Source organism: Eptesicus fuscus, chromosome 15 (assembly GCF_027574615.1).
Source record: "Eptesicus fuscus isolate TK198812 chromosome 15, DD_ASM_mEF_20220401, whole genome shotgun sequence".
Classification (NCBI taxonomy): domain Eukaryota; kingdom Metazoa; phylum Chordata; class Mammalia; order Chiroptera; family Vespertilionidae; genus Eptesicus; species Eptesicus fuscus.
This window is the reverse complement of record NC_072487.1, coordinates 61550641-61828734: the sequence shown is the minus strand read 5'-3', so window position 1 is coordinate 61828734 and position 278094 is coordinate 61550641. Positions and strand designations below refer to the sequence as shown.

Genomic DNA, 278094 nt, shown 5'->3' with positions numbered 1-278094 from the left:
GAAGAGGACAAGCAAGGTAATGGCCAGAGGCCGATAAAATATACGTATTATGAATATTTTCTCCCTGCCTGTTGCTTTCTTAACAGTATCTTTTAACAAACAGAAGTCTTACATTTTGATAAAGTCCACTTTATCTTTTTTGTGTGTGTGTGGTTTGTGCTCTTTTGTCTTTTCTAAGAAATTTTTGTCTAGACCACGGGTGCAAAATTTTTCTCCTAGATTTTCTTTTAGAGGATTTATAGCTTTGGCTTTTGCATTTGTAGTTTGGCTCTTACATGAATTCTCTGATCCATTTTGGGTTAATTTTTGAGTATAGTGTGAGATAAAGGTTGATGTATAGACAGTGTGAGGGAAGGAATTTCAATGGCATAATTTATCACAAAGACTATTCTTTCCTTATTGGAGTTACCTTGGCACCTTAATAAAAAAAAAAAATCACTTGACCATAATGTGAAGTTCTATTTCTGGACTCTCTCCCGTATTTCATTTATTTATTATTATTTGTATTTGATGCTGCTGCTGCTGCTGCTGCTGCTGCTGCTGATGTAATCATCCGGGCAGCTAGAGTTTCTCTCAGCAGTTGTTACAAATCCTATAGCTGTGAGCAGCTTCCCTGGCTTGGGGCCTTGTCCTCCTGGCTGGGGGAACAGTGATGAGTCTCCAAATTTGGGTGAGTCTCCAAATTTCTGTTTGGCCCCAACTTGGGGAAAAGGTAGCCATGTCAGTGGGCACCTGGTTAGGAAGATGCCAGGGAATTTTGGTTTGTCAGATAGCACATATTCCGCCCGCCCTCCACCCCCAGGCCCTGCGCAAGGACACGGCTAGTTCAGTGACGGGCCACGTCAGAGCTGGAGTTGCGCAGCTCAGCCGGGCCCTCACCCTCTAGGTTTCTCATCAGCAATGAAGCAGCGTTCCCGGCGGTTTTCCCCTCTGCCAGCCACAGCCTCTCACTCCAGCAGAGGGGCTCCCGCGGAACAACCACCCACCCCATCTCTGTATTGGGTAGTCACAGTGGGACGCTCAGGGTTCTGTCTCCTACCAATAACCATAATACTCACCAGCTGGAGTGCTAATGCTTCAACTCCCAGCAGCAGTTTTCAATTTGGTACAAAGTGAATCGTAGCTGGCCCATTTGTTAAATACGTATGAGGTCAGGACCTTCTCTATATTTGGATATTGTTTTTGTTTATTTCAATGGTTATAGGCTGGAGGGGACCTTGCAAATGTGTATTTAAGCAATCCCTTTTCCCAGAAGGGTGATATATTTTTAACTTATTTCTTAACTTTCTTGAACATTCTATTTTTAACGTGATCTTAGGTCAGCTGAGCTCATCACTTGAGTGTTGTTTTTCCCCAGTCGCATGATTTCTTTAATCCCATATTCAGTGGGAAGTTCAATGTTCTTTCCAATATGTTTGCAGATTCCTGGGAAGTTTATTGACTCCTGGGCATTTCTGGCTCTGAGTTCAAGTTCCAGCTCTGTAAACGCTTTGGTCTCACATCCCACCTCCTGGAGCTGTTTTCTCTTCTGAACTCCATAGCTCAGCTCCTGTTCTGCGGTTCTTTGCCCAGCAACTGCCCCACAACATTTCCTACAGGCATTTTTTTTTTTTATGGTCAATTTGTATGAAGATTTGAGGTGATGGGGAATGGGGAGTTATATAGTCAACTTCCTGGACCCATCCCTCTCCCTACTTCTGAAGGTCCCAGGTCTTTTCTTCTTAGAATCTCTCTCCCAGATCACTTCTGTTTATTCTCCTGAGCATAATAATGGCAATAATATTAATAATCATTATAATAAACATAACTAGAATTTACTGTGTTCTAGGCACCTCTAAAATACTTTACATATACCAATCACTTCATCTTCGCCACAATCCCGTGAAGAAGCTATTACAATTAGCCACACTTTACAGATTAAAAACAAACCAACGCTGAATCCTATTTAATTTGCTCTGTTTAAAATGAACCATTAGAATTGACAGAGGCTTTGAGATTTTGTTTATTTCTTCTCTTTCCCCACTAGTTTCTGGGAAGTAAGTTGACCAATGTGGATATTCATTTCCCCAAAGACAGGAAAGCTGCCAGTTCATCAGAAAGGCAAAAATAGACACAGTCAGTGAAGTTTTAGATAACTGTGAGATGTCAGCTGGGTCACCGTACTTGCAAGACTCAGGATAACCTAATGTCCCCATTTTATAACTTGTGGAAATCAATGGCCTTCCCCAGATTTTTGCAAATGTTTGGGGAACCTACCTGCTCACGGTCACCTCTACTCTAAGATCACATTTCTGCTGAACAGGTTTAGATTGTGGACCATCTCTGACATGACACAGCTACTCTCCTCCCCTCCCCCTCTCCCCTCTCCCCACGTGCTCTCCATTTGAGGAGCAAATGATGCTGAGGACTTGGAGAGACGGAGGCGTTTGTGTCAAAACAATACTAACAACTCAGGTTTGAATGTTGGAGATCCTCTTAAAGGCTGCTCAGCTCTCTCCCCACTGGGGGTTTTACTGCATCCCTGGCCTCTCCCTTTGCTCTCTTTTTATCTTGCTTCTGTCGTCTCCTCTTAGGAGTCTAAAATAATCTCTTCTGTTCTCATAGAGCAATTGAACTCCCTCTTTGCTCTACACTTCAGGGCCAGGTTTTACAACCTGAGAACCAACTTTATTTATCTACATGGACAATGAAATATTTTTTGAATCAAAGAATGCTTCCATCCTAAGATAAATTTGGAGGCCACTTGTTGAGATCATTAAAAAGATCTATATTAGACTTTCCTCTTATGTTATGTTAAAAGGAGATTTGATAGCTTCAGGCAAACGGACAATTCTTGAGATCCAGTAGGACTTCCATTGCCTGGCTCTCGGCAGCCTAGCCCGCAGGCAGGAGAGGTATATCCACGGTGCTCTACTCGGGTCAGTGTTATGACGAGACCTTGTGCATGAGGTGTAAGTGGGTGGGGAGAGCAGTGGAGCATTTATATAACATACAACTTCTGATTTTCTGTATTATAAAGCTAAAATGTGATAGTCAATAATAATATAATGCAATATGTAACATGTTTGTGAATATATGTTAGTGTTCTGAAAATAAATATAATTAGGAGAGCTATTTTCATGAGACTGAAAGAAAAGCCTAGAAAAGTTCTATGTCTATACATTGTTCAGTGTATCATACACACTATATGTATAAACCCTCTTCAGTACATTATAAAGGTAGGAAAGACTTGGATAATTTAAAAATAACATTGGAAAATTTGGTTAGCCATTTGGGGAAAAAAATATAATTGGAGTCATTTTGCACTTGCTAGAAGAATATATACTTGAATATTTATATAAGCTGGAAGTAAAGAAATCTTTTCAAAAATAAAAAAGAAATCTTTTCTAATCATGATATTAAAGACACTAAAGTAGATTTGATTGCCACATCAAAGCAATGCTCTAGGGGTGGTAGGAGCCTGAAAGGAATGAGCTTCATCTGGGGATGGGAAAATCTAAAAGCTGAAGGCATGGCCTCAGGACCAGATGGGCTCCCACAAGGTCAAGTTCCAGAGGAAGAGAATTGAGACAAAATTTACAAATACCAACAGGTCAATACTCCTTCTTGCACAATACTCCTTCCAAACATACCACACCACACCACACACACACACACACACACACACACACACACACACACACCACTGAAGGGCCAAACATAGGACATCAGTGTCCGTTTTAAGTACTAGAGGTGAATATAAAAGGAACCCAAAGACACAGGAGGGAAGTAAAGGAGAAACTACTCACACCGCTGGAGAGCCAAACAGAAGACTTGGAGCAAACATCCCAGGAGCAGCAGGAGCTTTCAGATAACACGCGCCTGTACTTTTCACAGAAAAGAAAGAGTATGTGACCTCTGTGGGGGGTGAAATAAAGGACGGAGTAAATAAGTCAGCTGAGATAAAACCAGGAAGCCAGGAGAGCTAAGAAAGCAAAGACCAAATAGCAATTAACAAATACGCAGCCTTGAAATAGTAACCAGAGCGTAATTTATGCGATGGCCAATTTAATGTGTGATGTAAAGAGCAAGTGCAAAAAATCACGTAAACTTCAGATGGAAACACAAAGAAATCCAAGTAGTTAGCAGAAGGAAGACAGGCGGCGAAGAGCCAGCACCTCCTTTTGAATGACGCTGTTGGTTGTTGAGCAAATGGTCGATCCCAACCCCCTTCTCCCTTGCTCTTTGTATGGGATGAAAAGAACTATACTCAGTACAGGGTGGGACAAAAACAGGTTACAGTTCTAGGCTTTTCCTCCAGTCTCACTGAAATAGCTCTTCTAACTCTATCTGTTTTCAGAACATTAATATATATTCACAAGTATTTCACTATTAATTCAATAATCAGTAAATAATAATACAAGAGTAAACTCTGATTTGCATACTCACAACTGTAAACTTACCTTTGCCCCACCCTGGATTTCTGCCTCCTCGGGAAGATATACATTTTCTGACCGGAAAACATGTTGAAACTACTTCAAGTGAGAAAAACAAGTTACAGAAGTGTACAGAAAAAAATTATTGTGTGTTACGGGCTGAATATGTGCCTCCCTCCATTCAAATGTTAACACCCTAATCCCTGGAAATCTAATAATCACCTCGTCTGTGCTACTTTATTATGGCAGGTCCAGCAAACTAATACAGCATGTGTGTGCCATAAAATAAAGCTGAAAAATTTTTGATCAAACTCTTGCTCAGTTTATTCCCGGAGGGGTGGTTCTATAAGGGATTTTAAATTATACATTTTATTTTACACATTTTTAGTTAAACATATTACACTGAGTTCAATTTCTTTCTTAACAGAAATAAGAAATTTAAAAAAATTAGGTAGCATCGCCCTAGCCGGTTTGGCTCAGTGGACAGAGCATTGGCCTGCATACTAAGGGTCCTGGCTTAGATTCCGGTCAAGGGCATGTACCTCGGTTACAGGCTCCCAGCCCTGGTCAGGGGCATGAGGGAAGCAACCAATAGATGTATTTCTCTCACATCGGTGTTTCTCTCTGTCTCTCCCTCTCCCGTACACTCTCTCTAGAAATCAATGGAGAAATATCTTCGGGTGAGGATTATAAGAAAAACTAAATAAATAAATAAAAATTAGGTAACATAAAAGAACGAAAAAAAGTCAAAGTGCATACTAACCAACACATCTCTGCATGTGGTCACAGATTTGCCTCTGAGCTGTCAGTGGTGAACTCATATGTCTTGTTGATTGTACAGTTCTCCATGTCCATGAGATTAAAGCCCCGATCAATGGTTAAGAGGTGTACACCTAGTGGTGATAGTGGTATCAGTCAAGAAGCTCCACGTGTCCTCCCAGAGAGGACATTGTAGGCATTCTTATCACTCCAAGTATGGCTGGGTCCGTGATGGCTGTTTTTCTACCAGCCCTCCGTCTCACAGGAAGTGCAAGCAAAGGCATTTTTATGGGGCCAGCATCAAATTGTACCCTCCAGTGTGTTACACATCTCACCTGGCCTGCTTTACTCGTTCACAGACCTGTCTGCTCTCTGTGGATGTTTAAAGTTGTGACCCCAGCCCTGGCTGGTGTGTTCAGTGGCTAGAGCATCGGCCCACGCACCAAAGGATCCCAGGTTTGATTCCCGTTGCAGGTTCACTCCCCATCCCTGGTCAGGTCAAGTGTGGGAGGCAACCAGTTTATGTGTCTCTCTCACATCGATGTTTCTCTCTTTCTCTCTCTCCTTCTCCCTCCCTCTCCCTCCTTTCTTCCCACTCTCTCTGAAAAAGCAATGGAAAAAATATCCTCAGGTGAGGATTAACAACAACAACACAACAAATTTGTGACCCCAGTGTCAACATGGATAGAGGCGGGCCTTATGGAGTGAGGCCCTCTTCTTTCTTCTGCCGTGAGAGCCCCTTTCACGTCCCGCGTGGTTCAGGGTTCCTGTTCAGGGTTCGGGTTCTGGAGAAGGCCGCACACAAATGAAAGAGACTAGAAAAGTATTAATTTGGGAAATGAGGGTCCAGGCAGGAGTCCACCTCTAGGGGGAGGAATACCCCTGCTCTGGCCTTGCTATCCCTTTTATTAAGGTTATGAGATACACCCCTATCCTTTAGGCAGGAAATTCCAATAATAGCCAATCAGCAAGAATTTACATAAAAGTAACAGGTGGAGGCTGCTTTAACTACCAATGTCTCAACTAAACAATGAGCGATTAGCTCCGACCATTCAGAGCAATTAAGGTTGACCAGCCTTTCGGATTTCCTTTTCACATTTCTCTGTTAGTGACAATGATCGGTTTCCGGCATTCCGTCCCTGATCAGCTGTGGGAAAACTCCACATCATCTACCTAGTAGTTTGATCTGGGGGTAAGAATTGAGGGTGCGATGTGTTATTGCAGGGGGGGTAGAGAAAAGAGCGTGGTCTTTTATCCCCTACCATATACTGAGCACTTACTGTATGTGAGTCAATTATGTGAAAAGTGAATTTCACTTATTATTTCATTGAAGCATTACAACAACCCTGTGAGGTACATTCTATTATAGTCTTCATTTAATAAAGGGGGCAGCTGAGCCTGAACGATGTTAAAAAAAATTGGTTAAATCCCTCAGCTAGTAGAGGGGGGAGACAGGATTTGAACCCATATTGTCTGGCTCTAAACTGATGTTCTCTTAATCACGGCGCCTTATCTAAGAAGGCCTGGCATCAAGTACTAGTGTGGCTACCTGCTTAGATGAATGATATCGCTTCCTGCCTCTGAGCCTAATTTTCCTCCTTGGTAGAGAGAGGGGCTTCACCTCGGAGCCCTCCAAAGACAGGCCTCCAGGTTAGCCATGCCAGGCGTGGGCCCACACCGTCATTTTGGTGAGCAGCCTGCATGGAAGACTTTACCAGCAGATGCGGCCTTGGCTTCAGCACAGGCTCTGGCTTAGCTGCGAGGAGGCACTTCTCTCCAGAGGGCAGAAGTAGTTGCCGGGGAAACTGCGGTGCCTCCTCTGCAATATCTGCCCAGGAGTTTGACCCCTCCATGGCCGGGCTGTGCCGCAAGATCTTGGAGTTCTTCTAGGGCCCTGCCTGCCTCCTCGTCCCTTCCCATCCCTACTTTTGCCTCTACTTCTCATCACTGTCCTGCCCCTGGTGACAGCGGATGCTGAAATACCTGCAACTCCAGGCATTGGGACCAGGGCATCTGTGGTCAGCAGGACCCCTATGAAAGGGCCACTTTCCAATACTGCTTTCCATCCGAGACCTGACTCCACAAGGAAGATGACTGTCATCCTCACTCGGCCTGTGCTCCATAGCGCTACACAGCCTAGCTGAGCCTATTGAGCCACGCTTTTTCTAAAAGCTGCTTTCTAAACAGTACTCAGGGCGGGCCTCCCTCGGAGAAAGGGCTGTAGTGGATTATCTTAGCCCAGCATCACCTCCACCTGCAATTGCTCCCCAATGCATGACAAAAACTACCTGGGAAGGGAATGGAATTAAGGAGACGGTAGTTGATGTTCCCTGAATCCAGAGATTTGTGTGCAGCATTTTAGGACAGGAGAAGTCCCAGAGATGGGCCGAGGAGAGTGGTGTGCATTCATTTCAAGCCCACGCTGGGGGCAGAGAGGTTGAGACTCTGTAGAAAGAAAGTAACGGGGCGGCATCAGCAGATAGTGGATTAAAAAACTGTGGTGCAGGAGAGATCAACCAAAGGACTTGTGTGCATGCACATGAGCCTAACCAGTGGTTAAGGACAATAGGGAGGTGGGGGCATGCGTGGGGAGGGGTGTGGGATGGGAATGGGGGGATGAGGACAAATCTGTGACACCTTAATCAATAAAGAAATTAAAAAAAAACACAAAAACTGTGGTACATCTACACAATGGAATACTACGCTGCTATAAAGAAAGAAGGAATTCTTACCATTTGCAACAGCATGGATGGGCCTGGAGAGCATTATGCTAAGCAAAATAAGCCACTCGGAGAAAGATAAATATCACAGGATCTCACTCATTTGTGGAATATAATGAACAACATAAACTGATGAACAAAAACAGATCCAGAGATAGAGAAGCATCGATCAGACTGTCAAACCTCAGAGGGAAGGTAGGGGAGGGTGGGGGTAAGGGGGAGAGATCAACCAAAGGACTTGTATGCATGCATATAAGCCTAACCAGTGGACACAGACACCAGGGGGGTGAGGCCATGAGTGGGGCGGGGGGGGGGGGGGTGGGAAACGGGGGGATAAGGACACATATGTGACACTGTAATCAATAAAGAAAAAAAAAAATTTTTTTTAAAGAGAAAGTAACAGGGCGGAAGTCACTGAACTCCCACACCCAGGGGCAACCTTGATAGATTCCCTCAGTGTTCAGATGGGAAATGAAGAGAATAGACCTGTGAATCAGTGGCAACCCTGGTTTCCCAAATGTCCTTTCCAGGTCCTTTCCACTGCAGCCCTTCTCACATTTGAAAGCTGCCTCCTCCTCCTCCAAGTGCACAATCTCTCTCCAACCGCAGGGCTCAGCAAAGGCCAGCGCCTGTGGATCCGGGTAACATGCCGTGTCCAGCCTTGATCTCTGGGGTATGCATAGGCCGGGCCTTTCAGGACCTAAGTTGCACTTTCTTGACTTGCCCTTTTTATTTTTTGCTTTATTGTTACTATTGCTTGGTGAGCAACCTTTTAAAAAATGTATCGAAATGTAACAAATACACTGTCAAATGCACGGACCTCAACTGTGCAGCTCTAGATCAAGATACAGAACATTTTCAACACCCTAGAAAGTTTCCTTTGGCCTCGACAAATACCCAAAAGGTAAGCACGATTCTGATCGCCATCACTAGAGATCGTTACTCACCCCTTTAACTTAATATTGCTAGATTTAAAAATGGAGCGCTACCAGAAGTTAGATCACAGCCTATACAATTTAGTTAAATTACCGAACACCAACTTTTAAAAATAATTTAATGGTTATTATACATTTTTTTAAACACATGTGCCTTTACGCTTTGCTCAGCTGACTTTTAGGATTCCCACTGACTACGGCTGAAAGGTCAAATTCTTTGCTGACTTTACAACTCTCCACCCACATTTCTAGTCTTATCTCTCACTCTCCCACCCATGATGCCATCCCTCCTCCAAGCTGGACTTCATTCTTCTCCATGGATACACCCAGCCTTATCACCCCTCTGGACTTTTTGCTCAATGACAGCCTCCTCTGCCTGAAATGCCACCCACCGGCTTCTTCACATCTCTAAACCATTCATACTTTCCAAGGCATAGCTTACAAGTCCCTCCTCCCTGCGGCCTCTCTTTAAATTGGAAGTGAGCTCTCACCCACTACTGAGCTCCCATTGTAGCCTATCCTTTCTTTTCTTAAAGCCGTAGCACTTCCCACCTTGCAGCAGAATTATCTAGTAACCTTCCAACTGGACTGTGGTCTATGAGGCAGGATCCATGTCACATGAAGCGTCTTTGATTTCCCACAGCACCTGGAATACACTGAGTGGCCAGATTATTATGATCTCTGAACGCATAATAATCTGGCCACTCAGCATATATATATATTAGAGGCTTGGTGCATGAATTCATGCATGGGTGGGTCTGGCCAGTATGGCCAGGGGAAGGGGACATGGGCAGTTGGCCAACCTGCCTGCTGGTCGAACTCCTGGTTGAGGGGACAATTTGCATATTAGCCTTTTATTATATAGGATATACACTGAGTGGCCAGATTATTATGCATTCAGAGATCATAATAATCTGGCCACTCAGTGTTTATTGAGGAATGGAGCGAGGATGCCTGAGGACAGAGCATGAGGAATATACTGAGTGAACACTGTGCTAGAGACTCTGAGGCATGAAACTTAAGAATGAAACACGAAGATGGAAGAGAACAGAGCTACTCAGGGGAACATGATGGTGGTGTGGGAATCAGTTAAAGTAAAGACTCAGTGAGGGCACATAGCTTTTGCTGGTGATTTCATGGGAGGAGGGTGTGGGGGTTGGTCAGTTGGGGGAGGAAGTACTTGTTTAGCAAGCTTAATTCCATATGCAACCTTAATTCCTCCTTGCCACATAATATATTTACATGTAACATAATATATCACCCCTAATCCAGGGATTAGATATCTTTGGGGGGCCTTATTCTGCCTATCACAGTTAGCAAACAAAGAGGGTCCACCATGGAAACATGGAGAAATAATCCTTATCCTTATTTTTCTTCTACTATTTTCATCCAGTAGAAAAATCTTTGGATCCAAAAGAAAAAAAGCAACACAGGTTGGAACCAAAATTCAAGATAGCTCTGGGCTCCTGGATCAGAATGGAATTCATCCCAAGATCCTGAGAATATAGAAGTGAGATTTCCAAATTGCCCATGGAGAATTTTGAGGATTTATGGAGAATAGTCAGCCTGTTAGGAGACCTGAAATGCACTAACTTAAAAAGGGAGAATGTAGATTCCCTCAACTATAGGTGAATGAGTTCAACATTGCTTCTGAAATAATTTTGAATGAAACATGGGAAAAAATGGTTTACATGCACCTAAAAGGGTTTATTGTGATTATGAGAGACAACATGGGTTCACTGAGAACAAGTCCCATCAGACAAGCCTTCTTTCCTCCGATTACATGGTTTCCTTCTGGTATGTCTAAGAAGGGAGACAGACAATGCGCATCAGCAGACTAAGCAGGACCTCATGGAGCTTTCCTACGCAGAGGCGGTAGTGGCTCATCTGCACGCGCTCAGTGGTGTGCTGGAGATGGCTCACAGGAGCTGACTGGGCAAATCTCTTCCCAACTCCATCTATATTCAGTGACATCACACTGGTAGTTTGAAACCTGCCGTTTTGGAAGTAGTTATGCCATGGAAATCAGCAAACACTACAAATCAGGGATTTTTTTTTTTCCTGAGGATTTGGTTGTTAAACATTTACCAGCACAAAACTGCCTGTACTCTTAAGTATCTAGTGCAGTGCCAAGACACAGCAGGTGCTCAATAACTGTTGTCCGAAAGAATAAATAACTTGAATAAGAAATTTGACAAAGTCTCCCATAATATGATGGTGGTCAAGAAAGAGACATTTTAACTGGATGCCAGTGCAACAAAAATCAAAAGGAAAAAAAAATAGAAAGGAAGGAAAAGGGAAAAAAATCCATGTCAAGTTGGCAGGCATTTTCTAAAAGTGGATTAAAGAGCTCTGTTTTTTTCCTGTGAGCCTTGAATCATTTTTATATCAACAGGAGAGAATGAGGATGTTGTATGATACAAAGAAACCTTCACCATCTGGAAGGATGGAGCTGAACTGAGCAAGATGGAATTTTACAGGGACACATATAAAGTCCTGTTCTTGGATTCAGTGAGAGCTAAAATAATAAAACAAACTATGCAAGTACAGGATGGGGGTGGGGGTGGAAGAACATAGCAGTGTGAGATGAGAAAACAGAGTCTAATGTCTCCACATTGGTCAGATGATGCCTTAAAGCCCTGTGCCAAGATTCAGTTGAATATTCTGAGAAGAGCAATTAGAGTGATAGGAGACACAAAAATTGTCATGAGAGGCATGATAGGAGAAATTTGGAGGCCTTTATTGGAGAAATATTTGGTGACTATTACACAGCCGGGACCATCACCTTGCTCAGCTCCAAGGGGGCACCATTTACGTTGTAGTCTAGGTGAACAGCAGCACCCAGAGCGGTGCGGTGCATGTCTGCACACTCACAAGGGCCACTCCTGCACGTGCACAAGGGGTTCCAATTCCAATAGCAGAAGCCCCTGAGAGTTCCATGTGAGCTCAATTTCAGCAAGAGCCTCAGAACTCCTGGAGAGGATTTTCTCTTGCCTTCGATAGGTTCACAGCAGAGGCTGGGTGACCAGATGTCTTGGACGTGCAATAGGGGATTCTGACAAGAGAAAAGCAAAAGGAGGGTGTCATTTGGATGAACTTTAATATGTTTGCAATTCTGAGAGCCACTAATCCCAGGGATCAGCTCACTAATCCCTGGGATTAGGGAAGTACTACCTGTGCTATGCATTGTATTAGGTGCTTTATATATATGATTTGATCTTCAAAACCACCCTAAGAAGTGGATGCTATTATCCTTAATCTGCAGATGAAGAAATTGATACTCAGAGATTTATTTGTCCATGGTCATCCAATGATTAAATAGCTCAGCCAAGATTTAAACCTGGGAGTATGTCACCTCTTGATTCTTCCTGCATCACTGGAGATTGGGAGGAGAGCTAACCACTCCACTCACTCTGGGGACTATTGGGCAGCAGGGTGACCAGTGTCAATACCGATGTTGGGATCAGGGGACTTGTGGGAGGAAGCTCATGGGAGAGAATGTGGAGCTGGAGCTGTGGGTGCTATTGACTGCCCACGTCTTACAGGTAAGATTTCATACCAGAACTAGCTTTGCTGGGCCAGACCCTTCGTTTGCGCCTCCCCTGTGCTGTCCTCAGACACACATCATGCCCTAAAGAAAATGAAGATGCGCAGAGAAACCCAGTTCCTGACTGAATGTCACTCTTCGGATTAACAAATGTGAGTCAGGAGTCCCCTTATCTTGCCTCTTCACCTGAGATACTGAAACTCAGGTCTTGATGGTGACTCTGTAGGCTCTTAATCAGCCCCAGGACTGTTTGCGTGGAGCCACAGACTGGAACTTCCCAGGAACTACCACGTAGCTGTCAAACCAGGAAGGCTGATCTTTGACTCATCCATTCATTATGCAACTAATGGGCACTGCAGCGCCGGGGTGTTCACCGTGCGTCACCACATGGCAGAGCCACACCTCTCCACGGCTGGAAGAGCTTGCCTGGCTGGCTCTTGAAGCATCAGATGTTGTTGACTTAGAAGAATCCATGCCTTTTCCATTATCTAATGAGCTATGTCAAGACCGGCGTTCCTGTTTGCTAGTAATTCTTCAGTGTGAGAATTTGGTGTGGGCTGATGTTGTGTCTTGGGCAATTACTTTGAATTTCTCTGGAGCCACCCCTGTTGACATGACTTGTACTCACAGCTAGGATTAAAGTCTACTTACTAACAGAAGGCAAACACCTGTCCGCACAATGAACACAGCTAAAATTATAGCCAGGGACTCAGATCTCATTCTCCTTCAGGCTCTCAGAGCACCATTCATTTTGGTCTTGCTATTTTTCTGTCTCAGTTACCTCCCTGCCATCCAGGTACTCTAGACCCCGCCAGTATTCTGTTGCTCTTTCTCTCCTTTTTAATCCTCCGAGGATATTTTTTCCATTGATTTCTAAAGAGGGTAGAAGGGTGGGGGAGGGAGAGAGAAACATCCACGTTCAGTGTGAGAGAGACACATCAGTTGGTTGCCTCCCACATGTGCCCCTACCAGGCCTGGGGAATCTGCAACCAAGATACATGCCCTTGACTCGGAATCAAACCCAGAACACTTTGGTCCATGGACCGATGTTCTAACCACTTAGCAAAACTGGCCAGGGCCCCTCTTTGTTCTTTTCATGTCAGTAAATATACCACAGAATCATAAAAATTGGCACTTCAGATAAAGAAATAAAGCACAGGATGGCTCATCCTACATCAAATAGCAAGTGAAATGCTCTTTCCACCCAATTACCATGCCACCTTCAATGAAAAGCTGTCGTAATGGGTGGCAGGACCGATGGGAAAGAAACTGGTAAAAGGTAGTGAATATCTTTATTTTTCTAGAAGACTCTAACATTGCCTTGGAATTCACCAAGCTCAGAACTCTACAGATTTGGCGGAATGGAACATTGAGAATGACTGAAAGGGGGCTCTAGTACACGCTGGGTGACAGCAGCTCCTTCAGATCATTCCAGCGATGACCCTAAAGCAGAGGGGCAGGTTGGGTTTAATTCTCTGTGGACAGCCCATGTCTCCCCAAGTGACCCAGTGTGCCCGCAACTGGGAGGTCTGTCTCTTCTACAGGAGCCAATCGCTGTAAGTCATCTTTCTGTACACGCTCAAGGTACAGTGCTGGGACACTCAGTGTGGGAACAGCTGAGTGAGGCTGGTGCTCTGACTCTCTAGCCTAAGGGCTCTGAGTGTGCACTCTGCTAGGCCCCTCCTCTTCTAGGGGCTGTATTCATACAGACGTGGTGACCACGGGGGTTGTAAAGGTTCTCTGGATAGAGGACTCCCTTCCTGCTTGAGGTCAGAGCCAAAAATGACTTCATTCACACAACACTCCGGCATTTCCTGTGCAGGATGATTAAATGCCTCTGTGGCAGTCGGAATGTTTAATCACTTTTTGCTCAGTATCTCCTATTGCATGATACCAGTCCTCTCATCCTCCATTATCCATCAGAAAGGCAGACTAGGCCTGACCGGTTTGGCTCAGTGGATAGAGTGTCGACCTGCAGACTGAAAGGTCCCAGGTTCGATTCCGGTCAAGGGCATGTACCTTGGTTGTGGGCACATCCCTAGTAGGAGGTGTGCCGGAGGCAGCTGATCAATGTTTCTCTCTCATCGATGTTTCTAACTCTCTCTCCCTCTCCCTTCCTCTCTGTAAAAAATCAATAAAATATATTAAAAAAAAAAAAAAGAAAGGCAGACTAGTTGGTGAATAGTTTGAGTTCTTCAGCAGCAATACACAAGAAATATAGTGAGGTGCTATCTGTGTCATTCTATTGAAGAAATCAGAGGAACCTTTGATGGATGGAGATGTTTCCTACCTATATCCATTTTCAATTGAGACAGGCTGCTGGCTGCACACTGGTTATCTCTTATCCAGGGCTGTTGAGAATTCCAAAGATGGCTTCTTCCTCATTAGAGCCCTCCTGAATGGATACCTCCTGAAAGAAAGAAATTAAAAATAAAATTGGCCATATGTATGAGCATGTCTGTAGATTTAATTCCTAGAAGTGGAACTTTTAGGTCAAAAGACATGTGAGCTGTCATTTTCATGCTGAAAATCGTACCAATTTATACTTCCACCAGCAATGTGGGAGAGTGCTTGTTTTCCTATACCCTTGTAAACTGTACCAATTTTATAGGTGAGAAAATAAAATAAAAATTTTTACTTAACTGTGAAAAAAAACCCATGCTAAGTTTTCTGTGAGTTCCTGGATAATCAGGGCCTCAGCCAGACTACAAGGGCTAAATTAGCCTGTGGGTGGGAATTCTGAAAACACTGGGGAGTTCACATGCAAGAATCCCTGGTTGATTTATCATCTGTAAAAGGAATAGAATCATTCCAACCTCATGAGGTTCTTGGGAGGAATAGAGGCTCATGGATCTGGCACAATTAGATAGTCAAATGTTACTTCTCTCCTTTTCCGTTAACCACTGAGTGAGAAGCTAATCCTGAGAAACATTACTTACAGAAGTAACTTGCTTTGCAGAAGTGCAGTTTTTGAGGATCTCACAACAGAGGAAGTTCAGGAAATGTCAAAGTCAAACTTGAATTCACACAGATGAGATACTATCATGTGGCATCTGGAAAGATTTGAGTTTGATAATTCTTCCAGTCAAATACCAGAAAAAATAATTCATAGCGACTTGTAACACAATAGAAATTATACTAGAAAACCCCGTGAGCCCGGCCTGATGTGGTTCAGCAGTTGAGCATCAATCCAGGAACCAAGAGGTCACTGGTTCAATTCCTAGTCAGGGCACATGCCTGGGTTGCAGGCTCCATCCCCAGTAGGGGGTGTGCAGGAGGCACCTAATAGATGATATTCCTCTCTCATCAGTGTTTCTATCTCTCCCTCTCCCTTCCTCTCTCTCAAAAAAATAAATAAAAACATATATTTTTTTAAAAAATAGAGAGCCCTGGCCAGTTTGGCTCAGTGGATAGAGCATCAGCCTGTGGAATGAAGGGTCCTTGGTTCGATTTTCGTCAAGGGCAGGTACTTGGGTGGCAGGCTTGATCCCCGGCCCCAGTCAGGCCCGTGCAAGAATCAATCAATTTATGTGTCTCTCTCACATCAATGTTTCTCTCTCTTGGTCTCTCCCCCTCCCTTCCACTCTCTCTAAAAAAAACTCACAACAAACTATGTGAGTTTTCCCCCAACATTCAAACCAGGAAAGAGACTAATCCTGGGACAGCTCTTCACCAAAAACTCAGTCTTGAGAGCTCTGAAAGGGAGACACTCTGCTACCCATTGGACAAACATATACTAGTATAGACATGCTGTACTGTCCCCTTACAGCGCTCACTTCCAAATCAGCGTCTCCATGGATATCTTAGTGATGGAGTCTGGATTACCTGGTTATGCCATAGGTGACAAGAAAACTAGGAAAGAGAGTTTCTTGGTTTTTAACCTTGGGGGTCAGTGAGATTTATCAGGTGATAAATTCCTAAGACATAGTAAGGGTGCTCAAAAATTGCTGGACAGCCAGAAAATGTGATGAATAGCTACAGCGTAGTCAACTGGTTTGTCTAACACATATAGCCTTCTTGCATACGTGCGGGTGATCTGTAGTCTTTCTCTAGTTCTCTCTGGATTCTGTCTTTCTATCCTGTAACCTATATATTATATTTTAAAGATAACAACATCACCAAAACCCTCCATATAAATTAGGGAGGGAATAGAAAAGAGAACAATAAATTATGACACAACAAGGAAAAAATAGAAGTGCATAGTATAGCCTTCGCCCACAATTTATCACATGGTTTTCTTTCCTCCACCATCCATTCCGTGCTTCTTTCTCCCTGGGAGCTAGTATGTTGGCTGGATGATTCTGTACATGCTTTTCATGAAAAACATTACTTAACAAAGAAGTACTGGGATATTGTGAAATAATTAATATGGATATATGTATATATTGGTCTCTGCCCCGCTTCTGACATAGAGGTCTTAAAACCTTTGTAAATTCCTAAGCACAGCAGGATTGCCCTAGTCAGTTTGGCTCAGTGGATAGTGTCGGCCTGCACACTGAAGGGTCCCGGGTTTGATTCTGGTCAAGGGCACATACCTCAGTTGCAGGCTCCAAGGCCTGGGAGGTAACCGATCAATGTGTCTCACATAGATGCCTCTGTCTCTCTCCCACCTTTGCACTCTCTCTAAAAATCAATGTGGGGGATCCCCAAGAGAGGTTTAAAAACAAAAACAAAAAACAGTGGGAGCACTTTTTATTCTAATGAGGGGACTCTGGGTGGGCTCCTGGATAGAGGGTGGTCATCAGAAAGACCAAGGCATAATTAGAAGCTTGGCCTTTTCACCCCTCCCTCCCCCCATTCTCCAGAGAAGGGAGAAGGGAGAAGGGAGAAGGGAGAAGGGAGAAGGGAGAAGGGAGAAGGGAGAAGGGAGAAGGGAGAAGGGAGAAGGGAGAAGGGAGAAGGGAGAAGGGAGAAGGGAGAAGGGAGAGCGGTTGGAAAGGCAGTTGATAATTGACCATGCCTATGTGAGGAAGCCTCCATAAAATCCCGAAAGTATGGGGTTTCGAGGGCTTCCAGATGGTTGAGCACATCCACCTACCAGGAAGGTGACTCACCCCAATGCTACAAGGACAGGAGCTCCTACGCTAGGGACCCTGCCACACCTTGCCCTATATATCTTTTCATCCATATCCTTCTTCACAGCCTTTAATAAACTGGTGAACGTAAGTGAAGTGTTTCTCCGAGTTCTATGAGCCCCTCTAGCCAGTTAATGGAACCCGAGGAGGGGGTTGTGGAGACCTCAGACTTTTAGTGACTCACAGGTGACCACCTGGGCTTGCAGCTGGCATCTGTCTGAAGTGGGGTGGGATCAGCCCTGTAGGCCTGAACCCTTAACCTGTGGGATTGGGTTGAATTCAACTGCAGGACTCCCAGCTGGTGTCTCAGAGGACTGCTCGATGCCAGGAAACCTTCACAGAAAGCCACGGGAGGAAGAACTGGTTCTTGTCCCTTACAGAGGTACAAGTTATGTCCCGGGTTTCAGACAAACCTCCTCCCTGCCTCCATTGTGTAACAGCAACCCCAGTTCTCCTTGATAATCAGGATAAACCATGCTAGTGGACACCATAACCCACTTTGGCCTGTTCTTCAAGTGATATGAGGAGCCCCAAACGGCCAGGTGACGGTTTCAGCTCCTACTTCGGTGTCATCACTTTCGTGTCGCTGGTGGAAACATTCCTCTGAACCAGCAGAGCTCAGAGCTGTGGAAACGAGCAGCAACATTTTCCTAAGTGGGTCATCAGATGCAATAGTCAAAGATGCCTCACCCACCAGTTCATTTTTTCCTTGCTTTCGGTCCTGCTCAGTCCTGGCAGCATTGTGGGTCATGCGGTAAAAGGGTCAAATCAGCATGCCTTAATGTGGTAGACAGTGCCTCCCAAATCCAAAGAGGTATGCCAAGCAGGGTGCCTCTTTCTTAATCGTAGGAGTTGCATCTGCCTCCTCCTTTGAAGGAGACACTCAACTCCCTAGACCCGTGGTCGGCAAACGGCGGTTTGCGAGCCACATGTGGCCCTTTGGCCCCTTGAGTGTGGCTCTTCCACAAAATACCACGGCCTGGGCGAGTCTATTTTGAAAAAGTGGCATTAGAAGAAGTTTAATTTTTAAAAATCTGGCTCTCGCCGAAACCGGTTTGGCTCAATGGATGGAGCGTCGGTCTGCGGACTGAAAGGTCCCAGGTTCGATTCCGGTCAAGGGCATGTACATTGGCTGTGGGCACATCCCTGGTAGGGGGTGTGCAGGAGGCAGCTGGTCGATGATTCTCTCTCATCGATGTTTCTAGCTCTCTATCACTCTCCCTTCCTCTCTGTAAAAAATCAATAAAATATATTTAAAAAAAATCTGGCTCTCAAAAGAAATTTCAGTCGTAGTACTGTTGATATTTGGCTCTGTGGACTAATGAGTTTGCCGACCACTGTCCTAGACTTTATGTGGGATTGATACCTTCATGAAGTGGTAGCCCCTATATTTTCTTGGGATACACCTCTTACGTTAGGCACATATGCATCTTACCCAAGAGGGTATCTAAAACACCTGCTGCCTGGCTGGTGTGGCTCAGTGGTTGATCATTGACCTATAAACTAGGAGGCATTTCTCCCTCTCCATTTTTCTCTCAAATCTATAAAAATATTTCAAAAAAAAAAAAAAAAGCGCCTGCTACATCCTGGCCTCTAAGTCCTATTAGTTTGATATCATCAATGGGCCAACTACATGTCCATTTATGACATTCTGGGCTAAGGATCACCCTGGGGCCTCAGAGGGGAGGAAGGTCATTGCAGGACAGTAAGAAGAGCAGATGTTCAGTCATGAGAAGCTTGCCATGCCCTATAGATAGGTCAAAAAGATTTCTCTCTGATAATCTCTTTTAATTAGGCAAGGCCCCTAATTAGAATTTTTCCATGTAGTTGAGTGTAGGTGGGGGTGGGGCAGAAGTTTCCCTTGAGCCTGCAGGGTCTTGGTTACCTTTAGCTCAGAACAATCCACATACCACAGAGGCATATCTTGGGGTGACTCATTCTGAACTCCTATAATATCATTGTGGGCTCCCCCACAAAGGAGGAAGAGTACCTGTCTCAGTGGGATTCGGGGTACTTTGAATCACATGAATCCCTCCCAAATTCAATTCTTGGGGACCTACTTCTTTGTGGTCAATGCCATAACTTCTGCAATAGTCCTGAGGAAGCTATAAATTCAATAGAGTTTTAATTTGACATCTTGTAGAATCAAACGTTGAATATTAGGTAGCAGCAGGGAATGCCAAGCTGGTCATCAAATCTAAGAGTGACCAGGTGGCGGGAACAGGGAGATAACATCAACAGCGCTGAGAGCCAGTCATGCTCAGGAAGGAATTGGAGGGACGGCCTGGAGAGGTCAGGGCGAGGTAGGAAGTCAGGGGAAGTCCGCTGTGATCCTGACATGGACTTTCCCTGGGTCTCGGCCTCCTGGGACTTGGAGAGGTCAGAACCTCATAAAGACAGACAAGAGGCTCCAGTCTTGCTGTCAGTCCTGCAATGGCCTGGTTTTCTTTCCTTCGTCAATACTTGTTCCTCCTGGCTGATGAGCATTCAGTTTATCCTGGAAGCTCAGAAATTTCACCAGGACACTCTGTGTGAGTGTGTCTCTTCATTACACGCCCCTGGGACTAGGAGTCCTATATATCAAAATCATCAACTGGTTTTCTTCTACCTCCTCCTTTCTCTTCCTGGAACTTTTATAATTAGGCTATGAAGTCTCCACCTGATGGACCCACTGTATCTTGTATCTGAGCATTTTTCTTCATATTTACTTTTGTTTTGCTCTGAGTTGTTGGGACGTGCCCCCCGCAACTCCCCCCCCCCCCCCCGCAACACGAATTTGGTTTTCAGAAGTAATCATCCTCTTTCATTTCTACATTGAATTTCTAAACTTAGAAGTCATGCTCTTTAGTTCCATAATTTCATTTTTTGTGCTCTAACTCTGTCTTCTCCAACGTTCTCATTATGTTCTTCCCCCTCATTATATTTTCATTGAATTTCTCTCCCGTGCCTCCCCTTAGTTCTGCCTCAACTTACTCACATCTTCTGGCCATTGTGTTTGGTCTCTTTCCTGAAAATGACCTGTTCCCTTTGTTTGTCATCTCTCTTGCCTGATAATCTGGTGGCAAGCCAGCGGTTGGAACCTCTCAAGCCGTGGTGGGCTGACTGCGGCTGTCAGATGGGACAGCGACAACAGGGACAGGAAGCAGGGACTTTCCTGTGGACGCTTTTGTGGCCGAGGTCTCTGTTCTCAGATACAAGAAAGTGAAACCTTTCTAGTCCTGCTGGCATCAGCGGGACGATGTCCGTTTCCCCAGAGGTGGTCCCAGCAAACAGGCAAAGCACCAGATTTGGATTCCCGCCCTGTGTCCCGACTCTTCCTTTCGGGGCTGAGCTGTCCCAGCTGGGAGGACTGAGATCTGAAGCGTCTATACAGGTTGTCGTTTCCCCAGAATTCCCTAAGGATGGGCAGCGCGGGTCTGCTGGCCCCATCAGTGGGGCCCCTGAGGACAGGGACTGTTTCCTCCGTGCTCTCTGCAGTTTTGACTCAATCTCATTACACACAGCCATGATGGTAACTCCTCTTCACACACACACACACCCTCCCCCTTGGGCTAACCATGAAAACAAAGTAAAACATTTCAGTTTCAGTGACCCTGGGGACAAAGTTCCAAATTGCAGTTTCTAAAAAAAAAAAAACTTTTTTTTTTTTTAAAGAAAACTGTTAACTCTTCAACAAGTTTTCCTCTGTCTCCATTTCCCCTTTTACCAGAAGTGATGTTGGCCAACCAACATCTGTCATCCCATCTGGCCTGCTCTGCGGATTCCTTCGTGTTGTCGCAACCTCTGGTGATTACACTTCCTTGGGCCGCTCTGGGGTTCCTGATCCAAATTCCAACGTGCAGAGGAGGAGGATTCCCCTCATGCCACCAAGCACGGCTCAGGACCAGCTGGGTGGCCAAGAATTCAACTCATTTCCGACCCTCTCTACTGGAGAGAGCGCCACATCCCACAGGCTGGCTCAGGGCTCAGGCCTCCAAGACTGCCCCTCCCCCACTCAGATGCTGATGGCAAGTCCAGGTTGTCACCTGTGCTTTTGACTGATCTGCTCTGGATGGGGGTTTGTACTGCACCCTAAATCAGCTTGTAGAACTCAGAGAATCATCTTGCTCACTAGATGGTTGGTCGATGACAAAAGGATGTGACTCGGGAACAGCCGGAGGGAAGAATCTCGTAGGGCAAGGCATGGGGAGAATATCTCAGAGCTTCCATGTCTTCTCCAGATGCGCGTCTCTCCCCAAACCTCCCCGTGTTCGCCAGCCGGAAGCTGTCTGAATCCCACCCTTTTGGGTTTGCGTGGAGGCTTTATGACATAGGCGCCGTTGATTAAATCGTTGTCCGTTGGGGATGGCTTCTCCTATCCCCAGAGGTCAGGGGACTTCCAACCCCCTGGTCACATGGTAGGTTCTCCTGGCACTTAGCCTCCATCACGGGTGCAGTCCAAAAGCCACCTCATTAGCTTCACAAAAGGCATCTTGACTGCTCTCATCATTTAGGAAATTCTAAGGGCTTTTGGAGCTCTGTGCCGAAAAGGGGACGGATACTAATTATATGTTTTTTAATCATAAATCACACGGTCCCAGCCACGTCACCTAGAAATCAAAAGATAGTCCTAAAAGCTGAGCCTCAACTATCCCACTTCCAAGGTCACCACCTGCACTCCACTGCCCTTCACTTGTGCAAAATGCATTCCCTCGTGTGCTAACCTTCACTGCAATGTTCTTCAAGGTGTGCTAGAAAGTGCTTGCATCAGGACCTTAGGGAAGCTTACACAGGGTTAGAATTCTTGGTTTTACCACATGGCAGTGGAGCACTGTCGTTGGCATTTAAAACAGTTCTCATTCAGCCCTGGCTGGTGTGGCTCAGTGGGTTGAGCATTGTCCCATGTACCAAAAGGTCACCAGTTTGCTTCCTAGTCAGGGCACATGCCTGGGCTTCCGGCTCCATCCCCAGTAGGGGACATGCAGGAGGCAGCCCATCAATGTTTCTCTCTCATCAATGTTTCTCTCTCCCCCTTCCTCTCTCTCTAGAATGAATAAAAACATATTTTTTAAAAAATAACGAAGAACTAAAGTAATTATTCATACAACAGTGTGGGAGCCATGGAAGCTACAAAGCCACAAAGAAGAAAATTCCCTTCCAGGGGACCAGTTCTAGAAAGACCTCAACCCCCACACTCACTACTCTCACTGCCCAGAGTCAGAGAACCTCAGAAACTACCTTTGAATTACCCCAAACCAGCTGTCCATTAAAAGAATAGTTGGCCCTAGCTGGTTTGGCTCAGTGGATAGAGCGTCGGTCTGTGGACTGAATGGTCCCAAGTTCTATTCCGGTCAAGGGCACATGCCCGGGGTTGCAGGCTCCATCCCCAGTAGGGGGCATGCAGGAGGCAGCCGATCAATGATTCTCTTTCATCATTGGTGTTTCTATCTCTCTCTCCCTCTCCCTTCCTCTCTGAAATTAATAAAAATGTATTTAAAAAAAAGAATAGTTGGACACAGTCCAGCCAGGTAAAATTCTTCGAATGTTGCCCATGCCACAGGTGCATCTCACTCCACATAGGTGTGCAATGCCCTGCTGTGAACACCAGGTTCTCTCAGCCTCCAGCTTCTGTGGACTATTCTTGCAGGAGTGCAGGCCTGTACAATGAAGTCTTGCAACTGCTTGCTAGGCCTTGCAACTCAGTCCATTGGCTCCCGCACTCTGGACAGCATTATATGGGCTACAAAGGCACTACTCATAATCCGATTGAGTTTTCTCCTCAAACACTACTTACCCTGAAGTACCAGGGATGAGGATCAGTTGCTCTAAAAAACATCATGCAAACCCTCTCCACCAGACTGTGAACAATTCTTTTCTTCAGGCCTTGAAGTAAGAAGAGAGACTTTGTTCAGGGGGTAACCAAGCATTCATTTTCACTCCGTGACCACAGCCTTGCACTCGAGGTCCTTATTTTAGGAACACAAAGCTGTTATTGAGAATGTGGCTTTTCATCTGCATTAACTCCTCTAATTCTCACATCGACCCTGACGCATAGGTAACACTGGGGGCACAGAGAGGTCCGGGGAGCAAATGTTGATGCTGGAAAGCGCACCCCAGCAGTCTGGCTCCAGGGCCTGCACTCCTCTGTGATTAGCTACGGGCATAAGATTAGCGATAAAGGCATGCTTATCTTTATTTGCTCATTAATTGATTCAGGAGAATGGACTTCGTGTCACGTCCTAAGCTACGTGCTTGGGGCACAAAGGTGAGTGTTACTGACTTCCCTGCCCTTGATATTCCCAGTCTAATAATGAACAATTAAAGGGGCAGTTAAAATAGTGTTAAGTGCTAGGGCGGAAGTGAGGGGTGAGGCTGTGGAGGCATAGATGGCGGGCCGGGGCCGGGAGGGAGTGGGGTGGTACACAGCCACGGGAAGCTAAGTCACGGAGTTGGCATCTGAATCGAGTCCCCAGGGTGGGGTGAGGGTCAATTAGAGGAATTAGGGGATCTGGTTGAGGAAGCAACATGCACCAAGGCCCAGAGCAGGAAAGGGAGGGGCGTTTACTATGAAGAGAGTTTATGTGAGTGGGTTTAGGGAGATGGCGAGAGATGAGGCTAAAGGGGTTGGCAGGGACCTAACCTAAAGGGCCTCTCTGTTGTGAGAAAAGCTTAGGCTTTACCCTGGAAGTACTATCAGGCCATTGAAGTATCTTGAGTAGAGGTTTTCTTTATAGCAAGAAGATACTTGTGGCCACGGGAGGGAGGGATGGTCTTACAAACTCAAGGCGTTCCCATTTGATGCGCTCTATTAAAAAACCAGACGTGGTTGTCACCAGGTAGTTTTATTTACTTGCAGCAAGTAAAGGAAACAGTAGATTCACATCCAATGAGTGAATTCAAACAATATATCCCACTAAGCGTCAGAAGGAAACGAACTGTTTTCATCCATGTAAATAGTCTTGTGGTAGGTACTAATCTTCTCTATCAAATAAATGATATACGTAAAGCGTTTTACCTTCAACTAGCCTTATAGTAGCTTAGATTCTTGTTCTGTAGGTCTACATCTGGCTTTCTAGAACAATGTTTGAGTTAGAATATGGATGGCAATTTAAAAACCTGGGTTTCTTTTTTAATTTTAGGGTTCCTGTAACAAGTGGTAAAGCTGTTGTAGGCAGAACTTGAAACGCGGTCCAGTGGTGTAAGGTTCGGCACTGGGGGCTGATACATCCGGGGCCGCTCCCAGCTCTGCGGGCCACTGTCGCCTCACCCTTGTGATCACCACTTCCACAGTGGCCATCTCACCTTCTTTACTTTTAAGGGCGAGGGCTCGCTGAAATGTGCCTAGCTGTAAAATTCTAAGACTTAACACTCAACTTTGTGTTAATCATTTCTTAAACGTTAGGGTTTAACAAACTATAAAGAATGAGCTTGATGACTGGGCCAAGGTGTAGAAGTGGGGCCACGGCCAGACCCCTCTCGGCCTCCCCACACCCCTCTCCTGGGGCTGGCTCTCCAGCTAAGCATCTTCTCCTTCCTCCAATGGGTGGTCCAATAGGCCTGGGAGAGTCTCGGCCTGGGAGCCTGGCCCTGGTCAGTGTGTGGGTGCCGCTTAGTCTACCTGGCATTTAGGTCTTCAGCTGCACTGCCATTCCATTCCTTTCCCTGGATCTGCGTTCCTACCTATGTGAGCCCAGGTGAGGGGGTGGGAGGTGGGGAGCAGAGGTACCAATGCGTCTTTTCTAAATGTTCTATGGGCTATTGCTTCTCAGGTCTGTCTGCTCAGTAAACAATGAGCCGAGTAATTAAGCCAGAATCTCTGTGGGCAATTCTAACATGCAACCGTGTTAGAATGATGTCCAAAAGCCGGACTCTGAGTCATTAGTCTGCCTGTAGCACTGGGAAAATGAAGATTTCAAAACCCACACCTCACAGAATTGTTCTAATAATTCCGATGCAAATGGTGGAACATGTTAACGTTATTTATAAAAATACAAAAGACAGGAAACAAAAATGCAGTATTGCTCATGTTTTGATTGTATTCAAATTTTTATTTTTTGAACAAAAAACATAAGGACAATGATTTTAAATAATAAAACATGGTATAGTCTAGATACTTTTAAAAAGACAGTTTATTAAATTTAGACTCCTACAGTTCTGTTGTGATGCTTTCTTCGACATTTATATTATTATTTTTTTAATCATTTTATTACCACTCTAAACTCGCTAAACAAAAAAAATCACTCTGTCTGCTCCCACGAAGCTTCACTTTAAAGAAACCCTCCACTCCCACATCAAACACACACAGAACAGTCATGTTTTATTTACAGAACACAGGAAGTCTGTCCAGCCATTTAGGTTTTGTTGTTCCCTTGCCCATGCTGAGCTCAGCAGAAAGCTAAGTAATAAGCATGATTTCGCTTCAGCAGGCCAAGGGTGGCATCAACCAAACTTCATGAAACAACCAACAAGTTACAAACATGGTCAGCAAGAGTCAACTTGTCCAACAGTGATTGAAAAGCATACACACGGAGTGGGTCACAACTAGACTGGCTTTCACTGTGCAACTTTCCTCAGGGAACAATACCACCCATTTCACATGGAAAGGAGGATGCATCGAAGCCTTTGTTCATGAAGAAGATGCCCTTCAAAACAAACTCGTCATAAGGCAAAAGGAAAAAGAAAAAGAATGAAGTAGTTTGGCCCAGAGAGAGGCTTGTATACAATGTGTATACACAGTATATATATATACACATTATAGATATATTACAATTTAAACTATGTATATAGTCATTCGACAATTAAATGAATTGGCTCAGTGCAGTGAACAAGTGTTCATTTTTCTACAAATTGTAGTTATTGCTAATATGCTACACATGAGAGTCTGACATGGAAACCGAGTAACTCAGAATGAAAGCTGCCATATTGCCAGCGTCAGCCCCGCAGCAGGCGTTCATACGGACAACATGCCATCCCTGCCTCAAGGAAAAGCAAACATTCCGCTACCAAAAAAGGAAGAAAAGAAAAAAAAAAAGAAGGAAAAAGAAAAAGGCTTATGCACTGTCCCTTACATATTTGCCTATTTTTAAAAAAGCAAAAAACAAGTCCAGTTCACCACAAGCTAAGCACAACCTGACAAGCAAGTTCAGCGGCCTGGAGGGAGGGGAGAGGGAAATCCGGCATGCATTTACATGGAGCACTGTGCTAGTCTATTTTGTCATACAAACTGGAATACAAAAATCCAATTTAAATAAGACTAGACTAACTGTAATAGTAAAAAAAAAAACCCCAAAAAACAAATAAAGCAGAAAAACAACCACACGCACAGTAGACTTGGTTGATACTGATTATTTAAGAGTAAAAGTCATCCTGTCCCCTCTTATACCCCACTGCAATTTATTTATTGATGGCTAGAATATTTACTTAAAAAAGATATTAAATACCTGTAATTACATTCTTTTCAACAATAAGACATACTGTTTAAGAAAATAGCTCATGTGTGAAATGTGTCTGAAATGCATTTTTCCTCACAACTATCAAAACATCCACTCACACTTAAAACAACCCCCCCAACATCCCCCCGCCCCCCAAAATGGTTAAGGAAAGATGGGGTGGGTCAGGTGAGGGACAGGGAAGGAAAGGGTTACCAGCACAGTGATTAACAATGGTTCAAGACAGAACCAACCAGAGTTGGTCAAAAAGATGCCTTCAATACATGGCTATGATTAAAAACCAAACTCAACCACTTTGGGTTCATTGCAGTGACACCAAAAAAAAAAAAAAAAATTCCTCACAGATTTGTAGAAATACTAGACTCCAGCTCGTTTGTTATTATTATTTTGTAAAGTTTTTCCATTTGTTTTTGCAAGGCCTGGCTACCTTGTTCCACTTTTTAGCTGCTCTGCAACAACTACGAGAGGTAGGCATAAAGCGTGAAAGTTTCCCGTTGGTACCTCACTGTGGATTGTGCACTGCGGAGTACCATTCACTTTAGTCTGTTCAGGACCCCAAAACAAAGCTGCTGCCATTCCACAAATATTCTAAGAGTGCACTCCCAAATAAGAAACTTTCTCTACTGAAGGATACTGTCAGTGTTTGCTGCAGAGCATTTATATATATATGTATGTATACGTATATGTATATGTATATACATGTGTATACATGTATATTTATGTATATATACACACACACATACATATATACATACATATACACACACACATATATATATATTTAAAAAAAAAACAACCAAACCCAGGTTCCTAGAACCAATTCTCTTGATTCTCTACTTCCACAAAATAATGTATACCATTTGGCCAAGACTACAGATGTGTTTCTTTTTTTTTTTTTTTTCACAGATGCAAGTGCCATGCAAAAAATAAGTTAAAGAACAGATACCAAAACATACATGTGATAAAACTACTGAAGGTAGGTCTTTAAAAGCATTTATATAAACATAATTTATAATACTTCTTCTTTCTCCTGTATGTACAGTCACAAAGCTGTAGTTATACATCTAGGATTTCCTCTGCGGTGCCCCCACAGCGCAACCTGTAGCGGCCAGTTCTCCAGCTTATCGTAGGGTCCCATAATGCTGACAAAAAAATGTATATTGTCATGGATTCACGGATGAACCAAGCTACGGCATAATCAAGTTTTGAAAAACACAGTGTGCCACCCTATGAATTAAAAAAAGAAAGAAAGAATTGATTTACTATCAGACTAAAGACACAGTTAAAAAATAAACATTTTTGAATTCACATTTTTAAGTATACTACACAAAAATCAAGTCTGTTTTAAAAAAAAAATCTGTTTCTTAAGATAACTTAACTGTCATGCAATATTATAATGGTAAAGAAAATGTTGCTGGTAGCTCAGTGGTTAGAGGCAAGGACCGAAGGGTTGTGGGCTCAAGGGCATGTAAATCAGTTGCAGGTTCAATGCCGGCCCGTGGGGGCGTGAGACGGAGTCAACCAATCATCAATCGATGATGTATCTCTCTCACATAGATGTTTCTCTCTCTGGAGCTCTTCTCCTCCTTTCCACTCTCTCTAAAAATCAATGGAAAAATATCCAACCAGCGTGGCTTAGTGGTTGAGTGTTGACCTATGAACCAGGAGGTCATGGTTCAATTCCCGGTCAGGGCACATGCCCGGGTTGTGGGCTCCATCACCAGTGGGGGGTGTGCAGGAGGCAGCTGATCAATGATTCTCTCTCATCACTGATGTTTCTATCTCTTTCTCCCTCTCCCTTCCTCTCTGAAATCAATAAAAATATATTTTAAAAAAATATCCTCATACCTGGGGTGAGGATTAAAACATATAATAAAAATTTTAATCATCTATATACACTGAGTGGCCAGATTATTATGATCTCTGAATGTATAATAATCTGGCCACTCAGTGTATATCCTATATAATAAAAGGCTAATATGCAAATTGTCCCCTCAACCAGGAGTTCGACCAGCAGGCAGGCCAGCCAACCGCCCATGTCCCCTCCCCCTGGCCAGGCTGGCCGAACCTCACCCATGCATGAATTCATGCACCGGGCCTCTAATATACACACATATATATACACACTATATATATATATATATATATATATACATATACATATATATACACATACATACACACACACATACATACACACACACACACATATACACACACACATACATATATGTATATGTATAAAATATATATATATATACACATATATATTTATACATATACATATATGGGAAGGGAGGAGGGGGGAGGGAGGGAAGAGATTAATCAAAGATCTTATATGCATACTAGAGGCCTGGTGCACAGATTCATGCACAAGTGGGGTCCCTCGGCCTGGCCTGCGGGGACCTGTGGGGACCGGGCCGGAAATGGCAGTCCAACATCCCCCGAGGGGTCCCAGATTGTGAGCGGGCACAGGCCAGGCCGAGGGACCCCACTGGTGCACGAATCCGTGCACCAGGCCTCTAGTGAGTAAATAAGAAGCATTTAAAAACTGCTAGCCTAATATATTCTGAGTGAATACTTTTTAATTTAACATCATTGTTATTTTTCTTTGAGCCCTAATAACAGTACCTGCATAACAACTGAAAGCTGAAAATCAAGTTGAGTTTTGGGTCCACATTCCAACAACAAAAGAAATGTTTAAACTTGATATTAACCTTCAATGGGAAGCTATCTGATCTTTTCTACCTTTAATAAATTAAAAAGTGGTTTGCTTTTTTAAAATTCTCATGCAAAGACACGTTTTTATTGACTTAGTTTGAGAGAGAGAGAAAAAAACATTGATGTGAGAGAGAAACATGGGTTGGCTGCCTCCTGCACATACCCTGACCAGGGATTGAACCTGAAACCCAAGTATGTGCCCTGACTGGGAATCAAACCTGCCACCTTTTGGTGTACACAGGATGATGCTCCCATCAACAGAGCCAGCGGTCAGGGCTAAATTAAAAAGTTTTAGTTCCATGAAATGACTGCCAATCTTTTCATACCTATCCACATACCTGGACACCCCTGAGTTGAATGTAGTCAAATATAAACCATGCCAGGCAATGACACATGAAAAATACCATAATATCCCATCTGAATACATGGTGGGCTGCCCATCCAATAATTAAACTGGCAACAAAGCATTCTGAAATCGGCTCACAAATTATTGTAGCAGGAAGCATGTTAATTCGTAATTTGGTCCACCTAAAAAATAAAAGGATTTTCTTTAAACAATAGCTTGGTTACAAGACTAATCCATTTCCTCCCAAAATAATCAGTTCTTTACCATGTTATATCAAGGCCCACCTCTTTAAAGAGTATTTAATGAATCTCTTCTATTTTTATTTAGCATATAAAAAGGCTAGAAATTCATTTGTATGGTCTATACTAGTACTCTAATGAATAAAGATTATAAAATTTCAAAGTGTATAAAATGAGAAAATAAAGATGAGCACATAAAAAAATCCAGTCTCTTTTTTGAATGCTTTCAGTGTAACACAGTGAAGAAAATACATGTAGACATTAAATTAATTTTAAAAAGAAGCTAAACTTTCTTTTCTGGAGCTGAAAAAATCTGACTTTTTAGATTTATTTTTAAACCAAGTTGTACCACCTAAAAATCACCCCTCCTCCCGCCCCCCCTTTTTAAACAAAGTATAAAGAGAAGAAAGTGGCTGACTCACCTGATCATTCTGGATTGAAACTGAGAAATTGAATATGAGCCAGAGTTTTGCATGGCAACTTGAGTGGACATCGCAAACCTCCAACCTCTGCAAATTAAGACAGTTGAGCTGTGATGATGGACACATGCAAGTGTGATTGGCGGTGCTTTAATCATCCCTGCAGAGAGTCACCAGAGAGAGCCTGGTCCTCAGGATTAGCACCCCACTCAGGGTACATCATACGGATGTGTTAGCAGTTACGTGGGCTCCTGATAGCACCATCCAAGGGCTGGAAGCAGCTACAACCCCTCAGTTTGCAATTTAAGAAACTTAAACGATAGGCATTCTCAAAGTTCTAAATAGAATGGGTTCTGTATTTAATAGTTTAGTCTCTGGCCCAGTGGTTGAGCATCGACCTATGAACCAGGAGGTCTGGTTCGATTTCTGGTCAGGGTACATGCCCAGGTTGAGGACTCGATCCCCAGTGTGGGACTTGCAGGAGTCAGCCCATCAATGATTCTCTCTCATCGTTGATGTTTCTATCTCTTGCTCCCTCTCTCCCTTCCTCTCTGAAATCAATAAAATATATTTTAAGAAAAAGAAAGTTTAGGTGGGATACGGCCGGGGAGAGGTCCATGGGAGAAAAAGGAGACATATGTAATACATTAAACAACAAATAATTTAAATTAAAAAAAAAAAAAAAGAAGAAAGTTTAGTCTCTGTCACTACTAACCAAAAAGGGGTGGGGAAGGGCGATGTGTGGGTGTGTGTATTCAACAAGAAATGTAAAAAGTGACATTCTATATCTCTTGCGAAACACTATGAAACCACAAAACAACATGAACACCATTCGTGAGAAAATTTTAAAACCATACTTCAGTTTTTAAAACCACTTCTTTAGTAAATTATCACACAAGACAAGGATCCCCTTTAATAGCAAACAGTATTATTTTGTGATAGGGAAATGTTAAGTCAATCAGGTGAACCATTAGTTGGCGCCTTAGCAAAATCCCAAATAATCTGAAAATTTCAAAATCTGAAATAATGTCCTTTGAATTTTCACCTACTGGCTTATGACTAGACTGATATTTTTAATTCTTCTAAAACACACAGAAATTTACACCCATAATAATGAACATTCACAATTACAAAGAAACTTCCTTTTAATCACTTCAAACCCCATTAATCTGAAGAATGTAGATGAATGAGAATATTTATGTCTTTAGAATAACATTATCTATGAATTCATAGAAATTACTTTCTAAAAATATCAACCTATTCTGCATTCACTAGCAAAAATAAAGAGTCCTTAATCCCTGGTTTTAACAAATAGAATAAACCAACAGAAGTTAGATACTAAGCACACTGTAGCCTAATGTAATTTAGTTTTCTTACCGGTCAGCTATTGCTTTGGCCATAAAGTAATCTTCAGCAATGTATTGAGCAAAAGCTATAAGCCCTCCTGCTTGGTCTAACACATCCTTTCTCATTAAACAAGACATTCCTGTTACACATTTGAAACCAGTTACATGGGCAGAGATATAGGACCTCGGATGCGAAGTTCCAAAATATACCTGCCGAAAAAACAACCCAGAAACACATGTTTACAATTAGAATTTTATGTATGGTGTTTATAAACTCTTATTTCTAATGAGTTTCCTTTAAGTATGACTGAGTGAATATCATATTCTTATATAAATTACCTGAATAAAAATTGGTATAAAATAATGTTTACCAATATATCAGGCAGTCAGTAATTTTATTGGTTGACGACTCTTGCTATTATCTTATTACTTCTATTTTTTAAAATTTATTTTTACTGTTGAAAGTATTACAGATATCCCCCATTTTCCCCCTCTGACCCCTGTACCTGACTCCCATCCCACCCTAGGCCTTCACCACACTGCTGTCTGTGTCCATGGGCTATGCATATTATGCATGTAAGTTCTTCGGTTAATCTCTTCCCCCACCACTCCCTTCCTTCTGAGATCTGTTAGTCCAGTGGTCGGCAAACTCATTAGTCAACAGAGTCAAATATCAACAGTACAACGATTGAAATTTCTTTTGAGAGCCAAATTTTTTAAACTTAAACTTCTTCTAACACCACTTCTTCAAAATAGACTCGCCCAGGCCATGGTATTTTGTGGAAGAGCCACACTCAAGGGGCCAAAGAGCCGCATGTGGCTCGCGAGCTGCAGTTTGCCGACCACGCTGTTAGTCTGTTCCATGTCTCTGGACCTATTTTGTTCATCAGGGAAAAGTATATTCTATTCTCAAAAGTTATCTTCCCTAAAACTGCAAGATTCAAAGATTTATCCAAATAAAACTTAATTTAGATATAAAATAAAACAGGTAAAAATATCACTCATTGTTATATACAAAAATGAACAAATATTTATCATCCTGCTTTCAGAATGTTCATATAATTACACACACACACACACACACATGTATATGTATATATGTATGTGTATACATGCATGAATACATACACAAACACCACCTATAGTTCTATCTAACTACAGGATGATTTCTTAACTCCTTTTCTTGTATCCTTTCATAGCTGGCTGCTTCCTGCCCCTGAGTCACTGAGCTTCTCAATTTCCCCAATTTTATTTTTCAACTTACTTTTCATAATCAGGGCAGACACTAAAATTCTGTCTCCCATTTTACTGCCCTTTCCCTAGATAGCTGTGAAGTCACGAGATATGCAAGCTATTAAATTAAAGGCAGAATAAGATGGTCATCGCCCTACTTATTACACATAGAACCCTACTGATTATTTGCATCTGAGATATGCTACCTCTTCTAATTTGCTTGAAATAGAGAGTAGTGATCTTTCTCAATGGCAAGAGTTACACACACAGCATGGAGCAGGGAATTATCAGGGCAACTAAGACTATGATTCTTGCTACCTAGCCCATAAGCAGACTATAATGAAGCCCTTTGTGGTTCTGAATAGGAACAAACTTCAAAGACCAGAAATATATATCTTAATTCCATAGGCAGTTATTAAGTGAGGTCTGAGGAATGGGGTGGAACTATGGAACTATGGACTAGTTGGAGGCTCTACAGATTTCTTTACAGAATGGAGTAAATCCTGTGGCCTATTTCCATTCATTCTAAGTCTGATAGATTAAAACTAAACTAGGGGGGCTAGTGCAAAATGGGAGGTGCTTATCACTGCATAAATCAACTTGGACACTTCTAAAACAAAAACACAATGTGGCATCCTATATAATAATAGATAAATATGCAAATTGACCATACCTCCGACACACCCACAAGCCATGCCCACAAGCCACGTCCACCATCCAATCAGAGCGAGTATGCAAATTAACCCAAACCAAGATGGCTACAGCCACAGAGAGCAAGGTTTCCTAGGTAACAGAGGAAGCCAAGCTTTCTGCCAGCCGTTGCAGGCCTAAGCCTCCACTCAAGCTACAAAGTTTCAATTATAGAAGGTAAACAAATTCAAACAAATGGCGGCAGAATGGAGCTTGAGAGAGCAGGCCAGGGTTGTCGCCAGCAACAGGGGAAGCAAAGCTTTCCACACACCCTGGCCAGGCCCACCCGCTTAAGGCAACAAAGTTTCAATTATAACCCCAATACAAATGCCTGCGGGCCTCGGAGGGAGCCCCAGGCTTGGCTCTGCTCCAGGCTACAAAGTTTCAATTGTAGAAGGAAAATAAATTCCAGATACCAGGGCCTCCGCTTGCGTTGCCAGGGGGCTTGGCCCACCTGCAAACCACCACAGGCCCCTCACTCAGGCCGACCCACGCCCCAAGGGTACCCCACCCTGATCAGGGACACCCTTCAGGGGAAACCAGCTGTCCTGCCCCCATGTGGACATAGGATGGCCACCACAAGATGGCCAGCAGGAGAGGGCAGTTGGGAGGCACCTGGCCTGCAAGGGAGGGCAGTTGAGAGGGACCAAGCCTGCAAGGGAGGGAAGTTGGAGGTGATCAACCCTGCAGGAGAGGGCAATTAGGGGTGACCAGGCCGGCAGAGGAGGGAAGTTGGGGGCAAACAGGCTGGCAGCAGAGTGGTTATGGGGTGATCAGGCTGGCAGGCAGAAGCGGTTAGGGGTAATCAGGAAGGCAGGCAGGCAAGCAGTTGGGAGCCAGCAGTCCTGGAATGTGAGAGGGATGTCCGACTGCCCGTTTAGGCCCGATCCCTGGGATCGGGCCTAAACGGGCAGTCGGACATCCCTTGAGGGGTCCCAGATTGGAGAGGGTACAGGCTGGGCTGAGGGACAACCCCCCTCCGTGCACGAATTTCGTGCACCGGGCCTCTAGTATAAGAATAAAACGTATTTTATTTAGAAGGAATTGAGAGTTTCCTTTACTAAACAAAAAGTTGATTAGCGGACAATTAGCCCTGCCCAAAATGTCAACCCAACTCTCTGAATAGTCTCAAGATGCTGGGCGAGTAGGAATCGGACAACAAGGATATTATTTACGAGCATCACACTCACCTGTTCCAGCGTGGCGGCAAAGCCCTGCCTGTCTGCTACATAAGGCAGCCCGTGAACCAGGCCCACTTTCTCTGTCATCTGGTTAACCATGTCAGTGAGTGTGTCTGGAAGCACTACGTAAAAAAGACAAAAAGGTGGCGAGGGGGAGAGAGAAAAACACTCTTTTTAGTAAAATGCCCACTAATGTAAAATATATTCTGTGAGTTGTTATTAAATTACTAAAATATAAATAAATAAATAAATTCTTTTTTACATTTGGATCTATTAAAGGAACCTCAATCCCTTTTCTGAGTAGAATACAAAATTTCAAAAAAAGCTAATTTACTCTATATATCATTAGGCCATTATATACCTAATATGGATATACCTTGAAAACCTTAACCACTCCCGTTTCAGATCCTCCAAACTGGAGTAATGGACAATGTGTCCTAGTCAAAAGCTACAGGGGTAGAGGTCAAAGGACCCCGGTTCTGTCGCCGCCTCCTCCATTCTCCAACCACAGGAAATGAGCCTACACTCTCTTGGAGGATCTGAGATGTCCTGTTTCATAAAACTGCTGCCAGGAATCAAGTAAGATTATACTTGACAGAGATTTGTGCACTGGAAACAACAAATTCATGATAGTATGTAACTTTAGGTAGTAAATGTGATGAACATAGTCTCTGATAGATAGGTAATGATCCCGACTTATTAGAAGAGTGCCACACTGGACTTAAATACAAAAAAAATCTAAGGCAGCGGTTCTGGCCTGCTGCCACCCAGGGGACACCTGGCATTCTCTGGAAACATTTCTGGGTGTCACCCTGCCAGGGGTGCCACTGGCATCCCGTGGGTGGAGGCCAGGGATGCTGCTGAACAGCCTCAGCAACAAGGAATCATCCAGCCCAGACGTCAATAGTGTTGAGGTTGAGAAACCCGAGGTAATTAGAATGCAATAGAATATTACAGAACTCTGAAATCACAGTAAGTATAAACATTTAAAGCTGCAAATTAAAATTTCAATATATAAAAGGCTTCCTGTTAAAATCATCTAAGTGAAAAGCCCTAAATCTATTCAAGTAAAACATCTATAATCTCTGTCCCTTTGTGTGAGATAGTGTGGTTATGTGTGCCACGAACAGATCAAAGTAAAAGTGTCACATGAACAAGGGGAAATTTACAGCTGTGAGAAAACTTATAGAATGTATAATGGACCACAACTGTATTTTTTTAACGGCTGAAATTTTCTCTTCAAGATGAAAACATTTTTATACGTGTAACATTCCAGGTTAGCATAAAAAAAAAAATCAAAATCTTAGTATAACTTGACACATTACCATAAAATAATGATAAAATGAATTATTTTATTAGGCTAATAAAAAGGGTTGATAAATTTATTTTCAGACTGCCTTTGGCATTTTATCATCAAATAAATAGTTTTATAAAATAAATAAGAAAAGCCTCACCTCTTATTCCACTATCACAAATCCAGATAAGATCATACTTTGCAACTTCATATCCTGGCATTAGATTATTAATTTTAGGATTAATGCCAACCTTTTTGCCACCTAAAAATGTAAAGGCACAGCAATGAAAAATTCATTCAAGACTGAAAATATTTTCTATTATACAGACACATGGTAGAGAGAAATAAAAAGTATTTGCATATTTAATAATTTAAATGAACATACTTTAACATTGTTTTACATTTCTTATTCACAATGATATAGTTAGAAAAAAAACTGTTCATTCTCAAGAGAGAATTATATCATTTATCTTTAAAGTTTTATTAGTTTCAGCTTTTTAGTTCATAAGTTCTTATATTAACAATAAGCATTGCCTGGCCGGTGTGGCTCAGTGGTTGAGGCATTGACTTATGAACCAGAAGGTCATGGTTTGATTCCCGGTTGGGGCACATGCCCGGTTGCACGCTAAATCCCCAATGGGGTGGCGTGCAGGAGGCCACTGATCAATGATTCTCTCTCATCACTGATGTTTCTATCTCTCTCTCCCTTGCCCTTCCTCTCTGAAGTCAATAGAGATATATACATTTTAAAAATAGTAAGCATGAATCAATATATATCAGAAAAGACTTATTCTACAAAAGTCTTTAGAATAAGCCTACACACAAGCTTTTGGAAAAATATTCCTTTTGCAATAAAATAAAAGTGAATTCAATGCGAACTCCCAATTACAAAGAAGGAGATACATAAAGGCCACACGGTGAAAATATTAAAGAAGCAAAATAGCAGATTCTTATATCTGATTGATGAGTTAATCATAATTTGGGATTATTTTTTGTTATTTTGTTAATTCCAGATAGGAAAAAAAAACCCTTTGTTTTTATAACTGAAGTTTTCTCATAAGAATATAAACACCTTTTGCCACTCCAATAAACATGCATAAAGCAAGCATGCCAAAAACTTCAATGGATGGCTGGCATCTTAATCAATAGTTTAAAGCCAAGATTACTGCCCTCTAATACTATTACAGCAAAATGGTTTTTGGAGAATTCGTAGCTTACCTATAAACAATCTGGCATCGACATTTGGATATTTTCCAAGAAGCTTCTTACATACATCAATGGCTGGATCGTCATGATCTTGGACACAAAGGAGTACTTCATACTAGCCAAAGAACACACTTTATGTAAATTAACCTCTTTACAAAAAGAAGCACTCAGTAGCATTCACTGACTGATCAAAACGCATTAAGAAAATCAAGCAATTGTACACACAAAGTTTAAAAGTTAAGAGAGTATTCATAATGGATGCAAGCACTTAGGATACAAAGTGCTGGCTGTGAATCAGAGCAGCTTCCCCAGAACAGGGCCTGTGAGCGAGCAGAAGGGAGAATGGAGAGACTGGCGGCGCCCACAGCTGAACTCCTGCCATTCCCAGAGAGGCCTGGCCTAGTCATCAGGTCAGATCTCAAGCTTCTCCATGCCCTCCATCACGGAGATCTGCTCCATGTTCACACAGTGCCCAGCAGTGTAAAGAGCAACGTGGAAAGCACACCCCATAAACACAGCCTCCGTTCTCTAGAAGTCTGTCTCTGAACTTAATACATAATAATTTTTAAAAATAAAACAGAATTTGATTCAAAATGTATCATCTTGAAAAAAATGCTTAGCCTTTCTAAAAAAAAATAAAATGTTTTTATTGGTTTGAGAGAGAGAGAGAGAGACATCGATAAGAGAGAACCATTGATTGGCTACCTCCTGCACGCCCCTCACCTCACTGGGATCCAGCCTGTAACTTGGGCATGTGCCCTGATCCGGAATCAGACCAGTGACCTCCTGGTGCAGGGGACGAAGCTCAGTCAACTGAGCCACACCAGCCAGGGTGAATGCTTAGCCTTTGACTCATGGAAATACTCAGGATTTTTTTTTTTTCTCTCAGTGCTATGTTTACTCTTTGATAGTCAAGTGAGGAAGTACTTTCTTAGCACTTAACTGACTGTGTCAAAGTTACTCTGGTACGGGAATACCAGGCCCTATTCTTAGATTTTTTTTTTAATCAGAATCTCTGGGGTGACATGTTTATAAAATCTTGAGCTCTAAGTTACCATTCAGTAAACTACTAAATTAAAAAAAAAGTTTGCTTCCACATACAAAGATGTTACTTTAGTATTTTTGTGTGGGAGATTTTTTCAAAAGTGGTGATAAATTCATGCTGACTCAATGACAAATTTCCTACTAATCCTCTTTCTGAAATAGGTTGGACATTTTGAAGCAAAAAAAGGGAGGTTAATGATTTCCATGAAAAAATAACAAAGCAATGTGTTGTAAAAAATAAAGAGCTAAAGAACACAACTTTTTAAGTGTCTAAAATACAGGGGCTAACTCATGTAAAGGGAAGGACTATCTTATTTACTTCCATTGATAAGCAAACACAAGTAAAAAGTGGAAATAAAATGTTTACAATGCCCTTGAGCACAATAATTACAGTTTGCTCAATATATAGTATCTCAGCAAAAATTGGCAGTATAGAAATTAGTGGTTTGAGCACAAAAGAGACAGGACTAAGGTCTATGAAAAAAGTAATAGGTTAAGATTTATTTTTTCAAGTGAAGTAAATGTTTTTTCATACATTCTACCCAATATCTACCTTTAACACTGACCAAATTGCTACTCAAGAGGTATTGAAACCAACTGTACCGATTCCTAGTTTCCAGAGATCAGATAAAAATCTGAGAAGGGGAAGGTCCCCTCTTGCCACACCCCTAAGACTTCCCAAAGGGTTGACTCTGAGTTCTATAAAGTGTCAGCCATCACCCTAACTTGACTTTCAAAACAATGTTTGGCTGAGCTGCCAAAAGGTATTGACCTTAACAATGAAGATTAGAAAGGTTAAGTGACTTTCTAAAGGGTAACAGTGACAATTAGCTTTCCTACTATAGTGAGCTGCTCAGCTAGGCTTGCTCTAAAGAGTTCCTTGTTTTTGCAAACATAGCATAGTTTCTTTAACATTTTTATGATTTGTGCTTTTTGGCAGGTATGAGTGAATATAGTGAAAGGAAATATTTATAAGCAATGCGATTCCATAAAATAGAATTAAACAGCTAACTTTAGCCTTTTTCCCCAGCAGGAGAAAACTTTGTAAAATATAATACTAGAAATGTACTCAATGGGAAGAAGAAAAAAAGCTATGCTAGGTTACAGCAAACATTTTTGAGAATTATATGGTATTAATATAAGTAAGGGAATACATATAGTTTACCTTTGTTCAAATTCAAGGTTTACCTTTTTAATTAGCCTTGGTGCAAATAAAACTCAATTCATATGATCAAGAAAATGTTAAGACTTTTACTATAAAACACAACATTTGCTTAATTGTTCCTGATATTGAAAAATCATATCCAATTGGAGGTAGCATTCCAAGTTATCTAAAGTATCAGATTTAACCAGGAACCTTTGGTTTTCAGCTATGACAATTACACCTCTGTGTCTTCACAGTTTGACCAAACATTTATTGGTTACAGATTTTCTTAGCTAACACAAAATACAGTGTTTATTAAAAACATTCTATTTTATGAATATCTCAAGAAAACATTTACTTCACACATCTGAAAGTGATATAAGTAAATTCCACTCTAAATGGATACAGCATGAAGGCATGAGATCTAGAAATAACCCCCAGAATACTTTAACTGAGGTTAGCCTCCATCAACTCTTTACTAAGGCTGCTTCACAAATAGCTAAACTGACTAATCCCCACCCCCTTTTTCCAAACAGTGAGAGAACTAAAGAATGAGAGGTATAAAAAACCCCACAAATTGGACTCATCCCTTTGATATTTAAGAAATAAATATCTGAAACTGCAATAATCATCAATGCTATTTTTCTGCTTTATGACTAAAAAGTAATATTAATAAAATATTAGATTTAGATGTGTAAATAACATTAGAAAAAATTTCCTCATTGATTTAGCCCTATCAACATTAGGAATGCAAAGTTTTAACTATAGTAAACAACATAAAATATCCTCTTAAATATAAAAATATTTTAATATATATTAATCCATTATATTGCATAATGAATAGGAATATCTTGAATTATTTATAAATAACTAAGCATCATGTTTACAGAAAAATCTTCTGATGACATCTGGATTATAGTAGATCATTCGGGGAAAGAATATACTTAGACCCCAAATGCCCAGAACATTCTCTGGTGCAGAGTAGGCGATGAATGTATTTGTTAAGCTAAGGCACTTACCCTTGGGCAGCCTTTTGAAAAAAATAAATAAAAAATTATTTATTTATTTTTTAGTTCTTTAAAATTTATCTTTATTGTTGAAAGTATTACAGATGTCTGCTTTGTTGTTGCTTTTCCCCCACTGACCGAACCCTCCCAGAACTCACCCCTCAGGGCAGCTTTTGAGTAAAAGACAAATGCCAGTCAGGAAATGTTTTACAAGAAAACCACTCTGAATTCAAAGTTTTGACAATACCGAATACTTACCTATTTTTTAAGAGGTAGGTAATTTATACAGTTTTTGAAATTTATTTAAAAGACCCCTAATCTTTCTGACTTAGTAGTTTTATTACATATATTGTGCTTCATCTTTTTTTTATTTTATTATTTTTTACAGAGAGGAAGGGAGAGGGATAGAGAGCTAGAAACATCGATGAGAGAGAAACATCGATCAGCTACCTCCTGCCCACTCCCCACTGGGGATGTGCCCGCAACCAAGGTACATGCCCTAGACCGGAATCGAACCTGGGACCCTTCAGTCCGCAGGCCTGACGCTCTATCCACTGAGCCAAACCGGTTACGGTTGTGCTTCATCTTTTGATAAGTGATCCTATTTTGGATCTTCAATTCTTTGTTGGAAGACTGGCTAAAAAACATTTCCTCTCAAGGATAGCTACACCACTGGCAATAAGAATTCAAACATGCACTGTCCTTGTAATGTTTTAAACCAGTTCTGTATTTGCAGAAAAGAAAAAAAGTCATAAATGCCTTAGTCATAGCCTCATTCTGTTAATAACTCTAATTATTAATTACAAATTCTTCATATGGCCAGAATTCACTGAAGTAAAGCCATCAGTCATGTTAGATGCAGATTACTGAGTTTTCCTGCTACTGGCCGACTCTCTCCCCAATACCTTCTATGCTGATGCCAAATGAGTACTCAATTTCATGAAAAATGAACTGTATCACTTTTCCATTCTTATATATATTTTCCAAGGAATAATTTTTAATCAAGGAAAACAAATAATCACTGAAATCTTTCAAGGCAATTAGTATAGTAATAATCTCACCGAAATTTAAACCTAGAAATTCAGAACAAGTTCCAGTAGTAAATCTTGCACATGTCCAAAATTAAATAAAATTTTAGAATTTCAACGTATGTTCTATTTTTCTCCCAAACGGCCTATAATGTTGCACATCAAAAACCAGAGGGAAAAAAAAAACAACAACAACAAAAAAAAAAAACAGAGGAAAAAGTTATGTCCAGAATGAAAATGTTTCCATACTTTTTAAAACAATGTTCACACCTGACAAAATGAAATTATTACAGTGCACTGGGCCTGGCTGTCACACGAATGTTCATTTCATGACTACCCGCCTCGCTGGCGACACAAAGGGCTCATCTATTCACACTCAGGTCTGTGTGATGTTTCAGTGGTTTAACTTCAGTCTCTGTGGAACATTGTCATTGTGTTTGTTTTTTTAAAAAGCAAATAAAATGCCACGAGATCAAAATTTTACTTTAGATGACAGGTATTCTGTGCTTTCCCAATTTTCTATTTACACAGCTAACAATACTTTTGTAATCAGAAAATAAAACTGTGATCAAAGTATCAAAATAGCTTTCTCCTCAACCAATTTAAATGCCTGATGACATGATTTAAGTGGAAAAAGAACTAACTGAAAACTACAGCTCTTGAGATAATCCTGAATTGCAATTTAAAAAAAAATTCAGGATAAGAAGTCAATTATTGATTCATCCCAAATGTTCATAATTAATGGCTACATATGTTCCTGGAGTTATTTTAAAATACTCTTTCTACAATTAAAACCCACACTAACTTCCGCAACCATTTAAATTCCATGACTATCTTCTCACTTGAGCTACGATATAGAAATTCTATAATTAGGTTTTAAAAGTGGTTTAGTGGGGAAAGGGGGAAGGGTAGGCTGATGGTTAAAAATTGAAATGTGAGACTGTTTCACAAGAATAAATTATACAATTCTTCTTAGCTATGCTCTGAGATTTATTCGTAACCAATGAAAATATTCTTTCATTCATAAAAATAAATTCTCCTACTTATATACTGTAGGTTTTGAAAAACTTCCATTTTTTTTTTACTGTAAAGCTTATTTTATAATTAGTTGTATTTATATAATTCTTTCTGAATTATAAAAGGCCAATTGCATTTTCAATTTGAGAAAAGATCAAGTACAACTCAGCCATAAGAAAAGATATTGCCATTTGTAACAACATGCATGGGTCTTGAGAGTATTATGTTAAGTGAAACAAGTCAGATGGGAAAGGACAAGAACCATAGGATTTTACTCAAAGCAACAAATGAACAAACAAAACTTATCGATACAGTCAAAAGTATGGTGGTTACCAGAGGGGAAGAGAGTGGGGGAGAGGATGAAGAGGGTCAACTGTATGGTGATGGAAGGAGACCAAACTTTAGGTGGTGAGCCATTTCTGTCCTGTGACTACTGTTCCTACAGCATAAAATTTGAGGTTGACATCATCATGAATTCTTCATACCTTTACCTTAAACAGTGTCAAAATGCCTCTTTATGTATTTACCGTGAGAGAAAGAGAAAGAGAGAGAGAGAGAGAGAGAGAGAGAGAGAGAGAGAGAGAGAGAGAGAGAGAGAGAGAAGATGGCCTGGCCCATTTCTAATGAGGACAACACTACACTTACTTTGGGATAATCCAATTCAAAAAATGTTTCCAAGTTGTTGATGAGATTGGGATCCACTCCTTTCAGTGGTTTCAGAAGAGACACGCCTGGGAGCTTGCTATATGGCTGCTTGTCAGTTGCCTTCTTGTTGAGGTGCAATCGGCTACAAAGCAAACAATGTAAGCATTATTTCTGGAGAATATATTAGCGCCAAATCTATATATAACATACACCAAGTTATCAAGAATTACTAAATTCCAAGTTAAATAATTTTTAATGGATGTTTTTCTAAAGGGATATCTGAAAATGAAGGCAAGTAGAACCAGGGAAGCTTCCAGTTTAGGAAAACCGGAACTAAGCAGAAGCAATACTCCAACGAAGGCCGGAACGGAAGACCGTTGCCGACTGCTGTACTCTCAGTACCTAGAACTATGCTGGGCATACAGCAGACATTCAATAAATACATGGTGAAAAAGTGAATAACGGTGTTAGTCCACACACTAACTGCCCTTCCTCCCGCACTGCCATCAAACTGGCCAAAAAACTATCCAAACAGTGTGTGTGTGTGTGTGTGTGTGTGTGTGTGTGTGTGTGTGTGTGTGAATCCCTATCTGCACCAGAAAAATATGGAAATATAACCAGAAAACTTTGGAAAATCTGTATAACAAACGGTCCAGACAACACATGATTGAAAGAAGTACCAAGCCACCCATGTGGCAAGCAAGAAAACGGGGTAAGTAGCAGAACTCCCAATATTCACAAGCTGCAAATGGTAGGGGTGGATCAGGGGGAAGTTGAAAGTAAGAAGAAGAAAAAAAAAATCTCAGTGATGAGAAAAATGTCTATTAATGACACTGGAAAATATGCCAGTGTCATCAATTCCCAGAGAAGTTGGTCGAGGTTCTCAGGGCTGGCCCATCCCAGGGGCATTGCAGCACACAGCACAGGGCTCCCAATGAGGGAAGCCATGCCGTCAGGAAAGAGAGAATGCGCCCCAGTTAACGTCAGGCTGCCACAATGAAGAAACGAGATGCCATTCGGCAGAGTGGTGAAGTTCCTAAGGGAAGTCACCAAAGGCTGCCTCCCTCCTTCTCGAAAGCAAGTCTCCAAACTCTCCACAGAGGCTAGAACATTCATGGAGCCATCTGCAAGCTATCTTCAGACACACATTCTTTCACATTTTTAGTCTCTCTGAAATCCATGGGATCTTACAATGCTGGCAGCCGGAGAGATGGGAGTCCTAACTCTGTAGCATGAAAACCAACCGATGAGACCTCCAGAAGACCAAGAAAACACCAGCAGCGCCAATGCATCTTAGGTTGGGTGAAATACACCACTCATCTATGAGTGACTCCTGGAAGTACCACCATCTAGAGCAGTCGGCCACAGGCTGTCTCCCAGCTAATGAAGGCAGAGACGTACCATAGGACTTAAACACCTAATGTTTCAGTAAGGCCGGACAAACATCCTTACAGAAATAGAACAGGTTACCTACAATGAAAAAAGTTTACACGTGAAAGACATTTAAAAGACAGTGCCTAGATCCCATCGCCACGCCACCACATGCTAAAAACAGTGAGGGGAGCACGGCCCGCAGCAGTGCTGCCCAGTGTGGGCCAGTGCACGAGGTGCCTTTTATTGGTCTGTGATGAGAAGAAAGAGAGAGAAAGCACTTGGAAACGTTTACAGCAGTTTGACATTGCCAGGCCGTCCAAACACGTGATCAATCATTTATTTTTATTGTAGTTTATCCAAGTTATCAATCCATGACAGATGGGAAAAATTTTAAAGGACTGATCCTTTGCCACCAATAGGTTGGAAAATACTGATCTACAGAATTGATCAAGAGTGCTGGATAGAGGTTCAACCATGAGCTAAAATGTATATAGCCACAAAAACGACCAGTATTCCATTTCTAACAAAATAGTAGACTAGATGTCTAGAGAGAAAGCCACCCAATACAGAACATCTAGATTACGGGGGGGGGGGGGGGGAGTTTAGTAATACTTAATTGAATGAACTGGTAAGATAGCCACCACATGGTTCAAATCACAAAAAATATTAAGAAGTTCATATAAGTCTCCCATCTACCTATTCCTACCACCACCTCCCTAGCACTAGTAGTGTCTTGCTGATCTTTCTAGAGGTTTTCTTTATACATATGCAAGCCAAAGCATGTACATATATATAAAGCCTCATATAACTTCATACTGTTCTTCCTCTTTTTAAATACAAGTGCAGAGGAAAATCATTTGGGCAAAAAATTGAAAAAGGATCCCAAGTCAAATTTATAGAAAATATTCCTTTATTAACTTTTGGTCGAGAATATGTTTGTGTATTTTCAGAAAACAACTCCGAGACCATGTGGATTCCGGCAACAGAGAGGAATTGACAGGACTACTCCAGCCATGAAGACAGAGGAGAAGCAGTCCAGAGATGGAAGACACTGACGTCGCCTTGCCATACTAGCAGTCAGCAGCTGTACGTCACTGCAGGTTGCCCAGGACCAAACCAGAGAGGGTCGGACCTGCATTACCACCATTTGTCCACCATCCAGAACTGAAATATCATTGCTGACATGTACACATAAAGAACTGTTTGATATTGAAATTGGGTCTCAAAAGAACTGTTGGCCCAGAAAGAAACTCACTACAGACTGATTCATTTGCCTTTCAGCATAACCATTATTGCTTGTCTCATTTTCGGTTCTTTTTTTTTTTTTCCATTTTCAGTTCTTATAAGTGTATTTCTAGTAGCACATGATCTCACTCATCTAGGGGAAATGATGAACAACTTAGACTGATGAACAAGAACAGACCCAGAGACAAGGAGGCATGGATCAGACTGTTGGACCTCAGAAGGAGGGTAGGGGAGGGTGGGGATAAAGGGGAGAGATCAACCAAAGGACTTGTGTGCATCCATATGAACCTAACCAGTGGTCAAGGACAACAGGGGGGTAGGGACATGCATGGGGAGGGGTTTGGGATGGGAATGGGGGGGTGAGGACAAATATGTGATACCTTAATCAATAAAGAAAATTTTAAAAAAATAATAAAATAAAAAAATAAAAATAAATAGATACAAGTGCACTGAAAGCATGTCTTTAAATACACGACTGCCCTGTTAGGAAAACAAGGAGAGCCTCCCAGACAGAAAGGAGAAACCTCTAAGGCAGTGAGTGCTGCAGACGCTGCATGCCCCGGGCCATTTGTTGGTCCTGATGACCTAGGGACGGTGACAAACCTGAGACAAGATTCACGGGAAATCTGCGAAAGGCCAAGTGGAAAAACCCTGGCCCCTAGAGAAAAGTTGGGGAAGGTGTCTATTTCGGACTCACTGAGCGAAGAGGAACAGAAGGGAAACGTCTCTGGAGAACACCTAACCACGTGGCTTTGGAACCCAGGATGCACACACTACCTGTGTTGCTTGAACTAAAGAATGAGAGACCATCATTTGTGACGATGAATATATGACAGAGACCACGCGGTGTCTAGAAGTAAAAATTATGATCACTGCCATCAGAAACTCAGCAGGTAAAACAGAAGCCTGCCTCTGTCAAAGAGAACCGGAGAACAGGAATCCGGACTTGAAGAAATTAGCCAGCGTGCAGTCCAGAGAGAATGAGATACGAAGACACTGAAATCATGGAAGAGTGAGAAATTTTATCTCTGGGTCCCACTGACGATCACTAACTGCTATTAAGCTGTATCAAGACACGCGCCTGTGGCGATGACCAACCACAGAGAAACCTCGCCACCGGCCCACTGCACTTAGCAAGGTTTCAGATGAAAAACAGGGATAATTTCAACAGTGCTGATCCTATCGCTCTTCCCTTCCCCTTCTTCACTAAGACATTTTACTTTACGTGCTAACACAGACAAGCCTCCTGTCCCTTGAAGAGCTTCTCCTATCAAGCATGCAGAATTTTCTCGAAGACTCGTTCTGACTCGCCAACAACAGTGAGGCCCTCTCCAGGTGTGTGGTGAAGAGAACTGGTGATAGTACCACTAACCTGATAGCTCCAAAGCGGCCTGGGTGGCACCGTTTTCCGAATGGGCCAGTTCTATGAGCGGCTCTGACGGGGCCAGACAAGGCTTACTGCTTTTCAGGCCAGTTTTTATTAAGTATCTCAGGTCACGGTTCTGCATGACCTGAACAGTCTGAACTTGAGCTTACGGCACCCACACATTGCACAGGACTTCTCATGGATGCCCATGTCTACCCTTATACTCTCCAGGTCCAGCAAAACAATGATACATAGTCTGTTCTCAACTTTAAAAACATTGTTGAGTAAATGAAGAGTAACTAAATAAATAGATATTTAGAGCTCAGAAGGTATGGTTAGTCTAGAGATAAACATACTGGAACCATCTAGTTTTGGTAAATACACATAAGCTCTCCCAAGTATGACATGCCATTAGCAGGTGGCCACAAATCAGCATCACTAATATCATAGAACCAGTAATGCATGAAGGAGACTAAGAGAGAGTGAGTGACGGGAGAAGTGGAAAACTTGGAAGGGTTCAAGAAAGAACAATATCGAATGTCAAGACAAGAACTGAAACGTCGCCCTGGCTGCTGGGTGGCTCAGTTAGTTGGAGCATTGTCCCGTACACCAAAAGGTTCTGGGTTCAATTCCAGGTCAGAACATATATCTAGGTGGCAGGTTCGATCCCCAGTCCAGGAGCACACGGGAGGCAACCAATTGATGTTTTTCACATCGATGTTTCTCTCTTTTCCCCCTTCACTCGCTCTTAAATCAATAAAAATATCCTTGATGAGGATAAAAAAAAAAAAAAAGTGAACCAAAATGTCTACTGGACTGTATGCTTGGTGACCTCGGAGCACTCTGGCAGGGGTAGGTAGGTAAATATACGTTAAGAAGTACATGGATGGGAGGTGAGATGTGGTAACAGTGAATAAACACTAGTTTCTCTTGAAACTGGACAGTGAATACAAGAGCCAAAGACTTAACTAGATGGAGAAGGGGTTTCCAGTTTAATTTTTCATTATTTTTAACTTTTCATACTTGAGTACATATGGTAAGGGGAAAGAGCTAGCCAAAGGGTAAAGAGAGAAAACACAGAATAATGACTGACACATTAGGATCCGCAGGGTGAAGAAGGAGCGACGGCAATCCGACGAGCAGGAGGGCAGGATGGCGAAGGTGGAGAAGGGGTTCCGGCAGCCGGGGGGACGGAGCTAAGGATAGAAAGGAAGTCCTGCCAGACAAGTCCGTGGGCTCCGCGGAGATCCGCGCCCGTGGATGTGCAGGAGCACTGATCCACAGGGCTGTGCGCTCACCCTCTGCGCGACGGTGAACGCTAAGGAGGGATCCCTTGTGAGGCGGGTTCAAGGTCAGAGGGCAGGCTGACCTGAGGTGGGGCGGGACAATGAAGGGATGAAGTGTGTGTTCGGGGCCAGATGGAGAATTCAATGAGGCCACGGGGTGGAGGCCACCACACGGAGGATAAACAGCCTAGAGCTGTTGCTCTCAACCTTGACGGCACCAAGGAAATCGCTAGGGGAGTCTGAAAAACAAAACATTCTGATGCCCAGACCAATTAAGTCAGAATCTCTAGGGTGGAGACCCGGGCGGCAGTGACCTCTCAGCGACCTAGGAAGACTCGATGTCCTGAAGGATTGGAGAGGACTGACGGGGAAACTCTTAGAAAGATCAGCAGTCAGGGGATGGATGGAAAATCAGAAGCCTGTGAAGAAACAAGACCAGAGGTGTGAGAATGGGGAAGAGCAGAGAAGAGAAGGGGCAGGGGCTGGCTCCATTGGTGATCTAAATGTTGCCAATAACCAGAAACGTAAGATTCAAAGCAACTGCAGAAATTCCTACACACACCCCCCCATGGATGACTTCCGGGTTATTTTCAGGCTGCCACAGCACCGGCAGTATATCCCATGCAGTATATCCCATACCGGCGTAGGCGCCCCGCCCAGAGGCAGGCTTCCTGGACTTCTCCGGCGTCACAGCTGTGGCTGTTCTTGGGCAAGTTACTTCTTTGCCACAAGTTTTTGCTGTTTGCAGCTGTTTTTTAAAAAGGTGGGTAACACTACCTACCTCATACGGTGGTTGTGAGAAATGAGATTCAGCCACAAAGTAAACATTCAATGATAGCTACTATTGGTGACTTTTTAAAACTCTGCTAATTTTAAGGACATTTTCCACCAAATGTCACTTCTCTGAATTACTGAGGTTCTGATAAGAGATTTAGAGATGTTGACCGTCAATGAAACTTATGTACCAAAATAGAACTAGAAATTTATATGTTTAAAGATTCATAAAAATTATAATGTTAGGCCATTATATTGGTTTTCCAAAACAAAACAAAACAAAACAATAAAGCCAGGTCTTGTGTGCTAAGAAAGACGAAAAGAGGAAGGGGGATTCGTCAAAAGCCCTAAATCAAGGTAAAAAAACAAACAACAGTCAAAACATAACACAGAACACATTTAACAGAGATCAAATTACATGCCATAGTTAGGACAAAATTATATTCAAAGTTCAAATTACACCTAATATTTAGGAACCAACTTAAAGTTCTACAGACATCACCCAAAATGTAAAAACAATGTAAGTATGAGAGTGAGAAACATTAACTATCCTAACTTATTATCCACTGAAAACGACCTGCTACTTATAAATTCCTCTTGGCTGAGCTCTTCTTTTAAACTAGTTGGACAGTGGTTCTGCCTAGTCCTGGCTCCGCTTAATTCCTGTCTTCAGACTCTGACTGGAAATGTTGGGTTCTGCAGCCACAAGATTCCCCCTTCACGTGGCTCTGCGGGAGGGAGAGGCTGTCACCCCCAGAGCTGAGAGGCAAAGGCAAAGGTACGATCACTTCCACAGGTACAAGGTATAAGGTACAGGTACAGGTACAATGTACCAAGTGCTGTAATTACGAGTTACTCTGTAATCCAAACACCACCACCTTCTCGAATGGAGATGCTCTGAAGGCTTCCAGAGAGATTCCTGCCACGAAATCCCCACACCCACCCTGCACCGGCCCCAGAGCCAAGATTACGAGGCAAGGCCCCACCCCACAACCTGGAAAAGGCTCTTACTCCGTGGCAGCAGGTGCCAGGCATCGGAACCAGCGAAACGGACTTTGGAATTTTAATAATAATCTTAGCTCTGTTGAAACAGAATCTGCCTCACATGTACGTCCCTTCTGATTTTCAGAAATTTTGGCTTTGTGACGTTTTCAGGAACACATCGGGTATAAAAGGAATGGATCTCCTATATGGCTAGTCAACTGTTTTGATCTGCTTCCTTTTTAAAGAATAAAGTGATCCTGAAATGTAAGTGAGCCATTTTCGGGAGACAGGAAGCACAGTAAAATGTCAGTGTGTGTCATTTTTCCAGAGGAATTATTTCTAAATTGCATTTTAAATCAGGAGCTGGAATCACTGTCCAAAAAAAAAAAAAAATCCCATTCATGTAATCAAGGCACCTCACCTCCAGGATAGGAGGGGGGCGGGGGGACTGCTCACAGCACATGGCTGCAGGGCTGTGTGCCCCTGCCAGCAGCGGGGACAGCTGTGCAGGTACCATTCCGCTCAGGGTGCTTCTGAGAAGTAACTTAAATCCAAAAGGTCATCAGGGATGAATCACAGACAAAAGAGAGAGGCCTTCGGGGTACTGCTTTGTATTATGCCCTAGAAGGTTATTATCTATTCAGGGAACACTTCAAAGAAGTATCCAGGGTTGGTTCTGCTGGACTTAAATGCTGTAGCTTGATGAATCCTAATCGCCTCTCTGCAATGTATGAACTGATGGGATGGTCTTATCCTAGCTGATTTTCATCTTCTAACATCTCAGTCTCCAAAATAGTTACTGTCTGTTTCATCCTTTCAGCTTCTTGCTTTATGCTTCTGCTCTTTTCACACACCTCCCCACTCACTCACACAACAGTCTGGACCACTTTTAAGTGCTCTGTTTTACAGTTTTGTGTTCTAACTGGGTTTTGGGCGGGAGGGAAGCCTGGTAGGAAGGGAAGCCCTTTAGAGAGAGGGTGGGCTGTGCCCTGTCCCCGCCCAGCCAGAGGCAGCGGCCTCTGCGGCAGCCTCTGCACAGTGTTCCACCTCCCCCAGGAGGCACAAGACTCGCTCCAGGCTTCTAAGAATATGGATTCCCTGAGGGCAGAGTCCACCTGGCTTAACAGCCCCAGATTGTGCTGTTTTCACAGTTCTGCCGTGTGATTCACTTGAGCCAATTTATCTGACTCTGGGAATTTATCGCCGCTGCATGCAACCAAGCTTGTTAATATTTCATGTAAAATTAGGTTGACTGCTCTATCAGCAGGTCCCGGCTCCACACTGCCTGTGCCAACAACTTCCTACGACGAAGGGCTTCTGTGGTGGTTGCTCGTGATTGTGCCCTGGAAGGCTGTGACTGTGCGTGGATCCTCGGTAACGTGTCGTGATGGATGTTACTTCCCTACGGCACTTTTCTTTTCAAAAATGCTACTGCAGCCGCAGGGGCTTCGTCAGCAGCACAAGAGTCCCTGAATTCTGCACAAGATCCCCAGCGAACACAAAATAACCAAGAGTGACTTAAATTTACCGGAACACACACACTATTTCTACCAGATGACAGACATATATACCTGCAGAATACAGGAGAGTCCCTCACCATGGAAAACAAATAGGTAGGGGTTCTTTAATGATTTTACCTCCCCCTCAAAAAATCCACCCCCACCTCACTAACCTAGGTAGCCCTAGTGTATGGAAAACAGAGTGTGATGTTTGGCTAATAGCAACTAAATAAGAAAGGCACTCCCAGTAGGTGGTGCCCCAAAACATAGAAGACCCTCAAACATACCATGAACTCAAAACCCCCTCTTTTCAAATCAAGAGGAAACTAATGGGACTGGCCCGATCCTTTTCTATACAATCCCCAAAGGTATGCTTTTTAAAGCTGAAAGTGATGTCTAAATTAAACTATTTTGTGGCTACAGTAGATTTCTGTGGGTGGAGGAAAAGTGGGGGACACTCATTATGATCCGCATGTCAACCAACTCAGGATAGCACTGGGCTCCACATTCCCCAAAGGACAGATCTAAGTGTAAAGATTATTGATAGCAAGACAGCCATTCCCTTTGGAAAAGCTTTGGGTGGGGAGGAGATTCGGGTTTTTAGGTAAACAAGTTATTGATAGAGCCCTGTTTTTATTTACCTGGCAATTAACTAGAAACAGATAAAGATTTCCTTTGATCCAATAAAGTTCATGGCCACTGAAAGCATCCCAAATTTCTGACCATCCACCTCAAATCACAGTGGCCAAATGACAGCGAATTTATGAACGAGCAAAATATCCACCATTTCTACTAGAAAAAATTCAAAGGTCATTTATTCAATAAGTAATAATGAGTGCCTGGTTGACACTGGAGATACAACAGTGAATAAGACACTATCCTTGCCCTCAAACACTTACAACCCAGTTGGGAAAAGGGATAACTGAACACATGTACAACTTAGATGGGTCAATTCAAGATGCTATGGAAGGACTAAGAGAGGGCCCTAATCCAGGAAGGAAGTAAAGTCTAAAACTGCTTGAATGAGTAGGAGTTAAGCAAAAAGGAAGGGGGCCGGGGTTTGGGGCGCAGAAAGGAAAGGAAAGGAAGGAAAAAGAATTCTAGAGAAAATATATTGCATAGTTAGGGGAATGCCAGTAATTCAATGTAGCTGAAGATGCAGGTACAAGGGGATGGGCTCAGATCCTGAAGAACTATACATGTCTTATTGGGATTGAATTGTAACCTAAAGGCAATGGGGAGCCATGGTAAGATTCTATGCACATGCTCTAAGATTAGTGCTCCGGTAGGATAAAGCTAAATAAGAAAAATAAAGTAAAAAGGAAACAAGGCTGTAGGTAGAGACACCAGTAAGCAGAGATGGTTTTAAATAATCTAGGGTAGAGATAACGTGTACTGAACCAATGTAGGAAAAAATGTAGGAAAAGGGAGGGATTATGAATCCACAGTACCATTACTGAATATTAACACTGAATTACAATTTTCATTTTGCTTATTTAAAGCAGTCACAATCTAGTCCAATTTGGTATCTTCCCAGGCTCAAGTTAAAGGAGGTCAATTTCCTCATTCATTCACCAAAAAGTGGTCCTGGTAGCAATGATTTACCAGGAATTTTTAAAATAAGCAATACTTGACTATTTAGTCAGGGGCACCGACCTCTTCCCTGAGATTGTCAAATAAAAAAATGACAGCCCAACCGGTGTGGCTCAGTGGCTGAGCACTGACCTATGAACCAACCAGTCTGGGCATATGCCAGGGTTGCGGGCTCCATCCCCACTGTGTGTGTGTGTGTGTTGGGGTGTGTGTGTGTGTGTGTGTGTGCAGGAGGCAGCCGATTAATGATTCTCTCATCGATGTTTCATCTCTCCCTCTCTGAAATCAATTAAAAAATATGTATGCATTTAAAAAGCTATGTAGCAGGTAGTGTAAAAGCTGCAATACTAGACAAGTTAGCAAAGGCAGAATTAATTTGAAAAAAATCTCCAGGAAAAGGACCTCTGGTTTACTAGAGGGCAGTTAATATTTACGGGTCTAAGATGTATTTCCACACAGGCCTGGCACCTCCAGTCAACTAATAGAAAAGATAGCGCCTAACATTAGGACATTATGTACGGGGGTGGGGTGGGGGGGGAGGGGGGGGAATGATCATCTGAGGAAGGGGAGGGATGGGGAAGAGAGAGAGGAGAAAAAGGAGATGGAGGAGAAAAAAGGCAAGGTGTCTTATTTAGATCCTCTTGTCATCCAGCAATATGCCCCCTTAAGAGCTAAAAAAGGGAGAAAACCACTGTTTCCAAGCTTTTATATTATGTCACCACAGCCCCCAAGCTATCAAGCCACATTCGCTCTCAATAAGGGGAAAAAACTCACAAAGGTCACTTAACTAACTCTGCCTACTGGGGCTATAATCATTGTTATTGCTAGGAAATAAGAAATCTTGGGAATAAGAGCCTTGGATTTCAAAGGCTCTAATCTGAATATTACTATCTTAAACATTCTAGCAAGAAATCCCACAAAGGGAGATTTCTAAAATGTTATGAAATGACTAAGCATCAGTTTAATATTAACATTGGGAAGGAGCAAGGCAGTAGGTAAAAATGTCAGTGAATAGATACAGTTTCCAAATATTAAAAATCATTTTCTAGTTTCTAAACTACCTCATTATTTTAATTGCAGGCGTATAGAAACTCTAACGACACACGTGAAAACTGAACAAATAATTTCATTGAAGTAAGAACTGTTCATTGTATTAGTCACATTCAGCCTCATTTTTCAATACAGACCAATACTTAGCTCTTTATCTCATTTTAAAGAAGATACACTGCAATAGAACATCAAATCTAAATTAACCAGATACCATTACACACTGCATTCACTCTTTAAAAATAACCAACTGGTTATTTTGGTTTTTCTCAGCAACTTTACTACAGAATTTGTATTAAACACATTTTAACAATCAGGAATCTACAGATTATGCATCTTGATCTGAAAACCCAGTACAGAGACATATAAATTTTTAAAAATAGGCTCAATTTCCACCAGGTGCAAACACAAGGTTTTATAGGAGAGTATTGATAAATGCTTATTTCAATTTATTTATATTTTAAGTTATTTCAAAAGAATTTGAGAGGACGTAGAACACGTGTGTAGAAAACATTCTAAAATAAAATGCAGAATGTTTAGCACCATATTTTAAGCAAAACTGCCATTGTTCTTTAACTATGCTTGACAAAATATTGATATCAAATTTGCAATTTTACTAAATACACTAGAGAGAAGGAGGAGGGGAGAACCTTAGTTTTCCACTGAAATACAACTCAAATTAAGCTGAGCAGTATCTTTACTTCAGTAAGAAAGGAATAAAATCAAACAAATAATTTGGAAGGTAGGAACAGAAGAAAATTATCAAAAATAAAAAGGTTAAGATTTAATCTCTACATAAGTTAAGCTCTTGATTATTTGCTTTCTATTCAGTTGTCCATTTCAGAAAGATGTGCACAAGATTCCTTCAATTAGCTAGTCATTATAATCTGTTAAAAATGAATTGCATTTTCTTTATTCTATTTCACATAATTTTTCAGGATCTTGTTACTGTCAATAAAAAAAACAAGTAACTTTGTGGGGTATTAGAAAAATAAATACAAAGTCTCTCTATAGTATCTCAACCAAGGTAAATGTTTGCACTATTCTCAAAAGCTACAAGTATTTTAAGAAAATTTTACTGGTATCATTAAGCATAAAATAAATAACTTAAAACAATTCTGGAGCTGTCTCAAGTCTAAACATTCCAGATGGTTACTGGGGATATTCGGCTATATCAGTAGTGTTATCTTCAATTAAAGAAATGTGGCTGTATCGTTATGTGTCCATAAAAATAGAGGGAAGGGATATATATCATGGTGCTATGCTGAAAGAAATCAATTTCTCCAAACTGAGCTGTAAATTTAACAATTCCAATTAAAAAACAAGATTACTTAGTGTGAATAGAAAGGTTCTAAAGTTCATTTTTAAGTAAAAATGTGTAAAAAGCCAAACGAGTTTGCAAAAGTGTAAGATAGAGCTTGCCTTCATTAATTAAAACAGTGGATACTGGAACAAGAACGGATCAATGAAACAGCATTGGGAGCATTGAAACATACCCAAGTGTACAGAAGAATTTAGTCTATAATAAATATAACATTTCAAAACTGTAGAATAATCAAATAAATCATTCAATAAATGATCCTGGGAAAAGTGGCTAAATATTTAGGTGAACCTAAAATTACGGCTCTAGATCTCTTAACAAAATAAAATATTAAGTACATTAAAGGGTGAAATATAAAAAAAAAAAAACCTGAGAAAACTCAAATACTAAAATATATATATATATTTATCTATATATATAAAAGCCTGTGTCCCTCCAACCGGTAACTATGACACACACCGACCACCAGGGGGCAGACGCTCAATGCAGGAGCTGCATGATGCACACTGATTTAAAAAGAAACAGCACCACGGATCTGGTGCCCACAAACCAACACTCAGCTTCCCCCAAGGGGGACACAGGCCCCGCCACCACCCCAGAGCGACAGCCCACCAAATCACAGCCGACACTGCCAAGACCCCATGGTACAAAATGCAGCCCACAGCCCAGCCCAGCCCAGCCTGGAAACATTGCTGTGGGTGCTGGGTAATGACGTCACATAGCAACGCCCGGCTTCCTCTCTCCCTAGCGACTAGCCTTCTTGGAGTTTCTTCAGCCCAGGAACACAATTTGCTTTATAGCCAGGTGCAAACATTTTACACTTTAACCAAATGTCTGTGAAGCGTTTTCCCGTGCCTCATCTCATTTGATCCTCACAGAAGTCCTGGAGTAGGTAGATAAGAGACTTGGTAGAACCCTATTTTCTTTTCATTAGCTGGAAAACGGAGATTTAGAAAGTTTAGAAACTTGACCTGACTGAAAAGAAGAATGGTGGAACTTGAAAATGACTTCAGGTTTTCTCACTGCACAGAATATAGTCAAACACTGCTGCAGTTAAATATTTTACCCTTTTTTCTCCCTGCGTGATCTACAATAATAATCTGCTTCATGTTGATATTTACTGCTGTGTTGCTGATAATGACCTGAAAGAGAAGTTGGGGTGCTTCACTGGGTTGGAAAAAATTCAGCTAAATCAGAAAGCAGGTCTAATTAAGCAAGTTTATCTATCTATATATATAAAGCTCTCACTGGCACCAATCACACACATGTGTTTCCATCTGCCATTGTCGATTGTGAATTTGGTGGACACTTCTATTACAGAGAAAGAGTGAATAGCAGTATTAAAATATTTCTTCTAATTAATTTCCTTTCAATGTGCATGAATCCATGCACCAGGACACTAATACTATAATAATGGGGGGAGGGGGGGGAATAGAGAAGATATAAAAATTACACCAGAGTCAGAAAACATTAGAAGACCTGACTATGTAAAACACACAGGCACACACACTTTTCTCCCTCCATGTTAAATATGTATACAGAACTGAAAGAAAAAAAAAATCCCGTAAAAAAATACACCACCAAAAAACCCTGGGGAAAAACTGTAACAGAAAGAAATAATATTCATATCAAAAAAATCAACTCAGAAATAGACTGTAGCACAGGCAAAGGATTATGAGCATGTAATTTACAACTACATGTAACTAACATAAATATATGGAAAGTGTTCAATGGAATTAATAATTAAAGCAATGGGGAAAAAAAACAACACAGAAAACAGTAAAAAGCTGATATTTAGTTAGGGGAAATGGGGACCATCAGTCAGTGTTACCAGGTCTATGAATAGATACAACTTTCCTGTACAGCAGCAATTGCCAATCTTTTTCATCTCATGGCACACATAAACCTATTACTAAAATTCTGTGATATGTATATATTTGCCAATCAGACCCAAAAGAAAAGGTATAATTTTGATTCATTCACACTGGATGGCTATTGTGTTGGCTGTAGTCATTTTTTTCACTTGACAAATATAAGGGAATAGAGGTCAGTGCCCCTGACGAAATAGTCAGGTACTGCATGTTTTAAAAATTCTTGCAACACACTGGTTGAAAATCGCTGCTGTAGAGCAATATGTATGGCTGCTATAGGGCAACATGTATCCAATATGTATCAAATATGCACCCTTACAACCAAAAATACGTCTTTCAGAAATGTAAACTAAGCAGGTCATCTCTCAAACATGTATGCATCTGAATGCATCAGTGTTGTTTGTAATCTTGATAAATGAAACAACCTAAATGCCCATCAATAACAACAAATACATATTAGCCATCATAATGAAAATCCCATGCAGCTATTTAAAATGATGCAGAGATCATACATTTGTTAATATGCAAAAAATATTCATGACATATTTACATGGAAGCTCCATGTGAGCAGCTGGATATCTTGTCCTTCAATCTTATTTCCAGCACCTAGAACAGTGCCTTGTACAAAAGAGCTTACCCCAAAGCATATATTAAATAGTTGAATTTTATTATTATTTTGTACATACTTTTTTATTGATTTCAGAGAGGGAAAGGGAGAGAGATGGAAACATCAACAATGAGAGAGTATCATTGATTGGCTGCCTCCAGCATGGCCAGGATGGAGCTGGCCACCTGGGCATGTGCCCTGACTGGGAATCAAACCTCAACCTCCTGGTTCATAGGTGCATGCTCAACCGCTGAGCCATGCCGGTCGGGTTAAACAGTCTAATTTTAAAAGCAGGTTACAGAATAATAATCATAATAAAGTCCCTTTCTCTCTCCTTCCCTCCCTCTCTTCTCTTCCTCCCTGTCCCCAACAGAAATATCATTGGAAGGATAATCACAAAAGATTGACAAAGCAATGGAATTTTGATTGTGTGTTTAACTTTTTTCTTTATTCCTCTCTGTATTGTCTAAATTCCTTACATAGGCCCTAGCCGGTTTGGCTCAGTGGATAGAGCATCAGCCTGCAGACTGAAGGGTCCTGGGTTCCATTCCGGTCAAGGGCACATGCCCTGGTTGCAGGCTCAGTCCCAGTAGGGTGCGTGCAGGAGGCAGCCAATCAATGATTCTCTCTCATCACTAATGTTTCTATCTCTCTTTCCTTCTTCCTTCCTCTCTGAAATAAATAAAAACATTTTTAAAAAATAAATTCCTTTGTAGAAAGCGTTTTTATTTTTATGATTGGAAAAAGAGAAAATTGTTCTTAAAGAACTCATATATAATGAACTCCAGAATGTGTTTAGTGACTACAGCTAACAAACTCCATACACGAAGATCAACAACATCCAAATGGCATGTTTTCTTTCATCTTCAAAGAAATATCAATGTGTCTTGTACAATGAAGCATCTTTCTCCAATACCAGGAAATGCCACACTATATTAATAAAATGCAGTATTTAAAAAAAAAACACCCACACATACTTTTTCTGTAGTAAAAAGTGAAGAAAAAGAAACAAAAATTAATTTCTTAATGTCCTTCCCATCTTTTTATATATCCTATTCTAGCTGGTGGTAAAGATAACCATGTACAATCTTTTCTTTTTTTCCAGCTAAAAAAAACAGTGAATCCATATCCAGAATATGGCCTATGCGATTCTTTCACTTCTTTGTGAAGGTTGATTTCAGTTTGAAAACATGTAAATAATTGAAATATCAAAACTAGCCACATACCCCATAACCCTGTTTATTTTATTCATAGACTTGATCACTATTGGAAATAACCTTATTCGGATGTTGTTCTGCCCCTTCTGGAATGTAAGCTCTATGAGGACAGGAATTCTGCCCTGATCATCCCTGTGACCTCAGCGAACAGCATCTAGGCCTCAAGAAGTATATATTAAATTAATAATGAAAAGGTGTGTGTGTGTGTGTGTGTGTGTGTGTGTGTGTGTAGGGGACGCAAATCTGAAGACCATAAATAAGAAATTAGAACGAAAGGAAAGAAAACCATACTGAAATGTATAAGCTGACATGATTCAAGGGTATAACGCCACCTCGGAGGTGGACAGGCACTGGACACCTCTCTGAGGGCATGGGGCTCGTCTAGGAAGAAAATCCACAGGGAGATTTCCAGGTGGCTGTGTGCACCTCCCAGAAGATAGAAACGATCGCCCCCATAATAGAAATGTGTCCCAGGTCAAAGGGGGATGGGGAGAAAGACACCATACATCTTGGCCCAGAGGAAAAATCACACGAATCCCCAACACAGTCAAACCAAGCAAGCAACCTTCCGCCACACGTCAGAGCGTAGTTTCCTTTCCCCAGGCTGTGCAGTCGCCTGCAGCCCAGCAACCCCCTCCCTCGCCACTTTTCCCTCCCAAGGACCCCCCCACCCTGCTGGTCCCAGGGGAGCGAGAATGGGGGAAGCACTGAGAATCAGCTCTCTGTACCCCCCACCCCAGCCCAATCCCCTCCAAAGCGCAATCCCTCCCACCCTCGTCTGTCCCTGAGGCCCCGAACCCGCCACAGGCTCCTCCAGCTGCCCCTCACTCACGTGTAGATGATGGACATGAAATGCATCAGCCACAGCACCAAGAAGAGGGCGAACCCGAATAAGGCCGTTCCCTCCAGGGCCAGGTCCAGCAGCGCCATCCCCCGGCCCGGCCCGGCCTGCTCCGGCCGTCGCCGCGGACAGCGCTCCCGCAGGAGGAGGACAGGGTAGGCGCCCGAGGCGGGGGCGCAGGAGGGGAGAAGAAGGTGGGGAGAGGAAGGGGCGGAGTGGGGTGGGGACGGAAGGGGCGGGCAGGGCCTACGCGCCCCCGCCCGCGCGCACTCGCCCGCGCGCTGCCCGGGGCGCGCTCGCGACGGCGGGCGCTGCGGTGGCCGGGCTGGGCGGTCAGCGCGGCCGTGGCTCCGCGCTCCGGCTCGCCTCCCTACACCCTCGCGGCCGCCCCGCGCGCCTGGGCCCCCGTCGCCGTCCCGCCGCCGGGCTCCGCGCCGCGCTGCTCCTGCCCTGCTCTGCCGCCGCGGCTCCCTCCGTGCACTCTAATCGAAACCGGCGGCTGGCACCCCGACTCCCCGGCGATCCCCGCCCCTCCCGGCCCCCGCCCTCCGCCCTCCGCGACCGCGGCGCCCGCCCCTCCGAGGGCGGTGCGCAACGCCCCTCCCCGCCCATCCTGCTGCCTTCGCGCCGGCTGCGTCACCGTCGCGAGCAAACCCCCGGGCAGCTTCTGTGGGAGGCCGGCCGGGCTGCCCCTGGGCTTCTGTCTCCGCCGCCGCCTTACCTTCCCGCGTCGGGCCGAGGCGCGCACGGGCGGCCAGCGTTGCAGCCCTAGGCCACCCTCCCTCGGCGGCGGCGGAGCGTGACTCCGTGTCCCACTTGGAAGGCCGCTCTCCCTCGGTCCGGCTGTGGTGTTCCAGAAAAACACACTGGGCTCCAGGCAGCCGCCGACTGTCTCGCGATCCCGTGTCCAACGCGGCGTCTGTCCGCAGCCTCTCCGCGGGCATCGCTCCGAGCGGCGTAGGCCCTGCTCCAGGCCACGTTCCTGGGCGCGAGGGTTTCCCATCGCCTTCCCCCCCCCTCGCTGCTTCTAATGCTGCGGAGCCTTGGATCCTAACGGACCTGAGGACAGTAATCTGCTTGTGCCTCGCAGATCTCTAAGCATCTTAGATACTGCGTGTAACAGGAAGGAAAGGAACACAATGTAAAGAATCCATTCTTCCTGAATTCCCTAAGAGTTACTGTTTGGGTAGCCATAGGTGGCTAATGAGCGCTTGAAATGTGGCTAGTACCGAACTGAGACGTGTGGTGGGGGTAAACCATACACTGGAGGTCTGAGACCACCTCATTAGTAAATTTTAAATGGATTACATGTTGAAACTAATATATTTGATATCTTGGGTTAAATCAAGTAAGTTATCACATTAATTTCGCTGTTCTTGTTTTACTTTTTAGATGTGGTTTGCTACTAGAAAATTTTAAATTACACAGGGGGATGGTACGGCTCTAAAAAAAAAAACAAAGAAAGGGCACTCTGGATAATAAGGTAACAGTGTTTATCTTCACTTAAAATCAGTCCAAGGAGATGTTTTAATCTAGTACTAAATGTTTCTGTTTGTTTCTTTAGCCCAGATGAGTTTATATTGTTTCTTGATTGTTTCACGTTTAGACAATGTTTATTATTTCAAGTGATTTCCTTTTAAATAATCCATTACCCCCTTGAGAGATTTCAGAATTGAATTCAGTTTTGAAAAGAGTTTATTTTATCAGTGCAGTTTATAGTAGTTAATATTGATTAAATGAGCTACCTCAGTCTCCGGTTAAATGATAAACCACAATCAGGAAAGAGTTTAAATTGAGGACCCTATTGAGAACCAATCCTGGATAAGTTTGTTTTATCGGCTCTAACATCAGTGAGAAAGAATAGAGCTTAGAAACCAAACTCCCATTGTTGATTGTTATTGGTTGGTAAGTTAATGTTATAGCAGGGTAGTGTATTAGAATCGAAATAATATTACAAATGGAAATTTTAAAACCTCACGGTTGCAGCTAACCACTCCTAAGACATATTTTTTTAAAAAAACATTTAACCCGCTTTAACGTTTCCAAAATGGAAATGCATCTCACAATCAATGACGTCTTACAGTTGGTGGGTGTGTTTTCTTAATCATATGTAAACTTTCATACAGTGCATCTTACAATTACTACCCTCATAGATTTGATGAACTACATCAATTGGTCTATTTAAGCATTTTGTTATATTCTTCATTTCTCCAAAACGTTTTTTTGGGAACCTTCTAACAAAGGATTTAATGCAGTATGACCAATTACATGGAAAACGAAGCCAAAGAATGGTGAAGAAGCAGATATTCTTAAGGGTTAACAGACTTGCTATAGTTGAACATAATCAGTAGATTAAAGATCAGCTATGTTGTACTTGAGCCTAGTTAAACTTGGTCTATCTGAAACTAGTTGCTAATTTTAAAGCAGCAGCTTTAGAAAAAGTAATCTTAATTTTCTAAAGATACGGTAACAGTGTCAATTTCTTCCCTGAATTGCAGCAGCACAGGAGTCTAGCTAGCAAAGACCCTGTCCACTCCTCTCACCTTTGGTAGTTAACATTGTTTCAGTTTGTCTAAAGGGCCTCTCTTTCAGAAAACGAATTCCACCAAGTTCAGGGCTTCTGACTTTTTCCAATGGCAATCCAATAAGTATATATTAGAATTCACACAGCTTAGAGAGCAATGTTTTTAGAGGTAAACAAAATCCAAATTTGACTGTCATTGAGTGGTTCTAGATATTTTAGTTTATAAAATCGAAACAAGGAAAGAACCCAAAATGTCTGGTTCAAATCAAGTAATTGAAACACATTTTTTTTTTACTTGAACCAAACTCAAACCCAAATGATTTAATTATAGCCGATTCCAAACTGAAACTGAAATGAAATTGTATTGGTTCTAGTCCCATGTCCCAGAAAAGAGAAGCAGAAGGCTCTGAGAACGACAGGTCCATAATTTACTTCAGAGAAACTAAGCAATTAAACTTTGGGAAATTGATATTCTTAGTTACATTTTATCCAGAATGCCTAAACTGTATTATAAAAGTTCCTGTTACATTTTAAAAAGTTATAAATTTTTTTAATAATCATGATTCTTGATTTGGGTTGTATCTAAAAAAAACAACATCAGTCAAAACCGGTTTGGCTCAGTGGATAGAGCGTCGGCCTGTGGACTCAAGGGTCCCGGGTTCGATTCCGGTCAAGGGCATGTACCTTGGTTGCGGGCACATCCCCAGTAGGGGGTGTGCAAGAGGCAGCTGATAGATGTTTCTCTCTCATCAATGTTTCTGGCTCTCTATCCCTCTCTCTTCCTCTCTGTAAAAAATCAATAAAATATATTTTTAAAAAAACAAATTAAAAAAAACAACATCACCTTTGGTGAGATTTCTAAATAAATCAAGTTTAAATGTGACACTGAGAAGCTATGCACAGAAAAAAAGACTGAAAGAAATTACACCAAACAATTATGAGTATTTTTCTTTGAGGAATAAAATGTTGATTTTTTAAAATTTGCCTATTTATATTGTTGACTTTCTATAATGAGCATTATTGCTTTTATGATGAAAAGTGACCATTTTTCTATTTTATAAAAAAGTTAATACATGATGAAAACCATATAGAAATTTTGTATACTTTATTTTTTTAAATTATGAGTGGTGCCCTAGCCAGTGTGACTCTGTTGGTTACAGCATCATCCCTTATACCAAAAGGTCGTGGGTACAATTCCTGGTCAATACCAGGTTGAAGGTTCAGGAGGCAACCAATCCCCTCTTCTTTCCTCTCTCTAAAATCAATAAAAACATTTGTTTAAAAAAGGTGTGTACATTGCCCTAGCCGGTTTGGCTCAGTGGATAAAGCGTCAGCCTGCAGACCTAAGGGGCTCGATTCCAGTCAAGGGCAAGTACCTAGGTTGCAGGTTCCTTGCCGGCCCAGGCCCTGGTCAGGGCACATGCAGGAGGCACCCAATCAATGTGTTTCTCTCACATCAATATTTCTGTCTTTCCCTCTCTCTTCCTCTCTCTCTAAAAACCAATGGGAAAATATCCTCCAGTGATGATTTTAAAAAAAATAAATAAAGGAACATACATCAAAACCCACAGAACATACAGCACCAGGAGTGAACCCTAATGTAAACTTTGAACTTTGGGTGATGCTGATGTGTCAATGTAGGTTCATCAGCTGTAACAAATGTACCACTCTGGTACAGAATGTTGATGTTGATAGTGGGGGAGGCTGTGCATGTGTGGGCCAGGGAGTATCTGTACTTTCTGCTCAATTTTACTGTGAACCTACAACTGCTCTGAAAAATAAAGTTATTAAAAAATTACTGAGTGCTCTGCCAAAAGAAAATTATTGGAAATGCTATGTGTCTGAAAACTAGTGAGATAAACTAGTTTGTCATTAGCTTACGGCTTTGCACCTCCTAGGCCAGCGATTTTCAACCTTTATTATCTCATGGCACACATAAACTAATTACCAAAATTCTGCAGCCCAGCAAAAAATATACTTTTGGCTGATCTGACAAAAAAAAAAAAAAAAGGGGGGTATAATTTTGATTCATTCACATCGGACAGATATTGTATTGGCTCGTGTCATTTTTTCATTTGACAATCTAAGGGAAAAAGAGGTCAGTGTCCCTGACTAAATAGTCAGGTGTTACATGTTTTAAAAATTCTTGTGGCACACCAGTGTGTCTGCCAAGGCACAGCAGTTCAAAATTGCTGTTCTGGGCACTCAAATATTTGTTGAACGAGTGAATAAATTATCTATATTGAGGAAAGTCACTGGAAAAATTGCTCACCTTTCTCCTTCGTTTGCAAATACTTTAAAATTCCCTTGTTGAAAACACCCCCTCTTTTGTGTTACAAAATTAGATCACAGAGTCAGTGTGAGAGTAACTACATGTTACCATATTTTCCGGCATATAAGACGACTTTTTAATCCAGGAAAATCTTCTATACACCCAGTCGTCTTATACGCCGGAAAATATGGTAGTTCACCTAATTCACAGCCTGAAGACCTGCTGCAAAGCCCACGCTCTACTTGACAGAGTCAATAGCATATTTTTATGTCAATATTGGACACAGTTTCCATGTTTGTCATTATTACAAAGAATCTTTCATATATAAACATTTTAAAGATCACAATTCAGTTCCTGTGGTTAATGTGTTGTTATTTTTAAAAGACAGGCATACTGTAAATTTTCAGCCCTATAAAACTTTTTAAAAAACAAGTGTGGTGTTTTTTTTTTAAAGGAGATCCTCAAGGAATTGGGTGAATTTGAAATTTCAAAAACAAAGTTAGAATTTATCTGAAATTTGTGGTGCTAATGCCAAAAGAAGCTATTTAATTCTTGTCCCTTGTCCCCTAAGCATTTTTGAAATTAGAAAAATATCTTACCGAGTTATTTGGGTTGTATCTAAGGTGCTTAACTTAACATTGGTTTTGTTACCCATGAAATGGTAACTTCGTAAAAAGCCTTCAGATCCCCAGATACCATGTTACTGCGAATCACCTTCAAATGCACAAAGGTTCTAGGCAATGTCAGCCCAGGGCCTCATCTGATAAACCAGGGTTATAGTGTGTTAGTATGTATGGGTGTGGTCCAGGGAGTGCCTAGAGTTCACTAGAGTTCATTTCATTCTCAGCTGTTTTGCCAGCTCATATCCAAATGACTAATTAAAATGTTTTACCTCATACTCATTTGTCTTTTCAAATGGCAAATTTGATTTTGTTTGAATCCCAAGTGTGCCAGGTTGAAGCACTAGTGTTCATTGTAAAGCAAGCTAAATTTAAGTATTTAAAATATTTCCAACTGTGTCATGTGTAAATATCAACTATTTTTTTGTTCAAAGTGTTTTTACATTGCTTTACTTTTAGATAAATATTTATGACTCGATTCAAATTATTTATTAAAGTTTATAATGTTAAAACATTTACCTAAGCTATGAATGTGTGTAAACAAACTTGGTAACTATATTGGAGAGAGAAGCTCTAATATTTATTGACTACAGGGAGATAAGTTGTATGCCAAGCAAAGTTTTAAAATATTAACTTGATTTTTAAAAAAGTGATGAAATGTATAACTGGAAGCCAAAAAGATTAACTACTCAGGTGACATATCTGATAAGTGAGGGAGCTGGAGTTTGGACTTAGGACTATTCTAATCCAAAGCCAATGCTCTTTGTATAAACAAATACAATAATAAGTCAATTTAAACGATATATAGTAGATGATCAGTCCTCAAAGTTCAGATTGCAAAAGTACATTCAGCTTAGCGTTCTTCAGTTTGGTAACCATTCTATAGAAGTCAATTTTGCCACATGAGACATAGGAAAATACATTAAGAATAGACCATATAGTTTATGCTAAGATGCACTGGCAATTTAAACACCTGGCTCTTCTTTACCATTTGTTTTGTTTCAGTTAAGAGGAATTTCATGAAATATACTGTCATTTCAAAACAATTCACCTAAAAGAGTAAACAAGTAGAAAAATTTAAAAAAAACACAAGAAAATGAAAAAAAAAATCTGTTTTCTTGTGTATTATCCCGTAGTATTCATGACACTATAATAAAAGTGTGAATTTAACTTTTACTAAGGAACAAAGGCTGTAGATAACCTGGATCTCCTGAGTTTCGGATCTCTACAAAGCACCTTCTATCTTAAGAATGCTCTGTTTTAAGATACAGTGTAGACTACTGGTTAAGCACATACACTGTGAATATCAAACTGACTGGGTTTGAATCCCAGTTCTACCATTTCTTAACTATATGAACTCTGTTGTGAGGACTAAAGTTAACATGTAAAATATTTAGAACAGGTCCAGGCAAATGTAAATTCTATGAAAGTTTTATTATTATTCCTTAATAGAGTTCATTCATTTTAATTTCATCTAGATCACTAAGTTTTGTTTTCTCCATTTCTCCCTTTACTGTTCCTACCTATAAAAAAATAAAATTAACTATACTTATAAGTTATTTTTAAAGCAAATCAGTCTCTCTGTGACAGAAGCATATAACACTTCACAATTCTGTTTATTACATAAACCATCTTCTTGATAACATAACTGGTTTAGTCAATTAGATACAAATGCAGTTAGATGACAATTGTATGGAATAGAAAAATTATAATTAAATAGTAAAGAGCAATCAAAGATACTTTTATTCCACAAGAAAAATAAATTTTAGGCATTAAAATAAAATATTCTACACAACCAAAGCCTAAGACTTAAAAAGGTATTTATATACACTAGGGGCCTCTAACATGTAAGAAATGGTGATACTGAATAAGTGCTAATGCTATTTCTGGTATATTTAATATACTCAGAATACAATGCATCAGGATATCAGGATTAACAGAAGGCAACATTTTCAGGGTCTAGTTTACACAACACACGACAATATTACTTCTTAGCTCAGAATGGATTTAAAAAAAAAGTAACATTTGCCTGAATGAGTACCAAACTCACAATGAATTTGTGTCCTCTACCCAGCCTAATCCTATATAATAAAAGAGCAATATGCAAATTGTCCCCTTGACCAGGAGTTTGACCGGAGTTCAACCAGGAGGCAGGGCCAGCGCACCAACCGCCCAGGGCCCCTCCCCCTGGCTGGCCTCACCCCAATCGCCCCCCCAATAGGGGGAGGCCGGCCAGACCCCACCTGTGCACAAATTTTTTGTGCACAGGTCCTCTAGTAATTTTATGTTCAGAAATCATATCAGATTATTTTAAGCCTTTACTTCATTGTGGGTATAAATTTGAAGTGCTAACTCCAATGGGAAGAAGCATGAAACAGTACATGGTGCAAGTCAAGGAAATAAAAACAACCATCGGGCCCTCTTCTATACTAAGTTCATCCCTAAATTCAATCGCCCGTTTAAATTATTTTGAGATCATTTGGGTTCGGGTGCCATCATTAATGGTAGTCACCATACAATGGAAAATATTGAGCAGAATTATTTGAACAGTCTGTCAAGATGACAAAGTAAATGAAGTGACAAATCCACTCACTCCTTTTCCTTTATTCCTCAACCAACTTGATGAAAAGCAGTGTGTTCCAGAGCACACTGTCCTCGTGCTTTGGATACAAAGTTAAAATGATACAACCTTTTTCCAAAACAGATATTATAATGCAATGTTATGTTCAAGAGATACGAGGAGAATTGTTTGGGACTTGGGAACAATTGCTTTTCTTTAGGCAAGTCTACAAAGATTTCATGGAGAAGTGCTGGATCCAGACGAAACAGTAGGAGGTTATCAGGAAAAGAGTGAGAAGAAAGCAGGGTGTCCTCCGTGGTTACTTTTTGAATATAAGTATTTGAAACGACTGAGCAATCCGGGGGAGGAGGCTGGGAGACAATCAGAAAACAGTCTGGATGAATACAGTTTGCAAAATAGTATTCACTGATAAATTCATTGATAGGTATGTAATTGAAAATCCAGTTACAGGGATTTAGATGATTGTCTAAATCAGGACACTTGAGAAATAAAGCCTGATTAACAATCTGGCTAGGACTGTGGTGGGCACACTGCGGCTCTCGAGCCACATGCGGCTCTTTGGCCCCTTGAGTGTGGCTCTTCCACAAAATACCACGGCCTGGGCGAGTCTACTTTGAAGAAGTGGTGTTAGAAGAAGTTTAAGTTTAAAAAATTTGGCTCTCAAAAGAAATTTCAGTCGTTGTACTGTTGATATTTGGCTCTGTTGACTAATGAGTTTGCCGACCACTCGGCTAGGAGAACGGTGTAAATGGAGACAGTTCTAGGCAAATTAGCTGATCAAACACTATTGACACAGGAGTCAGGCAAGGCTCAATCGAGGCTCTTGCTCCATTTTTCTGAGATAATCTTGGTTTTTTCCTTCTCTGTGTCAGTTTTATCTTCATGGTTGTAGATAGCCTCTAACAGTTATCTGTAGTTAATGGTTTTCCCTTCACATGCACGAGAAGAAATTCTTAGTTATTCACAATCACCTAACAAAAATCTTAAGTTTCTCTCTCCCCCAGCCCCCAACTGGAACGCTCTTGATGCCACGTGCTAACCGGTAGTTAAGGATGGTAGTAAAGATAATCACACCCAAACTGATGGCAGTGATATAACGGATGGGGGAAATCGAACTAAAGGGATAATAACCACATACTATATTGAGTTTTTTCAAAACAATGGAAAATTTCTAGAAAGTCTTAAATATGAAAAATACCAGTTAACCTCTTTCAGCATTTGTTATTTATTTTAAATATCAGCTTTATTGAAATATAGTCACTTAACCATAAAAATCAATCTCTTAAAGTATAAAATTAGGTGATTTTTACTATATCACAGAGTTGTACAACTATTACAACTTAACTTCATAACTTTTTCATCACTGCAAAAAGAAACCCTACGCCTATTAGCAGTCATTCCTCACCTTCCCCTCCCCTAGCCCATGACAACCAGTAATTTAATTTCTGTCTCTATAAATTTGCTATCCTGGACATTTCTTTCTTTTTTTTAATATATTTTTATTCATTTCAGAGAGGAAGGGAGAGGGAGAGAGAGAAACTTCAATGATGACAGATAATCACTGATCAGCTGCTTCCTGCATGCCCAACACTGGGGACTGAGCCCGAAAAATTCCCAGGCATGTGCCCTGGCTGGGAATCAAACCCGTGACCTCCTGGTTCATAGGTCAACGCTCAACCACTGAGCCACACCGGCTGGGCTATCCTGGACATTTCACTAAAATAGAATTATACAGGCCAGACTGTCCCACTTTCTGTATTAGCTCCATTTCCCTTCCACTTCCAAACTCTGGCCAGATACAGTGACATTGCCAAGGGTAATAACATTTATCACCTTCATTTATCATAAATAATAATTCTCTGTTCTGTGGCAAAAAGGAAAATTGGTACAACATAATACCAGAGTGACATACAATGGTCAGATCATTTAGGGCATGCATAAATTTTAGTCTAAATTTTAACACAGATCTAAAGTTCTGGTCATTGTTGCAAGATGCAAAATAGAGATAAAAGGTATAACTTGGGGAAAGGGTCAGAGAAGTTTTAAATTATTTGTTTAAAATACATGTTAGGCAATATAAATGAACAAACAAAACAGAAAGACTCAGATACAGAGAACAAACTAATGGTTGCCAGAGGGGAGGGAGGTAGAGGGACTGGATGAAAAAGGTGAAGGGATTAAGAAGTACAGATTGGTAGTTACAAAACAGTCATGGAGATGTAAAGTACAGCATGGGGACTATAGTTAATAATATTGTTCATCTATGGTTGGTGCTAGTTGGGTACTGGAAATATCAGGGGGAGCACTTTGTAAAGTATATGATTGTCTAACCATTTTGCTATACACCTGAAACAAATACAAAATAATACTGAATATAAACTGTAATTGAAAAAAAAAACATTTAAATACATGTCAGGGTACGAATCACATACTTATTAGTTCAATCATATTTATCTAAATCTTCTGACCTTATTTATTTTCTTTCTACTTAATGTTACTAGTTGATAATGTTGACTTACAATTCCAGTTATATTTTTTGTTTCCACTTTATTTTGTATTTCTTTTTTTCCCCCCCTAGGTTTCAGAGAATTTTTTTAAAATTTCTTTATTGATTAAGGTATTACATATGCGTCCTCATCCCTCCATTTACCCCCCCAACCGCCCCCCTCCACTCATGCCCTCACCCCCCTGGTGTTCATGTCCATTGATTAGGCTTATATTCATGCATACAAGTCCTTTGGTTGATCTCTCCTCCTTACTCCCACCCTCCCCTACCTTCCCTCTGAGGTTTGACAGTCTGATCGATGCTTCTCTGTCTCTGGATCTGTTTTTGTACATCAGTTTATGCTGTTCATTATATTCCATAAATGAGTGAGATCATGTGGTATTTATCTTTCTCTGACTGGCTTATTTCACTTAGCATAATGCTCTCCAGTTCCATCCATGCTGTTGCAAATGGTAAGAATTCCTTCCTTTTTACCGTAGCATAGTATTCCATTGTGTGTATGTACCACAGTTTTTTAATCCACTCATCTGCTGATGGGCAATTAGGCTGTTTCCACATTTTAGCTATGGTAAACTGTGCTGCTATGAATATTGGGGTGCTTATATCCTTTCTGATTGGTGTTTCTAGTTTCTTGGGGTATATTCCTAGAAGTGGGATCATTGGGTCAAATGGGAGTTCCATTTTTAGTTTTTTGAGGAAACTCCATACTGTTCTCCATAGTGGCTGCACCAGTCTGCATTCCCACCAGCAATGCACTAGAGTTCCTTTTCCTCCACATCCTTGCCAACACTTGTCGTTTGTTGATTTGTTGATGATAGCCATTTTGACAGGTGTGAGATGATACTGCATTGTCTATTTTGTATTTCTAATCACTTTTATTTATATATTTTATACAGTAACATAGGACATGAAGTTCAAATGAATTAACTTCCACCACATACATGAATTTATTTAAACATCACAACTGGGATGGTGCATATTGTTTGCTACATTATTAAATAAAATAAACTGAAGCTACAGATGTTTAATTGGCTTGCCTTCAGTCATAATGTAAGTAGTGGAAATGGGATTTGAACCTGTCGGTGTGGCCCCAGAGCCCTTGCCCCTCCCCTCACCCTTTATTCCATATAACCAACACATAAACTCATTCTCAAAAGCCCAAGGTCTGTGTTCCTCATCACATTCTAAAGATGGTGAACATATTTATTTCCTTTGGCAAAATCTGCCTTCACTTGTTCATTTCTGGCATGATAGAAACTTGAGGCCCATTGCTTTAAATCCATCTTAAGTTTTCAAAATGCAGACTCCTATTCACCAGGTGACAGTGGCTCCTTAATACCTCCCTCAACCCCTCCGAATGGCTAGAGCCTGTTCTTCCTGTGCCAATAAAATGTGGGTGATTCAACTGGGATTAGGAACGTCTCATCAGACCAGCTGGAGAGAGCGGGATGGCCTGCCCTGCCCACACCCACTTCCCCGCAGAGTTGCTCTCAGTTACTAAATATTACCCCACGTCTGTTCCACCTTCTGTGCTCCCTCTCTCAGTGCCTGTCATCACCATCCATCCTGTTGCCTAAGTTAGAACCCTCTGAACCATTATTAATGCTTCCCTTTGCCTCATCAGTACATACAGGAAATACCAAACCCCCTTTCCTTAAGTTTTATGTGCAAAATTAATCCACTTCCTATTTCAGGCCACCCCTTTCTTATGGATAGTGCTAATTTTTTCTCCTTGCCTCCAGCCCATTCCACAGTGGTCACTCCAAAATGCAAATCTTGTTTTTCTTGAGGTATATCTTATTAAAGATATTAACTTAGTAAAGTACCCAAATCTTAAATGTATGACTTAATATTTTTTTAAATATGCATTCCAGATCAAGACACAGAACATTCTGGCACTACAGAAGGCTCCTCGTGCCCTTTTGAGTCATACTCCACACTCAAGGTAACTACAACTCTGGCTTTTACCACCACAGATTAGTTTTGCTCACTTTAAAAATTCATATAACTAGAATCATATAATAAGTTGTGTGTGTGTGTGTGACATTCAATGTCTGTGGTATTCATTCATATGTGGTATGTATAAATAGTTTATTTTTCTTTATTGCTATATAGTATTTAGTTCTATGAATAAATCTCAATTTAGTTACCCTTTTTACTGTTGATGGATATTTGGGTTATTTGTAGGTTTTAGGTATTATAAATAAAACCATTATAAACATTTTTGTACATATCTATTGGTTGACACAAGCAAGAGGAGCATCATCAATTGGCTGCCTCCTACACGTCCTCCACTGGGGATCAAATCCACAACCTGGGCATGTGCCTGACCAGGAATTGAACCAGCAACCTCTTGGTTACTGGGTCAACACTCAACCGTTGAGCCACACCGGCTAGGCACAAGCACTTATTTTTGTTGGTAAATAACCAAGAGTGTAATTCTGGGTCATACAGCATTAATAGGTATCCTATATAATAAAAGGGTAATATGCAAATTGACCCTAATGGTGGAACAACCAGGAACGACTTGTCGCTATGACACACACTGACCATCAGGGGGCAGATGCTCAATGCAGGAGCTGCCTCCTGATGGTCAGTGCGCTTCCACAGGGGGAGCTCCACTCAGCCACAAGCCGGGCTGACGGCTGCGAGCACAGCGGCATTGGTGGGAGCCTCTCCTGCCTCCTTGGCAGCGCTAAGGATGTCCAACTGTGGCTTAGGCCTGCTCCTTGGACATCTCCTGAGGGCTCCCGGATTGCGAGAGGGCACAGGCCGGGCTGAGGGACCCCTCCCCCCAGTGCATGAATTTTCGTGCACCAGGCCTCTAGTTGTATATAAGAATTGCAGTTACTCCACATTCTCATCAACTCTTGGTATTGTCAATCTTTTTAACTTTAACCGTTCCGGTGACTTTAAAAATCTTTCTATGGCACCCCACCTAGATAGAGTCCAAATTCCATTACATGATGGGCAGAGTCCTTAATAATCTGACTTTTGCTTATCTGTTCAGCCTCATCTCTAATCACTACCTACCTTGACTTTTGTTCATACTAAACAACTTGTGGCTCCTTGAGTGTTCTTTGGTTGATTTTGTTCTCCTGGCCTTTGCACTTACTCTTCTGTCTTCATTTCATTTGGATAAGTCCTTCTCACCCACTGAGTCTCAGCTTAGCCAGTACTTTTTAAACTTTCCCAATTTCCAAGATTCAGTTAAATTGCCCTTCAGTGTTCACCCAGAGTTCCATGGGCTTACTCTTTTCTTGATATGCATCACACTGTATTGTAATTGCCTGTTGACTTATCAATTTTTCTGAGGGCAGGAACTGTATCTTGTTGACAAGTATGGACACATAATAATTTGTTGAGTTAATGGACAAATTAATGAAGGAAATAACTGAGTAGCAATGGAATAACTCAAATTATTATTAGAGACAAAATTCTCAGGATGCTTCCAGGTTCATATATTGATTTCTAAATTTCCATTCCTTAGGTTGTATTTTTGATAAGTGATAGTGAGGGAAAAATCACAGTAAGTACTAAATAATTAATAATTTATCCCATAGAATTAGATTATCTTAAATCTCATCTTATTAAATGATTCGACTGGTAAGAGGGGATGAGCATTTTTCAAAACACACATGCCTCCAAAGATTCAGTTCTTGCAATTTGCAACTAAGGCAGAACATTAGAATAATCTGTAGTGCTTTAAAAAAACACTGATACCCAGAGATCGCTCTGGAGTTTCTGATTTAAGTCACAGTCAGTCTTTCTGAAGCTTGCCCACCGTAAAAGAGAATAGAGCTACAGTCAGAAAGTTCTGGGAAAGAAAGTGATTTATTGACATGAAACAAGTATACAAAAGACGGTAATAGTATTCTACAGACTTCTTGAGTGCTGTGAAACTATGGGGTCTGTACTAAACTATGATTTCAATGGGAAACCTCCTTTAACATAGAAAGAAGAGAATCAGGTAGGAAGAAGAGAGAGTAACATACTGACCGGGAATCAAAGCATGACCTCCTGGTTTATAGGTCGACATTCAATCACTGAGTTCTTTCTTGTTGTTCTTCTTTTTGAGCAGTAAGCATAATAAACTTGAGATCAAAGAAAGCAGAAAGTAAATGACAGATAAATTTAAGGGCTTCCAAAAATTTTTTCTCTTAAGTTCTGTAGCTAAATCTGAAGGCCAGTGTAAGGGGTGAAGGCAAATTGGGAAGGCAAAAAGTATGGGAGATTTCCTATTTCTTTTAAGAAACAGGTTTCCTAGGCACATAGCTTCATAATTTTGGAATATCAGAGTCTCTTCCGAGGACAAATATTAAATGCATAAAAATTCTTTTTACACCACCTGATATTTTTAGTTCATTATCCATTTTGAATGTGTATTGCAAATGTCTCATAAAGGTCATGATTGCTCATCTTTCAGTTTTTATGGAAACTCAGATAACGTATTTATTATTTTTCTCATGTCCCATTTTATATTGTAATAGATCTTTGAGCTTTTCTAATTAATTTAACAAGGAATACTTTAGTTCAAATGCTATGTTCTGGCTTGTACAGATGGAGTGAAATAAATATAGACCCATGTACAAAAGGTTAATGTCCTAAGTGTGTGGTTCAGAGAACCTCAGGCTGGCAAAATGCATGCTGATTATAACGCCATTTCACCTTGAACAGGATTCTTACCCTTTTAGGGTTTTAGATTTATATTCTCTAAAATAAGAAGGGACTGGACCCAGGAAATATGTTTCTTTTTTTTCCAATTGATTTTTAGAGAGAGTGAAAGAGAGAGGGAAAGACAGAGAGAAATACCAATGTGAGAGAAATACATTGATTGGTTGCCCCCTGCACACGCCCCAACCAGGGCCTGGGCCAGGGAGGAGCCTGCAACCAAGGTACGTGCCCTTGGCCGGAATCGAACCCGGGATCCTTCGGTCCACAGGCTGATGCTTTATTCACTGAGCCAAACTGGCTAGGGCCCAGGTAGTATGTTTCCATTAGAGGAGAAAAGAGTGGCATCCGAGTTATGCAAGGAGCACTGAATCATTCTCCCATCTTCACTTTCATTCAAAGTCTAAGATTCTATTACAGTTACTACCCTTTCCCCCATTATATTTTTAAAATTGATTTTTAGAGTGGAAGGGAGAGGGAGAGAGAGAGAGAAACACCGATGCTAATCAAACCAGTGACCCTTTGATGCGCGGGACAATGCTCAACCACCTGAGCCACACTGGCTCCCCCATTTTCTTGAATGAGAACCACTAGCTAGAGTATGTCTGACCTTACAATCTATGGGTACACAAATTCCCAGGACACAGGTGAATAAAATGTTAATACTGTATATAAACACAGAGGCTGGTATGTCAACCTCACAGATGTGGCTCAGACTCAGGCACGCTAAGAGGGTGACCGCACAAAACGCTCAGGGTGGACACATATTTGGTGCACCCATTTACCCTGCGTTCTAGGACAGCACACTGAAGGCCATGCCCAGGGCATAACTGAGGAAGCACTGTGTTGGAATCCCAATGCCCACCTGTCTTTTTGGCATGACTAACCCAAAGGGAGGGGCTAAAGATCTTTTATTTGCCATCAGCCTGCTCTGAGCCTGCACTTAGTGTATCTTCCTGGTACCTGGAGACAATGTAAACAGGATAATCAGGTCGGACAGAAATACTGTGTAATGGTGACTTGTCTTTCTTTCTCATAAGGCCTTGCTGTAACCACGGGGCCCACACTACAGACATACTAACCAAACATACACACTTGTCAGAAACAGGTGCATTGGCCTACCACTCACCAACACACTAGGGCTCCTCCATCCAGTACACATAAATTCTGTCCTAGCTAACACACACACTCTCTCGCTCTCTCTCACACACATACACTGTTATATTTTATCCAGACATAAATATATATAACCTATCCCTATACAAACAACTTTTTCAAAAACATATCCTATTCATAAATAGGTATAGATGTCCCAATAAAATGAAACCCTCTGTTCCATCTGTTCTAACAAACATTCTGCACAGAATTCATTCTTTAATTAACTTTTTCCATAAACATTTCTTGAACTGCACTGGATGCCGTGCCCTATAGCAGCTATTGGGGAAATAATGGTCAGAGCACCTGTCCCAACCTTTGTTGCAAAATGTACTAACAATGACTTCTCTTGGGGTATGGAGATGGAATTATGAAAGAGAACTTGAGTAAATCGGAAGAATTGGTCATGTGAATTAGGAAAGATACATGATTGTTCAATAATTCGGGATCTGTTAGTCATTTCTGCTCTCGTGTTGAAATGGGAGTTAGAGAGGAAGCAAAAATTGCAGGAGCACACAATTTGACATAAGGCCAGGAGATAGTTTTGGTCCCAGAGAAAACTGATGAGATGCAAATGGACTCCAACAAGGTTAGATTGATGGCATCTCCTGGGTGTCTGGGGCAGCCCTGGATCCATGGGTGTCTGTGATGCTAAGGTTCCAATATAAAATATATGACATTCAAATAAATGCTAATTTCAGCCAGAAAACAAAAAAATTAGCATAAGTATATGTTATGCACTAGTGAGACATAGACTACAAATTATCCATTAGTTATTATAATTCAGATTTAACCGGGAATCCTACACTTTGGTTTGCTAAAGCTGGCAACCTTCCATGATGCCAATGGGAGGTGAGCAAGCCAGGGTTCTCCATTTTGGGTAACTTTTCAATTGACAAGTAAACAGGAAGGACGTAAATGGAGTCGAATTGAAAAAGCCAGAGCCCCAGAGCTCTCCATTGGGTAGAAAGAGGCCGATGGAGGAGGTCAGGACCAGGGACCCGGCAAGTGAAGATGAAGTTAGAGCCGATGACCGAGGGCCCATTCCTGGCACAGACCCTGTGCTATAGACCCTACAGTTTGGTTTTGTTGCCAAACCAAAATCCACTTCAGATCACGTGCATATCTTAATTTAACATTTTGGGCAGGTAAAAAAGGTGCCAGAAGGTATAGGTTCTCTTAACTATTCTGATTAATTGCAGTTTTGGCTGAGTTCTAGTTCACTTTGGGATTAGCCTGTGATCTGAAATTTTATTCTTTTTCTAGTGATCGGTGTATCTGATATGGTTTGTTTGCCAGCTCATTTTCATAGCAAAAATTTGTTTTAGAAAACTCCAACTGGTCTAAGAAGAAAAGGATGTGTTCTATACCCAGGACTGGCTACATAATTTGTAGGGCTCGGTGTAAAATGAAAATGCCTGGCCCCTTGTTTGCAAATTGTTACAGATTTCAAGATGTTAAACAGAGCATGGGGTCTTCCAAGTGCAGGGCCCTATGCAATAGCACAGATCATATTCCCATGAAACTGACCCTTAGTTATAACAGAGAGATAAATCCGTATACTAAGAGCTAGGGATGGTGATGGAAGAAGTCTGGACTCTTTAGAACTCACAGGGATAAGAGGAACTGGGCAGAAAACAGGGAACACAGGTAGGATTGACCTTGGAATGGATGAATTCATCTAGCAGATCTCCTCCTTGTTTCTTTCCAAGTTTTTCCACCACTTTCATCTGACATGGCTTTAGAGTCTCTTTTAGTTTTGTTACCTCATTGTCCTTTCCCTCACCATCTACCTCACCTGTTCTGCCTCACCATAGAAAATCATGCTTCAGATATGGCAACACAGAGAACAGTATGATGATTCCTTTCTTTGATCTGCACCCTACTCTTAATTCACTGTCTAATAATATGTTAGCCTTTTCAATAGCTGCTTCATGCTTTGGACTTATATTAAGCAAATATGCTATTAAAACCCCTCAATCTAGTCCACATGAGCTAATCTAAGTCAGGACTTGAGTTTCTACAGGCTCTCTTTCAATTGGACACTTTGGACTTGGTGGCTGCCTAATTTAAATTTCAGCTTGTTGGTTTCATACAAGCATTCCAGCCAATTGAGGTCACTGGGAAAACTGATTCCGTCATGCATGGTTTTATCTATCCTTCCTGGCTTTGATTCACTTGCAGATTTGGCAATTCTGCCATCTATGTCTTCACACACATCCCTGCTAAAAACGGCAAACAGGACAGGGACAAGGGTACAGGATCCTCCACTTGCTCCTGAGTGACACAGACAATAATCCCACTCTAGGTGTGCTTCTGTCACACATGTAAGTATGTGAGGAATCATAAGAGAAACTAATTTGACATTCCTTGAGAAGTAAGCAGTCTGAAGAATTATTTCAAGTATTTTTTTTTTTTTTTTTAGGAAAATGGTTAGAAACCCAAATATCACTAGAAGAAAATTTAAATGCCCAAAGAGATACTGGTAGACATAAGACATAAATTAAAAAGGAAAAATAAAAGGAGACAAAAAAAGAAATGGGCAAAGAGGAAGGATGGGATCAAAAGGAAGAATAGATGAGAAATCAAGACAGAGAGATAGAAAGAGACCTCGGTGACGGCAGTTTTAAAAGTCATGTGACCTTATTTTAAGATTTAGTACTTCCTGCCTCTGAATGCATAATGAGGCTAAAGAACCTCTCTTGTGATAAAATCATTGGACTTACTGGGCCACATCAGATAAAAATCAGTATTTCCTGGGGCTAATCCAAATTGACTTGGAACTCTTTAAAGTTTGGATTCTCTTTGATACAAGCAGTCATGCTCCTCTATCTTAAAAAAACACACAACAGAATGAACATCCTTCTTATTTTGATGAAATACTGCCAGGAAAATCAGCTGAGAATAATTGAGAAATTATTTCCTTGATTTCTCCAATTAGCAACCATTGCCTTGGGCATATAGAAAGAGTAACTATTAAAAGGAAGTTGAAGAGATGAAAAACTTCCTTTTAGTTTCCCTTTCCTGTATTTGATACTAAGGCACTTCTGATGAAATGACACAGAATCAGATTTTATTCTTGTCAGCTTTTTCTGAATTCTACTAAAGAGGGTTAAAAGTGAGGGCTAATTTTATTTTTACTGAAATGCCATGATCAGAACAGATGCCCAGGACTCTTCTTTACCCACATTTACACATTTTGCTCAGTCGGGTCACCCATTTATAATGACCATTACTATGTCTCTCACTCTTCCATGGTGTTTCATGACAACTCTTCTGCTTGAAATGTCCCTGCCTCCCTTTCTCCTTGGCTAATTGCAACTAATCCTTAAAGGACGAGTTCAAGCATTACCTCCCTAGAAATATATCCTGACTCAGTTGAGTTGAGGAATATAGATGCCCCACCTGGGTTCCTGGATGTAGTAACATAGTCTCTCTTTCCTCTCTGAGACAGAGTCTAAAGGCAGGAGCTCACTAAATCCTCAATATTTAACATAGGACCTGGCACCTTGTGAGTGCTCAGTACATTTGTAAAGAGAAGGACTAGGAAGAAGAAAGCATAGAAGAAAGGAAAGGAGACAGGAGTAAGTTATAAAATTCCCATGCTATGTGATGGCTTGTATAGTATAGTGCCTGAAAAGAGTAGGTGGCCTTTAAAAGACACTTCGAATCTTATCATTCTAGTCTATCTTTTAATTTACATATTTCTTCTATCTGAACTCTGAAAAATGATCCATGATTCAAAGAGAAGATAGATGGCCATTTGGCAGAGCTACAATGTAGATATTCAAGCACATTGATTAATATCATCCTGTTAGTTCAAGGAAATCTTCAGATTTCTGGTGAATGTTCAACTTTACTTAGTGATGTTATTTATAAACCTGTGTGTTACCATGAAAAAAAAAAAGGGTGATGGTAGTAGTTCAAAGAAACAAAATAATTTAAAATGTAATGAGGTAATTGAGACTGGCAAAGCAATGATCAATCAGAAAAATAAAGCTCAACTTTATCAGAGGGAATTTGGAATATGATAAACTTCTGAGGAGTAGTTTCAACCAGAGGCCAAAGACATGCTACCCAAGTGTTCATCAGCATTTCTCAGTCTCTGCTTCTTTCTACTCTGAATGTAGCACATACTTTGTTCAGAGGTAGAACTCAAAAGGGGAGCTTGAAATATCTGCAGCATAATCCCCTTTGACTATGGGAGCCTTTCTTTTGATAAACATGGCTGCACACTGTCCCTAAGTTACACCAAAATATAATTCCTAGTAAAGACCCAGAGTGAAACGGTCATTTTTTACTCAGTCACAGACCTGAGAATTTTTTCTGGAGATTGAGATAAAATTCAGAGTTATAGCATCTGGGTTTTCAATACCACTGAAATACATTTAAATTAAAGGTGTTAATATGCCCAAATTTAAAGGCACTAGGAAAAGAAATACCCAGGGTCACCCCTGCTCCATCCAAGTTAATATATAGTCATATGCCTTTGATGTGTCAGATTAAAGAACTTGGATGTCTAAGATTGCTCTCTTTCCTAAAGGTTCATGTCTGCATCTCCAAATCTCCTACTTTACATTTCTACTGGAATGGACCATCAAAGTCTATATTTTAAACACTAAAGTTCCAATTTCTAATGTTATTCCTAAAAAATACTTCCCCTTTTCTGACTTTCTTACTTCTATTAGTGGTGCCCTTGAAGAAATGCTCAAAGAGGATATTTCCCAGGTAAGGCAAAGGCCTAGTGAACAGGGACCTATCTGGTACAGAAGCTTCTGAGATCCAGGCAGAAAGGGGGATATTAATACCAGAGAGTTAACTGATGGAGTTGGGCACATGAGGAGGCAGAGAGGGACAAAATTCAGAACACAGCTTTAGATCAGAGAATTTGCTTTAGACCAGAGGAAAGAGGAAGGATATGGACTGATGAAGGTAATTTCACATAATGGAGATGAGGAACAGATTTACGGTACTTTTTAATACTTTTTATTTTCTTTCTAAGGTATTAAATGAGGTCATATTGTAAGAGTGAAGAGGTAAGGTGGGTCACAGAAAGGGTAGAGAATTTGAAGAGAACAGAGAAGTTTGAAATAATTGTTATGGGGAATAGAAGAGAGAGAAGACCAGTGATGTATCATGGAAGGCCCATCTAATTTTCCAGGAGGGTTAGATAAAAGGTTAAGAGGACAAAAGAACAGATAGTTTTGTCAACACAGTAATTGATCTGAAGAGCTAAGAATTTAGGTTGGATTGGGAGAGACAAATAGGCTGGAATAAAATGGTCTAGAAGGAGCAAGATTGAGAGAAATGGTAGACTGAAGCCAGAAGGTAGGATACTAGAGTTTAAGGTTGTGGAGTGGAGTAGTTTGGAGCAGTTGACAAGATCCAAGACTTGTCTATAAATGGGGCTGACATAGTGGTCATGGGGCTGAAATAGTCAAGAAGTTGTTGAATAGATCACCCAGGTGGATATTGTGATCATTCATGATTTTGGGACTGGAGGTAAATGTGGGTATGGGACCAGGAGACGGTAGTTTGAGTCAATGAAGGGAGCTAGTATAACTAGTGGCCTAACATTCAACAGAGAAAAAAATTTTAACTAGTGCGTACAGGAGTAATAGTCTAAATTACATTGGGATGTAAGAATGCTGCTCTCTCTGCTGGGCCTTGTGGAGGATGGAGGATGGAAAGCCAGTAGAGGAAGTGGTGTCCTTAGGGGAGAACCTATGTCAGTTGACAGAAGAGGTCATAGATGTAGAGCACTTTAGTTATCATGGTCTAGGGGTGGGAGTGAGGGGAAAGTGGGAACCTGGTCTTGGAAGTGGTAGTAGAATATGTGGATCACTTCCTCCAGGGAACTTTTCCCCACCAATCCAGTTTTTATTTGTCTCTCATTCTCTGCACTTTTACATATTAATGTCTTCAAGTACAGAAACTGAAGTATTCAGATAGTCTGAGTCATTGTACAATGCTGCCTTCCAGGCATCCTCTTAGATTCTGATGAAGTTATGTGTTTCCCTGAGTTCATATCCCATATTTCCTCAGCTGGTCCAGCAAGTTGAGAATGATCACCTTGAATGGGTAGTTATTGCACGCTCTGACTGCCAAGATGCCTTAGTAATCCTAATACATCCTGGTTCCTGCCTTTTCTTTCTTAAAAAAAAATAAAATAAATTAATATATATAAATACTATATATATATATATAATTTTATTGATTTCAGAGAGGAAGGGAGAGAAGAGAGAGATAGAAACATCAATGATGACAGAGAATCATTGATTGACTTCCTCATGCATGCCCCCTACTGGGGATCAAGCCTGAAACCAATGCCTGTGCCCTTGACTGGACTTAACCCAGGACCCTTCAGTCTGCAGGCTGATGCTCTATCCACTGAGCCAAACCAGCTAGTACTCTTCCCTTCCTTCTTTCCTTCCTCTTCCTTCCTTCCTTCCTTCCTTCCTTCCTTCCTTCCTTCCTTCCTTCCTTCCTTCCTTCCTTCCTTCCTCCCTTCCCTTTACTCCCTCCCTTCCTTTCCTTCCCTCCCTCCCTTCCTTCCTTTCTTTCTATGGCAGGGTTAACCAAAAGCCAGAGGAACCCTTACCAACAGATTCTCCACTGTGTCCTTTCTAAGTACTCAGACCTTCAGCACCAAAAGCAAGCACACTGTTAGGATTTAGGCATGAGGTTAGAGCCAAGAGCAACTCTTTTGCTTCCTCCCCTCCCGCCAAGAAATTCTGTCAATCAGGTAGTCCAAGTATTTGATCCCTGGCACAAGTTGCGTATACTGTTCACAGCAGCAGAATGAAATAAAGGCCATGGTCTAGAAGGTCCAGGGGATGGTCAGGTCCTGACCATCAAACCAACAATGCAAAGATGACTGCTGATCAGGAATTCACAGCCATTCTGATCTTACTGAGCTTAGGTGTCCCACCTGGCAGAGAGAGGGACTTGAGCTCTCTTATATGATCAGGCAGGAGAGCAATAAGCAGAATATCTTCAGTATCACATTGAATACCTTCCATCTGCTGTCTATGGTCTTTCCTTCCTGTTACAATGGTCTGGCTCAAGGTTTCTGGGACATGCAGCTGGGTATATCTCTGAAACAAAAGGTTCAAGTTCTAGGTACTGGCTCCTCCCCACCTACCCTGCAGTTAACTGAGCCATTTTCAGCTTTGTTCTAGGATATGACAATTTATCACGTCAAGAAGATATCATTATCATTGCTAATAATAATAAACATTTATGAGAACTTACGTATCAGACACTTTATATATATTGGCTCATTTAATCATCTTAACAACCTTATCAGGTTGGCCCCATGAGCCCCATTTTTTATATAAGGAAACTGGGAATTTAACTATACCCAAAGTCACAAAGCTAATAAGTAGAAAAGTCAGTCTTCAAAATCAAGTATGGAGCTCTTGCTCTTGACCAGTACCTTATACTAACTCGCTTGTTTTACACAGCTAGGAACAGTATGTGGTTGTTGCAGATTGTGTATTTCATTAAAGGAGAACTCTCCACAGGTAGCATGGGCTGCCTAAGTGAGGGGGTAAAATTCTACAAGCAGTGGCTGGGTATCAGGGACAACACGATGGGTCTTCAAATCATGGATGGATAGTGGAAGACAGTCAACTTAGGGAGCTGTGAGGTTGAAGCTTAAGGAAACTTCCTAATGCCATTCAATCGGATCCGTTGGATGCTAACCTCTCTCATACACACACGTAGGATTAACACATCCAGCATAGCTGGAGGCAGCCATCACTTCAGAGAGGAAAATACATGTTTTTATCATTCTAATGAGACATCTCTTCAGATGAAACTCATAATGAAACAATAGCAGGGGTGCAATTTCAAGCCACAAATAGTCAAGTGTGTACTTGTTTCATGCTTGAACTTGTGTCATTAGTCAGTCAGTCCACTCCTCCAAGGTGCACAATTGTAATAGTCTTTACTGACATGTGTGCACTGGTGGGGGCAGGAAGGGTAGAGGGGAAGAAGAGGAAAGAAAGTTATACTGAATCTGCCAGGTCCTGTGCTACGTGATTTTTAGATAAAATCTCATTTAATCCTCATAGCAACTCCATTACATACACATTATCTCCACTTTACAGATTAGGAAACCGGGAAATCAATCACATAACGAATAGGGGTGGAACCTTGACTTCAAAGCTCCTGGGTTTTTTTTTACTGTAGCATCCTGCATACTCATGTACGGGTGGGAGGGCTGGCAACTTCCACAAGGGCTTAATGAACAACAGGAGAAGCTGAGATGAAGTAAGTATAGCAATGTTTATTATGCCAAGGACAATTATATCCTTGATTCACTTGGCATGAACTTAATAGGGAGAGAGGCACAGGATTCTGAGCCTCCCAACTGTAGTTTTCCCTCCTGTCCCAGATGCAGGCTCTACAAGGCTACCAACCAAGGCTTGCTGCCAAGTCGCTTTTATGCTTCTAATCTCTGGAAGCCAAAGTGAGTATAACCACAGCCTGACAGAACAATAATGACCCAATCCTTGCATTGTACCGACCAAATAGAGGTAAGGACTTATTCAAGAACAGGCAGAGAGTTAGGATGAAAGCTACACCTGAAACCTAGATCTTTCTTCCAGGCAGGTTTTCTCGGTGACAATAAGGGCCCTGAGAAATTGGCGGTTCTAAGCCGCATCTCTTTCGTTCCTCAGTGTTCAAGTTCAATTGCATACTTCTGGGGATTCTCTAGAAGTTTCCCATATAAAAATGTCAGTGAGGGAGATAATATAGTTATGTTCAGGAGAAGTATTTATTTGGAAGTTAAACATCAATAGAACTAATATGAGGAGTGACTAGAAACCAGAAGACCCATTATGAAGTCTAAATCCTAAATCAGAAATATATTAGGATCTTCAGAGAAACCCTTGCCCTGGGTTGCTTCAACGCAGGGGACCTCATATGTGGATGGTGATGTCCATTCTGAAGACTGTGCCTCTCCACACCAACCTGTGTTCCAACTCTGATTTATAACTCCCTGACCTGCCCATCAGAAATTACAATCAGAGAACACAGATCTGCTTCTTAAAACATACAGTACCTTTGTGGGAATGAGAAAAAAGTGCCTGTCCTCTGCACTCCTAACCCCTCTGGCCTAGTGAGCAGAGCATGGGCCAGATTTTAAAATCTATATATATATTTATTGATTTCAGAGTGGAAGGAAGGGGGACAGAAAGAAACATGAATGATGAGAATCATCGATCAGCTGTCTCCTGCACTCCCCCTACTGGAGAGCAAGCCCACAACCAGCGCATGTGCCCTGACCGGCATTGAACTGTGACCTCCTGATTCATAAGTCAGTGCTCAACCACTGAGCCATGCCGGCCGGATGCATGGGCCAGATTTTTGCCCTGACTCACCTCCAGTAGGCACTCCTTGCATAGACCAACTTGCACAACCATACTGTGCAGTGGCCCCTTCTGTTCCTCCTTCAAAGAGCCCTGATACTTCCATCCATTGTACTTATAATTGCCCACAGAATCATACCAACCAAATCAGGTGTGGGTGTAGGAGAGGGCGTTACTCAGGCAGATGCAACCCTGGTGGGAATGGCTCAATTTTAATTGGCGTTTGTTCCACTTATCCCTGACTCAGAGTCTGACATAAACCCACTTCAGCTCCTGATGTTGGGGTCTTTCAGACTTTCCTAAATTTAAAGGTGGCATATGATTCTTAGCACCTTTTTTACTGAAGCAGTGTGTGGTACATATAGTTCAAAGGATGTCTGGTGAGATAAAGAAGAGAAAGGGAAGAAGGAAGAGAAGAAGGGAGGGAGGAGAAGGGATGGAGAATCCTCTGGACAAAGATCATGTCAATGTGATGATGAAGGATAGACTACCAGGATCAGCCGTGGGCCATAAGTATTCAGACAGCTGATGCATGATTAATTGCGCTAAATTGCATGTCTAGGTGGCAATGATCTCTATATGTCTCTCCTCCCACCTCCAGTCTGCAGGTGTGTAATTGCCAGACAATGCTTTAGTGGATGTGTTTGGCACCTAAAAGATAAGAACACACCACTTAATAATATGCTTTCTATGCATGATGCTTTGCTCAAATAGTGAGCACTTATGGCTTCCTGAAGGGTAGGTTCCTCCCGAAATGCATGGGTCACACTCAACCACAGCATCAACCACTGGGTGGAGGGCATTCCTAGTCAGTGCTGCCAGACCTGATGATGAGATAGCTGGAAAACCCCCTTTGGGGGCAGGATAATATGCTGAGAAAGTACAGGAGAGAGACTCTTTATAGCAAGTAGAAGTCATGTCAAGGGTAGTGCCCAGCCCTGAGAAAATTGGGCAATTGCATTGTTGACATGCCATTCTGCGCAAATCAGTGTAGACTCCTCACAAAGCTGCAGTGCTTTGGCTTGTGTACTGACAAAAAGAGTTCTTGCTCATCTCATCATTGGCACTATCATAACCATTATCAACATTGACAACACCAATGTCAGCAAATATTTATTGGGTGCCTTCTCTGTAACAACTGTCAACAGTATCTTTGGGTTTAGGTTCCGGAAGCCCATAAAGAGAGCCTTAAACATTAGTCATGTTATGAACTTAAGATTTAGAGATTAAAGTTGGTGGTTTTCCATAGACTCTTTGAATAAAAAAGAAAATCCATGCCCCAAATTTGAGAGGTACAGAGAAAAGTAAGTTTTTCTCATACCTGTCATCTAGTCTTCCAATTCCCCTCAAAGAGATGCTTATTCTTTATGGGAAGTTTATCTGTGGAGAAGAGAGGCATTCTGGCTGAACATAAAAACCCTGATCAAAATCTTTGCAGTGCCATTAATAAGTTTTCTGAACATGCAGTTAAAAATCCTAGTGATTTGTTGACTGCTGCCCCTTGGCAGGGAAACAAGTTTATATATACCACTTAAAACACAAAGGACCCAATATTCATTGACCTCAATGTTAGCTTATGTGAGAATGTGTGGTTGTTATTAACAATGGTAGAACCAAAACTCCTGTGTCAAAGCTAATACCAAAAAAAAGAAAGAAAAAAAAAAAGTCTCAGAAATCCCATGGAGCTATGGCTCCTCTCAAGCCATATACTCTCAATAATTTGTTCGGGCTGCACAGATCCTTCCAGATGGGAAATACCATTAGGTGGCTTACCTAGGTGGCTTCTGCTGAGAGGAACAATTCACTTCTCTTGTTTTGGTTGCCTATTTCCACCATAACCATGCTAAAATGTCTGTGTGTCCTTGGGTCACCAGTCATCAAAACTTCACAAGTCACTCTACAGCCTCCTTATCTTCACCTCTCCAGGTCCGCTGGCCTGTCTTTCAGTCATCTATGTCTTCTTACCGTGGACATGGGAATTTTCCCCCTCGGTTTTAAAAATTATGTAAATATCATCACATGAAAATGTCCATTTAAACCATTTTTAAGTGTATAATTCAGTGGCACTTTTGTTCATATTCACATTGGTGTATGACTATCACCACTATCCATTTCCACAACTTTATCACCCCAAACTTGTTATCAGGTAAAAGGGGTCCATTTGCCTGCATTCATCACAAACCGGAGCTTGCATCAAAGAGTTAGAATTTATTACAGAAGTGGTCCACACTCGGAGCCACTGGTGAGCTAATGCTCAAAGCCCTGGCTCCTGATGGCTTCCAGGGGGAAAATCATTAATCATGGTGACTAAGGGAGTTGGGGTCATGTTTTCTTCCGATTGGTTAGCACTAGAGTAGGGGGTGGCTGATCATTGCATCTGGTCCTGATGCCAGCCATGGTGTTGCTTCACCTGATTTCAATGCTTTTCTGGGTCTGTCATATAAATATGCCACGTTTTACTTAAAGTACCTATTCATTTGTGGATGGACAGTTAGGTTGTTTCCACCTTTTGGCTATTGTGAATAATACTGCTGTGAACACAATTATGAAAATACTAGGGGCCCAGTGCACGAATTCGTGCACCCTGAAAGGAACTGTGGGCCACCAGGCTGCGATGGGCACAGGGGCGGGTCTCAGCCCATCCTCCGTGCCCCCGCCCAGTCCCATCTGCCAGCAGCCCCGCTCCTGCCGCTGCTGCTCCCACATGCTGATGGTGCCAGCCCCTGCTTGCACCCGCTGAAGGCGCAGAGTAATTAGGGCTGGCACCAGCAGCAGATGTGAGCAGGGCTGGCATTGTCAGTGGTGCCAGCAGCAGCTGCTGCCCTGATCTCCCCTCAGGAGCAGGGGGAGGTGGAGAAACCCTCAGGGATAATCAGGGCTGGCAGCTGCCGCTCACCTCACACCCACCGATGGCATAGAGTGATTGGGACCGGTGCCAGGCAACGGCAGCGGGTGTGAGCGGCGGCTCCGGCACTGGTTACAACTCCAGTGCTGGCTGCAGGTGCAAGTGGGGCCAGTGCTGGCAGTGGGTGTGAGAGGCGGCTGCCATCCCTGATCTCCCCTCAGGAGCAGGGGGAGGTGGAGAAGCTCTGAGGGGCGATTGGGGCCAGCAGCCACCACTCACACCACTGACAGTGCCGAGCAATTGGGGCCAACGCTGGGCACTGGCAATGGGTGCAAGCAGCAGCGCTGGCAGCGGGTGCGAGTGGGGCTGGTGCCAGCAGCAGGTGCAAGCGCTGGGTGGAACCGTGGCACACGGGAGCAAAGAATTTTCAGTAACACCAGAGGCTCGCCCCAATGACAGCGACCAGTGCCCCGCCTTGGTCTGGCGCCCCTGCTCACCTGCTCCACCATCCCGCCACAGCCGACACCTGCCATGTTCTCCACATGCCCCCTGGTGGTCAGCGCATGTCATAGCAAACGGTTGTCCCGCCATTCGGTCTATTTGCATATTAGCCTTTTATTATATAGGATATGGTTTTCCTTTCAGTTTGATGGAAAAAATAATACATGTTGAACATTGGTCACATGTCCACCACAACTGGAGAAATATTGTCCTTGCTCTGATGATAATTCTTATCATTCTACTACACAGATCTTCAAGGCTCCTTTAATCTCCTCCCATGAGTAGGTGGATGAAAAAAGGGGTTTTATGGAAAGTAAGCTCACAGGGTGATCTGATCATAAATTCCTAAATGGGCAGGTCATGATGAGTAGTCATGCCCCAGGTATAGAACTTCTTTAGCAAAAGGGCTCTCCTTTTTTTTTTTTTTTTTTAAATATTTTTATTTATTTCAGGAAGGGAGAGAGATAGATAGAAACATCAATGATGGGAAAGAATTATTGATTGCTGCCTCTTGCATGCCCCACACTGGGCATTGAGCTGTCAACCCAGGCATGTGCCCTGACTGGGAATCGAACCATGACCTCCTGGTTCATAGGTTGATGTTCAACCACTGAGCCATGCCAGGCGGGCAAAAGGGCTCATCTTAAACTTAAGCAAGCCCTGAACATGGTTTCTGTACATTTCCATCAGTGCCTCTTTTCAGACCCCTCCTTCTTAAGGAGGACCTCCCTCAAGAGAGCGCATAATTTCAGGAACTATCCTGTCATCAGAGCTCACCTTGCTTCCTCCCACCTTCATGTAGTCTTCCTTATGTTTCCTTTTTAATTCCAAATGCATAGAAGAAGCTACAAACTGTTATTTCTTGGAAGCATTTTTCTCAGTCTGTTGAGATCTTGCTTCCAACCATGTCCTCTGTTTGACCCATATACACCCACCCAGGGGTGTGCAGGACTCCAAGAAGCTGCCTCAGGCCCACCTATCTGGTTACCTGCTTTAGCCTTTGTTCCTCCTCTGCTCATAGGCTCTCTGCTGGAGACTAAGGCTTTACACAGGTGTGCCAGGCAACACCTTGATGATGGTTCTCCTGCCCGAGAGCCCCATAAACCTCAGCAGAATAGCTGATGTAGATCTTTAATATCCTTCTTGGAACTCTGCCTGAAAAGTGTAAAGGATAGAACTGCACCCATGAAACCAAGTTATTTTAATGCCCTCTCCAATTCTCTTTCTCCTGCCAAGTCCTAGGAATTTCACTTCCTTTTGGCTAGGAAAACTGTTCTTACATCCTCCTATATTGTTCCGAAGTCTGATAATTATGGTATACATTTTATATTTGGCTTTGGGCTCTTGATTTTCAAAGCCAAGCTTCTGAACTTAAAAATACTTGCACTTTCAAACAGCCCAGTTTAAAAATGTAAAAGACTCTGCCTTGCAAGCCTACTATTGATGTTATCAATTTCAAGAACCTATTTTAGAATTCAAAGCCAAGAATCTGACTTTGTGTTCTTGGCTGTATAAACCCTCTCCTAGGGCAGTACCTATAGAAGCTATTAGCCACCTAAAACTTGTTCAAGAAAGCACAAGAGTCAAAAGGAAAACAATCTTCAGTATCTAAAAATATTTTATAGCTGTTAGCTTGGCTATAATACAGGTCATGGCTACAAAGTCTGTTACTTAAAATTCCTGGGGTAGGAAACCAGTCAGCCAGAGATGACATGAGATAGTTCCACAAAACTAGAGTATAATAGAAAGCTCAGGGAACTGAGAACCCAAAATAACATGATGCTCATGAATCAAGACAGATTAACAGGAGAAAAGGACCAAATTTAATTACATGCATATATATAGGAACCCCATATACTTAAGAGAGTCAGAGACCCACATACAGGAGAGGTTGGAAGGCAGAATGGGAAAATGAGGTATTTTGACATTCTGAGCTAAGGATCACCCTGGGCCTTCTGAGGGCAGGAAGGTCTTGCAGGACAATAAGAACAGAAGTTTGCCCTGCCCTATAGAAGGTCATAAAAAGTTATCTCTGATAACCTCTTATTATGGGCAAGGCTCCTGATTCAAATTCTTCTAGTTGAGTGCGTGTGTGGGGGTGGGGTGGGACAGCGTAGAAGTTTTCTCTTGAGCCTGCTGGGTCTTGGTTGCCTTTAGCTCACAATGACCTTCATACCACAGAGGCACTTATTGGGGTGACTCATTCTGAATCCCTACAGAAGTTAAAAAGGTTGAACAGGCATTGTGATTTGAGATTCAGGGCTCAGTGAATTCTAATCTTTATTCTTGCCCTTAACTAGCTGTGGCTTTGACTAGGTTATGTCTCTTTCTGTGCTCCTGTTCCTTCCTTCACTTGCAAAATGAGGTTAATGATAAGGAATAGCCTCACTCCCAAAGTAGTTATGGTTGTTGACTATTGTAATTAGTAAGTCGTTTAGTACTAAGAATTATGAACATCAACCATCTACATGCTTTACCAGTAATTCTACAGATGGAAATGCAAATATCACATATCAGAAGTTTTTGACAAAAGGAAACCAGATAAGGGTCACTCTCTTTCAGCAAGTGCCAGTTCATAAGAAATCAACATTTCTTTGTTGTGCAGACATTTAGATACCTCTCCATTCATGCAAACTTAACACAATCTTAAATCTCAGGACCCTGAAAGGAAATGCATCATCTTATTCTTTGGCTTTGGTGAACCCTACCAGACTCTCTGCTTCCAAACTTCTCCATGTTTGTAGAAATAGGTACTGTTTTTCCCAAGCAGAAAGGGATACACAGCCTTCGTAAAATGAATGAGTGTTCATGTGAATATCCCATATCATGTGATATCAGGACAGCTATCTACACCCTGGCCTTCAGACAATGTTCAGTTGGTCCCAATCTGTGTCACCGCAGGTTCACAGGGGATCCAACAGAGGAAAAGCACCATTCCGTGCCAGCGCCTGCTGGTGTTTGTGCATACCCACCTCATCTGCTTCCACAACTGCCTTAAGAGTATTTTACATGTGAAGGAAGTTAATGTGAGAGCTTAGAGCTGCCTTATGACCATACAGCTATGAAGTGACAGAACCAGAACTCAGACTCAGAAATGTATGAGTCCAAGCCCAGGTTTTTCCTGAGAATATATGACAAGTATTCAGAACAGTCCCTGATTCACAGAGAGTCCCAGGTTGGATCTTCTTTGTCATTGCCATTAATTACAGTGTTTCTCAAAAGACTGCCCCCTGCTTCCTTTGACAATGATTCTCGTATGCCTGGAACCGATATGGAGATGCTACTAGGAGATGACTTTATTCCCCAATCTCATTCATACCAAGAGCTTAAGACGATGGATTTGTCCTATTTATGGATAAGGACACACTGTTTCCCACTGTAAAAGCCAATTTTCAACAGTTGTTTGGGAGTACCGCTTACTCCCTCTGACCTTTCTATCTGATGAGAAGTTACTGACATTTTCTTGAGGCCCCCAGAGGGCACTGGGCTGGCCGCCACAGGTTTCCTTCTTTCTTAAGGTTAGTGAGACATGACCATGTCTTGTGACGTACTTGGTTTATACATCTAAAGCATTCAGCACAGATACGCAAATTTATGAATAAGGAAGACTTGTTTTCTCTTTGTTTGGGGGAGTTATGAAAGCCATGTGATTGCCACATAGGATAGACTCAAGAATATCCTCACCACTGTTGGGAAAATTTCCTGGGGCTGAGACATCAGAGGAGAAGCTGGCAATTCTGTCATTACATTAAGAGTCTATTAAGGGAACTGACATAGGAGGCGCATCCTGAGAGCGGCAAGGCACCATGGATATCCTCCACACAGCGTAGCAGATGCTAAGAGGTATATATAGGACAGAGCATGACGGATAGGGGTACCTGCCCCAGAAATGCCTACCACGCTTGTCTCGAGTGGGGCAACAGCCAGTTCAATGAAGCAGCACAAACCAGCACGCTCTGGGGCACTGGGGAGGGGCCGATCATACGGTCTCTGAGGAGATTTAAGGGAAGCAATGTCTGTTCTGTCTGCCCCCTTGATCTAGCTGGCAGGTCCAGCAGCTCTCAGGCAGTGGTCACTTTACAGAATGGTCTTTCCTCTACAACCACAGGGAAAAAAATGATAATTATGTGACGTGATAGAGGTGTTAGCTAACACTAGAGTGATAATCATATTGCAATATATAAATATATCAAATCAACATGTGCACACCTTAAACATACACAATGTTATATGTCAACTAGATCTCAATTTAAAATAAGAATCAAGGGTACTTTACTGATCTACAAGCTACTCTGCATAAAACTTCACTCAGTTTCTAATTAACATTCCAAAACTGTGGACTTTTTACACACTAGAAAGGGGGCATAAAGTTCCTTCTTTAAAGGAAAATAGGAGATACAGACTTAGCTCTCACACAGATATTGTACCTCTGCAACAGCCATACTGGTAGCCACTTTGGAGTTCCCCCCAAACTACACTTGTTTTGCTAAGTACAGATAACCACTGAAATTCCACTATGTGTCAAACTACTTTCAGCGTTTTATTTCCATGTTGAATTCAGCTCTAATTCTCGTGTACAAGAATGAGGAAAAGTGGCTGTGGACACTGGAGGAGTCACTAGGAAACTTTAGGGAACTGAAGAAGGAAAGTGGGACGGTAAATGCAGAGAGAGAAACTCTCTAGAACTCCTTCCTCCACTTGTGAAATCCTGCATGTTTACACAAAATGAGGTTTTCTAATTAGGGTAGGGGAAATATACATCCCCTAAACTCATTTGTTTGTTCCTGTTGCCCTGCAATGATGATTAATTTGCTTCTTTCATTCTTAAAAGTTTCAGATGTGGACAATAACTTATATGGTTACTTTATTTATAATCTAATCTCCAAAATTCTAGTAGTCAATATAGTATTTTTAACTATAAAGGAATATATTTCATCAAGTCAAAATTTTTATTTCTGTCTAACCTTCTTCTTGAAAAGATATACACACCCCTATGTTCATTGAAGCATTATTTACAAGTAGGGACCCAGTGCACAAATGCATGCACCTTGAAAGGAACTGTGGGCCGCGAGGCTGCGGTGGGCACAGGGGCGGGTCTCGGCCCATCCTCTGCACCCCCACCTGGCCCCTGGTCTCCTGCCTGCCAGCAGCCCTGCTCCCACACGCTGAGGACGCAGAGTGACTGGGGTCGGAGCCAGCAGCGAGTACAAGCAGTGGTTGTTGCCCCAATCGCCTCTCAGGAGCAGGTGGAGGTGGGGAAGCCCTGAGAGGCAATTGGGGCTGGCAGCTGCCGCTCGTACCCGCTGATGGCGCCAAGCAATCGGGACTTATTGCTCCTCAGGAGCAGGGGAAGGTGGAGAAGCCCTGAGGTGTGATCGGGGCCAGCAGCCGCTGCTCACACCTGCTGATGGTGCTGAGCGATCAGGATCGGTGCAGGACGCTGGCAGTGGGTATGAGCAGGGCTGGCTCCAGGAGCAGGTATGAGCACTGGGCAGGAATGCAGTGTGCGGGAGCATAGACTTTTCAGTAACCACTAGAGGCTCGCCCCGATGACAGCGACAGGCACTCCGCCTTGGTCTGGCGTCCACGCTCACCTGCTCCACCATCCCACTGCGGCTGACACCTGCCATGTTCCATGCTCTGCTGCCTGCTGTTGACACCCGCCATGTTCCTCACATGCCCCATGGTGGTCAGCACACGTCATAGCGACCAGTTGTCTGGTTGTTTTGCCATTCTGTCTATTTGCATTAGGTTTTTATATATATAGATAGCCAAGACATGGAAACAACCTAAGTGTACATTAATGAATGAATGAATAAGAAAATGTAGTATATATACACAATAGAATATTACTTGGCCATATAAAAGAAAGAAATCTTGTAATTTGCAACAACATGGGTTGACCTTAAGGGTACTATGGTAAGTTAAATAAGTCAGACAAAGACAAATACTGCATGATTTCACTTACATAAGGAATCTAGAAAACAAAACAAAAAAGTCATAGATAGAGAACAGATTGGTGGTTGCTAGAGGAAGGGTTTAGGTGGAAGTGGGGAGTGTGAAATGGTTGAAGGGGATCAAAAGTTCCAAGCTTCCAGTTATGAAATAAATAAGTCATGGGATGTAATGTACAGAATGGTGACTATAGTTAATAATACTGTATTGTAGCCCGACCAGTGTGGCTCAGTGGCTGAACATCAACCTGTGAACTAGGAGGTCTCAGTTGGATTCCCAGCCAGGGCACATGCCCAGGTTTTGGGCTGGATCCAATAGTGGGGGGAATGTAGGAGGCAGCTGATCAATGATTCTCTCTCATCATTGATGTTTTTGTCTCTCTCTCCCTCTCCCTTCCTCTCTGAAATCAATACTGTATCATACACTTGAAAGTTCTAAAAGAATAGATGTTAAAAGTTCTCATTACAAGAAAAAATTGTAACTATGTGTGGTGATGGATGTGAATTAGACTTAGGCGATTATTTGACAATATATGCAAGCATTGAATCATTATGTTGTACACCTGAAACTAATATAATGTTACATGTCAATAATATCTTAATAAAAAAGTATACACACACAAACCATAAGACCTAGCCATTCACTCCTACACAAACATTAATAGCAACTTTATTTGGAAAAGCTCAAAACTAGAAATAAGTTAAATGTCCGTCAGCAGATGAAAACAAATTATGATATATTTTTATCTATAAAAATAAAAGTATAATATGATAATTAGACCGGACAGCTGAACGACCTTCCAGACGAAGCCTGGGCTGCAAGGGCCGAGCCCCTTGCGTGAGTTTCGTGCATTGGGCTTCTAGTTACAATATAATTGACATGTAACACTGTATAAGTTTAAGGTGTATAATGTATTGATTTTGATATATACATGCTATACTGCAATATGATGACCACAATAGAGGTGTTTTAGCTAACACCTCTATCACATCATATAATTATTTCTTTTTTGTAGTGAGAATATTTAAGATTTAATCTCTTAGCAATTTTGAAGTATATAATACAGTATTGTTGACTATAATCACTATGCTGTGCATTAGATCCCCAGAATATATTTACCTACTAGTTGTATCAGTAGTAGAGAAAAAAGCTACCCTAGCAAATGCTAAGTGAATGTACAGTGTTCATATTTCAAGAACATCCTCATTCTCCTCCTCTTGCAGGCCCTCCCCTGTCCGCCAGTATTAGCAGAGCATGTGATTAGGTTGAATAGATCCAGGATACATGGAGATGACAATTCCTTCTTATTCGATCTCATGAGGCTACACAAGGAACAGTTCAGCTTGCTAAGAGTGCCTGGAAAGCAACCTCAGGACACTGAGAACATAACAGAATGCAAATAAATTTGTGAGAAAATTTTATGTGCTTTTGCTTACTATTTTACCCTACCTATTCAAACAGAAATTTGTGGACGCATACAAATGAAATTATAAATGAAAGAACAAAGACCTGCTACTAATATTAGAACACCTAGGCTAAATATAGTTGCTGCAATTGTAATTTCTCACTGAAGTGTTAGGCAGCTAAGTCCTAAAGGAAAATATAAATTAGGTAGTTATTAATGGAGGTTGGGAGGGGAGGGGTATCTCCTACATCCATGCAGAACTTCAGTTAGAATAATATTCCTGGCCTTTATTGTCACTCCTTCATTCGCCTTTGGGAGGTGGGTGACTTAACTGTTAGTACCTTTAGGAGAAGAAATGGGAAACGCATGGTTCAGCATCTTCTAGGCTCTCTACAGCAAGGTTAACAACGGCCTGTTCGCTGCCATGTGGTAAGAAGCTGTGTCTTCCAGGGAGGCCTGTGGTTGTCCAATTTGCCTGCAACACGATAGGGAAGTTTAATTTTAAGGTGGCATATGAGGAAGTCCAGTTTAGACATACATCAAAACCATGTCCTCCTATCCAGCTTTGATAGTGTGTAATTACCTAACATTTTTACTTAGTCTGTGTTCTGTGTCTATTTTTCAATCGAGTCTGCCAGATTTTATGTGCCTGGCTTCCAGAAAACAAATAAATGGACTCTGTCTCAAGAGCTCACAGGTTGGTAGGGGAGACAAACAAGTTAACTAGCAATTACTAAACAGTATGATAAGCGTTGCAATAAAGGTAAATACAGGGTATTGTGGGTGTACACAAGAATAGCAGCTTCTTAGTCTCAGATGAAGAGCGGTCAGAGAAAAAGACCCAGAGGTGATACCAACTGCATCTTTAAAGAAAATCAGAAGTTTTCTGGATGGAGAAGAAAAGTAAGAAATGTTCTAGGCAGGGGTGATCAACAAAGTAGCAAAGTAGGATATTATTCAGGGAGAAAAGGACACAAATATTTAAAGATTTACTCATTATTTAGCTATAAGTCAAAAGATATGTGTGTCTTAATTATCTCTGCATTCCTGGAATACAATCTATGTGATTATAGTACATTTAACTATTAAAATTCTGCTGTATCATTTTGCTCATGTTATTTAGGATTTTTGCCGTTATTTCATTATTAAGATTGGCCTACAGTTTTTCCTTTTCTTATGCTATTCCTTACTAATTTGGTTTCACAGTTATGTTAGTCGTAGAATATGTTATAAAGTTTTCCATCTTTCTCAATGTTCTGTATATAATGTATTCCCTAAAAGTGTTGAGAGAATCCATGTTTAAAAGCATCTTGACCTGGTGTCTTTTTCAGAGGTAGAACTTTGGTGGCGGCCCCCATTCCTTCTACTGTTAGTGATCAGTTCAAGTTTTTCTGCCCTTCTTGTATCAATTTTCATAATTTATAGTTCTTAGATAATATTCTATTTTGTCAAAATTTCCACTTTATTGACAGGTTAAACTTTGAGTATTCCTATAAGTTTTAAACATCTTGGATGTTTAAATTTTTCTGTTAATTCCTTTTTTTTTTTGCATTTTCAGCTGTATTCTCTTTCATCAGTTTTGCAAGAGGATTGTTTGTTCTGTTAGTACTTTCAATGGACCATCTGTTGAGTTTATTTATCTTACTTGACCTTTCAAAAGCATTTTGAAATCAGACATGCATTTTCTGCTTCATCACCTGGCTCTTAGTTATACAAAATTCTTTAAAAGGAAGCTGTGGGAAATGACAGTAATTCACAAGAAAGGAGAGCCCTCTGGAGGCTGAAATTTCAAAGCTTAGTGTTTATTGACATTGTACGCCACAATTAAAAAAAAAATTTGTAGTAACAGTATATAAAGCACTTAATAAATTTAATAAGAAACATGGAGTGCAGATAGTATGTACACACACCTATAATAATAAAAGGGTAATATGCTAATTAGACCAGATGTCATTCTGAACATCCTTCTGGACGAAGCCGGAGCTGCAGCCAGAGGGAAGCCCGAGTCCCAGGTGCCAGAGGGAAGCTGGTGCCGGCAGCCAGGGGAAGAAAGGCCTACTCTTGCACGAATTTTGTGCATCGGGCCTCTAGTAGAATAATAAGTAGTACTTATATGGTACTACATGCCAGATACTGTTTTAAACACTTTACATACATAACCCATTTAATCTTCACAATAACTCCAGGAGGCACAATTACTGTCATCCCCATATTATAGGAGGGGAAAATGAAGCACAAATGGGTAGTACATGGTGTAGCTGAGCTTAGGATCCATGCAGTCCGGTTCGTGCATGTCTGCTCTCAAGCACCATGCTCTATTAAAGTGTTCACACAAATTGTAAAATTATAGAACCACTAGGAGAAATGAGAGAAGACTTGAGTAAATGGAAAGCCATATCAGGTTCATTGATTTTGAAGACTATATTAATACTAGAGGCCCAGTGCACAAAATTCGTGCAAGAGTAGGCCTTCCTTCTCCCGGCGGCCGGCACTCGCTTCCCTCTGGCACCCGGGACCTGGGCTTGCTTCCCTCTGGCTGCCAGCAGGCACCCAGGACCCATGCACACAGGACCCGGGATGGCTTCCCTTTGGCCACCCGCAGGCACCCGGGACCCGGGCTGGCTTCCCTCTCGCCCCCCGCAGTCACCCGGTGTTGGAAGCTGCCCATTGCCTTCACTAGCAGAAAGAGGTGGACAAGGAACCCGGAAGGCTGGTCAACCTTGAGCTCTGAAAGGTCAGAGCCATACACCCACTGTTTAGTCGAGACAATGGCGGCTGAAGCAACTTCCACCTTTTAGTCTTATGTAAGTCCTTGCTGATGGGCTATCATCGAGCTGTTATTGGAATTGCCTGCCTAAGGGCTATGGGTGTACCCTAGACCTGAATAAAAAGGATGGCAAGGCCGAGCAAAGAGGAGTCCTCTCTTGGGCTTCCGCCTGGCCCCCAATTCCCAAATTAAGATTTTCTTGTCTAGTCTCTTTCATTTGTGTGCGGCCTCCTCCAGAGCCCAAACCCTGAACCTGAACCCTGAACCACACGGGACGTGGGGGGTACATTCGCAACTGGCAGCCCAACGTGGGGAATTCACAACCCGGGACCTGGGCTGGCTTCCCTCTGGCTACCCACAGGCACCTGGGACCCCGGCTTCCCTGGCAAGCCCTAGCTTCGTCCAGAAGGACGGACATCCAGTCTAATTAGCATATTATGCTTTTATTATTATAGATGTGGCAATTCTCCAAATTATAACTTTTACTCCATCTCAATCAGAATCCCAGTACAAAAAATGTGGGATCTTGAAAAAAAAATATTTTTATGTTTATTTTTAAGAATAAACCTTAGATGCCCTAGCAGGTTTGGCTCAGTGGATAGAGCGTTGGCCTGCGGACTGAAGGGTCCCAGGTTTGTTTCCAGTCAAGGGCACATGCCGGTTCGATCCCCAGTGAGGAGCGTGCAATAGGCAGTCAATCAATGATCCTCTCTCATCATTGAGGTTTCTATCTCTCTCTCTCTCCCTCTCTGAAATCAATAAAAAACTTTTTTTAAAAAAAGAATAAACCTTAGAAATATTTTTAAAAGAAGAGTAGTGCATGAATTTGCCACCCAGAAGTTTAAACTTTAATAATTAAAACAGTATAAGTAAATAAAGACAGCTCAGGAGCAAACCATCAATGGAACAAATTACAAACCTAGAAAGTTTATATATTTATAATTTCATCAGAATTTAGTATATGGGAGTATATGATAAAGATGTATTAAACTCAGAAGGGAAAATCAGTAAATGACTCACTAAACTATATAAGAAAAATATTAAATTATAAACCTATTTCATGCCTTACACACACACACACACACACACACACACACAATCCCAGAGATTTTACATGCAAAGGATGATGTGATAAAATCAGTAGAAGAAAATATATTTAAATATCTGTACAATCTTAGGGATGGAGGTGGCCTTTCTAAGCATGACCCTAAAAGTAGGAACAGTAAGGAAGAGGATGATAAATGTGACTACATGAAAACAAAAATTGAAATATCATTCTCTCAATTTTTTCCCGACTATTTCATTTTTTTACAGAAATTGACCTTTGTTTATTGTACTAAAGTTTAACTTTTGATACTAAGTAAGGTTTCAGAACGGAAAACCCCAGCCTGTCGGAACAGTCCCTGTCCACACTGTACCATCACAGTCCCGCTGTCAGCAGCTCCGAGAAACAGCCCAGGGCACACGCCCGTAAGAACTTGAGGCAGCCTACAGTTTGTCTTCGTTTTCTCAGCTAGAGAACTTGTACCTGTAAAAGCGCAGCACGGAGGACCGGAACATGTCTCTCTTTGAACACTGTGTAAGAAAATATATCCCTTTTTTAGAAATGTCAGTATGGCTAAACTACAAGCTAGTGTCTACAATAAAATGAAATCAAAGATTTCTTGCTAGTAAAATGAAATGTTAGGATCAGTATTTTAATACAGCATTTCAATACCTATATTTTAATACAGGTCCTACCCCAATGACACAGACAGAGCCCGGTACAGTACCTATTATTAACAGGGCGCACAGGTTAGGGAGGAACCACATCAAATCTGCAGCCAGAGACGTCAGGGTCAGAAGTGAAAAAACAAGCAAACAAACAAACAAACAAATCCTGAATGAAGACGTCCTCATGGAGACTGTTCATGCCGTGAGTGCTGTAGCCAAGACTAAAAGATCCCGCTCTCCTTTTAGCATTTTTGACCTTGACAACACTAATCATTAGGCTTCTCCGAAGACTCTCAATTCAAAATCTGAAACACTTTTCAGATCCAAAAGAGCTGATGTGTCCGCCCCACTCTATAGAGCTTAAGAAGCACCCTACAAACACTGCACTGATAAAGGCTGTTGCTATGTACAGAACCTACAGAGGCCCATGGCATGCAGCAGCCTAACATCCCGCCCAGAACTATTTGTCATCGTGAACCCAAGAGGCTCTGATGGCCCAGGGAGAATGCTGAAATGATAAAAGCTGATGGAGAAGAAAGGAGAGGGCGTGGATGACAGGAAAGTAAGACCGTCTATGTCGCCTCCCTGCTGCTGGCCAGGCGGCCCCAACAAAGGCACTGGTTCTGGCACCACTGGTGTCTAAGCATCTGCAGTCGCATAGTCCATCCAGGAGCAGAACGTTTTTCAGAGCTCTGGTCCCACCAGTGAGAACCTTCCAAAGCAAAGCAGCCCCAATGAGGTTCCAGAGTTGTTTTGCTAAAAACAGGAACAAAAATACCAAAGCAACACAGGGGATCCACAGAAGGGCAGGGGCTGGACACCAACAATATGGGGCCATTCAAGTAAACAGAAACCACCAAATACTCAGAAAAGGCTCACAAGCTTGTGATCTGAAAGGTTCTCTTTGCAGCATCTCAGATCAGCTGGCTAAAGAAAAGCTGGTGTTGAACCTCTCTAGCAAAGTCTTTTCTGTTTTTTGTTTTGTCTTAAAGCCCAGGAATGAGAGGAAGACAGTCTGCTGGGCTGGGCCCACCTACTGAACTGAAATGACGTATAACAATGTGTTTGTTAAAGGTGTGTGGCACTGTTGTCCTGAAGTGGGTAATATAGACTTTAACCTCATGTTGCCTAAGCTTTTTCATCAGAACGGGATGGTTTGTTTTCCTTCTGCTTAAATGAACAATTAAATTCTATGTGTGAGGATGAGTCACATCCTAAAGTGCTCTTATTCTTGGTGGCAAATAAATAAATCTCCATGACTCTCAAATTGAAAGAGTATGTTCAGCCCTAGCTGGCTTGCCTCAGTGGATAGAGCATCAGCCTGAGGACTGAAGGGTCCCAGGTTCGATTCCGGACAAGGGCACATGCCTGGGTTGCAGGCTCAATCCCCAGTAGAGGATGTGCAGGAGGCAGCCGATCAATGATTCTCTCTCGTCATTGATGTTTCTATCTCTCTCTCCTTCTCCCTTCCTCTCTGAAATCAATAAAGAAATATATATATATTTTTAAATTTTTAAAAAGAGTATGTTCATAATAGTAATTTATTCGTTCATTCAGCATGTATTTAATAACTGCCAAGACTAAGGTATATAGCTCTGCTAGGGGAGAACAAAATTCTGAAGTCATGGGTAGTATAGTAGAAAGAACCCTCACCTTAAGCCATAGCTCTTGGGTTAGTTTGGGTCATTCTAGAACACTTCCTTTTGGCCGGTCACCTAACCTCTCTGGCCTCAGGTGGTTTTTTTCTGTTAGTAAAGTATAATACTACCTTGGAGAATTGCTATGAAGATTAGAACCAAACAAGTGCATTTATTGAGCTCCTACCCTTTGCCAGGTTCTTACCATATATGAAAGTGTTTGCAAAATCCTAAACAAAAATATGTTACTACTAATAACAAAGTTTGAAGGTGAAAAACTCCACCAGAAAAAAAAAAGAGAGAGAAAGGATCAGAGAAGATTAGGGAATTTAGCTGGGAAGCTTGAATTAGGCTTTGAAAGGTGGGTAGGTATTGGGCCTCTACAGAAGTGTGAGAAGGATAGCATAGAGGGTATGATATGAGAGGGAGCAAATAGAAGGGGGGAAAAAAGAGTTAGCAGAGCACAGCACTTTAACAAAGATGTGTGGTGTGTGAAGGTCAGCAGTAACTAGAAAAAGTTTGGAGCCAGATTTCAGAGTCCTAGAGGCCAAACTAAGGAGTTAGGACTTATTTCCTTAGGGAATGAGAAGCTGTATAAAATGTATAGACTTTGGCATAAGACTGGCTTGGGTTTGAAACCTGACTCCTCACTTCCTGACTATGTAGTTCTGAGCAAGTCACTTAACCTCTCTAAGCCTCATCTCTCATCTATTTGATGGAGATACTAATGCCAATTTAAGCCAAGTTCCAAGCATAGCTCTTGTAATTACTTAAAGCTTGATTTGGTATCATGTACAGGCATTGGTTGACTACTAAATGACTCTGATGAGCATAGTGGACATAATCTAAATTCTACAGCACTATGCAGGTTAGATTAGAGGCTGGGAGAATAGTTAGAAGAAAATTCCAGTAGTTTAGGAGTCCTAGGGGGATACAAAAAAGTTAAAAAGCACAAGTTTTAGAGAATATTTTAGGATAGATTATAATTAAGCACATTTTGGACACAGAGTGAAAACACATTATATAGGAGAGAATGAGGATCCTATATAATAAAAGGGTAATATGCAAATTGACCGAATGGCAGAACTACCAGTCACTATGATGCGTACTGACCACCAGGGGGCAGATGCTCAATGCAGGAGCTGCCCCCTAGTGGTCAGTGCGCTCCCACAAGGGGAGCGCCACTCAGCCAGAAGCCGGGTTCATGGCTGGTGAGTGCAGCGGCGGTGACGGGAGCCTTTCCCGCCTCCGTGGCAGCGCTACAACAGTCGGACATCCTCTGAGGGCTCCCGGACTGTGAGAGGGTGCAGGCCAGGCTGAGGGACCCACTCCCTGCCCCAGCCCTGGAGTGTACAAATTTCGTGCACTGGGCCTCTAGTATATACATGAGAAGAAATAACCTACGAACTAAATTCTGGAGGTGAATAGGGATGAGATAAAGGATCCAAGGAAAATAATACTCTCTGCCTATTTTCTAATTTGCTTTTATTCTGTGATACAGAATGTGTTTTTCTGTAGGTAGCATAAATAATTTGGGGAATAAGATAGGGCATAAATATTGAAAGGTAACAACAGTTTTTGGAAAGAAAGATAGTTGTTCACAGAAAGAAGAGAATAAGAAAATGCCAAATGAGGTTACACATTTTGAGATGAAAAGAAAAAAGTAAAGGAAGGCAATTTCCCATTCAAGAAGCACGTGAAGTCATCTGCAGGGAATGAGACAGGTTTTGTATGCACGACTAGAGGAGTGTAGAAATGCTTTAGTCTTTAGTAGATTTAGATCAGGATTTCTTAACTTTGGCCCTATTAATGCTTGGGGCTGGATAATTCTTTCCTAGGGAGATGAGGGAGCTTTCCTCTTCATATAGGATGTTTAGCAGCATCTTAGCCTCTACCTAGTAGATGCCAGTAGCACCTTTTCCCCAGTCCTGACAATCAAAAATGTCTTCAGACATGACTGAAATATCCCCTGGGAGGCAACATTACCTCCAACTGAGAACCATTGGTCTAGGTGTTGTTAGAATATGATAAGGGGCCTAAAGAAATATTCTTATTTGAGACTCTATTCCTCAATATTGCTGGCACATACTGATTCTGTCTCTGTCTCTCTTGATAGAGATAAATAAATATGTAGATAGATATAGATATGAAATTAAGGGGAAAATGATTGACAATTGGCAATGAAGGTCTACCTGAAGCTGAACAACATATATTTGTAGTGAAACCAAAGAGCCTGATTTTATGGTTTTATTATTTTCTCCCTAAATTATGAAGCGTCCAGGAGCAGAAACGATGAGAGAAACCCGGAAGCTAGAAGCCAAAAGAGGAGAATATTTAAAAGAGAAAGTGGCCACTAGTGCTACATGTTATTGCTTCTAACTATTTTTCTTTTTCCTTTTTTTCTCTTTTCTTCCTGTAAGAGACTATACAAGTTATCTAACTTCCCATTAAATCCTATATAATAAAAGTATAATATGCTAATTAGACCGGACGACCTTCCGGATGAAGCCGAGGTTGCAAGGGTAGCCCAAGTCCCGGGTGCCTGCCAGCAGCCAGAGGGAAGCCCGGTTCCCAGGTGCCAGAGGGAAGCCAGTGCCGGCAGCCGGGGGAAGGAAGGCCTACTCTTCAATGAATTTTGTGCATCGGGCCTCTAGTTTGCATATATTGAGCATATAGTAGGTATTCAAAAATTATTTGTTAAATTAGTTTATATTCTGAGGTATATGATTGGGTCTAAGTTTAAAACATGAAGTGGCAAGAATTGCTATTTACAAAATCTTTTAATTTATGGGAAAAGCCTACCCTCAGGTTTTCATAAAATAACTTTTCCTGCATATGAAATTGTTATTAATGTAATATCCTTCTTCCCAAAATTTAGCTCAATGAACTATCTCCTCTATCTAAAAATTATAAAGCATAAATGCAATCTAGAATGCCTCACACAACAGTAAAGACTTCTTTTGGAGATAAAAAAATAATAGTTGTCCAGAGGGAATGGCTCAGTGGTTGAGCGTTAGCCTATGAAACAGGAGGTCACGGTTTGATTCCCAGTCAGGGCATATGCCCAGGTTGCGGGCTCAATCCACAGTGGGGGGCATGCAGGAGGCAGCCGGTCAATTCTCATCACTGATGTTTCTATCTCTCTCTTCTTCTCCTTTCCTCTCTGAAATTAATAAAAATATATATTTTTTAAAATAGTTTTTCTACTTTTTATAAGGATGATGTTGGCTATCATAAATGTTTGCAACACTTGTTATAACTTATTATAGCTCTAATTTGCAAATTTAGATCCTAGGAAGTTATATGTTTGCAAGGTAGTTCATTTTCCTTTAGAGACATAGTAGTGCTATTATGGTTTTTGTGGTTCAAGCAGCTAGATTTCCCATAGGTGTGGTTAACATGGGGAAATACTGAAATGACTTATTTAATCAATTATTTTTCTGTATCTCTACGACTTGTTAAAATAATAAAGCATTACAGTCATGTGTTGCTTAATGACAGGGACACATTCTGAGAAATGCGTAATTAGGTGATTTTGTCCTGTGAATGTCATTGATTATATTTAAACAACTCTGGATTGTATACCTACTACACACCTAGGCTATATGGTATAGTCTATTGCTCCCAGGGTACAAGCCTGCACAGTATATTACTGTACAAAGCAGCATGAGATTAAGTCAAGTACAAGAGAAAATGATGCAATTGGACATGGTATGTATGAGGCTGCTGTCGGCCTACTGTTTCACAGCAAACATTTTTTTTATAACTAGAAATACACTCTTTAAAAATGATAAAATATATAATACATAATCCAGTAACAGACATACCTTATCAAGTATTATGTACTTGATAATTATACATAAATGTGCTATACTTTTGTTGTTGTTGTTAATCCTCATCTGAAAATATTATTCCATTGATTTTTAGAGAATGGAAGAGAGGGAGAGACAGAGAGAGAGAAACATCGATGTGAGAGAGATACATGAATTGGATGCCTCTGGCACATGACCTGACCCGGGCTGGGGATCCAGCCTGCAACCCCGTTACGTGCCCTTGACTAGAATTGAACCTGGGACCTTGCAGTCCACGGGCCGATGCTCTATCCACTGAGCCAAACTGACTAGGGCTATACCTTTTATTTTTTTTAAATTCTCACCTGAGGATATGTTTTTATTGATGAGAGAGAGAGAGAGAGAGAGAGAGAGAGAGAGAGAGAGAGAGAGAGAGAGAGAAATCAGTGTGAGAGAGAAACATCAATCCATTGCCTCCCCTACACACCCCTACCCAGACCAACCGAGACTGACCAGGAATTGAACCCACAACCTAGATACATGCTCTGACCAGGAATCGAACCCGCAACCTTTTGGTGTACCTGGGATGATGCTCCAACCGAGCCACCTGGCCAGGGCATACGTTTTATACTTATACTATTGGCAGCACAGTAGTTTGTTTACACCAGCAACACCACAAATGTGAGTAATGTGTTGCACTAAGATGCTATGATGGCTACAATATCACTAAGAGATAGGAATTTTTCAGCTCTATTTTGATCTTATGGGACCACCACTGTATATGTGGTCTGTTGTTGGCCAAAATGTTATGTGGCTGTATTTCCTTTTTATACTCCTATAACTTACGATGTAAATTTCCTCAGGGAATAACTAGTCATTTATACAAACATCTTATTTTGTCTCCACACTTTGCTCTTCCCAACTAGCGTAGTTCCTTACACATAATATGTGCTTAAAAATAACTAATGGATAAATCAATGAGTGAACAACTACACTCACTGGATGAAAGTCAGAAGACCTGTCTAGACCTATCTATGTAATTATAGGCAAATAGCTTATCCTCACTGGACCAAAAATTATGAGAAATAGTAGAGTGTTACCTAGGGAAATTTTAAAGCATAGAGTTAGCCCTTCCATTTTCCTCAAGGAAATAAACACTCAAGTATAACTATTTGTTCCAGACTCTGGCTTCTTCAGGGATACAGAATCAGGTCTAAGCATGGATAAAGTTTTCATCCTGGCCAGAAGCTTAGCTCAAGTGAATTGTTCAATGTGTGTAAAAGACCCAATAAACATGTAAGGTCTGAATAGGCTCATAATTAGAAAAATGTTGAGGGGTTGAATGTATGGAACAGAAAAATGTCAGTATTTATAAAGACAAATGTTGCAAATATAGGCTACAACAACACTTGGCTTCTTTATTTGAAAAAAGGTAAACTACACGAATATGAAATGTTAGGTATGTCTTCTATACTTGTGAGAATTTCCTTACATGATGATGCTACCACAGCTCTTTTCTAGCATTATTATCTAGTTTAATTATATTAAATATGTTGTGCTAAAATGTTTGCTCTCAATCTATTGATGTAAAATAGTCCCTTCCTGATCAAAAGATAGTGCGGGAGACTACACCCATAAATTAGCACCATAAGACAACAAGTTACTTATGCAACACATTTGTGCAATATTATTTCATTCCATATGTCCAGATTTTCTGCATTTTCTAGTTCAGACTAATCAGCAATTCTATCTCAAGCTGACTATCTGCCATATTCATGCCATGCACAGGACTCTCCAGAATAAGCACTGCATCTGCTAGACTTTATTACAGCTGAGTGACCATGTGACTAGGTCCTGGCCAGTCAGATGGAAGCAGAAGTCTTATGTAGCAGCTTATGGGAACCTTCCTTAAGAGACACCTGAATACTTAACAGATTCTCAAAATTAAATAGTATGACATTGCTAAGGGTTGGTGAGGATATGAAGCAACAGGAACTCTCAAACATTGTTGGTGAGAGTGGAAATTGGTACAATCACTTTGGAAAACAGTTTGATATTATTGAATAAATGTGAAGTTATGCATACTCAATAAACCAGAAATTCATTCTCAAATTTATATTCTAGAGAAACGTATATGTGTACTAGGATATGTGTAAAAGGATATTGGTAGCAGCATTATTTGTAATTGTCAAAAACTGCAATAATCCAAAGATCCATCAGCAGCAGAATGGATAGATAAGTTGAGGTATATTTATACGCTGGTATACTATTCAGCAAGAAATTGAATTAACATATACATACAACAACATCTACTGAATAGAAGCAAAAACCAAACTAACACAAATAGTAAGATTCAAAAATAGGCAAAACTATATCCTTTAGAAATGCATACTTGGGTGAAACTTTAAAGCAAGGCAAAGCAATGATTACCATAAAGTCAGGATTATAGTAATCTCTAGTTCTAGGGGGAGATTTCCTTTAGGGAGAGTTGTGATTAGAAAAGAAAACAGAGAGTTTCTGAAATTCTCAAAATGCTCTGTTTCTTCACTTGAGTGGAGGCTGCATGGATGTTTCTTAAAAATATATTTTTAGCCTGTACATTATCTTATGTATTTTCTAATGAACTAGAGGCCGGATCGGCCCCCTGCTGCTTCCGCCTCTGCCTCGTCCCCAGCCCCCTGAGGCTTGGTCCAGAAGGACGTCCAGAAGAACATCTGGTCTAATTAGCATATTATACTTTTATTATTATAGATATTACATTTTACAATTTTAATTACAGATATATAAAGAAACATTGTGCCCTTGGCCTCTCATCTTTTTCATTCCTTTCTCTATCCTGCTGCCTGAAACATAGATCCTGCCACCTGAGACCATGAAAGTAAGGATCACAGCGTAGAAATATCAGAGTAATGAGCCAGAAGGTAAGTCCCTGAGGACTTTGTGGGGCACAGCTGCCATATCAGTTCTGAATATTTTACCCCTTTCTTCACTTACATGAAAGAGAAATAAATTTTATATTATTTTAGAATTTTCTGTTATTTATATAGCCAAACCTATGATATGTACTAATATACCTATATACAAGATCTTCCAAAAGACCAACTATTCAATAGAAAAAGTGCCTGATCTCATAGACACATAAACATACATACACACACATATATACATAAATACACATACACAAACAGGCAATTAATTCATGGAAGAAAAATTCAAAGAGCTCATAAACATCCAAAAAGTATGTAATCTCCACAGTAATCAGAGAACTGTGAATTAAAACAAGATAGTATTTTTCATGCAGTAGATCAGCAAACATTTTTAAAAGCAATATATTAATTTCTGTTGAGTACTCAGGATATCGGTCCCTCTCAGGCACTATTAACATAAATTGCTATAAATTTTCAGAAGGTAAATTGGCAATATCTATTAAATTTGAAATGCTTTATCATTTGAGACAGCAAAGCAACACAATTCTATATCACAGGAATAAAAGCAACAATATTCAAGATCACATGTCCAAGAATTTTTATTGTGGCATAATTTGTCAAGGTAAAAAACTGGAAACAATCTGTTAAATCCAAAAGTAGTAGAATATTTGGATAAATCATGGCATTACCTTACTATGAAATATTATGCAGCTGTTAAAAATGAGTTAAAGTCTATATATCTTGATCTAGAAGTTTGTTTATGATGTATTGATTAGTGAGGAAAATTACCTATTTTTATATAATTGGTCAACCTATTTTGTGTATGCATGTCTATATATGTAAAAAGGTGTGAAAAAATACACCTCAGACTAACGATGGTTGCCTGGGACTTGGGGTAGTAATGGAGATTAGTTTTTCTATGTTCACCTTTGGATAGTTTTACTTGTTACAATGAGTATAACTAGGTGTTGCTTTTGTTTTATGTAATTTTAAATTGGTTTTATTAAAAGGTATACATCCAAGAATGCAAAGTAATTAATGTCCCTCAATGCAAGATGAACATCTTTGTAACCGATTATTGCCAAACATTAAGTCCACATCCCTGAAGCAAACTGCACAAACCTGTACAAAACAAAGAAGGTAACTTAAGAGAACCATGTGGTTTAGTTACTGACCTTTCACAATAAGCACTTAAGTTAATAATTAACTTGTAAGATAACCATGTGTTAGTAAAATAAATAAATGCATGTTACTTCTTGCAATCTTCTGGGAAAGAATGTAATGTCTAGCTTTGTTATGGAAAGGAAGGCAGGAGTTAAGAAACACAGAGAAAGGAACGATTCTTTTTCTTATCAGATGGGTCTAGAGATTCCCCAAGGAGTGTGTGAGTGAAGGCGTGGCTATAAATCAGGGTGCACAACCCTGACGTCCCAATTCTAACTCATCTTCCGGCCGCTCCTCAAATGTTCTTCCGCCAGCAAGGCACAGCCCACACCTGGCCAGACACCAGAGTCGGGCTTGCCTCCACCCTTTTTGCTTGGCTCTTTCCCTGAATCTGTTTGGTTGGCAAATCCTCTGCATTTTACCTCGGGAATGCTTCTGCCCTTGCCCTCCTTCTGGACACGTCGCCTTGGGCCAGGGTGATATCGTAACATTGGCGTGGCCACTGCGAAAGCAGCTCGGGCTCCTTCGCCAGGTCTCCCCGACCTTACTACCCAGCTGGCACCTGTGGCTTCCCACCACCTTCTCCACCTTCACCCTCCTTGGCTCTGGGTGACCTCGATCTTGCTCACCCCCAGGACCTCGGCGCTGACCGGGTCCCGCCCTCTGGCCTTCACGAGCCTGGGAACACCAGGAAGGAGCAACCGCTTCCGGGAAGTGCCGCCGGAGCCTGAGGGGCGGGCCTGTTCTTGGCCTGGCTGGCCAATGGGGACGCTGAGATCGGGGTCAGAGGTCACAGGTCCCGTGGGCGGGCATTTTCTCCAGCGAAGATCGGTAGGAAGCTGTTTTGCCTCAGGTAGAGAAGGTCAGAGAGGCCGGAGAGAGGAGGGAGGGAGGGGTGTTCTTGACGGAGGAGAAGGGAAGTTCGGGGTGGGCTGGAGTATGGCAGCTCTGAAATCCCTGGAAAACAGAATTAGGTGACTGTGGGGACAAGACCTCAGAGCCAGCGTCCACCTCACCTCCTTCGGCTGGAATAGATAGAGGATGGGAAGGGCACAGAAAGGCCCATAGGGCTTCATTCAAGACACTACCTAGAAGTTGTGTAGTTTAAACAATATGAGGAAATATTGAATATTGACATTTTGAATTGCTCTTCCGCAGTTTTATTTAGTTAAAGTGTCATTTTTATGTGACGGAGTGAGGAAGGGGAGGAATCTGATGCTGTAGGCCAGTGCGAGGAGATTCACACTCACCTGTGTGTGGTCTGACGCAATCTTGGAAATTGCATGCATTGTATATATGTACACCTTAAACATATACAGTTTTTATTTTTTAAATATATTTTTATTGATTTCTATGATGAGAGAGAATCATTGGTTGGCTGCCTCCTGCACGCCCCCTGCTGGGATTGCGTCTGCAAACCCGGCATGTGCCCTGGCCAGAATCAAACCGTGGCCTCCTGGTTCATTAGGTCGATGCTCAACCACTGAGCCGCGCCAGGCGGGCATATCTACAGTTTTTAATTTGCCAATTATACCTCAGGAAAACTGGGGAGGAAAAATCTTGGGAAAGCGTACTTTTCCACCTGGTGCATAAGCACCTGACCTAATTATTTGTATTTATTTCCATTTTGGCCCAATAGATGCAGGTCAGTAGGTAGCACAGGAGAAATAAAATATTTAAAAACAGGTAAGGAAAAATATTTCAGGAACTGCTGCTGTTCAGAAGTTGGCTATTTTTAAATACATTTTCTCTAACCATGATTTGCTTATTCCACCCCACCCCCCTTGTCTTTGATTTTAGAAATAAACCTATTTATCTTCCTATTCATCCACCACTATAAGATGGATTCCAATATCTGGAATGCAATAACATTAAATTGCAGATTAAAGAAATTCTATCAATATATATAACATAGTGTCTTATTTAAGTACTATATATTTAGATGAGTTTAAATGATTAAGTTCAATACAACAGTAATTATTGTTTAAGGTAGTCAATGAGCATGATGAATCTAAAATAGAAATACTGGAAAATTTAAGAAGTTCAAGGAAGGAAAATTTAAGGTAACTATTGACAAACTGAATGGATAGACTAGGTAGAGTTCGTTTTTAACTTATGTTTAATATAGTTTTATTGATTTCAGAGAGGCATCTATAATAATAAAAGCGTAATATGCTAATTAGACCGGACAGCTGAACGACCTTCCGGATTTCCTTCCAGACGACCTTCCGGACAAAACCGGGGCTGCAAGGGCCGAGGCAAGCCACCACGACTGTGAGGGCCAAGCCCCTAGCACGAATTTCGTGCATCGGGCCGCTAGTCAATGATAAAAGAGAATCATTGATTAGCCACCTCCTGCATGCCCCACACTGGGGACTAAGCCCACAACCCCGGGCATGTGCCCTGACCAGGAATCAAACTGTGATCTCCTGGTTCATAGGTTGATGCTCAACCACTGAGCCACACTGACTGGGCATGTTTATTGGTTTTTAGAGACAGAGGAAGGATGAGGGAGAAAGAGAAACATCCATATAAGAGCGAAACATCGATTGGCTACCTACAGGGGATTGAGACCACAACCTGGGCATGTGTCCTGCCTAGGAACTGAACTGGTAACCCTTTGGTGCATGGGAAAACACCCAACCAATTGAGCCACACCAGCCAAGGCAGGCTTTTTATTTTCTAAAACAGCAGAATTTCCCAAATCCTACTTCACTGCTTCAGCACAGTTTTGCCCTTGGTTATTCAATTTCAAAGTCACTTAAGAAATACGGTTATTTTGAGAAAACTACTCTACCAATTTTGTAAACTCTAGCCTCTTTTGCAACAAAATGATCACACTAAATATATTTCAATCTCCCAACTAGAAGTTGTGTGAATTCAACAATGTGAAAATTTTTATATCAACATATTTATATATTAGCTATTAATCTTTAATAAGTATTATCTTCATAATTAATTTTCTATCATTCAGAGCCTTTTTTTAATGAATGACCAAAGTTTTGTGATTAAGAATGATTTGTATGTTTCTGCTATTTTACCAGCATTTAATTTAATTTTTATTTTTCCAGATGTTGAAATTTGTACTGCTTTGAAAGGAAGAAGAAATGTTTTCAATATTCAAATATCATGCAATAGACTATTTATACGAGGTAGGATGTTACTGGATCACCACCTTTTTACTAAGAATTGTGATATAAAAAGTGCTATCTGCATTCACTATATGATTATGATAATTTTGCAACTGTCCTTGGATTCATCCTCGGTGTGGTTGCTTTGAGATTTATTTAAAATTACTTATTACCTTAAAAATGGCAGTTTGGGAAAAATAATTGACAATATAACATACAATTAAAACTCTTAGGGGGAAAAAAGGAAATGGCAAGTTTGGGCTGCTTTTATGAATAATCTTGAGTAATCTTTATTGAAAGGAGTGGGAGGGAAAGGCAATCTCAGTTATTTTTATGATAAAATAACAGTAACAGCATGTATTGACCACTTCCTATGGGCCAGGTACATTGTTTATTTGATGGGTTATATCATTTGATCATTTGCTCTTGTGATGGATTATGTCATTTGATCATCATAACTACTTGAGGTAGATACTATTATTATAAAGGTTTTACAATTTTAAAGGTTAGGAAACTAATGTCTAGAGCAGTTGAATAGTTTGTACAAAGCTGAGAGTCAACCAAGGCACATTGTTAAGAACTAACTGGAGTACTTATCATACAACAGTTCACTGTTCTTATGATCTTAATTGACAAGTTAAATTTTTGTTTTTTTATAACCTTGACCCCATCTACCAGGAAAAAAAATTACTCCAATATAACCAAAATTGTGTTACATTTTACAGAAAATAAAGGCATCTTCAGGTTTTCTTTTTCCTTCATAAGTGAGGGAGGCAAGTGTGTCATTATGACATATATATGGTAAGGAATCAGAGGTCATTGTTATACAAATATATTTATGAATATACTAGAGACCCAGTGCATGGATTTGTGCACTGGTGGGGTCCCTCAGCCTGGCCTGTGGGGATCATGCCAAAACTTGCTCTCCGACATCCTCCGAGGGGTCCTGGATTGTGAGAGGGTGCAGGCCAGGCCAAGGGACCCCACTGGTGCACAATCAGGGCTGGCAACGGACTGCGGGAGGGCCCTAGGACGTGTCCAGCTCGTCTCATCCAGTCCCAATTGGCTGGACCCCAGCAGCAAGCTAACCTACCAGTTGGAGCATCTGCTCCCTGGTGGTTAGTGTGCATCACAGCAACTGGTCGAATGGATAGTTGGACACTTAGCATATTAGGCTTTTATTATATTGGATTGGCCACTTGTAAAATTAGTCTATAGTCAAACATCTTCAAACTTTAATCTTGCCCATAGTATCTTAATTTCTTGTTCAAATACAGTACAAATATGACACTAATAAATGGCAACTCTTATAAAAAATGCAGGATTTTGTAGAATTCATGAAAACATTGTTGAAGAACTACTCAAATAGCAGGTAAACCTATTATCAAATGAGGATCTTGCAAAATTAGATCAGTTAACAAACAAAAAGAAGAGAATGGTTTGAATATCAGAGTCAGAGATACCTTGGGAAAATTTGACTAAATCCTCAAATACTTTCTAAAAATATCTTTTTTATGATCAAAGGTGAAGTAATGACTAGTATCATGCATATCATCACATAATATAGTTTGTGGGGAAATTATGACAAAACTATTATAATTATAAACTAATTATAAACAAAATTTTGTTAGGTATAAAATTTAATTTTTATAGGTTGTTGTTTTTTTTTAGATAAAGTACGAATCAAGCTGTTTTTCCTTCTTACTGTGAACCTTTGATTCTCAAATAAATTACTTTAACTGATCTTTTCTTTGTACCATTTATTCTTGGATAATGAGGACCTGTTATTTAATATGTTTTAACATCTTCAGCAAACATAAAACTCTTGGGGAATTATGCAAGAAGCAATCATTTGTTCAACTTCCTAAAATAATGAACTCTGTGGGAAATTGAGAGTCATTGAGGGAAGACTTCGTAGAGGATCTATTGCTTAAGACAAGCCTTGAAAGACGAATAGGATGTTGATAGCTAGAGAAGTCTAGTAGGGCATTTTTCAGAGGCAAACAATAACCATGGTGTGCCTGGTAAGGAAGTGACTGCTAAATGTTAAGGGAGGTAATAAGGAGACAAGTCTATTTAAAGAGAACAGTTAGTATTAGAGATAAAACTGGAAAGTAAAGGCAGAATGGAATTATAGAGAACTTCGATTTACAAGTTTGCTTAGCTGATTTAACATTCTTTTAAAGAACTAGCTTTATTTATTAGAGTTTTTAAAATTAGAAAAACATTTGATGATTCTCACAAGTGAAATAGTGCAAAGACATAGAAGAAAAATATTAAGACAGCTATGTTTTACTAAGTGGAAAAAACCACATTGCTAAATGGTATATAAATGATGTGATCCCATTTTTTGTCAAACACACCACACACACACACACACACACACACACACATTTTGGCCTAACCTGGAAAAAAAAAAAAAAGACTGTAGGAAACTACACCAAACTATTACTGATATTACCAGGAACCTTAATTTTCTCAGTATATGGTTCTGTGTTATTTTATATTTTATAATGAGCATATATTACCTTTAAATAAAAATATAAAATAACACACCTGGCTGGTGTGGCTCAGTTGGTTGAGCATCGCCCCATGCACCAGGAGTTCACTGGTTCGATTCCAGGTAAGGGCACATGCCTGGTTTGCAGGCTCAATCCCCAGTAGGGAACGTGCAGAAGGCAGCCAATCTATGTTTATCTCTCATTGATGTTTCTCTCTGTCCCTCTCTCTTCCTTTCTGAAATAAATAAAAACATATATATATATATATACACACACACATATACACATGTATATATATATATTTAAAAGCAGTGGTTATCTGGGGATTTTATTTAAAAAAAACATGTTTAAAAGAATAGAGAATTTTAATATTCTGAATATTGATAGATAAATATGTAAAATATGTTTAATATATTAAAATATTTTATAATCTTGCTTTCTTACATAGAATGTAGTTAGGAAGAAGTTTTGCAGAGATGCTTTATTGCTTCGAATCCCTTCATGTTTATATCAAGATGGAAATTATTATGCAGAAGTTATTGATCATAAATTTAGGAGGCCATGGACAAGAGGTATGTTTTATTTTTATTTCTTAATAATCTATTTTAAAAATTATTTTAGAGTTTAGCACAGTAAATTAAGAAAATATAGTGCTTTTCTCATTTTATTTAATGAAAACTTATTTATTTGGTTGGCAAACTAAGGAATTGAAAAGCTTATTCTAGAAATGAATAAAAGATAAGACAATAGTTAACGTGATATGAAATTTTAGGAGTAGGGAGTGCTATTTCTGAATATGATTAGGGAAGGACTTCTATGAAGAGGTGGACATTTGAGTTGAGATCAGAATGATGAAAAGGCAGCAACCATAAAAAGATGGAGAGAAGCCTTTCACGCAAATGTAAAGTTCCTGACTCAGGGATAAACTTGATGTGTGTAAGGACCAGAAAATTAGGCCATTGTGACTGGCTCATGAAAAGGGGGCGATCTGAGAAGTAGGCAGTTTCTAAAAGATATAAGGTTTTGAAGCCCATAACATGGAGTTTGTTTATAGTACGGCTAATGTGGTAAGTCATTGAACAGTTTTAGGACAGGGAGCGACATAACCTGATTTAAGCTTTAGAAAAATTATTCTAGTTGTCTAGAGGATGGAAGGGATAGTGATTGGGAGCCAAGAGTTGAAGACAGGAGAGTCAATCTGGAAGTTATTGTAGTGGTTCAGAATCTAGACTACCAGGTGAATCTATATATAGAAGATGATGGTGGCTTGGACTAGGCTTATAATAATGGATATGTGAGAAGTGGTTGAAATTGGGTTTACTTTAGAAGTCTAACCAACAGTGAGAGGGTTAAAAAAGTAGAAGATTAAAAAATTTCTTTAAGTTTCAGACCTGAGCAACTGGGTGGATGGCAGTGCTATTTCCTAAGATAGGAAAAGGCTCATAGGAAAGCCAATTTGTATCTCATAGGCTGCAATCAATAGCTCTGCTTTTGCCAGATTAAAATGCCTATTAGACATCTAAATGGAGACATAAAGAAGGCAATTGATTATATTAATCTTGAGCACAGCTAGAGCTTCAGATTGGAGTCATTGATATGTAAATTGCACATAAACTCATGGAACTAGATGACATCACTGAAAGCATGAGTATAGATGGAACAGAGAGCCTAGGACAGAGCCTTGGAACATTCCAACAGTTAAAAGGCTGATAAAGAAGGAGGAATCACCTAAGAAGACAAGTGAGAAAGAAAACCCAAATGTGTGTGGTGGTGTAGAACTCTAAAGAAGGTGTTTCAAGAAAGGAGAAGTAGTCAAAAACATTGGTCCCTGTTAAAGGTCAAGTAAGATGATGATAGTGAGTTGACCATTAGCTTGACTAAATTTAGGGCATTGCTGACCTCAGTAAGAGAGATTTCACTAGAATACTGGGTAAGAAAGCCTAATTAGAGTATGTTGAGAAGAGAATGAGAAGTGGAAGTGAGATGGTAAAGACAACTCTTTCGAGGAATTTTGCTATGAAACAAAGTAAAAAAGGGAGAATTGAGGTAAAGAGCATGTTTTTGTTTTCTTGGTTGTTGTTTTTTTTGTGTGATTTAAAAAATATGTGTGTGATAAGAAAAGAGACTATAAAATATTTGCCAGTGGCAATTATCTTGGTAAAAATAAAATATTGATGTAGGAAAGAAAAAGGATAACTTAATAAAAGGGGGTAGTATCAAGAGCACAATCGGAGGAGTTGGTATGAAGAGGTAGGGTAGTTCTTTCATTGTGATAGATAGGAAGGCAGGGTTTGTACGTACTAAGCCACTGAGATGGTAGAGCTGGTGGTGAAAGATGAGGTGATTCTTGATTTATATCAATTTTCTATGTTAAAGCAAGGCCATAGACTGAGAGTTGATAAGGGAATGAGTATTGAAAATTTGAGGGGAGAAGTGTTAAATAGTTAGTTGTCTTCAAAAATGAAAAAGCCAGATTTATTTGGAAGTTATATTATTATCATCTATCAACATTGGATGCCCTTTTGAAATTTATGGTCATAATTTGAAATGAGTTCATTTGGCATGGCTGGGAGACCTTTCCCCCAATAATTTTCAGCTGCTCTAGAGTACTTACACAAAGTGGAGAGTTGGGGAAAACCTTGTAAGTTAGTATAAGAGAAAAAGAGGCAACTGAAGAGTCTTTCAAGGAAGTGGTAATAGGGCTTCCATGGAACCTAAACTGAGAAAGTGAGGATATGAGAGAGCATGAATAATATAAAAATGATGGGTCAATGGATTGAAGGTCTTAATCGGGTTGCAATAGCTTTTATCAAACTGTTTCTCTAAAAGTGCAGAAGGAAAAAATGAGTTTATAATTTCTTCCTGCTTATTTTCCTTTTCATCTTTTAAAAAATAATAACACCCAAAATTTATTAGGCTCTTATAATATTTCAAGTACTGTTCTAAAGCAAATTACATTTAATGTCTCATCACATTTAATTTTTATAAAAACACTATGAAAAAGCTATTACTATTTCTAATTTGTAGTTAAGGAAACTGAGGTATAAAGAGGCTAAGAAATTTACCCAAGATCATATAGTTAATAAGTAGCAGTACAAGTATTAAAAACCAGGCAGGGTGATTCTAGAACTCGTACTCTGCATAAAAGATTTCCACTAGCCCTAACCGGTTTGGCTCAGTGGATAGAGCGTTGGCCTGCGGACTAGAGGGTCCCAGGTTCGATTCTGGTCAAGGGCATGTACCTTGTTTGCGGGCACATCCCCAGTGGGGGGTGTGCAGGAGGCAACTGATCGATGTTTCTCTCTCATCGATGTTTCTGACTCTCTGTCCCTCACCCTTCCTCTCTGTAGAATCAATAAAATATATTTTTAAAAAAAAGATTTCCACTAAACTTTCATATTTTTTCAGTGAGGCACAGACTCAGATGTTGAGTGATTTGTTCAAGAAAACAAAACTAGTAAGAAGTAACATTGGAAGTAAAATACAGGTCATTTGACTCTTCCTTTACTCAGTTGCTTTATTTGATATTAGTATATAACACAGCTCCTGTCCTTAAGGAACCAAGGGTCTAATTTGGAAGACAAGTATAGATACACACAATTTTAATATGTGACTGAATATGATTAAGTACCAGAGGAGTACTGCTGACAATATTACTGCCCTTCATGGTGAATACATTAGAGTGAGTTGGAATGGTTAATAAAGGCTTTATGAGGAGTAATATGAGCTGTTGAACAACATGATCTGGGACGATAGTGCTGTATAAGCAAAAGAGAGGCTGTAAAAATAGGATGGTATCTTCTGGTGATATTGTTCTGACTGTAATTGAGGGATTTGGGTAAGGATGGGGTGGGGGTCATAGTAATGAGATTAATTGTTTGAATATTTGGAATCTGGTATAACTTTGGGGGAAACTACATGATGAACAAATAAAGGTAACACCATAATTGGCTTCCTTGTATTAAGTGTAAAAGAAAATTCTGAAAGCTAACGTTTACTATTCTCCTTTCTAGTCTCAGCTGTTTCAGTTTGGGGAATGACAGATAGCTCAATCTTGGACCAATGGAAAGCAAGCCTCATTGGGGAGGAATTCCTTGAGAAGTATGTGTCCTTAACCTCAAATTTTCCTTTTACATCTAGAAGTTAAACAGTAAATCCTCAAGACAACCAAAGAGAGAAGATCCTTTCCTTTATATCCTCACATATCTTCTTCCTTTTTTATTTTTATTTTTATGTTTTGTTGTTAATCCTCACCGAGGATATTTTTCCATTGATCTTTGAGAGAGGGAAAGCAGAGAGAAACATCGATGTGAGAGAAACACATCAATTGGTTGCCTTGCTCGTGCCCTGACCAGGGCCTGGGCTGGGGAGGAGCCTACAACTAAGCGCTTGACCAGAATCAACCCCAGGACCGATGCTCTATCCACTGAGCCAAACAAGATCGGGCAGATCTTCTTTTATCAGAAGAAAAAGCCTTAATCTGACCAAAAAGGAGAGGTTAATAGAAGTGACTTATATTCTCTTTTTATCCTTCCCTCATTTATCATATATTAACTGTTCTCTATGCATTTATGTTACAAAGACAGACAGAAATAAATATTATGCTTTTATTCAATGAGTATACTTTGTGTAGAAAGTGTATATAGAAAATTCTTTATATTAAAATCAGTCTTTTCCCCTGTAGTATAAATGCAGATGTAAGGCTGTTTTCTAACATACCTTGTCAAAATGTTATTTATTATTAGTTCCGTCACTTATCAAATATTTACTGGATACCATCCTGTGTGCTGAATACAAGATACAAAAAATGAATAAGCCAGCTCTATTCACAAAGAACATATGAAATAGAGATATGAATAAGAAAATATGAAATAGAGATTTATAAATACATAATTACAATACAGTGTGGGAAGTACAATGGCAGATATAGGAACACAGAAGATAATATGAGGAAGAACATCTAACCTATTCAACATTATTAATGTAGATTCAAATTAGAGATTTCAGTGCAAATGTAAATAATTTACCCTCTTGCTTCATGCAGAGTGCTGATCAGACCCAGGAAGGATTTAGTTATTATTCATATTTTCAAGTTTTAGTAATTAAAGTTTTCCTTAGTTGCACTTGAAAGGAAGAACCAATTTAAATGTGTCTAGACTGTAAATACAGAGAAGCCCAATATACCATTTCCATCATCTAAGAATTTAAAGTCAGGTTAGGAAGATAATATATAAACATAGGAAAAATTAAGAAGATAATTAAATGATAATCAAAGATGATCATCATAAGATTACAAGGCATAAAGACCAATGCAGAGTATCTATTACATGACTGAATTCCTGAGCAGTGAGGAAGTAGACAGGTATAGTGCAAAGAGTTCTGCATTATGAATTAAAAAATGTGGATTTCAAGTCTTGATTTGAAAAGTCAAATACTAATTGACAAAGCATTTGATCTGACTGTCACTTTCTTTGTCAGTGTAATGATGATGGATCAATGCTTCTCAAACTTTAATGTACATATGAATCACCTGAGGCTCTTATTAAAAATGGCAATTCTGATTCAGTCATCTGTGTTGGGGCCTGAGATTCTACACTTCTAAGGTGTGCTGATGCTGTTGGTCTAAGAACCTACATTGAGTAACAAGGCTGTGCATTTATAAGCAAGAGAGATCAGCTTCACAAAGAAGTAGGAATTGAGCTTGAGCTAGACATTGAAGGAGAAAACTACTTGGAAGCATTTCAGGCAAAGGAAACAGCATGTCTGAAGGCACAGAGGCAGGAATATGATATAAGTACTTAGCAAAGGCAATGATCAGGCTACCTTGGCTCAAACCAAAGATTCATATGTGAGAGAAATGGGAGGCCCTACAGGAATGGACACCCCATCTAATCTGACCATCCATTCATTTTGCAGTACCAGTATGTAGTCCATGGCAAAGCAGATTGAACCTCTGGCACCACCTAGAATAAGATTTCTCAGCCTCCCTGTAGCCAAACCTAGCCATTTGACCCAAGTTCTTCCCATTGGGATAGAAGCAAAAGAGGCTTATGCAGTTTCTGGGGAATGTCCTTAAAAGGAAGTGGCATGTTTTTCTCCTTCAGTTTTCTCCTTCCTGATGCTGGAATACAGATGTAATGACTGGTTCCAGCAACCACCTTGGACCATACTGACAAGAACTAAATCTAGGCATGGCAGAGTCTAACAGAAGGGGCCTTAGGCCCTGACAAATTGTAGAATTGCCTTGCTAGCCATGAACTTCAAATCTCCAGACGTTTTGTGTGTGTGTAAGCCACTATTAAGTTCAATTTTTGTCGCATAGAGTAAAATTTAATTTAAAAATATATATATATTTTATTGATTTTTTACAGAGGAAGGGAGAGGGATAGAGAGCTAGAAACATAGATGAGAGAGAAACATCAATTAGCTGCCTCCTGCACACCTCCTACTGGGTATGTGCCCGCAACCAAGGTACATGCCCTTGACTGGAATCGAACCTGGGACCCTTCAGTCCCCACTGAGCCAAATCGGTTTCGGCTAAAATTTAATTTTTAATTGACTATATTTTATAGTAGGTTTTGGTTCACAGCAAAATTGAGCAGTAGGTACAGAGAAAATGATTCAGCTTAGTTTCCTAATGGAACTTAAGAATAAAATCCTGATCATTAGCACTACCTAGATTTCCTAAATCTTGCTTTTCCTCTCTGTCTCACCTCTCTTTGTTTCTTGTTTCTATTTTTGTTACTTCTTAATATTGATTCTAAGGCCTCAAATTATTTTACTTTTACTAATTTGTGTCTTAATATATATGGGCAATTTTTGCCAGGCGTATCTTGAGAAAACAATTAGATAAGTACACAAAGATATTCCTTGCATTATAATAGAAAACAATTTAAAAACTTTAAATTTTCAACAATAGGGAACTGGTTGAATAAATTATGATTTACCAATATAATTGGATCCTGTCCATCCATTCAAAAATGAAGTGAATGTACATTGATTGACATATAAATGTACTCATGCTTTACTGTTTAGCAGAAGAACAGGTTACAGAATACATGAATCCACTTTGCTTTAGAAATATTCAACATAGCCCATGGACACAGACAATAGTGTAGTGAAGACCTGGGGGCGTGGGTAGGGGCTGGGCGGAGAAGGGTAAAGAGGGGGGAATGGGAGACATCTGTAATACTGTCAATAATACTAGTAAATATCCTATAGAATAAAAGCCTAATAAGCAAATTGACCAAACGGCAGAACCACCAGTTGCTATGATGTTCACTGACCACCAGGGGGCAGACACTCAATGCAGGAGCTGCCCCCAGCCCTCAGGCCCCCAACTGGCAGTGGCGGTGTGGGGTGGGGCCAGTGAGCGGGCAGCACCAGGTCAGCCAAGGCAGGTGCCAGCAGGGGCCCCTAATCGCCCCGCCAGTCACCCCACAGATCAGCCCTCATCATCAGCCAGGAATAGGGACCCTACCCGTGCATGAATTTTGTGCACTAGGCCTCTAGTATATATAATAAAAATATTAAAACTACAAAAATACATAATTTTTAAATTTATTTCTTGAGTGGTGGGGCTATGGGTAATTTTTCTCTGTATCTGTTGAAATTTGGTATTTTTTTTCTATAGTGAATATATGCTATTTGTTAACAAAGATGTTTGAAAATAGGACATACATAAAATCAATAATTTTACAATGTCATAGAAAAACAATTACAGGAATGGTGACTCAGATTAACTGTGAATTTGAAGAAATTGTTCCAAGTTCAAACCCAAACTCCCAAATTGAAGTCGATGAAGACATCTTACACATTCAGAAGGACTATACTGAAGTCTTTACACCTGTTAGCTATTCAGAAAAATGTCCAGCATTTCAAGCACAGAACCAAGGTAAAATATTTATTTCCATTATTTTAAAATATTTCTTACTAATATTCAGATTTAGCCCAGTGAATTTTGTTTTATTAGATTAAGATTTTTATTTTATTGAAAATATCCACCTGCAAAATTATAATTCTAAGCTTTGCCACATTAGGGAAATATTTTCCCTTTTATATTAATTCCCTATTGTAAGTTAGGTTTTTGAAGTTTAAGTGTGTTGGGCCTCAAAATAGCCTCAGAGATTTGATCATAGTGTGCTCACAGCATATCGCTGTAATAATATTAACATATGGGTATGGATCTGATGACACAGAAATCTGGTATAATATTAAATTAGTAGATTATTAAGTGGTGCTTTTATTTTCTAAAATATCCTAAAGATTTTCAATGTCATCACATATGTGAAACCATAATTCAAAGTACAGATGGAATAATTTCAATATTATGTCAGGAAATTTGCTCAGTTTTTACAAATTTACCAAAAGCAATAATTAAAAGTATATTTTATCCAAAATACATCCCAAATCTTTCATAGTATTAAAGGGTGCTGAATTCTTCCAACCTCATAATAACTTGCTAAGAGCTACCTTCCTTGTATGTAAGCCTATTCCCTTTTTAAATGAAAAAACTTAAGGCTCTATTATATAACTAAAGACCCAATGCACGAAATTCGTGCAAGAGTAGGCCTTCCTTCCCCCGGCTGCTGGCACCGGCTTCTCTTGCAGCCCCAGCTTCATCCATAACTGGTCTAATTAGCATATTACGCTTTTATTATTATAGATTGGTATCATTTAAGATATGCTATAGTTTGAGTATGGAAAATAAATTGGTTGATTTGCTGCTGTTTTTATGTAGATACATAAATTGTATATAAATTTTTAGTGTTGGTAAATAGGTGTGAGATGCTGTATAGAGAGTTAAATCCCTCTCATAGTTTCAGAAGAAAGAGAGTGATTGCATTAAAGATTAAACTTCAACACATGGTATAGTAGGAAGAGCCTGAATTTACAATCAGAAACTTTGACCACAGTCCAAACCCACCCTTAAAAAGTGGTACAAGTTTGGGACAGTTGTTAAAAATGTCATGGTGGTTTTCAATTTTCTTCTATAATTTCTTTCTTTTAATGTATTCTTTTAATTTCTTATAAAAATTTTGTGGGGATCAAATAATATACTAGTATATGTACATGTAAAGAGATGGTTTGTAAAAAATAACAGGCTACCCAGACATAGCTATTATTATTAATGTGGCAAACTAGAAGCCATTATTGGCAAATTTTATAATAGCTACTGTCTGCTAGAATTAGAATCTTCTTTATGATTCACTGAATGAAAATATGACTGAGTTTCCCAAAGCAACAGACTCATAGATACAGAGAACAAACTGATGGTTGCAAGATGGGAGCGGGGCTGGAAAAAGTGAAGGAATTGGCAGTTACAAAAAAGTTAAGGGGATGTACAGTATAGTATACCCCTATATTCCCATGGAGTCAATAGTATTGTATTAACTATGTATGGTGCCAGGTGAGTACTAGACTTATGGTGGGGGATGATTACTTTGTAAGTTATATAAATGTCTAACCACTATGCTGTATACATGACACTAATATAATATTGAATGTCAACTGTAATTGAAAAATAAATATTTTTAAATACATATGAATTATTCATATCTTATACTTCCTTAGGGGTCCTATTTCATTATATTTCCTTCTTTTTAAGGCTGAACAATATTCCCTTGTGTATACATGTACACCACATTTTCTTTATCCATATCTGTCAACGGACACTTAGGTTGCTCCCATACCTTGGCCATAATGAATGCTGCAGTGAACATGGGCGTACAGATATCTCTTTGAGATAGTGATTTCGTTGGCCATCTGTTTCTTCCTTTACAACATTTATAACTTTCTTTGTCTCGCTGTGCTGACTGAAACTTCCAGTACATTCTTCAACAAAAGCAGAGAAAAACAAGACCCTTGTCTTGTTTCTGACATAAAGGAAGTCCTTTAACTTTTCGCCATTAAAAATTATGTAAATACCATTTCATTGTTTACGTCGTTTTAAATGAATCATTTTTAATGTTACATTATTCTCAATGGTAAAATGTTAGAGAATTTACTTTATTGGGTTGGGGAAGCTACTTTTTGTTCTGAGTTCGCTAAGAGCATTTGACCATGAATGAGGATTGAATTTTACTAACATTTTTCTATAACTATTAAGATATCTACATCTTAAATATATAGAATGTCTCTTTCTCTAGGTTTAGATTATAGGACTAAAAAGTTATAGTCCTATAATCTTAACATTTAAAAATACTGTAACACATATACAGCATGATCACAATAGTAAAACAATTTATGTTTAGATTATAGGACTATAAATTTTTAGTCCTATAATCTAAATATTATCTAGGGAATATTTCTCCATATACTTAAGATTTCCTCAAAAACCTGGTTTTTTATTACTGCAGTTTTTAATCATATTTATGATTCATACATTTGAGAATACTAATGTCTTTAATTTCAAATGTGTACATAAATGTGTTTCCATTTTCAATTATTTCCTTTTTAAAGTGAATCCTTGGAAATGGAATTATTTAATATAAATATATTTTTTTAGCTATATGTTTACTAGCATGGTATGAGAATACCCTGTTCACACCAACCTTATCATCACTGGGTATATTATTACTGATGTTGTAATAATATATTTATACAATGTGATGGGCAAAAAATTGCAATATTTTTTACTTGTACTTTAATAATTACTGGTGCTTAGTGCCTCAGCTTTACTTTATAACCACTTTTCCAGGTTCCAAAACAGACCTCTTGAGAAATTTAATGTTATTGAGACTTTGTAGAAATTTTACTATAGTCTTTTTAGCCGGGAAAGGGTTTATCTTACCTTTTCTTTAAGTTTTTTAAAAATTATCCTCATTAAAGTTTAATTGTTCCTCCATATACTTTTTGCACATTTTTGTTATGTTTTTAATCAATATTTATATATTTATAGCCATTATGAATTAGTTTTTCCATTAGTCTTTTTTTACTACGTTTTTGTATGTATTGATTTTATAACTTTTACCAGCACCTTAGAGAATTCCTTTATTTGTTTTCATTCTGTTATCTTGGGGTTTTTAAGTAGACAAAAATTATCTTCTGCAAAGAATAAACTTTTCTTTCCTATTCGTAGACCTCTTTTTTTCTGCTGCTTTTCATAGTTAACTAGCAAATTTCTTCTTAAAACAGTTTAAACACTCTTCTACAATAGAGGAAAATAGTCTCATATTTGTGTTGGTACATATAATAGAGTTACAATAGTAAAGTAAGAACTCAAGGGAATGCTGTATAGGTATAAGAATATAAAGAAATAGCACCCTTGGTTAAATACAAACAACAAAAAACTAACTTTGTAGTTTTAAAGAACATTAGTTGTGGTGTTTGCTGCCATCTAGTGGCTTCAGCTAAAAAAAAAGAATGTCCCCGAGGACTCCCAGAAATATCAGGATGAGCCTGTGGGAAGGGAAGATGGCTAGAAGGTCTGTGTTTGAAAGTAGAATGTGAAAATGGGGATATAAACAAATGCTGTTTGGGTTTTTACTATTAATATAACTTTATTAATATTTACAGAATGAACCATCTTTACATTTTCTCAGATATGCCCCGCTTAGACATGGAACCAACGGCTAGTTTTCTTTGGTGTGTAATGGGAAGCTCACATTTTTTTGCCCACAAGATTGTCAGGAACATAACAGCTTCAGATAAACAATCTTTTAGGAAGCTAGTTTATATAACTCGTTCCCTCTTTTTTAAAAAGTATCTTTTTATTGATTTCAAAGAGTAAGGGAGAGGGAGAGAGAATCATTGATTGGCTGCCTTTTGCATGCCCCCTACTGGGGATCGAGCCTGCAACCCAGGCATGTGCCCCTGACCAGAATCAAACCCAGAACCCTTCAGTCTACAAGCCGAAGCTCTATACAATGAACCAAACCAGCCAGGGCTAACTCATTCTCTTTTGACACTTCAAGTTAGCAGCAGTCAAAGAGATGGTCCCCGCTGCTCTACATTCCATGTTTATTAAGCACAAACATACCAATGACATAGTTGGTCATGAGAGACATGACTCCATGCTCCCTCTCTCATGCCATTCTAGTATTACTTAACTGAAACACCAGTGCCAGAACAAGAGACCATTGCTCCCCTTCAAGGTGCCTTTGGCTTTGGGGAGCTTGGCTTTCTGAGTAGTTCCTCAACTGAGCTTACATTTTCCTTTTTCTCTTTTCACTCGAGAGTTTTTGAAGAATGGGGCAAGATTCAGAAACAGTTAAAGCCCTGACACAATTAGCTAAGATTCTAAAGTAACACAAACATGGTAGGATGGGGACAGAGAACAGAAATGTATTCCAGCAATTAATTGTTAGCAGTAATATGTAAGATACATCACACTTCTCAGGTAGATACTTAACTATATAACTTTTTCATTGTATCTAATTTTATAGCAACATGCTTGACAACTTTAGAGTGCTAGAATCAAAGTTGGTCTCACTTGTAAGCTTTGCAGACCATCTCCATTTCCTACTAGTACATGTCAGAGTCTCTGGGGATGAGTTGGAGACTTTAAAAGGCAAACTGATGCAGAGAAGAAAAGACTACAGTCATCAAAAGTCAAATGCTTTGACCTGGTTGGTTTGGCTCAGTGGATAGAGTGTCATCCCATGAACTGAAAGGTCCCAGGTTCGATTCCGGTCAAGGGCATGTGCCTTATTTATAGGCTCGATTCCTGGTCTTTGTCAGGGTGTATGCAGGAAACTCTCACATCAGTGTTTCTCTCTCTGTGTCTCTTCCAATCTCTGTAAGAATCAATGGAAAAATAACTTCAGGTGAGGATTTTTACAAAGTCAAGTGCTTTATTTCTTTCCAGTTTTATTTAGGCTATTCCTGGCTATGTTAAATCATGGCACAAGAGCTTTTCCTCCGTTGATTAAACTAATTTTGTTGAAAAGTTATAAGCTATTATAACTCTTTTTTTTAGGATATTTGGTTACTACTCAGTGTACAAAACAATATTAAAATTTATTGAGCTTTTACCTACTTACCAGTACTGTGCTACATGCTTTATATGCACAGTACAATGAAGAGCTAAAGAATTAAACATGTGTTTGAAAACCCCAACTTTATCTAATAGCTCACTATAGTAACTAGATTCTTTTGTATAACTTTCAGATATTTTTCTTACTTTTTTATATTTCTTATTTCCTTTCAGATTTGTTTTTTGATGATGAAGAGATAATTTTCACAAATAATTTAATGACCTATAAAAGTTATCTACCAACCTTGGATACTCTGTTGAGTAGGCTGAAACTGTATTTGATAAAGGACCCCCTTTTAGATTTCAAAGAACAGATCTTCACAGATGCTGATTTTTTCAGGTATTTAGTTGCACATTGTTGTAAATATTTGTAAGAGGAGAAAATATTATTTGTTTGCTCATAAGTCTACATGTTACCAATAATAATATTTTATCATTGTTGTACTTCAACTCTAATTTTTATTATTGTCTATCATTTTGGGCTACATTTTATTACATGTAACTTGCTATTAGTAAACACTAATTTAATGTTTTGTTTTTTTGTTAAGGGAATGTTTCTCTTTTCAAGGAGATTTGAAAGATCTTATAAAAGAAGATTTTTATATGGATAAAGAGAACTTTTGTCAGGAGAAACTAGAAGATACAGTAGGTTTAAATGAAGCTATAGTACTTACTTTCATTAATATTTTTACAGAAGTAGTAAAGCACACTTTAAAAAATTTTAGTAATTTACCTTGACCATCTACTATTATCAAATGAAAAAGACTTGATAATGGGTTGAACGCGTATCACTAAGAAATCAAACTTACTTCTAAGGTAGTAGTTCTAAACTTTGGCAACACGTTGGAATTACTTGGGGAATTTTAGTAAAATACTGAAGTCTGGGTCCTACCCACATATATTCTGATTTCATTGGTCTGGTGTGCAGCCCAGTTATAGAGAATTTTAAAACCTCTCCCAATTATTTTAATCATTAAATCTGGTATAGGACATTAAGTGATCATGTTCTAATTTAAAATTTTAGAATTTTTTAAATGTATTAGCCCAAAAGAAGACATTCCTGCCTATAGGAATATTGTACATCACTAATATAGTCAGTGACCATACAAAACATTACTCAGAACATTGCTTATTATGTAGCAGAATATATTTTTGGCTGCTTCACTTCTATTTTTTAAAGATATGCGTAGTATTAAAATTTTTGAGGGTGAATTTAGTTTAAAATTTGGTACATCAAGTAAACAAATATAACTACTTATAAATTCTGAAATCTTTATATGCAAAACCTAACTAAAAACTTGTTTTACTTCTTTATCGTCTCAGCCATCAGTTTTTCCTGAGTGTGAATTAATAGCTCCAAACCTCAAACAAGAAGTTGGTATTCCATCACTTTCAGAACTGAAGGAGTCATTACACTTAGTGCCAGAAATAATAACTTACGAAGATGAAAATGAATATGAAAAGCTTTTCAAAAGAGGTAAAGATTAATTTAAAAATTTATTACGTATAAAAACTACTTAATAATGTTTGTTATAAAAATGTTGTTCATTGCCCTAACCAGTTTGGCTCAGTGGATAGAGCGTCGGCCTGCGGACTGAAGGGTCCCAGGTTCGATTCTGGTCAAAGGCATGTACCTTGTTTGCGGGCACATCCCCAGTGGGGGGTGTGCAGGAGGCAGCTGATCGATGTTTCTCTCTCATCGATGTTTCTCTCTCATCGATGTTTCTGACTCTCTATCTCTCTCCCTTCCTCTCTGTAAAAAAAAAACAATAAAATATATTTTTAAAAAAATTTTTGTTCATTAAACTTTTTTTCTGAAACTCCAGATTTTTAAAAAAGATTCTACAGGATATATGGCGAAATCTCAGAATTATTATTGATAAGACTCTTTTCTCATCTTTCTTTATATGCTTGCAAGCTTACAATGTCTCTGAAATTCATCTGACCATTTCAAGATAGTTACACTAATAAAGCTATGATACCTATGACTGTACTACTTTTTTAGTTTTTTTCTTGTATAGAATGACAAAGGACTAACAACTTATATTCTAACTTTAGTTAAGTACAGAGAAACTCATAACCTAAAACTTAGATGGTTTCATCTGAGTTAGACTTAGTACATGTTGTTGAATTCTTTTTAAGGTAATTTGAGCCCAAATATTTAACTCCCCTCTCATAAATTTCAGTTGAAATTATGAAAGACTAGAATATTAGGGAGGAGTGAAGGAGAATTTGTGATACCCATTGAGAACAGGGTTGCTTGCTATCCATAGACCACAGACTTGAAGGAATTCTTTCAGACAAAACTAAATTGAGGGAATTATTCATCAGCCTACAAGTCAAAGCAAGGGAATGAAAAGTCAACCTGAGAGGAACCAAGATGGCGGCATAGTTAAACAACTAATCTGCTGCCTCACACAACAATTTCAAAAACACAACTAAAAGACAAAAACGTCTACCACCCAGAACCACGGGAAAGCTGGCTCAGTGGAAGATTTACAGCTGAGAAGAGAAAGGAGCACAATCGCTGAAAAGCTGAGGTACGGAGGCACGCGAATCGGGCCGGCGGCGGGCGGCTGGGTGCGCGGCTTTTCTTCAGCCCGCAGGGAGACAAGCTCCCGATCACTCTGAAATCCAGTTTCTGGGGACACTCGGGGGACCCAGACGCCTACGGGGAGAAGCTGGACTCTCGGCCATCGGGTCGGAAAGTGAGAGTGACTTTTTTGCAGAGGTGCGCCCAGCAATCATTGTTTACTGCGCTGGAGCGCGGGGCGCAGGGACTTGGAAACGTGGAAAGGCAGAGACGGCTGACGGCAGCCATTGCCGTTGGCCACGCCCCAGCCTAGTGACGCCCTGAGACCCCGCCCCGCCCTGAGGCCCCGCCCCGCACATTCTACAAACCCGCCCAGGCTCCACACAGCGGCTTTTGCATATAAATGGCCTGTTCTGTGGCAGCTTAACCAACTACAGCTCCAGACTGCTCCAAAACCGCCCAAGCAAAGGAGGAGAAAACTAGCCCTTGCTGTAGCTCCTGCTGGGGAACACACAGTACACAAGGGTACACCAAGAGTGTCCACCTCAAGTAACTGGGAGGCTGACCCGTTGAACCAATAGGACACCTAGTAGACAAAACTACCCTACCAACTCAGGGAAGCAGAGAATATGAGAAGGCAAGGAAACAGATCACAAACCAAAGAAATGGAGGAGAATAAGCGACTGGACATAGAGTTCAAAACCACGGTTATAAGGTTTTTCAAGAATTTCATGGAAAAGGCCGATAAATTCAATGAGACCCTTGAGGATATGAAAAAGGACCAACTAGAAATTAAACATACACTGACTGAGATAAAAAATATTATACAGAGACCCAAAAGCAGACTAGAGGATTGCAAGAATCAACTCAAAGATTTGGAATACAAAGAGGCCAAGGACACTCCTCCAGAGAAGCATGAAGAGAAGAGAATTCAGAAAGTTGAAGATAGTGTAAGAAGTCTCTGGGACAACTTCAAGCGAACCAACATCAGAATTATGGGGGTACCAGAAGAAGAGAGAGAGCAAGATGCTGAAAACCTATTTGAAGAAATAATGAACGAAAACTTCCCCCACCTGATGAAAGAAATAGACTTACGAGTCCAGGAAGCGCACAGAACCCCAAACAAAAGGGATCCAAAGAGGACCACACCAAGACACATCATAATTAAAATGCCAAGAGCAAAAGACAAAGAGAGAATCTTACGAGCAGCAAGAGAAAAACAGTTAGTTACCTACAAGGGAGCTCCCATACGATTATCAGCTAATTTCTCAACAGAAACCATGCAGGCCAGACGGGAGTGGCAAGAAATATTCAAAGTGATGAATAGCAGGAACCTACAACCAAGACTACTCTACCCAGCAAAGTTATCATTCAGAATTGAAGGTCAGATAAAGAGCTTCACAGATAAGAAAAAGCTAAAGGAGTTCATCACCACCAAACCAGCATTATATGAAATGCTGAAAGGTATTCTTTAAAAAGAGGAAAAAGAAGAAGAAAGATAAAAATTATGAACAACAAATACATATATATCAACAAGTGAATCTAAAAGTCAAGTGAATTAAAAATCTGAGGAACAGAATAAACTGGTGAACTTAATAGAATCAGAGGCATAGAATGGGAGTGGATTGATAATTCTCAGGGGGAAAGGGGTGTCTGTGTGGGGAGTATGGGAAGAGACTGGACAAAAATCATACACCTATGGAGAAGGACAGCGCGGGGGGAGGTAAGGAAGGAGGGGGGGTAGGAACGGGGTGGTGGGGAGATATGTGGGGAAAAAGGAGAAACAATTGTAATCTGAACAATAAAGATTCATTAAAAAAAAAAATGAAAAGTCAACCTGAGTATGTGAATAAAATTTATATCCAAACTTGAAAATATAACAGAGCTCAGAATGCAGGGTGGCCATGTGCTTTTCAGCAGGACACACATTTATGAATGCTAATGGAAAAGACAACTTTACTGGATGACTGTGGTATTACACTCCCACCATTTCCTTGGCTCTGATGGTGACTAAGTAGAAAGAGTCATTACCACAGAGGAATGAACAAGATTGCAAAATATCTATATATATAAAAGGCTAAGTGACTGACCGTATGTCCGTTTGACCGACAGACTGGCCAGTACATGTGATGCACACTGGCAATTTAAAAATAAACATTGACTCGCATGCGCAATACATATAAAGCTCTCACTGGCGCCAATCGCACGCATGTGATTCATTCTGTCATTGTCAATAGTGAATTTGGTTGTTTTTGTTGACATTCTGAAGCTGAAAGAAAGTGGGGTCGTCAACTGAATATGTCTGAAGAGCAATTATTGGCACAACTTACCTCTGAAGCCGAAAGAAGCCTGTGTCATCAACAGAATGTATCTAAAGACCAACTATTGGCACAACGTACCATTTGAATGATGATTCCATTATCATCGATTCAATGGATGATGCTGAAAAGGAAAATTTTCCCACCAAATTTCTTAATAGTATTACTCCTTCGAGAATGCTGTGTCATAAATTAAAATTGAAAGTAGATGTAATCATCATGCTACTGAGAAATCTTAATAGTAAATGGGGTCTTTGTAATGGTACTAGATATATTACCAAAAGATTGTGACCTAACATAATCAAAGCTGAAGTATTAACAGGATCTGCAGAAGGTAAGGTTGTTTTGATTCCAAGAATTGATTTGTCCCCATCTGACACTGGCTTCCCATTTAAATTAATTTGAAGACGGTTTCTCTTGATGCCAGCATTTGTGATGACTATTAATAAATCACAAGGACAAACTCTAGGCAGAGTAGGAATATTCCTACCTGAACCTGTTTTCTGACATGGTCAGTTATATGTTGCTTTCTCTAGAGTTTGAAGAGCGTGTGATGTTAAAGTTAAAGTTGTAAATACTTCATCACAAGGGAAATTAGGCAAGCACTCTGAAAGTGTTTTTACTCTTAATGTAGTATACAGGGAGATATTAGAATAAGTCTAATCAATTTTTCAGTCATTGTTTTTATCAATGTTTCTATATCATGTTTTTGTTGCTTTTATATCATGTATTTGTTGTTATATCATGTTATTGTTTATTTATTAATCAATTTATATATTACTTTCATATGCATTTTACTAATTTTCTTTCATCTCTGACACTCATTATAGAGAAAGGGCAAATAGAGATATTAAAATATTTTTTCTAATTAATTTCCTTTCAATGTGCACGAATCCGTGCACTGGGCCACTAGTCTGTTATACTACTACTTTGGCTGAAAATAGACTTCCTTCCTTTTCTTTCCAGATCTTACTACCAAGCATGCAATTGACATTGAAGATATAAAATGCAACTCCACAGAGATTTTGACAATTCAAAGCCAATGCAAACCAGAGCACCATAAACCAGGTAGGAATTTTGACTAAATCACTGAGTTTATCAGCCCTGGCCAGTTTTGCTCAGTGGATAGAGCGTCGGCCTGAGGATCAAAGGGTCCCGGGTTCGATTCTAGTCAAGGGCACGTAACTTGGTTGCAGGTTCCTCCCTGTCCTGGGCCCTGGTTCAGGCTTGTGCAGGAGGCAACCAATCGATGTGTTTCTCTCACATCGATGTTTCTCTCTGTCTTTCCCTCTCTCTAACACTCTCCCTAAAAATCAATGGAAAAATATCTTTGGGCAAGGATTAACATAAATAAATAAATAAATAAATAAATAAATAGTTTAGTTTATCAGAGGTTACCTATATCTGATGTAAAAGTACAGTGCATTCACATACAAAGTCTACTATGGGACAGTTTTCATGTTTAAAATTTGATTATTGTAATCCAAGGTATTATATTTTTCTCTTATTCTGTTCTTTTACATGTGTTACTATCATTAACTCATTATCCTTCTAGCATCAAAACTGAATACTATGCAGAGAGTTACAAAGATCAAGGAAGAAAAATAGAGGAATAGCATTAATATTAAAAATAGGAATCTTATAACAGTAAATGAAATTTTATATTTTATCTCAGAATAAATAATCTTGCTAATACTTGTTATATTTTTATAAATTTAACTTTTTAATCTCTCAAAGCAATCTTATAATTATTGTTAATGTTATAATTTTATCAAATTTGGAATCTTAGAATCACCTTTTGTTCCAGTGTAATGCCAAGTTGTGTTGCTTCTTAACTATGTTGATGATATTTAACTATGTTATTTAGTTATATTTATAATTGGATCATATTAATAATCTATTTGGAAGTTTACTTATTTATTTATGAAAGTGATAGGAACATACTGACTACTTATGAATAAATAAGGATCAGTTTGTTAAGCCCACCGTATTAAAACATAACTCTGGTAGGCCACCTAGACCCCAGACTTATTAAGGTGAAGGATTACTTACCATTAATACTATTTACTTAATATCACCAATATTTATTCTGGAGGTTAAAATAGTACTGACAACAAAGTTGTCAGAATTAAAAGCACGAGTACATATAAAGCTCTTAGAATTTATCTTATATAATAAACTCAATAAAGTTTAGTTGTCAATTGATTTTTTAAAATATATTTTTATTGATTTCAGAAAGGGAGGGAGAGGGAGAGATAGAAACATCAATGATGAGAGAGAGAATCATTGATTGGCTTCTTCCTGCACACCCCCAACTGTGGATCAGGCCCACAACCTGACCATGAATCGAACCGTGACCTCCTGGTTCATAGGTCGATGCTCAACCACTGAGCCGTGCCAGCTGGGCTCAATTGATTTTTTTAAAAATGACCACTATCACAGTTGAGACACCATGTGATATATGTGTAATTGCTTATATAGATGAAAAATTAACAGTTATTTTGTAGTTCAAGTAACCCAAGTTTTTATTGAAAAATTTTTGTTGTAACATAATGATTAAACATAATAGTTGCTAACAAAATTCTAAATTATACTTAATTTTATTCAATGTTTATGTAATATTAGGATTTTTAAATTTTTTATGTATTATAGAAGAGTTAGAAGAAGAGTTAGAAATGCCATTGCCTCCTCTACACCTAGCAAACCACCATTCTTCTGTGAATTCATTATGTACAGGACTTCAGACATTTCCATTTTCTCCTGTTTGTAAAATGTAAGTAAAGATTATCTAGAACTCCAATTGCAATTCAGATCAAGCAGTTTTTAATTAAATCTCTCCATGTAAAGGCAATTTCTAAGATACCTCTAAGATACCTTAAAACATTCTAAGAGAAAGAATAGTGTCTAAAGCAACTGGGGGGAATATATGAATATTCATGTATGTACTTGTTTTTACATGCATAGAATATCTTTCGAAGGACACAAAAGGAAATATGGAAGCTAGTAAGTGATAGAGCCAGGCTCTTTTATACTTTTAGTATTTTGAATGTTAATATATTACTATTAAACATAAACAACTTGAAAATTTTATACCATGTGGCATACATGTAACTTAATATTTTCCAAGTTAGTTTGCTCTCCTGGAATAAAGTCACCCATTCCTCTGTTTCTTATACCACTTATAAAACTAGGAACATAACTAGTATAGTCCCCTTCTTCCTTACTTTAATCCTGGAATTTAATGTGTCCTAAAGTAGCACATTTTCAGGAAAATTACAAAAAAACAGTCTATAAGTCTTTAACGAATTATTCTGAGGGTGGGCATCATAGGCGCTATGGGCTGGGTTTTGAGTTCTTAGCTGTGATTGGCTGATCTATCAGAGGAGAATGCTGTTGGGTTACCGGGAGCAACTCATCCTCAGATTCCTGCTAATGGTCTCAGAAAGGTGTCACAGCATAAGATGGAGGGGTCTGGCATTGAGGGATTATCATCATAATCATCTCTGGCAAAGGATTAGGTCATTTGGAGGATATATCTGTGATACAGAGAACTCTACCATGAACTAGAACTCCCTGTATCAGACATGAGCTCTTTAAAAGCAGCATGGGACAAATATAGAAAATACCTATAATTTTTCCAAGTAGTTTGAGTCCCTTTGCAGGACCTATATTCTCTTTTTAGTACTCTTACTTTTTTAAAATTTACTCCACATACCATGATTCTTCTGTTAAGGCAGATTGGCAATCTGCAGAAATTAGTATAATCTTGAATTTTAATTTGATATAAAAAACATTTACTTAAAAATAAGTTATATATCTATTTATTGTTTTTGTAATTTTAATAAATCTTTATTGTTCAGATTATTACAATTGTTCCTCTTTTTTCCCCCCATAGCTCCCCTCCACCCGGTTCCCACCACACCTTCTGCCTTTACCCCCCCAACCACTGTCCTTATCCATAGGTGTACGATTTTTGTCCAGTCTCTTCCCGCACCCCCCACACCTCTTTCCCCTGAGGTTTGTCAGTCCACTCCTGTTCTATGCCCCTGATTCTATTATATTCACCAGTTTATTCTGTTCATCAGATTTTTTATTCACTTGATTTTTAGGTTCACTTGTTGATATGTATTTGTTGTTCATAATTTTTATCTTTACCTTTTTCTTCTTCTTCCTCTTCTTAAAGAATACCTTTTACCATTTCATATAATACTTGTTTGGTGGTGATGAACTCCTTTCACTTTTTCTTATCTATGAAGCTCTTTATCTGACCTTCAATTCTGAATGATAGCTTTGCTGGGTAGAGTAATCTTGGTTGTAGGTTCTTGCTATGCATCACTTTGAATACTTCTTGCCACTCCCGTCTGGCCTGCATAGTTTCTGTTGAGAAATCAGCTGACAATCGTATGGGTGCTCCCTTGTAGGTAACTAACTGTTTTTCTCTTGCTGCTTTTAATAATCTCTCTTTGTCTTTTGCTCTTGGCATTTTAATTATGATGTGTCTTGGTGTGGTCCTCTTTGGATTCCTTTTGTTTGGGGTTCTGTACGCTTCCTGGACTTGTAAGTCTATTTCTTTCCCCAGGTGGGAGAAGTTTTCGGTCATTATTTCTTCAAATAGGTTTTCAGTATCTTGCTCTCTCTCTTCTTCTGGCACCCCCATAATTCGGATGTTGGTATGCTTGAAGTTGTCCCAGAGGCTCCTTACACTATCTTCATATTTTTGGATTCTTTTTTCTTGTTGTTTTTCCGGTTGGGTGTTTTTTGCTTCTTTATATTTCAAATCTTTGACTTGATTCTTGCAATTCTCTAGTCTGCTGTTGGATCTCTGTATATTATTTTTTATTTCAGTCAGTGTATGCTTAATTTCTAGTTGGTCCTTTTTTCATATCTTCGAGGGTCTCGCTAAATTTATTGGCCTTTTCTAGAAAATTATTGAAAAGCCTTATAACCGTGGTTTTGAACTCTATATCCAGTCATTTGCTTTCCTCCATTTCTTTCATTTGTGACCTGTTTCCTTGTCTCTGCATTTTGGCTGCTTCCCTGAGTTGATAGACTAGCTTTGTGTGCTAGGTGTCCTATAGGGCCCAGTGGCTCAGCCTCCCTAGTTACCTGAGTTGGACACTCTTGGTGCACCCCTTTGTGGGCTATGTGCACAGTCTTGTTGTAGTTAAGCCTTGATTGTTGTTGGTATCACTGGGAGGAATTGACCTCCAGGCCAATTGGCTGTGAGGATCAGCTGTGTCTACGATGGGAGAACTGTGCTGGAGACATCCTTATGAGACAAGACTTGCTTCTGTGGGGCTTTGATGCTCACTGAGTCTGCCCCTGAGTGTGTCCCTTATGGATCTGAGGAGTTGTAATCTGGATGGTCCTACTCTGTCCCCTGGGTACACTGGCTCTTGGATCTCGAAGGAGGTGCTAATTTAGCCTCTGCCTGAGGCCACCCAGCAGGAGCAATGGAGAGATCTGCAGATTCCTCTTCTTTGTTTGGGTTTTTGAGGTGCCCAGATGAGGCCCAGCTGTGAAGCAATTCAAGCTGCTGCGGGGCCTTGAACCTTCTTTTGGATGTTCTGGGTCTCACTGACTCAGCTGCAGTTTGTTAGGTAAGTTTAGAATTCAAAGGACTAGGCCATTCATATGCAAAGCCTCTGCACTCAGCTTGGATGGGGCGGAGTCTCGGGGCGGAGTCTCAGGGCGGAGCAAACAGCAATGGCTTCATGGGGCGGGATCTCAGGGTGGAGCAAACAGCAATGGCTTCCCATCAGCCCTGCCCTAAGAGGCCCCTGGGTCTCAGTGTCCCACGGTAATCGCTGCAAGCACCTCTGAGAGAAAGCCGCTCTCGAGTTTCGCCCACTGCCTGACAGTCCATTTTCTCTCCGTATGAGTCTGGGTCCCCAGAGTCTCGCCCGGAACTGGAGTTCAGAGCAGTCGGGAGCTTTTGTCTTCCTCCCGATTGAGAAAGCCAGCCATGTACTCAGTTGCCAGCCCTCTCCACGCGTGTGCCTCCGTACCTCTGCCTTTACTTCCGCAGCTCCTAAGAGTCTCAGTGTGCTTTTCTCTTTCCTTCTAGTTGTAGAATTTTTCACTCAGCCAGCCTTCCTGTGGTTCTGGATGATGTCCGTTTTGTCTTTTAGTTGTAGTTTTGAAATTGTTGTACGAGGCAGCAGTTCAGGTGTTCACGTATGCCGCTATCTTCTATTTATTGTTATAACTCAAATATCTAATGAGAATTTATAAAACTTATCTATGTATTAGAACTTGCCCAAATTAGGACAAGAGACTAAAATTAGCCAAGGTCCTAAGGTCATTCAAAACAACTTAAAGTGGTCTCATCACCACTACATTCATTAACAAGCAGTAGATCACTTCCATTTGGTTTGTGAATCATAAAAACTTAAAAATGCCTATTTTAAAAATGGATTTACACCTCAACCGTGAAACTGCAAACAAAGAGGAAAAGTATTAAAATAAAAATACAACAGAAGGGAGAAATAATATTACTGTATTTTTAACTTGCTTTTATGACCCCAGTTACTTTGTTTCAGAACAAATTTTGGCTGGAAATATACCCAGTTAACACATATTTTTAGTGCCTACTGCCTATAAAACTCTATGCTAAATTTTATGGGGCTACAAAGAAAAGTCTGCATGGCATAAGACTTAATTTCCATACTAACTGATTTCTGAATTGTGAACATTTTTAGATATAACCAGAGAAGATATCAAATTCAGACATGTCTTCAGAAATTTCCACTAAGCATGAGAATATATGTCTATATTACAGTCTCCTGTTGGACATGGCCTGCCTAAATATTTCCCCTTCTTTTTACTTTAAAATAATTACCTACAATCTGATGTATCCAGTTGCCAGAGACCTTGGTAAGGTTCAAGAATTATCTAGATTCTTAAATTTTGCCACTACATGCCAGATTTTTTTATTATGTGGGTAAATTGGATTGTTTAGACATAAAACCTAGCTTTCTTAGCCCATGACTGTCAATTTAACTAGCAGTACTTATCATTAGCATGCTCCTATATGTTTCATATGAACAGAGAAACAGAATACAATCAGTTGTCACATAGGAGGGTTTAGGAGGTTTGGGAGCATAGATTAAGGGAGTTGTGAATTAATGCTCACTTCCCTACCAAGGTTAGCATCTTCATAGTGGTTGATGTACTATAATTTACATTGATTATCTACATATTTTCTCCGTTTAGCACCAAAAAATACACAAACAGACACATATCACTCACTCACACACCCATCAAGATTGAAGGACCTGAACTAAACGTTAGGACCTGTCACTTCCTGAGAAGATAGAGCAGACAGAACTTTTTCATAGTTCTGATGCTCAGCCAGTAGAGGCTCCAAATTTTTGGTTTAGAATGGACTTGGGGACAGCAATTTTGTAAAAGTTGGTGTTGAAACTGCTATTTTGTATAGTAAGAGGCACAATTTTACGAAAATTGTTTTTATTTTGAGTGACTTATAGGGTTGGTGCTAGCACAATTTATGGAATAAAGTGCGAAAACCCTCCCAAGTCAGCCTCCTCTGGCTCTAGGTTCACTGAGGGAGACAGAGGTAGGAATAAGTTACCAGCAAGCAGGACCAATGAAAGGGTTGACAAATTGCCAAATCTTCCCAGGGGAGGAGGAAGGAAGAATTTGAAATTTGGTCTGTGGAACTCTCTACTTCAGTTTATACATTTATAAAATAGTTAATTCTTCACTTTGCTTTTGAATGTAAAGAACTTTTTCTTAAAAATATTTATTATTCAAAAAAGACATAATATTATTAATGTATTAAACTCTAACTCCTTTCCCCTCAGTAGTTTGCTTACTGCTGAAAAATCAGCCAATGAAGACTGTACAGTGTGGCAATCTGAAAGCTGCAGAAGCTTTCAGAACTCATTTTTGCTTCCAGGTAAAGATTAATTGATTTTGAATGCTAAATAAAGTGTATAGACAATAATGTACAATCAGTAGAAATGTAATTGTCCAATTCAATATGTTTATTATTAGTACTAGTGGCCCAGTGTATGAAATTCGTGCACCGGGGAGGGGGTGGTGTCCCTCAGCCCCGCTTCCACCTTCTCCAATCTGGGACCCCTCAGGGGATAACCAGAAGTCGGACATCCCTCTCACAATCCAGAACTGCTGGCTCCTAACCGCTCACCTGCCTGCCTGATTGCCCCTAACTTCTTCTGCCTGCCAGCCTGATTGTCCCTAACTGCTCCCCTGCTGGCTTGATTGCCCCTAACCACCTCTGCCTTGGCCCCGCATCCGGGACCCAGGATTCCCTCCTCCAGCCAACCACAGGCACCCAGGATCCAGGCTTCCCTTCCTCTGGTCAGCCATAGGCGCCCAGGCCAGCCGCAGCCGCAGGGGATGGGGGGCAGGTGGCTTCGACTGGGCTGCAGCTTCAAGTGCTGGTGCCTGGACCACAGGTGGGCGGCTTCTCCATCTTCCCTGGGATGTAGTGTGGGCAATTTCTCCAGCTAGCTATGGCCTGGGATCATGGGGCAGGCGGCTTCTTCATCTCCTGGGCCGCACCCAGCCTCAGGCACTGGGGCCCAGTTTCTCTGTCTCCCCCAGGATGTGGGGCGGGCGGACATGAGGCTTCTGCTGCTGGCTGCGGCCTGGGATCACGGGGCAGGCGGCTTCTTCGTTTCCCAGGCTGCAGCCAGCCTCAGGCGCTGGCGCCCGATTTCTCTGACCACCACCGGCCCGGAGCAGTGGGGGGCGGGGTTGCTGCCATGGTTCAGGTTAATTTGCATACTCACTCTGATTGGCTGGTAGTGTATTGGAGTGACGGTAATTTGCATGTTTCTCTTTTATTAGTGTAGATTACCATCATTATAAAAAAACACAGTTTTAAAATTAGAATTTTAAAATTCATAATCCTAATTTTGGGTTGATGTTTATAATGCAGATAATAATGCTAAGTAGTCATGCTACTTCAGTTCCTCTATACATTATGATTTGTCCCTATTTAGGCTAAAGGTATTGAAGCAGAAAGCTCTGTGCCTTGCTGTCTAAGCTGATAGTCATCATAAAATCTAATCAAGTTTATCTTCTTGTTTAATCTCATTATAATGAATCAGAATTTCTGTTTAATAAATCTTATATTCTTAAAAAATGTTGTCAGATGTACTAATTTAGTAAATACTAAAATAGTCAAATAGTAGTCCCATCTCCTGCTAAATATTAGAATAATTTTAACTTCATGATATTTCCACAGATTAAAGTAAATCTTTCATATGGTTACCATTGCTGTAATATTTTGAATTTTTACAAATATTAGTTATCTTGAAGATGAAATACCAGATATCACTTTAAGTTTCACGTTTTTTCCCTAATGTGTGAAAATCTATTTCACAAGAAATTTTCAGTGGTTCTGTTTATTGTATTTTTCATCTCTTTTGCCCTGTGAACTGTTTCAGACTATTTGTTATTTTGTGTTTGTTTTTTGCATTGTTGTTTTTTTTTAAGTGCCAAGAATGGAAGAGCCCAACAGTCAATACTCAGTTACAGATTTGAAAAAGATATTTTCAATTGAGGAAGAAAGCCTTGTGGTTACACCTGTGAGCCCAGAGTGGTGGAAACAAGCAGGACTAAATCTGAGAGTGACAGAAACTTTGGAACATCTGACTACATATTTCAGTCATCAGGATCTATCTTCTGATGACACTAAAATGGAGATATTTTTGCCTACAAAAGTACCTGAACTAGAATGTAAGTACATAATAGTAAATACCACTTGTATGGACATTTTCAGGTTGAGACGATATTAGATACTGTCTTTACCCTTGGTGATTGGGGAAACATAACTAAATTTTAGTGTTCAATATTAGCACTGGCTCTGCCAGAATTTATAACTTGGAGCTTCACCAAGCCCCATTTTCTTCCTTGGAAAAATATGAAAATTTGACTAGCTAAATCCTAAAGTCCTTTTCTGTCCTAAAATTCTACAGTTTTGAAGTTCCTAGCCATTTTTAATTAGTGACTTTGTTTTCTTTTACAAATGATTAATTGCCATCTCAGTTTCTGTTTACATAGCCTAAACACAAACCAGCAAGGTTATTTTTTTTGACAGCTGAACTTTGCTCAATAATATTTAGTGATCTTTCTTCAACAATAGAATATCTTCCTTTGTTACAAAAAATTTACTCATTTAGCATTTTTTTTTACTTATATAATTTAAGAAGATAAAAATGTCTTTTGAGTTTCAATCTTTTGAGTTATTTTGGTTGCTATATATGCCATTATAGTAAACAAGTAGCCCAGTGCACGAAATTCATGCACAGCGGGGGAGGGTGTCCCTCAGCCGGGCCTGCACCCTCTTACAATCCAGGACCCGTGGCTCCTAACCGCTCACCTGCCTGCCTGCCTGATCACCTCTTACGACTCAGCCTGCTGGCCTGCTCGCCCCCACTGCCCCCACCCGCCAGCCTGCTCGTCCCCAATTCCCCCCCACCCCCCGTCAGCCTGTTCGCCCTCAACTGCCATCCCCCCTCCAGCCTGCTTGCCTCCAACTGCTCCCCCTGCCAGCCTGCTGGCCCCCAACTGCCCCTGCCCCGCCAGCCTGATTGCCCCCAACTGCCCCCCTGCCGGCCTGCTTGCCCCAACTGCCCCTCCCCACCGGCCTGCTCACCCCCAATTGCCTCCCCTTGCTGGCCTGCTCACCCTCCTGGTCTAATTAGCATATTACCCTTTTACTAGTATAGATGGAACATTCTTAACCTGAATTATATCTTTTTGAAGTATATATGTATTATTTCATAAACAATAGTTACTAAATTCAGATTATTAAGGAGTTGGGAAAGTTTACTTTTAGTTTATTATACAGTAAATAAATATATTTAAAAGTGAATTTTAGAAATTATTGTGGATGTTGGGAGACTGCTTTAAGGAGATAAGAATTGAGGTAAGAATTGTTATCATCAAGGGATCTTTTAAAAACAGAAGACAGAGGGCTTTGGATATAGTAGGAAGAAGAATAAACAGACTTTATGAAGCAAATGCATACCAGTCTACCCAAAGCCTAGATGGTTATCCCTGGTAGAAGAATTTTTAAAGAGATTAGATCAGAGTGCTAGACAAAGAAAAGGGAAAGGAAGATTTTATGGTGTCTTCAAATACACAAAATGATGTATTCAATCTATAAAATTATATAAAGTCTTTATTATGATATATAACTATTTTGAAGTTAAAATAAATAATTTGCCTTGATATTCAATAACATTATGGTGATAGTTTAATCTGATGTTCAAAAAGTAAATAACTGTATCAGGAGCCCATGATCAAGAGAAAGCAATAGAAGAAAATAATCAGAAAAATGAAATAATAAAGTTTCTATTTACCTGTTAAACATACCAAAATATCTCTAGAAAATAGCTCAGAAGTTTCAAATTGGTACCATTCAGATTCTGTTCAGTCCACATATTATTGATCCATATGGTATTTTAATTAGTTATCAACATTAAAAATTTGGAGTGTTGCCATAAATTATCTGCATTTTGAAATTATCTTTATGATTCCAAAACCAGACTCATTTTTATATGGCAACATTTGGCTAGGGCCAATAGCAGCTCACCATTTTAGACCACACACCCTCCAATGCACCATAGTTCTCAGTACTCACAAATTGAGGCCAGCCCTTAGTTGGCATTACTCATTACATTCATCATTACTCTTGCACTTTTGCAGTTTTGTGTTATATTTAGTATAGTTAAGAGGAAATTAAAATGTTTCATATACCAATACCTCTAATAAAAACAAAACAAAAATAAAAAAAATTTAGACCATGTTTTAGAAGGAAAAATATAACATTTATCTTCCCAAAGATTGTGATTTAAGCCCTAACCATATACTTCCCTAATTTATATTACTTAGCATTTTTGTTCAAATAAATTTTGAGGTATAATTTATATATAATAAAATGTACCCATTTGTAACTGTACAGTTTTATGCATTTTGACAAATGTGAAACTACCATCATAAATAAGATATAGAATATTTCTAACACCAAAAAGTTCCCTTGTGTCCCTTTGCATTCTGCAGTGATTCTCCCTCCATCTCACTCCTCTCCCCTACCAGCTTTCACCCGTGACCCCAGTCAAGTAACCACTGGTCTACTTTCTATCACTATTTATTAGTTTTTCTTGTTATAGAATTTTTTAAAAAATATATTTTATTGATTTTTTACAGAGAGGAAGGGAGAGGGATAGAGAGCCAGAAACATCAATGAGAGAGAAACATCGATCGGCTGCCTCCTGCACTCCTCCCACTGGGGATGTGCCCGCAACCAAGGTACATGCCCTTGACCAGAATCGAACCTGGGACCTTTCAGTCCCCAGGCCGATGCTCTATCCACTGAGCCAAACCGGCCAGGGCTTGTTATAGAATTTTATGTATAGAATCATACAATATGAATTCTTTTGTACCTGTCTTCTTCCACTCAGCATAACATTTTGAGATTCACTCATGATGTTCTGTGTTTAACTAGCTCTTTTCTTTTTATTACTGAGGAATTTTTCATTATATGGCTGTATCATGGTTTGTTTATCAACTCTCCTGACACCCCCCCCCCCATTTTTCACTATTATTAATAAAACCTCTATGAATAGTCTTGTATAAATCTTTTTGTGGACATGTTATCATTTCTAGAGTGATTATTTAGGAGTAGAATTGCTGGGTCTTGTAATAGGTGTATGTTTAACTTTATAAGAAACAAATAAATTGTTTTCCAACTTGATTGCACCATTGTACATTCACAACGACAATGTGTGAGAGTTCCAGTTACTCTATATCCTTGCCAACACTTAGTATCAACAGACTTAAATTTTAGCCATTTTAATGGATGTTTTGTGGTATCTCATTATGGTTTTAATTTGTATTTTCCTGATGACTAATGATGAAAAGCATCTTTTTACATGCTCATTGACCATTTGTATATCATATATATATATAAAACAGCTTTATTGAAATATAATTCACATACCATATAATTCACCCATTTAAAGTATACCATTCAGTGTTTTTTAGTATATTCATAGAGTTGTATAATCCTCACCACAGTCAATTTTAGAACATTTATAACAACCCCAAAAGGAATATTGTACTCATTAGCAGTCACTCCCCATTTTGCCCAGATATGGAACCACTAATCTATTTTCCGTAGTTACAGATTTGCTTATTTTGGACGTTTCATATAACTAGAATCACATAATATTAGTCTTGGTCTTTTATGACTAGCTTCTTTCATTAGAGTGTTTTCAGGATTCATTCATTTTGCAGCATGTACATATCCTATCTAATAAAGAGGGAATATGCTAATTGACTGTCACACCCTCACAAAGCTGGCGGCACCCACAGCCAATAAGGAGGGCATAAGCTATTTGACTCTCACTCCTCAAAGTTGGCGGCGCCCACTCCCCTCAACCCCGCCGGGGCGGCAGGTGCGTGGCATAGCCAGACCCGTCCCCCGGAGGCTCCTTGCACCTGCATCCAGAATCTCCCAGTCCCCTCAGACCCCCAGCCACCCAGGGCTGGCCCGAGGCGCAGGCAAGCCTCGGATGGCGGCTGCCCAGCTTCCCAGGGCCACCCAAGGCTCAGGTAACCAGGGCTGGCCAAAGCTTGCGCTGCCAGAAGTGGCAGCAGCAGAGGTGTGATGGGGGCATCGCCTTCCCCTGTTCACCGGGTCACCTCATGTCCCTGAGGGCTCCCGGACTCTGAGAGGGGGCAGGCCAGGCTGAGGGACACCCCCCCTCCAGTGCATGAATTTTCATGTACCTGGCCTCTAGTGTTATATGAAGTACTAGAGGCCCAGTGCAGGAGATTCGTGCACTCGGGAGGGTCCTCATCCCAGCCTGCGCCCTCTCGCAGTCCAGGAACCCTCAGCGAGTGGGCCTAAGCTGTCAGACATCCTTAGCGCTGCCATGAAGGCGGGAGAGGCTCCGGCCACCACCACTGCGCTCGCCAGCCATGAGCCTAGCTTGTGGCTGAGCAGCGCTCCCCCATGTGGGAGCACACTGACCACCAGGGGGCAGCTCCTACATTGAGCAACCAGTTGATCTGCTGTTTGGTCGATTTGCGTATTAGCCTTTTATTATATAGGATTCATATATTTTGTCAAATTGTTCATTGGTTTTATTTTAAAATTAAGTTACAGGAGTTCTTTATATATTTTGGATACTGTTCTTTTTCAGGTATATGTAGTGCAAGTACTTTCATTCGGTCTTGGCATGTAAGTTTTGACCCTTAGTGTAACTGTTACCTCCCAAGCTCTAATTTATTGTAAGTCTACTGGCAATAGGGATTTTCTGGAATTCCTTTTGCTCAGTAACCTAGTTTTAGTAGGAAAAAAAAGAGGTGCTGGATTTTTATCCTTTAAAAATTTTAGTTTATTCAGATCAAAAATTGATTTTCAAAGCAGTAAACAAAGTACTGGGTTAAATTATATTAATAAGAACCCATAACTAAAAGTTTTCCTAGTAGAACACTCATTTTGTCATGGAAATCATTTGGATATTTTTATTTTCTGTTTTCAGCCTGGCTAGACCATAAAAGTTGTTCCTCACCTATTGTACTTATGAATGAGGAATCTACAAGTGGTAATTTATTACTTCAACAAAAAAGTCCATCTCCAGCAGAAGTACCAGATCTGTGTTTTTCTGATGAATATAGCTCTGTTAAAAGTCCAACAAAAGAGGAAAAACCAAAGGATGATCAAGAACTAGTTAATAGAATAATCCAAAATAATGAAAATAAAGATTGCTTGGAACTTGACTGCACAGAACTAGCCACTGAATCAGCTTCCTCTTCAAAAATTGAAAATGCATCTTTTAAATGCAGTAAAAGGCGGGAGAATCATTTGGACCTTTTGAGTGACTTTATTATGATGAGAAATAAATATGAAACTTGCACCTCAAAGACTGAAGTCACAGATAGTGATGAAAAAAATGGTGGGTAATTTAGTAATATTTTGGCATAGATATGATAGCTTCAAGGGCTAAATATATAATTTAGTATAGGCTGGTGTGGCTCAGTGGTTGAGTATCAACCTATGAACCAGGAGGTCACGGTTCGATTCCTGGTCAAGGCAAGTGCCCGGGTTTGCTGGCTCGATCCCCAGTGTGGGATGTGTAGGAGGCGGCCAATCAATGATTCTCTCTCATCATTAATAATTCTATCTTTCCCTCTTTCTTCCTCTTTGAAATCAATAAAAATATATATATTTTTTAAAGATAAAGAAACAAAGCTCTTCCAGGTAGAATATATTATTTTTCACACTCAAAGAAAATGTTATTGATTCATGATATCTATTATGCATGGAGAAAGATATGGATATAGAAACAGATGTACTAGTAGTTATGTATTTAAAATGTTTTAAGTTACATTTGAAATTCTAAGCAAAGTCGCTATTTGTAAAACTTGCTTTCTACAACTTAGCCATACAGATTCATAATATTTCTAACTTTTTTTCTTTTTTACCATTCTGCCATTCTTTTTTTCTTTTAGATGAAAAAGAAATTTAAATTATATTTTAATGTATACTAAGAACACTTTGCCCGGTTAATAGCTTAGTCTTTTTAACTTTACCAGAGACTTTCTGTTTGAGTTAACTGTTTTACATTCTGCTTATAACCATATCAAAGGTAGTGTAATGTGTCATATCATTTTACTTCTAGAATATGTTTGATATAGGTTACCCAGATGAAATAACTATGAAAATATTTATGTGTAAGAGTTAGAGTATACTTAGGTCTTACTATTCCATATATTATTTTTTAAATGTACTTTTATTGATTTCAGAGAGGAAGGGAGAGGGAGAGAGAGATAGAAACATCATTGATGAAAGAGAGTCATTGATCAGCTGCCTCTTGCACGCCCCCTAATGGGGATGGAGCCCACAAACCAGGCATGTGCACTGATGATGAATAGAACCTTGACTTGCTGGTTCATGGGTTGATGCTCAAATACTAAGCCACTCTGGCAGGGCTAAATAGTTCAATTTAATAAAATGTGTTTCAAAGAACTTTAACAATGGTAGTCAATTTAGAAGAAAATGTTTAAGTAAAGCAACATTAAGTTTCTTCTGAACAATGCAAATGAATATTTTTGTCAGAATTTCAAGATAAAGAAGAACATTCTTTGACTCGTCAAGAAGAAAGTCCTATTGTTTGTACTAATAAAACTGTAGAGAAGATAAATCAGGAAAGGGGAGCAGATAATGTAATTGAGATTCAAGCATCAGGTAAGCTATGCTTTTTAAAAATATATATTTTATTGATTTTTTACAGAGAGGAAGGGAGAGGGATAGAGAGCTAGAAACATCAATGAGAGAGAAACATCGATCAGCTGCCTCCTGCACGCCTCCCACTGGGGATGTGCCCACAACCAAGGTACATGCCCTTGACCAGAATCGAACCTGGGTCCCCTCAGTCCACAGGCCGACGCTCTATCCACTGAGCCAAACCAGCTAGGGCAAGCTTTGCTTTTAAGATACATTCAAATTAAGGGAATGTAAAAGCCCTTTCTGGGGTATCTAGCATATCCTCATTTTCCATGTAACTTTGTTTACTTGTTTCAGATATTTATTTATTTCCACTTCTACTTTCAAGTTATTTCCAAACTTGGAAGGCCCTATTCACTGCCTCTGTCTTCCCCTTTGTCCTACCCCAGTCCACTAAGTGTCATTTCTTCTTTTAAACTGCTGCTTCCTTTCACTCTTCAGAAAAGAGCAAACGGCTCCAACTCTTGTTCTAGTCTCAAAAATGATCTGCTAATGGTTGCTCTATCTATTCCCTTACCCCTTATCAGGGTGATGTAAATACGTTATTATTGAACTCCATACTGATTACATTTTTTGTTCTGCTGTAAAGAAGAATATACTTTGACTACTACAGAACAGCCTGCTTCGGGGGTGGGAGCCCCAATGGGAGTAGAGGGCATCAATGGGAAGGGGAGAGGAGGACATATGTAATGCTTTCAAAAATAAAGATTAATATTTTTAAAAAGAAAAAGTACAAAATGATTTAAATGTTAGAATCCAAAGAAAGAGGACAGCCTGCTTAAGAACATTATGCTCACTATTAAAGTCATTAAGAAAGTATATTACTAGTTCTTGAATATCCTTTCATTCCTTTGGTTCAGTTTTATTTATGACCTTTAGGTGATTATGCAAATCTTTAAAAATTATTATTCTAGTGGGAATTTTGTCCCACCCTGTATTACTTGACAGGTTCCTAGAAACAATTTGTCATTGTTATAAATTTGTTTGGCTTAAGGTTGTAAGCTAATAATTGAGGGAAAAGAAAAAAATTGCAATTCTCTTTATATGGCTCTTCATAGTTGCAATGTTGATTTAGTTACTGAATAAATCCTTTCTAATAAACAAGATAGCCATAAAATTATATTAACTCTATGGGGGAAGGTGTTTTGTTTTTACTAGCTTCTTCAGCATAAATATCTTAAAATAACCTCTATACAATCTTATGTACAATATCATGATTTTTTAACTCAGTAAAATTTAGATAGAGTCCAGGTTTCCATGAAGTAACATGTTCAATTGGTTTGCCAAAAAGAGCATACAATCTTTATAAAAACACTCCCTTTAATGCTTTCACATTTACAGATAGCCAGTGCCACGCGTACTGTCTCCTAGAAGCTGCAGCTACTCCTATCTTAAAAAAACTCGGGTGCCTCTGTACTCTCCCTGTTGCCAATTGGAAATTTGCCACCGTTCTTTTTGACCAAACAAGATTCCTCTTAAAGGAACAAGAAAAAGTAGTAAGTGATGCCATTCAGCAAGGTGAGTGCAAATAAAAGTCACATTATTTAAAAAGATATTAATTTATGGATTATATATCAAGTTAGTAAAAATATAGAATATGCAAAAATTAGTCTTGGATGAAGGCATAACTGCAATTCAGCATATAGCACCCATACACAAAACTGGAGAATCAGCTAAGTAAGGGAGAAAGGGTAAGAAATATAATCTGGCTTTGCTCCTTAGTGAAGCTCCATTGACATATACAGGGTGGGGCAAAAAGTAGGTTTACAGTTGTTTGTATGGAAAATAATACAATAAATAATAATACAAAAATAAATTCTGTGTTTTGCATACTCACAGCTGTAAACCAATTTTGTCCCACCCTGTATTACTTGACAGGTTCCTATTATAGAAACTAAATTGACCCCTATTAATGTTAGCATATGAACCACCTTGTTTCCTCCCCAAAAAAGGGAGAAAGTAAAAAACAAAAAACAGATTAAAGTCCATTCACAATGTCTGGCATCCAGTCAGAGGTTATCAGGCATTGTAAGAGATAGAAAAACCAATAATTATTCAAAACCAGTAATAAATAGAAAATTGTAGGAACAGCCAGAAGAAGAAAAGATATGTTGCATAAGAAAAACAAGGATAAGGGTGACATCAACTTTCTTGTCAGAAATAATGCAAGTAAAAAGATAGTGGAGTAACATCTTTAAAATACTGAAGAAGTCCTGGCTGGTGTGACTAAATGGTTAGAGCGCCAGCCCCCGGACTGAAGGGTCTCAGGTTTGATTCTCAGTCAAGGACATGTACCTCAGTTGCAGGTTTGAACCTTGGCCTCATCGAGGCATGAGTGGAAAGCAACCAATTGATGTGTCACTCTCACATCTATGTCTCTCTCTCTCTCTCTCTCTTTCTCTTTCCTCTTCCCTCCTTCCCTCTACTCTCTCTGAGTCTCAATGGAAAAAATATTCTCTGGTGAGGATTTAAAAAAAAAAAAATATATATATATATAAATATATATATACATACACACACACACACACACACACACACACATATATGTATATGTGTGTATGTATGTGTGTGTGTGTGTGTGTGTGTGTGTGTGTATATATATATATATATATATATATATATATATATCCTACCTAATAATAGACAAATATGCAAATTGACCGTACCGTCGCTATGCCCACAATTGGCCAGGAGGCGCAGGGGACGGGACTCGGGGTGGACAGGGTGGCTGATTGGGCTGGCGGAATGCTGAGCTCGCGACGCCAGCGGTGGCGCGAGCTCAGCATCTGCGCCATGGCTGTGCTGCAGCACAGAAGGGGCCTCTGGGGCAGCGAGCTCACGTCCCACCGGGGACCATCAAAAGCAGGGGAGCTGGGTGCCTGTCCGCTCAGGCACCAGGCCTTTCAGAAGCCTTCGCCACACCAGAGGCTTCTGAAAGGCCTGGTGCACCAGCGGACAGGCACCCAGCTCCCCCGCGACCGAAAGCAAAAGCATGTAGTGGACCCTATACGTGCATGATTCAATCATTCACTGGGCCTCTAGTATATATATATATATATATATATATATATATATATATATATATATATATATATGCTGAAGAAGAAAAAACCATCAACCTAGTTTTCTATACTGGGCAAAAATATATTACAAAAACAAAGGTGAAATAAAGATGTTTTCAGCCATACAAAAGCTGAAATAATTCATGAGCTGCAGACTTACACTGTAAGAAATGTTCTCCTAAGGGGAGGAGAAAAATGATATCAAATCTGGTTTCTCTGTTCTGTTCTCATCACTTCCCGGTCATGAGAGACTTGTTTCCACAAGTCCTTCCCAGGGCAGGATATACGGTACTACCCGTAATTGGTTATTGATCCTATTGCCTCTTGATCCCCAATAACTACTACATATTTGCCTCATCTTTTTTTTTGGGTGGGGGATGCAGACTGTAATGGAAAAATAAATTTTTTTTCCATTTGCCTCATCTTTTTTTATTAGATCAGCATTTTTCAAACATTTTAGCAGAACTCTTTTCAAATAAGTATTTCATGGGATTCCTCTATATAAAACAGAGAAAAGTAGAGCTTCTCTGGTTAAGTTAGGTCAGTGGGTCTAGAATGTCTCACTTCTGTACACAGTGAAATCCAAGCTATCACCCTCAAAAAGCTGTGGAGCTGTGTGGTCATGTTAATTAGACAATTGGCCTGTCCCTGTGAATACATCTCTTGTTCAAGTCATATCTTTAGACAAATATTCCCAGGTGTCTACCTCCATTTGAAGGTATTGCTTTATGTTCTCATCCTCTACCTTTATTTTAACCAGTTAGCAAGTTATGAGTTTAATTTTCTTCTTGTTTCATAACTGGGAATCATTTACCTGTTTTCCCACCAAGAGTAGAAATAATTTGAATGTGCTTTGGAAGCAAAATGAGTATGAACTCTAAGGTTAGCTACCTGGGTTTGAATGCCAGCCCTACCATTTATTCACAAATTGACCTTGGATAGTTACTTAACCTCCTTAAGACTGTTTCCTTATCCATAAAATAAGATTCATAATAAACTTGCCTGATAGGGTTATTGTTCTAGATTTAATGAAATAACCACCTTATACACAGCCTGGCACAGAGTAAGCACTCAGTAATAAATATTTGCTTTCATTGTTAAACATTCTGATACATATTCTAAAATTCTAATATATGTCCTAAGTTTTAAAATACATTTAAATATGTTTTTGCTTACTTAGGTACAAATGCTGGAAGAGAAATGATGTTTAGGCATGCTGGTCTCTTACACCTTCTGGTCACAATTCGAGATGTCCTTTTAACATGTAGCTTGGACACAGCACTGGGTCAGTAGGGAAATTTTTTACTTTTACTTTTCTTCCTATTGAAATATTTCATCTGAAATAACTTCCAATTTTGTGAAAAAGATGTCCCTTATAAGAAAGTATGTAGCTTCTTTTACTTCTATGTAACACCTATCATTGCCTAAAAAAAATAAGTTTAGGATTCTCTCATCTAGGCCTGAATTACAGAATCCTAATGGCCTTATCAGATTTGATTGTATAATCATAATCATCACTAATTTTTAGTATAAGATGACATTTCCCATATACATTTTAGGCCATTATGTCTGGGGCTTTAAATCTTTGCTAGATGAAATATGACTAAGTTATTAGTAGTAATACCTTTTGCAATTTTTTAATTGTGTGTGTAAATGAGGGTATAAACTACTTGAGTGATAAAAATAAAACTAATTTGAATGTGTTGAAAATTTTATGATCCTGAAAATCTTTTCTAAATTATCAGAATCTGTCTTACTACATTACTGCTTTAAGCCCCTTATTGCAGAATTATTGAGCATAATTCAGTAATGTTATGTTTATAGGATTATGTTTTATAATTTAGAATTTTTAAACCTATCCTATATAATAAAAGCCTAATATGCTAAGTGTCCGGTTGTCCATTCAACCAATCAAAGCATAATATGCTTATGATATGCTAAGGCCACTCAACTGCTTGCTATGATGTGCATTGACCACCAGGGAGCAGATGCTCCGACTGGTAGGTTAGCTTGCTGCTGGGGTCTGGCCGATCGGGACTGAGCTAGATGGTTGGACATGCCTTGGAGCCCTCCTGCGGTCCCTCCCAGGCTGGCCAACTTCCCATGTCCTTCCCCAACCCCGATCGTGCACCTGTGGGGTCCCTTGGCCTGGCCTGTGCCCTCTCACAATCCAGGACCCCTCAGGTGATATCAGAGAGTCAGTTTCAACCCAATCCCACAGGCTAGGCCGAGGGACCCCACTGATGCACAAATTCGTGCACTGGGCCTCTAGTTTGAAATATAAAGTGAAAATAAATTTTCTCTTATTTCTGACCGAGATGTTTTCTCTTATCTGTGACCCAGACAAATATTTCTCTAATCCAAGGTTTTAGAGATAAGTATTAAGCAGTAGTAAGCTATAGTTATACTCCCTCTGCAACCAGAGAGTTATAGTACTTGGCTAAATATTATATTATCTAGCCAAGTATTAGAACTAAATTATAGTTACTCTTAGAGAACCCAGCATGGTGCTTTTCCTTTCTTTTCCAATTAAACCACTTGGGTGTTGATGCTGGATCAGGCCGTCTTATCTCCATCCTCAGACAAGTAAGGATTGGGAGCTATAGCCCTAATTTACAGAACCTAGAATTAGTATAATGGTATAGTGTCACATGCCCTTCTATTTAGTTCCTGTCTTCATTAGTATTTCTGGCTTCCATAAAAGACTATCAGTCCCATTAACACTCAGGCTGATGTTAAAGCATAATCAGATTCTAGCATATCTGAGCTCCCTGTGCTATAGAGAGAGTTGTGACTCACCTATGCTCAATACTAATCAAAATCTTGGATTAGAGATTATGGAGGATTGCTTGAAGCATATTCACCTTTAGGTACTCTACAATTTACCCTAGGATTAGGTGAGACCATTGAGAGCTATATACATACTTGAATTGTTTTTGCTTCTCAAAGAAATGCATTTACTAAATTAAACTTTGGCATTACTATTTGGCTACCTTGAAGAATATTATAGCCCAGCTGGTGTGGCTCAATGGTTGAGCGGTGACCTATGAACCAGGAGGTCACGGTTCCATTCCTGGTCAGGGCATATGTGCAAGTTGTGGGCTCGATCCCTGGTGCGGGGAGTGCAGGAGGCAGCCAATCAATGATTCTCTCTCATCATTGATGTCTCTATCTCTTTCCCTCTCCCTTTTTCTCTGAAATAAAGAAAAAAAAATTTAAAGAGTATTATGAAAGTAAAATCCTTGTTGGAAAACTAACTTCGTAAGCTCTACATACCAACCTATAATGAGTAACCTAACTGCCTTAGTCCTTTTTAGGGGAGGGCTTTTTCACTCCTCTAAACTTCTTGAAATCAAAGAACAAGTTAGGTTGTTCTCCTTTACTTCCCTCTCTAGTGGCAGAAGAAGAAAGGTCTGTGTGGGTCTAGCTGCCTGCTCTGCTCCTTTCCAGAATTCTGTCTTTTCTCACAGCTTTCAGTTTGCTACCTCTCCCAAGCTAGCAAACTGGAAGATTCAAGGGTAACGATGCAGAGTTTCAAACCAAGAGGATGAAAGGAAATTTTAATTCTTTTTTGTCCATGGAGTTTCTCAAAGAACAAAAGGTGCCCTCCCCCCAATTTTGTTTTAACAGGATACTTGTCAGATGCAAAAGATGTGTACAAAAGCATTTTAGGCTCCTATTTGGATGACATTTGGAGACAGCTAGAGATTGTACAGTTTATTAGGGAAAAAACGCCTGAAACGAACTACAAAATACAAGAATTGAAATGTCAGATATTAAATCGGATGCAAAGGGAACAGCAAATTAAGGTAAGTACTGGAATAAAGCAAATAACAGTAATTAGCTTAAACAAGAACTGGGTGTAAGATAAATTTCTAAATTTAATTTTGAAATTATAAAATAGTCTATACTATTTGGTCCCTCAATAGTTTTCTTCTAAGCTAACAGAACAAAATTGGGTCCACAGAAAGGATGATTTGCATAATTATTCATATGTCTTGAATTTTTAAAAACAATTTTTATTATATACAGTTTTTTATGGATTGATTCTCCAAATCTCAAAAATGGTGTCTTGTTCTTATAAGTATATGAATGTTGTCTGGTCCTTGTAAGTTCATGAACATTTACCAATAATAGAACTATAATAATTTATTTTTAGAAATTGAGCCAAAATCTCATCTTATGTGATTCTACCAAAAGAACAACAACAACAAAACACTTAGTTTATGCCTAGGATTATATTGGAAATTTCTGCCCACCCTACCTCAAGCATATGAACATACATTAATAAATATTTAAGAGAAAATATTTTAAAAATATTTACAAGCAGAAAAGTATTTCAAATGTTTTACATTAAATCTGGTTACAAATTTGGCCTTTTTCTTCTTTTCCCTCTCTGTCCCTCCTATATTTTTATCCCCAACTTTATGGTTACTTGGTAACTTGCTTAAGTCATTAAAATAAATTAAAATAACCAGCAAGAAATTTAAAATTGAAATTGATTTGTTGTCCCCACTCCACCCCTAAGCCAAGAATATCCTACTGCAAGATATTTTCCTCATTAATATTTGACCTTACTTTGTATTTAAGCATATCTTTTGCAACATATCTTTTGTAATTGTATAGCCATTAGTTTCATAACCAATTAAGTTTGTTATTTTGTCATTGTAGCAAAACTATGAAAAAGAATAAGCAATCAGATATACATTTATGAGAAATTCTTATTTTTGGTCAGGTGCTGATTATAATAAGAATGGACTCAGATGGTGAAAAACATCTACTCATTGAAATCCTTAACAAAATGGAAGGTATGCAATTTTAAATTATGCTTCATTTGCTAACATGCTTAAACATAAAAATGTATTGATCTAACCAAGTTTTAAAATTAAGATATAATTAACATACCATAAAATTTATTCTATAAAAGTAAATAAATCAGTGATATCTAACCAGTTTTTAAATCAATCTGGACTATAAACCTGCAAAATATAAGTATTCTATAATGTACTTATGTGAACATTAAATGTACTTATATGTATATTATTAATTGATACCTTTTATTGAATGTCTACTAGTTGCTCAATAATAGTGACTACTTACAACTCTATGAATAGGTTTTACTAACTCAATTTTACAATTAAAGAAACTAAAGTTCAAAAAGGTAATGTAGCAAGCCAAATCTCACAGGTAGTAAGTGTGGGAATCAGAATTTGAACCTCAGTCTCTCTTGTTCCACTGTCATTCTTCAGTTCATTCTTTTACCCTCTACGGCTCCTCTGCCAGCCATTTCCACCTTGTGTTATGGAACCCACTGCTTATATGTAAACTCTTTTTCACTTCTTTGTCTTAAGTAGAACCTAATTTTCCCCAAGATCCTTACTAGTACCAAAAAGTTAGAGCGATAGTTAACAGTTGTAGGGCTGAATCTGCCACAGATATCTGGAATCTGGGTACAGTAATTGGGGAAAAAAAATTTTAATTAGGAAAATGCTGAGCAATGTTAACATTAAAAACAAAGGGATCTGGGTAACCAAAGGAATTTTTTATTTTGTGAAGAAGTTGAGAAAATATTCCTGCCCCACAAAGAAGAATATTTAAACCTACTTAATGGGGCACCTTTTCTTTGATGTCACGTAAGATATATTGACAAATTATTACTGTACATATATTTCTTCTTATCTAGGCTTTACACTATTTCCCTATTTCTTTTGGTATTTGGAATTATATCATCACTATTAGTATTTTATTTCAACTAGGTCTGCTGACACAAAAATATTGACTTTACACACTGAAAAATGTTTTTACTCTCTAACTGGTAACTATCCTCTATATTTAGGAGTGAGGCCCTTTTTTCTATTGAGTGTTAGAAAGTAAAAATGTATTTCCATCATTCTATGTGTTTGCAAGATCCTAGTAATGCACTCAGCAAGTAATCTGCTTTGGAATCATAGCTAACACAAATCATTTAAGGAGATTAACTTTTAAATTATATGACTTTATAAATTATAAAAGAAAAATCATACTCCCTCCTTCTTATTGCTACCAAAACTATTGTCATGTCAATTCAATCAAGTAAATGTGATATAATAAGCATTACTTTGTCATTACTACATCATACCACTGTGAACTTTAAAATCGACAGAGTACACTAATAGAGTGTAGAATTTATTTTAACTAGAATTAGCTATTCTTAAATATGTCTGTAAAAAATAAACTGTATGTGTGGATACAGAATTTTATGGAGTTTATTATATTTTGTTAAAAAGTAAGTAACATGAAATTGAAATGCAGTCTCCTGATGTTTAGTTATGTACTTAAAATTTTACCAGAGAAAAATGGAAAACTCTACCATAATTTTTAGTAAAATAAAGTTAACTGCACAGAATTGGTAAGTTTAATTTTGTTATTTTAAAATTAAGTTTTTTTATCCACTTTATTACTTTGCAAAGTAAACTCAGAATTTCCATGCTTCTACATACAAATATTGCCCATGGTTTAAACTTTCTGATAATCTAGATTTAGAAAAATAATCCCCTAAATTGTATTTTAAACAGTTTCCTTGTTCTCAGATGTTTCATTCATTTTTGTGGTAGTGAATACGTGACACACTTTAAAAATACACCTGAACAAAACACTGGGGAAATCTTTCTTTCATTCCTCCTTTTTTCCAACAGGTTTAACATTGACTGTCTTACAGTCGAACAAAAGAAAAGATTTTCTGGAATCTGAAGGTGTTTTAAATGGGTAAAAATTTATATCTTCATCTATGGGGAGCAAACATACGAATTCTCCAGGAAAAGCACAATTTCTCCTAGAATTTAACTTTAAAAAAGAGGTTTAATAAAGTTAATGTCTCTACCCTGTACCTGAAAAATGCTTCACATAGAACACTTTAATTCAGTTCATTGCCTTGTGTTATATATTTTGTTGTCCAGAAATTTAGTTCAATCTTGCTTTAATATCCCCAAATTATCATTATAATTGTTATTGTCAGTACAGAAAGTGCCTATTTAGACTTACCAGTTTTTATGTTTAGCTTTTTTAAAAAAATATATTTCTTTCCTTTGTTTGGGTTCTCCTTCTTCCTAGAGTACATTTTTATAAATTCTCTCAGTGAGGTTCCGCTAATGATAAAGTTCGTGTCAACTTGACTAAAAATGTTTTTATTTTGCCTTATTTTGTACGAAATTATTTATTCCTAATATTGGATCTAAATAATAAAAAGAGAAAATGTAAATCAAATAGGAGCCCATAAAAGCTATACATAAATACCTTTTAACTTCTATCTACATTGCTCTGGGTAGAAAGCAGTGGTAGAAAATTTTAATTACAGTAAGTGCTGTTATATGACATTTGAAGATGGAAAAGATAACTTTATGATATTTAAGTATTCACCCTTTTGGTTGTTAAATCGCTTATGAAGCCCATTGAGGGGAAAAAATAACTGCACTTCATAGTTGTCAGGTAATACTCTGTTATATAGATTCTCAAAGATTAAAACCTCACATTTGTAGGAAAATGAGATTGATTTCTCATGATGACTTTGTCTGTTATGGATAAGACTCAGGTAATAAAATTAAGGTCTCTTGCTTTTGAGGATGTGAAATAGTCTACAGTTGTGTTGTGTGTGTGTGTGTGTGTGTGTGTGTGTGTGTGTGTGTGTTCATGTACATTTTTATTGATTTCAAAGAGGAAGGGAGAGTGAGGGAAAGATAGAATCATCAATGACAAGAGAGAATCACTGATTGGCTGCCTCCTGAATATCCCACACTGGGGATCGAGCCTGCAACCCAGGCATGTGCCCTGTCTGGGAATCGAACCATGATCTCTTGGTTCATAGGTAGGCACTCAACCACTGAGCCATGCCAGCTGAGATACTCTACAGTATTTTATATTTGAATTGAAAAAAAAAAAACACGCAAAAAAAGCTATGACCATAAAAAAATAAAAATAGATTAGCACAATTGGAGAACAAATAAACAGAAAGTACACCAGTGCTTTTCCAAGATAAATAGGCATAGATTAGAGAAGAGTAACATAAGCCAAAAACAGTTATCTTTTAGCATTCCAAGTAAATAACTACACAAGTATAGTTACATTTTCTTGGCTTTTTTTTTTTTTTTTTTGGCTTTCTTTTGTCTTCAGTACAAGTTCCTGTGTAGTGGTACCTAATCAATATATTGGAGCAGATTTCCCCTGGAGTAATTTCTCATTTGTGGTGGATTACAATTACGTAGAAAACTCTTGTTGGACTAAACACTGTGAACAATTGAATATTCCATACATGGCCTTTAAAGTGATGCTTCCAGACACAGTTTTAAAGAGTAAGAATATAAACTAAATTTTTTTTTGTTTCATTAAAATGAAATTTCTGTCTCTGTTTCTTATCTGTGGAAAGAGAATAAGCTATGGCATGAGAAGACTTGAGTTTAAGCTCTAATTGTATCACTATCCATGTAACCTTGAACAAGTCCTTTAACTATCTCATATTCATATTCCTCATCTGAAAAGCAAACTTTACCGATTATATTTGTCTTCATCCCTTTAACTTCTAAATTTTACTTATAATGGCATAATTTTATTACAATATATGTAATATCAATCTGATTCTTTTATTCAATAGTATTTTATTGAATTTTAGAGAAAAATTATGTTGGATAATTAGCATGTTGACTGATTCAGAAAACTTTTAATAAGCAACAAAAATTATGCACAAATACTTAGTAAAGACTCTAAAGCCACTTTGGTTTCTTTGCATTTCTCACTTCACATGACTAAGGTTGTGAATTCTCAGACCATTTCATTGAAAAAGCCCGTGGAGTTTTACTTCTAGTGCATCTCTCTGTCCATATTTGCCATAAATTACTTTCTATCTACCTCAAATATGAGTGGGAAGTTTGAATTCTGAGTCATTTCAACTCAATTCTAAAATACACCATAATTCTTATCTAGAATCTTTGATATTTAGAATTAAATGTTAAATTGATTAACCAATTAAAGAATGGGCCCAAGAAAAGATAAAAGATAAGTATTCTTGTTTATATTTAGAAGCTTATTTCATTCTCTCAAAGATGAATTTAATCAATCAGTTCTTTGTTTAGGCATTTACAATGCTTCAATTCACTATTATACTCTAAGATAAAGTAGTTTTATATCTTATATATCTTGATATACTTGTTCTAAGAAATTCAAATTCCAAGAAGTAAAATTAATTGCTGGGTCAAATGTATACACACATTTATATATTGCCAAATATCCTTCCAGAAATGCTATTCCAATTTATATTTATGCAGAAAGTGTGAGAGGATCCTTTTCCCATATCTTTACAATAAGTCAGCATTATTAATCATTTAAATATTTGACATAATTATAGGCAGAAAATATTTTATAGTTGTGTTAATTTGCATATCTGATTATTCATATCTTTTCAGATGTGAATTGATCTTGTATAGCCATTCTTTTGTAAGTTGCCTGTTTATGTCCTTTGTCCATTTATCTATTGAGGCATTTATTCTTTTCCTATTGATCTGTATCATTTCCTATAGGTTATTATACATAATTTTAAATTTTGATCAGTATATTTACACAGTAAATGTCCAATATATATTTAAGTAAATAAAGCAGATTTTAATATTCTGTTAGATAATAACCCTATTTTTTCTTTTTCATTTTTCTTTTTAAGTGAGTGTACATGTGTGAGTATAGATAAGCAAATATATAGGAGAAAGTCTGGAAGTATGTACTAAACTTTGTTTAGGTATATAGTAGTTTTAGTAAAATCTGTTAACTTTTCTTTCTAGGTAGTAGGATAACATGGTTTTTATTTTATTCCTCGGGAACTTTCTTTATTCTGACTTCTGATGTTTTACAGTAAATATGTTTTTATTTTTATATGACTCCTTTAACATATACCTTGAACATGTTTAGTAAAAAATTAGGAAGAGCTGAGAGATGAGAAAAAAGAGAAATATTTATAAATTTTCTGTTATTTAGGAAACAACTTGCTGGATAGTTTTGGTGGTTTTCTTTTGGAAATCCAGGTTCCATATGTGTTGTTTGCATCTGAAGGACTTCTTAATACTCCAGAAATACTTCAGTTGTTAGAGTCCAAGTAAGTTATAGATTTCGTAACTTTAGCAAAGTATATATATATATATATGTGTGTGTGTGTGTGTGTGTGTGTGTGTGTGTGTATATATATATATATATATATATATATATATATGCTAAATATTATTCTATACTAGAAGCCCAGTGCATGAAATTTGTGCACTGGGGGGGGGTGTGCCTGCTTCCTCTCACAGTCTGGGAGCCCTCGGGGGATGTCCTACTGATAGCGGGGAACGGGCCTAAGCCAGCAGTCGGACATCCTTAGCGCTGCTGTGGAGGCAGGAGAGGCTCCCGCCACCACTGCTGCACTCACCAGCTGTGAGCCCGGCTTCTGGCTGAGCGGTGCTCCCCCTGTGGGAGCACACTGATTACCAGGGGACAGCTCCTGCATTGAACATCTGCCTCCTGGTGGTCAGTGCACGTCATAGAAACCGGTCATTCTGCCGTTTGGTCAATTTGCATATTAGACTTTTATTATATAGGATTATATGGTACTATTTCAGATTCAAGCCTGGTATTATGTCACACAGGAATAGTTTTCCAGAAAGCTTATGTCAGTGTACATTTCTCTGTCTCTAGTACACCACAATAATTATTAAATATTATTTTTCAGTAACATATATCAATTTTGTGAAGAAAATATTTCATTATTGTTTAAATTTATATCTTAATTGTATTTCTTTTGGTTCTAGAAAATAACATAATTCACAGACTTATATATTCATAACTTTGGGTCATTGAGAATGACTATTCTAAAAAAAAAAAAAGAATGACTATTCTTATTTAGAGGACTTTAAATACTGCCTGGGAAACAGGACTATGAGGGTCTAAATGAAGTTTCACATTTTTAGAACTTTAGTTCTAGGTTATATCAACACTGAGAATTTTAAAATCATATAAAACACTTTATCAAGACACACCGTTGTCATAGTGATGTTAGAACTTGGGCTTTTTCTCAAGGAAAGATGACTGTGCTGTGACCTTAGTTAAAATGCAGATTTACTTTCTATGCTTTTGTTTTTATATCTCAAGGCTATGGGGCATTCACAGAAACCTCTGAGCTAATAAAAGGCAGTTTAAAAAAAGGGTAGTTAAAACCTAAGTCAGTTTTAAGGAGAAAGAAAAGAAAATTCTGATAAATGCAGAATGTTTAGTCTCATAGCATGATGTTTTGGTTTCATTAATTATTATTTAAAGAGCAGAATAAATTGGCCAATATATTTGTAATAGTACTGTGGTCAGTAATACTTAGCAAAGTACCTACGGCAACACAGCCAATGAATTTGTCATACATACTGAATAAATCATAATTTCATATCTCAAATTGATAAAATTGAATAAATTGATGTATAAGAGAAAAAGCACAGTAGTTCAAATAATTTTATATGCAGAAGGACAATAGTTTTTCTTAAAGAATTTCCTTAGCCATTTCATTATGTCACCCCCAAATATTGTATTTTACAGCTATAATATCACACTAGTGGAGAGATGCTGCAGTGAGTCGATGAAATTCTTTGGAGGTACGGAGTGTTATGTAGTAGTGACAGTTGATGAACACACTGCCATAATTTTGCAGGTAAAACTATACAATAAAAAATAAATCAAATAAATTAAAAATATATATAACCATGCAATTTTATTATTAGCTTTACTATAGAGAGCTTAACACGATCTATTAATGATTTTTTCCAAAACTTTGCAAATGGGCCACAAGTGCCAAAATCATGACTGTGAAAAATGTCTATTACCAAGCTTCTTTGATGCTTATAATTTTTAACATACTTTAAGACAAAGCAAATATAGAATCTTTGATGTTGTATATTGTCGTATTTTAAAATGTATTTATATAATAATTATAGTGTTGAAAACTTTAAAAACTAAATCCTAGCCACTATGTTTCTTAAAAGGGAGCAGTATTTTAGTCCATGATTGGTAATATGGGATTTCCTGTGAGGTAAGTTGGAATTGCCTATAAATAGCTGGTTTTTAACGAGAGATTGTCTCTTAAAAAATCCATATAGTTTATAATTTAAGATATGAAAATTCTTATCTGAATCTCCTTGATGTTTGCTTAATTGAAGAAATCAGTTTGACGGTATAGAATAGAAATTAATGAGAAATATCATGAGCAAATGTTAACAATATAATAATTATATGATGGAAACACAAAGCTCTGTTAGAGGTTTTTTTTTAAGGATTTGTTTTTGTTTGTTTAATATATTTTTATTGATTTCAGAGAGAGAGGGAGAAGGAGAGAGAGAGAGAAGCATCAATGATGAGAGAATCATTGATCAGCTGCCTCCTGCACACCCCACATCGGGACCAGCCCACATCCGGAGTCTGTGCCCTGTCAGGGAATGGAACAATGACCTCTTCATAGGTTGACACTCAACCACTGAGCCACGCTGGCCAGGCAGAGGGATTCTTAAAGAGATACTGTGTCTTGCATTTTTAAGGTTCTTTAAAAAAGCAGTTATTTGGGGAAAATATTGTTTGGGAAAACTGTTTTAATCACTTACATAAGTTACTATTAGAGTAAGCCACTTCCTGAATTATTTGCTCAATCAAAGATTGTGTTAAAGGAAAAAGAGAATTCCAGACCATTACATAGAGATTCCTAGAAGCACATTAAGTACTGCTTTCTCATCTTCCTTAAGGAAGCATTTGAAGCCAATTATCTATTTTAAATATAGTTTCTATAGCCTTTAGGAGTAGCCAGATCCCTAAATACAAAGGACTTGACCCAAAATGGGACTCTGAAGGCTGCTTTCTTCATATCTAGGACTTTGGGAGATTCATGAGCCTTTCTTGCTGAAACTCACTAGTGGTTTTATATCTACTGTAGCTTTTCCCCTAATACTTCGTGTGATTTTGTGTTTGTTTGTTTTTTCATAAAATAGAAGCCCATGCCCATACTTCTCCTCAAGCTATAATTTATATACTATAGATTTTGAAATATGGTACCAATAATTTCATAACAACTGTTAACCTAGTGAATCTTTTTATTTTATTTTTTACTGGTAGGATCTAGAAGAATTGAATTGTGAGAAGGCATCAGACAACATCATTATGAGACTGATGGCATTATCATTCCAGTACAGCTATTGTTGGATAATTTTATATGCCAAAAAAACAAACTCAGAGTAAGTAAACATTTCTTCATCTAAAGTCACATTCATATTTTTTAAGTTTTATGCAGTCCTCTTCATGAATAGAAGTAGCTACACTACTTTTCTGCTTGCTCATCTAGTTTGCCTTACTTAAGTCAGGGATTATCAAGGTGGAGGCATGCCCATAGGCAAACAAATTGAAATTTTGGAGGTATGCTTCCCCTGGGCATGCTGTACAAATCATCCTCTCCTCCTCTACCTCCCTAAGAATTGCTGCTTTAAGTATTTCACTTCTTATTACTTTTTAATTCTGGACTTGTCTGTTAAAAGATAAGTCATTCTTAAATCACTTCTCTCTAAAACCTTATTAAATATACCAACTAATGAGCATCTTGCAATACTTTTTTCATTAATGTTCATTAATGAAGAATTATTAAAAAAAAATCCATGCCAAGACACTGGCCAGTAAGGGGATGAGTTAAATTTATCCCCTTCCTCCCCACACCCTAGCGTCCCCCAGATTTAACAATATTTTGTAAAAATGGAAGTGGAAAAATAATTTTTTTTTTCAAAAAATTTCAAGTAGACAAATACCCATGAGTCTGCCATACTAGTATTGTGTTAGCCAGGTTATTTTAACCAGTTAACTGCCACACGTCCAAAATGGAAACCATCCCCACACGCCATGATATTTTGAATTTAATTTAAAAAATCAATTTGCAATGAATATTATAAAAATAAATATATTACTCACAATTCAGATGTTCTTGAATATTTTCAGTTGAAAATTCTCACGAAAAATTATTTTTAAAGCATCTATAGACACTTATGGCGTACAAAGGGTTAATAACATGAACTATGGAAAACAAAATGAATTTTTAGTAAGTATAATCAGATGTAAAGTGAATGGAAGTATAGTAATATAATTTTTTTTAGGTATTATTTTACAGAAAAGACACTTCATCACCTTGCACTGATTTACGCAGCTTTAGTTTCATTTGGACTAAAATCAGAAGAACTGGATGTAAAGGTATTCTTTTCCTCTATGTTTGTTCATAAATATTTTTCATAAACCAAAATTATACTCAAACTCATATACCCAATGAGAAGAAACATTAAATAGGTAAACCAAAACTGCCTAAAAGTCTAATAAAGAACAGTTTTCAAATTGATAAATATTATTTCCACCTAAACTTCTGTCCTAAAAGTCTATAGTTTAATAAATATAAAATCATATTTTATCTGTTAATTACTACTTATATTTATTTGAAACATAGCAGGATATGAATAAAAATAAACATATCCCTTGATCAAAAATGCTCACTTATGAAAGATATACTAAGTTCTTATCTGCTGTAAAATGGAAATCTTAGGACATATATTTTGGTAACTTCTAATTAGTCTTCTTTCTTAGCTCTTTTTTCAATGTCATTGCTCTGAAATTTACACATTCCTCCAAATCTGGGGCTCAGTACTCTTCTATTATCAAATATTCTCAAAACACCCAAAACTTAACAATAAAATAAAATTGGGCTCAAACAGTGAACTTCTGTGCACTCTATACATATTTAATATAAAGAAAATCTTTCTTTAGAATACTTATATTCCCCAGATATGTACTAACAGATTTATATTTGAAATTCTTGTGAAATAAAAAATTGTCATAATTATTTTTTGAGATTGGTACAGTCCTTGCTTTTTAAATTTTTACTACAGGACAGCATGTTTATATTTCTAAGACATCATTGTTTAGGCTAGTTATTGCTCTGTCCACATTAGACTGCTACCCCATGAACTATCTTTCCTTCAAAGGAACCTAAAAGAAGATAAAAATAGAAATGAAAGAGGAAGAGAAAGACTGGCATTTCAGAAGAAAGAAAGGCATGGAGGGAAACACAAGTGACAGACAGGAAGCAGGGGAAATGACGGAATTCTTTCTTAGAGTTTAGTTTAATACACACACACATTTTTGGCAGCATTATCTTAGTATTAAATAAGCCAAAATGCTAGGGATGGCTACTCTAAATCAAAACCTTTTTTAAAAAAAAAATTGATTTCAGAGAGCAAATGGGGGGGGGGGGGGAGAGAGAGAGAGAGAGAGAGAGAGAGAGAGAGAGAGAAAGATCGATCAATAATGAGAGAGCATCATTAATCGGCTGCCTCTTGCATGCCCCATACTGGGGATCTAGTCTGCAATCCCGGCCTATACCCTGACTGGGAATCAAACAGTGACCTCCTGGTTCATAGGTTGACGCTCAACCACTGAGCCATGCCGGCCAGGTTTTTTTGTTTTTTTTTTAATAAAGCTTCAAATTCATCTGCAAATATCCTTTATTTTTAACTTTTGTTTTTAACAAATCTTACACTATCTTTTTAAAGTTCTTATTTTAGTTGAGAACTACTAGGTTAACCTAGAAAAAGCAAAATATTAAACATTATTAGTGATAGCCAAATTGCTTTTTCTTCTAACATAGATGAAATAGAATACCAAATAGATTTAAATGATGTTATTGATAAATGTCAATGGAAGTGAAGAAAAACAATTTAGTTCCAAAAATTGGAAACTACAATAATATCATTCTTAAAGAAGGAAAGAAAATTGTTTATCCTCACACAAAAAAATGTCCTGGGTTTCACATAGACAAATTAATAAATTATATCTAAAATAGTGCTCAAAGATTAGACTCTGCTGGGGTTTTTTTCCTTCTAATTATAAACAATTTTTGAATGATACAATTTGCTTCCAAATATTTTCTATAGTTTGACATTAAAATATATTTTTCAGCTAATAATTGCTCCAGGTGTGGAAGAGACTGCATTGATTATCCGACAAATTGCTGACCACAATTTAATGACTTCAAAGAGAGATCCTCATGAATGGTTAGATAAATCCTGGCTTGAAGTTTCACCATCTCAGGTGTATTTCCTAAATAAATAAGTTAGATATTTTCATAGCAAATATGAATACCTGTATTTGAATTCTCTTTTTGGTAGTATATTTTGTTCTCCAGTGCTTGCATGAGCATATATGACAATACCATCATGTACAACATTTACTTAGACCATTTTCTAGAAATATTTGTATTTGTTAATTTCACAGAACTACTTTAATGGGATCTTTTATAATGAACTTTCAAATCTAAGGTGATGTAATGACTTCAATGCCTAATATATTTAAAAACATAACTATTTTTCTAATTCCTAAATTTAAACATTTAAAAATATTAAATTTATTAAAAGAATAACAAAATTTTATCATTTCATGATTTGTCAGTAATTCAATTATATTATTGAAACTGAAAGTAGAGTTTTAAAGTACTTATAAGATTAAATAGTTAATTTTTAGAAATTCCTTTGGTTTGAGCATAAATATTTCCAAGATCTCATACCAACTCAGTGTTTCTGTTACCTTTATTTTTAAAATATATCCAAATCATGAAGCCATTAAAAAAAGAATGACAAGGCTCTTTATGTACTAACATGGAATAATCTCCAAGATAGATTGTTAAGTGAAACATCAAAGTTGCAGGACAGAGCATGCAGTATACTACCATTAGTGTAAAACAAGGGGAAATTAATATTTATGTGTTTTATAAATTAATAAAATACCTCTGAAAGGATACCCAGAAATGATAACAATAGTTATCTCCATAGAGAACTGGAGTAATGGGGTGGGAATGAGACTTTTCACCTTCTAGTACTTTAAAAGTTTTGAACCATGTGATTTTTACTTATTCAAAAATTAAAATTATAAAACAAATAAAATGAAATGTTCGTATGTATTAAATCACAGAACTTTTACGTGCTTAAACAGAACACAATACTATCAGCAAGTATGGGTATAATTAGCTATGACATGTATATGTGTGTCCTACCAAGATATGTCAAATCTGCTCACATGTCTGTCATTTGATAAAAATCAGAGAGGGTACAAAACGCCAGTGCAATTCAGGAAAAAGTGAAATATAGAGATGGCTGCTATATTTCTAGACCTGAAAACATACATTTTTAGATTGTCAAGGTCAGTTCTGGTCGATAGAAGTTAGTCTTTAAAACAAGGCTTTCCTGAGATTTTAACATCTCTTTAAGTATCATAAACATGGTTCATCTTAATCAAACAGTGATAGTATATGGTATACAAAGGGAGAGCTAAAGAAATCTTGAGGTCCTATACTAAGTCCTGTAAAAGATTTCTCTTTAGAAAATGTAGCATTGGTTAAAACAATTGTCATGTGAAGAAGATGAACTGTATCACATCTTTTTGAATGCGTGATTAGATTGAATAAACTTTCAGGTCCTTCGCAATTCTGAGAGTGTATGAAAGTTTCTTTCTCTCCTAGCTATACTTTTTTCCAGACATCTCAGACTGAATGTAGGTGCAATGACAAAAGTTTTAATCCAATAGAATGAGTAGAATAAAATGAGTCACTTTTAAAAGTCCACTGGCTGATTATTCCTTAAACTCTTTTCTAGGAAGAAATGTACTTACTTGATTTTCCATGTATTAACCCATTGGTGGCTCAGCTCATGTTAAATAAAGGGCCTTCACTCCACTGGATATTATTAGCAACTCTCTGTCAACTTCAGGAACTCCTACCTGAAGTTCCAGAAAAAGTGTTAAAGGTTAGTTATTTGAGATCTATATTCTTATAAAGGTTTATTTCCTTTCCACTGAGTATGTATTTTTACAATAAGGGTATTCAAAATGAAGGTATCCAAGTGTAATTGTTTTGGACTTCACGTAGCAAACAAATTCCTTGAGCTAAATTTTATATAGAATTCTCATAGGTTGTCAATCACATTATACATTTTAAAGTTACCTTATACAGATAATTCAGTAGTCAGTTTATTACAATTTAAATCATTGTGAAATGTTATTGTGCCCCCAAATATTTAATTATAGACTCTATTCACATGGATTTACATGATCTCTTCCAAACAATCCTGACACCCTTCATTATAGTAAAGAGGACTTTAGCTTCATTGGTAAAATGTTAAATTTTTATCAAGGAAATGGTATTCATGTGTAACTTGTGTAACTAAAAATTATTTTATAACTGATTAGAAAATAGATGCAAATTACAATAAGTTTTTCATTTAACAGAGCCTAATTATGCTGTTATTACATGGGTCAATATAATACGTATAATAAACTACTTATTTATATTTAGCCTCCTTTCCATATAGATAAGCATTATTATGTATATTTATTTGACTGATGTTCATATTGTATTTGTATTGTACTAACTAATTTTTAAATATTTTTAGCATTTTTGTGACATCACTTCCTTATTCAAGATTAGTTCTTCTTCCATAACAAAATCACCTCAAATTTCATCATCTCAGGAAAATAGGAATCAAACTAGTACCTTCCCTTCTCAGAGTTCAGCTTCTGACCCTTCAGACTCTGCCATTCAAGAAGATGAATATTACCAGTGTTTACACTTAGGAGAGACAGTGCAGGAAGAAACAAACAGCACTTCAAACTATAACTTTTCCCTGATGGAACTAAGAGAAAGAGAAGTGCCGTGCGTTTTACCACCTGTGACTTCTTCCAGTCAGACCAGCTATTGGAAAGACTCTAGTTGTAACCCTAACATAGAGAAAAATCCTTTTCTGATTAATATGGAATCAAGGAACTCAGCTGGTAACTCCTTTCTAAACCAGAATGATTCACAGACAGATGTCTTTTCTTTAGCTCTAACACAAATGAATCGTGAAAGCAGAGTATCACCCATCAACACTCAGAAGAGAGTTGCCCTTAATTTTATAAATTATCAGAGAAAGGGAATACATGAAGCAAAAACACCTATAAATAAAGAAGAATTTGCCCCTACCTTTTCATTAGAAGGCTCTCAATCACCTCCTCATTGGAACTTTAAGGAAAATGTATGGGAACAACAGAATCACTCATTCAACCTACAGTATGGTTCAGAGCAGACTATGTGTGACAAATGGTACTCTCAGAAAGATAATTTATTCATTAATCAGCAAAAATGTCTATCAGATGAGTTAGAAGGCCTCCTATACAAAAGTTCAAGTGCTGGGACTAAAGAGACTTTCTGGAAAGAATTACCATCTGTCCCCAGTTTAGATTTGTTTTGTGCTTCTGATTCTAATATAAATCAAAAAGAACTCAACAGTCTTTATTTCTACCAAAGAGGTAGACCATGTTTAGGACAGAAGAGGCATGCTGAACCTTCATCTAACTCAGGAGACAGGAAGTCATTAACAGGTAATGCTATTCAATAGTTAATGAACTATTCTCAAATGTAACTTAAGATGCTATAACCATCTCAAAATTTTAGAAAAATGTTTTTGTTTTAATGACTACACTTAAAGAGTCTTCAATAACTTTTGCTTCAAAGGAAAAATCAAAATTCTAATTAGAGATAGCTAAGAAAATAAATGCAAATAAAATGTCAAATTCTTGTACCTTTAGATAAACTAAGCATTCAACTTCAGAAGTGAAAAACACAAAACAAATCTAAAAAAGCAGAAGACTAAAATCAACAAAGATTAAACAGAGAAATCAGTGAATTCGAAAATTAACTTATTTGTCAGGCAGGGATATTTAATGGACTAAAATTTATTAAGAGCTGCTTTTTAAAAACATCTTTATTGTTGAAAGTATTACATATGTCCTCCTTCCCCCCTATTCACCCCTTCTAGCCTGCCCCCACCCTGCTGCAGGGCTTCACCAGCCTATTGTCTGTGTCCATGGTTTATGCATATGTGTGTGTGTGTGTGTGTATGTGTGTATATATATATATGTATATATATATATATGCATATACATATATACACACACACACACACACACACAAGTTTTTTGGTTGATTACTTCCCACCCACCCACAAGAGCTTATTATATGCCAGGTGCCATTTTAGGCCTCTTATGTGGATTATTTAATTCTGACAATCCTGTTAAATAGATACTATTAGCTCTATTGTGCAATTAATGGTTCTGAACATTTAATCATATCAAATTTTTTAAAGGACAATTGTATTTCCTCACTTATGGTAATTACTAGAGGCCGATGCACGAAATTCGTGCAAGGGGCTTGGCCCCTCGCTGCCATGGTGGCCGCTTCTGCCTCAGCCCCTGCCTGCCACAGCTTCATCCGGAAGGACATCAGGTCTAATTAGCATATTATGCTTTTATTATTATAGATATCTTTCTTTTGTGTCATTTTTTAAAATATATTTTATTGATTTTTTTTTTTTTTTTTACAGAGAGGAAGGGAGAGAGATAGAGAGTTAGAAACATCGATGAGAGAGAAACATTGACCAGCTGTCTCCTGCACTCCCCCCACTGGGGATGTGCCCGCAATCAAGGTACATGCCCTTGACCGGAATCGAACCTGGGACCCTTCAGTCCACAGGCCTACGCTCTATCCACTGAGCCAAACCGGTTTCGGCTTGTGTCATTTCTTATTGCTACCTCCTGAACATCTAGAACAAAATGTTAAATTCTAATAGTCATACAAGGTGACCTTGCCATGATGGGAGAAAAAAAAAGGAAGAAGCTTAAGCTTCAAAGCTCCTCTTTTGCATAGGCCCTTTTGCAAAACCTGAGAGGTGGTCCTGAAAGTCTTATTTTCTTTCTTTTATTAAAAGAGAACCTCCAGGACTCACAAAACTTGGATTTGATCCCCTTTAATAGCCATAATTTCTTTGTTCTTGCTTTTAAAGAGAAGTATTTTATCCCTAGTTTTGTAAGAACTATTGGGAGGAATAGATGCTGAATTTTATCCAAACTCTTTTTGGTACCTATTGGGATAAATCAAGCATGTTTTCTCCATTGACTTATTAAGGATTGTATTTACAAGTTTAATAGTGTTAGATCATTGTTGCCATTTATATAATAAATCGAATTGGTTTTGAGGGGTGATTTTTAAAATATGCTAAACATGGTTGCTAATGTTTATGTTTTTCATATCTATATTCATAATGAAATTAATCTATTGTGTTATTTGTGCTTTGTTGCATTTTGACATGAGGATTATTCTAGCTTCATAAATGAACTAGATGAAAATTCCATCATTTTTCTACCCTGGAGCAAATTAAGCATGAAAATTATTATATTTTCTTGAACATAGGGCCCCCATATAGAATAATCCTCCCATTTTCTCAATGAGATTTCAGAAAATACTTTAAAATAAATTTTAATATTTAAGCTCTTAGAAATATAGATGGAATAGTCATTAATTTAATTATAAATATATATATTTTAAAATTTTATATAAACTAGAGGCCCAGTGCACAAAATTTGTGCACTCGGGTTGGGGGTCCCTCAGCCCAGATTGCAAGAGGGCTCAGGCTAGGCCAAGAGACCCCACCAGTGCATGATTGGGGCTGGGGAGGGATGTGGGAGGTTGGCCAGCCAGGGAGGGACCTCAGGAAGGCTCCAGGGCATGTTCGGCCTGTCTCGCTCAGTCCCGATCAGTGGGACCCCAGCAGCAAGCTAACCTACCGGTCAGAGCATCTGCCCCCTGGTGGTCAGTGCACGTCATAGCCAGCGGTTGAGCAGCCTTAGCATATTAATAGCATATTACGCTTTGATTGGTTGAATGGTCGACCTGCCACTGAGCATATTGGGCTTTTATTATATAGGATACTTTCCAATTATTTCCATAGAATAATTTCATTCAAATAGTTCACATAAATCTCTGATGATAGTATCTTCATATCACTATGGCAACTTTTGACTTTTTACTGTGATTTTCCCTAACACATCATTATCTCCAAATATATTTAAGATATAACACATGTTGAATTCATATTGATGCAACCCTAGAAAATTTATCCAGAGCCATTGGCATAACCTCAAGATAATCTCCATCTGTCCTTTAAGTATATTTGTGATATCTATTAGAAAATTATCTGCTACATTGTTTTTTAAAATTTGCTTATAACGGCATCCAACTTTTGCAATTATGAGATTATATTTCCAGAAATATTCACTAGAATGGTTTTAAATTTTTAGCTTCCTTTTATACTGATTTAATCACTCTAGGCTATTTCAGGCTAGCGTATATCATATAAAATATAGTTACGTCAGGTAGATTTACACATTACCACCATCTATCATATATTAGCTCGAGATAAATTTTACAACATTATATGTATGTGTGAAAGAACAGGCTTACTGAGGAAAAACTTAAAGACAAGAGTCTTTAATCAGGAGAGATTTAGTTATTTGTATAAGGTATGGCCATACAAATATGTGTTTATAACACTAATTAGTACTGGGTCATTAGGTATAGGTGCATTTATGCTAAAAATTTAATTTTAATAGTCATTATTTTATCCCAGTTTGAAAATTTTAAAACTTCACAGATGATGAAAAGACAAGACCCATCTGAATAGTTGTAAAAAATAGCTATACTTTATTATTTTCAGCACTAAAATGGTTTTCCTTTTTCTCCTTTTAACAGATCTCACGTGTTCACAACTACCGCAATTCAAAAAGCGACGTCTAGTGTATGAAAAAGTCCCTGGTAGAGCTGATGGACAAACTCGTCTGAGGTTTTTTTGAAGAAGAAAAAAAAAAAAGAATAGTGCTACATGCTACATTCCATTGTTTTTGTTGATAGACCAATCACAAAACGATTTAGATTTGGTCATACCTTAAAGAAAATGCAATTATTCTTAGGTGTTCTTGGTTTTCTATATTAAATGTTCATAATATACATTCTGCTCCATAGTTTGCATATTCAAATATCTCTGGATTGGCTCTTGTTAGGGAGCCAAAAGTGTGAGTTCAGCTTCCAAGGTCCTCTCCCAAACACCTCATCACATGGAATTGTTTGGAACAGCCCCAACTTCCCAGATTGGCTCTTGCAATAGAAATTTCTATTCTTTCTCTGAGAGTATTTCATTTCTCTGTGAGGTTTTCATGTTAGAGGGAGTTACTAGCATTTAGATTCATTGCTGGTGATAGTAATGCTGACCTTTGAGGTCTTGTGAGAGGCCTTACTCCCAAGTTCCAAGGCCCAGTTCAAACTTTGTAGACCTCACCAGAATATCACCTGTCTTTCTCATTGTGACAGACATAAGATACTCCTCCTCTTTCCACTGAAACTCAGCATACACCTGGATCAATACTAGGGTGCCCCACGCCTTGCCTCTCATTGTAGGAGCCTGGATATTCTCCCCAAATATTGAGCCCCACCCTAAAACAAGGGATCCAACAGATGGAGTAGCCTGAGTTGAAGGGGATGAGGAATGCAAACTAGCAATCCAAAATGAAGGCTGAAAAAAATAGGTTTTTCTGTCTTTTGCTTTATTTGGTTTGTTGTTATTTTTACCACACAACAGTTACTAATTTAATACTCAATTTAAGTGAAATGCCTTATTTATTTAAATTAACTTTTTAAATTTAATTTGGTATAGGCAAGTGCATATGTCTTTTCTTTTTTGATTTCTGCGTTTCCTGCCTTGCTTACAAAGATAGCTTTTACCCTAAAGCTATATAATTAATACCCTAAATTTTCTTCTAATGCTTTTGTATTATCTTTCTTTAACCCATGTGGGTTTTTTTACATAGTGTAATACAGGCCCAATTTTATTTTCTTCCAAATGGATAGCCAATAATGGCAGCACCATTTACTAATTAAGCCATCCTTTCCCACTGAATAGAAAAAAAAAAGTTATTTCTGAACAATTATGATCCATTGATCTATTTGCCTATTCTTATACCACAGTAACAGTTTTTGTGTTTTTCATTTTTTAAAATAATTTTATTTTGATTCAGCAGTTTAAAGTGTAACTTTTTTTTACTTTGTTAAAAATTTTTATTTATTAGTTTTTGAGAGAGATTGATTTATTGTTCCACTTATTCATACATTCATTGGTTGATACTGTATGTGCCTTGACTGGGTAGGGAACCCACAACCCTGGCTTATCGGAATGATGCTCTAACCAACTGACTACCCAGCCAAGGCCTTAAAGTAAATTAAAAACACACAAACACACACACACACACACATATATATATATATATATATATATATATGTTTTTTTAATTTATTTCAAAGAGAGGAAGGGAGGGAGAGAGGCAGAAACATCAATGATGAGAGAATCATTGATTGGCTGCCTCCTTTCACGCCCTTTACTGGGGATTGAGCCTGCATCCTAGGTATATGCCCTTGACTGGGAACTGAACCGTAACCTCCTCGTTCATAGGTTGACGCTCAACCCCTGAGCTACGCCGTCTAGGCAAAGGAAAATTTAAGAACTAGTAAGGCAAGCTTCACCCTTCCTTGTTTTATAAACACACACACATAGGGTTTTAAAAACTATGTTTAAAAACACTTGATTTTTCCATGTGAACTTTTAGATATTTTAACCAGTTTTCCTCAAAAGAAATAAAATAGGAATACCACTAAGTTTATATGAAATTGATATTTAATGATATTATTGAACTTTAATTTATGTAGACCCTGTTCTATAAACATCAATAAAAGCTTTTCTTTATAACTTGCAACTTTTGTTAAATTCTCAAGTATTTTTTATCATTTTGTCATTAAAGTGGAAATGGGATAGTTTCCATTTCAATTTCTAAATAGCTATTGCCAGTGTAGAAAATGCTTATTTTTCTATATATATTTTCCTATGTCATTAGTCCACTTCTTTTTTATTCAGAACAACCACTGAATTTTATCAAATAACTTGTTGGCATAGATTCTCTTCTTTAAACCATTCATGGAATGAATTGCATTGATAGATTTCCTTATATTGAACTAGCTTTGTTACACTGTATCTCCTCTAGATATATTATTAGATTTGATTTGTTTATATTTAGGACAGTTGGATCTGTGTTCGTGAGATATCTCTAGTTTTCTTGTATTATAGTACCAAGATTTTGCTGAAGAAAAAAGTGGAATAGGAGCAGTTCTTGTGAGTTGTTTCTATTTTACACATTAAAAGCTGTACATAATTAATGTATACAACTTGATGAGTTTGGGGATAAGAGAAACCATCATCACAATCTATTCCATGAACCTAGTCACTACCTCCAAAAGGTTCCCCCTGCCCTCTTAGTTATTATTTTTGTGATAAGAACAGTTAACATTAAATCTGCCTTGTTAGCAAAGTTTTAAGTATAGAGTATTGTTAATTATAGGCACTAGGCTGTAAGCAGAATCTCTAGAACTTACCGTATTTTCCGGCGTATAAAACGACTTTTTAACCCAGGAAAATCTTCTATACGCCCAGTCGTCTTATACGCCAGAAAACACGGTATTCTTCTTGTAAACTGAAATTTGTTTGTTAATGGAGATTTTTTAAAATGCTTGTTATTGTTAAGATCGAGAATGGAACTAGTTTAAATGGTGATAGAAAAGATCTAATGGAGAAGCTAAAGATACAGGAGAGAAAGGATAATTGATAGTGTGACATTTCAGAGAACGTTAATCAGATCCAGAGAACACATACAAGGGCTAGAAAGGGACACCTGAATTATGATCCAATGAAAGGAATTCAGATTGCTTAGATTTTTTAAGTTTAGTGGCCAGAACTTAGGGAGTACTTACCTAATGGCTTCTATTTTCTCTATTGTAACAATACTTACGCTCAAAAAAAATCTTCATTTATTTACTTATGGTTTTATACATAGTTATTTCAAGAGCAAATGCCAGCAATTGAGATATTTCTGTATATTATACATATGTCTATTTTTTACAAAATTCTACAAATACTTATAAACAAAAAATTTGTATTTCCCACTTCCAGCACTCAATCTCACAAGCAAACAGAAATCTGTGAAACTGTAAAACAAAATCAGACACAAAATGTTGCTGTCATAGAAAATAATGAGTTAAGCAGAAATTTTATTTCCAAGCTCTTCAAAAATTATTACAAACACAAATAAAATATCCATTTTAAAGTGTCTCAAATTAAGTCAAAGGCACACCATCAAGGAAAAACACTTATGACATTAAGAATCCATTTAGCTTGTAAGATTTTCACATTGCTTTGCTTTTAATCACTTGCAATATTCTGTAAGTCACATTTTAAACATATTTGAAAGCTATGAAATAATGTAGTGATTTTTTTTAAGTATAACCACAACTATGAAGTAGAGGAACTTAAGAAGACAAAGATCAGATCTCTGACATACACAAAACGGGGAGATCTAATACACAACACATTAATCTTTCCAAACAAGTTTGCTAACAGCTTCCATATTTAGTGTTAAAAATAAAACAGTCTTCTCACAAAAATCAAGACATCACTTGATTAATAAAGTCTGTTCTTTCCCCCAATTTTACACTGTCTTGCCTTCATTTTGAAATTATAAATTCATGAGAAAAGGACATATTTTGTTATGGTGTAAAAATCTTAAGAACAACAAATTACAAATATTCAATTTTTTAATAAAAATGTTTTCCTTCCCAAAATGTAAACATCCAGTAAATAAAACATATATAATATTTCAGGTCTAGAAACACTAATAATTCACTTATGAAAGAGGTGCATTTTTGTATATTTGGTGGTAGGGTTTTTGTTTGTCTTAAGTATAAAGCACTTCACCAAACAAACCAGGCCATTATTATTTAAAAGTCTTCTCCTTCACCCAGTTTCCTAATTTGAGTTGAAACTCATCAATTTCTGTAGAATTTTGGCTATAGGACCAGGCCACCGGGAAGGTCTGAATAGGGAAGTCATTTGGTTAGAGAAAAATGTTTCCGTGAGACTTGGAGGCAGTCATTCATCACTTGTGCCTGAAGGCTCTTAGCGAACTTCTTTCCTAATGGAAAGAGAATTTGGTTCATTTTCACTTTAGTAAGATTTACACATGAAATTAACAGTCAGCATTTCATAGGGCACTTTAGTATTCTCAAAGCAGAGAGTAACAATTTAAAAAACCATCCAAACCGTGTCACACCACTGAAGGAGTAGCACCCATGAAAGTGCTCTGTAAAACGAAAAATTCTATGCCAGCATGTAACTACTATCTTAATACCATACATGTGGGCATTTTTATTAAAAGGTACAACAGTACCTGATAGTATGATTACTTCTTTTTAGTATGCATAATTCCCTTTAACTGTATGAAAAAGGACCTATGATGATTATGTACTGTATGAAAACCCATACAAACACAAAATTTGAATATGTTGGCCCCAAAAGACTCTCATAATCTACTCAATGAACTCTTCCAAAAAAGGAAAAATGTGAATGAGACCCCATATAATGCATCAGGACCCATGAAATTTCTAATATGCCACCAAAGAGATGTTTTCATTTCAATATTTGGCTTTTAAAGCTCTTTTAACCAGACTCACACTTTTCCCCCAGTAGCTACATTAAAGCTTCCTCCATTAAAACAGAGATAGCCTGGCCAGTTTGGCTCAGTGGTTAAGCATCAACCTATGAACCAGGAGGTCATGGTTCAATGCCCAGTCAGGGCACATGCCTGAGTTGTGGGTTTGATCCCCAGTAGGGGGCGTGCAGGAGGCAGCCAATCAATGATTCTCTCCCATCATTGATATTTCTCTCCCTCTTCCTTTTTCTTTGAAACCAATAAAAATATTAAATAAGTGAAATGTATTCTGAAGCCTTTGAAAGAAATCACAGCTGGTAGTAGAAACAACTCTCCTCCTCTGGGGAGTCCTTTGTCCCAAGAGTAGCAAGTGAGTTGATAGCACCGAGCAGCAAATGACAACTCTGGGATGGTGTAAGGACAGAGAGTAGGATTCAGGTCAAGAAATGGCCGCCAGCTAACTCAGTCACAGAGCTCAAGGACATGAAGATAATAACATCTTACGAGGTAGTGCCCAAGAGGATTGAGACTCTCTTAATTAGGTGCAATCCACAGGCAGGGTAAATATAGACTAGTCACCCTTCAGGGATAGTTGTGCATTCGGCTGCTTTTCTTTTTAATTCCCCCAAGAAGAGTAGATATTCAAAACACAGTTGCCCAAATCCTTGGGAAGCCCTGTGATAGTGCCATGGGCCTAATTCGGCACGGTGGATTAAGACTCACCAGTCTTCAGAGTAAAGCACAGGATCTGGGCTCCCGGAAGGGGTTGCTGCCCGCTGGAACTCCGACCAGCAGGGCATCCTTGCAGGCATTCTGCATGCAGTACTGCTGGAGCTCGGCAGCCGCCTGTGAGACCTGAAACCAAAGGATGATAGCTTGACATGCCGCCCCCAGCCAGATCCACCCGGCAGCCCTTTGACATTCGGACAAATGCTCTTGCAGCCTGGCCACACTTTTTGTGACTGCCGAAAGTCTCTTTTTTGCTGAAAGTTCTAAAAACTGAACTCCAAAGAGGAAAGGTTACAGTTGCTATGAACTCTGATTTAGGATATTTTTGGTTGCTTATTTAACAAAAGAAAAAGCAGCGTCTCTGATTCATTTAGTATCCTAGTTCTGAGACTAAACTGGTAAAGAAACAGCTCATGCCAGTGTTCCCTTTACACATTTTCACTCATAAAGTATGCATTGATATATCCATGTTTGCCAAGTGAGCACACTGTTTAATGCATACAAGGCTCGAGTTTTATCCGGTGTGCTCAGAACAAGTTCTCCGCCGTGCTTGGAGGCAGGATAGCTTGCTGGTGAACAGCAGCCTCTGGGACCAGATTGCCTGGGCTCAAATTCAGCTGCATGAACATGGGCCGGTTTCTTAGCTTCTCAGTACTTGTTTTCTCATCGTGAATTGTATTTAGTAACAGTACCCACTTCATTGGATTGATGTGATGATTAAGTTAATGCATGCAAAGCACTCAGAATAGTGCTGACACGCAGTTAGCAACAGACTAGTATATGTGGCAGACTGCAGAAAAGTCACAATATTTTGCAACTCCTCCCACCAAAAGCTGGAGTCTGTTTACCCACTTCTTGAATCTGAGCTTGTTTTGTGACTTGCTTTGACCAGGCGAACATAGTAGAAATAATGGGCAAGTTCTGAGCCGTGGCTAGAAGCCCCTTTGCAGTCCTCTCTCTTGCTGTGATCAGAGTCCTAAAATCACCACCTAATAATACCAAGCTAGACGACCCGAGGTCTGTAGACGACCCCAGCCACCTGCCTGCCAACCCCCAGACACGTGAGTGAAGCCACCCCACATCACCCAGCCACCAGCCAGCCCTCCCTCTGACGGCAGATGCACAGGAGGGCCCAGCAAAGATCAGCAGAGCTACACAGTGGAACCAGCTTCAACTGCTGACCTAAGAATCGTTGAGTTAGTAAATGTCGTTTTAAGTCACAGCATTGGTTCCATGTTATTCTGCCTTTTTTCTTATCTTCCATTTGATGCATATTTGAAGATTTTCTTCACTTCCCATTTTTCTTTTCACTTTTTAAAATGTTTTTATTCATTTCAGAGAGAAGGAGAGAGATAGAAACATCAATGATGAGAGAGAATCATTGATCAGCTGCCTCCTGCATGCTCCCTACTGGGGATTGAGCCCGCAACTAGGGCATCTGCCCTGACCGAAATCAAACCTTGATCTCTTGGTTCATGTGTCGACGCTCAACCACTGAGCCACACAGGCCAGGCACGTCCCATTTTTCTTGCATTGAAAGGTGCTTTGTGTAAAAGCTCGCCTATATTGTACAGAAATAATTCTTATTGCTATTCAAGAATCACTACCACTTTGTGTTAATTTTCCAAGCTTCCAAATAACTGGAAAATCGACTCATGTTACAGTTACTATCTCGTTTCTAGAATGCTTTTAGGAATTTTGGTTTATTAATGTAATAATTATTTGTTACATAATATAAACACATAACACTGTCAGAATAATGTTTAAGTTTACTTTTCCCTCAATAGAAGTTTTATCATTTCACATTAATTATAATTGGAGTTAATGGTTATATAGAACAGTTACTAATTCAAAAGAAATCTGGAACCAATTGTGTTCATGCTTGCTACCTCTGTATCAAAGGGAACAGGGAACCCCACACATGAGTGGAAGGGGACTATCTCCCAGGACCCCTTGAAAAATGGGACTAACTGAACTCTTGCCTAACAACATGGTCAAAAGTGAAGGTGAGCCGAAACCGGTTTGGCTCAGTGGATAGAGCGTCAGCCTGCGGACTGCAGGGTCCCGGGTTCGATTCTGGTCGGGGGGAATGTGCCTTGGTTGTGGGCACATCCCCAGTGGGGGGTGTGCTGGAGGCAGCTGATCGATGTTTCTCTCTCATCGATGTTTCTAACTCTTTATCTCTCTCCTTTCCTCTCTGTAAAAAAAAAATCAATAAAAAAATATATATTTTTTAAAGTGAAGGTGAGAGGACATGCAGAGAAAATAAGAGCAAAAATGGACAGCGTTCCTCTAGCACTTTAGCTTGGGAGGATTCAAGCCCAAGCGCTCGGAAGCTGTGGCCTGCTGATGGAGGTGGGATAATGCCCACCCAAGTTACATGACTTCCCTTGGTTTCCACTCGTCTGAGAGGCTTCTCCAAAGCAAAGAAGGGGTCGTTGGATGGCTATGGAGCATTCCAGTCACTAGGAAGGGATACTAAAAATTGGTGCCCTGGTTATTCAGCAGCTAGCACGTCTGCTGAAGAGAAGGCATCTCTGGGTGTGCTGAGCACGTTCATCGAGCCCTGGGGTGAGGAGGCCAGACCTTGGATGGCTGTGACTCCCAAAGTGCTGCCTGTGAGAAGCCGCCAAGCACCCCAGATCTGCCACCCTGAGCACATCCCTCAACTACGTTTATTACCCGTGTGCCTTGAACAACTCACTCCAATTCTCTAGATCTCGGTTTCATCTCCCATAGTTATTTTTTAATGTAGATAAGAACTAGTTCCCTAGCAGCTTCACTGCGTAGGCATCGGGCTGTTTTCCTCTCCACCTCAGGTCTCCGCATCATCTTGAACACTTGCTACAACCTCAGTTTCAGTTCCCGGACCTCCTCTCCTCAAACAACCTTCTCCTCGATGCCAAGAGTCACAGCCAAGACCTGCTAACTGCTCCACAACTGAAATGTTACACTCCCACATCCTGCTTTCTGATCACCATCTCTCCTACCCATCCAGGGTGCTGCTTCCTCGCCTGGCTACACCTGCTCTTTGCTCTCAGAGAGAATGCCACCTCCCCCTACCTCCAGCCCATCACCAGGAGGCGTGCACGGTTCTGTCTCCATCCAGCCCAGGCTCAGGCTCTTTCTGGGCAGACCCTCAAGCCCCTTGCCCTCCACACTCACTTCCATCTTTCTGGCACATCTTCCCTGCTAACCCACGTACTTGGATCAACTACCCTTCAGGTGGGCACTCAGATTCCTGGGTGGCCAAATGCAGCTGGATGAGAAAATCATAAAGAGTGCAATGAGTCTCCGCTCTCACAGTAGCTGGGTCTTGAACATCACAAGGTGTCTGTGGGTGTGCCTGGTAAGAGAGAGATCCCTCCCCATCCCTCACAGCTCTCTCCCCCCACCCTCGCTCTGGAGAGTCCATTGGCTCCCTTTCCTCTGCCCCAAAGAAAACTTGGGCCTTCTATTTCACAAAGAGAACTGCTATCATACAAGTCCTTAAGTCCCTACCCAGAAACATCTATCTTTACACATATCCTCACCCCCCTTTCTTCCTGTCTCAAAAGGTGCCCCCCCATCCCAGGCCCCCTGTCTCCTCTCCCTGCAAATCTCCTTCTCCAATTGTTCCTTTGCTCAACTCAAAACATGGCTTTTTGTTTCCTACTTAAAAAAAAAAAAAAAGGTGTTTCCTCTTGAAAACCAGACTTCTCTCTTTTTAAGTCTGCCTACATTATTACAATCCAGATTCTGCTCCTCCTGCTACTGAAACCTCCCTCTCCAGCACGCCATAGGTCTCTCTCTCCCGTGTTTTGTACTCTGCACATCACTCATCATCTGAAATGATTTTATTGTTAACGTGCTTCCTGTTTCTCTCCCCCCCTAGAATCGCCGTGTGCTCAGTACCTAGGATCGTGCCGGATACGGAGAACCGGCCCACGAGGTCCAGGGACCAGCACCGCAGTGCTCACAGACACACCCTTTCTGCAGCTGATGTACCGGTACCAGCTGCTCAGCACAATCGCACAACAGATGCGCTTTGGCCAACTGACTCCACACACGCTGGACGTGGAGACTCAGCCCCTGGCCTCCTCTCGGCTCTCCTCTGGGCCTCCTCTTCTGCAGGTGCCGGTGCCATGCCCTGGTCTCTCTAATTCACCCTTTCCACCCCCGTGCCTTCCCATTGCATCCTTCGGCCTTGACCTCCGAGCTTCGGCCCATGTAGCCGAACGCCTTCTGGACGTCGCCTCGAAGCCCGCGGATCCAAAGCTGACCTCGCGTCCCCCTCCCTCCCCGGCGCTGAGCCAACGGCCGCGCCATCCCCGGTCACGACGCCGGAGCCCCGAGAGCGCCTCTCCCCCTCTCGGCCCATCACCCAGGCCGTCCATTCATTCGGTCGCCCCCGCATCTCCGGCCTCATCCTCGCGCGCCGACGAGGAAACGCCGAGGGGCGCTCAGTCCCGCCCCCCGGCCCCTGCGGGGACAGCAAGCCCGTCTCCCGGGCGCCCCGGCCGGCCTCCCGGCCCTCCCCGCGGGCCCACGTCCCCGCCGCCCCGGGAGCCTGGGTCCCGCTCGGCCCGGTGCGGCGGCTCCCATCCCTCCGGGCCCAACCGCGAGCCGGGGCCAGCGCGCCATCCTCCCGCCGCCCCGCCCGCCCCGCGCGGCCTCGCCCCGGCCCCGCGCCCCGCGCCCGGCTCGGCGGCCTCAGACGCCCTCCACCCCGAGAAGGGGGCGCCGGCTCCGCACCTTGATCCTCTCCACGCCGGCCTCCAGCTTGAGCTGCTCCACCAGGCGCTGCAGGGCGTACACGCTGGCCCCGGAGGACATGGCGGCGGGCGGTGGGCGGCGGGCGGCGGAGCGGAGGGCCGGGCCGGGCACCGAGAGCGGGGGCCGCCCCGGGGCGGGGACGCCGCTGCCCCGCCCGCCGCCCCACCCCACCCCACCCCCCACCCCCCGGCCTCCCCCCGCGCCCGGCGGCCCCCCGCCCCCCCCCCCCCCCGCGGGGAGGAGCCCGGCAGGTGACGGCGGTTTGGGTCCCAACTGCCAGGAACCCCACCGCCGCCGCCTTCTAAACCGGCGAGAGCCGCACCGGCACCGGGCCCCGCAGATCTCACGCTCCCCCGGCATCACCGGTACGTCTTCCCGCCTCCGCCAGGTACCGCGGTCTCCCTTCACTCACCGGGGCTACCTTCCCCCCACGGCTGCAAGGCCCTCTCCTCCGTGAACAGGGGAACGGGAGGTGTCTGCAGTGCTGCGTGGAAACAGCGGTGAGACAACCTGTGGTTTTCTAAAAGGATCCAGAGGAGACAGGGGAACAGGTCCCATAACAAATTACTTCACTTCCTTATGCCCGTTTTTAGGACTCTCCTGACTCACCAGCAGGTTTGTAGACAGACTCAGCTTCTGGAGAGATTTTCATGGGCTTTTATTTTTATTTTTTAATGTTGGGGGGGGGAGGAGGGTGGTAGAGAGAGAGGGGGGGAGAGAAACATTGGTGTGCCCGACCAGGAATCGAACCCACAACCTTCCAATGCACAGGATGATGCTCCAGCCATTGAGCCACACAGGCCAGCGCTTGAGGGGCGTTTTTGAGACTTTGGGAGGCAGTGGAACGTAGGGCTACTTGATGTCCTTTTGAGCAACCATTCAAGCATGCCTGCTTATCTCATTGCAAGTGTCCCTTCAGTGCATGTAGGCCTTCTACTAGTGAGTGGCTGATTATTCTGATGTCTCTGGAAGTTTCTTTCCTGAGCTGTCATCTTAGCTGCTTCACCGTGTACCCACGGCAACAAGAGGCCGGCAGCTGTTTTAAAACACACAACTCCAACCCTGAGGAGCTTCGCTTTTTTCACTCTGTACTACACCTCCAACAGGTGAGGAATTCAAACACCTGTTAAAAGAATAAAGAGCCCAAACCGGTTTGGCTCAGTGGGTAGAGCATCAGCCTTCGGACTGAAAGGTCCCAGGTTCAATTCCCGCCAAGGGCATGTACCTTTGTTGTGGGCACATCCCCAGTAGGGGGCGTGCAGGAGGCAGCTGATGGATGTTTCTAACTCTCTCCCCCTTCCTCTCTGTAAAAAAATCAATTAAGATATATATTTTTTAAAAAGTTAAAAAAAAAAAAAAAGAATAAAGAAACACGGGGTTTTAAATCATCAGTAGACACCCTCCTGCCCTGGATTTTAACAAATGAGAATGAATGGCTCCTGTTCCCTCTGAAGGTAAGGAAACATTTACTGAGCACTCATATTTGCCAGCACTTTCCTCCTATCTTGTTTAATTCTCATAATAATCTACTATCTATCCTAATCTTTAAAAACTGTGTAACAAAAGCAGTATGTTAATCTTAAAACTGTGTAACAAAAGCAGTATGTTAATCTTTGATTTAAAATGTCATACCAACAAACGTGACACATTGCAACCATTTTATTCATATGAAGCATGGGATAAATCCTTTAACAGCAGTATTGATTCACTACCACGCATGTGCATTGATACCTTGGTGAAAATCACACTTGCTTCAGTCAAATTATGTGTGAATTACTTTCACTTCCACATGTATACAACGTATCTCGTTGTTTATATCTCATTGAAAGAACAGCACATAGTCACTTATTTTTTTCTGGTTTAAATGTATGTAAATGCACTCATGTACAATGGATTTTTTTTTTTTACCATGCAAGGACTTCATAACATATGAACAACTTCTCAGTACACTATTTCTGCTTCGTCACTTTTTAAAAATTGAAGTGGGGGTAAAAAGCAATACTGTGGTACAAAAGGCCTTTGTACAAGGTCTCTTCTGGAAACATGTTTGAAAAAAGTCATAGTCCTATAATGACTGTAATCAAGATCATCCTACAAGGACATGAACGCAGAGTCACTCTCCTGGAGAGTTTATGACCTTCTCAGGAATACTATGACTGGGGAGGAAGAGTGGAAGACATTCTAGAGGACTCTCCTAGAGATATATTGTGAACATATTTCAATCCCAGAACGACTATAATGAAGATGATGTGATAATTGAAATCATTTTGTTGAAGTTTGTGTCTAGAAAGACACTCAGAATAATATAATGAAATGCTGTTATAATGTTTTATGTTTTGTGAAAATATCAGAGGCCACGAAAGCAGAAAAATGTCGCACTATAACAGAGAATACGGAAACACGTTTGAAGAATAAGCACTTAATACGTAAACATTTTCAATGATATCTAATAAATTTTCAATGTCAAATCTTTTAACTAAACATATAAAATTTTTAAATGGCAACTTATAAATCTTCATGTTAAATCTTTTAACAAAATCCACAAATAGATTATAAAAATTGAACAATCGTAAATGTCTTATGTATAAAGTTTTAAGGTAAAGTTTAAATTTCTTCATTATTCTGCTTAATCAAATACTTAAGGAATTTTCGTTACTGCAGAGGAGTAGTGGAAACATTTCTAAAATAATTCAGTTATGAAAATAATATCACGATTAAGGTTTGGCACAGTAGCATTCCAGCAATCCTCAGTCATCCACAAATGTTAGCCGTCCGGGCCCTTCATTCCTCATCCATCTCCTGTATCTCTTCCATCGAGGGTTGTTGGCCAATTTTTGCTTTAGCTCTTCTTCTTGTTCTTGTTTGTAGACCTGTAAGTATAAAAAACACTGACTTCATAATCCAAAGGGAAACATTTGTCATAAGCTTTATGGCATATTTACATTTTTCAAATATAAGTTTAGATAAAAGTGTCCAATGAATGTACTGGTTTGTCTTCTGCACTAAAAATACCAAGCAGTTAAGCACTTGAACATTCAGTGTTAAATACTAAAGAACAGCTTGTACAAGGACTAGCCCTCATTAAAATCATACACAAGCTGAGTTTAAAGGACTTAAACATTTCCTCTCTGCAATTAATGTCCAATATTAAGAATCACACTTCGTTTTTTAATGTGGTTCTCTGTAAATTTAACTGGTGGCTTTCGGTATTTGTTGACCCTAACCAAGGAACAAACTGACCTGGTATATACATTTGTCTCCAAATTGAACTTACATCCAATCTATTTTTATCTTCAAAAATAATTATTGGTTTTTAAAAATATTTTACTAAAGTTATCAAAGAAGGTTAAATAAACCACATGGAAAAAGAACAAAATATATGCATCTCTGTAACTTTCAGTGGATGTCAACTGACACTAAATGGACAAGTTTTCATAACCAGTTTCAAAGTTATATCAAATTTTACAAAGGAATTACTCTACTTCCAAATTTAGGAAGTAATGACCAAGATAATCTCATATAATAACAATAGAGGCCCGATGCATGAAATTCGTGCACTGGGGGTGGGGGGGTGGGTATCCCTCAGCCTGGATTGTGAGAGGGCGCAGGCCAGGCCGAGGGACCCCACCAGTGCACAATCAGGGCTGGGGAGGGACCACGGGAGGGCTCCAGGGCGTGTCCGGCCCGTCTCGCTCAGTCCCCCAAACTCCAGCAGCAAGTTAACCTACCAATCAGAGCGTCTGTCCCCTAGTAGTCTGTGCACATCATAGCGACTGGTCAACCCGTTGACTGTCTGCCCCCCTGGTGGTCAGTGCATGTCATAGCGAGTGGTTGAGCGGCCTTAGCATATCAGTAGAATATTACACTTTGATTGGTTGAATGGACGACTGAACACTTAGCATATTAGGCTTTTATTATATAGGACTAGAGGGCCAATGCACGAAATTCATGCAAGGGCCTTGGCCCCGGCCCCCGCCTGCTGCAGCTTTGTCCAGAAGGAAGGACATCCAGTCTAATTAGCATATTATGCTTTTATTATTATAGATAATTAATCCCAAAATAGTACTCTATGAAGGACAATTTTGTGACTTAGGCTGCTTAACCTACTTTAAAAAGAAAACTTTTCAGATAATTTAGGAGCAAAATAGTATGTTACCTTCCATTTTTATGTTAGTGATAATCAGGCTGAATATAATTACTTACCAAAACATTCTGGTAATTCTTAGTAAGTTAAGTTACTTAAATATAATTCAGACTGAAGCTTTACTTTTAGTAAAATCTATTTAGAATCTGACATATAAAAAGGAATGTCTCTGAAACTAAAAAAACAATTATAGTTCAGATTTTTTAGGAAGAGTTCACTGTTTTTTATTCCTCTATTTAATATATTAACCAATTAATTTTACCCCAAACCTAACATATAATGGTGAGATTACTAGTTGCTTTAAGACTTTAGCTTGGCAGCTGATCACCTCAAAGTCACTGTTGTAGCTGACAACTGTAGAGTATTACACTTATTAAAATGCCCACAGTTAGAGGCATTATAGTAGTCAATTTAATTTAAAAATAAAAGTAACTTTTCATACATATGTTAGTTACTATGCAGAAGTCTGTGCTCATTTTGTTTGGAATGAAGCTATTTCAACGAAATTTCCATCTTTTATACCCTCTCTCTGTGTTTTGTTTTTTAATCTCTGTGGCTAAGTTTACATGACTGGAAGGAAATTTTGGGAAGACCAAATTTTAGGGCAGTTAACAGAAAGTTGTTGTGACACCCTTGCAAACATACATTATCATCCCATTCTAGTTTAACACAACAAATTAGATCATCCTTAACATTTTCAGCATCAAGTATTTAAAATTCATCTTTTAAAAAAACAAATTACAGATTAAAAATCCACTATCCCACTACCAAATATAGTCATACTTTCAATAAAAGACCTTTTTTTTTTTTTTTTAAATCCTCACCCAAGGACAAGTTCACTGATTTAAAGAGAGCGGAGAGAGAGAAACATCAATGTGAGAGAGAAACATCAATCAGTTGTCTCCTGTAAGAGCCCCAACTGTGGATCAAACCAGCAACCTGGGTCTATGCCCTGACCGGGAATCAAACACATACCACCTTTTGGTGCATAGGACGATACTCTAACCAACTGAGCTACACCGGCCAGGGTAAAAGTAAGATGTGTATTCATTATTTAGCTCTTGGATTTCAGAAATTTGAGTGCACTTCTGTGATCCTTATCACACACCTAATTTTACGTTGGTATGGAAGGTGACATAAAAATCCCAGAAGACTTGTTACTCACCTCATAATTCTCCTTTATCCAGAGCTCCCTTTTAAGAAAAGTTTCTTTTTGATGATCTTCTAGACTATCAAACTGAGACTTTGACATCTTCATAGATTTACGTATGAGATATAGTCTTTCTTCTTCCCCATACTCTTTGCCTTTGATATTAAAATTATAGACCCACCAGCAGTACCAGACTATATATGAGCACAGGTGAACAGGAGCTAAGAGAATTTGAAACAGGAGAAGATCGCGTATCTGGGGTTTTTGATAGCCTCCCTTTATATCTACTTTACTCTTTATAATGTTCTTTATAATGTTCTCCTCCTCGTCACGAATTTCCTCTTTGGATTTCTTGTTTCTGCCCTTCTCTTTGGCTTTCCTGAGCAGCCCCTGCTCTTTAGCGATCTCCATGGCTTGGATGCGGTACTTGGGCACTGTGGCCAGGTAGCTGATCGCCTTGTCGTAGCTATTCCACCAGCTGAAAAACTAGAATATTTAACAAATAAACATGGGTGATTTTTATTACCAGAATTCATCTTGGTGAGCACCACCCCCCCCCCAAACCCATTCTGATTAAAAACAGGGACCTCAATAACCTCACTCGGCAAGCACATACGCATACCCTCCAATACACACCTGAAACACCGAGACGGCACACACACTGACCAGAATCACAATTCTGACGTCCACTCGGGGGGCCAGGCGCCTGCGGTAGTAGTGGTAGTAATGGCTGTAGTATTCCTCTGGGTGATCCAGCATGTAGTCATAATCTTTTCGTGTCTCTTCATCCTGTAAAATAGCAAGATGTCCAATTTCACAGACAGTTCCTAAAATGGCCTCAGTTTATAATCTTTTAAGTCAAATCTAGAGTTTTATAATTATGTAAGGTTAATCTGAGTAAAAGCACTGTCAAAATAAAAAAATGTCCGCCCCGCTGGCATGGCTCAGTGGTTGAGCATCTACCTATGAACCAGGAGGTCACGGTTCGATTCCCGGTCAGAGCACATCCCCGGGTTGCGGGCTAGGAGGCAGCCGATCAATGATTCTCTCTCATCATTGATGTTTCTCTCTCTCCCTCTCCCTTCCTCTCTGAAATCAATAATAAAAAAATATTTTTAAAAAATTTCTCATCCCTCTTCAAAGGCACATTAATGTGATTCCAGAACTTTAATGTTAGCTATAAAGTGTAATAAAAAATATCTCCCTAAATTCTTAAGTATTTAGGGAGATATTTTTTAGAAATATCTAAAACAGTCCTAGAAAAATAAAAACACTTTAATAATAATTAATGATTCCTTTTTAGCCAGTGTTGTGCTACTAAGGATGTCTTTGTGTTCTTATAACTTAAGAGCATGTTGACACCTACTCTCAATAACTGTTGATGGGAAAAAATGTTTGTCTCTATTGTACATATTCAATCATTTTCCAGCCTTAGGTAGAAAGCCTTCTGTTGAAAGCAATGATGAAGACAACAAAAAGCAGACGAAGCCAGTCTGGGCCTATAAAACTGAATTATTTCATCTCAGAGAAACATCTATGCAGTATAGTGGTCAAAGTCTAGCTTTGTGATTTGGGTGACATTGTTAGCCTCTTTAAAAAAAAAAAAAGAGATAATAATACTGTTCTACTAATCTTACAGTGTTGTTTTGAATATCAAATAACACATTATATAAAAACATGTTACAAATACACAGTACTTTACTATTACAAGTCTTATCTCAGCCCAGTCCATAAACAAGGCAACATATAAATCTTTTTTCATCATATAAACATGTTGAAAATAATTAACACTCTGAAATGCTGCTCTGTTTACAAATGTTCACAAATAAAACATTTCTTAAAACCTTCTATAATTTTCATCAATTTCCAACAGGGATAAATGCCAGTCTTTTATTGAGCTACATTGGTTGAAGAGCTACTAAACTAGGTTATGAATTGCTTTTACCACACAGGAAACGTATTTTGTCTTGTGTCTAAAAAAATGTTAAAAACTAAAAGCACAACAAATTATTTACTCTATAAGTAAGTACACAGAACCCATTATGAAAACAAAGATCTTTTTCACCTAGAGGACTTTTTTTAGATGAATTCGTTATTCAACGTCCATTAAGTTACAGATTCTTAGGCAAAGACATTTCAAAATCTGCACCTGGTGCTCTGCTACCAAACAGAGGCCGGGGTCCGTGCAGGGCCTCCTCCTGAGTCCTCCCAATGTAGTTCCACAGATTTCAAAGAAGTTTGCTAATGACTAAAACCTTCCCTGTAGCCACTGAAGTCACTGCATATTTTCTATTAAGATTTCTGAAGTTGAATGACCACAATTTCAGTGACAAATCTCTTTCATTACATTCAAAGTATTTTCAACTTCTGACTAGAACGTGAAATTAGATAAACTAGTACCTAGTATAGTTAGATACAGCTATACTTAAAGTCCCCATGGCACTACAGAGGACCAATATGAGAACTGTGTGTGATATAAGAAGAGCTGATATTATTTTCAAATTCACTCCTGATATGTTCATTTCTGTAAAAAAAAAGATTTTCTTGTGGCAACTGCCACACGACTCAACTATCAATTAATTCTTCCTTCTATAAGCCATTATTATTTTCTAGAGCTTGTAACCTAAAGAGTTAAACTTTATAGGCCATAATGACAGGTCTGAAAACTAAAGCCCATGTCTCCTGATGTATTTCATTCTGGTACTTCAGTATATCCTTTGAGAATTTTTCCATTCTCCTCTTTTTTTTTTTTTTTTTTTTTTGGTTTTGGGGCTAATGTTATAGAAATGCTCTGCGTTTGGCCTGAAATCCGTGGCTTTTAACTCGGCCTCCCAATCTTGGCAGATGCCCTTTAAAAATGTATTTCTTCACACGTGATTCTTCTCCGACCAGATGAGAGGTAGTTTTGAAATTGGCTGCCACACTGAGATCAGATTCCTAAAGCTCCAGCATCACTATCTACATGGGCCCTCCCCCAGCCTGGCTGTGCTTCCGGTCTCAGTGTGGCCGAAATCCACTTATGTGAATGTCATACACCCAATAGTTATCCTTTCTTCTTTGTTCTCTTGTCTCAGTGAAGGTCATGATCCACAGAATGCAGCCTCCCTCAGCATGTCACCCAGATCTTCCCGGAGGGTCACCATCTTCCCATGGTTCCCTAGATTTGTGACATCATCAAGTCCTGAGCTACTCTAACAGGACTGTCACTCAATGCTCACCAACCAGCAACTCCAAAACCTAGACCTTGTGTCTGGTCTTTCCATTGCAATCAGAGCCCATCAACAAGCCCTCAAAACACCTCATTCCTGCAAAGGCTTCGTTCAGGGCCAGGTCTGACTTCTCTCAGATGGTTTTCTTTTCCCTGGAGTCACCATAAATTTATGACCCAGTTTTGGTCATGATCAGAGACAAGAAGGTTGGCCACCTCCTTGTTATAGCATTGAACCAGCCAGAATCTTGACTCAGTTTATAGCTTTCCCTCAGAATGAAGAAAATGATTTTAGGCTGAGGCATAATGTACTTTAGCAGGTGTTCAAGGTTGGCACAAATTGGAGAGTTAGGAGCTCTCAACAGTCTAAGTCAAAATCCTACTCGTTAGTAACCCACAAAGTTTAGAATCAACCTAGTAAGCACACAATGATACCAGCAATATTAGCAAAAAAGAAAACACAGAGACTAGAACCCAATTAGAGAGCCTCAGGCACATACTTACTTTAACACCACATATATGTATATATATTTTTCTCCTATGTATCTTGGAATTAAGATACTCCCACATTAAAAAAAAAATCTCCATGGCTAATCAGGTAAGTTAAAATTTCCTTGGCAACCAATGAGGCCTCCATACCTGGCCCTATCTTACCAAGCAACACCTCATCACTCTCCCCTCTTCTGTCCACAGCAAACAGCCAGATAGTAATTCCTGGAATTTAGTGTCTTTTTCCAATCCAGCATGCTCTCTCAGACCTGTCTTTGAACACAGAATTCGAACTCAAATGCCCATGCCTTTTTTCCAACCTCATGAGTTCCTATTAATCCTTTAGGACACAAATGTTACTGCTTCAGACAGAGTTAGACCACCTTATCACACACATCACCTACTTATTATAGCACTTATCACACTGTAATCACCAGTTGTTTTCTTTTCCTGGAGTAAGCACTTCTAGAAGATAGGTAGGGTGACTCAGTGACCTCTGTATACCCAAGACCTAGCACAATGCCTGGCACTCAGCAACTATCATTTTAAAAAGGGGTGACATTTTGTAACTCCGTATAACTCACTATACACATCTCCCAGCCACACAGGTCTCCATCTCACCAGGAAGGCTGGATGGGTGATTATGTCACAAAAAACTGCAGTTGAGCAGACATGACTGCTTGCTGTCATAGCTTGTCAGAGTATGCTACTGTGGCTTAAATAGCTTAAACCTTAAAACAGTTTAATATCTTACCTTTCAACAAGTGGTACTTTTTCTTCCAGCAATTTTGTGGATCCTAAGGTCCCAGGGTCTGGAAGATTCCAACTTCTTTCCAAAACCAAAACCTTTACACTTGTTTCTTCCTCCTCTCTGTCCTGAGCCTTTGCAAGCTGGGCAACAAGCTCCTGGTTTCTAATCTCTACAGGAAAAAGGTGCGGCTGCTGGTGTCCACGCCACTCCCCCTCCTCTCGGGCATAGCAGGAGGACTGGAACATAACCACCAACATCTAGATCGAGAGTGAACAAAGGGAAACCCACAAGCAAAGCAAGTACTGCATCCTTCCTTCTCTCAGGAAAAGATCAGTCCCCCCGCCCCAGAGGCAAGAATAGATTATTTCTTGCCCTTAAAAGAAATAATGAATTGTTTAATCTTAAGAAATATAAATTGCAATAATTTGATATTGCAGCCAGTTTTACATTAAAAAGTTTCCATTACACAGATAGTAAAAACCATTTTAGGATGGTAAAGGCCAGGAATCAATAATGTATGAAAACATAGTAATATTTTGTTTGGTCTTAAAAATACGTATTCATTCTTTTTTAAAAGAAATACACACAAATGATCTTTTTTTAAAAAAAATCTGTTACCCTAAATTTTTTTTCCAGGCCATTACATCCTACTAAAGATGATGAAAATTAACTACTATCAGTTTCATTTTTCTTCTTGTTCCCTGCCCGCTAGCCACTGTATCTTCTCTTCTCAGTCTACATGTGATCTCAACAACTCCCATGATTCACAGCATCACATATATATAGTACACTCACACTGTCCTTCCTGTGTCCACCTATTTCCAAGTACCTCCTGGACATTTCCTAAATGTAACAGAAACGTCTCAAATTCAACATGCTCCAAACCTAAATCTGTTCCTCTGTGTTTCAATTAATAGTATAGTATCATCATCAACTTGGCTAACTGAGCTTTTAAAAACTTCAGTTATCTTCAATTCAGCAAATTATTATGCAAGGCATTAAGCCTTGTGTTGAACTCAAAAGAGGGTAAATAAACCAATAAGATGAGGTCCAGGGCTCAGGAACTCTCCCACCGAGAAGCATCTAGTGAGCAAGAAAAGCACAATCTGATGTGCAAAGGAATAAAGGACTGACTCCGCCCGAGACCACTGGTGATGGGAGTCACACAAGAGGCAGAGAGTGCTGATTTTGAAAAGCAAGGAAGGTGTGGTAAAACCTGTTCCAGGCGCAGAGAACAGCAAGTGTTAGGTACAGAAGAAACAAAGAATAGAGCAGATTTCGTGAAGCTGGAGCACTGGGGAAAGTGAGAAGGAAGGGAGGGACGAATGTGGCCAGGAAGGTAGGTTTGGGTAAGAACTGGAGAGGACCGGATTCGCCATGTTAAGGTATTAGGCTGTTATTGTCTGTGCTAGTCAAAAATAAAGGTTTTTAAGTATGAGGCCAATGGCACTGAGAAGAAAGAAGTATGCATTTTTGAAAGATAACTGATAGTACTGTAAAGAATGGGACGAGGGAAAAACAGGTTTTAGAGACTAAGAAGTAGAATGAATAGGACTTAGTGATTAATCATGTGGAGCATGACTGAAGTTTTTAATAACAGTTACTGTGTGAACCAGGTTACTCTTAAGATGAAGAGCAGAGGATGAAGACAGCAAACGTGGAGAAGATCTGAGGGGAAACTGTGGGAAATTTTGAAATGGGGAGAAAAAAAGAATTATGAGACATCTTGCCAATTCTTGGAGTCTCCAGGGATTATCTAGTCCTGTAGGAGAGGTTCGCCTTTGTCTCTGAAAAGTCTATTTTAACTTTGTCGAGACAGAACTAACTTGCAGAAAACTGGAAGTCGTGCAAATAATTCCTGCTCACAGAAAGACAAACTGTGCTGGTGTAATGCAACTGACCCCTGCCTTGTCACACTGGCCAGTTTTCAGGCAGGTCAGCAGTCCTTGTCTAGGGACTATAAATGTGTGGCTTTTTTTTCCACTTTTGAACCAATTTTAATATCTTCCTGGTTCCCTCATTCATTAATGAGTTAAATAATATCTGATACATGTTCATTTTGTATTTGTCTGAGTCATAATTACATTGTATTTTTAAATTTATGCTTTAACAAAGATTAACAAGACTGATTTCAGACATGTTTAATTTGGGGCACCTGTGCTACAGATGAGAGACAACTGAAAATATGAACTTAGAAAACAGATATTTTAGAGCTGTCAAGGATTTAGTTAAGTTTCATTAGGCAAAGCTTGGAAAAGAAAAAGAGGAGTACCAAAAGGATAAAACTCTAAGGAAAAGCAATGTTTAAGGTGTAGGCAGAGGAAAAGAAGACTCTCAAGACAAAAGAGAAATGGCTAGAAAGGTAGGAGAAACAGGAGAGTACTGCATCAAGGGAGTCAAGGGAGAATCTTAAAGAACTACACGGCCAACAGCATCAAATGCCACACACAGTTCCAGGAAGAAGAACGCAGAGCCCTCAGATGTGAGGCTGAGCGCATTCATTGTTCACCTAAGACCAGTTCCAGGACATGGGCTGATGTGCATGTCCATCTCCGACAGCTTGAATGAAAGGAAGATGAGGAAAGACAGTCAACAGTGAAAAAGAAGGAAGCTGTGACCACAGATTTAATGGGGGGGTGGGAGTAGGGGGGACTGCGGAGGGGGAATTACCTGAACGGAATGCAGAGAGTCTTAAGTTCCCAAAGAGGAATGAGATTCCAGAAGACGGAAATAATCAGTTCAGTCACCAGTGCTTTCCTGCCTCCCCAACCAGCCTCAAAATTGTGCCCAGAATTTCCTTTCTGAATCAAACATCAGACTCGTGTTACTTCTCCACTTGGAAACCTCTGGTAACTATTCAATACGTGAAGTTCAAGTTCCTGAACACAGCTTAAAGGGTTGTTCACCATGTGATCCCCGACTGTGTTCCAGGCTCCGGAAACACTCTCCCTACGATGCACCAGACAGGCTATGGAAAGATGCAGGAAGGTCTTTGTGCTGTGACTGTCTCAAAATGTTCTGTTTACACAAGATAAATCTGCACACGCTCAATTAAAATGTCAAGTGCTCGGGTTCTGGCTACCATTATATCATCTCTAGTTTTTGTGTTAATCAAAAGCTCTGCTTGGTTGTTGATAACATCATGTGTCAGATGGACACAGCACTAGAATTAAGTACATCTGGTGTATAATCAACCGTGGCCATAAACAGGGTATAGAACAGCTGAGATTAAGGGATCGGTAAAAAATAAACAACACTTATGGGGTCACAGCAGAAGGAGTAAATGTGGCACATAAGGTACCACACCCTCTGGGCCATGGGAGAAATCACTATCAAACTTATCGTCTTCCCACTGGATCCAGACAAGGCCTCGGAATATTCACAAATGTCCAGGGATTCGTGACCAGACAGAGTTGCGTGTGAAATAAAGACTATCTGCTCTCCAGCTGTTTGTCAGCATCACAACTGTTATAGAAATTTACATAATTTCTATCATTTTTATGAATACTAAATTATTATGGATAACAGATTAAAATCTGGATTGATGCTGGGAAAGAAAAATAGTAATCTAATATGTGCAGTTCATTCTCCCCCTCAAAAAAAAAAAAGAGTCTCTGGGAACCAAATAATAAAAGTGGTCCTTGGTGGAGAAAACCCTCACTACTTAGCACCTCACCAAACTACAGCTCTCTCCTGGAGCGGGCCCCACACTCAGCACTGCATGTTGCTGTTGATCAAGTTTCCCTCTACCGGCATGTCCCTTCGTCGTCAGCCCTGGTGTCTGTTCTAGATCCAGATCAAAGAGCACACCCTTCTCCGCCCCCTATTCCCTCAGCTGCGGCGATAGAATCTACACACGTTTATTATGTAACTTAAATACCCAAACAGTAAGTATCTGTCTCCTCGTTACATTAGAAGCTTGACGGCAGGAACCGTCTCCTCCCCAGCACCGTCAGCGCCGGTTACAGAAAGGGGTAAGAAAATACACGAAGGAGAACAGTAAACAGTGACGTAAAGGGCAGGGAGTTCAGAACCCCCCTTTTTGCCGAATTCTTCCCAAGTGCTAAAGCCCTGCCGCGTCCATCGGACGGGTGAAAAGGAACTGACGTGCTGCTGGGACGACCTGCGCACCCCTGACCTATCACAGGGCCTTCATGCAACACTTCCAAGGCCTTTCCGATGTTCTGCTCGTGTGGTCTCGCAAAACGCAGTCAAATTCTGCTATTTTCTCTTTTTCTACCAATCATAGTTTTTTTAAGTGCATCATTCCCACCGATTCCTTTATCTGCTTATTTTTATGCCATCTTTATTTTATCCAGTTCCTACTTATATTCAAAAATGAATTAATGTTCTGATGTAAAAACCTTCAGAACACAATTTCTCCTGAAAAAAATAGAAGTGCAACTTTTCTCTCATGCAGGAATTTCTCCTTCATACCCAACCAATCAACTTTATCTGTACCACTCTTTAACACCACAATTAATTTGGGGTAAAATGCCAAAGTAGGCTTCACATTCCAATGTCAAAAACTCCAGAAATCCACTTTCGATTTCCATTTTTTCTGATGTGCCAGACACTGTGCTAGGCGCCGCGGATACACACACAGGCAAGCTGAGGAGCGTGGCTTAGTGGCGAGGGGTGAAGGGCTTCAGTATTTACAGTGCAGTGTGATAAGTGCTATATCCACACAAAAAGACCCAGTGTTGACACAGTGCGGGACAGTCCGTTTACTGAACTTCCCAAGTCCATGATTCCCTGAGTCCCCAGCAGTCAAATACACTAAATACCATTTCATTGTCTTCACTCATTATGAAGCACATATAAAGCAGTGGGTGAGATCCTACCAGTTGGAAACCCTGCTGAAATCTGGAACTTTAAGTTATTTTATAAATTAAATTTATTGGGGTGACAGTGGTTAATAAGGTTATACAGGTTTCAAGCCAGACAGAGAAAGTTCAGAACCATATGCTTTCACTCACTCGTAGGACAGAAAGCTGGGATTTTAAGTTATTTGAGGACATGAACTAGGAAGACCTGCAGTGCCTCAGCTTCCCCCATAACCCATCCTTCTCTCGGCGTTTCCTCAATCTCTCTATGCACAGGCAGAATCTTGGTTGCTAAAATAACAATGATAGAATCTCTGTTGCTAAAATAACAATGACTAAGAACCACTTTCCCTTTCCACTGAAGACTGTACACATGGCCCTAGGTGGTTTGGCTCAGTGGCTAGAGCACTGGACTGTGGACTGGAAGGTCCCGGGTTTGATTCTGGTCAGGGGCACATGCTCGGGTTGCGGGCTCGATCCCCAATAGGGGACGTGCAGGAGGCAGCCGATCAATGATACTCTCTCATCATTGATGTTTCTATCTCTCTCTCCCTCTCCCTTCCTCTCTGAAATCATTACAAATATTTATTTATTTTTTTAAAAAAAGACTTTACACTGTTTCCCCTGCTTGAGCTGAAACTCTGAAAATGATGTCTCCCCGAGTGGAGCTGAGCCGAGCTGTCTAGCCGGAGAAGTGGCTGGGCCCGGGCCACCTACCAGCCATGCTGTGTCACGATTGAGCTGTTTGCACTAAAACTGTCGTACTTCATCACACCCCAAATTGGAGGACCTTGTTGGTGTTGAACTGACACCAGCGACCTTCAGCTGACACGACGACCTGACTCCGTTTAGAAACCAAGGCATCTGGCACCTGCACGAGCCCCTTATGCTTGAGCTGGCTTTCCTGCAGTAAGTCCTCTCAGATCCAAGGTCTCCCACTCTTGCGGATGCGGTCTCGGAGACTATTCGGTTTAGGTGGGGGACCCTCATCCGGCGACCTTGTTTCACCCGTTTGGTGCCTAGGAGGGGTACCCCTCAGTCTTGTTGGGCACCAAGGACAGTATTCTCCAGGGAAGGCTTTGCTTCTTGGAGTCTGGTACCCAGGGAGGATATCCTCCAGGTGAGGACCAGGCCTCATCCCTAAGATCTGGGAGGGCGCCCACACTGACAGGCACTCAGAGAGGCACCACCCAAAAGGAGAGCAAAATGGGTAACCCATGCTCTACGCTTCACATGCCAACCAGCCACCGCCTGGGACTCGGGCCGATTACATGCACCAAAATTACGGTCCAGAGAATCGCAAGTGGCTAGGACCCTGGACAAAGATCACACAAGATGATCGGAAGCTCTGTTGGCAAGAAGGGCTCTTCTGCAAGCCCAAGGCTTGTTTGTGTGTGTGTGCTCACAGGAACAAAGAGACGACTGCCCTCCCCGAAACCATGGGATGCTTTTTTTGGAATCTGGTACCTTGTGAACTCTAAATAAAGTCAAGAGGCTACCATCACCTCCCTTAAGAAAAACAATAATTCCAAACTGGGTAAACGCCTTGATAAATTAAAAAAGAAACCAGTGCTGGCCGAACTGGGAAACTTTTCCTCTGACCCTTGTGCTCGTGACTTGAAAACCAGGTTTACTAATGAAACCTCAGGTGATCCCTCACTTTTCAGCTCCTCCTCCTCACCTACCAGCTTGCCTACCCTCCACCTGTTCCCCCTCCCACCTTCGTCTCCAGGTGGGCAGCAGGCATCTGATGCTTACACTGCACCTGGGGAGCCATTTTTTTCCATCTTCCCCCAGGAAAACCTGCCCCTTTTAAGACTCAGGACTTTGGAGGCCATTCTCATTACTTTTGGAGCTTTTCGACTTTATTGTGGACACCTGCTTTCTATTTCTTTTGTTTGTGTTTGTTGATAAGCCCGCCTTAAGGAGAAACGTTAAAGGAGAGAATCTCAAAGCTCTCAGAGACAATGGAATGCATTCTTTGATTTAAACAACAGCTTTAAAGGAATTCTTACTGCATGCAAAAACTTTTGACCATATAAGCAAAACCTCAACTCGGTCCATCTGCCAGAGACATACTTGAATCCATAATTTTTATTTTGGGTTTTGTGCTGTCTGTGTGTTTATGTGTGTCTATGTATGTCTGTTATAGATATGGTCTATTTCTATCGCTAGACGGTACTGCCAAATTCTAATTTAGATTGTAAAAGGGCCTTATTCAATAGGTTTAAAATAAATGAGCACTCATAGAAATTGGAGAACAGAAACTAATGCAATTGCTTTTAAAGTGCACATGATCTAAGATTCATCTTTAGTAAATAAAAACCGGCTTAAGGATATTGGTTTAATTAAGGAGATATAGTTGTCCACTGCTCTTCAGCTTTGGAACAGACCAGATGGGAAACCAGGGAAATAAATTTGGAGCCTTAATGTGTCACTTTACAAGGCTAGAAGGGCACAAGATGCCTCAGATGGAGATCCCTTTGTGACAAAGTCCGTTAGGGGTGTTATGGTGATTGAGAAGGATTCACATAGAGCATAAGATGTGCTCTTGGTAAAGGAAGGTAAGAGGAATGGAAATAGTTTTATTGAAGAAAATGAAAGTAATTGTGTCCAAAAGTAAATGACTGTTCTAAAATTTAAAATAAAAGATAGAAGTTTATGAAAGTTGCAGAAAGTGTGTGTGTGTTGCAGAAGGTTCATGGAAAAGGAATCTTGAAAAAGAAAATCTTGTATGTGGTCAAACTAAGGTTGGAACGGATTTATTTAAGTTAAAGTACTTGGACAGAGAACTGGTATTTGGGTTTCTCTCTCTGTTAAAAGGACAAGAGTTTTTTAAGGGAGAGTAAAGATGTACTCTGATGGCTTAGGTAAACCAAACCTTAATATTTAAAGAGCTAAATTTTACATTTAAGCATTTAACTTTCTATAATTGCTTGCAAAGCTTTTTTGCCTAACTAAAATAAGGGAATCTCTAGTCACAAAAGGGGGAAACAAAAGTAAGGAGGCCAATTTGATGTTTGGAAAATGGATTTCAAGGATAAAAATGTGCTAATGATGATGCATTCTCCTTGGGTAGAGCATTCCCACATCAAAGGGCTGCAGCCATAACAGTTACTAAAATACTTCTGGAAAGGATTTTTCCTGCTTGGGACGTCCCCACAGAGTCCCACAGAGGTCAGGGAACCCATTTTAATAGTCACATTCAATAACAGATATGCAATCTTGGCTAATACTGTAGCATTTCCATTGCACTTATTATCCCGTCCTCTAGTTTTAGAGAATAAACTGACAAGGTAGGTAAAAGTCAATTGGTAAAACTTGTTGAATCTTTTCATCTGCTTTGGCTTAAAGCCTTTCCCTTGGTATTGCTTAAGGTCAATTCCTTTTGGTATATATTGATTGTCCCCTTCTAACATTGTTACTGGAAGGCTTATCCTATGAAGCTAGACCAGGGAACGTGGGAACCTGCCTTATTTTAACTCACTGCAAAGAACTTACAAAGGCCCTTGAAATTAATGCAAGCTCAGAGAACAATCTTTCCACAGCATGCTGTCGGGAGACGACACCGAACATCCTGGCCTACAACTGGATCCATGGTCCATCAAAAAGACATCTCCGCACGGACTCCCTCCAGCTTCACTGAAGTGGACCATACCAGGTACTGTTAACTAATGCCTGCGTCGCAGGTTAAAGGGATACATGAATTCATTTTAAAAGGACCCCAAACCTGAATCTCATTCACCTGATTGAACACCCCAGGCTATAGAGACCTCAAATTAAAGTTATCCAGAGCTTGGCTTTTGCCTTGACAGTTTTACAATAAATGTCTCATCTTTCAGTCTGTATATACTTTGCTGGAAGAGATCATTATGCCAAGAAAATGTTCTATTCCATTGGTATTTCTTAAGTAACTATTACTACCATTGTTTTATAAATGGATTTAATTAACTCATAGACCGGCAGCTTTCTTTGAAATTCTTTTCTCTCCTTTCTGAGCTTATTTTAATCTCGGCCTATAACTTCTGAATATCTATCTAGAATTTATTGGGTCCCAATCAGCTCAACAAGAGACTGTCAGGAGTATCACTGACGTAAGGTAAAAGTTAACAAACTGAATGAAGTGTTGTAGAGGGAAAACCACACAGGCAAATCCCTCTACAGATTCCCTTTACACAAAGCTGAGACGTTAGGAGAGAAATGTTAAAGGAAAATAATTACTCAAATAATAACGTATACATGAGAGTAGGGAGCTTTCTTAGATTACTTTGAAAAGTAATGTGCCAGAGACTCCCCCTAAGTGTCCTTCATAATAGGGTAGAATTTGACCCAACTATTTCCTCACAATTTGTGCCTTTGCTGCAATTCTTTCATCCAGAGATTTCAAAGTGTTTTTACAAATGTAAATTAACAAGTCTCATCATCACTTCTCTCCACAGAGATGGTTCACTTAAGTAACACAAAAATTTACCTAAACGCCCTACTCAAGGTCACCTGAGAAGTCCTCTGTGTCATCTGCTGATGGATATTCAAAGTGTAAAAATACCTTGCAGCCTCATTGCAGATCCAAATTCATAGCATCCTTTGGCAAGTCCCACTGAAGGGACGAATCATCTTCTTTCATTTTTACAGCAAGATTCCTACCTGTTGGCCTCCCCTCAGCTTCACCAAGCGCCCACATACCGGAGACCCAGACCTGTTTCCTATCTTATCTCCACTAAAAGCTGAGTGAGGACAGAACATGACTTTTTCTGAGATGTTTTTATTAATCGCTTTGATTTAATAGTTGGCCATATCTTCTTTAGTTCCCCCAAACTCTTCTATTAATCCAGTCAACAAATATTTAGGAAACACGTATTTTGTTGCTAATCACTGTGCTAGACATAGGGGACACGACAGTTATGTCCCTCCTTCATGGGCAGGGCAGACAGTAAACAAGAACCAGCTCCACTGTGGTCAGTGCTATGAAGATGGCAAACGTGAGCTGGGGGGGGGGGGGGGGGGGGGGGGGTACGTGGGAATGGATGGAGCAGGGAAGCCCTCTTGTTGATGTATGGAGCCTGGGGGTAGTTCTGTACAGGATGGTGAAGGGACCCTGACAGTTGTAGGGGAGGACTTTTTGGAACTGAAGCAGCAGGTATAGAATGAGCACTTCCATGTACACCTGTGTCTACAGAATGTCAAAACATTTTTAAAAAATGATGACCCTCAACCCCAGCAAAAGAAGAACAACCCTGGACTATATACTGAAAGGCCCTTGGCTCAATATGGGCCAGGAGAAGGAACCCTGGCCTAAAGCGAGCCACCCTGGGGCCACATGGACCCCAAGAACAGAGATAATGAAGAACCTGGGATTTGAGTGGGACGAGATCCAGGAATCAGAAAGTACAACACATTCCTGATCTTAGTAAGTTGCACGGAATACAAGGTGAAGGGCCACACTATGGGAGTAAGACTTTGCACTCTCCTGACCCCAACAGTTGCAGTCCTTCCCCCGCCCAAGAGGTTCTGCCATCAGAGAGAAGACCTAAGAGCCTGCCATTCACCTGCCCAGCCTGGAGTCAGGGACAGCCACCCCTGACCCAGCGCTCCGCGTGGCCTTCCACCCACAGCAGCGGCAGTTTGGTGGCGCTCAGAGAGAACCAACAACAAAAACTCCTTCCATGCTGAGCAGCCTGATGGTGGACCCTCGTTCTCCCGCTGGCCAGTGAGGGCCAGCAGGGGTGGCTAGGAGGGTCTTCAGTTTCCTGTTAAGACTCATGCACTGTAAGCCATCCACTAACGAGCAGCATGTCACGCTAATATAATTTTTTAAATTGTGGATGGTCAAGGCAGGGCCACAGTCAACGACTATGAGGGAAGTCAAGTTGCACGCCCTGCATTTTAAATGCTGAACTTCAAGGTGCTGAGCTTCATTTCAGGGAGGTCAGCCAGAGGCTGGATGCAAACAGCTGCAGGTCAGAGTGGTGCGAGAAAAACATGCTGCGTGTGCAAAAACCTGTGAGTGAGAGGGTTCCAATCAGGAAGGCATCCGGAACCTCCAGGGCCTGCAGAAGCATCTTATCCAAAATTCTTGCTCAGCTTGGAGGACGGCCTGGAGCCCTCTGGGGGTCAAAAGGAGAGGCCGCCGCGCCCTCGCTGTGGGTCCAGCCCTTGGCCTCCACTTGAATGAGACTTCAGAGAATGGACTGTTTTTTCCTGGGCCCTTCTCCCTGGCCCTGCTATTGTTTTTCTCCCATTTTTGGAGGGTTTTATTAAAGTATTTGGTTCTGTCAAATCTTGTAATAAACCTGATGCTTTAGGAAAAAAACAATTAACAATGACTAATTGTGATACTATCTCCTTGTCTTACCAAATGTATTTAAATAACATTAGTGTATTTATTTTTTAACAACCACCATCTAAAAAAAAATCTCAAAAAGTCATTTATTTGACCAAGACAACCTTAGCATCATAAATCCACTAAATCTTACACACATATATTCCCATCTGGTAAAGTATTATGCACATTCAGAGATCCTTTGCTTTAGAAGTTTTGATGGAACATCACTTAAGGTTATGAGTATATAATATAGCTTCTTATATCATGTATGTTAAAAATACTAAGAGACCCTAACAGTCTAACCACTATGCTGTATACCTGAAACTAATACAGAATAATAATGAATATAAACTGTAATTGAAAAATAAAAAAATAATAATAAAAGAAACTCGAACACACCAATAATAAGAGAAATTAAGGCTATGAAAAAATTTAGAGGGAGAAAAAAGGCTCCTAGCTCCAACGAATTTACAACTAAATTATTTCAGATTTCAGAGAGAAGCAACTTCTGTTAGCTACACTGTTTGAGATCAAATTTACCTGTGCATTCTACAAAGCAAATATAATCTTTTTCCTCCAAACATATGCCAGCAACTACTGAACACGTCTTCCCAATCCCCTCCCTCCTTTTTGGCTGGCTCCCTAGATAAGTACAACTCTCACAGGGTTGTACTGTTATTCTTCATGGAGAAAGAGAGAGAATATAACAAAAATAGCAAACAAATGAAACGTGGCCCCACGTCTGCAGCTGCTGCTCCAGATGAGACGTGGAATTCTAGATGGGCTTCTGCATTTCGTCCTCATTCCAGAGCCACTGGAACTCACCAACTTGTCCCCCTCTTCTTTCTATCTGACCTCCTCTTAATAACAAAGGCCACGTGCACCTCTCACCCTTCACAAGCTCTTTCCAGCCTGCACATACAACCCCTGCAAAAACAGGAACACCCCCACTGCCTCAAGAGCTAACGTGGAAGGCTGAGGCCATCTAAACTGAGGCTCGGGCCTCAGTTCATTGGATCTTTGGGTTACCCAGAAATGATACTCCCTGGCAACATTCTCACAACTTCCTGAAATAAAATCAGACCACCCTGTTTGTTTTTAATATCTTCTTCGACACAAAGCAAGTCACAGTCCTTTTCCTCATTCCAGGAGAAGGCATCTGCAACACGTGTTTGTAAGTTTCCTGAGGCGTTCCAATGAAAATGGAATCCATGTCTGTTTCTATATATTTAAAAAGGGACTCTTCTCAGAGCTCGGCTCAGTCTGATTTTCAGAGGTCCAACTACCCGTAGACATCCCTTTACTCTCCAGATAACTTCTGTTCTCTTGCAGCAATAGTGCAACTGCAATTTCGTTTTCCTGTTTGGAGGCCTAGTAGCTACCACAAACCTCTGGTGGGAATCAGGAATGAGAGTGTCCCTTTCTCCAGACATACTCGTTTTTAACTGCCCAAAAGTTCCCTGTTCGTGAGGTGGGCAAGTCATTTTAATGCACTTTTTATAAGCTGACAAACCAATGCTAAACTTTAGGGGTAGAGACCTTTAGAGGCAACTATTACAGATCCGCCAGATAAGCCTCTAAATTTGTCTCTTCGAGAAAAATGTCCAGAGTATTTAGATCCTGAGGTTCCTCCCGGCAAGAATTTCTCTACTGTCTCTATTCCTTGGCACTTGTTTTACTAACATGTTTACCATTCTCAGGCCAAACATACCCACCTCCAACCACAGCAGAAGGCACAGTTGCTAGTGTTTCTGCTGCCCTTTCTTCTGGAAGTTCTCTATCTGCCGGTGCTTCCAGGTAAGCCCCCAGGGCCTTGGAGGGCCAGCAGCAGGCTTTCGGAGGGCTGTTTTGGACCACTATCTTTCCTCACGGAAGAAACACTCAGACTGGGGCTTCATAGGCTGGCTGCCCTGGATGGAGAAGTTCTTTCCCATTTTTCTAAAGTCTTCCCTCAATTACTCTTTATCCTCAATGATAGGCAGCTAAACCCTCTGGCCTCAGTACACTTCTCCCCGCCCCCACCCCCCCATTCCTCAGTTAACTTTTATTCCCCAATAAAAATTATAACCCCAACAAAATGCAGCGAAAATGTAGGGAACTAGGCATGCCCATTTTATTTATTTTTAAATACGTTTTTATTGATTTCAGAGAGAGAGGAAGAGGAGGGAGGGAGGGAGGGAGGGAGGAACAGAAACACCAATAAGAATCATTGATTGGCTGCCTCCTGCATGCCCCCTACTGGGGATCAAGCCTGAAACCCTGGCATGTGCCTTGACCAGGAATTGAACTGTGACCTCCTGAGCTACACCGGCGGGGGGCTAGGCATGCTCATTTTATGACGCCATACTATCCAAACCGCTCTGGGAAGCATGAATGCAGAGCCTTTAACTCCTTGACTCAGTATTTTCAGCTCTGGAAAGCTAATCTGGAAAAATAATCCATGGTTAAATTATTGTATAACCCGCTCAAAGTAGTCATTACAAGCAGACTACATAGCAACATGAAAAGCTGGCCTCAAAAAAAAAAAGAAACACCATACAACGGCAACTGCAGTTACATTAGCACGATGACGATGGGGCCTTGGAGGCAGAAACACCTCCATCAAATAGGATTTATACTCTGTGGTTTCTGACATGGTGTGATTTTTGCCGTAGGAGAAAACAGGATCAGGCTTCGTCTCCCGCTCCCCAGGGACTCGGTGAAACCTCTGTCCAATGCACACATACAGAACATTTCCTACCGGAAACTCTCCTCTCGGGAGCCTAGAATCCCAATTCATTAAGCCCCTGTTTCCAGGCCCTACGTAGGGGGCTTCTCCCACTTATTTATCCTCATAAAAACCCCGTGGGGAGGTATCCCGGCCTTCATTTTACATATGAAGCAGCAGCTACTGGGCACATTAAGTCACTTGTACCCAAGGTCACACTGGGCGTCAGAGCCCAGGGCCAAACACCTGGTCTTCGGGCGGGCTGTCCGTGGCTCTTTGGAGGTGTTTTCTCGATCCGTAAACCCAAGCTGGGGGCCACACCGAAGACCACCCCCACATGGGCGCTAGCACACCACCCTCCCGGTGGAAGGCCTCTCCTGTGTCTCCACCACAGGTCCTGGTGCCGACCGTCACTCCGCCTCCCGAGTGTGAGCTGCACGTTAGGAAAACGCTCGCACGGAGGGAGCCGGACGGTGCCCAACCTGGGCTAGGCCGTGCACGGCGAGGGCTGCCCCCGGAGGCCAGCGGGGTTTCCCGGCTTTGTCAACGGGCCGTGGGGCTCTTCTCACCCGGGGCCACGTGGGAAGGCGCGAGCATCTGACCTCTGACCTCTGACCGGTCGGTCGTAGGGGCTTCCGCGCCCGGCGGGGTTGGGGGGGAGGCGAAGCACCTCGCTCCGCGCGCCGCCCCCGAGGGTCCCCGCAGCCCACCCGCGACCCAAGGCCTCACCTTGAGCGTTTCGTAGGCGGTCGCCACCAGCAGGAAGGCCTCCTCGGCGCTCTGCGGCGTGCGCCCGGGGCCCTGGTCGCCGGGCTCGGGCCGGTAGCGATCGGGGTGGTAGCGCCGCGCCAGCTGGCGGTAGGCCCGCGCGATCTCCGCCTTGCTGGCGGCGCGGCTCACGCCCAGCACCTCGTAGCAGTCCCACGTGCCGCAGTACAGCCCCTCCACCAGGGCCCCCGCCGGCCGCGCCAGCAGCAGCGCCAGCAGCAGCGGCGGCAGCAGCAGCACCCAGCGCCCGCCCGCGTCCCCGGCTCCCCGGCGCGCAGCCATGCCGGCCTCGGCCGCGGTGCCACCGCCCCAGCCGCGCTCCCGCACGCCGCCGCCGCCGCCGCCGCGTCCAGCTCCAAGTCAGCAGGAGCCGCCTCCGCGCAGGCGCACTGGGCGCCGCGGCAGCCGCCACGCTCTTCGCGACCGTTGCTAGGGAAGGACGCCTCAGCCGGCCCGCAGCTTCCGTTTGGTCACGGCACGCCTTCCTAACCCCGGCGGCCGGAGGGTTTGGATTTGTCGGATTGAAAAGCGCACTGACCAGGTTGTGCAGAGCGCTGTCCCATCCACGGTGCCCTGCGCACGCGATCTTTTGCACAGCACGATTTCGCCGGCTGCACCGGAGAGTCTGGCCCTCTGGCTGTCAGCATCGGGGTGTGTGCACAGGGTCTGAAAGCCTGGTCTGCACCCCGGACGCCTTCCTCTCAATAACCGCATGCTGCCTTTCCAAAAGGAAGATGAACTTAGAGATTCTAGGTGCTGTCTGCCTGCTAGGGACCCGTAAGTTCATTCATGACTATCTAGCTCGGGGTTTCTTAACTTCCACACTATCGACACCTTGGACCGGACAATTCTTAGCCTTGTAGGGACTGTCCTTTGCATTGTTAAGATGTTTAGCAGCATCCCTGTCCTCTCTCTCTCTCTCTCTCTCTCTCTCTCTCTCTCTCTCTCTCTCTCCACACACACACACACACACACATACACCGCCATCAGGCGTGACAATTAAAAAGGTCTCCAGATATTGCCACGTGTGTTCTGAGGGTACAGTTGCCAGGAAAAATACAGGTCGCTCAGTTAAATTTGAATTTTGGGTTACCCAAATATTTGTGTCCCAAATATCACATGAGCTTACACAGTAACATGAAGATCTTTGCCTCAAAAAAATTGTTTCTATCACTCCCCCAGTAAATATTTATTGAGTCTCTACTATGAACGAGGCACTGTTGTTGTAGGCACTGGGGACATAGTGGTGAGCAAGGTAGGCCAGGTTCTTGACCTGGAGGAGCATATATTCTAGTGAAGGATGACAGATAATAAGCAAATAAACTTTAATATGTAATTAGTAAGTTCTTTTGTGAAAATGAAACAAGCCCTAGCCAGTTTGACTCAGTGGCTAGAGCGTCAGCCTGTGGACGGAAGGGTCATGGGTTTGATTCCAGTCAAGGGCAGGTACCTTGGTTGCAGGCTCCTTTCTGGCCCAGGCCCTGGTCAGGGCTCGTGCAGGAGGCAACCAATCGATGTGTTTCTCTCTGTCTTTCCCTCTCTCTTCCACTCTCCCTCAAAATCAATGGAAAAATATCCTCAGGTGAAGATGAACAACAATAACAACAACAACAAAAACAAAAAACAGAAAGAAAAGAAAATGAAATAAGCCCAGCTGGTGTGGTTCAGTGGTTGAGCATCGACCCATGAACCAGAAGATCACGGTTGGATTCCTGTTGGGGCACATGTCGGGGTTGCAGGCTTGATCCCCAGTAGGGGGTGTGCAGGAGAGAGCCTATCAATGATTCTCTCTCATCATTGATGCTTTTATCTCTCTCCCCCTCCGTCTCCCTTCATCTCTCTGAAATCAATAAAAACATTTTTTAAAAGAAAATGAAGCATGATTATATAGCATTGCCATACACTATATATCAAATATATATGAGAGAGATATAGAATTAATGGAAACACATAGGAGAATCACCTAACCTGAAATTTTTAGAGTCAGGGTCAGTCATTAAGGTCAGTTCCAGGAGGAATTCACATCTACACTGACTTTGAAGGACGAATAGAGGATGAATTGAAGGGTGGGAGTGAGGGAGGAGTTTTGGGATAAGGGAGTTGTAACCTAAGTACCAAGAAGAAAAACAAGACATAGGCAAAAAAAAAAAGAAAGAGAGAGAGAGAGAGAAGCTTTTCAAGAAGTAAAAGCAGCCCATATACCAGTAAGAGTAGGTGGAGATGAGGAATAGAGGGGATGAAACTGGAGAAGGCCAGAGGGGCCATTTTATTCCACGTTGAAGTAGTTGCTCTTTATCCTAAGAGCAATGGAAAGCCAGCGTGGAATTTTTAAGTAGTAGAGTGGCACCTTCTGATGTGCTTTTCAGAATAATTACTCTGTCTGAGAAAATGAGTGGGGACATTTATAAGAATGAATTGGGACAGTCATAAGAATCCCAGTGAGAGATGCTACAGGCCTGTCTCAATAGAGCACTGAGAATGGAGAAAGACTAAAGAAAAGTTGACATAGATTTATGAAGCAAAATGGGTGGTATTTAATCATTGGTTCTGGAGGAGTGAAGGAGAAGAATGGGGCATGATAATGCCCAGGTTTCTGGAATGGGCAGCCAGATGCTGTCCCTGAAATAAGAAACATGGAAGGACAGTAGATTTATGGTGTAGGATCATGCACTCTCTTGAGACATGTTGTGTTTGAGATGCCAGCCATCGCTCCTTTGGATCCTGTTGATTTCGTGTATGAAACATTTTATTATTGTCCTTGAACCTTGTCTCCCGTGGGGGCTCTTGAGTTATGCAGCTTTCCCAGTCTGTTTCCTCCATGCAAGCTCCTCATAGAAGCTGCTGGCCACCTGCTCAGGGCTCTCCTTCCCAAGGGAAGATGTCCCCACGCTGCTCTGAGAGAAAGGAAATGGTCTACATTACAAAGGTGGTCGCTCTTACCCAACTTCATTCGCAAAATCCGTGGCATGGATTTCAGGCTTCTGTGACAATCTAGGGTCTCACGTGCTCTGGTTTTGCTCATTCTGGTCCCTCTGCCCAAGATGTTTCATCTCTGTGACTCCCTCCAACCCCCTATCTCCTATGTGTCAACCTCAGTGTCTCCTCTATTTGGCCTCTTCCCAAGTCACAGTCCCATAGCTGAGCTTCGTAATCAAGATCAAACTACCATAGGGAAGGCTCACCTCAACGTAGACAAAACTTGGGTCTGTGGCTGTTATTCATTTATTGCCTCTGAGCTGTAAACCCACACTCCTCTGCTCTGCTCCGCAGTCTGCATTTCCCCGTTGCCTGGCTAGATGCTAAACTCTGCCAACAGAGGGTGCTTGAGGCACATTGCCAGGCTGGAAAAGGAAACCGATATATTTTTCTCCAAGTAAATGGATCTATGTGCAGAGTTCCCTGTGCAGTGTCAGTGTCTCTGCCAACACATTGTTGATGGCTCCTGTTGTGGGTTGAATTATGGCTCCCCAGAAAGATACGTTCAAGTCCTAACCTCAGTACCTGCCGATGTGACCTTATCTGGAAATAGGGTCTTTGCGGATGTAATTAATTACAATGAAGTCACCCTCAAAGAAGGGTGGGTCCTAGCCCAATGGTTCATGTCTTATAAGAAAACAGAGATGCAATGCGGGCAGCCGTCCACGTGTGAGCGGCGGCTTGAAAGAGAAGGGATGGTTTTGCTTGCTCCGTCTGTCCTTGGGCTGCTCAAGCTGAACAGTAGGTGACCACCGTTTTCAAGGGACCAGCCCAAGTGCGGGTTTGGCACCCCCCTAGCAGCGAGTGCCTTTGGTCTGGAAAGTGAGCTCGTCTCCTGACACCCACAGCGAGGACATTCTCTGTGTCATTACGAATTGCCTTTGTCTTACATTAAAGGAGAAGGCCTCATCACTAGAGTTGGTCGGTGTTGCATTGTTCCCACTGTGAGGTTCTTAAACTTTTTTTGCTTCATAATTAATTGATATTAAAGCAATTCATGTTAGAGAGCCTTTCACTATGAAAGGTTTGTAATGGAGACATAACATTTTATTGTTTGTCATAAAAATCTATACAGAAGTCCTAGGTGTTAATATTTGCACAAGATCTGTTTTCCATGTTAACACCTGCTATTTCATTAACTGTTGATGTTATTTTCTGTTGAGATTCTGGAGCCTAGGGAGCTTGTGTATTTTTTATTAATTTTCCTATTTCTTTGAAGCAAGAGACTTTGTAAAGCCTTCAAAGTGCAAGGACTTCAGACCAATTCTTCGTATTACACTTGGTTGCCTCTTGGCTATATAATTGCTGAGTGCAAATCATTGAACTCTTTAATGAAGTATTGTAGAGAATAAATCATTATGGGTAAAAAAAAAAAAAGAAAGAAAGAAAGAAAGAAAGAAAAGAAAACAGAGATGCAGCCTGGCTGGTGTGGTTCAATGGTTGAGCTTTGACCCATGAACCAGAAGGTCACAGTTTGATTCCGGGTCAGGGCACATGCCCAGGTTGTAGGCTCAATCCCCACTAGGGGACGTGCAGGAGGCAGCCAATTGATGATTCTCTCTCACCATTGATGTTTCTATCTCTCCTTCTCCCTTCCTCTCTGAAATCAAGAAAAACATATTTTTAAAAAGAAAGAAAACAGAGATGCACACAGAGAGAAGACAACCCTCTGAAGACAGAGGCAAAAAATGGAGTTCTGGCCCTAACCAGTTCAGCTCAGTGGATAGAACGTTGGCCTGCGGACTCAAGGGTCCCAGGTTCGATCTGGTCAAGGGCATGTACCTTGGTTGCGGGCACATCCCCAATGAGGGGTGTGCAGGAGGCAGCTGATCGATGTTTCTCTCTCATGGATGTTTCTAACTCTCTATCCCTCTCCCTTCCTCTCTGTAAAAAAATCAATAAAATATATATTTTTTAAAAATCAATAATAAAATATTTTTTTTAAAAAAAAATTGGAGTTCTGTTGCCACAAGCCAGGGAATACCGAGGATTGCCAACAACCACCAGAAGTTAGGAGAGAGGCATGGAACAAAGTCTGTCTCGGAGGCCCTGGAAGGAACAACCCTGCCCACACCTTGATTGCAGACTGTAGCCTCCAGAGCTGTGAGAGAATCCATGCCTGATGTGTTAAGCCATCTAGTTTGCGGTCATCTGTTTTGGCAGCCCTAGGAAACGAACACAGCTCTAGTCAGGGTCATTGTCACCACGTTGGACAGCTTCCTCACCACAGCCGCGGGCATCATGCTCCTGTGACAAGCCCACTCTCTCCTCAGAGCAAAAGAAGTAGTAAACAGATGCTTCAGAGGTACAGGATTTTCTCTTGAGAATCATATCTGAAGCCAAAAAAAAAAAAAAAAAAATCTCATTACCTAAAACTCTGGCCTTTGCCTATTTGTTTTAGTCCAAAGTACAAGATTGGCGTAACCTTTACATTCCATTTCTTATCTACTTGTACTTTGAGTGTCTTCAGACAGTATACATAAGGAGACATAATAAGCACAGTAAACAGTGATTTCTTTACAGCTAACCTTTAGCCAAATGACTTCAGGGAGTTAGTAGGTTCATCGGTTGTAACAAAAGTACAGTTGGTGGGGGATGTTCATAATGGGTGGGGCTATGCGTGTGTGGGGGCAAGGGGCATATGAGAAATCTCTGTACTATCCCCTCAATTTTGCTGTGAACTTAAAACTGCTCTTTAAAAAAGTCTTTAAAAAAAAATTAAGGCCTCGCCCTGTAATTCTTTGTGTTCCCATAATGCCTTGTACACAATTAGCATGTAATAAGTATTTTCTGTCTAATGAATAAGTTAACTAATCTGTCAGGTGAACAATGTGGGTAAGATAATTGGGAGTCGATTGGCTTTGTCTACATACCCAGTGACAAAACAGTAAAGATAAGAAACCGTTCTAACTATACATTTTAACCTAGTGGATCTACACTGTCTAATTATAGCAGTAGGATTGTCATCATTCATATTTCCCAGATAGCTGGCATTTGTATTACTGTGCTGGAGGACTACTGATTAATCTGATCAAAAGTCATAGACCACTGTAGATGTATCTGTAATCTCCATTTACCTGAAATGAGAGAAGAACTCGTGTTATAGTTTCTGGATACAAGACTTTTAAAAGGTCTTTCCATTCAAATTCATTATACTTTCTTCAGACTTTTATTGACTTACTTGGCCTAAAAGTTAATTTCTATTCAGTAAGCAACAGTTACACTTACATATCCACAAATCAGTCATTGAAAAACAGCTATTCCCCGAAACTGGTTTGGCTCAGTGGATAGAGCGTTGGCCTGCGGACTCAGGGGTCCCAGGTTTGATTCCGGTCAAGGGCATGTGCCTTGGTTGCGGGCACATCCCCAGTGGGGTGTGTGCAGGAGGCAGCTGATCGATGTTTCTGACTCTCTATCCCTCTCTCTTCTTCTCTGTGAAAAATCAATAAAATGTATTTTAAAAAAAAGAAAAACAACTATTCCATGTGACTTTGGGATATTACAGTATTTTAAAGTTCTTTATAGTTAAAAGACAAGGAATTGGTATGACAAGGTCTTTTTAAAAAACAAAACAAACGAATAATATTATAAAACAGGAGGGAGCTAACTCAAAACCAGCATTGCTCAAAACTTCCTTTTGGTCATATCTACTAGCTCAGAGGTCTGCTAGTGAGGTGGTTTATGTAGTCGGAATACCACAAATTTCATTGCCAATCCCAGTTTTAAATATTGTCAGACTTATGTGAATAGAGCCTCTCTTCTACTTTGTTGACATATGCCTACTTTTTTTAAAAAAAAAAAAGTTAATATCTGTTTCTCCCTTATCTCTTCTATCTGAAATGGCCACTTGAAGAACAGCGTCTGACTCTATTAGTTCCAGATGTTTTCACGTTCACTCACTCTTTACTGCTCAGCCCACTCAGTTACTCCTGTGGAGAAACCCACTTTACAATTCTCCCTCTCCTCTGGCATTCTTATTTAGGGCAAGCAGAAAAATCACAGCCCACTCCAAGTGGGTTTATATCGTGGACCCAGTGGGTCATCAGGGAGACAGAAGCCAAGTGCTTTCTTGCTGACCACCAGAGACACACATAAAATCTTGTCCAGGATTCTGGAGAAAACTCCCAAAGGAAACTATGCCAGTTCCAAATTTGTCCACCAGAGGGTGCTACCCATTCCTGTACTGTCTGTTACAATGGCTAAATTCCACAATTTAGAATGGTTTCCGTTTTCTTAGCTTTTCCTCCGAATTCATGAATGAAGCATTTTAAAAGCCAAGAACCTAATTAGGGAAACTAAACTATCTGATTGGCTTCATAGGTAAAGGGAGGAAAAGCATGGTTCATCACAGGTTAAAAGGATTTTGAGCCAAACATACAATTTAAACATTGGCGTTCGGCTCTGTTTTTAAAGGGAGGAAAGACACTTGTAAAGAAAGATCTCCAGCCCTAACCGGTTTGGCTCAGTGGATAGAGCGTCAGCCTGCGGACTGAAGGGTCCCAGGTTCGATTCCGGTCAAGGGCATGTACCTTGGTGGTGGGCACATCCCCAGTAGGGGGTGTGCAGGAGGCAGCTGATTGATGTTTCCGAATGGAAGGGAGAGTTAGAAACATCAATCAGCTGCCTCCTGCACATATATATATAAAGAAAAATCTCCAATGTGCAGGCTGACTCCTACTTACTTTTCATCTAAATAATCTGTGAAGTTTAGATAAACGGCCATTTCAGAAATATTCTCTATGGTAAGGTTTCACATGGGATGCTGAAGGACACGTGAATTGGCATAATACCCACTCAGGTGTCTTGCTCCAGAGCATGGGAAAGAGATATAAATTTGGGAGCCCAGGCCTTGACGACGTGCTCAGTGGTTGATCGTCGACCTATGAACCAGGAGGTCACAGTTCGATTCCCTGTCAGGGTACATACATGCCCCGGTTGTGGGCTCGATCCCCAGTATGGGGCGTGCAGGAGGCAGCTGATCAATGATTCTCTCTCATCACTGATGTTTCTGTCTCTCTCTCCCTCTCCCTTCCTCTCTGAAATCAATAAAAATATATTTTAAAAAATAAATAAGAAAAAAATAAATAAATTTGGGATCCTATAGTCTACACGTGGTTTTTGTCTTCTTATTTGCAGTGGAAAGCATTCTAGTTGTTACAGAAGAGGTTGATTATGCAGAAGAAAAGAAATGATCCATGGAGCCTAAGATGGTTAGAAAAGATGTGACTCAAGTACATTAACCTTTAGTGGGAGGAAAAACACTTCCTCCATCACCCCAAGAAGGAAAGAGAAAACGGGTGCAGATGCAGGTAAGTTTGTAACTTTGACCATGAAAAGACAAGGTCTCTGGTCTAGTGGCTTCTATTTCTCAATAAGGTAAGATCATCCCTTGAGGGTTGAGGTTTGAAAATGGAAGTGAAAGTATAAAATTGTTATTACATTGTATTGAGGAAGAAAGTATATTGGAGAATTTATGGGGTTGCTGGGCAGCATTGAGTGTGCCTCTATGACCATTTGTGATAAAATACAGCCAGTCAGTCTGGTTGTGTGGTTTTTTCCTCCAGTAATGCTCCGGGGAAGGCATGAAGAAGGCAACAGTTGGTTTTATTTAGCGTTGGGATGATGCCAAGGCAATTGATGGAGAAAGAGAGAAACAAGGAAGCTGGAGGCATTTGCTAGGGAGTAATAATAAATGAAGCACTTTGGAATAACTAAGTTGGACTATTCATAACCACTACTATCATCCTGTGTAATAAAGAGCTAATATGCTAATTAGACCGAACAGCAGAACAATCGTCCAGACGACCTTCCAGAAAAAGCCGGGGCTGCGAGGGCCGGGCCTCTAGTTATGGCAATGAAAGGCCAGAAAGTCAAAACCAGGGAAAGAAGAACACATAAATAAAAGACCCATACGTTATTAAAATGGAACTTTATGCTCTACCAGCTCCTCATTCCTTATTCCTTTCGCGAAGCCCGAGGCCTGCGGTGAGGGCATTGCCAAACACCAGCATTGCGCTGCAGCCGCACCCAAAATAAGCATGCCCAGAAGTGTCCAGGCAGAGCCCCCTGGGTCGGCCATTGGGGCCCAACCCAGAGCGGTTCCTCCTCCCAGGCCTCCCAGAAAGACCAATGACTATGCATCACTTTCTTGCCGACTCACTTTTCCTGGCCAAAAGCTCCTAGCTGGGCATATAGTACTCTGGCAGCAGGAAATGGCGCTTGCCTTTAAACTTGACTCCCAAACAAACAGAATGTTGGAGGGCCATGGGCTTGTGGGACACTGGTGGAAGGAGATTGCCCCGTGGTTGTGTGGAAGTGAGGAGATGCGAAGGTGGAAGTGTGTAGGGCAGACAAGCATCAGGGAGGTGCTAACCTCGTACAAGATCAGGAGATAGCAAGCAGAGACTCCAGAACAAATTGCATGGATCTGGCACACCCGGCAAGAGCTGGGAGACATTTCCTGAGATGGTGCAGTGTGGCCCACGGTGATGTGTGAAGAGGAGAGTCCTAGGGGCCACAGGTCTTTTAGATCACACACATGTACACTTGTATATACACATGTGCACCTTAATACCCAGATGACCATTAAGAAAGCAGAACTAGCCTGGCCAGCTGGCTCAGTGCTTGAGCGTCGACTTATGAACCAGGAGATCTCAGTTCAATTCCCGGTCAGGGCACATGCCCAGGTTATGGGCTTCATCCCCAGTGGGGGGAGGGGGGCGTGCAGGAGGCAGCCGATCAATGATTCTCTCTCAACATTGATGTTTCTCTCTCTCTCTCTCTCTCTCTCTCCTTTACTCTCTGAAATCAATAAAAATATATTTTAAAAACATTTTTTAATAAAAGAAAGCAGAACTAGTATTTTTCTGGGCTCCCCACCTAGGAAACTTGAACACAATACTTCTCAAACTGTAAAATGTGCATCTGAATCACCTGGGGCTCTTGTTCAAAATGGAGTTTCTGAACCAGCAGCTCTGAAGCGGGACCTGAGGCTCTGCATTTCCATTTCTAACAAGCTCATAGCTGCTGCTGCTGGTCCAGGGACCACACTTGGAGGGGCAAGACTCTAATCTGCTTACTGGTGACCAATCTCACGGCACAACCACTCCTCTGTGTCTGGGACTTGCCAGGGGGCCAACTTCTGGATACCATCCTCTTGTCATCTGTTCTGTGCCCACATCGAACGTGGCATGGCAGGCAAACCATGGTGAAGGACTGAGTAGATTCCCCACCCCCACCCAGCTTGGGCCCGAAGGGAAGGGGTTGAGGGAGGGAGGCGTGCCCAGGGGGCAGCCTGAAGGAGCTGTGGCTTTTGTTAGAGGGACACCACCAACCCCAAGGACCCCCTACAGGGAGAATCATCACCAGACCCACCAAAACCAAGCAGAAGCTTGAGGGGAGGGGGCCGGATCGGTGAAGAGCAGGTTGGGGCGTGGATCTAGGGGGCAAATGCAGAAATTCGAATAGGTCAGCGGTCCCGTCTCTCCTTGAAAATCGGTGTTTTTGATTGCGTATTCCTACCACAGAGCACGCTGTGCAGCCCTTTGCGGTTGGAAATTGTTTCCAGGTCCATTGTGTTACGTCTCTGTCAGGTACACGCACATGTATGGACTGCTCCGTGACACAGATGAAGCTACTGCCCCCTGAAAAAGATGCAAGTCATCCCACGGTACACAGCAAGGAAGGGGCCAGGCCAGCGTTCAGATCCAGTTCTTCCGGTCTCCCCGCCCTTGGCACAGCTGCCTGTTAGTCTTTGTGCACAGCCATTAATGAGAAGAGTAAACATTATTTCTATTACTCACAATTTAAAACAAAGCAAGAACAACCTTTGATTAATGAATTACTGAGTCACTCCCTAACTAAACACCCTTAATAGAAAATTGCCAAGTCACAGGCTGATTCAGAGAGACTTTCCCTGAACTAGATCTGCGGGCTCCAATTTAAATTTTATTTCAGAAAATGCCTAGTCACTGCACCTACTTGTATTATTTTTAATGTTATAACAAGAAAAAAGCAAACTGTCACTGTACAATGTAAAATTTATATCCCTAGTAACTTCAACCTAAGTAACAAGAGCCTTCTAAAAAGAATTGCCTTCACCCAAAATTCTTTAAATTTAAAATAAACTAAAGAAGCTTTGGGACAGATTTCTTTCTGTAATAAGGAGAAGCTAGGGCTGATTAAAATGTCTCTGAATACTGCCTCCTTACCTTCCAAAATTTGGGGTAATTTCTTTTATTTTTTTTTTTCTCCTCTCTTTAATGCCTTCTCTCCCTCTCTCTCTTTCTTCTTTCCCTCCTTCCTCCTTTCGTTCCTTTTTTATATCTACTCTAGGAACACAAGTTTTCCTATGAACCAGGTGCCCATTGAAAGGTGATCTATAGTAATCTATGTAATAGGAATAACCTATAATTTGTATTTTCTAGTCGTTTGAAAGGACCAAACAATGGAACATTATTCAGCCTTTAAAAAAAAAAAAAAGGAAATCCTGTCACACACCACAGAATGGATGAAACTGGAGAACATGCTAACGGAAACAAACTAGCCACCAAAAATGACAGATACTATAAGATCCCATTATATAGGCATCTAAAGTAGCCAAACTCACAGAAATAGAAGCAAACTTGTGGCTGCCAGGGCTTGAGAGAAGAGAAGGAGGGGTTGTTGTTCAAGGGGCACAGAGTTTCGTTTTTGCAGAATGAGAAAGTTCTAGAGCTTGGTTACACAATAATGTGGAAATACTTAATACTTGAACTACACACTTTAAAATGGTTAAGATGGTTAATTTGATGTTAGGTTTTTTTCATCAGGATCTTTTTAAAAATAGAAATACCATGCTTGTCTTTCAGGCTATAGAAAAATAGACAGTAGGTTGGATTTGACCAGAGGGCCATATATAGTTTGCCAACTCCTGTTCTAATCTATAGTCCATATTCAGATTTCTCCAGATGTTTCAAAATCATGCCTTTTATTTTATTTTTATTTTTTTTATTATTATTGTGATTTTTAATCCTCGCTCAAGGATATGTTTTGGTTTTGGTTTGTTTGTTTTTTATTGATTTTAGAGAGCGAGGAAGTGATGGAGAGATTGAGAGAGAGAGAGAAACATGGATCAGTTGCCTCCTGCACACACCCCGATCAGGATCGAATCCAGAACCTGGGCATATGCCCTGACCAGGAATTGAACCTTTGACCTTTCTGTGCAGCGGATGAGGATCCAACCAACTGAGTTACAGTGGCCAGGGCTCAGTCTTGCCTTTTATAGCTATTCTCCCTACCCCAACTCAGTCCAGGTTCATAGCTGCAGTTGGTTTCCACATCTCTTTCTTCTCCTTTAATTTAGAACAGTTCCTCAGTCTTTCCTTGGCTTACATGACCTTGACACTTCTGAAGATTACAAGCGAGTTTTAAATATATATATTTTTTATTGATTTCAGAGAGGAAGGGTGAGAGAGAGAGAGAGAGAGAGAGAGAGAGATAGAAACATCAATGATGAGAGAGAATCGTTGATCAGCTGCCTCCTGAACACCCCCTATTGGGTATTGAGCTGCATCCCAGGCATGTGTCCTGACCAGAAATCGAATCGTGACCTCCTGGTTCATAGGTCGATGCTTAACCACTGAGCTACACCGGCCAGGCCACAAGCTCGTTATTTTGTAGAAGACCCTTCCATTTGAGTTTGTCTGATATTTCCTTATGATTAAATCCAAGTTATGCACTTTTGTCAGGATAACACAAAACTCATGTTGTGTCCTTCCTGATGCATAATATCAGAAAGCACAAGGTAGTATGTATTCGTCTCATTATTGGTGATGTTGACTTTGACCATTTGTCTGTCAGATTTTTCCACTGTAAAGTTACCTTTTTTTCTCCCTTTAAGAAATAATTTGTGAAGAGATACTGTTGGACTTATTCTGTTCCTCATCAAACTTTCACCTGCTTTTTTTTAGCTTCCGTGATTTTTGCCTGATTCAATTATTAATAAAAGGTTGCAAAATGGTGACATTCTAGGTATTGTCCCTCCAGGGAGCACACCCATGCCTTCCCTTCCCCCTCTCCTTCTCCCAGAAGCCCTATCTCCTAACCTCCAAGGGACTCAATGAGACTTGCAACCAGGGGAGCGATGGGCAGTGGCAGCTCACCCCCGGCAAAGCCCCTGAACCTGTCTCCAAGGCCCCCTTTCCTCTGACTTCCCTGTGAGCCAAGGAAGCCCAGCCTGAGTTCTCCTGTCACTTCTTCTATGCCCTCCCTTGTTTTACTGTCCTACGTGTGTTTTTGCTGCAGTCAATAATTTATTGTTTGCTTTTCTAAATTAAAAAAAAGAAAGGTCACATTCTAATTCTATCATTCCATCTACTTCTGTTAATTTGCCTTCTAAATACGGAAGGTTTTTTCCTTATCTCTATCTACATTTATGAACTCTGATAACTATTTTATGGGTAATAAAATACATCAATTCCATATATACATATATATATACCCTAGTACCGTGGTTGGCAAACTGTGGCTCTCGAGCCACAAGCAGCTCTTTGGCCCCTTGAGTGTGGCTCTTCCACAAAATACCACGGCCTGGGCGAGTCTATTTTGAAGAAGTGGCGTTAGAAGAAGTTTAAGTTTAAAAAATTTGGCTCTCAAAAGAAATTTCAATCATTGTACTGTTGATATTTGGCTCTGTTGACTAATGAGTTTGCCGACCACTGGCCTAGTATATAAGTAAGGGAACATTTACTGGGTAAATTACAGAGGTAGAAAAAGTAATTCCTAGAAGAAATGGGCTTAGCAAACAAGTTCTAGGGGTAAAGTAAGAGTCCGTGGAGCTTGGGAATGAGGAAGCTAATAGTTTACAAGCCTGGGGCCAGGAGAGGCAGGAGGCAGGAGGCAGGAGGCAGGAGGATAAGGGAAAGGCACAGGCATGCTCTCTGGAGGGAGAGCACACTGGGTCCTTGGCCCTAAACCCTTTAAGGGCAGAGATCTTAGGGCAGGGCCTGGGGAAGCTCTCAATGGACTATTCAGTAGCTTTCCAGGTGTGTCCTTTCAGGGTTGTGGTCTCCACTGATTGATTGGTGGGCACCAGAGCAAGGAATCATTATTTCATGCAGCTGGTCCTGAGGTCAGCCATGGCTGGTTTTGTTGCTTATCTGGGCCTGGAGCTCCCATTAATATACGAATTGCTGTTGTTAACTATATGGATGCTAATATGTTAATTTGATTATTCATTTTGATATTCAAATTGCCTTAGATTTGGCCAATGGAAGCTCCTTTTAAATGGTTTCTAAGTCCTTTTGACACTCCCCCATCCTTTTTTTTTTTTCATCCCCATCATATTTTACAAACTTTCTTACTTACTGGTACAAAAAGATGTTTCAAGTTCATCTTGTATTTTCTCTGCTCCAGTCCCAGCTCCAGCCATCAGGAGGCAGAAAGAAGCCCTGACTCAGAATTACATCAAAGTGGATAGGAGGTGGGGGGAGGAGAGACTGAGAGAAGTCAGGATGGCATTCCAAGACATTCAGCATATTTGTATGTCAGAAATAACATTACTAATGGTAGTTTACAGATATCCCATAAGAATGACCTTTCCTAAATTTGTTCTTACCTACAAGAGGAATCCATCTCACCCGTATTGGAAGGTACATGGGAACATGAAAAGTACAGGGCTTTAGAGCATGTTAACGCAGATTCAAATCTCAACCCTGCTATTGACTAGCTACGTGATCTTGTCCATAGGGGTTTTGTTTGTTTGTTTGTTTGTTTATCTCTTACAACTTCAGTTTCCCCAGGCTCTGAGGAAGATAATATGTGCTTCCCTGGATTATTATGGTTAACTATTTGGCCTGGTGCACAAAATTTGTGCACAGGAGGGGGGTGTCCCTCAGCCTGGACTGCACCCTCTCCAATCTGGGACCTCTCGGGGAATGTCGGACTGCTGGTTTGGGATCGGGCCTAAACCGGCAGTCGGACATCCCCCTCGCAATCTGGGACTGCTGGCTCCTAACCACTCACCTGCCTGCTGGCCTGATTGCCCCTAACCACTCTGCCTGCCGACCTGCTCACCCCCAACTGCCGCCCCTGCCAGCCTGATCACCTCCAACACCCCCCCACCACCGGCCTGATCACCCACAACTACCCTCCCCTCTTGGCCCCTAACCACCTCTACCTCGGCCCCACCACCATGGCTTTGTCCAGAAGAATGTCCAGAAGGTATCCCAGTCTAATTAGCATATTACCCTTTTATTAGTATAAATTGCAGATGTTTCCCTAAAATCCACTCCATACGTGCCAGGTGAGCTTTGGAAATTCTCATCCCACAGGCTAAGGGCTGGGGTGGAGCAGCATCTTGACAAGTGCCATAATAGTCGTTCCTTCATCTAAAAGACAGTTGGACTTGATAAATTCTCACCAGGATGTTGCATAGGCTTAGCCTACCCCATTCCCAGGAGGTCAGAGCTGGCTCAGAATCCAAAACTACAATGGTTTGTAAAGCACTTCTTTTCATGTAACAAGGAGTCCAAAGCAGGAAATCTAGGACTCAAGAAATCAGATCCCTACCCTGGCAGGTGGGGATCAATTGGTTGAGTGTTGTCCAGGGCACCAAAAGGTCACTGGTTTGATTCCTGGTCAGGGCACATGTCCAGGTTATGGGTTTGGTCCCCAGTTCAGCGCACATAGGAGAGGCCACCAACTGATGCTTCTCTCCAATGGATCTCTCTCTCTCTCTCTCTCTCTCTCTCTCTCTCTCTCTCTCTCTCTCATAGATAAAAACACATTTTTTAAAAAAGAATCCAGATTCCCATCCTCTGCCGCTACCACCACTTGCGGTGAGTGGCTTTCTTCTCCATGGTCACAAAACGTTTGTCTCATCACCAAGAAGCACCTCCACATTCCAGGCAGGAAGGACAAAGGACAAGAGATGCCTCTCTGTTGAGTGATATGTCTTACATTTCTGGATATGTCTTACTGATCAGAACTGTGTCAAAACCCCAGCTACACAGGAGCCTGGAAAGCAGAGTTCTTTAACTGAGCACACTGCTACCCTGAACAAAATGGGGGGATGTGTGTAGGAGAGACAAAGGGATGATGCATATTGGACAGGGAACCAGCATGGTCTGCCACCAGACATACTAAGCATGAGACAGTTCTTTCTATCTGGTTCTCTGCCATTAATCATATATGCCTTTTTTACTTTGGTTACTTTGCAATATTTCTGTTAGAGAATAGAGGAAACCATAGCTCTCTGTGCCCCAAATGGGAAAGGACATGTTGCAATTGGATGTCACCACTTGGACTTTCAGATAAAAAAAGAGGGAAGTAGTTTGTCCTGGATCCATGAGCCTGGATGCGGCAAATCTCTCTTTGTGTACCCTCCTTAAAGAAGATGGGGGCAGGGTGTCATGGTTTCTTCACAGCTGATAATTGATTTTGTACCACAGGACCAGAGAGTTGAGTTCATCAGAATTAGAGTTTATGGTGTACTGTCACCACGTTCTACCAAATTCTCTCTCTCTCTCTCTCTCTCTCCCTCTCTCTCTCTCTCTACCTTGTGTGCTTTGAAAAAATAGAATTCCCCCTTCCCTACTCTTTTCCTCCTCCTACTGTTGGCAACTATTGTGACGTGTTTGATGTGTAGTTTTGTTTCTTTGTAAATGCTCTTACATAGCGTGTATTGTGGACATATGCTTAGAGAAGAAAGACATCAGGGATGTGCCCTGACAGAGAAAAGGACATGTGAAGACACAGAAAGAGGGAGGCCGTCAGCAAGCCAAGAAGCAAGGGCTTAGTGGAAACCAAACCTGCCAACACTTTGATCTTGGACTTCCAGCCTCCATAACACGAGGAAATAAATTGTTTAAGCCACTTAACCTCTGAGGCTTTGTTATGGCAGCCCTGGAAATCCAATATACTGTACGCTCTTTCAGAGACACCCAGGTTTCTTTCAACAATTTTGTGGAAAGCCTTGGAAGACAACAGACCTTTCCTGCTAAACCAACAATACGGTATAGCTAGCATTTGATTGTAAGTTAACCTTATCTTAAATAGAAAACAGAAGTCTTTTTTTTTTTTTTTGAGTTCTGAATCTTTCACTTAGTGCCTTGTTCATTGAAAGCCTGGCAAAGAGAAAAAAAGGAATCCTATTCCCAATGGTACATGATTGGTTTAGGTAACCAAGACCTAAGCTTTTTCAGTTGTTAATTGGCAAGAGATTGGTTTAGAAACAATCCAATCAATGAGAGGTAGGGGACTTTTGCTAGGAACGTGGGGACATGGATATTTCTCTCTCCTAGGTGTGTAGAGTGGCCGCAGCCATTCTGTCTCCATGAGGACCGCCAGCCTTAAGATTGTGCTGACGCCCGGAAAGCAGTGAATCAGGATGGAAGATGCCAGGTCGTGATTCAGACCAACCCTGAAGCGCATCTTACCTCTGGACTTTCCAGTCACATAAGCCAATAAATCTTATTTTTTTTAACCCAGTATGAGTGTTGTGTAACTTGCGAGAAAAAAAATCTCCTAAATGATACAGGTGGGTGTAAGGGCACCAATGTGAATGTCAGACCTAAACTCTTAGTCTCAGCAACACCGCCATGGTGTGGCTTCCCTGGCACTGGCTTGGGGTCGGTGGGGAGGTCAAAAGATTGTTACTAAGGAGCTAGCGTTCATTGAGGGCCACCCCTGGCCTGTACTAGACTGAGCATTTTATATTTATTAACACATTTTATCCTTTAAACAGATATTTAATGTTCACTATCAAAAAACAGAAAGATCGGAGGCTTCACTTTGCGCCCCCTCCCCACCCCCCTTAGAACTCATCTGGGGTCTGAGAGAGGTCCTGTCAAGGGCTGGATGGGGTGGGGCCCTCAGTGGCAGGATTGCTCACTGTCACCTGAAAGCGTCCAAAAAGGACACACAGAGGAGGTGACCCTTGACTTGGCTCATCCAAGGTAAGTAAGAGTTCATCAGGCCAACTGGGCCTGGCGGGCAGGGCACCTGTATGCGGGCACCCATGGCGGGGGTGGGGGGGGGGGGGGGGAGCGTGGATGCTGTACAAGCTGCAGGGGTGAGGAGGAGCCTGGGGACCAGGCCAGCACTGGTCCAGACCCGGACCTGCCACGGCTCTTCCCACTTTCTGCTGCATCATTGTGACACACACACACACACACACACACACACACACACACACACACACACACACCAGCACTGGTCCAGACCCGGACCTGCCACGGCTCTTCCCACTTTCTGCTGCATCATTGTGACACACACACACACACACACACACACACACACACACACACACACACACACACCCCGCCCTGGGGAAGCCCCGCCCGCCTTGGAATGCTACATAAGCAGAGGCGGGAGCGCTCCGTTGCGCAGTGACAGCTGCTGTCTCCGGGTAGAGGAACGTGCGGACTCTAGTAAGTAAAGACCCCCTCCCCGGCCACGCTTTTCCCTCCGTTTTCCTCCTGCTGAGTTTCTAGACGCCCTGGGCGGAGGGTTTGCGCGCGGCTCTCCCGCTCCTTTGGCTGAATAACCTCCCGCCTTGCGCCCGGAGGCAGCGATGCCCGACGTTCCGACGCCTCGGCGCCCGGCCCGCTCCGGGAGCGGTCGGAAAGGAAGGGGTGTTGCAGGGGAGCGCGCGGGCTGGAGAGCCTCCCGGCGGCGCCGCCTAGCTGCCTGCCCCGGGGCTGCGAAACCGGGACGCGTGTGGAAGGAGAGGAAAGGCGGGGGTCGGAGTTCCGCTCCTGGGCACGGGCAGGAGCGGGGCGAGGAGCTGGGAGCCCGGGGCGGGTGTGCCAGGCACTCAGCCGGCCCCCCTTGCTCGGGCCGGCGGGATGCTCGCTGGACTGCTCCGCGCCTCTGCGGTCAGGCCCTCTCCAAGGGGCTCCCGGACGGCGGCGAATTCACAGTTCTCAGCTGCTGCCGTCGTCGGGGGGGAAAAGAAACCGGAAGGCACCGTAGGGCTGCGGACGGGACGGGACGGGTCCGGCCGCTCCTCTTGCAGTGTTTCCCCTCCAGGCCACAAGTGTCCCTGGCGGGTGCTGGGGCCGCAGGAAACCGCCAGCGGCCGATTCACTGATGGGGAAGGCGCGGTTCCCACGCGGTGCAGGGCAATTCAGAGCAGTGTGCGTGACCTCTCGGTGTGGTGTGGGAGCAAAGTTAAACCCCAGCAAATCCTTGATTTCCCGTTTGGTTTGCCCAGGAAAACTCGCGCCTGACAATGGGGCGGAGCAGCAGCGCCCCCCGGTGATGTTCCAGGGTTCCTGAGACTCTTAGAATGCCTTGCTCCATCTCTGAGATTTTCAACTGGTGTGCCGCAGGAATTTTTCAACAAATGCAATACCTGACTATTTAGTCAGAGGCATTGACCTTTTTTCCCCTTAGACTGTCAAATTTAAAAATGACCACAGCCAGGCCAGTGTGGTCCAGTGGTTGAGCTTGGACCTATAAACCAGGAGGTCACGGTTGGATTCCGGGTCAAAGTGCATGCCCAGTGGGGGGGTGTGCAGGAAGCAGCCGATTGATGATTCCCTCTCATCATTGACGTTTCTATCTCTCTCTCCCTCTCCCTTGCTCTCTGAAATAATTTGTTAAAAAATGACAACCGCCATCCACTGTGAATGAATCAAAATTATACCTATTTTTTGTCAGATCAGCAAAAAATACATTTTTTTGGTGTGCCACCGAATTTGAGCAATTAAGTTTGTGTGCCAGGAGATGAAAAAGGTTGGAAATTGCTGCTCTATCCATTTGAAAGATGAGCATGAACTTCTAGTCTGTTCTTTGTGTTTGACAATATTTCTTAGGATTCGTTTCATGTGGGGCAAGAAACAGAATATTTGCACACCAGGTAGGTGTTCAGTACCCTAGTGATAGCTGGGAAGAATTTCTGTGCTGGATTACATTTTTCCTGGCTTTGAAAGTTTCCAAGGAAGCCTCAGCTTGCTCTTCTGTACACTGTATGCTGTTAATAATAACAATGCCCATTCTATAAGGAATTTATCTTCTATTTATGAAAATGAAATGAAATGATGAATATGAAGTGCTTAGCACAGCAACAAAAACTTAGTGAATACTAAATAAGTGTGATTAATGCTAAATGGTAATGATGAGGAGTAAATGATGGGTAGACCCTGCTGTCTGGCCTCAGTGCATTGGCGAGCAAGCTATAATAATCCATCCCTTTGTGACGTTTGACTACTATGTTCTAGGAGTTTCAGGATGGTTCGTGCTAAGAGCTGGACCTTGAAGAAGCACTTTGAAGGCAGCCCTACAAATAGTAACTTTGAGCTGAAGACAGTTGAACTCCCACCCTTAAAAAATGGAGGTAAGTCATATCATATGGTTTGAATGGAAAGTCACTGTATCAATCAAACTTTGCTGCATAACAAACTCCCCCAAGACTTAGTAACTTCAAACAACAGCCATTTATTAGCACACAATTCTGTGGCCTCGGTTCTCCTCTGTGTGGCCTTCCTAGCAAGCTAGTTTGAGCTCTTTATTTCCACGGTGGTCTCCTGAATCTAGAGCAGCAAGAATCGGCAGGCTGCAAGTACTTTTCAAACCTCTACTTATGTCATGTTTGCTAGTAAACGTGTCAAAGCAAGTCACAGCCAAGCCCAGGTCAAGGAAAGGGAATAGACTTTATTTTTTTAAATATATATTTTTATTGATTTCAGAGAGGAAGGGAGAGGGAGAGAGAGATAGAAACATCAGTGATGAGAGAGAATCATTGATTGGCTGCCTCCTGCACACCCCCTACTGCAGATCAAGCCCACAACCCGGACATGTGCCCTTGACCAGAATCGAACCTGGGACCCTTCAGTCCGCAGGCTGATGCTCTATCCACTGAGCCAAACCGGCTAGGGTAGGAATAGACTTCTTGATGAGAGGATTGGCAGGGAGGCCCTCCCACAGAGATGGGAGGTAGTTGCGGCCATTCTCAATCTGCCACAGAGACTTTTTCAGAGTCCTCTGTGTGAAGCCTCGATGTCATGTTGGATCTCTCTTTTTTCTTGGTAATTGACACTTGAGCTTGGGTGCATTATTCTTCATGACTTTTTAAAAAAAAATACATTTTATTGATTTTTTTACAGAGAGGAAGTGAGAGGGATAGAGAGTTAAAAACATCGATGAGAGAGAAACATCGATCAGCTGCTTCTTACACACCTCCCACTGGGGATGTGCCCGCAACCAAGGTACATGCCCTTGACTGGAATCTAACCTGGGACCTTTCAGTACACAGGCCGACGCTCTATCCACTGAGCCAAACCGGTTAGGGCTATTCTTCATGACTTTGATCGATGGGAGGATTTCCTCTCTGGCCTGGTGAACCCTAAGATGACAGTGGGGTAGAGACAGTTTGTATGCAGAGCTCAGACTATCCCTGTGAAGAGACAAGGAGGTGAAAACCTAAAAACCCTCATCCTTCATTGAGGAGCCTCCTGTCCACTTGAGGAACTCAATGGTCAAGTCAAACCTCAGTAAATCTAAGGGAGATTTAACATGTTTGGAAATTAGCTTTGTAGAGCAGACCCTAAGGCAGTGATGGGCAACCTTTTGAGCTTGGTGTGTCAAACTTCACCAAAAAACTGAGCATAACTCGGTAGTGTGTCACTTTGAGGAAAAAACATTATTTCGCAAATGTTTCATCCTCGGCCTGTGGCCGCTGTTCGGCATGCAGCCGCCTCAGCGGCCACGTGTCATCAGAAATGGCTACGCGTGTCAGTGCTGACACGCGTGTCATAGGTTCGCCATCACTGCCCTAAGGAGTGTCTATAAGAGGTGTTTACAGGTGGGTAAGCTTTGTGAAAAGAGCATGTAATCAAGTAGCATGGATAACCCCATTTAAATTGGGATAGCCAGGACTCAGCTTCAAAATTCCATAGGATGTCTACATGTGGGTCAGGCTAACAACATGCATATTCTTTAATCCTAACTGGAACTGGTAATGAAACCCTATGTGGGCACTGCAACATAGTGGTTACAAATATGGCCTGGGGCAAGTTACTGAACCTAAAGTTAAATAAAGTGTTGAAACAATAATTGTTGAGAATATCATATGAGGTAACCCATGAAAAGCTTGGAGTGCTATGCAAATGTGATGATGCTGATCAACAACATCAGGGCAGCCCTGAAGCTGGAAGACGATCTGTGTTTATTTAGGATGTCAGAGACCACCAAGGCATCAGGCCTCTCGTTCTAATTGCCTGTGGGTTGCTTTCTTTTGTAGAGGTCCTGCTGGAAGCTTTGTTCCTCACTGTGGATCCTTACATGAGGTATTATTTCCCTCCTAAGAATTCTTATATTGTGTGTTAGACTCTTTGTTAAAGTTGTTCATCTTTTAAAATATCCAACTGATTCAAAACAGTCGCTTTTCTCCCAGTACAGTAAGAGTGATGGGATTTGTGGGAGCTCATCTTTTGCAGGCAAAGGCCAGAGAAGCTTGGTGAGGAATTACCCTGGCCTCTTTATTTTACAATTACCTCCTATCTGAATGTCCACAGTTTGCCTCTCATTGCTCACCAGAGTTGCTTCCAGAAAAAAAATTAAAAGAAAAAAGAAACCAGTCTCCAATTTGTCCATTTCACTACTGGCAAATAATTTGAGTAGAGGAAGATGCTGAGACTAAAACTGGATTTTCTTGCCTTCTATTTCCCTATATTCTTGTAATTTGGATAATCTGCAGCTGACTCAAACTGAGTACTCAGTAAATTCTCTGGGAGGGGAGATAATAAAAGCCTTCATAGGTCACACACTCCTCAGGAATTTTTTTAAAGTTTATTTATTTATTTTAAAATATATTTTATTGATTTTTTACAGAGAGGAAGGGAGAGGGACAGAGAGTTAGAAACATCGATGAGAGAGAAAACATCGATCAGCTGCCTCCTGCACACTCCCCTACTGGGTATGTGCCCGCAACCAAGGTACATGCCCTTGACCGGAATCGAACCTGGGACCCTTCAGTCCACAGACCGACGCTCTATCCACTGAGCCAAACCGGTTAGGGCTCCTCAGTAATTTTTTGCCTAGGTAATCCATATAGTCATCTTTCCTTTAAATAACTTTTTTCCTAGCTGATTGATAGAGATGCAAAGCTAAGACATCAGCTGGGTGCTTGCAATTCAACTTGATTCTGACACTATCTTAGATCCACAGATTAAAGGTTCAGTCCCACAAGTCTGTCCATCCCCCTTTAGGCACCAATTGCAAGTCCAGGTTTCTGCGCACACTTCCCCAATGGCTTTCCATTTGTCTTAAACTCAAGACAGTTTTTCCCAGATGCTCTTATGTACTAAGCATGAATTATTTTTTTCCAGATTGGCGGCCAAAAAATTGAAGGAGGGTGATACGATGATGGGGGAGCAAGTGGCCAGGTAGATATTTCCCTTTATCCCAGTGTTTGGAAAATATGTCTCCCCTGTACCTTCTGCTGGGCCCTGTCTCTGTCCATTGCTCTCACAGTTTCTTCAGCTTGTGTAGTTCACTCATTGTTTGATCTTCAAAGCAACGTGGGAATTCTGTTCTTTTCCTGACTAATGGGAAGGGAAGAAAGGCTGTGAAATTGTCATCATTTCAACTTCACTTTGCTATACTTACTTTTAATTACTAAAAAAATATATATTTGTCCAGTTCATAATTATTATGTAGAAATTAAAATAAAACAAAACATTGTATCTTGGAAACTGACAGTTCTCCCATCATCCTTAGAGAGGACTGTTGTGAATATATTATTTCAAAATTTTTTCAGTACACATACTAATATCTGTAATTTTTCAAAATGGGATTAAATGCCCTTCAGCAAATTGCCTTTCTCAATATGTTATGGATGTCCTTTGTTGGTAGGATATAAATATACTGCCTATCTTTTAATGGCTGCAATTTATGCCATTGCTATCTGCCATTTAACTAATCCACTACTGATAACCATTCCCAAATACAAATAGTTCTGCAAGGAATATGTATATGTGTGTCTGTGTATTCTTTGCCCACTTTGATGAACATTGTTTTATATTATATTTCCAGAAGTATAAATTCTAGGTCAAAGGAGGTATGCATTTTTAATTTTTTTTTTTATATTTTATTGATTTTTTACAGAGAGGAAGAGAGAGAGGCATAGAGAGTTAGAAACATCGATGAGAGAGAAACATCGATCAGCTGCCTCTTGCACACCCCCTACTGGGGATGTGCCCGCAACCAAGGTACATGCCCTTGACCGGAATCGAACCTGGGACCATTGAGTCTGCAGGCCGACGCTCTATCCACTGAGCCAAACCGGTTTCGGCGCATTTTTAATTTTTTAAAAAATATATTTTTATTTTATTTCATTGATTTCAGAGAGGAAGGAAGAGGGAGAGAGAGGTAGAAACATCAATGATGAGAGAGAACCACTGAAAGGCTGCCTCCTGCACGCCCTCCAACTGGGGATGGAGCCCACAACCCGGGCATGTGCCCTTGACTGGAATTGAACCCGGGACCCCCAATTACACAGGCCAACGATCTAGCCACTGAGCCAAAATGGCCAGGGCATGAAGAGATGATGATAAATTGCTCTTCTAAATGATTGTATGAGTATCCACTCCTACCAATATCATATTAATCACCCTGTCCTACATACCTATATGCCTATTGCTTACCATCCATCTTGGCAATATGAGAAGAATATGTTGATACTTCATGCCCAGTTTAATTTGCGTTTCTTTCATTATTAGTGATGTTGACATTCTTTTTGTAAATTAATGATCGATCTTCTGTGAATTATCTGTTTATGTGCTTTGCCCTTTAGGTCTTTTCATCTCATCTGTTAGGAATATTATTTTTGCAAGTAGTTGGGTCTTTGTTTTTCTTTATCTTTCTTCTATATCCAATCATAGTTTAAACATTTTATGAGATACCATTATTAATATTTGTAATTATGGCTTCTTGGTTTTATTGCATGATGAGAAAGGCATTCTTCCCACCAAATGGCTGAAAGATTTATCTTCTAGTATGTTATACTTTAATTTTTCACATTTAAATCTTTTAATTATTTTATTTTTATTTTGGAATAAGGACTGAAGTGTTTGCTTTATGTCCAAATGATAGCCAGTTATACCATTTATTAAAATTTTATTTGGATTTTTATTGGGACTTCAATAACTTTATAGATTTATTTAGCGAGAACTGCTATATTTCCAATATTTCTCTCCAAGTACAAGTTATATCTCTCCATTTATCCGTTTTTGTGTTATGGCTTATTAACAGTTTTCTTCATGTAGGTCTTACTCATTTCTTGCTAACAATGAAAGGAATGAACATGTATTTGTGTTTACTGAGTTGCCAGTCTTTTTTTTTTTTTTTTTACATAATACCCAGTAATGGAAATGTTGTTATAATACTCTCATACATTAAGTGTAAAAGCAAAAGTTGGCATAACCTTCTCAAAAGGAATTTGGCAATATCCAGCAACAGCTAATGTTTTGATACTCTTTACTCTAGTAATTCCATCTAGAGAAATACTGTCTAAGGAAAGAACAAATTCTTATTTATGAATATAAATTGAAATGTAATTTACATCAGGAAAAATACTGGAAATAGTCTAAATGTCTAATAATGGGGAAATAATTAAATTCATTATAGTTTTTGAAGGATTCTTACTAATATGAGAAAAAGTATAAGTTATATAGATTAGTATGATGTTGAAAGAGAAAAATTAGATTACAAAACATAAAATTACTTCACTTATGTAAAGACACATAATATATGCACATTGAAAAATATATCGATTGCCATAAAATACAGCAAAATATTACAAGTTACCTTTGTTTCATAGGATTAGAACTGATAACTTTTATTTTATATGTTTTGAATTTTCTAAAATAAATGTATGTTATATAACTTTATGATCTTGGGGAGGGACAATAAAGAATGGTAAGAGTGGGAGACGATGGAAGAAAGGGAATCGACAAATCAGATAAAAAAAGGAGCAGCTTAGAGAGAGAGGTAAAAAGCCTGACGAACCCCTGGAAACCAATGGGGAAGAGTTGGAGGTGGCACAGTGTGTTGAATACAGTAGAAAGGTCAAATCAGATAATGAATGAAGTGTCCACTGCATTTTGCTCTCAGGGGGTTGTTGTGACCTTAGTGGCGTAGTGGGGGTGTTGCATTGGGTTATCAAGTGAAAGGGAAGCAAAGAAGAGAGAGGAAGGAGGGAGGGAGAAAATGGGATTGTAAAATAGAGTTGAGCATGCTTTTATGCTGAGGGCAAGGGACAGTAGGGAGAAAATGTTACAGATTCAGGAGAGAGGAAGGGCTCAGAAATGGAGGGTGACCCCTGACGAACACAAGCAGGTGGCGTCCAGGGCACCGTGAGACAGAGGTGGACACCTCTTGCTTAGATAGAAGAGAAGTGGGTTAGGACAGGGACAGATGCTGGGCCAATTGAGAGAGTCCCTGTCTGATGGCCCCTATAGTTTGTCCAGAAGAAGGAGAGACCAATGGCTAAGAATTAAGCTGGAGAGATGTGGGCCGGGTATTCCTTCGTGGAATATCAACCTCAGTGCTCATTGTATACACGAGCCACACAGCATCCCCATTCTCTTCGAAGGCAAGAGGTTTCACAGGTCCGATGTGCTTTGTCTTTCAGAGTTGTGGAAAGTAAAAACGCAGCCTTTCCCAAAGGAACTGTAGTATTGGCTCCTTCAGGCTGGACATCACACTCCATTTCTGACGGAACCGAACTGCAGAAGCAGCCTGCAGCGTGGCCGAACACATTACCTCTGTCTTTGATGCTGGGAACACTCGGCATGCCAGGGTGAGTTTTGAGCCTGTATGCCATTTGTTTGAGGGCCTGACACTCCGTATTGCCAAAATGGTTTGTCCAGAACTTGGTCATTAAGAAGAGATAAGACATTATAGGTTCAGGGCTGATTAGAGAAGATGGTGGGGTTAATAAGGATAGAAGAGTGGGCTAGGCTCGAGTTAGCCTTAAAACTAAAGGGAAAAAATGGGGAATCAGGTGAGTGACACTCAGGTACAAAGAGGAAGCAGGAGTGAGACGCGACGTGGGCACGATCCCTCTCAAGCAGCTGGCAAATGGTAACGCAAAGGCAGCAGCTCCCCCTGTCCCTGGGAGGGTCCTAGCTTCACCCATCACTCGTCTCTGCCTCCATTTCAGAATTCTAAAAGTAAGAAGGCGAGTTGGATGGTCCAGGCACTGGGGCAGTTGGGTGGGTAGATGCTGGGCCAGGGTCTGGACGTCTTACCAAATGAACGAAGGAGTTCAGTCTACCTTGGTTTTCTGCATCTGTATCCTTCCCCACCTTTCCCTGAGGAGCAAGAGAAGCTGGACATTAAATAACGAAGATGAATCACAGATTATGCTAGTAGTTGTGCAGTCTCTCTGCTTGGCACAGATTTAAAATGCCCAGGTGTCTCTTGACCTCAGGAAGTTCTTCCTGTTCCTTCCTTCCTTCCTTCCTTCCTTCCTTCCTTCCTTCCTTCCTTCCTTCCTTCCTTCCTTCCTTCCTTCCGTTTCCACCTTTCTCCCTTCCTTCCTGCCTTTCTTCCTCTTCCTTCCTTCATTTTCCCCCATTTGCCCTCCCTCTTTCTTTTGAAAAACACTGGATTAAGGGATTATTAGTTAGATATTTGGGTCCTTGGATAAAGTGCTCCCTATGCCTTTCACTGCCTTCCCTTCAGTGCTCAACCCTCATGGACCCCAAAAAGAGTAGAGGCCCAGGAAGCTTAAGTTATGCCAATATGTAGTTTCTGTTTTTTTGTGGGTTTTTTTTTTAAGAAATCACATTTTATTTTTATTATTTTTTTATATTTTATTGATTTTTTGCAGAGAGGAAGGGAGAGGGATAGAGAGTCAGAAACATCTATGAGAGAGAAACATTGATCAGCTGCCTCCTGCACACCCCCTACTGGGGATGTGCCCGAAACCAAGGTAAATGCCCTTGACTGGAATCGAACCTAGGACCCTTCAGTCCACAGGCCGACACTCTATCCACTGAGCCAAACCAGTTAGGGCTGTAGTTTCTGTTTTATATAGAAACAACTTTACATGAGTTTGTCTGACATTTTGAAAGTGGCTTAACAGTCACCATAATGGGTATGGATTTCGTGGGCTCAGACTCAGGGGTGCAAAACATAACTCAAAATGTTTCTACTATTGCACTTTATTTCTATGTCAAGCCCTTATTTTGGCTGGTGTAGTAAAAGAAAGCCTCAGTAAATTCAGTGATTTCTCAGATCATTTCAGGTTTCAAGCTCCGCATTTCCTTTATCTTCTCCCTAGGGCTGATGCAAAGCTCCAAGGGCAAATGCAAGTTCCGTGTCAGTAGAAGGGGGACAACAACTTCTTGAGCTTGATCTTTCTTAGTCTGAGGCTAGCCTCATGCTCAAAGTGTAACTTTTCCCATTGTGTCTTCAACCACGTCTTCTTCCAAGCCAGCAATCCACTGAGGTGTGGTGGTTTCTTCACCTACTCCCCGTCAGTACTGTCTGAGCTGTATCTTCGCAAGCCTAGTATTCTTTCCCTGCAAGCTAACGTTGACATCCTACTTGGAGTGAGATGAGGAAATTTCAGAAGTTCTCCCATACTGCTTTGGAGCCATGGGGAAACTCCAGGTGTTTCTCTCTGACCCTGTCACGCCTAGACACCTCATACCTTTACATCTGCTCTGTGGCTATGGCATCGGGATGACATGGAGACTTTCCCCCCATGAAGCTCTCCATCTCCCTAGGACTTAGATGCGAATGAGGCACAAGCTCTCTCTTCTTGGATCACCAAAGTTTAAGGGGGACCGATCTTCTTTCACCCCCAAGACTTAACCTGGTGATAGACAGGATGTAGTCCCCTTCCAGCCAACTTTCCATTCCCACCCTATTCTCATCATCTTTATTTCTGTTTGGGGTCAGGGGTAAGGAAAGAGGAGGTGGACCATTAGTGGATGGTAATATTCATTTCCTATTGTTTTCTTTTACCTAGACCCATGGCAGTCTAAGAAGGTCTTTGGGATATATCTGAATGAGTTATACGGGAAAGCAACAAATTTATCCACATACCCTTAATTTTCTTTCCTCAGCCTAACAGCCTACTTCGGCCTGCTCGACATCTGTGGTGCAAAAAGTGGAGACACCGTCTTGGTTAATGCAGCAGCAGGAGCCGTGGGCTCTGTTGTGGGGCAGATAGCTAAGATCAAGGTAAGTGTCTTCCTCCAGGAGCAGATACTCAGCACCCACAGTGTGCACTGGGAGTGCAGCCGTGAACGTAGCAGACCTTCCTTAGTCTTGGAGACTAGTCTAGTGCCGTGGTCGGCAAACTGCGGCTCGCGAGCCACATGCGGCTCTTTGGCCCCTTGAGTGTGGCTCTTCCACAAAATACCACGGCCTGGGCGAGTCTATTTTGAAGAAGTGGCGTTAGAAGAAGTTTAAGTTTAAAAAATTTGGCTCTCAAAAGAAATTTCCATCGTTGTACTGTTGATATTTGGCTCTGTTGACTAATGAGTTTGCCGACCACTGGTCTAGTGGATCTTGTTTAGAAGTTGAAGATTGGGAATGAATAAGAAATGGGAGAATGGGGAAAAAAATGAACATTATTACTTTTTTAAAAATACATTTTTATTGATTTCAGAGAGGCAGGGAGAAGGAGGGGTGGGGTGGGGGTGGGGGGAACATCAATGATGAAAGAGACTCATTGATTGGCTGCCCACTACTGGGGATTGAACCTGAAACCTGGGCATGTGCCCTGATCAGAAATCGAACTGAAATCTCCTGGTGCAAGGGAAGATGCTCAACCAACTGAGCCACACCAGCCAGGCTTCCTTCATAGCGGTTGCTGAACATTTCTTGTTACAGCCTTACCTTCTCTCCTATGGTTGTCCCCAACAGTAAAGGAGGGATGTGAGGTTAGCCAATCAAGAAAGCCCACATGGCCCCATTGCAAAGGGTACTGCCGTCAGCCCAGAGCGGTGGGGGCAACTCCTAGGAGGTACCTAGGGCATGGAAACATTGCTCTGATTTAGGCAGGTGTCTGTGTTCAAGAGATCTGATGTGATGGTGGGCACCAGGCAGCTCAGACATGGTCAGGATGAGTCACATAGAGGAATGTTCCAAGGTGATTTGGCCTAGCTGATCCTTTGCCAGAGACTGGGATGCAGAATCAGGACCTAGTTCCTAGGGAAAGAGTTAAGTAAAATACAGATGAATACAGGACTGTAACCAATAGCCAAGGATTCAGGGTGGTCTCCAATGTTAATGGGAGCTTCGGATACAAATAAGAAATGAAGCTACCTTAGAGGTTACAGGAAGAATTTATTTACAAGTAAGTTAAGAAATATGAATAGATATTGAATTTTATCAAATGTTATTTCAGCATTTATCAGGTTTACTTTGCAGTTAATGAATTACATTAGTTTTCCAGTATTGAATCATTCTAGCATTCCTGGAATAAGCTTTATTTACCTATGGAAATTATGGATTTGTACCTTTGAATTTTATTTGATCGCATTTTAAACAGAATTTTTGCATCTATATTTATAGACGAGTTTGGTTTGGAGTTTTTTGGTTTTTTTCTGTTCTGAACTTATCAATATTCAGCTTGGGTTATGCTAGACTTACAAAACAAATTAGTAATATTTCCAATAATCAAATGTTAAATGTTTTCTTTAAACTGTAAGGCATATTTATTTCAAAAGTTTGATAGGACTTATCCCTAAACCTGTTCTTTTAGAAACCCCACTGGACACTGCCATACTAAAAAGCTTAATCCTGAAAGAAGAGACAGAATTAGTTCTGCATTTTAGAGAAGTTACATTGCCTTGGTTCATAGTTTCCAGGGACAAAGTACTAGAAACAGGAAGTCCAATTAGGAGGCTCTTACAAGAATTCAGATGGAGCTGAAAACAGTTTGGCTCAGTGGATAGAGCGTCGGCCGGTGGACTGAAAGGTCCCAGGTTCAATTCCGGTCAAGGGCATGTATCTTGGTTGCAGGCACATCCCTAGTAGGGGGTGTGCAGGAGGCAGCTGATCGATGTTTTCTCTCTCTATCTCTATCCCTCTCCCATCCTTTCTGTAAAAAAATCACTAAAAATATATATTTAAACAAAAAGAATTCAGATGGAAATTGTGATGCATCAAAGGTAGAGATTAGACATCAGAGCCAGCTTTTAGGATATTTGGGGGAAAAAGAATAAAACCTGGTGATTGCATGTGGATAGAAAGGGTGCGAAACATCTGCACGAAGGAAGCATTGAGGTCATAAGTGTCGAGATCATCCTGTGAGTTTATAAGGCTAGAAGGACAAAAGACAGAGGATGGAGCTTTTGCAAGAATTTTTTTCTTGAATCATGAAAAAATGGGAAAAGTATGTAGATAGAAGTCATTGTTGGTACAGATCCATGTATGAACCCAAACGTCTTTCCCTAACTGAAAGTGCACAGTGGCTCATCTTCTGGTCTTCACGATCCATTCAGAATATAAGAGAGCCTTCGGAAGAGCTACTTTCTATGTGCCAATATAGTATCCAGTCTTGCAGATTAAGCAGCATTTAGTCCAATGCTTTGGGCCAAATCTAACAATGAGGGGACAGTTACCAGGAGGGCTATCTATGAAATGAGAGTCCTAGAACTGAGCCAAAATAATAGTTAAAGGATGACTGCACCAAGAGATAGCATGCAAGGGAAGAGAAGTTCCAAAATAAAGAAACAAGAGAGGGCCTGGCCGGTATAGCTCAGTGGTTGGGCATCGACCTATGACCAGGAGGTCACAGTTCAATTCCCAGCCAGGGCACATGCCCGGGTTTTAGGCTAGCTCCCAGTGGGGAGTATGCAGGAGGCAGCCAATTGATGATTCTCTCTGATCATTGATGTTTCTATCTCCCTCTTCTTTCCTCTCTCTGAAATCAATAAAAAACATTAATTTAAACAAAAAAACCACAAGAGAGACAAATGAATATGTTGTCAAGCCAGCAGGTTGAAATGAACTGCAAACATCATAAACATAGAAAGGATCTATTGGGCAGTCAGAGGCAAGCTGAAGTTATTCTTGGGTTGTAGGATGGTTCAGGGACTAATTTTACTTATAGGGCCTTTTGGCCCATCGTGGTATTCTCATATGTGTGGCTCAGCACCTCAGAAGGTTTTCTTGGGGAACCTGACCTTACTGGACTAGGAGGGTGGAGTTGGTCTGTGCTTGTAATTTATAAATGATTTCCTTCCCCCACCCCTCCCTACTTAGGGCTGCAAAGTTGTTGGAGCAGCAGGGTCTGATGATAAGGTTGCCTACCTTAAAAAGCTTGGATATGACGTTGCCTTTAACTACAAGACAATAAAGTCTTTGGAAGAAACATTGAAAAAAGCTTCCCCTGACGGTTATGATTGTTATTTTGATAATGTAAGTACAAATTAGACTTAAAATCTGATTTACTAACAAAGTAACTATACAGGGAATATACTTCTGGAGTTTCCATCTAAAATCTGTGACTAAAGCACATATGCCTTTTTAAACAAACAAACAAAACAAAAATAGCTTTATTGTGATATAATTCACCCATTTAAAATGTAGAATTTAATGGCTTTTAGTATATTCAGAGAATTGTACAACTGTCACCACAATCAATTTTAGAACATTTTCATCACACTCAAAAGAAATGCTGTACTTATTAACAGTTGCTTCCCACTTTCCCCCAAAAATGGTCTTCTGTGACTGGCTTCTTATACTTAGCATGTTTTCTACGTTCATCCATGTTGTAGCATGTATCAGTGATTCATTCCTTCTTATGGCCAAATAATATTCCATAGTATTGATATATCACATTTTATTTATCCATTCATCAGTTGATGGACATTTGTTATTTATACTTTTCGGCTGTTATATAATGCCGCTATGACCATTCACGTACAAGTTTTTGTGTGGATATGTTTTAATTTCTCTTGGATATACACCTACGAATGGAATTGCTGGGTCATGTGGTAACTTCATGTTTAACATGCCAAACTATTTTGCACAATGGCTGCACTATTTTACATTTTTGCTAGCATCATATGAGGGTTCCAACATCCTCACCAAGACTTATGATCCATCATTTTGAATATGGCTATCCTGGTGGGTCTGAAGTGATAATTTCATTGTGGTTTTGATTTGTATTTCTTTAATAGCTAACATTGATCATCTTTTCATGTGCTTATTGGCCATTTGTATATCTTCTTTGGAGAAATGTCTGTTCAAATCCTTTGCCCATTTTCCAATTGGGCTATTCGTAAGGCTTCTTCATACATTCTGGATACAAGTCTCTTTATCGGATATAGTCAGTTCTTGGTATTCCTGGTAGTTATGTTCTATTAAGTCACACAAACACTGAATCATTCATTGCTCCTGGAAAAGTATGTACATATATGCACGTATTTTACATAGATTATAATCTTAAATCCTAAAAACAACTCTTCCAATAGCTTCCATTTTCTTTATTTTACAAAAGAGAATAGGAGAGTCAGAGAAATGTTAAGTAACTTAACTGAGGCTGCCCCACTAATCCTCCCAAGTTGGAGTTTATACCCCATCAAATGGCTCAGGATCAGAGCTTCTTGAACTAAACTGCACTGCCCCCTACTGTCTTCACCCTCTGATGATCTAAGAGAGCTGAGAAAAGAAGGCAGAGCCATGGCCTTGCTTGACCTTAGCTGGTAACTTTGCATCTCTTTCCCTGCTCTGCACGTGTCTGCAAATGACCAGGGAAAGCCCTGTGAATATTGAATTGGAGGTTATAAATAAATTTTAGCAAGTAGTCCAATTCACAGTTATGGAATCCAGTAATAATGAGGATCCACTGTATATAGTTTGCAAATATTTTCTCCTATTCTTTTTATAAGTTGTTTTTCACTTTCTTGATGGTGTCCTTTAAAGCACAAAAGTTTTCCATTATTTTTTCTCTTGTCCCTTGGTGTCACGTCCAATGCTTTACCCTACCCAAGATCATGAAGATTTACTTTTTGTTTTCTTCTAAGAGATTTATAGTTTTAGCTCTTACATTTAGGTCTAGGATGCATTTTAAGTTAATTTTTGTGTATGGTATAAGGAAGGAGTCCAATTTCGTTCTCTCCCATGGGGATATCCAGTTGTTCTACACCATTTGCTGAAAAGACTACCTTGTCCCTCTTGAGTTGTTTTGGCACTCTTATCACAATCAATGGACCATAAATGTAAGAGTGTGTTTTTTGGACTTCAATTTAGTTCTACTGATCTATATTTCTTTTCTCACATTGTGTTGATTAATGTAGCTCTGTAGTAAGTTTTGAAAGTGAAAAAATGTGAGTCTTCTAACATTGTTCTTTATATGGCATTTGAGTACTTTTCCAAACTTTTAGGTAGGGCAATGAGATTATTGAACGGATCAGAGAACCTCACAATATAGAAAAATACAGCTTATAAGTTATATAATGTATGTTCCTTTAATAAAATGGAAATGCCCAGTTCCTATAGTCTTTTTCCAAATGTAATTTTCTTCGCTACTGTGCTAATTCAATCAGTTTTGTTGCTGTCAAACAAGTAATATAAAATGATGATTTCAAATGAATGATTTTCCTGAATCTTATAGTGTTTAGATTAAGGTTGTGATTTTTTTTTCTTTGTTTTTGTCCTGTTTAGGTAGGTGGAGAATTTTCAAACATTGTTATCCCCCAAATGAAGAAATTTGGAAGAATTGCTATATGTGGGGCCATCTCTACCTACAATCTTACTCGCCCACTTCCCCCAGGTAATGAGCTTCTGCACATGGACACAGCTGTAGAAAGATTAGACAAAGAGAAGATTCATATATATGGCATCAGATATTAATAAGATGTTAGTGACTATCAAAATATTTAAAAGACTTTGTGGTATTCTTGATGAAATAGTATTTATCAGCTTAGATAGAGAAATAACAGGATCTGAACATAATAGAACAAATATTTATTATTATTGTTAAATATATTTTTATTGATTTCAGAGAGGAAGGAAGAAAAAGAGATAGAAAAATCAATGATGAGAGAGAATCATTGATTGGCTGCCTCCTGCACACCCTCTATTGGGGATGGAGCTGGCAACCTGGGCATGTGTCCTGACCAGGAATCGACTGTGACCTCCTGGTTCATAGATTGACACTCAGTCATTGAACCATGCCAGCCGGCCGGGCCAAACACATGTTATTAAAAGTTTTAGTTTTTACCTATTTCTGGAAAAAATGTAAAAAGACAGCCATGATTTGATTTAGAAAAAGAACATCTTGGTCTGGCTGGTAAAATGTCAGTGTTCTTCAGGATCTTTGGGATATTGCTGGAGGTGTGGGTATTGGTAGGTGACTTGCGGTGGGTGGAGGGGAAAACAAGTTGCCATTTCCTTCAGACAGCTGTGGGAAGTGCTTCCTAGAGCAGCAGGCCATCCTGGCCTCACCAAACTGACAATTTCCTCTAAAAGGCAAAGGAGCATGCATTCTCCTCCCTCCATTCCTTGATTGTCCACGTTTTGTTTCTCCTGTGCCCTGCCATACCTTCCATCCCCCACTTCCTCACTTATGCTGAGAGAGCCCCTCCCACCTCCATACCTATAGAGGTCTACAAATAGTGTCAATTAGAGAACTGTATTCATTAGATCCCCATCTCTGAGAGGTGGTGTATAGGCCTTCCATTTTACAGATGGGGAGATAAATGGCTGAGAGGACCAGAGACTCTTCAAATCCTATTAGCAACACACTCGAAACAAAGACAGGTTTTCTGAACAACTCATACAGCGTCCTTTTCTGCTACAACAATTACGTTATTGGTGAGATTACAGATTTACTGTGGTACAAACAAAAGGAGAAAGAACAGCCAGAGCCAGTTTGGCTCAGTGGATAGAGCATCAGCCTGTGTACTGAAGGGTCCCAGGTTCAATTCCGGCCAAGGGCATATGCCCAGGTTGCGGGCTCAATCCCCAGTAGGGGGTGTGCAGGAGGCAGCCAATCAATGATTCTCTCTCATCATTGATGTTTCTATCTCTCTCTCCCTCTCCCTTCCTCTCTGAAATCAATAAAGATATTTTTTTTAAAAAAAAAAGGAGAAAGAGCAACAAAGAATCTTCTAGATTATCATCATGATCTACGCAACCATACATAAACATTCTATGATAGGCTTGACTCATGGGAATGAGACCTTACAGCTCTGCTAGTTAACAACACACAACTTGCACTGAGACAGGGAGGCAAGAGTGAAAGGGGCCGTAGAAGGCAACCTATATATTCCCTCTTGAGCTGTGGAAAATCGAAGACACTACCTTCTCCAAGAAGGAAACTCCAGGTTCACTTGGCAGTCTTATTGGCAGGGACCTTTTCCCCCCTATATTTTTCTAATTGATGCTAAGCTAGAGTCATGAGACATCTGCCCGCCAATTCAGCAAAGCTGCAGCATGTACTTCTTGACCATAGTCCAGATTGTCCAATTAGGACTCGGGTGGGGAACGTCCAGCTTGAGAAATCATTTGGTCTGGCCCTGCCAAGGCATTAAGGCTGAGTTAATTAAATGTTTGCCCAAATATAGAAGACTAATTTTTAAACTGATAATTGTTTAGGGCCCACAAATGATGTTATAAATATCCAAATGGCCCTTGGCAGAAAAAAGTTTCCCCACCTTGATAGGCATAGCCAAATATTTTGGATAGAGTAACTTGATCTAGTTCTTTTTAGCAATTACTCTTTGGAAGTTCAGCTGCTCAGATAGGTCTTTGAGATGTCAGCTGGCCTTGTCCATTCCATTTTAATCAGATAGGATTCTGCCCTGCTTCTGATTTTTAGAAATTCTAACATATTTCACTATTAGGCTAGCTCAGAGGCAAGTATTTATTTTCCCCAACTTTAAACTTTTTTTTTTAATCCTCACCCAAGGATATTTTTTTCCCATTGATTTTTTTAGAGTGAGAGTGGAAGGAAGAGAGGGGGAGAGGGAGAGAGAGGAGAGGGAGAGAGAAATATTGATGTGAGAGAAACACATCGATTGGTTGCCTCTTGCTCGCATCCCAACCAGAGCCAGGAATGGAACCTGCAACCAAGGTACGTGCCCTTTACCCGGAATCAAACCCAAGACCCTTTGGTCTACAGCTGACACTCTAACCACTGAGCAAACCAGCCAGGTGCTATTTTCCCCCAACTTTAATGCCACATTTGCTGCCACATTTATTTTTTGTTCTCAATAAAGAAACCCACATTCCCACCAGAGTGGACAAGCCCAGAAATGGTATTTGATCCTCTTCCAAATGAGGAAATGAGGGTTCTAATCCATAACCCAAAAAGAACTATGGTTGGTGGGGGTGTTCTGAAGAAACACCCTTTCTGTGACACCAATCTAGAATTTGGGTGTATCACTCTCTTAGGTCACCCTCGTGTCTCACTCCTTTTGCATCAGTTTCTTTTAGTTCAGGATGAAGCCCTATTTTTTTCTGACTGCTAATATTACTTCCTTCCGAGTAGTAAGTGGGAACTTTTAGGGTTGAGTGATGGCAGTGATCAACGATGCTGAAATAGATTGTCGCTTCTAACTGCACCTGACTTCCTGGAACTAGTAAGACTATACTCAGGTGTCATCCCCTCAGTGTCTGGTCACGTAAGAGCCTTGGGAAAAGGAACCAGGCAATCATACAACCTTTGCTCTCTCACACAGAACAGCACTCTCTTACAGGCTGCTGGGTAGCCTTGTGCTTTTTCTAGGCTGGTGGTTCTCAAAGTGTGAGCCCAGGACCAGCAGCATCACCGTCTCCTGGGAACTTACTAGAAATACAAATTCTTGGGGCCTGTTCCATAGCCACAATCGGAAGTTGGGGGAGGGACCCAGCAATTTGACAAGCCCGGCACCTGATTCTGATACACACCAAAGTGTGAGACCCCACAGTTCAGGCTAACGCTTGCTTTCCTGAAATGGCGAGGACAGAGGCAGGCATGGGAGCTGTTGAGCCTCTCGATCTCTTCTCTTTTGTTGGCTCTTAGTCCAGGGGTGGACACTAGTTGTTTTGCATCTCCTCTGAGCACAGAACAGAAGGAGATGGCTTTATGCCGTAGAATGACTGCATTAAGCCATCAAGAAGAACCTGCTAAGTACTGTGAATATGAAGGTATTCATTCTTGAGTGGTGCAGAAATGTGTCCATCTTCAGACCTCTTTCTATTCTATAGAACTGTTTGGGAAGTTTTGGGTGGGCCTTGCTTCTGGCACGTCCAGAATGACCATTCCCTGGCTTTGTGACCTGTGTGAGGACTCCACGTGTGTTTCCTGCTGCTGCTGTAACAAATGACCACAAACTTGGTGGCTTAAAACAACACAAATGTGTTGTCCCTTATAGTTCTGGAGGTCAGAAGTCTAAAATGAGTCAGCAGGGCTGGGTTCCCTCTGAATGCCCCAGAAGAGAGTCTGTTTTTTTGCCTTTTCTAGCGCTAGAGGCTGTCTGCATTTCTTGGCTCCTGGCCCCTTCCTCCATCTTCAAAGCCAACAGCCTAAAATCATCAAATCTTTCTCTCTGATCTCTGCTTCCATCATCACTATTTTTTTTTTCCGGACCCTGACTTGTTTCCATCCCTCTTTCCCTTACAAGGATCCTTGTGATTATACTGGGCCCACCTACATACTACACAACAATTTCCCCACCTCAAGTTCTTAACTTAATCTTATCTGCAAAGTCCCTTTTGCCCTGTAAGGTAACATCTTCACAGGTTCTGGGAATTAGGATGTGGACACCTCTGGGGGCCATTATTCTGCCTACCACAAAGTTGATTGGTGGGCAGCCCCGTGGATCAGAAAAGAGTGGAGGAAATGGAAGGGGGAGCAGTAAGAGAACAGTCAGTGCTTGTTTTCACCACGGCCACCTCCCTGGACCCTGTCGCCCAAATGTGCCCTTCTCTTCACAGGTCCACCCCCAGAGGTCATTATCTATCAGCAGCTCCGCATGGAGGGGTTCATCGTCAGCCGCTGGCAAGGAGATGACCACAAGCAGGCTCTGAACGAATTGATGAAATGGGTCTCGGAGGTAAGGGGCTCCAGAGCCACTCGCTCCAATTGTACACCAGATCCCATTCCCCTTTGACGCTGTAGATACATCTTCAAATACATCTCACTGCTCCCTATTTTATAGCAAAATACCCGGAAGTGTTGTCTGCAGTTCCTCTCTTTCTTAAATCCACACATCAGGCTTTTGCACTGGTCACTGGGCCTCTTTTCTTCTCTGTCCACCCCTTAGTTAGCTCATCCAGGCTCATGGTTGTTTTTTTGTTTGTTTGTTTTTGTTGTTGTTAATCCTCACCTGAGGATATTTTTCTATTGATTTTTAAGAGAGTGGAAGGGAGAGAAAGAGACAGAGAGAGAAACATCAATGTGAGAGAGACACAAGGATTGGTTGCCTTTGCCTTCACACATGCCCCGACTAGAGCCAGGGATCGAGCCCGCAACTAAGGTATATGCCCTTGACCAGAATCGACGCTCTTTCCACTGAGCCAAACCGGCTAGGGCCAGGCTCACGGTTTTACATGTAGGTAGGCTGACAGCTCTTGAATGTCTGTCTCCTGCCTGTCCCTCTCCCGAGCTCTAGACTGCTTGACAGCTGCACTTGAATGTGGGATACACACCTTTGACTTAACATGTTGAAAACGAAATATGTTTTGATCTTTCCTGCCAAAACTGCCCCCTTGATAGACCTCACCATTTCAGTTACGGCAGTTTTACCTTTCCAGTTGCTCAGTCCAAACACCTTGAAATCATCTTTGGTTCCTTTCTTTCTCTCATTCGGATCCATGTCTAACCTGTTGCAAAATTCTGGTGGCTCACCAGAATCCATACATACAGAATCTGACCACTCCTCCCACCTCCACTGCTACTGCCCTGGTCCAGGCCACCACTTGCCTGGGATGTTGTGTTAGCTTCCATCTGGTGTCCCACCTTTGTGCCCTTACAGATAATTCCCAACACAGCAGCCAGAGTGATCTTTTAAAGCACAAATCAAGCCATGTCATTCTTATGCTCAAAACCCTGCAGAAGTCCCCATTTCACTTAGAATAAAACTTACAAGGCTGTCAGCCATCTAGCCCCCATTACCTCTCTAATTTCATTTCTTAGTGTTTACTCACTTTGCTCACTCTATGCAATCCCTCCCCTTGCCTCTCTACCCCTGTAACTGCTCAATTCTCGCACCTCCTTTTACGTCTTTGCTAAAAACTGCCTTCAAATGAACTTTTACAGGGACCCTATTTTAAACTGTAAACCCCTTCATTCTTGCGCCTCCTTTTCGTTTTCCCATACAATTATCATCTTTCAATGTGACATATATTACAATTCACTTCTTTAATTATTGCCCGTCTCCCACCATGAGAATATAACCTCTATGCAGGCAGCAGTGTTCATGCATTTTGTTTGCTGACGTATCCTTAGCACCTAGAGTGTCTGCATCAATGTAGGCATTAGATGAATATTCCAATTCAAAGAAATAAATTGCTTCTCTGGCAACCATTGGAGGTTGGCATTTTTCCCAGCTAACACTTGTAGTGCTGGGCTGGGCTCATTCCAGGAAGCTGGGAAGAGCGAAATTATTTTTAAGTTCCCTGTGTGTAGCCGCTTTATCCCTGTTGGTGAAATTGAATCTAGCGCTACCTCAGTCACAGCTGACAGCAAGAAACCACCGTGCTGGTGGCCCTAATGCGTCCCTCTAACAGGGTGAACCTAATTATAATTTTAAGTAACTAGTTAGCCAAAATTCTCATCTAATTTTTTTTCTCATCTCTCCCCTTTTTCAAATATATTTTTTATTTTAGAATCATTTTAGATTTACAGAAAAATCAGAGTTCCCATATAACCTATATCCTATGCCCTAAATTCCCACATTATTAACATTTAATATTAGTATTCATCCTCTACTTTTAACCTTTAAACCGGATTATAGCTTTCAACTCTTTCCAGGTTCTTTGCCTCTTCAAGTGCAGGAATGAGCTTGGACTTTCTAGTCAAGGGTGCAATTGCCAGTTTTTCTACTTAATAGTTGAGTGACCTCAAGCAAATGGTCCCTCCTTAAGTCCATAAAGGGTGCTAAACCATCACTGGAATACATTAGGGTAAAAATGGTATCAGTAACTCAGGACTCTACATAAGACCCCTTAAAAAAGTGAATTAGTCCCACTCAGTAGCCTTGTAGGAGAAAGAGAGTGAAAATCCTTCCTCACTAAATGAATGTTAAGCACACATTAACAGAATCTTGGCTTGAAGAGAAGACAGATCATCAAGGTGCCATGGCACTTACATTTCCTGAACAGGCTCTGCCTCCTCAGGGTTCAGAGAGAAGCAGTGAAGCTGTGTCCTGGGAAGGATGAGCGCAGATCACACCCTAAAGGGCCCGCCTTTCTCCAGCTACTTTCACCTCTTCCGAGATCATTACATTGTAAAACTTTTCATGTAGCTTAGAGATTGCTTAATCACTTCCGTGTGACGTTTCTCCTATTGCTGGGCTGTGATCTGGTGCCTATTATGAAATGCCTATGTGTACTTTGTAATCTGTCACATACACTGTGTATGTGGATCATGCCCCAAGGTGACGCAAGTTCACAGAGCAGAGGGATCTCCAGCTACAGTTCCAAGTGTCCTGCGATGTACCTGATAAATTTGTTGTTGCAATGAGAAGAGTATATCATTTAGAATATGATATTAATCTATTATATTTGTTGTTGTTTTGATACAGGGTAAAATCCAGTACCAGGAATACGTCACTGAAGGATTTGAGAACATGCCAGCTGCATTTATGGGAATGCTGAAAGGGGATAATTTGGGGAAAACAATAGTGAAAGCATGAAAAAAATGACACATAGAACCTAGAAATCATTTGGATGATTACTTAATTTCTTTTTAACCATTTAGTAAAAATGTATGTTGCCCTCATTATCTAAAAAATAGTGGTTGTGATGAGTTTGATCTACCTAATAAAGTACATGTAAATAGTATGTGATTATCAATAGAGAATGAACATTTCATAGTGAACAACAGCCAGTCACCTCACATCATATAATGCTCCAGTTCTTGCTTTCCCTGCTTCTGAGACCTTGGAGGTGGTATGTTCCAGATGGCCTAGCTACAAATGTTGGAAAGCAATAAATGTTGGAAGGCTGCCATGAAAATAAACTTTTATTGAGTTAAGCTACTTTGATTTTGGGGATCTCTGTGGCTAGCATTGCTTATCCGAACTCTGTACTGTCCAATATGGTAGCCATTTAAGGCTACTGAGAACTGGAAATATGGATAGTACTACATTTCAAGATTTAAAAAACAACTACAAAGCACAGTTAATATTTCTCCATTAAACACAACTTTATTGTTTTGGTAGAACTACAATTCATTGTAACTGTGTAGCATAGGACATTATTGTTGTAATACTTGTACAGGAATGTGCATTATTTCTAGCATTACAGATAAACACTTCACCAATGTAGCCAGTATCAACAGACAGATTCAGTTCAGATAACTGTTTTCTATGCACTGAAATAACATCACAATGTCTTTAATTGTGTATTTTACGTACACAGCACAAGTTAAAGTACACCTATGCAGACAGCACAAGTTTTAGCAATACCGATGTAAAGCATAATCATAAACTGAGACACTTACTACTTTAATTATAATTAAATTGTTTTCTAGGTCAAAAACACAGAAAAATATTTAATTTTTAAATGAAGGCATATTACTGAGGCAGAATTCAGTGCAATACAGAAGCTAGTACGACGACTAGTACAGTAAAAAGAGAGTGGAAGAGGGCATAGTACACATTCAATGATGAAAGGCAATTGCAATTTACTGCAGGCATAGCAAATGGAAAAGCTATTTGTTGTATATCAATGTGTTAAAGATACCACACTAGACAATATTTAAGACAATACCTAATATTAGTCACTTTTCAGCAACAATCTAATGAGTTCGATAAGTACTCTTCTAAGTCAAAAAAGAATCCAAGAAATTAGTCATATGAGATGAGAACTAAATTTCCAACAAAATATTAAACAACTTTTTAAGAGGATTTGAGTTTGTAAATTTAGCCAGCTATAAAATAGTATGAATTCTCACACACAAACAAAAAGAATCTCAGATGGAGAGATGATAAAAAGAAATTATTTTAGTTAGGTTGATTTAGTCAGAAATTTGAGGAAGAGACTTAAAAAGATATTTACAAATACTGAAAATTTCAATCCTTTAAGTAATTTTGCTCATAGAATACAAGAAGTTTCTGAGGATATCAAAGACCAATTGATTCAAAATTTGAAAAATTGCAAGAATTTATCTTCAGCTTTAAATGAGTTATGTAGCATAAGACACAGCCCCGTGAAAACTTTGGGTATATTCTGTCTCAAATAACATCCAAATTTACAAAGAAATGTCAATTCACTATCTAAAAATTCAGAACAGAAATTTTTGACAATTTTCCATCTGTCAAAGAATTTCAGCTAGAGATAGAAAAATTTGTTTCTATTATATGAGGAATTCTAGCTATATAAAGTCAAAAGACCAGCAATACTGGCTTTGTAAAGCATGAGAATGGTTATTTACCTCTTTGCTTTGTTTCACTGTTTCATACTAAAAATATTTGTGCTCAATTTTTTGAAGCAGACTCCAAACAAGGTGTCTTGATGCTAAGATTCTTCAGTATATTGGTGGAAATACAAGAAGTATACAATAATAATTGCCAGTTTATGGAACTGTACTGAAACTATGGAACTCCGAAAAGAAAGCATGTGGCGGGGGGGAGATTTCATGACATTGGATTTGAGAATGATTTCTTGGACATGACACCAAAGGCACAGGAGAAAAATGAGCAAAAATAGGCAAATGGGACTACATCAAACTTAAAACCTTGCATGCAACAAAGGAAATAGTGTGCAAGAATATGGAAAATGTTCCGATGGAACCAATGGAATGGGAGAAGACACTCAAAAATCATAAATAAGGGGATAATATCTAGAATAAATAAAAAACAGCTAAAATTCAAAAATATAAACTTGATTAAATAATGGGCAAATGACTTAAACAATTCCCTTAAGATATACAAATGGTTAACAAGCATATGAAAAGATTTTCAACATCACTAATCACCAGGGAAGTGCAAATCAAAACCATATCTGTTAGAATGGCTACTATAAAAAATATAGAAAATAATATGGGTTGCTAGGATGTGAAGAAATCTTTATGCACTGTTGGTAAGAATGTAAAATGGTGCAGCTGCTATGGAAAACAGCATGGAGGTTCCTCAAAAATTTAAAAATTGAATTACCAAATGATTCAGCAATCCCATGTCTGGGAATATATCCAAAAGACTGATAATAGATCTTGAAGAGATATTTGCACACCCATATTCATAGCAGCATTATTTACAATAGCCAAGAGGTAGATGCAACCTAAATGTGTACTGATGGATGAATGAATTAAAAAAAAAAAAAAAAGTGGTGTAGCCCTAGTCGGTTTAGTTCAGTGGATAGAGTGTCAACCTAAGAGTCCCAGGTCCAGGTTGCAGACTCAATCCCTGGTTGGGAGCATGCAGGAGGCAGCCGATCAATGATTCTCATCATTAATGTTTCTATCTCCCTCTCCCTTCTTCTCTGAAATAAATAAAATATATATTTTAAAAGTGGTTTAAACACACAATGGAATATTACTTAGCCTTAAAAAAGGAAATCCTATCATACACTACAAGGATGAAACTTGAGGACATCCAGCCAATTCCACTTCAACAACTGAAAGCAGGGATTCAAATAGGTATTTGTACACCACTGTTCACATCAGTGTTATTAACAATAGCCAAAATAGTGGAAATAACGAAATATCTACCAACAGAAGGATGAACAAAAAGCAGTGTATGCATACAATGGAATCTTACTCAGCCTTAAAAGGAATGAAATTCTGACACATATTAATGAACCTTAAAAACATTATGTTAAGTGCAACAAGACAGGTACAAAAGAACAAATATTGATGGATCTATTTATATGAGGTACCTAGAAGAGTCAAATTCATAAGAAACAGAAAGTAGAATAGTGGTTACCAGGGGTTTGGGAGAGGAAACAGTGGGGAGTTATTGGTAAATGAGTAGAGTTTCAGTTTGGGATGATGGAAAACTACTAGAGATGAATACGACGACTGAATGCCACTAAATAGTACATCCAGAAAGGATTAAAAAGATCATTTTCACATTATGTATTTTGACCACATTGAAAAACAATTCTAAAATAAGTAATGAAAAGGAAACTCGTTGACAGGAGAAGCCTCGTCTTGTGATGTGACTTTAAAGAAATGTCTTCAATAGAAACCCATTAAAATCTTTTTCCAAGCAAGGGCATCATTTTAAAGTAAACATCCTGAACAAGCCTCTTCTCAAGAACTTTACCCATTTAATTCTTTCTGTAAGTTACTTTTTTTTTCTTTCTTCAGAAAACAAGCTGGGGTTTAGATAAACAAACTAGGTTTTATATCTCCTAAAAGGAAAACTTACAAGGGTTTATATCTTTTCAGAGGAAAAACAAACTAGGGTTTTTATCTTAAAAACAAAAAACAAAAACTCTAAACCAGGTAAATGATTCTCATAAGCCATAGTCCTTTAGGGCTACATGTCTCTGGTTGGTCTCTTTAGCAATAACTATGCAGACCAATTTATCACACAGCAGTATTTGAACTACAAGCTTTGTGGGAGGGCACAAGGAAGAAACCAAACATGATCCAGAGTTATCAAAGCAAACCTAAATAACAGCAAATACTGCTGCATCTCAGATGAGCATATGGATCTGTTTGCTTTGATAAGCCGAAAGTTTCTTTGCTTTAGTTCCCTTTTATACACACTGCCTCCAATTTCAACTGGAGCGGTTCTGCACCACTGTTGAGTCAGTGGGGCTTCTCTAGAACCTTATGATCCGAGAGCCAAATCTAACGGACTTAGGGTTTTTATTTCCCTTTTAACCCATTGAATGCCACACGCATCTGTAGACACAAGCGGCGGACCTTCCCCCACACACCACCTGCATCTATTAAAAAAAAAATGTTTTCCCTAAGTGGCAGCCCTGACCAACTTTAAAGTCATTTTTTTTTTTTTGGTGGGAATTTTCAGCTGGAAACATTCAAAAACACCTGAATTGTGAGTAATATATTTATTTTTATAATATTCATTGCAAATTTATTTTTTACATTAAATTCAAAATATCGTGGCATGTGGGGATGGTTCCCGTTTTGGACACATGGTAGTTAACTGGCTAAGTTAGAAACTATTATTCAGACTCCACCAATGAAATTAGTAAGGAATAATCCACTAACATCTGTATTCTTCATTCCTTTGAGGTCTAATTTCACAACAGAAAACTTAAGTGAAAATTTGTTATAATTTCTACATTCCTTTCCTGAATTTTATTTATTATCAATGGAGTCTCTTTAGATTATAGCATATGTATTCTCCAGATGGTAGATCAGAGTATCAGATTCCTACTGTGGGAAAGTCAGGTTGCATGACTAAGAGAACTTGGCAAGTAGAAGAGTAGATTCCCTAGCTAAAGGTAGAAGTGGCTGCCCCAAACAACCTGACTTATGAAATAAGGCCTTAGTGTTGTCATCCCTTACATTCTTCAAGACTAGCCTTTTTTAAGTATGAAAAATGATGGCAACTAATTACACACACACACACACACACACACACACACACACACACACACTCGCACGCACGCGCGCGTGCTTACCATGCAGACCAACTATGACATGGCAAGGGCCCAACTTTAGCTTGTGACCTTTGCCATACAGAATATTTATACTCTACTGACAGGAAGCTGTACTTAGTTCAGGTAAAAATTAAAAAAATAAAACTTTATTTTGCAAAAGGCAACCCATTCAAAATAGCTGTTTCCAGCACCCGTTTCCTCCCACCCTCACCACCCTCAATCTATTTTCCTAAGACTGTAACTCTCATGTCTGAGATGGCTCAGGTGCATGTCCCTAGACCACCAATCCTCTCAGCCAATGCTCAAAGGAAAAACAAGTTAGGTGTTTTGTTTAATTAAAACATTCCCTGAATGCAAACTTGTTTAGCTTCACTGACTTGTTCCTGTTTACAGCATTCTAGCATCAAGTATTCAAGGCATCCAGTATTCAAAAAGGATACTATATTCTCACTGCCAGAAGTTTAGTATCCTAAATCATTTTCTACAACAGAAACTTGAAAATTGCAATGAATCAACAATATTCAACTTATGCCCTAGCTGGTCAGCTCAGTGGATAGAGTGTTGGTCTGCGGACCAAAGGGTTCTGGGTTCGATTCCCATCAAGGGAATATACTTAGGTTGCAGGCTCCTCCAACGGCCTGAGCCCTGGTCAGGGCACATGCAGGAGGCAACCAGTCGATGTGTTTCTCTCACATCATTGTTTCTCTCTGTTTTTCCTTCTCTCTTCCAATCTCCATAAAAATCAATGGAAAAAATATCCTCGGGTGAGGATTAACAAAATAAATAAAGAAATAAATAATTTTAACTTATTTCTACAGCTTCAGAAAATATGAGGTACAAAAAACAACAACCCCAACTTAGAAATTATTAGTCCCAACCCTTCATTCTATCAGTTCAAAAACTGAAATTCAGAAAGGTCATATAGTAGATTGGTTAGAAACTGGGACTAAACTCAGGTTATCTGACTCCAAGTAAGTTTTCTATTACATCACATGGGAGTGGCAGGGGAAAGTAGAAGAGAGGGAATCTTCTGAAATGGTTAAAAAGGTAGGTTCTAGGCAACCCTTCCCCTGCTTTTTAAATTCATATTTGGCCTTTTACAATAATTTCACATCTTATACTGTTTTCACTTTCCACATGACTTTTCCAGCCCTAACTACTATCTCCCAAAAGTTAACATTCTTACAAAGAAGGGTGAATGGGGGAAAGTCTATTTTTCATAGCTGCCAGCCGATCAAAGTTGCAGCTACTAATCAATGTGGTGGCAATTTATATCCAGGTTTCTAATAAGGAACAATTTTGATTAACTTTCCTCCCTTGCTATAGTTCAAGAATTACTCTCCAGAGTGAAATCCCCGATGTCTGATGAGGCCTGAATTACTTTTGAATGTTTTCTTACATTCCTTACATTCATATTCTTTCCTTCCAGTATGAATTTTTAGGTGCTCTACAAGGATTGAGCTTCTACTAAAGGTTGCTCCACAGTAGTCACACTCATAGGGTTTCTCTCCAGTATGAGTACGATAATGTTCATTAAGAGATGAGCTCTGACTGAAGGATTTTCCACATTCTTTACATTTATAAGGTTTCACACCAGTATGGATTCTCTGATGACGACTAAGGAGAGAATGGGTAGGGAAGGCCTTCTCACACTGACTACATTTGTAGGGTTTTTCTCCTGAATGAAGTCGCTGATGATAAATCACAGATGTAAAATGGCTGAAAGTCATTCCACAATCATTACATAGGTAAGGTTTTTCTCCAGTATGAATTCTCTGATGTCGGGTAAGGCAAGAATTCTGTCTAAAGGCTTTTCCACATTCACTACATTTATAGGGTTTCTCTCCAGTATGAATTCTCTGATGCTTGGAAAGGGATGAGCTATGACTAAAGGATTTGCCACATTCATTACATGTATAGGGTTTTTCTCCAGTATGAATTCGCTGATGTTGAATAAGAGATGAATTGTCACTAAAGGGTCTCCCACATTCTTTACATTTATAGGGTTTTTCTCCAGTATGAATTCTCTGATGTTTAATGAGGTGGGCAGTTATGGTGAAACCTTTTCCACAATCATCACATTTGAAGGGTTTCTCTCCACTATGAGTTCTACGACGGGGTGTGAAGGATGCACTCTTACTGAAAGCTTTCCCACAGTCACGGCACATAGAGGGTTTTCCACCAAGGTAAAGTTTCTGCTGTTTGGACAGTGTGGTACTATAGTCAAAGGATTTTCCACATCTGCTACATTTAGGGGTTTTTTCTCCAGTCTCTGTTCCCTCATCTTTATTCGAGGTTGTATCCTGATATTTACTTTTCCGACATTTCTCACATATAGGGGTTTTTCTTCTCTTAACAAGGGACAAACTTTGAGTAAAGTCTATTCCACAGTTGCTGCACTTCTGGGGTTTAGTACCCATATAAATTTTCTTATGTTTCTGATGTTTTGTAAGAGATGAAGAGTGACTTAAGACTTTCCTGCCTTCCTTACGTTTCTGTGGCTTTTCTCCAGTGTGCTCTTTGCGGTTCATAACAAGGTCTGAATGAAAACTAAAGCGTTTCTTGCATTCATTATACTTCCGAGATTTCTTCCGTAAGTAGACTCTCAGATGCTTAACTATATCCGAAGTTTCCTTGGCATTACTTCCAGAGGGGCCCTTTTCTGAGTCAAATTCCTCACCCTTATTGCCTCTCCCATGAGTTTTCTTTTGTGTGCCTGCTACTTGCGAACATTCCTTATTGCTACGGCCCTTCTCTAATCTGACACGTTTGGAAGATTCTCCCATCAAGCCATAATCACCACACATTAAGTACCTATCTATTATTTTTTCTAAAGTTGATTGGTCCATAAGAACATCTTGATTTTGAACAGATTCCTTCAATTCACCTCTAGGTTCACACTCTAAAAGAAATAACACAGAATATTTCCTGTTTGCAATAAAGGAAGGTGCTGTATTTAAGACTAAACTAGGGATAGGGGCAGTAATGACTATGAGTATTATGACTTGGACAATTCTCAAATACACTTTATAAAACAAGAAAGGTAAAGTGATATAGAGAAAGTAGGTAAACATAGGGGTTAGGAAAAATATTGAGGAAGATGAAAAGTTTATGCTTTATAGTTAAAAATGCAAGTTTTCACCCACATTTCAAATTTTGAAAACAGGCTCAAACTTATTCTTCCTATACCCAATATTCCTTTTTCAAATAATAATAATATTAGTGCAAACATGTATTGAATACTTACCAAATGCCAGGCCAAATATCAAACACTTTACTTGTATTTCACTTAATCTTCACAACAACTCTATGAAATAAGCCTTACTATTATCCCTGTTTTGTGAATGTGACAAGTAGGTACATAGAATGTAAGTAGCTTGCCCAAGGTCACATGTACTATAAGTGGCAGTGCCATATTTTTAACCTAGTCTAACATTAAAGCCCAGGCTTTTGATCTCTATACTATATCGTCTCTTCTCAAAGCAGTCAAATAGTACTAAGTTTATATGATAAGCAATAACACCTATGCTAGACTTTCAAAGGTAATCACAATCTGGCCCTATCAACCTTATGGATACTTTAATCAGGCATCCATTTACTGTCCCTAATATACTACAGCATTTTCAATCTTATTCTTTTATTTTTTTGAAAGAAATTTTGTTGATTTTTAGAGAGGAATGAAGAAAGAGAGATAGAGATAGAGATAGAGATAGATAGAGAGAGAGAGAGAGAGAGAGAGAGAGAGAGAGAGAGAGAGGGAAATATCGATGTGAGAGGGAAACAATGATCTGCTGCCTCCTGCACACTCCCTACCAGGGATGGAGCCACAACCCAGGTATGTGCCCTGACCGGGAGTTGAACAGGTAACCTTTTATGCATGGGATGATGCCCAGCCAACTGAGTCACACTAGCTAGGGCTCAATTCTATTCTTTTAGTGTTAACACTTCACACTACTTAGAATGTAAGCCCACAGCACCTTCACTATAACAAACATATAAATTTGACAAGGCCTAGGGTTCAAATCCCACAATCTCAACAGGGTCTTTTCTAGTACTATACTCTTTATGCCCTTCTCTAAACTTTGAATTCATTTATTAACCATATCATCATCCTGACTCTTAATTATGAGATTACACTGTCACTTTTATAAAATTATAAACAGAAAACTACAAAACACACAATTCTACTACCCAGAAATTAACTATTGTTAATAACTCTGTGTATTTTCTTCTAGAAATTGCTCTATATTTTAGAATAGAAAAAAATGTGCATAATATATATAGGCTTACTTTTCTTATTCAAAATTCTTTCCCATCTCATTGGTCTTCATAAAAATAATTTTAATCATACATAACAACTAATTCTATATTATTATATTTATTTGTTAATATAACATATATTAGTTTATTTATTAACTTTAAATGTTTATCAAATGATTAATATTTCCTCAAAAGAGGAGTCATAAAAATAGAATTACTGAATTAAAGGGTAGAAAAGTTATACTATCACATGAAGCATGATGAGCAGAAGTACCTGAGTACTCATCTCCAGTCAAATGATATTTCTTTAAATCTTTGTGAATATGATTTATAATAAATAGTATTATTGCTTTAAATGTGTATTTCATTGTTGCTCAGTTGGTCGGGCATTGTACTGTGCAGAGGGGTTATAGGTTTATTCCTAGTCAGGGCACGTGCCCAGGTTGGTGGCTTGATCTCAGGTAGGGGATGTGCAGGAGGCAGCCCATTGATGTTTTGCTCTCACATTGATGTTTCTCTCTATCTCCCCCTGTCTCCCTTCCTCTCTCTCCAAAAATCAATTTTTAAAAATCTTAAAAAGAAAAATATGCATATTTCATTTTTGACCAGTGACTTAGAGCATTATTTTCATGTTCATAGGTATTTAAATTTTAATTTTCTTGGTTATTTTTAATTTTATCAGCTATCTGCTCAAATTATTTGGCCATGTTTCTAATAGACTCGGTGTTTCTTACTGTTTTACATGAGCTTTTAATAAATTATGGCTATTGACTCTGCTTTGCCTGTCAAAAACGTTTTTTCTCCTGTTATAAAATGACTTTTAGACAAGTTGCACAGCTAAATGATGCTTCTTTTATATAAGAGGGAAGGACATATATTTGTACCAACATAGATTTCTACCTGCTACATTTTTAGAATACAAAACATTTTTAGAATCCATTTTTGGAATTACTCTCCCAAATGCTACTTAAACATAAGGCAATTGCTGTCCTTATGGAAACAGCCAATAGGTTGTCTAAAATGAATGGTTAAGAAGATGGAATAGCGCAAAGTGAATCATTTTTTCTTAAAAATAAACTAAGGTATTGATAGATAAGTAATTATTTTTAAAATGTAAAATGGGATCATACTATATATGATGTCCTCTGGATAAATTCACATTGATCCTTCATGATTCAATTCAAATGTTAATTAAGCTGTTGTTCCTATATTTTTCCACTGCTCCTTATACTTGCCATTATAGCATAAGTCCCATCACGCTCTGACCTCACTCCCAGCCTTTTCCAGAGCCTGCCCTGTTTTTCATTGCAATTTTTCCTAATAAGTCTCCGGCAAGGTTAATCATGTCTTAGCATTTACTTATCAGAGAGCCCAAACTAATGTTCATGTCTATTAAAATGAACATTCCGGAAGACAACATGTATATCCTAATCATCATTCTATTTTAATTTTAGCAAGATGGCCCACCCAACATTTCCAAAGGTCTTCCCAAATGACTTGGCAAGCAATTGTTTTAATTTCCCTGTCTACTTTTCACCAACTCACCTGGTATGGAGCCTTCTGAGACTTCTTTTTCCAGAAGCCCTGGTTCAACCCACGTTAGCTGGGAAATCACATCTAATTTGGTAACTGGAAAGCCTGCTCATAGAGAAAAAAAATGAAAAATGTCTGTTTTCCATAGAACAAAGAGAGTCTGGTTCTCCAGGGAAGAGAACATACTGTCAAATAGAGACAGCAATACTGAAATTTGAAGAGAAAATGGGGAAGTATGGTCTTGATGAGGGCAAAATGATGCTCAACATTTCCAATGCAATGAAGCAAAGACTCTTTTTTGGAGAAAACTAGGCAGAAAAGTACATTTTCAGGACCCATTTTTAGGATTAATCCTGTCATCCCTGCATGCCCAGCCCAAACAGTAGCAACTGTCTTTCAAAAATAGTGGCCAAAAAGATACCCAGGTTAGATGCTAGATCATAAAGAGAAGGTGTCTTTACCCAGAAATTGTAGGTGCCTACAGTTCTCCAGTAGCACTTCCTTATATATCTCCTTTTGAAAAGGTTCCAGCTTCCTCCACTCTCCTCTGGAAAAATTCACAGCTATGTCCTTGAATGTCACAGATTCCTAGAATACCAAACACAGTCTTTTTTTGCATTGGATTATTCCTAAATAGATCCTAAGGTTTCAGAGAATATAAACTATTAGTTTTGATAGTATTTAAATTTCTAAGGATTCCAAAGCAAGCTATCAATATTTATCTATTTCTTTCTTATTTTAGTACACTGGCTAGAATATTTAGAAAATACTCATTAATAGCAGTAAGGCTAAAACATCCTTATCTTTTTATGGGCATTGTAAGAGCTGCTTTTGATTTTCCAGCTGGTGATATTTTTTATCATGTTAGGAAATACAGTTCTTTTTTCACCTGGCTAACTGTATCAGGAATAACTGTTACATTTTAGCAAATAATTGTTTTTGTTTTTATTAGAATCAACCTTATGACAAATTCTCCAGACAGGAAAAAAAAAAAAAAAAAAAGAATGTGAAGAATAACTTTGAAGAATGAGAAAAGAAGACTGTCTTAATTATTCTATCTAGCATGTTTATACCACTCAGTAGGAGGTCAGTAAGTATTCACTTAAGAATGAAAACCAGTGAGCCCTAACCGGTTTGGCTCAGTGGATAGAGCGTCGGCCTTTGGACTGAGGAGTCCCAGGTTCGATTCTGGTCAAGGGCAGGTACCTTAGTTGCCGGCACATCCCCAGTGGGGGGCCTGCAGGAGGCAGCCGATCGATGTTTCTCTCTCATTGATGTTTCTAACTCTTTATCCCTCTCCCTTCCTCTCTGTAAAAAATCAATAATATATATATATATATATATCTATATATATATATATATATATATATATTTTTTTAAAGAATGAAAACCAGTGAAAGGAAACTTACCCCAGACTCAGTATTTGGAAGGACAGAAACCGTTTTATCTTCTTCAGCGTTCTCCTCTTGGGAAATACCAGAATCTTGAGAAACTGGACCTATGAAGGGAAGAAAAAAATACAGTCCAGCCTTTCAAATGAATTCCTCATACTAGAAATTCCTATGTATTTCTCTAGAGAAAAAGGTCATAAGAAACAGAACAAGTTTTCTCCTACTCTTTAAAACAGAAAGAAGAGCCATACAGATTCCCATTAAAACCCAAGCTTATCCCCCTTACCCTATAAAATAGCCTTTCAATTCCTCAGATCACAAAAAACTGATATCATTCATTCTATACACCCACAGTTTAATGTATTCAATTTGCATAACTATTTTAAAATATTTATAAGATGCATTAAAACCACATATCACATATTAATTTGTTTTCTTCATAGTCCTTCCCGTGCACTCATTAAATGAAAGCACCAAGCTGGTCTCCAGAACTGACTCCAGCTCTGAACTCACCAACAGATTACTAAAGACAGAAATCAGGAATTGGAACCTATGAACTGAATGTGTTCAATACCCCAAGATGTAGCCCTAATTTGGCTCAGTAGATAAGAGTGTTGGCCTGTGGACTGAAGGGTCCTGGGTTGTACTACGGCCAAGGGCATATGCCCAGGGTTGTGGGATCACTTCCCAGTTGGGGGTGTGCAGGAGTCAGCCAATCAATGATTCTCTCTCATCATTGATGTTTCTAGCTCTCTCCCCCTCTCCCTTCTTCTCTGAAATCAATAAAAATATTTTTTAAAATACCCCGAGATGTTAGCTTCTAGTAAGGGCAAAGTGGTTTTTCTTTTAAATCATATTTCACTTTCTTATGAAAAGTATTTTAGGCAGCTTATTGATTAAATAATCAATGGAAGTTAGGGATGAGAATTATGCAAAGAGAAAAAAAGGATTGTTATAAGGAAACTGCTCAATCATGAATTGAATGCTAGAGCAATCAATTCATAAACTTCTTGATTGCAGGGGCCTCCACAGAGAGGCCCCAATTTTGTGGAAGCACCGGCTGCAGTGACAGACAAGTCAGGAAGCCCAAATTTTAGATACACCAATGAGCTGTGTGACCACAAATTAAGTCTGTGGAGGTAAACACTACTTCCCCATCTATCTCAGAACTCCTGGTAGAATACAAACTGTCGCCCATATGTATTGAGAGCCTTACGGTAAATAATATACAAAAATATTTGTAGCATAGAGAGGGATTTTATGCAAGTTGAGCCACTTGCTCTCAAAAGGGCAAGCCACCCTAAGAAGTCTTTTCACCAATATTTCACAATGATGTAATCATGTTGTAATTCATAGTGTATATTGTACACACTAGTATATAATATATAATAATGTAATTATGAAAATGTCAGCTGCTCCCAAAGGCTATGGAATTGTACTATCCCACAGGGTAGCTGGTGGCCACATAGGGCTACTTAAATTTAATTAAAAACTCAATTCCTTATTTGCACCACCTTGAAGTGCAAAAACAGTGCAGAACACACTTCCATCATCACAGATATTGGACAGCACCATTCTAGAAATGGGCTGCTGCACACACTGGAGTTAGACGTTAAGGCCTGGCTGGCTGATATGCTTGTGACTCCAAACATTTTCAGGTAAATTTGTTCTCTCCTGTGTTCTAAAGTCCCCTCTTGCTCAAAGGGAAAGGATTTACTGTTTCTTGAGCATCCACCATGTATTATACTTGCCTTATTTATTCCTCACAACACTGTGGATAAGATGGGATCCCCTTTTTATAGCCAAAAAAAAATTCAAGTTCTGAGAGGTCACGTAGCTTCCCCAAGATCACACAGTAAAAGGCAGGGAATTCAAACCCAACCCCACCTCCAAACTTAGTCTTATCTTAGCCTCCTCTTTAGCAATACATTGCTGTCTTTTGGGGAGTTCCCTCTCACATGCTAAGGAGATCTTTCCCACATTCTCCCTCCATCTGTAAATCTCACCTTCCTTTTCTTTAAGCGTTTGGGTCAAATCCTCAATTAAGGTCACCACTTTCTCACTATCCTCAGGACGTTGTGATTTTACCCAAATCCTGATCTCCCCAGGCAAAATGGACAGGAATTGCTCAAACACCAAAAGCTCTAAAATCTGTTCTTTCGTGTGGATGTCTGGCCTCAGCCACTGAATGCACAGCTCCCAGAGCTGATTCAGGGCTTTTCTGGGTCCAGCCTCTTCTGAGTAACAAAACCACCGGAACCTCTGTCTGAGAGACTCTGGGTCAGTAGGGTTTCCTCCTAGGATAGCTTCTTCCTCCCCACGTGTATCCATTCTTAGGTCCTTGTTTTGTTCATTTGAAGCCAGAGTCGGAGGCTCTGGGGAGAAGGCCGTCATCTCGTTCACGGGTATTACGGCTTGCAGTTTGTATCACCGGCAGGAATTCAGTCCCCTTTAGACTCTAATTGAACATCAGTACAGTCCACCAACAGGCACTATAAATAGCAAATATCAAGGATTCAGTTTATGGTCTTGTAGGAACTGTTAAGAAATATAAGATATTAAATAAGTGAAACAAATCATTAATCCTAAAAACACTGTTCTTGGTTTGGTTCATAGATATATATAGATATAGTTATATAGATATACATATTCTCACAGGCCTAAAACAGCCTTGCCCAGCTACTATATTAAAAGTATAATTTTCTTTGTAGGTGAAAAGCCGAGGAGTTACTTAAGGGTAATTAAAGGTACCCTCCAGCCCTAACCAGTTTGGCTCAGTGGATAGAGTGTCGGTCTGCGGACTGGAAGGTCCCAGGTTCGATTCCGGTCAAGGGCATGTACATTGGTTGTGGGCACATCCCCCAGTAGGGGGTGTGCAGGAGGCAGCTGATCGATGTCTCTCTCTCATCGATGTTTCTAGCTCTCTATCCCTCTCCCTTCCTCTCTGTGAAAAATCAATAAAATATATTTAAAAATAAATAAATAAAGGTACCCTCCAGCCCTAACCAGTTTGGCTCAGTGGATAGAGTGTCAGCCTGCGGACTGAAGGGTCCCAGGTTCAATTCCAGTCAAGGGCATGTACCTTGGTTGCGGGCACATCCAGTAGGGGATGTGCAGGAGGCAGCTGATCGATGCTTCTCTCTCAGTGATGTTTCTAACTCTCTATCCCTCTCCCTTCCTCTCTGTAAAAAAATCAATAAAATATAAATTTTTTTTTTTAAAAAAAGGTACCCTCCAGTAAAACAGTTTCTTCAGACTCAATACTCCTCCATAAGCAAAACTGATCAGAAAAGGCTCAGGGCTATAGGAAGATACAGCCACAAACCTATTCATCAACTCCTGCCCTCTCTCAGGGAATGGCCACACATTTCCACCAGCTGCTCAACTCAGAAGCCTGATTTCCTATTTGCCTATCAAATTTCTCACATAACCAATATCCCAATTCTGGCAGCTTTCATTCCTAAGAACCTCACCATTCTATCCTACTGAAACTACCTAAGTACAGGCTTCTCCAATCCAGTATCACACTGTGGCCTAAGGATGCCTTCTAATATGCAAAATAAGATCCCTCCCCAACTGTCTCCAGATAAAATAAAAACGCAGAGGTCGTGCATGATGATCTAGAGACCCTGTCCGGATGACCTCGCCTCTTGAGTTCTATCTAGTGCCCTTGATGGACACGGCAGCAATAAAAAAAAGTATCTCTCCCCCACCCACCCCACCACCAGAAAAAAAGTATCTCCCCATTCCCAGACACACTATCCCCTTCTATCCTTTGCACTTCTCCTTGGAATGCTCTCTTCTTTCCCTCCCCACGCCGAGGTTTTCCATGCTTTAAAACTGTCACCTTTCTATCCTCTCAACTGTCCCCTCTGTGTGACGCTTTCTCTGAACCACAGGTGCTTTTCTGCAGAGAGCCTGTCCTGTGTGGCATGCATTCTTTTCATCCTACAAAGAGCTGATCGTCAGTGAGCTGGGAACGGGGCACCAGGGAGGCAGGCAGGATAGGTCGTACAGGGTCCCCACCCCACAGAGCACCCAGCCTGAGATGCACCACCGCGCAGCAAGTGTCAGAACACCCTCCTCCTCCTGTAACTATGGCACCAGGAATTACCCCCCTCCGAGCACACAACCCGGCACACAGCACGTATGACGTCACTTACTCCTCGGCCAAATATTAGGTGCCTACCACGAACCTGGCGCCTTGCTGGGCATCTGGGACTCTGCGGTGACTAAGACACTCCTCTAGTCTTACAACAGGGAGCTTACAACAGAAGCACCGAGAAAATGTGACGCAGGCAGAAATAATGGGGGTGGGCGGGGGGCGGGGGAGACAGGTGGGGATTTGCCTCACAGGGAACCTTGGCAACGCTGAAGACATTCTGGCTGGCGCGACTGGGGAGGAGGGATGCTACAGGTACCTAGCGGGCAGAGCCAGGGATGCTGCTCAACATCCTGCAACACAAGGGACAGCCCTCCTCCTCCCCCGACGCACACAGAACAAGGAATGTGCCCGCTGAAAATGCCCAAGTACCTACGTTGCTAGACCCCGGGAGCAGGGAGGGGACGGGGGAAAGCTGGGTAATTCAGGAGAGTGCCCACCTCCCACCGGAGCTGCGGGACTGGGAGCGCACAGCCAGGTCGGCCGGCTGCCCTCGGCACCCACCCCTGCCCAAGTGCACCCTCGGAGCCCGCGACCTGGTGGTGGCCCCCAAATTAGGGGCCCTGGGCAAGCACTACCTGCATCAGGACCCGCAGCCAGGACCGACGCTACCGCAATGAGCTTCTAGAAGCTGGTCCTGCGGTAGCTGCGCGCGCAAGCCGGCGGGGGACCACTGCGCCTGCGCACGGGCGCAGAACTACGATTCCCGGAGTGCGCTCCTCTCGCTTCGCCAAAGTCCCGTGCTTTCCATAGGCTCCCACCCCGGCCTGTTGCGCACGATCATTGGGAAGCGGCTGGTGGGCTCGGCCACAGAATTATTGCTGCGCCAGAGGCCTGAAGGCCTAGAACATTCTGAGGTTTTCAGATCTATGATGTTATATCTCCTTGGTAACCTCAAACCATCCCGCCCCCCTCCCCTCCCTGTCCATCCCAAATCGAGGCTGGGAAAACCCACCGCAGAAGCGTGTTAGGGATGCGTTCAATGCAAGCCATGATGCATGCTGCAACTTGAATTAAACATCCATTTTATGACTTTCAACCTGCCACCATAGTCCAAAACACCATCATGCTTCGCCTGAATTATTGCAATAGCTTCTTGATGTCACTCTTCTTCACAACACAGCCAAAGAGATGCTAAAAAAAAAACACACACACACACCGTAACACAGAGTATGCCCCTCCTCTGCCTGAAACCCTGCAAAGGCTTCCCATTTCACTCAGAGTAAAAAACCATATTTTTTTAGCCCATGAATCCGGCCACCCATGACTTCCCTGACATCTTCCCCCACTTCCCTGCTCCAGTCACAATGGCCTCCTCACTCTCCTCTCCCTCCAACCTGCCGGGCACTCCTGGCTGACATAATGTTTCACTCTGCCGACCCTTCATTTCTTCTCAGGGACGCTCTGCCACCACTATCCTTATATGGGAACCCCACCCCTTCCCACTCCTTCTAACAGATGATATAATTGTCTTATTTATTACTCCTTATCTGTCTTCTTCACTAGAATATCAGTTCCACAAGATAAGGATTTTTATCTGGTTTGTTCCATGGAAGTACAATCCCTCAAGTCCTAGAACAGTGCCTGACACATAGTAGGTGCTGAATAAATATTTGGTGACTTTCTGGGCACTTGTATGAATTACTAAGGGCATAGCGCAAAGGGCTGAGGAACTCTAGAGGATTATTTGGAGCGTCCTAATATTAGATGGCTTTTGGAGGGGTGGAATGAGGAGAAAAAGACTGAAGGAGCAGGATGGGGCAGACCAAGCTCAACTAAATGAAGCCGCTGGGTTTGTCTCCAAGGCAGCAAGGCAAGCTGCCGAGGCAGGGCTGCCACAGTCAAGAAGCAGCTACACCAGTCCCAGGTCTGAATGCACAGTCTTCTCCACCTACCTCTGCTTGGGTGGCTGAAAATGGAGAGAGATCAACCAGTAGCTGGGGAAAGTAGAGGAACAGGAAATGAAAGTGGCTCATTCGTTTAACTGGGCAGGTCAGAGAAACATCAGTGGTTCCCAAACTTTAGTGTACCTTACAATTACATGGCATTCTTCATTTGAATACAAATTTTGAGACTCTCCCCCATACAACCTGTTGCAGGTGATCCTTGACTACACTTTGAGACACACTGCATTACTTGAAATATTCTGTAATTAAATGACGTGCTACATATGAATAAATTACCAGGAAAGAATGAACCCTTCTTGGAACTGGTGGCCAAACTGTACATTTTTATTCAAAGCAACCATCTTCGTAAAGGGTGGTGGATTGTGCATCAGTAAAGAAAGAGCAAACGACAAACAAATTAATAAGCTGGTGGGATCTCTAACCAGGATAAATAGAATTAGGAATACTTAAAGCAAATAAATGGGCTTCTTGCTTGTTTGTTGTTGGGTGTTTTTTTTTTTTTTTTTTTTTGCTTTGTTTTGGTTTTGGTTTTGGTTTTTTAGCTGTTTTGGCTTCAGTATGGAAAATAGGTTGGAAAGAGGTAAGGCTGGAGACAAAGTTGATGCACTATGTGGCTAATTATATTTTGTAAAGATAGCTGCACCGATATATACATATCCCATCTGGGTATATATTCTTACAATGTGATGTTAAAGTCCTTCCATTGAGAGGAGGTATCGATGTTTCCTCCCCCTTGATACTGGGCTGACCTTTTTTTAAAAAATATATATATATATTTATTGATTTTTTTACAGAGAGGAAGGGAGAGGGATAGAGAGAAACATCGATCAGCTGCCTCCTGCACACCCCCTACTGGGGATGTGCCCGCAACCAAGGTACATGCCCTTGACCGGAATTGAACCTGGGACCCTTCAGTCCGCAGGCCGACGCTCTATCCACTGAGCCAAACCAGTTAGGACCTGGGCTGACCTTTGTAACTACGTGAGCCAATAGAATGTAGTAGAAGTGACACTGCCTGGCTTCTAATGTTGGGTACATCAATGTAGCTAGCATCCAGCATCCCAGAAGCCCCACTTGCTCTTTACTCTCTTTCAGTCACCTTCCCAGGGGTGACTGAAACAGAGTAGAATAGTTTTACTTGTTTTCATACCCTAGAATCTAGAGTCTATATAACGTGAATCCTATATCTACTCTTTGTATATAGCTTCTTTCATTCACATTATATCTGTGAGATTTAAGAGTATTGTTGCATGTGGTTATAAATCAATGAAAATAACTTTTGTTTTCATTGCTGCATAGCATTCCCCTGTGGCCTGTTATTTATGTTAAAATTTCTTATATTTCACAATCCCTTGCCCAGCCTCTGTTCCCCTATACACAGGTGGGGAGGAAGTGTGTGTGTGTGAGAGAGAGAGAGAGAAAGAGAGAGAGAGAAGAATCCAATCTGTCCAGTTTTCCTGCCTTTCTTTAAGAACCACCCACTTTAAAACAAACTGAAGAGCCACGGTCCTGCCTGCTCCTCCTCACCCATGTTGTACAGAAATGACACTCAGGGCAGGGGAGGGTCCCGCCCAAGGTCACTCAGCTGGAAAATTGGCAGCTAACCAGCTCTGAGGAGAAGCCTTCTAGGGGGAGGAAGCACACCTTCCCCCATAGCTGGAGGGAGGAGGACAGCCTAGGAGTGCAGGAGAGGAGTGCTAAAAGTTGTTGTTTAAATGCCAAACTCTATCCCAGAGAAATATTACCGATGAAAGAGGAGTTTCCCTGACTGAAGCCTTGTGTTGCCCACCCGGCAGCCTTGGAGGTGTCTCCTTAGGACCCTGAAGGCTTCTCAACTCCTACAGTTTGAGTTGCCTCAAGGACACCAAGTCCCCACCTCCTAGTGCCTCTGGCCCTGGCTCAGCTGAGACCACCCAGTATATAATGAGGGGATAGGGGTGGGCAAAAATGGGTGAAGGTGGTCAAAAGGCACAAACTCCCATTTATAAGATATTACAGTCCTGGGGGTGTAATGGACAACATGGTGACTATAGTACAGTTAATACTGGATTATATGAAAGTTAGTAATGTTACTGGCAAGGGGACCTGGCCCTTAGCGGGTCTGCCTAGGGCCAGCTGGTAGTGTGTGGGTTCCTGACTTCATGCAGGTGAATTTTAGAGGGCGTTTTTAAAGCTGAGACAGTAAAACAAGAAAGGGCTGGGGAAATGAGCCTCGCTGGTCTGCTTTGGCTCACTGAGTCAGAGAAAAGGGGCCTTGGGGACGGGTTCAGGGGGTTTGTCTGGAACGAACTGTCACTGCCCATTGCTGCCCTGGCTGCAAGCCTGCTTGGCAAATGGCACTAATTGAATTTTTGCAATCTGTCTCCCTGAGTAGGGCGATTTAAGCTATTACCCGTTGGATGGGGAGAAGTGGAAACCATTTACTCTGAAATGTCCCTGGTTCAGGGAAGATAGGATTTATGAGGTGGCTGCAAACTGCTTGGCATTTAGATTCTCTAGATGGCTGCAAACTGCTGTTTAACTATCTGTCTTAGTTTCTGTATTCTGCTTGTCCTGGCTTACATCACAAGAAAGAGAATTGTTAACTATGTGGTGATGGATGTTAATTAAACTTATTGTAACTATTCTGTAATACACACACACACATACATACATATATATATGTATATATGTATATATATGTATATGTATGTGTGTGTGTGTATATATATATATATATATATATATATATATATAGTATACCTAAAACTTATACAATAGTATACATCAATTATGTTTCCATGAAAAACATATATATGTATCTCATTGGTAAACTTTGAGAGTAACACGTGAGCTTTATCAGGATAAAGTGAGAAGCCAGAATGCAAAGGATTAAAGACTGTTTACCATAAGATTCCTTAAAGAAAATAGACTAAGGCAAGGTAAGAGGGGAAGTGACAGAATAGAGCCATTTTAAGGAGAATGAACATTTGTTATTTAGACTAGTGGGATGGGGTTGCTATTGTCTTATTGTCCAACTTTCCCTTCCCCCCATTTCTATTAATAGTCCCAACTCCCCCTAATTGGTTTGGCTCAGTGGATAGAGCGTCGGCCTGCGGACTGAAGGGTCCCGGGTTCGATTCTGGTCAAGGGCATGTGCCTTGGTTGCGGGCGCATCCTCCGTGGGGGGTGTGCAGGAGGCAGCTGATCGATGTTTCTCTCTCATCAATGTTTCTAACTCTCTATCCCTCTCTGTAAAAAATCAATAAAATATATTAAAAAAAAAAAAAGTCCCAACTCCCCACTGCAAGGTGAACAAATGATCCAAAGTAAATCAATCAATTCTTCAGTCCCAGGATTTTAATCTTGACACTGTCAAAGAAATCAAACCTGGTTTTGTGTTTGGATCAGGGATATCAGAGGTGACTTTAATTTCTACAGCTATGAGAAAGTCATTCTAAATACTCTTGATCTGACAAAGGAACTGTGGAGGAGGGGAGGAGGCGGGCGGCGGCGGGGGTTGGGGGAGTGCGGTGGAGAACAAACTTTCCTCTACCCTCAAGGTTCTTCTGGCTGGTCTAATAATCATATAGATGTGAGGCAGATTAGCAAGAGAAAAGAACCAAATTTAATACCTGTACGTATAGGAACCTCAAATACATGAGAGAATCAGAGACTCCTTGTGCAGAAGAGGCTCAGAGACAGAAAGGGAACATGGGTACATAAGACGTTGTGAGCTAGGGATGAGGTGAGGTGCCGTGGGGGTTTCAAAAGGTCATTGTAATGCAGGGTGATAAGAAGGGCAGACCTTTAGTCAATAGAAATTTGCCCTGCCCTATACATAGATCAAAAGAAGTTACCTTTGATAATCTCTTATGGACAAGGCCTCTAATTAAAATTCTTCTAGGTAGTTAAAGGGGTGGGCTGTGATGGACACAGAAGCTTCTCTTGAGCCTGCAGCTAAAGTTACCTTCAGCTCAAAACAATCTGCATACCACAAAGGCACATCTTGGAGTGACTCCTTCTGGACCCTCACAGAACCCATACACTATGTACTGTGAATTCATTTATTGCATAAATAAGATAATTTACTTACTTAAGACAGGAGTCTCTTATTCCTTATTAAAATTAAATAAGCTATAATTTTAATCACAAGAAATAGAACATGCAAATATTTGAGATTTAAACATGACCTTTGCCCCTTAAGAGTTAATTGATTCATTATGCTCCTCTGGTCATCAGAATGTAAAATTTTTCTCATCATCTCTTTTTGTTGTTGTTGTTGAGAATGGTAGACCAACAGAGTACTTTGGATTTCCAGAGAATTTGTGATGGCAAGATTATTTACCTTGAATCTATCATTTCAACCTATAGTTTCTTTTAATTTTAACCAAGTGTAAATCAGAGTTTGGGGCTTATAATTCTTCTACAACATTCAGAAATGAAAGACTGTGTGTTGCTGAATCAGTTGTTGCAATTCCCTGGGGAATCTTTAAGTTCCTGGTGCAGAGTTCTTGGAAGCTGCTCGCTTCCTATCCTTCCAGAAACCCCCTTGTTTCATTTTTCTTGTTTCTGTGAACTACTCCAGTACTCTTCTATAAATATTTGTGCACTTACGTGAGTCGGTTTCTGTGCTAGGAACCCTAACTGATACAACTTAGTGATGATCTACAATAGTGAGTAAAAGTGAGGGAGAAAGAAGAGAGAATTACAGGCTACTCCCAGGTCTCTGATTTGGTCAACTGGATGTTGGTTCACATACTCTGAGGCAGGGGTCCTCAAACTTTTTAAACAGGGGGCCAGTTCACTGTCCCCCAGACCGTTGGAGGGCCGAAACACCCGCATGTGGCCCACGGGCCGTAGTTTGAGGACGCCTGCTCTGAGGGATGCAGGAAGTAGATTTGAGAAGGAAGATAAGTTCAGTTGGGGATACACTGAGCTTGAAGCCCATGTAGAATGTCTAGGTGGAGATGTCCAAGAGACTTGACTGAAGAGAGAAATTACAGTCATTTAGTAACTGGAGATGAGGGAGTGGGATTGCAAAGCAAGAACAGGAAGAGAAGTGGTGTGAGGCTAAAAAACCCAAAGGGATTTAAAGGGGTGGCAGAAAAAGACAAAGCAGTGAAGGTAACTGATAAGCAGAAAAGAATTAGGAGAAAGTGGCGTAGGGAAAACCAACGGAAAAGAGAGAGTTTTGAAAGGGAGGATTGAGTCAATTGTTCAAACAAGACAGATGAAAAAGTGTTTACCAGAGTTTGCAATTGGTTGTTCCTCAACCGATTAGTTTCAGGGAAGTCCAGTACGTTGAGGAAAGAATCAAGGTGCCCCTTAAATATGAGAGTAAGAGAGGACTTGGGTAGTTTTTTATTTTTTTTTTAATGAGAGACTAAGTACAAAATAGGATAAGGAGGAAGAACACTGAAGATGGACTGTTCTGGAGCAAGGGTCCTCTGGGATACATGGAAATTTTTTTAGGATACATGGGCATGGATAGTATTATTAAGAGAATCAATCTCTAGATCATTCATATTTTTTCTTCAAATTGCTTTGGCTAAGAACTCCTCCTATTTCACATAGGTCCTCTCACTTTACGAAAACAAGCCATATCTCTCAGCCATCTCCAGTCTAACTGTGGTTGATTGCCTCCAGAGGAAGAATTCCAGGACAAAGGGACAATTTGATATGTTAAATTAGGTAACAAGGAAGTGAATTTCAATTGGGTATCTTTTTTATTTTTATGCAAAAAAAAACCCTGTCCTTTTCATTAGGAGATACATTGCCAATAAAATTTTACTTTTTATGTTAATACCTCTCAAAAATTGTAACATAAAAAATATGCTAATCATTAATAGTTGAAGCCTTCAAAGAAGTTGTAATATATTTGTTGTTTTGATAAATTGTGTACTTTTAATTATGATTATTCAATCATAATAATTTTAAAAGAACCATAGAAAAATTTATAAATATTCTAATATGTATACATATATTTTGAAGAAAAGAATGAAGTGAACAGTAAGACTTTCAAGGTAAAACTATATTGCACTGGTATAAAATTATTGTGGGGGATGGAAAGGTTGCCTCATTCTCTGAAATGCAAGGTAGAGTAATATATTGTACCAGGTCAGCTTTTTGCTTTTTCCCCAGTGATATTTGGGAGTAAAAAATAAAGTGAATGGTGAAGTTTGCCTAAGGTTGGGAATTGATTGGCACTGTCTGTGAGATAGAAACCAAGGAAAGAAGGTGCCAGTATGAATTCATTGCTGCCCTGGCCAGTTTGGCTCAGTGGATGGAGCATCGGCCTGCAGACTGAAGGGTCCTGGGTTTGATTCTGGCCAAGGGTACGTGCCCAGGTTGTGGGCTCAATCTCCAGTGGGGGTCATGCAGAAAGCAGCCCATCAATGATTCTCTCTCATCATTGATGTTTCTATCTCTCTCTCCTTCTCCCTTCCTCTCTGAAATATATATATATAATTCATTGCCATCTTTGGGATTTCAGCTAAAAATGGAGTAAGTGGTATCAGAAGAGGACACACAGACCAGGAAGCAGTCAAATGGTTGAGGTGATGATGATGATCTAAAATGTACTCTAAATCCACAAGAATGAGAGCACAATGGAAGGATTCTATAGTATTGTGATTAGAGATTGATGTTTCTGAGTCTGATTTTTAGAATGTTTTGAGTCATAATATGATTTTACTAGAGGCCAGTGCACAGATTCGTGTACTTGTGGGGTCCCTTGGCCTGGCCTGCGGGGAATCAGGCTGAAACCAGCTCTCCAACATCCCCTGAGGGGTCCCGGATTGAGAGAGGGCAGCTCTCAGGTGATACACCCTGGAATCGGGCTCCCTCCTTTCTGGTTCCTCATATATCACCCGAGAACCACAGCTGCCAAGTCACTGCAGCTCGGTAGCTCCTGCGTTGAGCATCTGCCCCCTGGTGGTCATTGTGTGTTATAGCTACGGGTTGGACAGTCGCTTAGGCTTTTATATAGATAGATATGCAGTGATATATTCTTTAATCAATAACTGACTGAAAAGAGCAAAAAGGAACCATTAGTGTTGTGAACTCTGTTGGTAGATTGGACCCAGTCTCTGACTCGGCAACCAAAATAAATACCATATGAGGCTTATTTATATAGAATTTTGGCTTGTTTGGAACTTTTTGGGAAT

General features: G+C 40.4%; 6 protein-coding genes and 1 long non-coding RNA gene across 11 annotated transcripts; 3 read left to right on the top strand and 4 right to left on the bottom strand.

Moving 5' to 3' along the window:
• Window positions 1–25441: 25441 nt before the first annotated feature.
• UGCG (UDP-glucose ceramide glucosyltransferase) lies at window positions 25442–60956 on the bottom strand. The gene is made up of 9 exons (XM_008141799.3): window positions 60456–60956; window positions 43440–43581; window positions 37567–37669; window positions 36509–36610; window positions 35064–35176; window positions 31982–32160; window positions 30608–30694; window positions 29939–30128; window positions 25442–28106 (listed from the first exon to the last, which is right to left on the bottom strand). Exons 1-9 carry the CDS (start codon window positions 60551–60553, stop codon window positions 27936–27938), a joined length of 1185 nt encoding a protein of 394 aa, XP_008140021.1. The 5' UTR covers window positions 60554–60956; the 3' UTR covers window positions 25442–27935.
• Window positions 60957–113957: 53001 nt separating this feature from the next.
• SHOC1 (shortage in chiasmata 1) lies at window positions 113958–176594 on the top strand. The gene is made up of 27 exons (XM_028145835.2): window positions 113958–114030; window positions 116959–117082; window positions 120524–120611; window positions 124220–124404; window positions 129661–129826; window positions 130035–130131; window positions 130810–130963; window positions 135304–135405; window positions 136990–137110; window positions 142164–142258; window positions 143827–144069; window positions 148887–149300; window positions 150464–150592; window positions 151973–152149; window positions 154874–154978; window positions 157324–157502; window positions 158429–158501; window positions 160368–160437; window positions 161839–162017; window positions 163687–163804; window positions 165268–165379; window positions 166828–166946; window positions 167850–167943; window positions 169699–169830; window positions 171387–171536; window positions 172182–173148; window positions 176354–176594. The coding sequence occupies exons 1-27, from the start codon at window positions 113986–113988 to the stop codon at window positions 176452–176454; spliced, it is 4539 nt and encodes a 1512-aa protein (XP_028001636.2). The 5' UTR covers window positions 113958–113985; the 3' UTR covers window positions 176455–176594.
• Window positions 176595–179731: 3137 nt separating this feature from the next.
• On the bottom strand, window positions 179732–186750 carry GNG10 (G protein subunit gamma 10). Its single transcript, XM_054726993.1, has 3 exons — window positions 186649–186750; window positions 181909–182040; window positions 179732–180669 (listed from the first exon to the last, which is right to left on the bottom strand). The coding sequence occupies exons 1-2, from the start codon at window positions 186727–186729 to the stop codon at window positions 181915–181917; spliced, it is 207 nt and encodes a 68-aa protein (XP_054582968.1). The 5' UTR covers window positions 186730–186750; the 3' UTR covers window positions 179732–180669; window positions 181909–181914.
• Window positions 186751–186969: 219 nt separating this feature from the next.
• LOC114231666 (uncharacterized) lies at window positions 186970–228471 on the top strand. Of its 3 annotated transcripts, none has more exons than XR_008558244.1 (4): window positions 186970–187034; window positions 204786–204898; window positions 219147–219319; window positions 228293–228471. It is a non-coding gene; the product is annotated as an uncharacterized LOC114231666 (long non-coding RNA). The 3 variants fall into 3 exon arrangements; XR_008558243.1 differs by lacking the exon at window positions 228293–228471 and adding an exon at window positions 222437–222565; XR_008558245.1 differs by lacking the exon at window positions 228293–228471 and adding an exon at window positions 219575–219733.
• DNAJC25 (DnaJ heat shock protein family (Hsp40) member C25) lies at window positions 188314–211381 on the bottom strand. Its single transcript, XM_008141802.3, has 4 exons — window positions 210996–211381; window positions 192600–192752; window positions 191979–192449; window positions 188314–189539 (listed from the first exon to the last, which is right to left on the bottom strand). The coding sequence occupies exons 1-4, from the start codon at window positions 211314–211316 to the stop codon at window positions 189417–189419; spliced, it is 1068 nt and encodes a 355-aa protein (XP_008140024.2). The 5' UTR covers window positions 211317–211381; the 3' UTR covers window positions 188314–189416.
• An 887-nt stretch (window positions 228472–229358) lies between the features above and the next one.
• On the top strand, window positions 229359–253153 carry PTGR1 (prostaglandin reductase 1). Of its 3 annotated transcripts, none has more exons than XM_008141804.3 (10): window positions 229359–229420; window positions 231215–231330; window positions 233236–233281; window positions 234323–234379; window positions 237628–237795; window positions 240074–240191; window positions 243225–243380; window positions 245631–245739; window positions 249888–250006; window positions 252698–253153. In XM_008141804.3, exons 2-10 carry the CDS (start codon window positions 231225–231227, stop codon window positions 252806–252808), a joined length of 990 nt encoding a protein of 329 aa, XP_008140026.2. In that variant the 5' UTR covers window positions 229359–229420; window positions 231215–231224; the 3' UTR covers window positions 252809–253153. The 3 variants fall into 3 exon arrangements, with proteins under 3 accessions (XP_008140026.2, XP_028001641.2, XP_054582962.1); XM_028145840.2 differs by lacking the exon at window positions 229359–229420 and adding an exon at window positions 230821–230853; XM_054726987.1 differs by lacking the exons at window positions 229359–229420; window positions 233236–233281 and having other exon boundaries at window positions 231263–231330.
• Window positions 253154–258902: 5749 nt separating this feature from the next.
• ZNF483 (zinc finger protein 483) lies at window positions 258903–267295 on the bottom strand (the record flags this gene model as incomplete). Its single annotated transcript, XM_054726852.1, has 5 exons — window positions 258903–260550; window positions 263511–263591; window positions 263948–264074; window positions 264896–264984; window positions 266884–267295. Coding segments are annotated over 5 exons (2232 nt in total), but the record flags the coding sequence as incomplete, so codon positions are not given.
• Between the last annotated feature and the right edge of the window lie 10799 nt (window positions 267296–278094).

Coding starts and splice junctions, on each gene's coding strand:
- SHOC1 (XM_028145835.2), top strand. CDS start 113,986: ATGTTTTCAATATTCAAATATCATGCAATAGACTATTTATACGAG. Junction 130,964..135,303: donor TGAAAAGCTTTTCAAAAGAG/GTAAAGATTAAT, acceptor TTTTCTTTCCAG/ATCTTACTACCAAGCATGCA. Junction 158,502..160,367: donor AATCCTTAACAAAATGGAAG/GTATGCAATTTT, acceptor TTTTTCCAACAG/GTTTAACATTGACTGTCTTA.
- DNAJC25 (XM_008141802.3), bottom strand. CDS start 211,316: ATGGCTGCGCGCCGGGGAGCCGGGGACGCGGGCGGGCGCTGGGTGCTG. Junction 192,450..192,599: donor GTGCCGTCTCGGTGTTTCAG/GTGTGTATTGGA, acceptor TAAATATTCTAG/TTTTTCAGCTGGTGGAATAG. Junction 189,540..191,978: donor GGATAAAGGAGAATTATGAG/GTGAGTAACAAG, acceptor TTATACTTACAG/GTCTACAAACAAGAACAAGA.
- PTGR1 (XM_008141804.3), top strand. CDS start 231,225: ATGGTTCGTGCTAAGAGCTGGACCTTGAAGAAGCACTTTGAAGGCAGC. Junction 234,380..237,627: donor ATGGGGGAGCAAGTGGCCAG/GTAGATATTTCC, acceptor TTTGTCTTTCAG/AGTTGTGGAAAGTAAAAACG. Junction 250,007..252,697: donor TGATGAAATGGGTCTCGGAG/GTAAGGGGCTCC, acceptor GTTTTGATACAG/GGTAAAATCCAGTACCAGGA.
- UGCG (XM_008141799.3), bottom strand. CDS start 60,553: ATGGCGCTGCTGGACCTGGCCCTGGAGGGAACGGCCTTATTCGGGTTC. Junction 36,611..37,566: donor CGATGCCAGATTGTTTATAG/GTAAGCTACGAA, acceptor TTACATTTTTAG/GTGGCAAAAAGGTTGGCATT. Junction 28,107..29,938: donor TTCAACTCAGGGGTGTCCAG/GTATGTGGATAG, acceptor TTTAATTCATAG/GGTGGCACACTGTGTTTTTC.
- GNG10 (XM_054726993.1), bottom strand. CDS start 186,729: ATGTCCTCCGGGGCCAGCGTGTACGCCCTGCAGCGCCTGGTGGAGCAG. Junction 182,041..186,648: donor CCGGCGTGGAGAGGATCAAG/GTGCGGAGCCGG, acceptor CTTTGGTTTCAG/GTCTCACAGGCGGCTGCCGA.